This window comes from Plecotus auritus (genome assembly GCF_963455305.1).
Source record: "Plecotus auritus genome assembly, chromosome: 8".
In the NCBI taxonomy this organism is placed as follows: domain Eukaryota; kingdom Metazoa; phylum Chordata; class Mammalia; order Chiroptera; family Vespertilionidae; genus Plecotus; species Plecotus auritus.
In genome coordinates, this window is record NC_137782.1 from 19,224,650 (window position 1) to 19,489,572 (window position 264,923).

The 264,923-nt window shown below is 39.2% G+C and overlaps 1 pseudogene across 1 annotated transcript; it reads right to left on the minus strand.

The window, feature by feature from the left end:
- Window positions 1–107,465: 107,465 nt before the first annotated feature.
- LOC308255893 (neurofilament light polypeptide-like) lies at window positions 107,466–243,520 on the minus strand (annotated as a pseudogene). The gene is made up of 4 exons: window positions 243,395–243,520; window positions 239,106–239,195; window positions 238,263–238,421; window positions 107,466–108,636 (listed from the first exon to the last, which is right to left on the minus strand). The product of its transcript is annotated as a neurofilament light polypeptide-like (transcript).
- Window positions 243,521–264,923: the final 21,403 nt, after the last annotated feature.

A 264,923-nucleotide genomic window follows, 5' to 3' on the forward strand; every position in this document is an offset into this window, starting at 1 on the left:
CCAGTTGTACAGTTCATATAGAAAATTAAATGTTTAATTTATCTTTTATTTACCCAATTTTTATAATACCTTGATTCCTTTTCATCTTCAGAAAACACACACACACACACACACATACACACACACACACACACACACACACTACTATCATTACTTACTCATGGATTTAAACATGTTTTATTAGTTTCAATCTATTGAAATTGTTATCTCTCTTAAAGTTTGAATTGTACCATTTTTTGGCCTGTGAGTGTATATAAAAGTTGTTTCCTGAGTCTTTGAACATAACTGTAGAAGCCTTTCATGTTTGTTTGTTTTGTTTTGTTTTGTTTTGCTTTTTGCTATCTGGAAAAAAGATATTTTAGATGAGAAATTCAGCCATTTATCCATGAGATCCTGATTTCTTTCAATAGATATAGTATTTCAAGACTTCAATAAAAATTTCAAAAATACTTATTACTGGACTATAAATACTTCTTCAAGTAATACTGTTATTTCCCCCTTATATTGCATTTTGTATCCTTTTATTTCATGCTAATGACTTTTTAATCAGTTTGTTTGTCTGAAGCTTGATGTCTAGTAAAAGATCAAGGTAACAATATTCTCTGAGTTTATGCATGGTTATAATAGTGTATATTTGACTATATTTGAAAATCAGGTTTACTAGATATAAAATCTTTGACTCACATTTTCTTCCCTTAATGGTCTTAAATATGTTACTACATTTTTTATTTGGCATAAAACATTGCTATAAAAGATCTAATAGTTACCTAATTTTATTTCCCTTATAATTCATATGCCTTTTTTTGCCTTGATGTCCAAAGAATTTTCCTTTATCTTTAAAGACTGATATTAAGTAGAATACATCTTGCTGCTAGTAATTCTGGGTCAATATTATCAAGTTAATGTTATTTTCTCTCAATATTTAAATTTTTATTTCAGAAACTTTCCTTGCAAAATAGATTTTAATATTTGGTCTCTCTTCAAGCTCTGTTTTATTTTTGTTTGTTTGTTTGTTTTCAGAGTGTCTGATTATACACACTTTGCATCTTCTTTGCCTATTTTCAATCTCTCACTTTCTTAAAAAAAATTTTTAAATCTCACTTTTAATTTCTTTATACATTTTTCTAAATATATTATTTGATATTTTCATTTATATTTGTACTAGAGGCCCGTTGCATGAAGATTTATGCAATAGGCATTCCTTCCCCTGGCTGCTGGCACCGGTTTTCCTCCAGCACCTGGGACCCGGGCTGCAGCAGAGCCAAGCCTACAGCCTTCAGGCTTGGCTCTGGCCCCTGGAGGAGGCTTCAGCCTTCAGCCTTCAGCCTTCAGTGGAGCCTTCAGCCTGCAGCCTTCAGTGGAGCCAAGCCTGCAGCCTTCAAGCTTGGCTCCGGCCGCGGGACTACCCTTCAGTCTTCAGTCTTTACTCAGTGCCTGCATATGCAAATTACCCCACCATCTTTAGCAGGTTAATTTGCATACTCACTCCTATTGGCTGGTGGGTGCAGCGGAGGTACAGTCAATTTACATGTTTGTCTATTATTAGGTAAGATTCCCTCTAGCTTACTCTTAATTTATAAATTAATATTTACTTTTATTTTGAATTGTTAACTTCTCTCACCTAATTTTGAATTATTCTCATTATGATTTACATTATTCTTTCAGATGTTATTTAATTTTATCCCTATATCTTAACTAATTTAAGAATAGTAGAATTCAGTTTTCATCTATCTATTAAGTATGTCTTTCTGGCATTGTTTTACTTAGTGGAGAGATGCTATTCTACTTCTTCTTTTCTTTTACTTCATAATAACTTTGCATGGGATTTTGCCACAATGTTTTTCTGTTGTGAAATTATATGCAAAATTAAATTTCCTGCCCTAACCAGTTTGGCTCAGTGGATAGAGCGTCGGCCTGTGGACTGAAGGGTCCCAGGTTTGATTCCAGTCAAGGGCATGTACCTTGGTTGCGAGCACATCCCCAGTAGGAGGTGTGCAGGAGGCAGCTGATTGATGTTTCTCTCTCATCGATGTTTCTAACTCTCTATCCCTCTCCCTTCCTCTCTGTAAAAAACCAATAAAATATTTTTTAAAAAAATTAAATTTCCTGAACTTGCAAATGGAGACTTGATTCAAATAGCTTTTCAAACTTTAAAAAGTTACATTTTCTATTGTTTTAGTATATTAGCGGAAATATGGTAGCTTTATTGTCATTTTCTTTTTCCTTTATCTCTGTTGTTCCTATCTTGATCAATTATTCTTTTACCCACAGTAGTTTTCTCTTCAGCCTTATGTCCTGACTGGAAGGCTGGATTGTTTTAAATATATATATTGATGTTTCTATCTCTCCCTTTCCTCACTCTGAAATCAATATATATATTATATATATTATTGATTTCAGAGTGAGGAAAGGGAGAGATAGAAACATCAATGGGAAACAGATCAGCTGCCTCCTACACTCCCCCTACTGGAGATCGAGCCTGAAACCCTGGCATGTGCCCTGACCTGGAATTGAATCATGACCTCTTAGTTCATGATGGGCTGATGTTCAACCACTGAGTCACATCAGCTGGGCTGATTATTTTTAAGACTTACACTGGTAAGGACCAGACTGTTTTTGGCCTTATCTCAGAACCCTTACACTTAGCTACTATTTTAAAAATGTAGAACTCTTTTCATTTTCAGCTGCTGTTCTCATATTGGCCTGCCATTCTTTACAACGTATGTCTTTTAGCTTTGGGGGTTCTTTTGTTCTCATGTTGATCATATGCCCCATCACTTCATTTTACTTTTTTTCATCACAGACTCTGGTACTATGCAGATCTCATAACTGTTGGTGGTTTGCCCTACAGACTCATAATTTGGAGTATATAAGAAAACCTGTTGCCCAGCCTTCATATAAATTTTCTTCATGACCTTTGTTTTTACTGGCTTGTTGCCCTGTTCTTAGGTGAGATCATGGAAAATCCAGGCACTATACTACCCTTGTTAATGCTAACATCCCAGAATTATCTGGTTTGTTATGCTTTATGCTGAGCTACTCATTTTTTTGATAAACTATTTGTGGAAATTCTTTGAAGCCTATAATAAATGTACATTAGTGATGCTATCTGTATAAATCATTAAAATTAAACTCAAGGGCTTCCAATTCCAGACAAAATGGACTAAGCACATTCTACCCTATCCCTCCCATTAATTAAAATTACAACCCAAGAAAAAAATATAAAGCATTGATCAAAAGACTATGAAAGGTAGAGAAAATAAGGCAGTTCATCTAGGGAAATCAAGACTCAAAGAGCAATGTAGTGGAGTTTCATGAAATTTATTTTTCCTTTTTTATTTTTTCTTTCCTTCTATTTTTTTCTTTATATCAGAGGTCAGCAAATATTTATTATTAAATTCAGATAGTAAATATTTCCTATTTTCCTGCCATGTGGTTTCTGTCAAAATGGCTCAATTCTGTCCTTGTAGCAAAAAAAAAAAAAAAGAGAGAGAGAGAGAAAATGCAACTGTGTTCCAATAAAACTTTATTTACAAAACTAGATAGTGTGTCAGCTATCCAACTTCTCAAATTGCTTCTGTATTATGCTCAAACATGAATGAGATAAATTAGAAGTATGTTGCCAGTTAATTCAGGTTTCCACACCCAAATCTCCATATGTGTTTGTGGGTGTATGTATGTAAAAATATAAATTGTTCCTACTATTATTCAGTCAAGGAATATCCTGAATTTAATTAAAAAATAATTGTATCGCCCTGTGTTTTTTTTTTTGTTTTGTTTGTTTTTTTATAAAAATGTTAAATTCTCTGTTTGCTGAGTAAAAACAAAATCTACATCATAATATGACGTCTTTCCCATTCTTAAATATATTTAATGGGTAGAGTTAGATAAGTTTGGAGTAAAAGGTAAAGAAAAAGTTTATTTCACACAAGTAAGGAAGAAATGGTATAGTCATCTTATGGGGGTACTGGCCCTGAGAAATCTCTGGAAGTAGGAATACAAGTGATCTCATTGCTGCATAAGTAAGAAAAGAAACTTAAGCAAAATTACCTACCTACTTTTATTTCTCAGTGAAATGCAATATAGACTCTTTCCTTTATCTCACCAATGAGATCTTCAGTAAATTCCTGAACATTAACTATTTTTTTTTTTACAAAATGACAATTTATGTTGGAAAGAAGTACACATTCTTCTAAAAAGTAGAAAATGAGTTTGTTTCTATAACCCCAAACCAACATTGAATGTATATTTAAAATCACAGGTTTGTAGGACTCAAGGAGCCCTACATATCTTTTGACCCTGACTTTTTCTATTATCTAATAATTTCCATTATCATTTCTAATATGTCGATTATTCTAATGTTTCTAATAAGCAACATTTAATCCAACATCTCCAGCTTGCCCCAAACATGTATTATATGCTTTACTTTAGGTGACTATTGAAAGTGGTTTGTCTGGAACTTCCCTGGTTTTTCACCAGAATTGCCATTTCCATGAAATCTCTCAGGTGGGGGCAAACCTGGATGGTTGGTCACCTTAGAACTCCTGCCATGGCTCCACATCAGCACTGGGGAGTTTTAGTAGGTAGTTGAGGGCTTAATTGAAGATCTAAAGGAATATCAAGGAATCTATGCTGCTACAAGTCTGGGGTCAGCTCCAGTTGAGGGAGGGAAGGGATCACTTAAAACTGGGAGGGCACATAAAACCACAACCCTGGATTATAGGCAGAAAGTTTGCTGGCACACTTGCTGTTTCATCCAGCTTTCTGGCTCTGCTCTAAATCCTGTCTTAAAAGCAGCATCCTCTCATCTCTAGAAAACCTGAACTTAAGTGACAGGACATAAATAGCTGGAGAGAAAAATCTAGTTCAATATAGGACAGAGAAAATCCAACCCCTCACCCTTAAATCCTCAAGCTGGAGTTAAGAGCATTACATCACCAGTGACTGCTCCCATTGGCTGATGGTACCTGAAGGACCAAAAAATCTGCTTCTTGAACTAACTCTTTCCTTCCCTTGCAAAGCATCAGAAACCCAAGTATCATAGACCAAAACAAAGACCCTGGGCAAGGACACCTTTCAGAGGGACACACCCTGCTGGGTCACTGCTTCAACATGCATGTCAGCGTGAGCAGGTCCATAGGCAGGACACAATGAGCCCAGGTGAGTACTCTCCTCCTAAGATGCTGGCTTGCCTGAGAGTTGAAAGAGATCTTCGGCGAACTAAATGTGTTTGCTTTCCTCTCCCACTAGTGCTATCGGGAAAGATTCTCATTCTAATAAGTTTTGACAAGAGCTGGCAAGGGGAGCAGGTGCCAATGAATCCAACTAGTCGGAGGCATTAGAGACATCATGGGCACCAGAGGATAGAGGTGTTGCCATGGGAACCAAGTGAAAGGTATTTGGTGATGCTGGTTAGAAGGTTTGTTTTCTTGTCTAAGACGGAGCTGAACAGCTGCAAGTCATACTCTCTGTTTTCTACTTTAGCATCAGTGGGTAAATCCCCCTGCTCTCCTTACCCCTATCCCCAGCCTCAAACATAATTTGAGGAATTTAATTTCTCTGCTAACATGAATAATGCTTAAATATGTGGCACTCCAAAATCCTTTGAAACAATATTTGCAGCAAATCAGGACAGTTCTAATCACAGAACTTTTTATGTCAAAGAGAAAATCATTGCTTCAGGGTCATAGTAGTGTTTTTGTTTATTTGTTTGTTTGTGGAGTCCCCCTGCCCAAGCAGGATTTGAAGACATTATTTTGAGCTGCAAAACCCTCACCCTAGCTCACATAAACATCTTTCCATCGCGAGTTCTTTGGTATTCATGCTTCTAGTTTTTAGGATTCATAACCTGGAAATGACTTTGAAACACAGATCTCACTCTGGATTTTGCAGCTCTTTTGAAGTCTTTTAAAGACATAAGAAAACTGGAAGAAAAATACTAAGAGTTTAAAAATAGTAATTATCCAGAAACAAGTATTAAAAGTGGGGCTACCATAGATTTGGTAGTCTTCTAAAAGCTGTGAAAGAACAGAGGCAGGTCAAATTTAGGACTTTGGTGACCTACCAGACTGAGGAAGTAATGGCATCCTTTCTCTAGACCAGATAGTGGAGGCTCTGAGCTACAGGAAACTGGATGAGAAAGTCACATGGGTTAGGTCCTCATATCCTGATAGGGGTTGAAAACCTCTGGTCTTTCAAGCAAGACTCTAGGAGGATAATGAGCAGAAACTGTAAGTTCAGCCATGAGAATGCATAGCAAGTGGAAACAGAATACCAAATGTGTTATATTGGTGCCACCGGACTAGCAAAACAGGAGCCTAAGTGCTGAAACTAGAATTCAAAGCACAAAATTAGCTACTGGGATCAGAACCAAGACTGGGTGCCAGTATCCATGCATAGTGTTAAAATGAGATGAATAACCTGTGTGTTGGGATGCTGCATCACCGGGGCACTGACCTAGTGTTCTTTGAATTGACCCCCAATGAGGCACAGTGTTGTCTCTATAGTTATAGGTTGCAGTTAATGATGAAAATTATTAGAGATACAAGATAAGGAGGTCCCACTTCAGGGATACGTCAAATTCCTTGCATTCAAATAATTTATAGCTCCATTGTGAAAAATAAGACTTCCATACACCCAGGTTTCAGTAAAGCACACATAAATGCCAACCAGATTGACAGGTCCACAGTGCAGTAAGGGAAACAAAAGAAAGAGGTCAGCATGGACCAGAATAAGTGATGGGACTCAGGTCACTGGAAAAGCTGTCTTGTAGCTATTCATTTACTCATGTATTTAATAAATATTTGTTGAGCACCTACTGTAGATCCCCTTAGATCCAAGGAATAGATGTAGGAACAAAACAGTCATGTTTATTTCCCTAAAGGAGATTACAGTCTAGTGTCATAAGTATTTAGTATGCATATATGAGTGTGTGTGTATATGTTTTCATTGAAAGGTAAGTTCGATATTGGAGGGAAAATGAACACCTACATGTGGCAGGCAAAATAATTTGAACATAGAGGAAATTTCACACAAAAGCAGGTATTATTTTTGCGAGTACTGATGAAGTGATTTCACAAAGCACTTTCTTGGGGATCACTAACTGGAAACAAGTACTCCAGACCAAGAAACGACTGATAATTTTCAGCACATATTTCCAAGTTGGGTGTATAGGCTGCATCTGGTGTATAATCCCTTATCCTCTTCTACATACTCTATCTGTGGAGTGAAAAACTAACACCAGTGATAAATCATTTTCACAAATGAATTTATACTACTTATCTTAAAGGATTTTTAAAAGTTAAATGCAGCAGACAGTCTTTGTTTATGTTTATGTTCTTATATGGGGTATATGGGATCAAGAAGTTATTGATTACTAGAGGCTCGGTTCACAAAATTCTTGCACTTGGGGGCGGTCCCTCAGCCCAACCTGCAACCTCTCGCAGTCTGGGAGCCCACGAGGATGTCCGACTGCCGGCTTAAGCCCGCTCCCAGAGGGAAGCAGGCCTAAGCTGGCAGTCGGACATCCTTAGTGCTGCAGCTGAGGTGGGAGAGGCTCCTGCCACTGCTGCTGTGCTCACCAGCTGTAAGCCCAGCTTCTGGCTGAGCAGCACTCCCTCTGTGGGAGCGCACTGACCACCAGGGGGCAGCTCCTGCATTGAGCGTCTGCCCCTTGATGGTTAGTGCGCGTCATAGTGACTGGTCATTCCTCTTTCGGGCCAAAACTGGCTCTCTGACATCCCCCCAGGGGTCCCGGATTGCGAGAGGGCACAGGCCAGGCCAAGGGGCCCCATCAGTGCACAATCAGGGCAGGGGAAGGACGTAGGAGGTTGGCCAGCCAGGGAGGGACCGTGGGAGGGCTCCAGGGTGTGTCCAGCCCATCTTGCTCAGTCCCGATTGGCTGGACCCCAGCAGCAAGCTAACTTACCAGTATGAGCATCTGCCCCCTGGTGGTCAGTGTACCTCATAGTGACTGGTTAACTGGTTGACTGGTTGACTGGTTGACTGTCTGCGCCCTGGTGATCAGTGCACATCATAGGAGTGGTTGAGCGGCCTTAGCATATTGTTAGCATACAGGCAGTCCTTGGGTTTCGTCAGACTCGACATACTTAGTTTTGTGGTTACATCACCATATCCCATCCTATATAATAAAAGGCTAATATGCAAATAGATTGAATTGCAGAATGGCCGGTCACTGTGACATGCACTGAACGCCAGGGGGCAGACACTCAACGCAGGAGCTGCCTCCTGGTGGTCAGTGCACTCCCACAGAGGGAGCACTGCTCAGCCAGAAGCCGGGCTCCCAGCTGGCGAGCACAGCAGTGGTGGCCAGTGGCAGGAGCCTCTCCCACCTCCGCAGCAGTGCTAAGGATGTCCAACTGATGGCTCCTAGACTGTGAGAGGGTGCAGGCTGGGCTGAGGGACCCCCTCCCTGAGTGCACAAATTTTGTGCACTGGGCCTCTAGTTTATTTATAAAAAAAAAAAAGTTCCATCATTTCGACATATGTACACATGTGCTTTATGTTTTTTATTATTTATTTACCACAAGGAAAGGTCAGGAATTGTTATCTTTCTTTTAAATTATTTTTACTGTTTCTCTTCATTACTGCTGTGTATGCGCTCCATGTGAGTGTCATAGGTGCTTAAGTAGGTGGATTCCGACTTAACAGCAAAAATTGTGTTACGTCGCGCCATAGGAACGGATCTCTGATTTAACCTGAGGACCTACTGTATTATGCTTTGATTGATTGAACGGCCAACTGGATGACTGGACACTTAGCATATTAGGCTTTTATTATATAGGATTGGCAAGTAAAGGGCCCAGATTATGGGGACTTCAGTCATCACAATGTAGCCAAGAAAAAGCTTTGAACATAAACACTCCAATAAAAAAATGGTTAGAATAGTTAAATAGACATTTCTTCAAAGAAGATATAGACATGACAAATAAGTATATCATTAAGCATATCAAATGCTTATTAAATGCACAATAAGGTAAAATTTCATACCCAGTAGGATGGTTAATAAAAATAAAAAACAAAAACAGACAATACAAGTATTAGAAAAGATATGAAGAACCCCATACTTTACTGGTTGGGAAGTAAAATGGTACAGCCTTTATGGAAAATAGTTTGGCGGCTCCTGAACACATTAAAAGTAGAGTTACCATACAACTCAGCAGTACCCCTCTTAGATATTTACCCAGATAAATGAAATATTTCTACCTCAATATTTACATGTGAATTTTCACAGCAGCATTATTCATAAAAAGCCAAAGTAAACAATTCAAATGTCCATCAACTGGCTAATGGAAAAAAATGTGGTATGTGTAGCCATACAATAGGACACTATCCTAGATAATAAAAGCCTAATATGCTAACTGTCCAGTCAACCTGTCATCTGTCCAAACAATCAAAGCGTAATATGCTAACGATATGCTAAGGCCTCTCAACTGCTCGCTATGACATGCGCTGACTACCAGGGGGCAATAAGTCGACCGGTCAACCAGTCACTATGAGGTACACTGACCACCAGGGGGCAGATGCTCCGACTGGTAGGTTAGTTTGCTGCTGGGATCTGGCCGATTGGGAATGAGCAAGACATGTCGGACACGCCCTGGCCAACCTCCCGTGTCCCTCCTTGGCCCCGATCATGCACTGGTGGGGGTCCCTTGACCTGGCCTGCACCCTCTCGCAATCCCGGACCCCTCGGGGGATGTCGGAGAGCTGGTTTAGGCCTGATCCTGCTCAACACAGGATCTGCCCCCTACTGGTCAGGGCACTCCCATGGGGGAGTGCCTCTCAAGCCAGAAGCTGGGCTCACAGCTGGTGAGTGCAGCGGTGGTGGCAGGAGCCTCTCCCGCCTCCACAGCAGCGCTAAGTATGACCGACTGATGGCTTAGGCCTGCTCTCCCCAGGAAGCGGGCCTAAGCCATCAGCTGGACATCTTCCGAGGGCTCCCAGACTGCAAGAGGGCACAGGCTGGGCTGAGGGACAACCCCCCCAAGTGCACAAATTTCATGCACTGGGTCTCTAGTTTTGCAATAAAATGAAATAAACTGCTGATACATGCAACAACATAGATGACTCTCAAAAAATACATAGGTGAGCAGAAGTAGGTTTACAATTGTGAGTAAACACAGAACAGTTTATTCTTATATTATTATTTATTAATTATTGTATTATTTTCCATATGAACAGCTGTAAATCTGTTTTGCACCATCCTGTATTATCCTATGCTAAATAATTCAGACAAAAATATTGCATATTATATAATTCAATTTACATAAAGTGTCTGGATTAGACAAATCTGTAAAAATAGAAAGTAACTTCATGGTATCTGAGTACGGTAGTGGAAATAAAAATGAATTGTAAATGGCACAAGAAATATTTTTGGATAATGTGGATGTTCTAAAACTGGATTGTGGTAATGGCTGCACAACTCTGTAAATTTATCGAAAATTATTACATTGTAAACTGAAAATTGATGAATTGTATGATATGCAAATGATAGCTCAATAAAGATGTTAAAAAAAGACTTGCTACCAACTGTAACAAGATATTTGCTAATCACATATCTGCTTTAGAGTATTTGTTTCTAGAATATATGATAACTCCCAAACTCATAAAATAAGGAAACAAACCACACAATTAATAATGGGCTAAAGACGTGGGAAGACAATTCCCAAGAAAATATATACAAATGAAAAATAAACACATAAAAACATATTATTATTATTATTAATTAGAGAAATACACATTAAAGCCATGATGAGATACCATTACACATTTAACAGAAAGACCAAAACAAAATTTACTGGGGCTCGGGCTGGTGTCTGTGGTGAACTTGGACACTCAAATTCCAACTCTTTCCTAACAGGAGAGCTCCTGAGTCAGAGGATCACTGTGTTAGAGGGGCTTAAGAAAGGTGATGTGGGTAAAGTGAGACTTTCTTTTCTATCCTCTTCAATGTTCCTTCCTTGTTTCTGTGCTCAGTTCAGGTACTGTCTTCTCTCACCTGAATTCTAAAGCTCTTGTGAAGATAAGTTTGCCTGTGGTCATTGTCAAATTGATGTTTCAGTGGGGGAAAAGAGAGATGAAACCTCCAATTCTGCCTTCTAACCAATGTCACTCCTAGGTTGGCTTCTGTTCCTTACCTTTTCCCATGAGAGTTGAGATTTTCATTATTCCACTTATGCCAACTAGTTTTGGATTGTATCCTGGGCATCTTGGATATTACATTAAGAGACCCTCATTCCCATTAAATCCTTTAGGGAAATGTTGATGTTTTTGTTTGGGGGCTAACTTTATACCACCTCCCAAGAGTTACTGAAGGCTCCTGGGTTGAGATTGAGTTGATTTCCCAGTATTTCTGGGTTCCAGGCACAGTGATCATGACCTTCCAAAGTCCCAGAAAAGCCCTTAGGCAGAGACATCAGATGAACAACTGAAATTGGATAATATATATTGAAATGGCAGAGTCCATTGAATATGATGGGTTCCAACAAAGTCTGCCATATTATGCCTATACTAGAGGCCCAATGCACGAAATGTGTGCAAGGGGCTCGGCCCTTGTGGCCGCAGCAGCTGCCTCAGCCCACGTAGCCCCGGCTTTATCCAGAAGGTCATCTGGAAGGACGACCGGAAGGTCATTCACTGTCCAGTCTAATTAGCATATTATGCTTTTATTATTATAGATTTCAAGATATTAATCTATTTTCAACCATGTGAAGCAATGATATATGAAACATTATTTTTAACTTTAAATTGTTTTAAAAGATGATGATTTTACTCAGAGTCCTGAGTATTTCTTTTTTTGATTTAAAAATTCCTCAAACTGAATAACTACCTGGTATATTTTAGTATGTAAAGAATTTATACTCTGAATAGAATAAAACATTTAATAATACTATACCAAAATTGCTTGTTGTTTACTACTTGAAAATAGCATAGTATAGCAGAAAACTAGAATACCAAAAATTGATAATGAACTCTTTACATGATTTATGAAAACTTATTTCTTCCTTATAAATTGTCCTATTTCTTGCTTAATTGCATCTTCTAGAAACTTCAGACCAATATAGAATAAAAAAAAGCAGTATTAAACAGTGTCTTTCAATATTCCAAATTTTTAGGAGAATTTCTTTGATATTTTACTACTAAGAGTGACATTTGCTGTGGATTTTTAGAGTGACCATTGCCTAGTAAAATAAGTTTCTTTCTGGCCCTAGTTCACTTAATTTTTTAGGAATTAGTGTTGACTTTTATTGAATGCCTTTTCTCCATCTATTAAGATAAATTTATGCAGCATATTGTTTTCACTTTTAATCTGTTAATACAATGAGTTATTTTAATATAAATTCTAGTGCTCAATCATATTATTTCTAGAATAAACTCAACTTAGTCATAAATTGTTTTTACATTTCTGGATATAGTTTGTAAATATTTAAGAATTTGAAATTACTCAGATTTTATTTTGTGTTCTGATTTTGTTTGGATGTGTTATCAAGGTTATACTAAATAGAAAATAGAGTTGGCAATGGTCCATATCTTTTTATCATCTTGAAAAAAATGTGTATAAAACAGGGAATATTCTTGGAGGACTATAAAAATGTACAAGAAAAACCATCTGGATCTAGTGTTTTTGATAACATAATATGCAGTCCTAATATAATGCCTTTGACTATTTCAGGCTTTCTATACTTTAAGAGTCAGCTTTAATAATTTATGCTCTTCTGGGAAAATTAACTATTTCATCTAAGTTTTCAATTTATTGTTACAAATTTAATTATATTGAAATAAGATTTTTGGATCTTTAGCAGATTTACATTAATGTTTTTTTTATTCCTAAAATTGCTTATTTGTGCTTTTCCTTTTAAAAATGTTTGAATATTGCCATCGATCTGTTGATTTTGTTGACCCTTTATATGTTATCTTTGTTCTATATTTTATTATTTTCTACTCTCATCTTCAGTTTTCACTCTCTTCTTTCTTTGAGTTTATTAATTTTTCCAATTCTATAGTTGAATGCATCCACCATTAATTTTAGATATTCTTCTTTAATCTATAAATATTTACTGTTACCTCTATAGATGAATCTAAAAGTTTTACAATGTATTATTGTTTTCTTTGTCACTTCAGTGAGATTATTTTCTTATTTGGCAATGATACATCTGATAAAGGTTTAATATCCAAAATATATAAGAAACTCATACAAATTAACAAAAGGAAGACAATCATTCCAATTTAAAAATGGGCAAAGGACCTGGATAGACACTTCTCCAAAGGGGACATACAGATGGCCAAGAGACATATGAAAAAATGCTCAAAGTCACTGATTATCAGAGAGATGCAAATTAAAATGACAGTGAGGTATCACCTGTCAGAATGGCTACCTGTTAGAATGGATATTATCAACAAATCAAGAAACAAGTGCAGGTGAAGATGTGGAGAAAAGGGAACCCTAGTACATTATTGGTGGGAATGCAGACTGGTGCAGCCATTATGTAAAATAGTATGAAGTTTCCTATAAAATTAAATATGGAACTCCCATTTGACCAAGTGATCCCACTTCTAGGAATATATTCTAAGAGACCCGAAACACCAATCAGAAAGAATGTATTTACCCATATATTCATAGCAACACAACTTACAATAACTAAGATCTGTAAACAGCCCAAGTGCCCATCAGTAGATGAGTGGATAAATAAGATGTGGTACATGTACACCAGGGAATACTATATAGCAGTTAAAAGAAGGATATTTTACCCTTTGAGATAGCATGGAGAGAGAAGTGAAATAAGCCAGTCAGAAAAAGACAAGTATCACATGATCTAACTCTTATCTGTAATCTAATGAACAAAGTAAACTGATGAACAAAATAGATCCAGAAACATAGAAGCATGGAACAGACTGTGGAACCTCAGAGGGAAGGCAGGAGAGGTTGGGTGTGTGGGAAGAGAACAACTAAAGAACTTGTATGCATATATGCATAACCCATGGACACAGACAATAGGGTGGTGAAGGCCTAGGGGTGGAAACAGGCTAGAAGAGGTCAATGGAGGAAGAAGGGGACATATGTAATACTTTCAATAATAAATATTTTAAAAAATATATTATTTTTTAATTTATGGTTTAGTTAAGGTGGTGCTTTAATTTCTAAATGCATAGAATTTTTAGCTCTTCATTTATTATTGACTCTCAATTTTAATTCATCATGACCCAGAAAATATAGTTTGTGTGTTAGTGATTATTAGGCATTTGTTGTGAAATCTATCTCTATTCCTGTTTTTGTAAATGTTCTATACACTCTTGAAATATGAATCATATATAGGTACATGTACAAGTACAATAGTTAAGTACAAAGATATGTTTGCATATATGTGTCATATACAGTGTCCCAAAAATGTATATACACTTTAACAGCTTATAGCTCAATTTTGAAAATAAAATGTTTTTAATAAATACTTCCTTTATAATTATTCGAAGTGTGTGTATATAATTTTGGGGACACTATATATATATACCGTATCTTTATGATAGATAGATGATAGATAGATGATAGATATAAAGATAGATTGTTTTATCTGGTATCTATCACATCATATTTTATTTAATTATTCTATATTCTTAATTTTTTTTCCTGATTGTTTTAGTTCCTCATCGTTATATGTTAAACTCAATGTAGTTATGGTTTGGCAATGTTTTCTTTAAAATTTTTCAATTCTTTGTTTTGTTTGCATTATATAGTTTGAATTTTATTTTTAAGCTCCTGATAAATCATTTCTTTTATTTTCATGTAATGATATTCAATATGCTTTTGCCTCAGAATTTCTACCATGCTCTTTCTGTCTTTATCTCTCTCTGCTACATTCTGAATAATTTTGGTTCCAATTTTCAGTTTATAAAATCTCTCTATAGTATATCTGAATTTTAAACTGTCTACTGAGTTTTTAATTTGATCTGTAGATGATATTGCATTGTGTTTCATGTCTCAGTGTTGCAGATGAAAAGTTCAATTCTAGTCTAATTTATTTTTTCTTTGTAGATAACATGTTCTTTTTCTGTGAGCTTTTAAGATGTTTCTCTTTATCATTAAAATGGTTGAAGAATTTTATAAAACTTGCCTGAGTATTTTATTGTTATTTTTTGTTTCTTTCTTTTTTATTACTTTACATTGAAACTTTGTGAGCCTGTTCAAGGTTTAATACGTTCTTCAGCTCAGGAAAATTGAATTCTATTGTTTCTTTAATTATTGATACTTCCCCCAAACTCATTGTTTCTCTCTTTGAAACTCCTACCATTTGAACAATATGCCTCACGTTTCTTTATCTGTTTTCATATAATAATTGTCTCTACTTTTTTTTCTGTTTTATTGTATTTCTTATAGTTGTCTAGGTCATTAATTTAGGTTTTAATAATGATAATTCTCTTTCATTCAAATAATAAACTATTTATTAAAAACTCATATTTTAGTTCTAGAAACATATCTGTGTTGCACCTAGAATCCTGGTGAATCCCCTTTTTTTAATTCACATTTTATTTGACTCATCTGACAATTTTATTTCCTTAGGTATTGGTTCTGGATTTCTTTCTTACCTTGTATTCCCTTTGAGGTGAGATGAAGGTTTTTTATTTTGTTTGTATATTGAGACTCATATCTGATTTTTGTCAGCCCCTAACTCTTTAGAATCCTGCAAATCCTGAAAAGCACATGCATTGCTATCACCCTAGATAGAAATCTGCTCACCTCCTGTTGCTACACCGGGAGGGGGCCTCTGCTTTCAGACCTCTGTCCTCTTTCCTCAAAGGCCTGGGAGACATCATCCCCTCAAGCAAAGAGATTCCTCCTGGAGGCCTGTGCACCAGGCCCAGAGATCTCTGGTGACCTATTTTTTTTTAATATCCTGCTATTAAACCTTTGTTACAGGTGTTCTCCAAGTAATAGAAAGCCTTGCATTAGTTCTCTCATTTGGGAAACAGTCTTACTTAATTCCAGGTATCCAAAGTTTCCAGTGTCTCATGGTTCTGAAGAAACAAAGTTTGGAGCTTAGATAGAGATGAAGGAAATTGTGATGAAGGCAGCTTTCATTAGACTCCTCAGATTTCAAATCATTGAGAAGACCCTCTCTCAATTCTCTACTCCATTTCTCTCTCTCTCTTAAAACAGGTCTCTGAACACTGTTATGCATATCCCTGGCTATATATGTACAAGATTTCTCTAGGGTAGAAACTAGGAATGAAACGAATGTGTGACAGATTATATGTATCTTTAATTTTGTATGATATTTATGAATAAAGTTATATTAACATAATTACATTGACATCACTTTTTAATTCCAGTAGCTGTATTTGGCCCTCAGCTTGGAGCTATAACATGAGACAAAACCTGAAAAACTGGTAAAACTGTGAAAAATGAGAGCTACTGTAAATGCTAAGGATATTGAGAGATTCTTTGTTGTTGGCTATAAGGGTATGCTCAGCTAGTTATTTCTACAAAGTGGGGAGAGCAAACATAAGAATTCAAGGGTACCAGTGAGTAGTTTCTGAGGAAGTGTATGCTGTGAAAGAAGAACTTTTTAGAATTTAGTTTATAAAGAGAAATAAATAGTGAATGATATTTTTGAGGAGCAAAAGGGGTTAAGAGATTTTTTAAAATTTGTGGTGTGAAGATTTGCATAACCTAGGAAAGGGAGGAATGGAGAGACAATGATAAGAATTAACAAAGTGAAGTTGTAAAGAAGCTCTAAGATCATAGAAACAAAAATACAGGTAAAAGGGAAAGTAGGAGAATAATGAGTGGGACATATTTTCTTCTAAAAGAAGAGAGGAAGAACAAAAAAGGAGTGAAAAGTGGAGAGATGTTGAGGTGGAAGAAGGAGCTCATATTTGATAGCATCACAAGTTAGTGGAAGAAAGAGGTGTGCATGCATGTCTCAGGGTCATTAGGTCAACACCATCACAGAAAAGCTCTTGCTGATAAACTTGCATAATATTGGAATTAAGATTCTATTAAAGGTTTTCCTCTATTGATCTCATTTATTTTAATAGTATATTATCTGATCCAACTCAGGATCCACTTCTACTGTGGTAAGTTTTGCTCTAAGAGCTTAGTCCATATGAAATGAAGATTTGGAGGTTTAAAATTATGATTTATGTTTAGGTTATTAGTTACTGTGGTATGTCCTTGGGCAAGAGACTTAACCTCTCTGATACTTGATTTTTCTTAACCTTACTTATACGGTGATAATAACATCTCACTAAAATGATTAAAGTTGATTAAAGAAATAATGTGAAAGCATTGTACAATTGCTATAGCACTAAACATATATGAATCACTTCTTTTTTTTGTCGTTGTTACAGGCTATTGTCTAACCCTCTTTTTCCACTTTTTTTTGGATCTTGCAATGCTATCTAGTTGTTTCACTCATGCAAATACAGTTTTTCCCATGAAGAGGAGGATCTAAAAGGTTCAGCAATTAAAGTGAAGCTTTGATTGCCAGAGAGAAGGGGGTCAGGGGGAGGTAGAAGAGGGTAAAGTAGGAATAAATGGTGACACGGAAGGAGACTTGAGTTGGGGCGGTAAGCAAACAATACAATATACAGATAATGTATGTATAATTGTATACCTGAAACCTATATAATTTTATTAACCAATGTCAGCCCAATAAATTCAATAAAAAACAATAAATTTTTAAAAATAAATAAATAAAATTCTAAAGAGAAGTTATTTGACTTGCTAACAGACTGACTGACTTGAGAGCAATAGCAAGGATGGAGCAGAAAGTGTGAGAGCACAGCTCTCTGTGTGGTACCTAAGAATCCTCTAATCTATAGCCATCCAAGGTGCTGCACTTCAAAATAGGCAGGTCTTTAAAATCCACTGCAATATGACATTACCAAGTGATACAAGTAGCATTTGAAATGAACCTGGTATTTATTGGAGGAAAATACCACATGCAGATATAAATCTATATATATAAAAGGCTAATATGCAATGTGTCCCCTCAGGAGTTCAACTGGGAGACTGAGTTAGATCGCTTGCTATGACATGCGCTGACCACCAGGGGGCAGCACAGAATGAAGGAAGGCCCAGCCAGCAGCAGGCAGCCCCAGCTGGCAGCCTGGAGCCGGTGCTGGCAACTGGGGAAGGAAGGCCCTGGCCGACAGCCAGAAGACCCCCTTGGCCCTGATCACCGGCCAGGCCTAGGGACCCTACCCATGCACAAATTCCATGCACCAGGCCTCTAGTCTATATTAATAATAGCTTAGGTGGCATCACACCCTTACATCATCACAAGATGGCTGTCACATGATGGCTGCATGCACAGTGGAGGAGGGGCCCAGCAGCCACACGGTGCGGTGAGGCCTGGGGGTCCCGCGGTTCTGCGCAGCACGGAGGAGACCGGTCCCAGCATCTCCGCCGCTTGCGTGGAAGAGGCGGGTCCTGGTGGAGGAGGCAGGTCATGACAGGGGTGGGCAGTTGTGGTTGATCAGGCTGGCAGGGGAGGGCAGTTGTGGGCAACCAGGCCAGCAGTGGAGGGCAGTTGGGAGCAATCAGGCCAGCAGGGGAGCAGTTAGGTGTCAATCAGGCCAGCAGGGAAGCAGTTAGGGGGCAATCAGGCTGGCAGGCAAAAGCGGTTAGGGGCAATCAGGCAGGCAGGTAGGTGAGCCATTAGGAGCCAGCAGTCCCAGATTGTGAGAGGGATGTCTGATTGCTGGGATCACAAGAATCAGGCCTAAACTGGCAGTTTGACATCCCCCGAGGGGTCCCAGGTTGGAGAGGGTGCAGGCCAGGCTGAGGGACACCACTCCCCATGCACAAATTTCGTGCATCAGGCCTCCAGAATCTATATAAAAATTCAAGGTCCACATAACCACAGAAAGTGGCATAGAAACCTCAGGGAGGAAGGTATCATTGTGGGCTAGATTTTAGATCAGTTGTAAAGCAATGGTTCTTTTATTTAGATAACAGTCCAGTTTCTCAACCTAAATAAACTGTAGTTGGTTGAAGTACAGGATGAGAATTCAGAAGCCAGGGCTTCTCATCCTCCGTACCCAGCAATCCTGAGAGATTCAGAAGGATTAGAGTAAAGGAAAAAGAGGAGAGAGTTGACAGAGTTTGGGCATTTGAAAAAAAATATAGATAATAGGGGATGTAAGGGCTGTGAGGTGATAGGGTACATATTGGGAACAGCTGGGGTAAATAACTGGAGATATATGGAAGTGTTAAATTATGGAGGGTTTTAAGTTTATGTGTGTGTTGTTTTTTTTTTAATTTTCAAGACAGACTTTAATTTTTAGGGCAGTTTTTGGTTAATAGAAAACAATGAACTTATCAACTAGATCTTTGATGAATCATGTCTTTGGTATCGAACCTTCAAAATTGGGAATCTCTGATAAATAGGGCAATGCATTATCTTGGTTCATCCTACAGAATGCATGATACTACATATCCTCCTGTCCTTAATTCTTTTGCTGTGCTTTACCACATATTTCTGAGGAAACGAGCTCATATGAATAATCAGTCCATGTGTAACGCATATCCTCTCTTCTCACCACACAGAGGCCTGGAGAGATTTCCATAATTCAGATATATAAAAATTAACTCCTCGTTGCAAAGATTTGGAGACCCCTTTTCTAAGGAATTAAGTTATTAGGATTTCTTGAATAGAGGAATAATAATGGAACAGTAACTTAATCAAACCTCCTAGAAGGGAGAGGGAAGGAATTCTGTATTCTATTTGTGCAGGAATTTGTGTGTGGCTACACATGTTGTTCCAAAGGAGGCCCAACAGTGGGTTTTCTGCATGGAGTTTCATTTCCCAGATTAGCAAGATAATTCACGTCAAGTTAATAAAAGTAAAAAGGATAATTTGAAAAGTTTTATTGCCTTTCAAATGGGAAAATATTAAGATAATAATGATGTCAGATCATCACAGGATTTCATGGGGTTGTGGAGGAGCTGACATGACTTAAAAGACCTATTCTCCTTAATCTTAGCTGGAGTCTGGTGAAAATCTAGCTCACAGTGAACCGAGGGTGTGTGACTCTACAAACTCACATACACACTTATGCACAGATACATATCTACTGAAACACAATCTCACTCAGATCACTACATACAAGGTTGGTGATTTGGAGATTCCTGAGAAATAGCACATTTTCCCTGATATGATAGAAGCATGGAACTATACCATCCCACTTTAGAAAGTAAGTGAACTTTGCCTAAAAGGATATAAAGTTTCAGCAGAATAAACATTATACACCTACACAAAAAGATAAAGGAAAATTAAACTAAGAGCTAATTATTTCACAGCCCTGTGATTTAAAAAGAAAATTCTGAAATTCTCTACATAGAACCCCCAATGGGTTTCCCTATTGGAATAAAACAAATGGTAATAGCCTGCATTATTTTTGTCCTTGGAAGATGGGAGTGAGGAAAATCTTAATGAGTTTTAATTGTGGGCGATGACGGTGAAAGGTGAGTAACAGAGACCCTGCTTGTGAAGTTGCTCCTCAGGCTAGGAAACCTATGTGTGAGAGCTAAAATCGAAGAGACTATTTTTGTTTATTCTTGACAGTTAATTAGAAAAGGAAGTAAATCTTGTTTTGAAGATACATAAGCAAACTTTTTCTACAGTTTGTGGGGGGAAGGAGGAGGAGAATCATACCAGCTAAGGTGAATAGAGACTCATCGGTATCTTTCTCTTTCAAATTCTAGAAGAGGTCAAAATCTTCCAATGTCTCTTTGAAATGTCAAACCTCAAGTTTAATAATTCTGGCCTCCTGGAAGCAGCTCTGCATACAGAAAGAGGCTAGAAAGCTGCCAGTCAGGTTTACTTCTGTCTGACCAAAATGAACATGCACCAGGGCAGGCAAAGCTTCTTTGTTGGGAGTGGAGGATGGAATTTAAAATATCTTTACTTACTTTAACTGAAGAGGGACAGTCATGTGAATTAGTGATTAGTGTAAATTATTGAACAATCTTTTCAAAACTTCATTTCAGAATGTCTATACACTCTAAGGGTTAGATGGACACTATAAGACATGCTTTTTTTATGAAGCAAGTTCATGGACTTAGTGGGAAAATAGTTTTAAACATTGTGTTTTATTACATTAGAATAAATATCAGGGCACAAGCACACCTAGCAAGTGACTATCTTTTGGAGACCTAGTTTATAAATGCATAGATAGCAGTTATTTTTCTTGGAATGTATCAATTGATTATTTGTTGATTAGAGCAAGTCATAAGCTTCTCTAGACACAGAAGCACTTTCCAAATCTTCATATGGGCTGAATTACTCTCATGTTGAAATCTTAACTTCCAGTGATTCAGAATGTGACTGTAGCCCTAGCTAGTTTGGTTCAGTGGATAGAACGTTGGCCTGCAGACTGAAGGGTCCCAGGTTCGATTCTAGTCACATATCCCAGTTGCATTGTAGGCTCGATCCCCAGTAGGAGGTGTGCTGGAGGCATCCAATCAATAATTCTCTCTCATCATTGATGTTTCTATCTCTCTCCCTCTCCCTTCTTCTCGGAAATCAATAAAAAATATGTAAAAAAAAGTGTGGATGTATTTGGAGATAGGGTTTTTAAAAAGGTTAAAAGGCAGTCATTAATATTGGCCCTAATTCTATGACTAATCCTATATATAGTCACAGATACATCCAGAGGGAGACCCCATGTAAAGTCATGTGGAGAAGATAGCCTTCTACAAGCCAAGGAGAGAGATCTCAGAAAAATTCAACCTTGCTGACACCTTAATCTTAGATTTCTAGCCCTCAGAATTGGGGGGAAATAAATTTGTGTTGTTTAAATGACCCGGTCTCTGATATTTTTGTAATGGCAGCCTGTTATGAATTTAATGTTTATGCCCCCCCATAATTTATCTATTGAAGCCCCAGCCCCGAGTATGCCTCTATTTGGTAATGGGTTCTCTAAGGAAATAATTAAAGTTAAATGAATTCATAAGGTTAGAGCCCTAATCTGATAGTATTGGTGTCCTTAAAAAATAAAGGCACCAAAGAGCTCTCTCTTGCTTTCTCTCTCTGAGTATCCACAAAGTAGAGGTCTTGTCAGCAAAGAGCAAGACATCAGCCACCCACAAGTCAACAGAAGAGTCCTCAGAATGAAACCTACCTTGCCATTACCCTGATCTAGGATTTCCCAGATTTCAGAAATGTGATAAATAAATTTCTGTTAAGTGATTCAGTCCATGGTGTTTTATAATGTCAGCCTGAGCATACTGATACCCAGCCTTACTAAACTAATACACATCATATGTTAAAAACGTATGCTTCTGTCTTAGGTTCTAGTCCTCCCTCAAAGAACTAGAAATTATATAAACATATTAATGAGATTTTTATAGTAAAAGGAAATTAAAACAAATAATTAATCACTGATACCTATGTTTTAAAGTCACATATTCCCATGTACCCAAAGGAATCTAAATTTGGGGAGGTTGAGTAAGCTGCCCAAGTTCTTTGAGGTAGGAAGGATTTATACCCTCTGGCAAAGGAGTTACATTGAAGGGAGATGAGAAACTTGATAGAGATTTAGTTTAGTCATGCCAATTAGGTTTAGAATCTTTTCAGGATGAACTTGTTCTGTTTTTGCTTGTACAATTATAACGTTAAAAATTAGTTACCACCCTGGCTGATTTGGCTCAGTGGTTGGAGCGTCAGCCTGTGGACTGAAGGGTCCAGGTTCGATTCCCAGTCAAGGGCATATACCTGGGTTGCAGGCCTGATCCCGGCCTGGGTCAGGGTGTGTTCAGGAGGCAACTGATCTATGTGTCTCTCTCACATCAATGTTTCTCTCTCTTTCTCTTCCCCTCCCTCCCTTTCACTCTCTCTAAAAATCAATGGGAAAAATATATCCTTGGGTGAGGATTAACAACAACAATAAAAAATAGTTATCTAAAACAACAATATAGTTAGAAAAGTGAGTATTAAAACAAGGAGTAGAATCCAAACCAATATCATATATTCAACAGCTCAAGCTGAGTCCCTTTTGCTCTCTCTAAGATGGTACTGGAAACATTTTTAATCTGACTCTGAACAAGGAAGAACCTTCTTTCCAACCCCTCCCTAAGGAAGACATTCCACAGGCACATGGTCATCTTCAAGAAAACAGCTGACTCCTGGTTCAACCGCTGGTACAAATATTGCCTTGGTGGGCTAGAATAAGAGGAGCGCTAGAATAACTAGATTACTCTGTCCACTTTCTGGAAGATAGCAGATATCTCTATGTTCTGTAACAATGTGCTTCCACACAAACTTTCTGAATTCCAAGAAATTCACACTTTAATAAGCCATAGTATTAAGAACAACCTCTATTTTCAGGGCTATCACTCTATTAGTTATAAAGACAAGTTTAACATTTTGTGAGAGATCATTTGCAGTCCAAGCAACATTCACTACATACCTAAGAAAGGAATAGATATTTATTAGACTTAACTTCCGGCCTTTGATGAACTACCAATAGTAGCCCACATGAGTAGGACAGAGGAGAGTAGGCAATTATTCTTAGGTAGGATATTAGCACCTGAGAATTGTAACTGTGCTATGGGTCAGAGGATTTGCAATGGTTTCCCACTACGAGCTGAAAATTAAAATCAGCAGGGGAGGGGGACTTTGAAAGAGTCCAGAATTCTGTACAAAAAAAAATAAAAAATGGTACTTTAGACTCAGATGCAACACCATCCAAGTTGTACCATAAATGAGAAAAATGCTTTAAGAAAACAAACTGCAACCAAATAAAAATAAATCAGAATAAAAGTCTCAAGATAAAAGAGAATAAAAATCTCAAGGTAAGAATGAATATTGAGCAATGTATAATAAATCTAAGTGAATATCAATAATATTAAAGGTAGTTATAATAGAAGTTTTAAGTAAGGATTGCTGAAACAACTCAAGAATAGTATGAAACTAAAAATTCTAAACCATAAAACAATACATTTTTAAGAGAGCTGTGAAAAAGCAGTGCATTTTGAATGTCTCCTTTATAGTGATGGCGAATAAAGGTGCAAAAAGGTGAAAATGGGGATTCCAAGATCCAACCACACATCTAATGCAACCAACTTCTTGCAGAGGGATCCAAGAATTTGTGCTTTTGTTGAGCTTGCCTGGTGATTCTTATGAGACTAATTGTCAGGCATGTTTGGGAACCACTGAGTTAGAGGACTATTCCTGAAGTTAGAAATAAGTGCACACACTGCATGTCAGTATTCAGATGCCTATTGCTCACATTTCCTACAGCAACTCTAGATAACTGGGTGAAAAGACACTCCCTCAGCCATCCTTCCAATTCCATTGGGTGGCACTTCATATAACAATAAAGAAGAGTTCTGATAGATTGATTATGATGTTATGTACTTGGACTCTGTATTTCTTGAAAATATAGGAATTGTATTAGATGAGCTATAATATCCTTTACAGATTCAAACTTGAATTAATTTTAGGAATGATATCCAAAGAAATTGCATAATTCTGCTCAGGAAATAATCAGAAACCCATTGTCTGGACAATGTGATATAGGATGATATTATTTCTCCAAGTTCTTCCTATTCCTATAATGCTTTGTTTGCCCTAGACACATAATAAGAATTTTTAGATAAGGTAGTCAGTAAAAACAAAGTCATCTGTGTATATATTGGGAAATACAAAATGAAGTCAAATCAGAAATAAAATAATTTAGTGCTACTATAAGCAGGTAACCCCTAACGAAGAGGGCAAATCTTAAATTTGCATGTCTAGAATAAATGAATCCAAACAGATTTCTCAGAAGACTTGCTGAAAACAAAATAGAAAGGTAGCAGTGACAAGGGAACAGAGGGCAGAATGGAAAAAAAGTGGAGGTGAAGTTTTAGGATAATGTTGTAGTCATGAAGTCATCAAATTTCAGGTTTGGCAGGAGCCCCAAAGGTCATTTCTGCCAATCACACATCTAATACTTAAAACACTAAATTTGCTCCCCTCCAGTGAGATGACTCAGTACTCTGAAGACTCTTTTTTCCCTTCCTGGAAAGTTCTAGCTATAAAATGTTTCCTTTTATAGAACTTTATCTTATCTCCTTGACACTTCCTCTCTTGGCATCTATTTATCACATGGACCTACAATAGCATAAATCTTATCTCTTTTCTACCTGTCAGACTTTATATATTTTAAATTCACTGTAACACACAGACAAACACACTTCCACTTCAACAGAATTATTTATTTATCTATAGAAGAGATCCCTAATTTTTCTAAGATATTCTTCAAATGGTGTGGTTCTTACCCAGTGATTTTCCTCCTCTGAACTTCCTGTAGGAAGGAGTTCAGATCTGAATAATCATATTTGCTTGACAACTTTAAAATGGGGTTAGATTAACATTATGCTTGTTTCTAATGTTTTACTTGGATGATTGTTCCCTAACACCAATTCAGATCTTTTGGTAGACTCGTTTGGGGCAGTTGTACTGTATAGTCAAAGTAAACATAATGTAACTTGTTATTTTTTGCAGCTAAGATTTAAATTATCATACAACAATGTTTTGTATATCAATATAAGTCATTCAGAAAAATACATATTATAGAGCCTTGTATCAGACAACTAAAAGCTTTCTTCAATGGTTATGTCAACCCAACACTTTTATAATTCTATAACTCATTACTTATCCAAGTATTCAGCTGTGTAACTATTAACATTTTTTTTTCTTATTACTCACAATAACAGACCTTGCCAAATGTCCTGCTATACGCAGGTATGTCATAGCTACCTGATTTACCCCAGGCAACACACTAGCAGCAGAGAAAAGTTAGGTCTTGCATTTTTTTTCCTTGCTAAACTCTTGTTGGGTTCCATGGTTATGAATTGTTCTAATATTTATACTTACAAACCATCTCTTTATATTCCTTTAAAAAAAACTTGCTGAAGTCTGATGTAAAATTCATGAGTATTAAATAAACTATTCTCTCCTCTCTTCACAAAACAACATATCATTTGAGCATTCAGCCCTCCATTACATCTCTTATTCTCCATATTCTCTCAAAGAACCTTGATCACCTCATTTGAAACTTTTTCTCAACATTTCTAAAATATAACTAATCTCAGTCTCCAATCTTGAATTTATGTAGGGCAGCAAGATGTTCTACAAAATGTTCTCAGCAACTATGTAGACCTTGTTAATATTTATTCTATCCTTCCATGTAAAAAAATAATTCTCTTTAACAGAAAAGGCAAAATCAAATAGAAATTGGTAAGTTCTACTTTGTCTACAATTTCCATCCATATTTCATGATAACATTTTATTTGTGACAATCATTGCCAGTACTTGAAATTCTTTCTCTAAATAGATTCTTCATAGTTTGGTGTGTCTTAGTTTTTCTGGAAAAATCATTTCTAGAACTGGTGGAATAACCACAGAATTGCTTTTCAGACTAGGTTTACAGAGAGATTAGCTCAGGTCAGCATCTAATTTATCACTCAATCTCATCCAACAGAATGACTTCAGTGGCTTACTGGGTCCCTGGGGTCTTTAGTTAGTGCAGACACATGCCTCAAAAAAACCAAAGGATCTGGGTTTTCCCCTTTTCCCAATGTCTATTTGGTAAAGGTTATTTGGGGAAATTAGGACGAAGAATAAAATATAACCCCTTTGAATGTATTATAGGATCTTTACTCTAAGGAACTTAAGTTTTATTTAATCCAAGAAGTGCTAGATCTGTGACCTGATTCAGGACTGAACATTGGATAAGAGGCCATTATTCTCTATCATGTGGATTAATGAAGGATTCTGCTCACCAGACATAGAGGTTTTGGTTATTAAGAATGTTTTAGGTAGGTCTGGCTGCTATAACAAAATATTTTACATACTGGGTTCAAACCAAAAACATTTATTGTTCACTATTCTGGAAGCTGGAAGTCCCATATCAAGGTGCTGGCAGATTTGGTGTATGGTGAGAGCCTGCTTCCTGATTCATAGATTATGCATGGTCTTCTGCTGTATCCTCACATGGTGGAGAGCAGAGAGAGGAACAAGCTCCTTTATATCTCTTATAAGAGCATTAATCTTGTTCATGAAGGATGCACCCTCATGACCTCATCTAATCCTAATGACCTCCCAAAGGCTACACCTCCTGATATTGTCACATTCGAGGGTAGAGTTTCACCATAAGAATTTTTGTAGGACACAAACATTCAGTCCATAACACAAATCAAGTAGGTATTCATGTCAAACCCATTTATTTTGCCTTTGGGAATTCTATCAATTAGCCAAAAAAGATTAAGCCATTTTGATAACTTCTGACTAGTGACTTTTTATATTAACCATGCCCACCTGGTGCTGTCACTTACTCTCAGCCACTCAGGCATCACTGAGATCCACTGAACTCACTGAATTCACATCAATGACTATATCTCTCACATTCATTCCCTGTCAACAACAGGTGGTCAATTGCTGGTTCACAACCTTATTTAGTTTTCAGGCTACCTGATGGCCTTGTAATCTCAACATGCTGATGACCTTTTAAAATACATGATTTGGTAGTTTTTTGTTATTGTTATTTTTTGTTTGTTTTAAATATATATTTTATTATTGATTTCAGAGAAAAAGGGAGAGGGAGAGAGAGATGGAAACATCAATGATGAGAGAGAATTCATCCATCAACTGCCTCCTGAACATCCCACACTGGGGATCAAGCCCACAACCCGGGCATGTGCCCTGAGAAAGAATCAAACCAAGACCTCCAGGTTCATAGTTTGACACTCAACCACTGAGCCACACAAGCTGGGCTGATTTGGTAGTTTTAATTCAATTTTTCTAAATGCTATCATGAGACTATCATCCTTTGCAATTTTCTACATTCTGAGTGGAGAAAGAAGATGCCTGCCTTTCCTTTTAAAATATTGTTTCTGCTCAAAATGTATCTCATCTCCTCACCTTTTAATGAAACAGACTCTGCCACATGAACACTTGACTTGCCTGCGCTATTTATTTATCAGTTAGCATTTACCACCCCACACATGTGTATTTTATCTTTTCATTTGTGAGTTTATCACTGATGTAGACTACATATTATTTGATAACAGAAACTGTTTATACTTTCAGTAGCCCTCACCAAGCCCATTTTAAACAGAAGTAGGCCTACAGTCAACTCATGGAAACTACTTTTAAATGAATGTAGATTTTTGAACAAAGCTCATCAGAGCAGGTAGGTACTATGGCTAGGATTTCTCTTTCTCTCTCTTCACTACCATCATGCTCTATCACAAAATTAGATTTTAAAGGTCACTGAATAGGATAATGTTATTTGTATCCTGTCCCATGTTCTGACTGAGGAGTTTGGGCTGTAGTTGGAAACAAAGGGTCAGTCTGACTCCATGCTACCACCTTATGGCAGAGATTAGGGATCTATCAGTAACTGGGCCTGAGATCGGCTTTTCTCCACTTCTTATGGGCATGTTGTATCTATAGGTTAAAGATAATAGTGTTAGTACTGTCATCAGTGGTCTCCACTGAAAAAAATAAAATTCAGATAATGCTAAGGGAATGACACCATGGTTTGTGAAATTCACTAAGGAAGCACTCTAACCAAAGGAATAAAGTTCCTCAAATAGATCACCAGAATGCCACCAGGGTGTCAACTCAGAGAGCACAGCAGCATGCTTAAAAGTTGGAGGCCAAGTAAGCCTTCCAATTGAACAATGCTTTTAGCTTTAAAATATTAAATCCAGGTAACTCAAAATGAAAAAAGATCTCTACATTTATCATTTGACTCTTCATAAATTTTGTGTGTGAGTGTGTGAAGGAGGGGAAAAAAGACAGGGAGAGAGAGAGAAAACCTGGGGGAGGGGAGACAGCAGATAACTACCTTGTTTTTATTTGTTTCTCAAATTATGGCCTCAATTAATACATCTCAAATTGCCTTAGGACAGTACTAGAAAAGGTGAATGCAAAAGTGACACATCCTAGCTTTTATCTCCATTGTGTGACAGAAGTCTTGCAAAGTTGAAAAGCTGCTAATTTAGTAGTCAACAGTGTCAAATAAAATTTCTAAACTGTATGTCTATAAAAGAACATCTTAGCAATAAGGCGTAGCAAATATGCTTCAAAACAGTGCAGTCAGCAAATCTGTTTCAGGTTTTGAAATATCTAGCAATGACATTTATTAGAAAGAAACTATAATATATCAGATATAAAAAGCTGTCTCTTCATCAGCATTGCTTTATTATAGGCACTAATTTTGTGCAAAATCCTTCAGATTATTTGCAAAACACCTGCTGAACTTAAAGAAATATGGTGAGTGCTTGCATAGAGCCAGATGCAGCTTAATCACATAATACCGAATTTGACTTTGTGGTGCTTAACAATAAACAAACTGAGCATACGGGTACAGAAGGCTTAAATCTTCCTCAAATTTGTATAAAGTTTTCAGTGAAGATAGTGTTTGTGCTGATTTTTTCTTCATCAAGTTGGAGGACATAAACAAATACCAATTATAAGAATCCTATTAAGACTGAATATTTTTAAATTAAATTAAATCACAACAAAGACTATTGTAGAAAATGGTACTCTCTTCTTCTCCCCTCCCCACCTATTTCAATTTTCCTGGCTGGCTGCTTTCTGGCTACTTCTCTCTTTGTAATATCCATCCATGCATCCATCCATTCATCCATTCATCATACCCTTGTTTATTCTATCAGATTACTTGAAAATTTCATGTTATGGATGAATCTGCTTCAAGGTCAGATATGATGGCATTATGGCCCAGTAAAAGATGGAAATAGAATGAGAAAGAGCATTTTCTCATTCTCTCTTCTGCTGCACAGGATTAGTTTTATATGTTGATTGATTTTTGGTAGTAGGTTAAGTCGATATCAATGAATTTCACTTACACAGTGTTGACCAGATTAAGATCCAAAATTGTTTACCCATATCACTTTTTCTCTCTTCTCTTTGCAATCTTCTAATTCACATGTTCAGAAGACATTTTATTTGTACATATATGAGAGAGTCTCTAAATGTGCCTACATGTATTCATATTCCCTAGTGAATTAACTATTCTTTCTTCATTGATTCTTATTTGCATTGTAATGTTAAATAATGGTACTTTAATTTTACTTCTTCAGATAAGCTGTGTGCTTGAGAAAACCATAAAACAATGAAACCTCATGAATATTTATATCAATGACTACACAGCATTATAGTCATAATCTCTGGAACTAGTTCTCACCAGTTCAGAATTAATTATCAAGTTCAGTTTTAATTGCATTCCTCTAAATTACAACCCCTCCCCCCTAAAAAAAAAAAAGACTATAATGAATTATCTGGTAAGTACTTTACTGGGACTAATGCATCTAGGAGAGCTTCCTAAAATCCCATTCTTAATGTCTAATAACCAAACGAAGGCATATGATCCCAAACCAGCATTCTAATCCTTGTTATCCAATGTATTAGACATTTGTGGCTGCTTCTTGGGGTTTAATATATTTTATTTTCATTCAATATTCAGTAAGAATTTAATTGAGTTTGGGGAACTTTTTATTAAAAATTAAACCCTAAACACTCATTGCTTTGCTTTCTTATACTCATGAGTCTGAAAGGGCATACAAAGAGGAGTATTTGGTTGGGTGACTGCTGAAGAACAGTTGTCCTTTTATTAAAAAATGTAAAAAACATGTTTAGCACTATGACATAAAGGTTTAGGGAGTAGAAGTATGGATACACTTTATTTGAAGTAAATCAGAGCCACCTAAAAACTTTCTAGTCAGAATGTTAAATTAGAGTGAAAAATAGAAAAGAATAATAATAATATTTTTAGAATAAGATATAAAAACTTGAAATAATATAAGATTTTAAATATGAAGACATTAAAGTTTTGTTGAGTATAATTTTCAGGTACATGTTTATGTTATAGGATGATATATACTCTCTTATGCCTGAAAACAGTTTTACTTTACTTTTATTCATTTATTCATGTTAATATATTTTTATTGATTTCAGAGAGAAAGGGAGAGGGAGAGAGAGGTAGAAATGTCAATGATGAGAGAAAATTATTGATCGGTTGCCTACTGCACGTATCCTATTGGGGATCGAGCCCCCAACCTAGGCATGTGCCCTTAATCAGATTTGAATCGGGGACCCTTTAGTTTGCAGGCCAACACTCTATCTACTGAGCCAAACCAGTTAGAGTTTAACTGTATTTTTAAATGAAGACATCTGATGGCCAGCATTGCATTTGTCTGTGATGGACAGACAACAGATGAAGTTAAACAAGTGATAACTTCATGTTTAGTCCCAGAACTTCCCCTCATACTCAGTGATCATAATCTACTTATAGTTGAGAGGGCAGAAGGAAATAGGGAAGATGAGAAGTATCATTTCAATTGGAAACCTTAATTCCTACCGTGTTTTCCCGAAAATAAAACATCCTCCGAAAATAAAACCTACTTACAGGTTTCCTTCTGAGTGAAATATAAGGCATCCCCCGAAAATAAGGCCCCCAGGCTCTGTCTCAGAATGAAAATTAATTTACCGTAAACTGGTCACTAGGGCCGCCCCGACTGGCGTCTAGAAACCAGTGACGTTACGCGGAGTCCTGACATCACTGCTGTGTGGAGGCGGAGTGGAGGTCAGAGTGAGCAGTGAGCGCGGGGCGGGAGAGAGGAGGAGACTTTCGCAGATGCGTGTAGAAGAACAGGAGGATTAGAGCGGACGGGATGCGGCAAAGGTGGTGAGTGATGGTCTGTCTCTGGTGACACTACCTGATGCTCGCGGCCACCTTCATGATGACTGAAGGTTCTCAGTCAGTGGCAGACCCTGCTCCAGCCCAGATCCAGGCCCCAGCAAGCCCAGTGACAGTCCCCAGTCAGGCCCCAGGGGGTAAATGTCTGATAAAGGGGTAGGGGGGATGTCTGGTGAAGGTGTTCAGTGGCACAGGGGTGGGGGGAGGGGGATCACTTAAAATGACACAGGAGAATCAGAGGGGACAATCAAAATGACACAGGAGGGTCAGAGGGGACAATCAAAATGACACAGGAGGATCAAAAGGGGTTAGTAAAATGGTAATCCCCCCTCTGATTCTCCTGTGCCATTTTGATTCCCTGCTCTGATCCCCCCTGTGTCATTTTGAGTGATCCCCCTCCCCCCACCTTGATACCCCAATTCCTTTTTTTTACCCCTAGAAATGAGCGCAAAAAGAAAAAGCTACTCTGTGGAGTACAAGAAAGGAATCGTGGAAGACTCTTGGGGCCAAAATCTTACTACTTTCTGCAAAGAGAAGATGTTGAGTATTCGATTGGTCCGAAAATGGCGAGCAGAGTATGGTAACCTCATTGAACAAGTGGACAAGGGAAATGCTAAAAAGCGCAAGTGTGGATCAGGTCGGCAACCATTATTTTCCAAGCTGAAAGACCTGATCTGTGAATGGGTTGACAGGAGAGCAAAGGCTTTGGTTGTGAATAGGGCTCAGATTCAAGAATTTGCCCTTGCAATGGCACCACAGTTTGACATAGCCCCCAAAGACTTCAAAGCATCACAACACTGGCTGGATAATTTCCTTCAGCAAAGTGAACTGTCTTCAAGAAGATCTACCAACATTGTTTAGGTTGGAAGATACTCAAGTTATTAAGCGAGCACTTGCATTCAAGTCCTTTATTGATGATGCTGACTTCTCTAAATACAATCTTTCCAACATGATTGCTATGGATGAAACTGCAGTGTTTATGGGCCAATCATCTCAAACAACAATTGAACAGCGGGGGGCCTCCTTAGTGTACATTCCCTCCACTGCTTACGAAAGTGCACGTGTTTCCTGTATTTTGGCAATTCGTCTGGATGGCACTAAAATCCCACCTTTAATCATTTCTAAGGGCAAGAAGGCAAAGATTGAACGTGTTTGGGGTGTTTTTATTCTTGAAACTGAAAAAGCCTAGGCCACACAAGCAGTTATAAGGAAGTGGGTCGATTTAATGCTGCCGCTTGTTATGCGAGGGAGCCAAAGAGGTCTGCTAGTCTGGGATGCAGCCAGCACTCACCGCGCTAAAGACATGAAGACATTTCTTCACGAAAGAAAAATAGATCAGATAATGATTCCCGCAGGAATGACGGCCTATCTCCAGACTCTTGATATTGCAATAAACAAGCCATTCAAAGACAATTTGCGCATGGAAATTAATGACTACATTGAAAATAGAATGGAGAGAAATCAGCGTGGAAATTTTGTGAAACCTAAACTGCAAGAAGTTGTGACTTGGGTGAAGAATTCATGGGAGAAAATCACTGACAGTTGCATTGCAAATGCACTGCGAGCAGGCTACCTTGACAAGAAGTACTCATTTAAAGACAGTGCTATTGCTAAACATGAGAGATTTGGTTCACTGATTCTAAAAGAAATGGAGTCACAAGAAATTCACCAGGAAATTCAGGCATTGGATTGTTATGATGATGTTCCAGAAGATGATGACATGATTGTCATTGAATAAATGAGTAAATTCTTGATACTGTAGGATTCACAGTTTGTCTGGTTTGTGTTGACAACTACCATACTACCGTACCGTATACAGGTAATAAATTTCCTTTATTTTCATTTAACAATAAATGTGTACCGTATTCTTCTTCATGGAAAAATAAGACATCCCCTGAAAATAAGACCTAGCGTGTCTTTGGGGGCAAAAATTAATATAAGACACTGTCTTATTTTGGGGGAAACAGGGTAGATAGATATCACTCAAAGTAACAAAGCTCCATCAATTCACCCACTATAGTTTCTAGATTCAGCTGAAGGTTGAGTCAAGTTTTAATGAAGATTATTCATAATTTCACAAATAGAAGATTTGTTCTCACCAAAGACCTTAGCAACCTCAGCATACAATATTTTTCTTTCCTTAAGAGATTTAGCCTTTTCACTTAAAGGAGGCACTTTATGGCTTTGCTTGGCATATCTGAAATGCCAACATCACTATTCTTGCACTTTGGGGCCATTCTTAAGTAAAATAAGGGTGATTTGAACACAAGCACTGAGATATTGAAACAAGCAATCTTATAACTGAGAAGGCTACTGCGTGACTAACAGGCAATAGTATATAAGGTATGGATACGCTGGACAAATAAGTGTTTCACATCCCAAGTGGGATGGAGCAGGACAGCATGGGATTTCATCAAATAAAATCATAGAAAAAAACCTCAATCTATAGAAAGCCCTAGAATGCAAGAAAGCATAAATATATTCCATATATTCATAGGAAAGAAATACCACAGTTTTGAGGGTTAAATTCTAGGGACTAAGCCTTTTCACAGGAATGAAGAATATTGGTTCTTTTTGGGGCCTAGAATAATGCCTAACACAGAAGGAATGAATATTTATTTGGTGAAATAAAATGTTGGAAGTTGTTCTAAATCAGAAGATAGAAATATATCTGTCTAGAAATAAGACAGAAGATATTGTCATACAAGTGCATTTAATTGCATCTGTCTTTTATTCCAGATGTGTTCCTAAAATGTTCATTATGTTTCTACGTAGTAAGAAGAACTTAATGAAGACATGTATCATCCCTTGGTTTAAGGAGTTCTGCTCATGGTTTCCTTAGTGGGGACTGCCCATCCTGGACAGCCCAAGAATTCATGTGGATGGCTATACCAACAGGACAGGCTTTTCCTTTGACATTATTTATGTGGCAGCAATTTGGAATCACAGATTAGATCTTTTAAGAAAATCTTTTTCCTGCTCTCCGGCCAACAAATGGTGACACTGGTCTATTTGATCAATGTAACTCTATTTGAAGTCAGTTTAAGTAGAGTGAGCTACAAAAATGGCGGAGAATCAGATGAACATTTTTTATTTGGCCTCTTTTTCTAAAGGGAGAAAATATCCCAACTGCATGATTTTCATCATCTGCTGCTTGAATCCTATCGCTGCCCAAATCTGGCACAGGCAGTAGCATCTCAACTATATGATCTGCCTCTTTTAAAATAAAGTTTTAGAGCATATTGCCTGTTTACTCAATTTTAAGTGAAAATTCTTCACATAATTAGAAACTCTTAAGTGTGTCTTCCCCCAGAATGTTAATAGGGTATATAATCTAAAAATTGTTATGCCTTTTATTTATTTATACAAATTTGCATTTAGTAAGTAGTACTCAGTACTTTTGTGTACAATTCTGTGCATTTTAACACATCATAGATTTTTATAATAATCAATACAAACAGTACACAAAAGAGTTCCAACATCCTAGAGAATTTCCTCTTACAGACCTTTTGTAATCACCCCCAACACACACAAACACACACACACACACACACACACACACACACACACACACACTCCTTCAAGATCCTAGCAAAGTGATACAGCACTCTGGAAACAATCTGGAAGTTTCTCATATTTTAATTTGACTCATAAATTATTATCATATTTACAGAATTGTCTAGGATGAAAATGTGACTTTAACACATAGGTTATTGATTTACCATAGAGTCCACCACAGAAAGAGCCACAAAAGTAAAAAAGTTAACATTTTTCATGCTGATGAAGACTGGAGTCTATAAAAAAAAACACACCATCCCACAGGTTATCCACTGCTGACACATACCTATGAGAAAATGAATGATGAAAAAACTGAAACTCAAAAGTCCGTGAAATCATCTTCTTTATATATTCTCTTATAGGGGCTATCTCTCATAACCTGGTGTCTTTAGCTTGAGTTCAATCCACATGTCACCTTATGTGGATATATGTTTCCCCCAGCTCTGTGTAATGCTCTTTACTGATGTACACCAGAGCAATCACTCAGGATGAGTAAACTGGGCATTGATTTGGGGATAATAAACTTCCCTGCCCCACGCACACTCTATAGCTATCTTTTTGGCTCCTACCACCAATCCAAATTCTTGGATCCTCATTTTTACTTTTTTATATATTCCTATCAGTTTCTTCATTCTTTTTGAGTCTACTTTTCTGTGTACATTTCTTATATAGGTTTGGAAACTAACTTATTGAAATTAATATAAGAAGTATAAGAACCAGGCCCTGGCCAGGTAGCTCAATTTGTTAAAGCTTTATCCTGATACACCAAGACTAGGTGCGATCCCCAGTCAGGGCACATACAAGAAGCAACCAATGAATGCAAAGATAGGTGGAACAACAAATCAATGTTTCTCTCTTTCTCTCTCAAAATCAAGAAAAAAAATTTTAAGTATAAAAACCATAGTCCTTGCAATTTATTTTCAGAAGCTGGTGCATCTAACTTTGGTTGCATCCACCAAGTCAGAAGTGAATAGAGAAAAACAACATAAAGAGAGTTGTGACTACAAAAGGAAGTTTCTTCCATTAGCTAAGAGGTTGGACCATATGACATCTAAGGTATTTTCCAAGTCTTAATGGAACTATTCCTGGAACACTATCATCCATGCTAGGATATGTTCATTTATTGATGGAATTATGCGGTTTCACCTCCCCACATCACTTGGCCTGTGTAGAGTGAACCCTAATGTGTTTAGCAAGCATTTAGCTGCTCATTAAAATCAAACTTCTGGAACTTTAATTAACGATTGACTTGTCACTAGTTTTATTTTATTTGAAACTCTGACTTTTCATTTGAGAGCAAATTATGCTCATCATTTGGCAAAACCTCAGCTGTGGTTATCTGATGACAGCCTTTTAAGTAGCACATTTTTATGCCATGTCATACTGATGTGAGATTCACTTCTCCATGACCACTTATTCCCTAGCATTTCTACTTTTCACTGGGTTCTTCTCATTTGGTATAAAGTATTTATATTAATGGAAATATAAATTGAGAAAAAATAAAAACTATGCACAATTTTGGTTAAATATGTAAATGTGGAGTTAAGATTGTGGTGAATGCATGATAGAAAAGGAGAAAGTTATTCCCATATGGCCTGATGGCAATAAATTTTATGTTATGTAGGGGCCATATGGAAGTAGCCATTCAAAGGCATGTGACAACTCACACACACATACACACACACACACACACCATATTTTATACTAAATGAAGATTTTATTAAAGCATTTGCTTTAAACTCAAAGGAAAGTAAATATACCTGCTGTAACTACTTGTATATAGTATTATTCCAGACTGGGTAACTACCACAGAAAGACAAAAATATGCATGAGGTTTGCAAAGAAGCAAACACACCTAAAATTATTTTAACAGAATATAATTAAATATATAAAAAACTAAAAATAATCTATCATAAATTATTGAATTTATAAGAACATTTACAAATATTGTTAGAATCAAACTTAATATTCCATAGCTGGTTGTTTTTCTGTATGACAGGAATGAGCACTTGGAAAAATGAATTAAAATATTATTTGTTACAACTAAATAAATAAATTGTAAACGAAGTTTAACAAACTATATGATCATCATGGAGACTTTCTTCAGCCTTATACAAAGAGATTTAAAAAAAAAGAAGCTAAATAGGAAGACAATTTCCCCATGAGTGTGATGTGTATTTGCATTCAAAAACAGAGAAATTGAATTAGGAGCGTAATCACTCTTACCTGGAAAACTGATTTATAAAATTACCATTTAACCATATATTCAGTTCAAGGAGAAGGAATATAGACTCAGAGAAAATAGAGAGCCCTGTGTCTTAAAGCATGCAAATCGCTGATATTTCTTCAATGTCAAATAAAGAACTAAACAAATGGAAAAATACACCATATTTATGGAGTGGGATATTTAGTATTTCAAATAGTGCACCCACCCTGATATATAGAGGTTGACAGTAAAGTGATCAAGTCTCCAGTACTTGGTATTATAATCCTAATATATAAAAAGCCAGGGTCCATAACAACCGACCGAAGGCTCCACTGAACACTGAAAGTCAGCCCTGCAGTCAGTGGTGGTTTGCCATGGTGACCCAGCAATGATTGCCAAGGGGGCTGTGGATCAGGCCCGGAGAGAGGCCCGAAGAGAGAGACAGCTGTTGATCAGCCATTGCCTCTCTCTTTCTCTCTGGGTTTCGCCAGCATCTGCACCTCCATTTCTCTCCAGGCCTCTGCAGGGGCTGCTGATCAGCCCCGCCTCTTTGATCAGGCCTGGAGATACTGATTGGCATAGAAACCGACCAATCAGAACCAAATCTGGGTGAACTGTGAGGAGCCAATAGCTGCCTAGAAGGTGGAGCTTTTGATGCTGACTGGCACAGAAACCAACCAATCAGAACCAAATTGGCCAGCAGGGGAGGGCAGTTGGGGGCCAGATCAGGCCTGCAGGGGAGGGCAGTTGGGGGAAAGATTAGGCCAGCAGGGGAGGGCAGTTAGGGGTGATCAGGCAGGCAGGGAAAGGCAGTTAGGGGTGATTAGGCTGGCAGGCAGGTGAGCCGTTAGGAGCCAGCAGTCCCAGATTGTGAGAGGGATGTCTGACTGCCGGTTTAGGCCCAATACCACAGGGAGTCAGACATCCCCCAAGGGGTCCCTGATTGGAGAGGGTGCAGGCTGGGCTGAGGTAACCCTCCTCTGTGCCCAAATTTTGTGCACCAGGCCTCTAATATTGTAATAATTTACTGCTATATTTAAATATTTATAAAGTCTGAATTTATCAGTCAGAGCTCTTTTGCTTTTGAAAAAAGAAATATATATATAACCATGAGTTAGATTTCTGGTTTATTAACAAAACCAATAGAAAGGCATTTTCTCTAACCCTTGCCCTTGCCTCTCTTCACATGAGCTTTCCACTGTCATTTTCTGCCACCAATTCCTCCATGAAGGTGAAACCATGGGCACCAGTACCTCTGATCTTTCACTTCTAGTCCTATGCCTCTCCAAAACCCACGCCCAACAAAAGGAGTTTCTTTCTTAATGGTTCCTGGATACAACAAAAGGATAGACTCTTCTCCAGCCTGGCTCACATGCCCACAACTGTAACCTGAGGTACTCAATCTCTTATCTGAAGAAGGGAAGGAGGACCAGAACACTATCATCTACACCTGGTCATATACTCCACAATTTTCCCTCCCATTTCAGATAAGATAACAGAGGACCCATGAAAGTCATTCATTAATTCACTCTATGTCACACAGTGAGTAGCAAAAACATGACTAGGTTTCTGTTCTCTTGTGTCTCATGTCAATATTTCTTAATACTGATACCTTAATTAAAAGTTTTAAAAAGCCTCCTATTCACAAATTTGGTACATATTATTCTTTTCAAAATTAAAGCCAACAATTTGGATAGCATGGATGATTGCTTTGAGCATCATCGTAAGTGACTAAGAGTTTGCTTTTGAGATGGCAGAATGAAAAACAACCCAGATTCTAGCACAGTAGATTTTGTTCTCATAAGTGTTCTTTATTTGCAAGTGTTGGACAAGGCAACACTCTCCAGCAGAAAGACAGATTAACTCCCAGTGGTAGCTACAATTTTCTTAATGATAAAACCTTTTGGGGGCTAATTTACACATCATCTGTTTTTCACACTGGAATCCTCCATAAACATTTCAAAGGTTGTGCTCAGACTAACACAACACCTGAAGCAATGTTTTGCACATATCTGGTATTCAATAATGGGATCATTATATTGAATTAAATGCAAATCACAGACATATGGATTGAAAAAGCAAGCAACAAATATTTATTAAGCACTGTTTGAATGTTCAGACTAATTTCAGATAGCTTTGTAAAAACTGAAGAAAAAAATATTATAACCCTCCTGGGTAGTTAGAAAAAATGACTAACATAAAAATTGTTCTAAGTTGAGTTCTGGAGTGGTTGGCACAGATGATGTACACTGTACAGATGTGGCAAAGAAAGAGTGTAAATTAGAGATAATGATAATGAGAAAATGGGCTCTGAAGTGGACCTTGAATGAATGATCTAATAGATGGAAGATGAAGGGTCAAGGAATAAAGGGTATTTCAAGGGGTGGATATTATGAGCAATTGTGCTAAGGTAAGGTGGCCCTAACTTATCTTTATGTGTTGCGGAATACTTTATAAAAGATATCCCATATATTTGCCGAAACCGGTTTGGCTCAGTGGATAGAGCGTTGGCCTGCGGACTGAAGGGTCTCGGGTTCGATTCCGGTCAAGGGCATGTACCTTGGTTGCGGGCACATCCCCAGTGGGAGGTGTGCAGGAGGCGGCTGATCAATGTTTCTCTCTCATCGATGTTTCTAACTCTCTATCCCTCTCCCTTCCTCTCTGTAAAATACCAATAAAATATATTAAAAAAAATAAAATAAAAGATATCCCATATTCAAAGTGCTCTGAAGAATAAAATAATGAGGACAATTTTGATCCTTAATAAAGATATATGAAAAATATTATTCAAAAATTTTAAATGTAAGATAGGAATACTGGTAATGGTAGACATCCTTACCTTACTATTCTTTGGTGAAAAGCAATTAGCCCTTCACCATTAAATCTGCAGTTATTAAGTAGTTTTGCTGGCTGTGATTCTCAATCACTGGGAATCCTATATAATAAAGAGGTAATATGCAAATTGACCATCACACCAACACACAAGATGGCTGCCCCCATGTGGTCAAAGATGACCACCCCCATGTGGACACAAGATGGCCACCACAAGTTAGGAGTGATCAGGCTGGCAAGGGAGGGCAGTTAGGGGCAATCAGGCCAGCAAGGGAGTAGTTAGGCGTCGATCAGGCTGGCAGGGGAGTGGTTAGGGGTGATTAGGCTTGCAGGCAGAAGTGGTTAGGGGGTGATCAGGCTTGCAGGCAGTAGTGGTTAGGGGCAATTAGGCAGGCAGGCAAGCAAGTGGTTGGGAGCAAGCAGTCCTGGATTGTGAGAGGGATGTCTGACTGCCCAGTGGGATCAGGCCTAAATGGGCAGTCGTGCATCCCTCAAGAGGTCCCAGATTGGAGAGGGTGCAGGCTGGGCTGAGGGACACCCCCCCTCCCATGCACGAATTTTGTGCATCAGGCCTCTAGTCTATAATAATAAAAGCATAATAAGCTAATTAGACTGGACATCCTTCTGGACAACCTTCCTGATGAAGTTGGGGCTGAGCCCCTTGCACAAATTTCATGTGTGGGCCTTTAGTTAATTAATAAAAGTAGGTAGCTGGGCTCACTCAGGATTTTCTAATTTTGTGTCATTGGACTGACCCATAGCCTGGCTAGAAGGTGCGCTATAGAAATATCCAGCTATGATATGAAGGTAACCTACACTTGGAGGAAGCAGAAAAATGAATAGCAAAAGAAAGATAGACATGAAAAGCATGAAGGAAAAATGGACAGGGATCTATGTCTGATAGAAACCCCAAATGGTCAATGTCATTAATTCAAATCCTAAGAGATAGGAATGGTAATGATGCAGTTGATAGGCAGTTAAAACAGCAATGAGAGATAGATTTAGACATGCTGGAGTTTGAGGAAACCAGATTTCAAGGGTAGTCATCACCTCACTCAACTCTTCATATCTTTGTAGACATACCATCCTATATTATAAAAAGCCTATGGTCATGACACCCTCATGCCATAACAACCAATCACCAGGAGGCTGCAAGCATGGCAGGCGCATGTGGGTGGGCGGGGACTTGACGTTGTGTCCCCCGTGGGCACTGGCGGAGACTTAACCAGGTGTACTGGGGGGAGTCCCATGGCGCTGGCTGCGCGGTAGGACTCGGGGGAGTCACGCATGATGCCGGCCCCACCTGGCAGGACTCTGAGTCTCAGGGGAGTCCCGCATGGTGCTGGTGGGGGCTTGATGCTGCATCCCCATGGGTGCTGGTGGGTTTGGGTCTCGAGCGATTTTGAGGCGCACATGGGTGGGCGGGACTGTGTGAGTGGCAAGGTGCGTTCGGGTGGGTGGGGCTGTGTGTGCAGCAAGGCATGCTCGGGTGGGCAGGGACTTGATTCTGGGTCTCATGTCGCCAGCAGACTTGATGCTGTGTCCCCATGGGTGCCGGCCCAGACTCTGACAGGAGGGAGGACGGAGCCAGATACCCACACCCAGGACTTGGCAAATAGTGATATTAAAATATTTCCTCTAATTAATTCCCTTTCAATGTGCACAAATTCATGCACCGGGCCACTAGTTAGACAATAAGAGGAAAATATTCAGTATTAATGAAGCCCAAGAGGAAGAGAATGAAAAAAAAATTCAAGAATTCTTGCTAAAGTTGGATGGAGACTCTGAAATAAGTTTAGTCCCAAGCAGAAATCAATAAAGGCAATCATGTACAATCAACACTTATGTGGATTTAAGTCATGTGATTCAAGAGCCTAAAATAGAGTTGAATTAGACCAGATAGCAGCTTTCAGAGCAACAGCCTAGGTGCAAGAATGCTTTACTTTACGGAGATTTCAATGAGATGTTACTGATGGACAGCAAGTGTGGCAGGGTTCAGAGTAAATCACAGCTGAAGACAGAAGTGGGTATAATATAAGCATTACTTTATGGAGGCATAAGTGCTTCTAATATATATATATATATATATATATATATATATATATATATATATATATATATAGCATTGAAGAGACAAAGAAAATGTTTGAAGGTTTTCTGTCATTTTTCTATCAGGCTGTGCTCCTCTTCTCACATTCACAGGCAATTTGCTTAGAGCTGAATCTTGAAAAGAACATCCTGATATCTAGCAAAGAGTTTAACCTTTTGATGAAGCTTTTCAATATTTATACCTCAGAACATTTGATAAGATTTTCCCTTTCAGGATAAATCCTGAATATGTACCTAGAGGCCTTTTACAACAGGGTCCTGACTTATGTCTACAGGTAGCTCTAGATTTACTTGTTGCCCCTTCTCTTGTTAGGACATTTTCACGGGCTTTGACCCCATTCCAAAGGTAGGAGACCCAAATTAACAGACATTGTTTTGAATTTCATTGAATAAATGGGTCAGTTTGTGAAGAATTAACATCTCAATGTTGAGTTTTCTGATCTAATAAAATATCACTTTCTGTTTATTTGGTCCTTTTAACTTCTCTCTGAAATATTTTATAATTTTTAATGTACAGATTCTGCAAACTTTCTATCGCATTTATTATTAAGTATGTCATGTATGATGCCTTTTAAAGAAGTACTTTTTTATTTCAATGTCTGATTGTGCACTGCTATATAAAGAAATGCAGTTGATTTTTGTAGATTGATCTTGCATACCACAAATGTCCTTACCTCACTTTTTACTGGCTTCTTGTAGAGTCCACAGGATTTTCTAAATAAAGAGGATTTTCTGCCTTTTCAATTTGGATGCTTTTTATTTCTTCTATTGCTAGTTACACTGGCTAAAATCTTCAGTTTTATACTGAATAAAAGTGTTAACAGTAGACATTCTTACCTTGCTATTCTTAGGTGAAAAGCAATCAGCCCTTCACCATTAAATGTGAAGTTATCCATAGATTTTGTTCAGAGGTGCCCTCTTTCAGGGTGGGGAAGCTTTCTTCTACTCACAATTGTTGAAAGTTCTATTTTTCTTCTATATCAGGAATATATATTGGATTTTGTTCAATTCTTTTTATGCATTTATTAAGGTGATTTTTTGTTGATGCTTTTAGCCTTTTAATATAATGAAATACATTGATTTATTTTCAAATATTAAATTAACTATAAGTTTCTTGTATAGGTGCAATTTTGTCAAGATGTATTATGATTTTTATATGTTGTTGGGATCAAGTTATTTTAAAATTTGTAGGAAATTTTTGTATTAATATTTATGAAAATACAGGGGGAGGGCAAAAGTAGGTATATAGTTGTTCATATGGAAAATCATACAATAATTAATAAATAATACAAAAATAAACTCTGTTTTCCATACTCACAGCTATAAACCTACTTTTTCCCATCCCTTTATTGGCCTGTAGTTTTCTTGGAATGGTAACTATTAGTTTTGGTATCATTGTAACCTGGCCAGATATAATCAGTTGGCAAGTGTTCCCTCTTCAATTTTTGGAAGAGTTTGTGTAGTATTTGTATCATCATGTATTTAAGAGCTTGATATAATTCATAATAAAGTCATCTGGGCCTGGATTTTTCTTCAGGGGAAGAATTTTAACTGGAATATACTAAATATATATAGCCTATTTTGATATTTTTTTAGCAAATTTGGATGGTTTGTGTTTTAAAATAAATTTGTCCATTTTTGTATATTAAAATTTTTGCGATAAAATTAATATTTCCTCTCTCATTCTTGATATTAATAATTGCCTCTTCATTTTTTATTAACTATGTAACTAAAGGTTTATCATTGTATGGATCTTTTCTAAGAGTTGGCTTTGGGTCATATTTTATTTTTTCCATTTCATTAATTTTAGATCAGATCTTTATTATTATTATTATTATTATCCCTTCTTATTCTTTCTATAGCTTTAATTTACTGCTCTTTTTCAATCTTTTTCAGGTGGAAGCTGAGGTCACTGATTTGACACCTTACCTTTTTAAATAAATGCACTTGTTGATACATATTTCCCTAAGTACTTCTTTAGCTGCATAGTAAAAAATATGATTTTATTCAGTTTTGAAAACTTTTTAATTGTATAAGTTGTTTATACTATTGAAATATTTACATATTTTCCAGATATTTCTTTTATTAATTTCAAATTTAATTCATATTTGTTCAAAGAACTTAATTTGTATGATTTGAAGCCTTTTGAATTTACTATCTTTAAATTTGTTGTAACTTCTTTTGTGCCCAAATATAGTCTAATTGTTAAATATCCTGTGCATGTTTGAAAGGATATATATTCTTCTCTATTAGAGGCAGCATTCAGTAAGTATCAATTATATTGAAGGGATTGAGAGCATTGTTCAGTTCTTCCATTTTAAAAACTAATTTTCTATGTACTTGCTCATTAGTTATTGAGAGATGGATGCTGGAATTTTTAAGTGATAATTGTGGAATTGCTTATTTGTTTATGACCTTGCAGTTCTATCAGTTTTTGCTACTCTTTTTTGAGGTTCTGTCAATAGGCTTACAAATGTTTATGATTATTGTGTTCTTCTGTTGAAATGACCATTTTTTTAATGAAATGAACATCTTTTCCCCTGATGATATTTTTGCTCTAAAGTCAAGGTTATCTAATATTACTATAGTAGCACCCATTTTAAAAATTGGCAATAGTATGGTAAATATTTTTCCATCCTTTTACTTGCAACCTGTTTGTGTGTTTTTAATGAAATCGTTTTTTGTTTTTTTTTGCAGGCAGCATATAATTGGGTCTTTTAAAAAAATACAACCTGATAAACTCTGTGTTTACATTAGAGTATTTAGACCATCTATATTTAAATTATTACATAATTAAGTTCTATAATTTTGTTGTAGACTTTTGATTTGTTCATCTGTTTTGTGTCAATATTTCTTTTTTGTGCATTATTTTGAATTACATGAGTATTATATATGATTCCATTTTAACCTCTTTGGTTGCTTATGACATTTAACTTCTTTCTTAATACTTGTTTGAAATCTATAGATTAAATTTTTTAGATATTAAAGTTTACCTTCAAGGGATATTATACCACTTATATACAGTGCCAAAATGTTATAGTAGTATACTTCTATTTTTCCCTTCTAGAAATTTATTATAGTGCTCTTACATCCTTTATCTTGCATTAAAGTGTAAACCTATGATACATTGTTATTCTTTTTTCTCTAAATAGACAATTATCTTTTCAAGAGTTTAGCAACAAGAAAAAATTATATTTACACTCATTGAGTCACTAACACTGCATTTCTCCCATGATATCATCTTCCTACTGCCCAAAGGACTTCATTTAAATATTCTTGCAGTCTATATTTGCTGGTTATGTATTATTTCAGCTATTTTGTATTTTTAAAAGTCTTTACTTAACATTCATTTTTGAAAGGTATTTTTGTAATAGTTGGACTTTTTTTTTTTGTAACACTTCAAAGATGTTGCATCACTTTCTTCTGGTTTGTATTTTTAGACAGTCTTCTAACATTCATACATTTGTTTCCTCTGTGTATAATCTGTCTGTTTTCTCTAGTTGCTTTAAAAGATTTTCCTTTGTCGTTGGTTTTAAATAATTTAACCATGATCCATGACATGTCTTAGTTCATGTTCTTATGGCGGTTTCTTGAGCTTCTTAAATTTGTTGGTATATAGTTTTCATACATTTAAGTATTTTTCAGCCATTATATCTTTAAATACTTTCCTCAATCATCACTTCTCTCTCCTCTTTTTGGGGAGTCCAGTAATGCATATAATAGACCATCCAAAGTTTCTCCAGAGTTCAATAACATTTTTTACTGATTTCTGTCTTTTTCTTTCTATGTTTCAATTTTGTAAAGTTTCTATTGCTATGCTCATAATTTCACTAATATTTTCTTCTGCGATGTCCAATCTGCTAGTAATCTTATCCAGTTTATTTTGAAATTAGACATTGCAGTTTTCCTTTTAAGAAATTTAATTTGGGTCATTTTTTTTTAATCCTCACCTGAGGATATTTTTTCATTGATTTGTAGAAAGTGGAAGAGAGGGAGAAACATGTGAGAGAAATATCAACGTGAGAGAAAGACATCAATTGGTTACCTCCTACACAAGCCCTAATCAGGATGGGGGCTAGGGAGGATCCTGCAATCGAGGTACATGCCCTTGACCAGAATCGAACCCAGGACCCTTTGGTCTACAGGCCGACATTTTATCCATTGAGCCAAACTGAGTCGGGCTTCATTTCAGTCATTTTTGTATCATGCTCATATTTTTTTTTATAGGATCAGTCATTTCTCTTTGTACATTCTTGAATATATAGAATTTATTATATAATTATAAATGACCTTGTCTACAAATTCTATTATCTCTGTCACTCTTGGGCCTGTTTGCATTGATTACATTTCCTCCTCTTTGTCATATTATCTAGCTATTTCCATGCTTGGTATTTTTACTTTTTTGTCAGACATGAATTTTACTTTTTGAGCATTGAATATTTTCTTATTTCTGTAAACAGTCTAAAGTTTTTTAGTTAAGTTACTTGGAAAGAGGTTGATCCTTTCATCTTGCTTTAAGCTTTGTTGGACAGGACCAGGGCAACGATGTTTCTAGAACTAATTTTGATTCACTACTGAAGCAAAAGTATGTTGAGAACTCAATCTCTTGGCCTGTGAATTATGAATTTTATTTCTGATTGGAAAGGCCGAGAACTATGCTCAGCTCTGTCTTACCTCCAGGAACCGTTCTCTCTAATATTTTCATGTAGTTCATTCCCTGGATTTAGGAAACCAAAGTCTTGTTCTTTGAAAAAATGAATAATAATCATAGATTACTAGCTAGACTAACCAAAGGAAAAAGAGAGGACACAAAATAACTAACATCAGGAACAAACAAGGGGTCAATAATATTAATCCTGCACAGATTTATAAACATTAAATATTTGATATAAAGTAGAAAAGTATGTTTAGAATCTGTATGCCAATAAATATAAAATACTGATGTAAGCAATCAGAGAAAATCTAAATATATTGAGAGAGCTAGCATTAATGTAGTTGTAATTCATTGACTGGAATACTCAGTATGGTTAAGATGTAAGTTCTCCCCTATTTGATCTATATTCAATCAAAATCTCAGCAAGATTTTTGAAGATATGGAAAAGAAGATTCTCAAATGCATATATAAAAGCAAACGGACTTAAAAATTTTGTGAAGGAAAAACAAAGTTAGAGAATTCAGAGAACTGAATTGAAAGGATTCTTATAAAGCTACATTAATAAATATAGTATTGACAAAAGGATGGATACATACATGAAATAAGCAACTAGATGGAGAAAGGATAGTCTTTTCAAGAAATGTTCCTTAAAATTTTGGCTATTCATCTGCCAAAAAATAAGGTTATAAAGCTCAAATTATATGAAACAGGACAAATGAAAATTCAGAAATCCAAACCATCTATAATAATCTATAATAATAAAAGGGTGATAAGCTAATTAGACTGGACTCCCTTCTAGATGAAGCTGGTGCTGGAGCGAAGCCATCCGGGTCCTGGGTGCCTGCCAGTGGCTGGAGGGAAGCAGCCTGGATGCCGGGTGCTGGAGGGAAGCCGGTGCCTGCAGCCGGGGGAAGGAAGACCTACTCTTGCACAAATTTTTGTGTTATAGGGCCTCTAGTTAAATATAATAAAGAAGCTATAAAAGTCTCTCAAAAGACGGTGTTAAAAATAGCCAGTGATAAAGAGTAGAGAACACTGAAAGCAGTGATAGTTAAACCAAGAGTGGCTTTTCAAGAGAAACAATAGAAATTAGTAGATTTTGAAAAAAAAATTCATATTACCAAAAGGAATATAACTGTCAACCTAGACTGTACATGAAATGAAACTATATATAAAGCATATGACATTTTCATATAAACAAAATTTGAGAAAACATGCTACACCTGCTGAAGGAAATTCTCAAGAATGCACTTGGGCCCTAGCCAGTTTTGCTCAGCCAATAGAGCGTCTGCCTGGGGACTGAAAGGTCTCGGGTTTGACTCTGGTCAAGGGCATATGTCCAGGTTGGAGACTCAATCCCCAGTAGGGGGCATGCAGGAGGTATCCAATCAATGACTCTCTCTCATCATTGATGTTTCTATCTCTCTTTCCCTCTCTATTCCTCTTTGAAATCAATAAAAAAAAAAAGTGTGTGTGTGTGTGTGTGTGTGTGTGTGTGTGTGTGTAATATAAATAAATATTGGCCTGGTCAAAAATAATAATACTACACAGGATACAATTTAAAAATTTAGCTATAGTACTTAGATCATATGTGGGTTAGTGAGAATGCAGTGATATGAGGTATGTTCTAAAGTCTTTATATTTTTATGAAAGAATATGAATATTTGTTTTAGACTTTAAGTTAAAAAGTTTACATTTTCCACCATCAACAAATAAAGAATATAACTTCAGCATGTAATTTCCAAATTTTTGGAGCAAAATAGTCAATTAAAAAAACTAACAATAAGAGAGAATAATATAGAAATTATGGAATAGGTTGAAAACAAAAATAAATGGTAAATAAACATTTTAATTTAATTTCAAACTATAAAACACTAGTACAAAATAGACTAAATGTTTTACACTGAAATTAAATTAAAATTTATTTATATGCAATTTAAAACATTCACAAACCATACAGGATAAGAGAGAAAATTAAAGAAGTAAAAAAGAGTGTGGTAATAATAATATCAGGCAGCATGCATGTACAAGCAAAGAGGTAAGAGGATTCATACCTAACAGTAAAATCATTAATTTACCAGAGAAGAAAATAAATTCTAAATATCTATGAATGTAGTCACTGAGAGTAAACATATCTTAGCAGAAGAATTAGAAAAAAATTTACAAGTCTACCAAAATGGTAGGAGATTTTAACACAGCACTCTCAGTAATTAATAGATCAATCAGAAAGGATAGAGAGGATTTGAACTACACATTAGCAAGATTGATCTAATGGGCATATATAGAACAGCACGCTGAGTAACCAATGAAACTGTACTTCTCAAGCACATATGGAACATTTATAAACATTGACCACATACTTGGCAGTGAAGGAAGTTTCTACAAATTTAGAATGATTGATATAATAAAAGCCACATTCACTGCCACAGTACACTTGCCTTAGAAATCAATAACAAACTAAAGCTAACAGAAAAATCACATATGTGTAGAAACTAAGAAACCTATTCAAAATGACTCATGGGTCAAAAAATGAATAATATTGGGTACTAGGAAATGTTGATAACTTATCCATATCTAAAATTATAGGATAGCCCTGGCCAGCTTGGCTCAGTGGATAGAGCATCAGCCTGCGGACTGAAGGGTCTCAGGTTCAATGTCGGCCAAGGGCACATGCCTGGGTTTCAGGCTCGATCCCCAGTAGGTAGCCAATCAATGATTTTCTTTCATCACTGATGTTCTATCTCTCTCTCCTTCTCCCTTCCTCTCTGAAATCAATAAAATATATTTTTTAAAAATATCTTTAAAATTATAGGACAGAATTACTATACAAATTAGTACTTATGAGAAAATGTACAGCTTTAAATGCTTATTTTGAAAAGAAAGCTAAAACAGTAAGATAAGCACACACATTAAAAGAAAAGGAACTCTAAAGAGAATAGAACAAAGATGTACTTTTTTAAGAAACAGAAATTAATTAAATGGAAAACAATGATGCAGTAGAGAGGATCCAAAAATACTCCTGTGTGTGTGTGCATGTGTGGGAGCGTGGAGGGGAACAGAGGTGGGTGTTTTTAAAAGACAATAAAATAGAACCTTCTGATGAAGCTACTGATCAAGAGCAAAGAACAATCCCCTAAATAAATAACATTCCATCGTTTAAATGACTTGAATGACAGGTGCTGCTAAGATTTTAAAAAATTAATGAAATATAATGAATAGCTTTATTTTGATAAACTTTAAAACAGACACATTTTCAGAAAAATAACATTGAAATTAACTCAAAAGAGCTATTCTATATGCATGAAATAAATCAGCAGATAAAAATCTTTCTATAAAGAAAAAGCAGTCAATATGGTTTACTAAGAAAAACTAAAATAGGTGAAAAATTATAAATTTATAATTTTTATCTTGAAATAATTTGATTTACAGATTTATAAAAATAGTGCAGGAAGTTCCTGTATGTCCTCTACTCAGCTTCCACAAATCTTAACTCTTACCTACCCATGATATATTTATGACATCTAAGAAACCAATATCGGTAAAATGTGTTAAGTAAATCACATACTTTATTCAGATTTCATCAGTTTCTATATACACTAATACCCTTTTGTTTCAGGATCCAATTCAGGATGCAACATTGCATTTAGTCATCATGTCTCCTTAGTAACTTCTAGTTTGACACTTTCTTAGTCTTTCCTTGGTCTTCATGACCTTAGCACTTATTGAATATCTTTCACTTTTAGTTTGTATATTATCCATAGGTCATGAATATTAAGAATACCACAAAAGTGAGATGCCCTCCTTATCATATCAGAGGGACATGATATTAATATGAGTTGTTATGCATGATGTCAAACTTGGTCACTTGATTAAGGTGTTGTCTGCCACAATGAAATTCTCCACTGTTTTTCTCTTTCCAAATGCTATTCATTAAAAGGGAGTCACTAAGTCCAGCCAACCACAGCAAAGAGGGAAATTAAACTCCACCTAGAGGAAGAAGCATCCAGTAATTTTGGACATTTGTTAAAACCACCCCAGTATATGTTTGGGGAGATAATTCAGGCTCTACCATTCTCTTGTTCTTTCTTAAAGTTTCACCTATTAATTTTAGCAGGGGATTGTCCCTGCAGTAATTATTGTGGTACTCAAATGGTGATGTTCTATTCCCCTCATTCCTATAAGCAATTATCTGAGGAAGACTTATCCATTTTTGGGGTGTTTATTTCATATTTTGGGTTACATACATCTATCATTGTTGCTCAAATGGTCTTTTGCTTTGGCCTTTGATAACTCTTTCAGATTAATTCCTGGGACCTGTTGCATGCCTCTATCTTTTTTGTCTCACTTTCTCTAGACACATCTGTACTTCCCTGGGCCAGACTTGTAATCAGTCATTTCTCCAAGGAGCCTTGAACCCCTTTATGGAGAAAGTTATTAGAAACCAGGCAGAGAGTTCTAAGTGTGCTTTTGGGTACAGTGTGTCACTGTTTGTAGAATATAAATTCATATAAAAATATATTATATGTATAAAGATAAATACATATAAATATACATATCTATATTTATTTTGGAATGTATGTATCTGTGTATGTATATGTATCTGTAAATACACATACACATATGTGTATGGTTACACACACACACACCTAATATCTCCAACTCTGACCCAGAAGATCAGAGTTCTTTCTAGCCTCCACCCCTATTTATTTGTAGCTTTTAACCCCAGCAGTGAGAAACTTGGCTCTCATTTTCTACATTTTAGTTATTTGTTCAACCATAGCATCCCTGTAAAGCAGTTGAAGAATTAAGCATACTCCCATATTCCTGTGAGAAACAAAGTGCCCAACTACAGTCTAATACTTATGTATAGTTTTTCTCTTTAGCCTTGTAGGATTTAGCAAATCATTGATTTTCAAAGTTCTAAGTTCAGTTTTCTACCTACCCCCTTTGGCTATGTTGTGCTATACATTTCTAATATAGTTAGATTCATTTGGCACAGTCTATATTTCATCCCAGGATCGCTGGATAACCTAGACAATTTTTTTCAATTTTTATAAAATTCAATATTTGATGTGTACAGTTCTATAAATTTTGACAAATGCTTTCAGTCGTATATCTGCCATCACAGTCATGGATTTATTTTTTAAAGTTTCATCACTTTAACATATCTTAGACAGTCTCTTTTTAGTCAGTCTCCCCTCTACCAACCACGGGCAACAACTGATCTATTTTCTAACCCTATAGTTTTGCCTTTTTGCAGAATGTCATATAAATCAAACCATGAAATATGGATCCTATGCATCTGTCTTACTTCACCTAACAAAACGCATTTACTAAGATTCATTCATACTGTTGCATCAATCAATAGTTTGTTCTGTTTAATTTCTGAATGCTACTCAATTTTATAGATGAAACACATTTGTTTAGATATTAATCTGTTGAAGGACATCTGGATTGTTTCTGTATTTTTGTCAGTTATGAATAAAGTTTTTATACACATTAACATACAGGTTTTTGTATGGACATAAGTTTTCAATTTACTTCAGTGAAGAGGTAGGAAGGTGACTGTTGGGTTGCATGAGAAGTGTATGTTTAACTTCATAAGCAACAACTGTCTTCAGCAGTGGATTGAGCGTTTTATCACTCAAGAATTTGTTATATCTATTTCAAGTGATGTATTTATAATATTATACACTTCAAACTTACACAATATTACCAATGTCACCCCAATAAATTTAATTTAAAAACTATAATGAAAAGTAAAAAAAAGTAACATTTGTTTTTTTATTATAATAATACTAATAGGTGTGTAGTATTCTTTCATAGTGGTTATAAATTGTGTTTTTTCAAGGACTAGTTAATGATGGTGAGCATTTTTAAAAATATATTTTATTGATTTCAGAGAGAAAGGGAGAGGGAGAGAGAGATAGAAACATCAATGATGAGAGTGAATCACTGATCAGCTGCCTCCTGCATTCCCCACAGGGGATCAAGCTCACAACGTGGGTATGTGCCCTGACTGGGAATTGAACCTTAAACTCCTGGTTTATGGGTCGGCACTCAACCACTGACACACAGTGCCTGGGTGATGGTAAGCATTTTTAATAAGCTTCTTTGAAAATCAAGCCATGAAATATGGATCCTATGCATCTGTCTTATTTTCCTCATTCCCATAAGGAATATATACATTTTGCTACATATACACTTTTTGTGTGTGAAATATTTGGTCAGATCTTTTGCCCATTTTTTTAAATTAGATTGTATATATTTTTATTTTTGAGTTTCAGGACTTCTTTATATGTTCCTGACATAAGTTATTTATCATATCTATTCTTTAAAATATATTATGCCATTCTATAGATTATTTTTTAATTCTGTTTTTCCCAAAGTAATATTTATTAAGTTAGATATTTTTAGATATTATACTTACAAACTCATCACCAAACCCAAGATTATACAAATTCTCCTGCTTTTATCTGAACTAGAGACCCAGTGCACAGATTCGTGCACCAGTGGGGTCCCTTGGCCTGACCTGTACCCTCTCACAATCCGGAACCCCTCAGGGGATGTCGGTTTCTGCCCAATCCCTGCAAGCCTGATCCAGACAGAAGGGAGCCCAATCCTGTGCATTGAGCGTCTATCCCCTGGTGGTCAGTGTACATCATAGCGACCGGTCAACCAGTCATTCAGTCATTTGGTTACTTAGGCTTTTATGTATATAAATTATTTAAGGATCTATCATTTATATTATGTTTCTAATCTATTGGAATTATTTTTTTATGTTTGTGTAAGATTTGTAACAAGGTTTCTTTTTTGGGGGGGGCAGTGGGAATGTCTGATTGTTACACCATTTATTGAAAGGACTATATTTTTCTATTGCAAAACCTTTGACCATTTGTCAAAAAAATTGTCTTTTATAGCTTTACTAGAGGCCTGGTGCACAAAATTCGTGCACAGGAGGGGTGGTCCCTCAGCCCAGCCTGCACCCTCTCCAATATGGAACCCCTCGAGGGATGTCCAACTGTCAATTTAGGCCTGATCCATGGCAGTTGGATATCCCTCTCATAATCCGGGACTGCTGGCTTCTAACCACTCACCTGCCAGCCTGCCTGATCACCCCTAAACCCTCTGCCTGCCTGCCTGATCATCCATAACCCCTCTACCTGCATGCCTGATCACCCCTAACTGCCTCTGCCTGCTGGCCTGATCACCCCTACCTTGCCCCCCTACCAGCCTGATCACCCCTACCTTGACCCCCTGCCAGCCTAATCACCCCTAACTTGCTCGCCTGCTGGCCTGATTGCCCCTAACCATCTCTGCTTCACCCCTGGCCTAAGCACAGTCTGGCCTCCTTCTGCAGGAGGCAACCTGGCCAATCAGGGGAAGGCACCACCCCCATCACCCCGCTGCTGCTGCCACTGCTGGCCACCGGGGCTGCCTGAGCCCAGGCACTCATAGCCGCCAAGGATGCTTGAGCTGTGGCCCACCTCTCCAGTGCATCCCGCCTCTCCTGCGTGGCTGCCTAAGCCATGGCCCTCCTCTCCCGTGCGGTGCCAGACCGGCCTGCCTCTCCCATGTGGCACTGGCCCTAGGCCCTTGCAGCCACTGTGGCTTTGTCCAGATGGACATCTGCTCTAATTAGTATATTACCCTTTTATTAGTATAGATATTCTGTTCCATTAATATGTGTCTATTCTTTCCAAAAAATTACAATGTCTTAGTAATTGTGTCTTGATATCATGTAATGTATGTCCTGTAACTTTTTTGCCCTTTTTCCAAATTGCCTTTGGACTATTCTAGTTACTTCTTTGCTTTTCCATAAATTCTACAATGAGCTTTTAAATATGGCATTTAGAACAAATTCATGAGAACTAATTTCTTAAGAATGTCTTCCAATCAATTATCATTATACATCTCTCCAATTTTTTTAAAAATTTAAATATAGTTTATTGATTTAATAGAGGAAGAGAGAAGGCGAGAGAGACAGAAACATCAATGATGAGAGAGAATCATTGATCAGCTGCCTCTTGCCTCCTGATCAAACCTGCAAGCCAGGCATATGCCCTGATAGGGAATCAAACTATGACTTCCTGGTTCATAGGTCAACACAACCACTGAGCAACACTGGCCAGGCTTTTTTTTTTAATTTTTAAAAACAAAAGTTTATTACTGGTATATAAGAAGATGATGGACTTATGGGTATTTACATTGTATTAGGAAAACATTAGTACTACTTAATTATTGTAGAATGTTGTAATGGCAGTATGTAGATTTAAAAAATATATATCATATATGTCATCTATGAAAATGGATCATTTTTTATTTTCAATCTTCATGACTTTTACTTATTTATCTTGCCTTTGGCACTGCTGAGCATTTCTGGTACAATACTGAATGGGAATATTTTAATTTTTATTTATTTCCATTGATGAGAGAGAGAGAGAGAAACATCGATGTGAGAGAGACATATCAATTGGTTGCCTCCTACAAGCGCCCTGACCAGGGCGGGCGACTAAATCTGCAGCCCAGGTATGTGCCTTGACTGGGGAATCAAACCCACAACCCTTTGTGCAACACCAGCAAGGGCTAAAATTTCTGTGGGTTTTTTTTCTTCATATTTAATCAAAAGTTTTTCTTAGAATGCTCCTATACTTGCCTTTAGATCATCCCTTTTCACTGTTCCCCAGGGTTCCTTTCTCTTGTAGCTCTCCCAGTTGAATGTCTATATTATTTGCACTTGGGGTGAGATTGGTTAATAAGATCATATAGGTTTCATGCAATATACAGATCATGCAGCATTTTTATTTCTGGAAATTCCACTTGGCCCTCTTTCAAATCTTCTTTGACATTTTGTTAAAAAATATATATTTCTATTAATTTTCCCAACGTTTCACTTATTTAGGTAATCATACTATTCTCATTTTCTATTTGGTATTATTATAATATCTGATATCTTTGAGTATCTTAATTGTGTGTTGTTGTTTTTTTACTGACTCTCACACATGATGTCATCTTTTCTGATTTCCTTTTGTACTGTTATTCCATATTAATTTGAGCCTTATCTGTGGAAATTCCTTGAGACCTGGGTTGATATTAGGTTCCTCTTGATAGGGTTATTATTATTGTTGTTATGTTATTATATTTATTTGGATTCTTGGGAATCTCAAGTATTTACCAAAACAGAACCATCTACACTAATAGAAGAGAAACATGAAAATTGACCATCACTCTGCTACACCCAGAGCCAATCAGGAGCGAGTATGCAAATTAGCCCAACAAAGATGGCGGTGGCCATGGACCTGGAGCAAGCAGGAGGCTTGGATTGCCCCCGGCAATGGAGGAAGCCAAGCTTCCCACCTGCCCTGGCCAGTCCTGGCCTCCTCTCAAGGCTACAAAGTTTCAATTATAGAAGATAAATAAATCCCAGATACCTGCTTCCAGCCAGCCCTGGCCTCCACTCAAGGAGGCACTGAAAAAAAAGAAAGAAAAGAAAAATGGAGAGGCTGGGAGCCTGGATCACTGGGGGGCATTGCCAGCCTGAAAACAGCCCTCAGCTCTTCATCCAGGCTGGCCACACTCCCATGGGAGGCTTGGCCAGCCTGCAAACAGCCATTAGCTTCTCACCCAGGCTGGCCAGGCCCCCCAGTGGGGACCCCCACCCTGAAGGGGGCATGGCCAGCCTGAAAACAGCCCTCAGCCCCTCACCCTGTTAGTGGGGGTGAGTTGGAGGTGATCAGGACAGCGGGGGGGAGCAGTTTGGAGTGAGCAGGCCAGTGGGGATTGAAGGTGGGGGTGAGCAGGCCAGGAGAGGGGCAGTTGGGGGTGAGCAGGCCGGCAGGGGAGGCAGTTAGGGGTGAGCAGGCCGGCAGGGGAGGCAGTTGGGGGTGATCAGGCTGGCAGGGGGAGCATTTGGGGGCAAGCAGGCCAGCAGACGGGCACTGTAGGAGGTGAGCAGGCTGGCAGTCAGAGTGGTTAGGGGCAATCAGGCAGGCAGGCAGGCAGGTGAGCAGTTAGGAGTCAGCAGTCCCAGATTGCGAGAGGGATGTCTGACTGCCAGTTTAGGCCAGATCCCTGTAAACCGGCAGTAGGACATCCTTCAAGGGGTCCATGATTAGAGAGGGTGAAGGCCAGGCTGAGGGACACCCCCCCATGCATCGATTTCGTGCACCTGGCCTCTAGCCCTATCTAAAACAAGAGTAATATGTAAATTAACCATCACTCCACTACACCCACAAGGCACACCCACCAGCCACACCCACCAGCCAATCAGGAGGGAATATGCAAATAAACCCAACCAAGATGGCTGCAGCCACAGAGAGCAGGAGGGAGGCTTGAGTTTCCCTGGCAATGGAGGAAACCAAGCTTTCCGACTTTCCTTGCCGGCCCAGGCCTCCACTCAATGCTACAAAGTTTAAATTATAGAAGATAAAAAAAGCCCAACAGAAATGGTGGCAGCCACGGAGCTGGAGAGAGCAGGAGGCTAGGGTTGCCCGCGGTGATGGAGGAAGCCAAGCTTCTGCAGCCCTGGCCTGCTTTGGCCTCCGCTTAAGGCTACAAAGTTTCAGTTATAGAAGATACATAAATCCCAACAGAAATGGCTGCCGCCACGGAGCGAGCAGAAGGCTTGGCTCCAATCCAGGCTACAAAGTTTCAATTGTAGAAGATAAATAAATCCCAGATCCCAGGGCCTCTTCTTGGGTCGCCAGGGGGCAAGGCTGGCCTGCAAATCACCACAGGCCCCTCGCCCAGGCAGCCCCACACCCCAAGGGAACCCCCACCCTGATCCAGGACACCCTTCAGGGCAAACCAGCTGGCCCCCACCCATGCACCAGGCCTCTATCCTATCTAATAAAAGAGTAATATGCAGATTGACCATCCCTCCAACACACAAGATGGCTGCCCCCATGTGGTCAAAGATCCTGCCCCCATGTGGACACAAGATGGCCACCACAAGATGGCCAGCAGGGGAGGGAAGTTGGGAGGAACCAGGCCTACAAGGGAGGGCAGTTGTGGGCGATCAGGCCAGTGGGGGAGGGCAGTTGGGAGGGACCAGGCCTGCAAGGGAGGGCAGTTGGGGGTGATCAAGCCTGCTGGGGAGGGAAGTTAGGGGTGACCCAGCTGGCAGAGGAGGGAAGTTGGGGGTGACTGGGTCTACAGGGAAGGGCAGTTGCAGGGGGGGCAGGCGTGCAGGGTAGGGCAGTTAGGGGTGATCAGGCTTGCAGGGGAAGGCAGTTAGGGGCATTCGGGCTGGCAGGGGAGCAGTTAGACATCAATCAGTCTGGCAGGGGAGTGGTTAGGGGTTGATCAGGCTGGCAGGCAGAAGTGGTTAGGGGCAATCAGGAAGGCAAGCAGGCGAGCAGTTGGGATCCAACAGTCCTGGATTGTGAGAGGGATGTCGGACTGCCCGTTTAGGCCCGATGGGCAGTCCGACATCCCTCGAAGGGTCCTAGATTGGAGAGGGTGTAGGCTGGGCTGAGGGACACCCCCCATCCCATGCACGAATTTCGTGCACCAGGCCTCTAGTTTTATATAATAAGCCTAAGGTTTTGTTTGTTTATTTTACAGAAACAAAGCTGCTTTGCATTTGGGCTAAAGATTAGATTTTGGTTTATTATTCTCTTAAAAACTACTACCCCAACTAAATGGTAATTTTATACTGACAATTTTCTTTTCATGAAGCAATCAAATAGATTAGCAATCATGTAAATTTTGAGATTTTTTCCCCCACTATATATATTTTTCTGTATGTTTTTCTAATGTTTTTTACAAATTTTTGAACAGAAGCATTCCTTGCCTTGTTCCTGAATTTAATAGGAATGCATTTCAAGTCTCAACTAAAGTAATACTTTAATATTTACAATATTTTTATGTTTCTGGGAGATACATTCTATTTGATTACAAAGATCTATTTCATTTAAGATTTACTGAGCTTTTTTATTTACTAAAATTTTAAATTTTTACTGTATTGTTTACTTTCCATGTTTTATTACAATGCTATGAAAGCTCAAAATGAGCAATGTGAATTTTCCTAATTTTTAAATATCTGAGCTATTATGTATAAGATAAAAATTATTTTCTCCTTCAATGTTGGTAAAATTTGCTTTCAAAAATATCTAAGCTTTGGGAGTTTAGAGATTTAAACAGTGTGCTAAATATCTCTAAAAGTTTTTATTTTATTCAATCTTATACATTTTTGAGTTATTTTTACTTTTTAGGAAAGTACCTATTTCACCTATATCAGTGGTCAGCAAACTGCGGCTCATGAGCCACATGTGGCTCGCGAGCCGCGGTTTGCCGCTCTGTTGACTAATGAGTTTCCCGACCACTGACCTAGATTATTTAACTAAAAAAAGTGATTAAAAACTGATCATTTGTATATATGCAATTGTATTCCATTTTAATATTTAAAATTATACATTCATTATTTTTCCATGATTTTCTTAGTCTTGATAGTTATTTTCATATATTACTCTTTTCAAAACAGATTTTTTTTTACTTAACAGACTTTTTTTAGAGCTATTTTAGGTTTACAGAAAAGTTGAGCAGAAAGTACAAACTGCTCTCCTTCTCTCCCCATACAATATTCCCTGTTATTAACATCTTGTGTTACTCTATTACAATAGATGAACGAATATTGATGTATTATACAATAATATTACCTAAGTCCTTGGGTTCACTTTTTGATACAGTTCTATGGTTTTTGACCAATGTCTAATGTCATATATGATATTGTATGTGTATTATGTTAACATGACAATTATAATGGTGCATACATAACTGCAGTATTATACAGAATAATTTCACTTCTCCTAAACTCCCCTGTGCTACACCTTTTCTTGTCTCCCTTCTTCCCTCAAACCTGATTTTTCTGTTGTCTCTGTACATTTGCCTTTTCCTCAGGGCCAAAGAGCTGGAATCATACAATATGTGGCCTTTTCAAAGTAGCTTCTTTAACTCAGCAATAAGTATTTAAGGTTCCTCATTTTTTTGTAGCTCCATAGCTCATTTCCTTTTATCACTAAATAATATTCCATGGTATGAATGTACCACAGTTCGTTTATCCACTTACTACTTAAAGACAACTTGGTCATTTTCAATTTTTTGCAATTATAAATAAAGCTGCTATAAAGATTCATGTGCAGGTTTTTGTGTGGTACGTAGTAATAGAGGCACATAAGGGATACGGTAAGTATTGTGTGGACATATTCTCAACTCATTGGGTAAATATAAAGGAGTGCAACTGCTGGGTCATATGATGAGACCATGTTTATTTTTATAAGAAACCGCCAAACTGTCCTTTGAAGTGGCTGTACCATTTTGCATTCCCACCGGTGATGAATCAAAGTTCCTAGGCAGCATTTGGAGTTGTCAGTGTTATGGATTGTAGCCACTCTAGTAGATGTGTAGTCAGAGCTCATTGTTTTAATTTGAAATTCTCTAATGACATATGATGTTGAGCATCTTTCTTTCAAATGCTTGTCAAGACAGGATTTTCAGTTTTGCTGGTTGCTTTTCTTTATTTCACTTGAATGATTTTTTTTTCACGTAATTGATCTTTGATCTTTCTCTTTTTTTGTGTTTATTTTATCTGTTTTTGTTTTTCCTCTTAGCTTCACGAGTTGGACTAGGCTAATTTAGTTCATATGTTGTTTAATGGTGGAATATACTTTAATATCCAGTAGTTTTATAGTGAGACTTTAGCTCACCTCTAAACAAGCTTGATGAGAGAAGCCCAGGAAATAAAAATGGATGTATGTAGGGATAGAGGCACAGAAGGGATATGGTAAGTATTGTGGTAGGTGTTAGATGTATCTACTTACCCAATAGAATCAAATGGAAAGTTGCAGTAAAGACAAACACAAAGTGAAACACAGGTCTTAGTTAAATACCCAACACCCACAATAAAACTGAGAGCAGAGGGCAGAAATATGAAAGGATAGGTCACATGCACAAACAGATTCTTAGAAAATGTTGCATATGCCATAAAATATAAAATGTTTTCATTAGAAATGAGCTCTCTGAACTCACTATCATGTTGTTCTTCATTTACATAGTGAATTTTGCCTCATTCTGAGGATTTTACTAATATTTAAAGGCAGAAAAGCAAAAGATCGTAGGCTAAACAGAAAGGAGTTAGGTGAAGCATGTTGGTTGTCTTTAAAAAATTGAAAAGGAATATCTAAAGTTAAGAAGAACCAATATTTTATTTTATGTGAACTAGAAACAATTAGTAGAAGTCACAAATAAATGGGTTTAGAAGTAGAGGGTTTTATAACAATTTCATTCTCTAACAAAATAAATAGTAATTGTTTATGATGAAATAGAGTCTGGTCACTAACCCTACCAAAAAAAAAAAAAAAAAAAAAAAAAACGAGAGAGAGAGAGAGATTAATGAGCACTGCCCAGTCCTTTGACTATTCATCCTAAATTTGAGTGTCTGTGTCTTCCTATGTGTGCATGTCTCTCTCTCTCTCTCTCTCTCTCTCTCTCTCTCTCTCTGTGTGTGTGTGTGTGTGTGTGTGTGTGTGTTTGGGAAAGTGAGTGTGTATAAAAAAAGATGTATGTGAGTGTGCATGTGTAATTGTCCACAACAATACTTTTTTGGGGGGGCGGGGGGACTAATCCTTACCCAAGGATGTTTTTCCATTGATTTTTAGAGAGATTGGAAGGGAGGGAGAGGGAGAGGCAGAGAAAAAGAAATATCAGTGTGAGAGACACATCAACTGGTTGCCTCCAGCACATACCCGGCCAGGGATCAAGCCAGCAACCGAGGTATGTGCCCTTCACTGGAATCAAACCTGGGACCCTTCAGTCTGCGGGCTGACACTCTATCCACTGAGCCAAGCTGGCTAGGGCAAGAATACTTTTGATTGCATGCACTTTCTATAAAGTGTATCCCAATTTCATAACATGTAAGAACACTTTGTGGCTTTCAAGAGCTGCCTGTGCTTAGCAAATTTGTGAAGTCAGACAAGATTGTCTTTTATGAAGAATTTGAGGGGTTTTCCTCCAAATTCATTTTCACTTTTTTTCTTTCAAGCACCTTACCACGATATTCTCATCCCTAATCTTTTCAAATTTTCTTAGAAAGAATTTGAATGCATGACATTGGTTTTATACTAGGGATTTAGGAAAGTGTCTTTGCTCCTCCAGGCATAGTTGCTCAAATCTCTTCTCTCTAATTGAGGAATTAAAGTCTGTTCTATCCTTAAAAGTTCCAGTCATTCGTGATTAGATACAGAATAGAGTTGTAAATTGAGAAGAGCTTTATCATGGCATCCTTAAAATCCCAATATTAAGCAGGTATTTTGACTAAGAATTAAACTAGAATTGAAGAGGCAGAATGTAAAATGAAGGGCTATGTCTTTCTTTGTCTAAATGCTCTGAACCTAGAAAAGCAGCATCTGATCTGTTGAGTGGGTCTCTTCAAACCCATTGTTCCAGTCACATCCCTGTTCAGGAAGGCAGAAGTGGCGTTGATGAAAAATGGCTTATTTTCACTCATAAATGTCAACTCCCCTGTGTCACAGGACTGCCAAATAATGCAACTTGCTAAGGCAAGTGGAGCCATTGGGAGATAATGAATACACAGCCTCTTTATTTTAGCAAGTCTTGATGGGATTCTTTTCTATCCTGGCCCCCAATCTTCAATATGAATTATTAGGGGATGAATGAGTTTCAGAAAATGAAAATTAAACTCAGAAAGTCAAAGGAAATCAGAGTCAGGCAGAAGAGTCCTCAGAGAAAGAGAACAAAGGCAAGAAAGACAAAGAGAAAAGAAGGGCAAAGTGAAGAAAAGGCAGGGAAATAGGAGAACCCATGGAAGGCCCCAGAAGGGCATGAGCAAGAATGGAAATGCCATTCTGCATGGGCTTCTCATCTTGGGAGACCCCAGAGATGGGGACTTGTGTATGGGACATGCTCCTGCCAAGGAAGCTATTTTGTGATATGAGATTCCTCTGAGGTTCAATATCCAAATGAAATGACAGTACACAATCATCTTTTCTCAGACAGTGACCAAAGACAGTACTCCTCCACTCCTTAAAAGCCAGAATCAGTCCCGATATTGGAATGTGATGTAGTATAAATACACATTATTTATGCATCATTTTGTGTCACCCAGCCTCTCATAATTCATTTTATTTCTTATTCTTTACTTCCCACCTAAACTGCAAATGCCCTGTGAATAGGATCACATTATGCTGGCATTCCCTTATGTTTCCTCCTCGCATAAGGCTGGGGATTATATCCCTGAGGTTTAAGTTCAAAGTTTATAAATGCCAAGTCAGCATTGTACAAAGAAGTGCTATGGAAGAAGAAGTATGATGAATTTGATCTCAAATACTTGGCACTATATGAATAAGCAGAGAAGAGAGAGGAGGCTTTACTAAAGATAGGGTATGTCCATCAATTAGTTGATAGAACTAATTACTCCAGATACAGCATAGAAAAAAAAGTAAACAAAAAGGCCAGTGGGAAAATTAATCAATAGTCAAGCTGCAAATTAATCTAAAAAGAAGCTTTAATATATCCAATTTTTCTGGATATGACGAAGAAGACAAGTATGTCATCTTACTGCAATTTCTCTAGAGCTTATGTTGTCAACAGCTCGCTGGGATGAAAGAGCTGTTACAAGTTTTTCAGTATCTCTAAAATCAGAGGAAGGAATAAAAAGATAGAACTGAGACTGGTATAAGTATGATGTGTATGGAAGCAAAGATTTTGTGTGTGGATGGGAGTCAGACAGAACTCTTTTCTCATTGCCTAAGCCTTTTATGGAGTACACTACTGGAACTTTACTGTTCCCAACATTTTCCTTTTGATTACCTTCTATTCAAAGGCACCAGATTTTATATATAGCTAAGTTAAGTCAGTTAATATTTTACCAAAGAGCTCTACCTGTGGTTATCGGTCCATCTGCTACATGTTTTGGAATTGATTTTCTTTGCTAGAGCCTGGTTGGTATTCCTCAGTGCACTGAGATCAACAGTTCGATTTTCTGATCCTTATCAGTCATGTTAGCAAATCCTATGACTTTTCCCATCATGTTGTCCTCTGTGGCAGAAGAACCATAAGGGGTGAAAGAGCAATGATGTCAATAGTCACTTTGAGGTCTCCAAGCCGGTATGCATTTCATAAAGCCAGGATATACTTCTTAAATGGAAGATTCAAGTGATATCAACAGTGCATCTATCCAGGGCTATGGCAGCAATATTGCAACACTAAAAATGAAGATTTAATGCTTTTCTAATTATCTCTTACAGTGTGCCTCACACAGTGTTTGGTATCAGAGATTTCCAAATTTATATTTCTAGTTGTAACCTTATTTTACAAGATGTAGAGATTCTTTTTTTTTTTAAATCCTTACTCAATTATATTTTTCCATTGATTTTTTTAGAGAGAGGGAAAGACAGAGAGAAATTCAATGTGAGAGAAACACATCAATTGGTTGCCTCCTGCATGTGCCAGGGAGGAATCTGCAAACAAGATATGTACCCTTGACCAGAATTGAACAAAGGACCCGTTGGTCCACAGGCCTATCCTCTATCCACTCAGCAAAACTGGCTAGAGTAAGATGTAGAGATTCTTTAAGTGGTGGAAAACAAAACAAAAAGCATGAGTAGATGAAAGGCATAATTCTTTGTTACTTACAGATCCAAATGAGAGAAGGCTGCCATGCAGGGCCACACAGGGCACTACATCTGGGAAGTAGTTAAGGCAAACTGCCTGAAAATGGGAATTGATATTTTTTTACCTAGGACTTTAAACTGAGTGAAGATAGCACTTTGGATTTATTATATATAGACTTCCTCCTAGAATCCTATTTCAAATATTTAACTTGCTTCCAGGCATTTCCACATGAATGTCCATTAAGAATCTCAAACTCACAATGTCCAAAACTAAGCATTTCATCTTTTTTTCCCACACTTGCTGTTCTCAAATGAACCCCCATCCTATCTCTATTACTATAAGTTGCCCTTTACCTTGCTAAGTATCAAGACTTTTATCCAACTCATCTGATCCCAATCTTTCTCACTTTGTGTCATACAATGAGATGGCATGGCTGATAGAAAAGTGTTGAAGCAACAGGAAACAAGACTCAGAAAGGTGGACCATCTATGACTTTGGACTTACAACGAGCACCATCATAAGTTTTTATAACATGTCACCTGTGTAGTCTTAGTCAACGATGTTAATCTTGGATGACAAGTCATAAATGATAAGCAGCTGTAACTCTGAAGTTGGTCCCATGATATATTTGACAGGGCCAGAAATCTTGACCTGAGACAAAACACCAGATGATTCTTCACTGGCTACTTTAAGACCAAACCTTGCAACACAGAGAACCAAAGAAATGTCAAAATGTCCTCAATACATATTCCATTAACACATAATAAAAATGATCTAGTTGTCATCTTGGAAGGAACAAAAAGTTAATATCAATTAGTTTCACTCACAGTTTTTTGAAGGGATGCTTTCTAGTCCACACTGTTGTGAACACTAGTCCACAATAGCTCTCTACTGATCTTGTTAATTAACATTAAATGCATGGATAATAATCTTAACATTATGGTAATAGAATTTTGGAGTTGTTCTCCCTTATAGAATTATAAAACTAAAAGACTATAAAGAACTTTAGCATTAATGTGCTCTAAAACCTCATTTAAACATGAGCAACCGTAGCTCAGTAACTCAAATTTTCCCAAGGGCCACATTGCTATTAAGTGAAAGAGGTGGAATTTCAACTAGTGTCTCCCAACTGAGTCAGGGTTCCTTCTATTTATCACACTATCCTTCCATTTTATGATGATTCAGCTAATTAAACAAAATTGTTTTCTCTGTATTATCTTTGGTCACACTTATAAATAAATAGACAACTTTATGGTGAAAATGAAGATGCAATGGTGAAAAATTATGAGAAAGCAACTGGATTCAGAAGGTATATCCTTACTTAGGCCAAAAAGTAAATAGTAAATTAAATGAAATGCAAACTCAAATAAAGAATTTTCCACAAAATTCTAGTAAACACAGGATACTTTAGAGATCATCCTTAGAACAGGGAGGCTAGAAGCAGCAGTAAGAGTTACAGAAGCATCTATAAAGATCGACACCAGAAAGTACCAGTTACGAAGAAAGGATAGCAGCATCCAAAAAGGTTTTATTATCATCTTAACTGTCAATAAAAATGAAGCTTCAAGTCAGCTCAGTGGCTGCTTACAAATCTTAAATTTCTGTAAATGTGTCTATTTATCAATAGAAAACCTGAATCCAACCCCATTTAGGAGCACTCTTCACCACATAATCTGTCTATTTAAACAATTTTTATTCATTCCTGTTGTGGGGTGGTGAGCTGCTGATGCCTGCTCTGGGCCTGGCTGGTCCCCATGTGGCCATCCTGCTGACACACTTCCTTGACCAATGACTATCCACCAATACAGAAAGGCAAGTCTATAAAAGGACAGAGACCAATTATTTTCATTAGTCAACAAGGACAGAGTAGGAGCTAATGGGGCTTCTGTTTCAACAGAGGGAGAATTTAGGTTAGTTATTAGGAAAAACTTTGTAACTATTAGAACAGTTAGGACTCTGGAAACAAGGTACCCAAGGGGAGGAAACAAAATCACCTTCACTTAAGGGTACTCAAGATAAGATTAACTCACCATTCATCAAGAAAGATTAAAAGATTATTAAGTCAGGACCACTGAAAAATGAAAAAGGAATATCCTGGCCTGAGATGATCTGACACCACAAGTTGTGTCATTAGTATAAGGTCAGACATTAGTCTAGGCACCAGGGATGGAACAGTAACCAAAACAACAACAACTCTGTCCTCACAAAGTTTGCAATCTAATGGGGGAGGGGAAATGAATATAGTCCACAATAAACAAAATAAATATATAAAATAAAAAGGCCATGTTAAATAGTTATAAGTGCTAAGGAGAAAACTAAAGCCAGAAAGATGATTGGGTAAGAGGAGTGGCATTTTTAGATAAGGTTAACAGAAAAAAAAAAAAAAAAAAAAACAACTCACTGAGATGAAATTTTAGTAAAAATCTGAAGGAGCGAAATAACTTAAGGAACTCTGGCGCATTCTAGGTAAAGGGAATAGCAAATGAAAGGCCCTGCTGTAGAAGCCTTGATATGTTAAGGCAAGTATCCCTATTTTCTTAGATTAGAGTGAATAAAAAAGGAAATTATAAAAAGTGAGCACAAAGTGCTGATTGATGGAGATGAAGTAGATGAGGACATCAGCTTTAATGCTGAGTGTAGTAAGAAACAGACAAGTGATGTGATCTCACAGCTGAACAAGATCTGGCTCTAATGGTTGTGTTTGGGATAGACTAAAAAGGAACAAGAATGGAGACAAATGAATAATCTTGGCAGGTTTTACAATAACTAAAGTGAAAGAGCATGATGACCTAACTTGAGATGGCTAGAGTGTAGCTAGTTTAATAAAATCAACAGAATTGGATGAAGAGGTAAGAGAACATCATGAATGACATCATCAGCCCAGGCCAGTTTGGCTCAGTGGATAAAGCATTGGCCCGCAGACTAAATTTCCCAGGTTTGATTCTGGTCAGGGCATGTGTCTTGGCTTCAAGGCTTGTTCCCTGTCCCTGGTTGGGGTGTGTGTAGGAAGCAACCAATCAATGTGTCTCTGTCACATTGATGATTCTCTGTCTTTCCCTCTCTTTCCACCTTCCACTCTCTCTAAAAATCAATGGAAAAATATCCTTGGGTGAGGATTAACAACAACAAAAGAATAACATCATCAAAGTATAATTCCAACAGATACTACTAAAATATTAATGTAAGACTTGAGGTGGTGAACACACAATACGATGTGCAACTGATTTGTTGTGGAATTGTGAACTTGAAACCTGTATAATTTTGTCAACCATTGTCACCTTTATAAACATTATAAAAAATAAATAATAAAATTTTTAAAAAACAATGCAAAGTTATATACTACTGCTGGTGGGAATGCAGACTGGTGCAGCCACTGTGGAAAACAGTATGGAGTTTCCTCAAAAAACTAAAAATGGAACTCCCATTTGACCCAGTGATCCCACTTCTAGGAATATATCTCAAGAAACTAGAAACATCAATCAGAAAGGATATATGCACCCCTATGTTGATAGCAGCACAATTCACCATAGCTAAGATTTGGAAACAGCCTAAGTGCCCATAAGCAGATGAGTGGATTAAAAAACAGTACATCTACACAATGGAGTACTACACTGCTGTAAAAAAGAAAGAACTCTTACCATTTGCAACAGCATGGATGGACCTGGAGAGCATTATGCTAAGTGAAATAAGCCAGTCAGAGAAATATAAATGCCACATGATCTCACTCATTTATGGAATACAATGAACAACATAAACTGATGAACAAAAACAGGTCCAGAGACAGAGAAGCATCAATCAGACCACCAAACCTCAGAGGGAAGGCAGGGGAGGGTGGGGTTAAGGGAGAGAGATCAACCAAAGGACTTGCATGCATGCATATAAGCCTAACCAACAGAACCCAGGGGGGTGAGGGCATGGTTGGGGGAGTGAGGTGGGGCAATGGGGGGATAAGGACACATATGTAATACCTTAATCAATAAAGAAAAAAATAAAATAAAAAATAGAGGAATTAAATGGAAAACTAAAAATTGAAGGGACAGATAGGAAAAATCCACAATTATAGCAGCAATTTAATATCTATCTCTCAGTAAATAATATAACTAGATAAAATATCAGCAAAGGTACATAGGATCTAAACAACACATTCAATGATCTTAATCAAATTGATATTTATAAAATACTAAACTAGACAAAAAAAGAGTTTAAATTCCTTTTAAAGTCACCGAAAAAATTCAACAGGATAGATTACATGTTGAAAAACAACACCAAAAATAAAAGCTAATAAGTAACAAAAATCTGATATATTACAGAATCAGCAGAGTTAATTTAAAAATTAAGTATACATAAAAAGCAACACATATTTGGAAATTAGCACACTTTGAAATAATATTTGAGCAAAAGACAGGAGGAAGGGGAGGAGAATTAAAAAAAATGAAAAAATTTTAAAAAGGAATGGTAATGAAAATACATTGTATAAATTTATAGGATGCTAGTACATCAATTTTACCTAGAAAATAAAAGTAGAAAAGTAATAAAGTGGGGGGTGTGGAAAGTTAAGGACAAAACATTGATAGTCATTGAAACTGAGGGATCGATAGAAGGGGGCTCATTATATTATTTTGTTTATATATGTTTGAAATCTATAATAATCAAACATTTATTTTTTAATACTTTCAGAAATTTTTGTATGAGCAAGTGAAATAAGTATGATATTTGGAAGACTAAAAAGAAGTAGATTATGCAGGTGGTTGAGCTAAAATCAATTTTGAACATATTAAATTTTTGCTGTTTACTCAATATCCATTTTCAGATGTGTAGTTCACAGATGTAGTCTGGATTGGAGACATATAGCTAAAAGTCAATAGTGTAGAGATTGTACTTAAAGACATGAGACTGGTTTAAATTACCTGGGTGATAAGTAGGGTTAGAGAATAATGGAGGTCTAAGAGCAGAACTCTAAAACTAAAAGATAATGTGAATTAAAAAAAAAACACATAAGGTTGAAACACAATAGTCAACTAGTAGGAAGCAAAGCATATGAGTAGCAGGTCCTGTAAGACATTAAAAAAAAAAACTTGCATAAATTCCAGAAAAATTATACCTGCAGTAGTCTAGGTTATCTAAAAGAAGCAGGAATTGTAAAATGTATGTATGTTTACTGAGGAATTCCTTTACATTAGCAAAAGTTTTCCTGTGAGTTTTTATACTATTTTCAATTCAATAAAGACTGATGGAGCAGTGTAATATGTTTACACAGGACAAAAATAAATGTTCCATACACAAAATTTATGTTCTAATAAGAGAAACTAGGTTAACATAAGTGGAAGGATATTTGTACATAGAAAATTAAATATGGGTGCAAGCCACAAAAGAAATGCCAGAAGGTACTAGATAAGTACCAAATAAATGGTTCAGAAAGTCAGGGATGCAGAATTTCAGAAAAATTAGAGTGCAGTGTATGTGGGAGTTGCCAGCTAAAGTCTTGGTAGAACAAGTTTAGGTTGAACTGGCCTATGAATAAAGGGGTAGGTGTAGAGATGAGAAAACACTAAGAACGAGCCTTCAATGTAGGGAAATAGTGAGTAATTAAAGGCCTTGGTGTGTACAAAAGAAACTTTGGAGATGAGTATGTCAGTAAGAAAAGATGTGAATACAACAGAGAAAGAAGAGAAGACTGGGTAAGTATGGCCCAGATTGTTGAGTGTTTTGAATGAGCTGCTCTGTAATTTGACTTTTCTCCAAGAAGTTTTCTCAGGGTCCGAAGACCTTGAAAGCTTTAGTCAAGGTTGATCCTCAAGAGAAGTTTTGGCAGACAGGATTCCAGAACCATTGCCTAGTTGTGTAAAGAGGTGCTGCTCAATGGCTGAAATCCCTGCATATTATTTTTTTATATCAATGCAGAAGAGATTCTGTTTTAGAACTTCATAAGCAGGTGGAAGAAGGCCACATTTCCATTACTCTGTTTTTCGTAAAAAGGGGATATAACCATCAGAAACCTTTTACCCCTTTCTCCTTCCTCCCTTCATTGCAAGAAATTGAAGTACCCTCAAGTAGAATCAGAATTGCTCCGTGGGAGTTTTTATGTTATTTCTGTGCCGAGTCTTGATAAAAAAAGTACCTGGAAATCAATGCCATAAAAATTGCTGTATTTTGTATCATAGGCCCAAGAAATAACAATCCTGTGTTCCACAGGCTATTATGCCATGGAGAAGAAATTTCCTCTCTACCCCACTTCCTCACACTCCTTCTTCCAGCAGTACCAGTGTGAATATTCCTCCTCAGGCCACCTTCCAAACTTACATGTTATTATGGAAATCACCTTGGCCATGCACAATCCTGTAAATGCGTTGTGATTTCTCTCTTTCCACTTAGATGTTTATTACCTTGAGGGAAAGAACCCTCCCTGTTCTATGCTCTGCCCAGGCCTGGATACAAAACAGCTTGCTAGAAAGATCTTTGTCAAGTTGACAGAATTAGACTTGCGTCAAGAAAGTTCCACACAGGAGGAGGTCCTAACAAATAAAGAAGCTGAGCAGCAGCTGTTAGAAGTTATAATGTTAGCATCGATCTGAAGGTTGTTTGGAAGCTTCTTTCATTTTCTTGCTAATGGTATTAGGGGCTCTGCAGCGGATAACAGCCTCTGACATGGAGACCTTAATCGGGGCTGTCTGCAGAAGCCCTGACATTCAAGGGGCACAGACATTGATCAGCACAGAGAAGGTGGGGGATCAGAGGTTGAGAGTCATCAAGCCCCACAGAACTGCAAAAACACAAAGTTGCTGCTCCTGTACCTTGGAAAAGACCCACTTTCAATCCAACCCAGGAAGAGGTATATCTGTAGGGTGTCCCTGAGAAAAATGCACAGCATTGTTTTGTTACCATCTTAGAAAATCTCTTTAAATTTATCTGGAGACCTAGGAGTATTGGAATATCAGACCAGGTCCACCAGGAGGAAGGTGGAATGGAAATCCTGAGGCTACATCAAATCCTTCCATTCCAGCCCACATGGTTTCAATGGTTGAGCATTGACCTAAGAACCAGGAGGCCATGGTTCTGTTCCTGGTCAGGGCACATGCCCAGATCGCTGGCTCTATCCCAAGTTAGGAGGCATGCAGGAGGCAGCCAACCAATGATTCTCTCTCATCATTGATGTTTCTATCTCTCTTTTACTCTCCCTTCCTTTATGAAATCAATAAAAATATATTTAAAATCCTTCCATTCCAACCTAAATCCTATTGCTATAGACATCAGGTGGGAGCTAAACAATTGAAGTTTAGCTCTTTTATGAAGAATTATCTTTAGCCATGATTCCCATTTTGCTTGTTTTTTGTTTATTTGATTGGTTGGTTTGTTTCTTCTTATTTTATTTTATTTTATTTACTTATTTTTTAAATTTTATTTTATTGTTTAAAGTATTACATATAGTAGTACATATATCTCCTTTTTTTCTTTTTATGTTTTTTGTTTGCATAGGTCACAGTCTCTGAATTTAATAGTCTGGTTTTCATACCTATTTTTCTGAATAACACTAACTTACTAGAGCAGAAGCAAAGAAAGTCAAAACACACTTAATCTGATTTGAGGTTCTAGCTATTGCCAAGTTTAGTTTTTGTCAACATTCCCAATCCATAATAGGCCTGAAATGTCTCCCTTTTGAGTTACTAACAAGCTAGACTACAAAAATTGAGAAATTGCTCCAGGATTACCATCTACATTATAAAAGGCCAGGGGCCATCACAACCTAAATGACAAGATGAATAACCGGTCACCAGGAAGTGCATGGAGCACCTCTAGGTCCCTCCCCCATGGCCCACAGGCTCCTATCACAGCAAGGCTGGAGGCTGGTGGGTAGGTGGGGCAGAAGGATGGGGTGGGTGGGGCAAAGTGGGCACGGTGAGGTCATTGGCAGGTGGGGGCAAGATCAGGCCAGCAGGGGAGGGCAGTTGGGGGCTACCAGGCCTGCAGGGGAGGGCAGTTGGGGATGACCAGGCCATCAGGGGAGGGCCATTGGGAGCAAACTGGCTGGCAAGGGAGGATAGTTAGGGGGTGAGATCAGGCCTGCAGGGGAGGGTAGTTGGGGGCGATCAGGCCAGCAGGGGAGAGCAGTTAGGGGTGATCAGGCCACCTGGGGAGAGCAGTTGGGGGCAATAAGGCAGGCAGGCAGAAGCAGTTAGGGGTGATCAGGCAGACAGGCAGAAAGTTTAGGGGTGATCAGGCAGGCAGAGGGGTTAGGGCGATCAGGCAGGCAGGCAGATGAATGGTTAGGAGCCAGCTGTCCCAGATTGCAAGAGGGATGTTCGAGTCAAACATTCCCCAAGGGGTCCCCTATTGGAGAGGGTGCAGGCTGGGCTGAGGGAACCCCCCATGCAAGAATTTCATGCACCAGGCCTCTAGCTAATATATATGCTACCTGAAAAAGTGAGAGAGTAGGGTAAGTAGAAATCCAACATTACTGAGTAGCTATTGTAATCAAGGATCAGATGCTGCACATATTTGAATTTATTTAATTTGGTTTGAGGACAGGTCTATGTCAAATTTAACTTTTTCCACCGAGCAGTATTTTAATGAGTAAAGATTAGTAAAATAGTCTCAAAAGTCTATTAATATTCTTATATGAATTCCCCACCACTTCTCTCTCTCTCTCTCTCTCTCTCTCTCTCTCTCTCTCTCTCTCTCTCTCTCTCTCTTTTTCACACACACACACACACACACACACACACACACACGTAAACAATTTACATTAGTTTGGGTTAAGTTTACTAAATGATCTTCTACTGAAGAGAGAAAAATGAAGTAGTTTTAGCAATGCATTCAAAATAATTTCATAATTTACACCTGTGGAGAAGGTTTTTACACATGTGCATATATGTAAGCATACATATGATTTCACAAGAAATAAACAGTCTTATTACAAAACTTTTAAACCATACTTAGTATACAGTGAAAAAATAAAAAAAGTAAAAGCCTGACTTTCATTTATAACCACCGTAGGACCACTCCATCCATGAGAACAGACAAGACCAGTAGTGTACATCCATAGGCTTGCTTGCAGAGCTTAGACAGGCCTATGTAAGAGGTTGCTCAACATACATGAGTGGATAGAACAAAAGAGCAGGCTAAGTTGAAAATTTAAGGAGTCTGAGTATTCCAAGTTTGAAACTGACATTTCATATTTTTATTTAGCTCTTTTTGTTAAGTTGATAGAATTTATCTTATTTAACATTTTCTTAGCTTGATTTATAACCTTTAAATATTTTGACAAATTATGTATTTATCTCCATTTGTGCTTTTCTGGGAGGACCATTACATACTGGGAAGGGGGATGACTTCCAAGCAGGACATGCTGTCTCACTGAGTTGAGACAGGGACTGAGGTTCAGGGAGTCAGAAGCTATTGGAAGTTGCAGGGCCAAATTCCAAAACACAGAAAACTGTGGAGAAAAGTAACTTCAGAATCCACATTTTCACTAGAGCTGCTGCTGACTGTGGTGAGGCATGCAATAAGTCATGTAAGTTGACTCAATCCCAGAAATCATAGAACAGAGATTGTTTGAATTCCCCCAAAAAACTGTTTAACTAGAGAAGAGAATTATAATGTGAGCCATTTAGTAGAGGACTAATCAGGAGGGCCATACCTCAGCAGTGGGGCAGAACTCAAAGGTAACCCTGGACATAGCCTAACAAAGCATGAGTCAAAAGGAAAAAAAGGAAACTATAATATTTCATTTAACTATCCTCAAATAAAAAGCAAATGTATATATATATCCTATATAATAAAGAGGTAATATGCAAATTGACTGCCACACCCTTGCACAAGATGGCCACCCCCATGTGGTCACAAGATGGCCTTCACAAGATGGCCGGCAGGGGAGGGCAGTTGTGGGCAACCAGGCCAGCAGGGGAGGGCAGTAAGGGGTGACCAGGCCAGCAGGGGAGGGCAATTGGGGAAGACCAGGCCTGCAGGGGAGGGCAGTTGAGGGCGGCCGGGCCGGCAGGGGAAGGCCATTGGGGGTGACCAGGCCAGCAGGAGAGGGCAGTTGGGGGTGATCAGGCCAGCAGGGGAGCATTTAGGCATCAATCAGGCTGGCAGGGGAGTGGTTAGGGGGTGATCAGGCTGACAGGCAGAAGCAGTTAGGGGCAATCAGGCAGGCAGGCAGGTGAGTGGTTGGGAGCCAGCAGTCTCAGATTGTGAGAGGGATGTCTGACTGCCCATTTAGGCCCGATCCCACTGGAATTAGGCCTAAACAGGCAGTTGGACATCCCTTGAGGAATCCCAGATTGGAGAGGGCGCAGGCTGGGCTGAGGGACACACACACACCCCCCCCCCATGCATGAATTTCATGCACCAGGCCTCTAGTCTTCTTATACTTGGAATTCTAGTAGTAGGAATGATTGAACTTGCTGAGGCAGGGAGTGTGAATGATAAGAGATGTGTGAAGAGGACTCAGCTTTCAGAGTTTGAAAACTTTATACACCAAGAATGCCAGGCCTCTCCATTAAATTGGTAATTTATTATTTAGGATGGCCTACTACTGAATTAGGAGCAGAACTTGGACAAATGGATAAAAGATAAATGAGAATTAGAAGCATTATAATAGATTTTCTAGTACCTAAATATATTCTTATTATAGACTAGAGGCCCAGTGCATGAAATTCGTGCATGGGAGGAGGGTCCCCTCAGCCCAGCCTGCACCCTCTCCAATACGGGACCCCTTGGGGATGTCTGACTGCCGGTGATTGGGCCTAAACCGGCAGTCGGACTTCCCCCAAGGGGTTCCAGATGGAGAGGGTGCAGGCTGGGCTGAGGGACACCCCGCTTCCAGTGCACAAATTTCGTGCACCAGGTTCTCTAATATATATATATATATATATATATATATATATATGCGCCAAGTGACCAGAACAACAGAACGCCTGGAACGACCGGTCATGACCGGTCACGACCAGTCACTATGATGTGCACTGCAGTGGCCAACCAGCCTGATCCGGGCCTGATCCCCGCCCCCGCCCCCCCCGCAACCTCCTGAAGCCCATCCCCCTGGCTGGCCCAGCCTGAACGGCCCCCATTGGGGCTGGCCAGCCAGACCCCACCTGTGCACAAATTTGTGCACTGGGCCTCTAGTATTTTTATAAAAGAACAAATTCCATACATCTAATTATCTAACATTTTTAACAATCTAAAAAAATCATAACAGAAGCACTTAAAATTTATTAGACATGCCCCCAAATGCAGGAAAGTAACATATTTCAAAATTAAAAAAAAAAATTATAAACAGTACAGGAAATCAGTGAAATCAAAATCTGGTTCTTTGTATAAAGTTATAAAATTAATGACCCTAGCAAGATAGAATAAAGAGAGGAGAAACAAGAAAGATGAAGAAAGGAATAGGAAAATCACTAGAGGTGTCCTTGAATGACAGAACAGCTAATTAGTCTGTACATCTGTATAATGGTATACTACACAGCAATAGAATAAAACAAAGCACTTGTGTGTTGAAAGTTAATTTTTCTGAGTCAATTTTAAAAAGTAATTAAAATTTTCAGAAAAATATCATTTTCCATAGTCATCAATTATGTTTATTTCCTTAAGTTCTCATTCATTAGATTATTATCATGCTTTGCAATGCTACCTATTCAATGATAGTAGAGCTTTGAATTTTCATTTTTTTCATTGAGTCAAATCAAGCATTTTACATATTTATTATTCACTTGCACTTCTTTATGAATTTGTCATGTAAGTAAGTGCCCCCATTTTTCTCTTCAAATTTTCCTAATTTTTCTTTTCTTTATATATATTGAATATTATTTTTATTGAAATAAAATTTATTTTTCCTTTCTTACTGCCTTAATTTTTTTAATGATGGTTTTGTTTCTTTAAAATTTTTTGGTGCACCAAATTCTTCAATATGTTTGAAATTCTAGGTTTCTATCATGCTTAAGATGACTTTTCCTTTTTCAATGTTATAAAACAAATTCTTGAAATATGATTAAATGCTTCTAAATGCTCCTGTAATGGAAACCTTTTTTATAGTTTGGCTTATTTTCTGTATTCCATGCATAGATGATGTAAGGCTGAGGCCTAATTTTATTTTTTTTCAAATGAATATCCAAATATCCCAAAACAATTCCCTCAACAATCTATTAGTTGTGAACTTATTTTAAATACCAGCTATAACTAGATACATTTCCACAATCTTTGGGTAAGCATCTTTATTTTGTTTTTTTCTCCCATTCATCTATCTTATACCAATATTGATTATTTCAGTGGTGTTAATATCTGGAAGGGAACTTTACCTTGTTAATTGTTAATGCTTTTTTGAAAACACATTAGATATACTTTAATGTTTTCTCTATCAGATGTACTTGAGAGTTTACTTATCAAATTCAATTGAAAAGTTCATTAACATTAAAAATTACTAGTCTGTTTTGGTGGCTCAATTATATAAATTAATTCAGAAAAAAAATAGATATTTATACTATACTAGAGGCCCTGTACATGAAATCGTGCACAGATATGGTCCCTAGGCCTGGCCGGTGATCAGGACCAATCTGTGGGGTGATCAGGGCCCCTGCTTGCACCCGCCTTAGCTGGCTTGGTGCCGCCCACTTGCCAGCCCTGCCCCCTGCCGCTGCCACCAGTTGGGGCCTATGGGCTGGGAGCAGCTCCTGCATTGAGCATCTGCCCCCTGGTGGTCAGTGCACATCATAGTGATTGGTTGTTCTGCTGGTCATTCCGCTGTTCAGTTGATTTGCGTATTAGGGTTTTATATAGATAGATTGCATCTTCTCATTCCAGACATAAAATGACCATTTATATTTTTAAAAGTGCTTCAGTAAGATTTACAATGTTTACCATGTGTATTTTATAATTTTAAGTAAAATTATTCCTATGTCTTTTTGTTTTCTTTATTAGTGTGTATGTTTTCACAATTGGGGTCTTAAACACAATTCTTCCCTGGGCGTGGAGATGCGTACAGATGTGTTGAGGGTTGTTAGCTGTGTTACTGGTTCTCCTCCATCCCATCCCAATCAAGAGGGAATCCTGGATAGCCATCCCTTGCCCACTAGAGTCTGGGCGGCTTTGTTGATTAGAGACAATACTTTCAGAGGATGTAGTAATCTCTCTCTAGGAAGGTACTATTGCTTTTCCTTTTACCTTTGCTAACAACTTTTCACATTCATACATCTTTTCAGGTACTTTCCAGCTTTTCTTTCTTTGCTGATCTCTTATCAGAAATGCCTTCTATCTCCCTATTATAGAAGTTATCATTACAGCAATTGCTATTTTTTCATGCCCCCTCACACTGTTATAAAGATGTAATGATGACATTATCCTGTTATTTCTAATGTCATTAATAAGTCATAGCTGTCATAATAATTAATTACTATAAATCTCACAGTATTTCACACCTAGCTAAGACACCTAGTTCTATAACTGCCCTTATAATTGGGAACTGGAACAAGATGTAGATCAGGGATGAACTCATAAACTGGGAAGGTGTTCCTGGCATAGATGGGACTGCAGCGAAGCTCTAGCTGCGATCTGAGTATGTAAATAAAGACAGGGAGTAAAGGAGGAGATACCTACTTATAGTCATGAGTCCAGATCACTTCCTCAAGCCAGACTGTTTACTCAGAGTAATTAGGAATCTGTGCCTGATACAGTCAGCTTGGCTCCCACCTTCAAAAAAAACACTTGAATTGGTCTTACCCAGGACCTTTCATAATGACAGTGTCTTCCTCAAAACCTTTAGAAGCTCCTGGCATCTAATGCCACAAGTAGAAATGAGTCCATATCTCCAATTTAGCCTCTTACTTTTGCCTATCTAATGTCTCTATCTTATACAGCCTTCTTATGTTCCCCACAAAACTCCCTGTTCATTCCCACAGCTATGCCTTCACCCATGCTGTCCCCATTTGCCTACCTTCTCTTCTGACTCTCTCCAAGGCCTTCACAGGTTCTACTTCCTCTGTAAAATATTTGCCATCATTCAAAACGGTACCACGTGTAGGTCATATGCAGAGCTTTCCACTGAATCTGATGATTTGATAAGCAGCAAACACTTCTTATCGTCTCAAGTGCACATTCATTGTCACCTCTGTGCAGTTTATACTCCCTGAGGGCAGGGATCATGCATCAGTTTTGCACTGCACATGAGAATCATGGTAAATTATAAAAGTCATATAAAACAGCATGCATAAAAGATGAAGGAAGAGAATATTTGAAACAGGTAACACGGACACTATTTTCTATTTAAAAATAGTAACTAACTTGTGTTCAACATTTACTAAATGATAGAAGAGTATTCCACATGCTTTTAAAAGCAATCAAGTCAAATCAATTCTCTCAACAAATAACTACTGAGCACCTACTGTATGTCAGATATATTAAATATAGAGTTGGCCCTTGAACAATACAAGGTTTGAAATCTGTGGGTCCAGTTGTGCCGGAAGCCAGTTCCAGCATGTCATAATTGCAAGAGTTTCATCAAAAGGTTGATGGAACTTGGGGACTCAACAAGGGCTGAGTCACATATGTTATCGCCTGCTGGAGAATGGCTAAAGGCATTTTCCCAAACCTGAAAAGGATGATTGTTTGCTGCCAGACAGCTCAGGGAATCTTAATCTACATGTTATTGCCTCCTACTGGCCAAACACCTGAACAGCCGTAGGCTATTCCCTATTCTGACAATAGACTCTGTAGAGGAAACCCTATTCTTTGAAGTGTATATCTCCACCTTGCCTTAGGATAATTTGTGTTAATAAAAAGCAAGGGGTCCTGAGACAAGGAGAACTTAGCTCCTTTAGCTAGGCTCCTCTGACCCCCAATGCCTTTCACAATTATCTTTTGTCTCTGGTCTCTTACTTCAGTTACACACAGCCTTTCTCCAAATTGCTAAACCCTTCTTAATGCTGGAACAAGAACCCCAGCATTAATGGCGTCCCGAACTGGGGCTTCCTGAACCCTTGCAGCAGCAACACAGGTTAACCTCACCAAAGGTTATTTTTCAATTATTTTTTTAGAGATAGTAGAAGGGAGAGAGAGATAGAAATAAGGGAGGAAACATCAATGTGAGAGACACACATGGATTGGATGCCTCCTGCATGTGCCCCCAGGGCTGGGAATGAAACTTGTCTTTGACCAGAATCAAACCCAGGACCCTTCAGTCCATGAGAAGATTCTCTGTCCACTGATCCATACCAGCTAGCACTGTACTGGATTTTTTCAAACAAATATAGTCAACCTTTCTATCCAAGAGTTTCCCAACCAAGGACCCAAAACACTGTTTTGGTAAAATTAGTTTCATTATACATCATTTTGCCATAGCTCCAAGAACCTATCAACGACATTAAGCAAGGAGTTACTGTATTTATATTTTAAAAGCCCATAAACAGTAGGTTACAGACCTTAGGTGACAGTTGTGGTAGATTGAAAATTCTGGCCACTGTGTTTTGTCACTTTCCATTGGAGGTAGAGTCCATTTACCCAACCCTGTCCTAGCCTGGCCCTGGAACTTTCTTTGTCCAATCAAATGGGGTGGAATGTGATTGTGTGAGTTTTGGAATCTGGGATGTAAGCAGCTACAGCTTCCACTCTTGGAGTGATGCTGCCTCCCTGTGTAAAGGCCAAGCCTGAATCACTGAATAATAAGAGACTCATAGAAATAAAAGCCTCTTGACAAAACCCCAAAAATGTGAGAGGAGTCATCTTGTACCTGCCTACTATCCTAGATCTCACCTGATTGGAACCACATAGATGAGTTCATATTTTCTAAGCCTTTCGAATGACTTATTACACAGAAATAGAACATTGAAACAAAAATTATGCAGCAGAGTGGGCCATGCACCCATCTGATGCAGAGTTTGGTCCACATGTTCCTCTATGTTCCAGCCCTCCAGGCCCCACTACCCTCACTAGGTATGAGTTCCACTGAGCCAATGGAGCCAAAGATGTTTTGAATAAAAACTAAATTGTAAAATGCAAAAGGGTTAGAGTATATTCTTATGTAATTGATCTCCCTCTCTCATTGTTGTTATAATCTCAGACTTGTTTTAACTCTCTGAGAATGAGCACTGAACAAGTCTTTCAGTTAACTCTGTACCTTGAGGCTCATTTCCACATGACCTACAGACAGACCTTTCTTGCACCTACTCATTTATTTGGGCATTCATTAGACACATAAATATTTAGAAATTAGAGTTGACAAAAATGAGATAAAGGCTTATATAGGTTTATATTTCCCCAGGGGTAATGTATGAGATCCATATCTCACTCCTGATGTCAAGATCCAGGTACACATTCCTATGCCAGAGGACTGTTTTTTTTTAAATTCCTCCAGTTCTAACTCACCCTCCATGCTATGACTCTTACCACAGTTCTGCCTTTACTTTATGTTCCCACAGCTCCTACTCCCCTGACACATGCTGCCTCTTCCCTCAATTTCCTCTCCTGGACCTCATTTTCTGCTGTTTTAACTTCCACATTTAGTTCTACACATGCTTCATCAATAAATCTCTCCCACTCATTTATCTCCCTGAATATCTCCGATTCTGTTTCCATCACTTTCAATTTAGAGAAAACTCCCCTTGTAAGAGTGTATTTAAGTGTCTGGTGGAAATGGAATTCAAACTTTCTGGTTCTCTTCAATGGCATAATCTCATATGCACTACTTGCTGGTCACAATCCTTTCTAGTTTTCAAATTACTCTTTTTTAATCCCTGCTCCCCCTCACCCCAGCAGCAAGAAAGGGTCAGATGCAACAGAGGAGCTGGGTATAGTTCCTTCTATTCAGCCTGGGGCTGTGTCTACCTCACCTCCAAAGAAGTTTTTAAATAAAATGCAAAACATTGATACTTTGAGACTCTGTTAAGCAATCAGTAATAATTAAAACTTATTTTTAGATTTATATACCAATCAGTAATCAAACAAGCATCAAATATTGTTTGAGTATGTTAGTGTACAATAACAATGCTGTGTGCTGGGGAAGATGCAAGTATCATCCATGCCCTCCAGGTATTAGCAAACACAGCCAAGGGGAATGATACAGTGGACAGGAGGCTGCTTATATATGTTAATTTTCAAATAATCTAATGGCCAAACCTATTGAAAAAGAAGTTAAAATATGGAATGATTAAATCAATCACTGAGACCATTTAAAATAAGAGATCTAACCTGGGTTTGCCCCTAACACATCTTTTTGGGAATTATAAGAAAGTATATTTTTGTGGGCAGATAAATTAGGAAAAAGCACCTTTCTCTATCTTTGAATACAGTTGTTAACCAGCATCCAGCCTGGTGAGTGGAGGGTCAGCAGAACTTCAGTGCCCACCTTGCTCCCAGCCTTGGTCTCTCCCTCTGGACACAAGTTACACAATACCCTCTGTGGTGCTTCTGTCCTTGGCCCAGGAGGCACCCAATGGTGGAGTTTCAGAGGCTCTGAACTCCCTGAAATTATGTGCCAATGAGAGAGACCATGGTTTCCTTTAAATCCCAAAGAAGTCCATGCCAAAAATGCGGAAGAATCACCACTCCAGACACAAAACCTTACTGCACATTCAGTACTAGAGTTGATGGACCCAGTTTTTGCACTTTCATTTTTGAACTTGTGAGCTGTGTGACTTTCCTCCAACTACTTAAATGCTCTCTGTTTTTGTTTTGATGTTGTTGTTCTTATTTTACATATGTAGTTCAACTAAATATTTTTAATGGGTTTATACTGCTAATGACACCCCTTCACTCTGGTCAAATCTATTCAAATGTACCTGAATGCAAAGTTTAACTCATTAGATTCCACTGTTTTTGTACTTCCTCAGAACAGTTTCTGAATAAAGAACAAAAATATGTAGCAGGATAAATACAAAGAGAAGTTTTTGCTTCTTCTTCCCAATTCTATATACATAATCTGTTCTCCCTTTGTCTGAAGTCTAAAGCTTCTCTTTTAAAATTTCCTAAAGATTTTAGTTCTCTGCCCAAGGCTGCAACTAACCCTCACCACCTACCTCTCTGCATACAACTTAAAGGACCTCTAATTCATAGATTTTATATCATTCCTGTATCATACATCTCTCATTCTGATCCTTAAACTTCATACTCTAGTCAGCTTAATTTCCATGAAGCTTGTTTTAATCACTCCTTTGATAAAATCTTGATTCCTTTCCCCCTTTTATCATATTCATTGAGCAATCCCTCAATCTGGCTAAATCTATCCCTCTGCCCAGTTAGTGCCTGTATCTAAGCAACTGAAATTGTTCTAGAAACCATTGCTGGAGGGAGTATAAATTTCTACCACCAATTTGGGAAACAACTTGGCATTATCTTTAAACTTGTGTCTACTCTATGAGCAAACAATTTCATTCTTAGGCAAGTAACTCAGAGAAATTGCACACATATACCAAGAGTTATGCATGAGAACAGCCATACAACATTTTTGTAATAGCAGAACAAAAGCTATACAATAAGTGGAAATAAATGAATTACATCTCCAAGCAACACTATGGATGTAGCTAATAAATATAATATGGAACAAAATGAAGTCACAGAAGAACATATTCAATATGTTTTAAAGCTCAAAGCCAGGCAAACTAAGCAATATTTGGTTAAGGCTACATGTGTATGCATTGCCAATATATATACACACAATACATAAGCATAGGAGAGAGGCAGAATGCAAAGGAGTGGTTTTAGCTTCAGGAAAGAGGAGGAGGAAGGGTGAAAGTGTCATATAGCCACTGGCAAGATTCATATTAACTTTTGTTATTGAATTTATTTGGGTGATATTGATTAGAAATAGGTTTCAGGTGGACAATTCTTAATACATCATCTGTATAGTGTATTGTGTGTTCATTACCCCAAGTCACCATTTATGCCCCTTACCCTATTCTACTGCCCTCACCCTCCTTTCCAAATTGGTAATCACCATACTGTTATCTATTGTCTGTGTCTATTAGCTATTTTTTGTTTTTGCTTAACCCCTTCACCATTTTCATCCAGCCCTACAACCCCCCTCCCCTGTGATAGCTGGCATTCTGTTCTCTATCTTTGAGTCTATTTCTATTTTATTAATTTATTTTGTTCATTAGATTCCACATAAGATTGAAATAAGTTGGTACTTGTATTTCTTTGACTGGCTTACTTACTTAGCATAATGCTCTCCAGGTCCATCCATGTTGTCGCAAAGGGTAAAATGTCCTTTTTTTAAATACTGAGTACTATTCCATATCGACTTCTTAAATCTAAATATAAAACCACACACTTCATTTAGACCCTCAACACTATTCAGATGTTTTATTGCACTTTACGAATTTACTCTCTTACTTTTTAAGGTAAGTATATAATTTTCTTCCTTCTCTTTTACCATCAAACCACCAAAACTCCTCCTTGACCTCAGCTCAGAAAGATGAGAAATTAAACTAAATATAGACTAATTCTGAAATTTAAAAACAAACTCTTTTAGTTTTTCTTAAAGTAGCACCTCTTTAGAAGCCTAGTACAAAAAAAATAGTTAAGATAATGATTAATTCAGATTTGACTATATCTGAAGGTTAGAAATTGGAGGTGGCAATTACACACTACTTCCTTCCCCAACTTCTAATGTATGAAGAGAATAGACACAAGAATCATTAGCCAAAACAAGAACTAAAAACCTAAGTTTTATTAATCATTTGGAAATAGTAATTAATAAACAGTTCCTGGTAAATTGTGTTGAAAGAAATGGCTATGATTTGAGGACCCAAATAGGGCATCATATTTCATTAACAATTAATTGGGGTCAAATGAGTTCACAGGAATTCATATACCTCTTTATCTATGAATTAGGAATGGGGAGGCTAAAGGTGGGGAGGAGAATCTCTTAAAAGGGAGAAGAAAGCATATGAAAGACCACTACCCTGATGACAAATTGAGAGTCAAGGTACAACATGTGTGTTACTGTCAACAAGTCCCAGCAAGCACATGCCTCTGACCAATCTAATTGCTGGAAACCCTTTCATGGAGAGGGGCCAGCGAGAAGAAACAGAGAAGAGCAGTAGAATTGACACTTGAACCAGGAGCGGGGCAGGGGAGAGTTAAGGGCACTGAACCACCAACAGTCAAAAACCTACATATAATTTTTGAATCTATAATTGACCTTCGCATCTGTGGACTCAACCAATGGCTTATCAAAAACTATATTTTGAATCCTAGGTTGGGAATCCATAGTTGTGATTGTGATAATACTGTGTTTTTTTTGTTTTGTTTTTTGTTTGTTTTTCCATTGCTTTTTAGAGAGAGTGGAAGAGAGAGGAAAAGATAGAGCAAAGTATCAATGTGAGAGAAACCCATTGATTGGTTACCTCCTGCACAAGTCCCGACCAGGGCCGGAGGAAACTGCAACCGAGGTACATGTCCTTGACCGGAATAGAATATGGGATAGTTTGGTCTGCAGGCTGACACTCTATTCACTGAGACAAACTGGCTCAGACTGATTGTGATAATACTGTTTTGACCCTTGGTTGATTAAATTTGCACAAGCAAGGTCCAAAGGGCCAATTGTTTTCATTGGGGAAAAATCCAAGTACAAGTGGACCCTCGCAGTTCAAACCCATGTTGTTTAAGGGTCCACTGTAATTACTTCTCCAGTATTCCTAAAAAGGTGGAGAGGTTGTCAACAAGTCCCTCACTTCTAGTCCAAGGGAAGGAGCATTAGTACATGGTAAAGAACCTCTTCTGCTGCTCACACCTGGCATCATGCTTTTATTCATTAAATAATATTTTGTTAATTGTTTTGTTTTTCCTAAGGTCTTGGAGCTCCTCTTAAGAATATTGTAGTTTAGCCTTAACTGGTTTGGCTCAGTGGATAGAGTGTTGGCCTGTGGACTGAGGGGTCCCAGGTTCAATTCCGGTCAAGGGCATGTACCTTGGTTGTGGGCACATCCCCAGTAGGGGGTGTCCAGGAGGCAGCTGATCGATGTTTCTCTCTCATTGGTGTTTCAAACTCTCTATCCCTCTCCCTTCCTCTCTGTAAAAAAAAAAAATCAATAAAATATTTAAAAAAAATATTGTAGTTTACACATCTAGAGACCTGCAGGACAAACATTTCAGTCATAAATAACTTGCTCAAGTATAGTTTTCTATATTAATGAAAATTAAAAATGTGACCTTTGTGTCCAGAGCAGGAAATGCAGATGAATATCATGTGAGAGATGAAGTTGGTATTAAATTGCTCCTTACCAAGGTGACTTTGTTTAATTTCATGACCTCTTATTTTATTAACTCCTCAGTATGAACAAGTTTTCCATCATTGGTCTCTTTTTCCATAAGTTAGAAACAAATTCTAATTATGGATTCTGGTTCATTATGTCCCAGTTAACTGAGGCATTCCTGAAAATTGAAAAGAACTCCACCCTCCCTTCAATCACAAGGCACATGCCCCAATATCATTACTCAACCAGAACATGTAATTTGCATTTGAAAAATAAATATAGTTCAAGTTTGATTCATTCACCTGGCAGGGCTTGATCTCCTTAGACATCCCAATTTGGGACAGCAAGTGAGGTAATGATAGAGGAGTCCATTCATTCAGTGCACATTTGTTAAGCACCTATACCATACCTAAGGCAATTTGATTAATGTGGCGGGGGGGGGGGGGACATGCTAACACATAAAACCCAGACCCTGGGCAGGAAAAAATACCTTTCGAACAGAATATAAGCACTGCAAAAATCCACTAAAACAATGGACTGTGACAAATGTTGTTGTGAAATAGTGTTCCAAAATGATAGAACTTTCAATTAACCACCAATCATTTTACACCCCAGAATAAACTGCCATCTCAACCCTATGCCAATGTCTCTACTCCTTAAAAGAGATTCAATTCCAAGAAAAGTCATGTTTCAATTAAATTACACCTATGAAGTTGGAATGTGCTGGGACTTACTAGCTCAAGAAAAAGGCAGACTATCATAATTCCTGTAATAGAAGAGAATGTAAGTTAAAAGGTCCAGAGAAACAGAATTCATTAGAGGAGTTATACATGGGAAACACGATTTGAGTAGGACCTTCACTAAGATAAAAAAATAATAGCCAAGAGTTTCCATTTCTTTTCATAGTTACAGTTGGTAAAGCTGAAAGCAAAACTATATGGCAAAATATGTGAATATAATTAGCTTTGCAGTATGAATGGAGGCAAGAGAAACTTCAGTGGGCCATTATAATGAGCTGAATTGTGATTTTTTGAAGGCAGGTAATCTTGATGGGTAAAGTTTAGTAAAAACACATGCTCCCCAGTTTACAGGCAACTAGAAGTTAGCAATAATGCGTGACTTCTTCATGTCCAGTTATAATGGAAAGATTAGGATGTATTCAGATGAAAGCATGTTTGAAAAAAAAAATCAGTATAAACTTTGCTCAGACTTCATTTTATTTTGGTTGTAAAAAATAACAGGCTAAGAAAAAATATAAAAAAACTAACACACATTGTTCCTTCTCTCCTAAGCATTTCTAGACCTTTTTTTGATATTAAGAGATGCTCCAAAATGAAAATACAGGTTCCTACTAGCCCCTCAGAAACTATTAATGACTAAAAGATCTAGGAACAAGATCAGGAATTACCCGATTATGTGTTATGCGTTTCTTGGTGAGAGATTCCGTATATGTTTTATTTGAATGGTAGAGAGGAGGAGGTGCTATGTGGTGAGGGAATGGATGAAGAAAACTGCTAACCCAAACCAAATGTAATGGACTTAGCCCATTGGATATTAGGGCCTCCTGGGACAAGTGACACAGGTCAAGCCTTTTGTTCTGAAATGTCTGGCAGTAGTTTATGGAGTCTATGGAGGCTTTCCAGTGCTGTCCTTGACCTGCTTCCTATCAATTAAAACATAATGCACATTTAAGTGCCTTACCTTTAATGAGTGTCCAATTCATGGTAATTGAATGACTGAATGGATGGATGTATGAGTGAATAATAAAAAGAAAAATACTGGGGTCTAATCAACCAGGTAATAAGGTCACATGGAAACTTTACCTTTGGTTCATGGTCTATTTTGTGTGGATGAATATTATGTCCCTAATGAGATTTGGAGTGCTCTGAAAGAAGGAATGTGAATTCATCTGTTCCTATGCCTCTTTCCCCAAAATAGCTTGTCAGTAAATGCAGATGATTGATAAGTGGTAAAAAGAAAGCATTAAATTCAGTGACAATGATCTACTTGTATTTCCCATTTCTTGTGGAATCCTCTGTGAAAATCTCTCTGTACAGTGCCACCAGGCTGAAGGCAGAATTTCAATGACATAATGCAAAGGGAATAAGCTAAATTGTCAGCCCTATGAGTAAAGGATGCTGAGTGTCTTGTGCGGGGGCAGTATTGTATGTTTGTAGAATTTTTTTTTTCCAAAATGTAAGGTAGGAATAAAGGAAGAGCACTTAGTCTAAAAATAAAGGGAATGTGATTCCAAATACCAAAAGCCATGTCCCCCTCTCTCTTTCTTTTCCTCCACCCTTTCTTTTTTGAAATTTGTGATGACTTCTTGAGTATGGTGTTTATGGGCAGGACTAAGTATAGTATTCTCAACTCAAACTGAACTCTTTTTTGGACTGAGATCTCATTGTGTACTAGTGACCTCAAGACTGAAAACCTACACTACAAAAATTCATTAATGGAGAATGTGATGTATTTTACCTGCTTTGGTTGAAATAAAACTAGTTCAAAATTTGCTCTCGTCTAATACCTGTACAACCAAATACAGACTTAGATAGCATTCTCTTATTTGGCACTATTACTGTTTGAACATTCATTTTCAAAGCCTTTGAAAGATAAACACAGTCCAAATGGCCCCACTGGCAAAGCTAATCTCTCTCACCAGTCCACAAGCTTCAGCATGGAAAATGGATGTAATTTGAAAAAGCAACTTAAAACATTATTCTCTATACCTTTCACCACCACCCTGTCAGAAATCAATGAAGTAGGTTGCCTGTTGGTTTCTGTTTCATCTTCATCTTATATTCTGGGAGTAACTGAACTCCAAGCACATGGGAGATTCCTTTAAGACTTAGGTTCCTTCTGGCTCTAGATTTTATAATTTTGTATCTCTTCAAATCAATAAAGCTTCATGTTATAACATTGATATCAATCTTATGGCAAACCTAGAATGCTAAGAGCAGAAATAAAAATCTGGAATTAAATTAAAAGGTGACTCATTTTGTTCAACAGCAATTGCTGAAATCAGATATCAAATCTTAACTCCTTGCTTAGATCATCATGACACACTGGCACTTACGTTATGACTAAATCTTAGAAAGGTAACATTTAACTCTCCAATCCCAAAGCACACTGAAATCATCAGACTGAAAGGGAAATACAGTTCCATGAAATCACTCAAAGCAGAAGGTCCTGCTGAGAGCCTCAGAGTAACAAAAGAAAAAAATTTAGAAATTTTCACAAGAATTCCAAAAGCACAACTCCGGGGTCATTAATTCCAGAAGCAAATTGCAAACTGTATGAAGTAGAGCACAATAATAATTTTGAAAAATATTTTGTATACTCTGTTTAAGAAATCAAAAAAATAAATAAAATATTTTACCAATATAATCATCAAACCCATTAAACTATTTTTAAAATTCTGGTAAATTAAGGATTTATTTTTAATACAATTCTATACATTTTGGGGAAATGTTATTTATGTATAATAGATATTTCCACAATGGAGACTGATCAAAAGAATGTAATATACTATATTAAATTATTATAGTATATGTGTTTATATAATATGTGCTTTAAAAAAATTACCATTCTCTTCCCAACTTTCTGGGCTTGGTTTCACTTGCATGCTTTCCATACATCCATTCTTGGTTTCATCATGAGCCCTCTCTCATACACAGTGTAGTAACTGGGTGCTAGGAAACACTGAAAAGCTTAAGAAAAATCACTCTAAAGCATGCTTGTTTCAGTAATTAGCTTGTTACCTTGCCAAGTCATTAATGGTGGTCATTCTAAACAAAGAATGTTATTATATATTAAAGCATGATGACATCGCTAGTCCAGAAGACAACACAAGATTCCAGGTGGGCATAACCTCAGTGGGGCTGAAATTTTGGGTGCTTAATTAATTCAGGAGAAGAAACAGGATCTACCCTTAGGGTGGCCAAGTGTAATAATGCAGAGTAAAGTTGAGGAAGGTGAAGTTGGAGGAAGAACAAGGGTCATGAGTTGGTTCTTCAGAGGAAACAAAATTTAAAGGCAACTATGGTACATTCCAGATTATGAAAACATTGGGCTGGGTGTGTGTGTGTGGGGGGAATCCCTAAAATTCACTGCTTGAAGTGCAATTCCACAATAATTTATAACTTAGCTTGGTCTCTTCCATTGTACAATCTAAATAGATGCTATCCACAAATATTCCTCATTCCCCTCATGTCCAAGGACACATTTTAAAGAATTAATTGGCCATGATTGACATCATCAGTCTTTAGATGCATAAGATTAGTTTGGGGCCAAGGTTAGGGGACAGCCTTTTCCCAGGGTTAGGTGCCACCACCCCCTTTTTTTTCCCTGGGGAATAATGTAAAATTATCTAGTCATGGTGCTACCCAAACAATTATTTTGATATTCTGAGTTAACTGGCCATGAGCTGGCTGCAGATTTTACCCTAAGGACTTGTCTCTTGTGGTACACACTGAAGTCCTGTTCTTGAATAGAAGAGGCCAACTACTATTGGTACTTTGGTTGATTCTAGTCATGGCCATGACCTGCTACCATTTTGGGGAGAGCAGCTTTAGAAGAAGAGCTTGTTGAGAATAGTGTGTGAGAAAAAGTGTGTTTAATTGCAGAATTGGCTTTTTGATCTGTAGAAGACAGAAGTATTGAGTCAGTGTAGCCCATCTCCTACACCCCACATTCCCTCAGTTCAGATATCAAATTCTGTGGAAAGCCTTACCTTACATCCAAGTCCAATTTATATGTTCCTCTTTTGTGCTCTCATGATATTACAATAATTTTTGTCTTCTTATAATTGTCTATGTGCTTGTTACTATCTCTATTCTCCACTAAGTTGTGAGCTGCTTTTGGGTAGACATTGAATCTTTTACATTGTTAGGTCCCTAGCTCCTAGGGCCTGCAATACATATTTGTTGAGTGGATAGGTACTCAAATCAAACACCTCCATGTCTGCCTACTTTGTCTATGCATCCAGCCATCTGATCCTGACCCTGATTCTGTCAGTTTACCAAGACTGAAGATGACGAGACACATGTTACCATCTACGTGTAACCACGTAACTGACCACAATCTGCTCTCAACCTACCCATTCTTCAAGTACCAACTCAACCACCTCATCTGTTGATCCATGCTGACTAATCCAAGCCAAAATGATGTCTCCTTCTCTGATGCCCAATACTCAGTGCTTGGAATATATGCAACTAATTCTTGATCACACCTTCTCCTGTGTAATGTCTGTGGGTCTGACCTCTGTGAGCACCTCACATGCAAAGTGAAGTCTTCTCATTCTCTTTTGTTCCTTCTGTGCACTGTAAGCACTGAGCTAGGCACAGCGAGCAGTCCCAAACAGTACTAACTGGCATGAAATGATCCTAATCTATGTGAAAACATAAGTCTTGAGGGAAATTGTTTGTTCTACCTAGGATTTGCACTGGAAGGGCTGATTTCCAGTGATGAATAAAGCTGCTACAGCCATGGGTACAGGACGAGATGAAAAGTAACTGGCAGAGGCAGAACTGTCCTTTTGTTGTTTTGTTATAAATAAACTCCCACAGAGGAAACTTGTTAACCTCAGTCCTTGCCTTCACATCTACTTATATGCAAGACCTCCCTCGACAAATCAATCTTTACACTGCAGTGGCACTCTCTTGACAAGATATGTTTGGCTTAGCCACTGTTGATATTTGTTCTTGAAATCTCAGTTGTATGGCATGGTACACTCTGAGAGCAGAAATGGAGACACTTAGTTTTATATGCACAGAGGACGGGCAAGATGCAAACAGAAAGAGACGGTCCACAGCAGGGCAGCCGAAGTGGCGGGAGCTGAGCAGCACTTAATATGTTGTGATGGATTGAATCTTTGAAACGCCTGTTCAATAGCTAGTCAAAGTAAATTTAGAAGGACACAGGAAAGGGATTTATTTTTTCATCATTGTAAAAATGTTCATTATTTCTTAGGCTGTTGGTCATGGTCTACTGGTGTTCTTTTGAGGTCTCCGTGCCCTTAGAATCCCAGATAGCACCATTGACAGGATTAGGTGAGGTTTGTTCAATATATCCCTGTCTCCAGAGAACTATGGTTTTATTGATACATTGGGATTGGGCTGTTTTGCTGGATTTTATTATGAAAAGAATAAGCTAGAGAGCCTGACACTCTCTCAAGGTAAATTAGTTGATCTCTTCTCCTCCAGTGCATAACTTTATTGGAGCACTTCCCAAATTTTACTGAGATCATTTACATACATGTCTGTTTTGCTCATCAGACAGTGAGTGTTTGCAAGCGAGACTGTATCTTATTCATTTATTTTTCCCAGAACAATGGCATCTTGCCCAGCACATAGGAAACCCTTGTGAAATGTTTGCTGAACAAGACATCTTAATATCTATGAAATATTGCCTGTGGAAAGGATGAAACAAAAAAAGGTAAACAAAATCTATTTTGATACAACTTAAGAGAAAAGTAGGTACTATTAGATAATTAATTAAATTTTAATTTTTCTGTAAGTAGTCTCCAGAGAAACATGCTATTTTAGCATTGTACCCTAGACTAGGCTACTGGGTAAACACTTCCTGTGGGCCTAGTTTTATGCTAGATGACATTGGAGAACAATGAATAAAACATGGCTGGTACCATCTGGGAAAACAAGGCTTGAGAAAAGACCCACAGTATGCAGTGCAGTATATTGGAAAGAAAAAGCAATATTGAACAAAACAAGGCAGGAAAGGAGAAAATTACATGAGTTAGTACAATTAAGGACAGCATTAGGAGGAGCCAAAAATCTATTGCAATGAAGTTCAAGTTGACAAATGACATGTGGGTAAGCATTAATTGAATTATGCTGCTATTTTAAGATTCAGGATAAAACTTAAAAATTATTTCTGGCAAAAAAAAGGTTCTTCAGAGCTGTCGAAGAATCTTCAGATCACCAGATTTTCCTTAAGATTATCAGCAAACAAATTTATCTTAAGAAAGACAGAGTGGTGTTCTAAGAAAGAGTATGCTATGCACCTGATGCTTTCCCTCAAATCTACTATTAGCTGTGTGACCTTGATAAAGTTAGTTAACCTCTCTGGGCCCACTTTCCTTCTTTAAAATGTTGACAGCAGGAAAAACTTGCCCAGGCCTCAACTTAGGGCATGACAAGCTTTAAATTGTGAAATAAAAATCATCTGTATATAGACAAAAAGTCACCTCAACCTTCAGCCTTCATAGGGCCAAGACTCATTGAAAAAATGAGAGGACTGTGTAATCGGTGCTTTTATTTACTCTAACTGGTTTTCCAGTCATTCAGGACATAGTGTCCCCCCACCCCTCAGTTATTATTTCTAGTGGAAGTCAGAAATTCTTAGGATATGATTAAGCCTTTATGTGTATACATTTTAGCATGAAGAATAGGGTTCTCCACAAATAGAAAATCATGTGTCACAGGGTGGGGTGGTTTAAGGGCGGTCAGGAGGAATATAGGAAGGACCTGGATTAATGAGTACATTTCCAATTCCTTCTTTTTTAAAAAAAAATATTTTTTTATTGATTTCAGAGAAAGGGGAGAGGGAGAGAGAGATATCATTGATCACTGCCTCCTACACCCCTCCCCCCCACTGGGGATCAAGCTGCAACCTGGGCATGTGCCCTGACAGGAATTGAACTGTGACCTCCTAGTTCATGGGTCAACACTCAATCACTGAGCCATGCCTGCTGAGCACTTCTTTTTTTTTTTTATCAGTCTTTCTATTTGGAGTATCACTAAGCCAACATGGGCAGGAGCAAATTCACATTCTGTAGCAGAAACCTACAGTATATGCAAGAAAAACCTCTAGAAATTGTCTCCTACACAATCAAGATATTGGCTTTCTCAGTTGGATGGTAGAATCCATGGCCTTTTCTAAAAGGAACAGAGGTTCATAAGGAGAAGCCTACCAGGCTAAAATGCAAATTCTACAAAATGAAAGAAAAAGACGATTGATAAGATCATTAATGGACATAAAGAAACATAAAGAAATAAAAATAAAATTCAAAAACCTGGTGGAGTATATAAAAAGAATTGATTTTAAATGACAAGAGATTCAATCACTGATCTGAAGGACAAATTTGAGAAAACTATCATAGAAAGCAAAGATCAAAGTCCCAAAAAAGATCGTAACTCACACAGAGAATCCAAAACAGGAGAGAAGTCTTCAGATAAAAAGTGTTTCTTATAAAAAGAGAAAAGCAGAGGAAAACATCAAAGATCTACTGGAAGATAAGCCTTTCTGCAGCCCTCGAAGGTGTGTACGGATTGAAAGGTCTACAATTTTAGGGCAAAATCAATGAAAAGAAAAAACCGTGGAGATCCACATCTGGCAATTTTCATTGTAATCACAAAACTAAGAAAAATATCAAACTGGGAGAATGAGCAGGTCATGTTCAAAGGCATAGAAATTATATTGCCATCCAAACTCACATTTGCAAAGCAGAAAGGTGAAGGGATGGTAATACAAATGCACAACATAGTTTAAAGAAAAATATTTGAGAAAGAAGAACTTTATACTTGTCCAAGTCATCTTCCATTTGTGAAGATCTCAGCTATCTTCTTAAGGAGAAAAACATCACTTGCAGATATAATGCAACCTACAATGATAATGAAGAGTGGAAATAATGGTGTGATGGTTAATTGTATGTGTCAAGGTGACTGGGCTAAGGGATTCCTGGTAGCTGGTAGGACATAGTTTCTGTGTGTATGTGAGGGTATTTCCAGAAGAAATTAGCATTTGAATCCTTAGAATATCACCCTCACTCAGGTGAGTGAGCAACATTCAATCCATTGAAGGTTTGAAGAGAACAAGAAAGCAGAGAAAGGCGGGAGATCCAAGATGGTGGCGTAGGTAAACACCTAAACTGCTGCCTCGCACAACAATTTCAAAACTACAACTAAAAGACAAAATGTCTATCACCCAGAACCACGGGAAAGCTGGCTGAGTGGAAGTTCTACAACTAGAAGGAAAGAGCAAACAGCATTGAGGGGTGCACAAGCGCTGAAAAGCTGAGGTACAGAGACGCGTGAATCGGGCTGGCGACGGGTGACTGGGAGCTCTGCTGTTTTCATCCCGAAGGGAGATAAGCTCCTGATTACTCCGAACTCGTTTCTAGGGAGACGCGGGGGACCCAAACTCCTACGGGGAGAAGCTGGACTGTCTGCCATGGGGTCAGAAAGTGAGGGAGGCTTGCTTGCAGGGCTGCGAGCAGGAACAATTGTTTATTGTGCTGGGGCGAGGGACTCGGGGACACGGTCGGAGACGCAGAGCCACAGAGCTGGCTTACTGGCAGCCATCACTGTTTGCCACGCCCTAGCCTAGTCACGCCCTGAGACCCCGCCCTGCACAATCTACGAACCCACCCAAGCTCCAAGCAGCGGCTTTAGCATATGAATGGCCTGCCCTATCGCAGCTTAACATAGCAAACTTGCAGCCCGGGTCAGACAGCTCCAAAACCTCCAAACCCCAAGCAAAGAGGAGAAAACTGTAGTTCTTGCTGTAGCGCCTGCTGGGTGGCCTCAGACAGTAGCTGACCTGCACCCCATTGGAGATCCAGAAGCCAGTGTACCTAGTGGTCAGTGTGAGACACCAGATTTCAACTCCTCACATCCATAAGTGACACATTCAAGAGGCAGACTCAGTGAGCACCAAAGCCCCACTGAAACAAGTCCTGCACCATAAGCATGTCTCCAGCGCAGCAGTTCTTCCATTATAGACACAGCGGGTCCTCACAGCCAATTGGCCTAGAGGTCAATTCCTCCCAGTGTACCAACAGCAATCAAGGCTTAACGACACCAAGACTTTGCACTCAGCCCACAAAGGGGTGTACCAAAGGCGTCCACCTCAGGTGATTGGGGAGGCTGAGCTACTGGCCCCTATAGGTCACCTACCACACAAAGCCACTCCATCAACATAAGGAAGCAGCAAAATGCGGAGACAAAGAAACATGTCACGAATGAGAGAAATGGAGGAAAGCAAACTAATGGACGACATAGAGTTCAGAACCACATTTATAAGGTTACTCAAGAATCTTCTAAAAACCGCCGAGAAACTTGTTGAGACCTCCGAGGAGCTTAGTGAGACCTTCAAGGACCTTAATGAGAATGCCAAAAAAATGGAAAAGGACCAGACAGAAATTAAGCATACACTGTCTGAAATAAAGAATATACAGAAACTCAACTGTAGATCAACGTACCCCAAGAATCAAACCAAAGATCTGAAATATGAGGAAACAAAAAACACCCAACCAGAAAAACAAAAAGAAAAAAGAATCCAAAATATGAAGATAGTGTAAGGAGCCTTTGGGACAACTTTAAGCGTACCAACATCCGAATTTTTGGGGTGCCAGAAGAAGAGAAAGAGCAAAATATTGAAAACATATTAGAAGAAATAATGACAGAAAACTTTCCCTACCTGGTGAAAGAAATAGACTTACAAGTTCAGGAAGCACACAGAACCCCATACAAGAGGAATCCAAAGAGGACCACACCAAGACACATCATAATTAAAATGCCAAGGGCAAAAGACAAAGAGAGAATCTTGAAAGCAGCAAGAGAAAAACGGTTAGTTACTTACAAGGGAGCACCCATACGACTGTCAGCTGATTTCTCGGCAGAAACTATGCAGGCCAGAAGGGAGTGGCAAGAAATATTCAAAGTGATGAACAGCAAGAACCTACAATCAAGATTACTCTACCCAGCAAAGCTATCATTCAGAGTTGAAGGTCAAATAAAGAGATTCACAGACACGAAAAAGCTAAAGGAGTTCACCACCACCAAACCAGGATTACATGAAATGCTGAAGGGTGTTCTTTAAGAAGAGGAAGAAGAAGAAAAAGGTAAAGATAAAAATTATGAACAACAAAATGACATCAAATACATACCTACCAACAAGTGAATCTAAAAATCAAGTGAATAAAAAATCTGAAGAACAGAATGGACTGGTGAATATAATAGAATCAGGGACATAGAAAGGGAGTGGACTGACAATTCTCAAGGGGGAGGGGGTGTGTAGGGTGCAGGAAGAGACTGGACAAAAAGCTTACACCTATGGATGAAGACAGTGGCGGGGGGTAAGGGCATGGGGTGGGTGGGGAATCAGGTGGAGGGGAGCTAGGGGGAAAAAAAGAGGAACACCTGTAATAATCTGAACAATAAAGATTTATTAAAAAAAAAAAAAGAAAGCAGAGAAAGGATAGGTATTTCTCTCCATTTGAGCTGAAATATTTATCTTTTACTACCCTTGGACTTTGGTGTTGTTGGTACTCGAGCCTTGGGTTTTGACCAGAACTGTACCACTGGCTCTATGGAGCCTCCAGCTTAAAGAGGGCCAATCATGGGACTTCTCAGTTTCCATAATCACATGAGCCAAACCCTCAATTAAATCTCATTCTATATATGTATATCTACCTATTTGTTCAGTTTCTTTAGAGATACCCATCTAAAACAAATGGTACAGACATGAAATTAAGTCAAGGATTGTAAACAGTTGCAAAACAGAACACAAATACCAATAACTTCTCTAGAAATAAGATAAACAGTAAAAAAATATAATTTACTAACAATAATTTGTGAATCTATTAGTTTGCTTAGGCTGCCATAACAAAATACCATAGACTGAGTGACTTAACCAACAGTCCTGGAGGCTGGAGGACCGAGGTGAGGGTGCCAATGTGGTCAAGTTGTGGTGATAACTCTCTTCCTGGCTTGCAACTGGCCACCTTCTCACTGTGTGCTCCCTTGGCTTTTATTTGGGGCAAGCACTTGGAGAGAAGGATCTTTCTCTCTCTTTCTCTTCTTATCAGGTAACAAATCCTATAGCATAAAACCCTACCCTATGACCTAATTTAAACTTAATTATCTCCTAAATGCCTTATCTCTAAATACAGTCACACTGATGGTTATGGCCTCAACATTGGAAATTGGAAGTACACAATTCACCCCACAGTAGTGTAAAAATTATGCTGAATATGAATGCATGAGAACATTAAAAGAATACTGTATTCCATAGCCCAGAAATGGGAAGTCATACAAGTGATGTTTTCAATATTGAAAATTAGAGAAACATTGATTAGATAAAAGTTTTGAAATATGTAAAAGTAACCATGAATAAAACCTCCCACAATATGTGCAAATAAAGAAAAGAAAACACAGTGCCTATAGCAAAAGTTAAAAAAAAACACAAGAATAGATGATAGAGAGCTAGATAGATAGTAGCATACCTCATTTTATTGCTCTTTGCCTTATTGAGCTTTACAGATGTGTGTTTTTAAATAAAAGAGATGCCCTCAGCAAAATGATTACTGATTACTATTTATTTTATTATGATGGTTTGGAACCAAACCAGCACTATATTTGCAGTATGTCAATAGATAGATTATAGATAGATAGATAGATAGATAGATAGATAGATAGATAGATAGATATAGATAGACCAAAAACATAAAAATAAAAATAGATGCATATAGAATAACTATACCATTATAGTTCTAATAGGGGTTAAGCAAACATAATCTATCTATATATATAAAAAAACCAGTGACCTGAACACAGTAACGACCAAAATGACAGGTCGGTATGACACCCAATGAGGCCAGCGAACCAGCCCGATTGGGGGGTGGAGCCGGCCGGCCAACCTCCTGCGAACCCTCTCCCCAGCTGCCTACCCCTGATCGGCCTCTCCCACCACAATCGAGGGTGGGACGGCTGGCCAACCCCTCCACAGCCCCTCCCCTGAGCTGACCCCCACCTCTGATGCCCCCCCCCCTAACTCAATAGGGGGTGGGACAGGCTGGCCAACCACCCATGCCCCCTCCGCCAGCCAGCCTGGCCCTGATCAGGCCCCAATCGGGGCAGGCTGGCTGGCCAACATTCTTCCATCTCCTCCTCCTCCTGACAGGCCTGGCATCAATCTGCTCCAATTGGGGCCAGGCTGGCAGGATACCACCCATGCATGAATTCATGCACTGGGCCTCTAGTAAAGCCAAGTGACCAGAATGACTGAATGGCCAGTCGCTATAATGCTCACTATGGCAGCCAACCGGCCTGTTCAGGGCCCTAATTGCCCCTCTCCAACCTCCCGCAGCCCCTCCCCCTAGCTGACCAGGCCTCCAATCAGCCATCCCCACCCAATCACAGGTGGGGCTGGCCGGCCTACTGCCCAGAGCCCTCCTCACCTGTAGGCAGGCCTGATCGGCCTCCATTGGGGCAGGTGACTGGACCCCACCCATGCACGATTCATGCACCGGGCCTCTAGTAAAATATATAGGTATATATATAGATATGCTTTAAAAAAACAACTATAGGATGCTTATAAGAGATACTTCAATGTTAAAAAGACAAGAAAATGCTTGAAATTAAAATAGTATAGAAATATATATTGAATTTTAAACAAAGTAAACACAGGATGATAATAATAATGAAAGTCCCATAACCAAAGGATTTCATAATAATAAAAATACCATCTTATATAATAATCCTATATAATAATAGAGGGATATGCTAATTAGCCCGGACACTGTAACAGTCACAACCGGTCAGGCCTGTAATAGTCACAACTGGTCAGATGTGGCCCAGGAGCGGCCCCCGGCAGAAGCGGCCACTGGCGCAAGTGGCCACCAGTGGAGGCATGCACAGACCCGTGGAGCCAGCCAGCCTGGAGGCCACCCAGCCAGAGGTCATGAGCAGGCACGCCACACCGCCCAGCCCAGAGGCCGCCCAGCCGGTGGTCCAGAAGTCCTGGATTGTGAGAGGGATGTCTGACTGCCAGTTTAGGCCCGATCCAGACATCAGACATTCCCCAAAGGGTTCAAGATTGGAGAGGGTGCATGCTGGGCATTTGTACACACCCCCCCCATATACAAATTTTGTGCACCGGGCCACTAGTTAATAATAAAAATAATCTGAGGGGCATTTGTATGCAGTATCATAGGCCACTGATACATATTAACTAAATCTTCAAACTTCAAGAAATATTTTATAGAAATGCAACAGTCTTGGGGCAGTTTAACAAAATGTACAATATTTTATAGATAAGATGGGCAAAGTAATAAATAGAAATAAGTATACATAAGATCTAAAAAATGTAACATCTGTTTTCATAACGTCATCAAAAATCTCATACACACAAAAGGGGAATATACTCATTTTCACAACAAAATTGTTAATGTCAGAGAAAAGTTCAGATTTGTACTGGACAAAACACAATTATAACAAAACAATTGATGATCACTAGTAATCATTCCATATTCACAACATGTCAGAAAATATATTAAATGATTCACATGTATTAGTGCATTTATTCCCAATAATAATGCTGTGAAGTTTATGTAGTTATAGTGTCTCCATTTTACATATCTGGATATTTAGGGTTAAGTTAAGCATTTTTCCAAAGGTTACATGTTAGTCAGATGATAAAGTTCTCAAACTTTGGTATGCATCAGAGACTGCTGGTGGGTTTGCTGAGAGCCATACTCATAGAGTCTAATTCAAAGGTCTAAGTGAGGGTCTTATAATTTGCATTTCCAATGGTTCCCAGTTGTTACTGATGCTGTTGAGAAGCACTGGGCCAGGTGATACCTAGAACAACACATTTACTACTCTATTGCTTTGGAAAAGGAGAAATTGTAGAGACCAGGTTCTGACAAAAAAAAAATGCAATAAATTTAGAAATTTATAATTAGCAAAGCTAAAATATACACAAAAGAGTGCTGGGAAATTTAATCAAAAATAAGAAGCAATCATTCCAAAGTCAATCATTTAATGCATTTCCAATTAAAATTCCAATAGGATTTTTTTCCTTTGAACTTGACAACATGATTCTAAACTCCACATGGATGGACGCCCGACCAACATGGCTCAGTGGTTGAGCATTGACCTATGAACTGGAGATCACAGTTTGATTCCCAGTCAGAGCACATACCCAGGTTGCTGACTCAATCCCCAGTGTGGGGTGTGGAGGAGGCAGACAATCAATGATTCTCTCTCATCATTGATGTTTCTTTCTTTCTCTCCTTCCCCCTTCCTCTCTGAAACCAATATAAATATATTTTAAATAAATAAATAAATTCCATGTGGACAAATAATAGGAAAAAGTCAAAACAAATTCAAAAAAGAAAAGTATTTCAGGGGAAACTACCCCACCATATAATAAAACTAGATTTCCAGTTTGCACACCCAGCAGGTTCTCCCTTCAGGAGTCTCTGAAATCTCTACTGAAATACCAAAATGAAAGCTTTGAGGTATAACAAGGAATAATCCAATAATACAGATGAGAAAGGACAGCACCGAAGATGAGAGAGTACAGGAATTTGGGGCCAATGAATGTGGATAGAAACATGTTAGCAGATAATATCAGAGGAATGACCTGGAAGAATCCATTCAGGGCTGTGGACTTCATGGAGCATGGTCTGCCTTTCAGAATCCTGAATGGTGGAGCTTTGGGCTCAGTAGAGGCACAGAGGCTAGACAGAGGTGTGAAAGACAGGGCTGTTAACAAAGGGGCCCATTAAAGTTCTGTGAAAAGAGCAATTGAACCAGGTGCCATTGCCACCCCTGTCCCCATCATCTCTAAACTCTTTTCCTTCTTTAAATTAGAGGGCAGTCCAATATCTATCTCCTGGTACAACAACGGAGCCTTGTTCTCAACAGAAATAGAGTGAAACACCCCTCAGAAGAATTTCACTCTTTTTTTAAGAAACACACACCAAAGAATGAATGAAACAGAATTAAAGTCATTAACAGACTTCAGTGTAAAATTCAAGTGGTGAGAACAAACTTAACTTTGCTTGATCCTAGGGAAGTGACATTCAGTTTTACTATTATATATTACCTGTAGATGTTATCAGATTGAGGAAATTCCCTTCAAATCCTAGTTTACTGGGATTTTTTTTTAAAACATGAATGTATGTTGAGGTTTGTCAAATGTTTTTCTGTATCTATTAAGATCATATATTTTTATCGCTTTTGTTTCATTAATGTTGAATTATGTTGTTTGATTTTGGATGTTAAACCAGCACTATATTCCAAGAATAAACTTCACTTGGTCAAATGTATTATCCTTTATCTATATTGCTATATATTTTCATCCCTTATGGCTTCTGCTTTTAAATTTTTATTTTTGAAGTCTCTATTAACCATACATCACAGAGACACTGTACTCCTACACATTTCTAAAGCCTTAATACTTTTGCTTTTATATGTAGAATTTTAATCTGAAATACATCTTTGGATGTGGTGTTAGACAATGATCTACTGTTATTAGTCCCTGAATCATAAACCAGTTTTCCAAAACTGTCTAAGAATTTGTTTCTCCCCACTGATTTCTGCTGCTACCTTTATTGTATATTATGCTCCCAAGTATATGAGTCAGTATCTCTATTACTTATGATGTTTTATTGATCTATTTCTCAGTCTTTATTAGAAAACTATAATGTTTTGTTTCATTATTTTACTATAGCTTTGTGTCCCATCTTACTTCCGCATATGGGTATGAACCCCCTCCCACAAACTTTAATTTTCTTTTATAAATTTGCTCAGTTCTTTCTAGACTTTTATTCTTTGATGTAAATTTTATATTAAGTTTACTGAGTTAAACAATAAATCTAACTAAAAAGTGGAATCACATTGTAATTATAAATGAAATAGAGAGATAATTTGCATCCAAATAATATTTAATCATCTCATCTAAGAACACGGACTTTTCATTTATTTAAACTATCTCTGTGTACTTTCCTTAATAAACTTTTCTTATAAGACATCTCATTATTTTTTATTAAGTAAATTCTCACATACATTATAGTTTTTGTTGATATTGTGAATTATATTTTACTTTTTACTTATAATTTCTAGCTGATTATTAAATTTTTTGGTGTTAAATTTTACTAGTACTTAAAGTTTATTATATGTATAATAAACATTGCTGAACTTTCTTTAAAATACCAATACTTTTATCTACTAGTTTTATTGGTTTTTCATAATAATAAGCACATTATCCAACAATAATGACATTTTAATTTTCTCCTGATTTCATCATTTCTTTCTGACAAATTCATTTAAATCTTTAATTTTTCCTCAAGTATCTTTTTAACTGCTTTCTAGATGTTTTAATATATTGGACTTACATCATTAATTATAAATAGTTTGCAATTTCCATTTTCATTTACTCTATAATAAGTGTTGTTTAAAGGTGCATCTATGAATTTATATGTGTATGCATGTGCCTACAGATCTTTGGTGTTTTAATTTCTAGATATATTCATTTTTATTGGACTAAAAATATGAGTTGATAATTATTCTTAAAAGGTTGTCAGAAAACATGATGTAAATAACATTAACTCCTAAAATTTTATTCAGACATGAGTGAGAAAAGGGGTGGACTGTTCTGATTATTCATTTTTTTCCATGTCTAGTCTTAACCTTTCTTAATGATACCTTATGCCTTGAGACTCACCTCGATGACCTAAGTCACTTGGCCTCCCAGGCCCGCAGCTTCTGTTTAGGTTGATCAAATGTGAGATATTGGCAGCAGATTGGAGTGAAGGAGGAGAAAGAGGTAGGGGTATTTATTCCCCATTTCTTCCTTGTTTTGCTACACTTCTATGTTGTCTGCTCCCCTCTGTGGCCACAGCCCCTGAATTATTTCGCCTTGACCTTATTCATCATCAGAGACCAGGCACAATATTTTCTACTAACTTTTCAAGCTGAGGGCTGTTATGCTTCCCTGCTATTGTAGGCTGCTGGGTCTCTCACCATCCTTCGTTGATATCACTGATTCTGCCCACATGCCTGTAAAAAAATAGCTTTTTCTTCAGGTAATTTCTTTGTGAGTATGAAAGGGTTTCCTTTCAAAACTCACACTGATCCATTCTCCAATAGGAAATGTCAAATAAAATCATGATAGTACAATTTAGAGTCATCAAACACTTGAATAAAACAACACCACAAAGGAGAGGTGACAAATTGCATTCCAACATCCCACCTCTTTAAGTCTTCAGGCTCTCCATATATGTTCTGGCACCTCCTCAGCCTTAATGACTGTGGGCCACTATCTTTTTTTAAGAGAGAGAGGAAGGGATAGGGATAGGGAGATAGAAACATACATGATAGAGATATTGATCTCCTGCCTCCTGCACACCCCTTTACTGGGGATCAAGCCCGCAACCAGAGCATGTGCCCTGACAGGCAATTGTACTGGGGACTCCTTGGTTCTTGGGTCATTGCTCACCTACTGAGCCACACTGGTGGGGCTATGGGCCATTATTGAATTCAGGCTCTAAGTAACCACCAACTCAGCAGCAATTAACAACTCTCCCAGGCTGATATAGTACTTGAGCTGATACAGTAAATATGGAATCTTAAGGGCATGCCCCCATCTGTATACAAGGTATCCCAAAAGAAGTATGCACACTTTAACAGCAGATATCTCAATTTTGAAAATGAAATGTATTTTAATAAACATTGCCTTTTAATTATTCAAAGTGAATATACATTTTGGGGAGGACACCCTATATATTTGACCTGATCTGGCCCTTTGGAATCTAATTTAAAAGATCCTGAAACACTTTTGGTGCACATATTATCCCTTCCTACATCATTAGTTTACTTCTATATTTGGAATTTACCTTCTTATGTTGCTAGAAGCACTGGGAAGAAGTACAAGAGATTCAACTCCAATTGATTTCACCAAATTTTAAAATGTTCTTTTTCCCTAAAGGAAAGCTTGATCTCTCAGATTATAAGAACTTCTTCCAAAGAGATAAGAGAATCAAAATTCTCAGATTCATCTTTGCCCAAATGTTTTCATGCAAGATTTCCAATCATTCTTTTTCCCCAGCAATACCTTTATTTAGCATAGGAGCTTGATATGGTATCTATTGCAACTCAGAAAAATGTACCTCCAGACCTTAGATCTGAATTTTTCTTTAATCCTCACCTGAGGATATGTTTTACTGATTTTAGAGAGAGGGGTAGTGAGAGAGGGAGAGAGAGAAACATCAATGTGAGAAACATTGCCCATGCTCAACTGGAGATCAAACTCGCAACCTAGGTATGTGCCCAGATCAGGAATCAAACTGACAACCCTTTTTGGTGCATGGGACAATGCTCCAACCAATTGAGCTATACCAGCCAGGCCTTTTGTCTGATTTTTATCTATGCCTTCTCTGTGGCTAAAAGAAAGAAGGGTTTCCCTGAAGGTCACCTTAGAAGCTTCCTGATTCTCTGTCCATATATTGAGTTAAGGGGATAAATCCTTAAGCTTCTACTTTTATTCTTTTTGTAAGCTCCTCAGTACAGTTAGAAGCAGTTGACCCACCATCAAATCCTATGTAATCACCATTATCATCATAGCAATTAAGTACCTCAACCACTTGATCTCCCTTTACTTTGCCCTCACCTGTAATTCACTCTATATCTTCTCTGGTGATAATTTTAATAACTGTAATCAAGGATTATCAGTGTCCTCATGGAGAGTATCTGTATGTTATTCAAAAAATGTGAGCAATTATATTCCAGGATTCCATTTTTTAGGGTAATAGGGAATGCTCTTCTGGATACAAATCTATTAATTAGGGTTCCTTTTGAGTAAAAATAAGGTATAATTTAAAGGGACAATTTACAGAAGTGTGGGGAACATTAGGCACCACCAAGCGTTTGTTATGTTCTCCTTTTCCTTGCTATCACCACCTCTGGGCACAAGGCACCATATATGCAAGTCCTAACCTTTACAACAGTATTTCTTAGGCATGTCTTCAGCTCTGGTTTTCCTCCAAAATGTGATTCCCTGACTCTCTTTCATTTGGCATGGTATATATTCTCTTCCACAAAACACGCCCCCCCTCACTTTTCTATCATTTCTAGGAAGTCTATATTTTTCAAAACATCCTCAATTTGCCATGTAGACACAAATACCCTCAATGCTACTACTATCTTAATAACTTTGCCATAAATTAAAAAGTTCGTTTTGTTTTTATAAATATATTTTTATTTAATTCAGAGAGGAAGGGAGAGGGAGAGAGAGACAGAAACATCTATGTTGAGAGAGAATCATTGATTGGTTGCCTCCTGCATGCCCTCTACTGGGGATCAAGCCCACAAACCAGACATGTGCCCTTGACCAGAATTGAAACCACAGGCCTACACTCTATCCACTGAACCAAACCAGCTAGGACAAAAGTTCTTGATTAGAAAATAGGAAGAGCTATGTTTGGGAGAACTCATAAACTTTTCAAATTCTCAAATTTCTTTACTTGCTCATGTATTTAATTCATGCTTATGGCAGAATGTACCAATTTTAGAGGAAATGCATTAGATTAACATAAGATTTATATTAGTTTACCAACTACTTTTATGAGATCCTATGCTGATTGGATTGAAAAAGATGATTTCTTTACTCCAAAAGCCCAGAGTGAAAAGGTGATTATATATATATATATATATATATATATATATATATATATATATATATACACACATATATATATATATATATATACACACACACACACACACAAACACACACATACACACACACACACACATACACACTAGTGGCCCAGTGCACGAAATTCATGCACCGAAGGGGGGGGGGTTGTCCCTCAGCCTGGCCTGCATCCTCTCCAATCTGGACCCCTCAAGGGATGTCCAACTGCCCGATCCCCTGTGGGATTGGGCCTAAACCGGCAGTCGGACAATCCCCTTGCAATCAGGAACTGCTGGCTCCTAACCGCTCACCTGCCTGCCTGCTTGATCGCCCCTTACCACTCTGCCTGCTTGCCCCCAACTGCACCCCCTTGCAAGCCTGCTCATCCCCAACTTGTCCCCTCTGCCAGCCTTCTCACCCCCAACTGCCCCTGTGCCACCAGCCTGATCACCCCTAACCAACTCTGCCTCGGCCCCACCACCATGGCTTTGTCCGGAAGGATGTCTGGAAGGTCTCATGGTCTAACTAGCATATTACCCTTTTATTAATATAGATAGGATATGACATACCCCCATAACTATAACATATCTACCAGTATTACTCTATGAGAATACGTTCTTCATGCGATAGGAAGGCATCTAATACATTGTGTATGTTGTAAGTAGTAGGAAATACTGTATTTGTAGCAATAATATACACCCTGTGACTTCCCTTCCTGATTTGGGAATGGTTCCCCAGTTCTTTGAACGTTTCCTGGCCCCTAATGTATTTTTTTTTGTCATTCAGTGTAACTTTATTTACTGTTTATTGCACATGATTTGAAGTCTTTAATTTCTAACCACCAAAGATTCAAAGGACAATTTTTTCCATGAAGTTAAACATTAATATCAGTGAATTCATGTATTCATGTGTTTTTATTGTAAACATCTGAATTATTCACATTGTCATAGATCCTGAACTCATAAACATGGACCATGCACAGGCTGGCAGCAAGCCAGGAAGCCACTCTGCAAGCAAACAGATACTCTGCATAAGGAGAAAAGTCATAGCACAACATTTAATGTCCAACCTGAGTCACCTCAGAAACGTATATTGACTTCTTAATTCATATAGTATTGGGAACTCAACTGCTTGGTTGGTGATGGGGTTGACCTGGTTTCGGGAGGATTATTCCTGAAATAATTAAGGAAAGGGGGGCTCAATCTTTCTTCTTGGTTGCTTGCTCCTCCCCAGCACTTTCATCTTTCTTCTCGTCCTCAGCTTCTTGGGCATCTTCTCCTTCACCTTCACCTCCTTCTTCTTCCTTTGCATCCTAAAATTCTTCCTTGGTACCTTCTTCATCTTCCTTTCCTTCCTCTTCCTCAGCCTCTTCCTTCTCCTTCTCCTCCTCTTCAGCTTCTCCTTCAGAGGGGAGTTCATCCTTAGCTTCCTTGGCTTTTGCAGCCTAAATGGTCTCCTCCACCTCGATCTGCTCCTCCTGGACATGGCTGGTGTATTAAGAAGGAAAGGAGTGAGCGGACATCAAGTAAGAGCTGGTCTGTAAACCACCATAGGCAGATCGATCAAAGACCTGGGAACTCTGGGAGTAGCCGCTGGATATGCTTCCCACGCTGGTGAAACTGAGCCGCGTCTCCTCACCTTCCAAGAGTTTCCTGTAAGCTGCAATGTCAATGTCCAAAGCCATCTTCACATTGAAGAGGTCCTGGTATTCTTTTAAATATCGTGCCATTTCACTCTGTATTTCTCAACTCATTTTCTAATTTGTTGATTGTGTCCTGCATAGCACTAATGTCAGCATTCTGCTTATCCTCCAGCTCTTGCAGCTGCTTTCCCAGCACTTCGTTCATGCCCCAGCTTGCTTTGATCTCCAGGGTCTTGGCCTTGAGCAGGCAGCTCTGGGACACCTTGTCCTTGGCGGCACGCACTGTGTAGGTGTTCTTGGCAGCACTCTCGGTCAGCACGGTGAAGCGGCTCTTGTACCATTCTTCGGCATTCTGCATGTTCTTGGCAGCCAGCTTCTCATACTGGGCGCGGATATCCTTGAGCGCAGCGGAGAGGTCGGACTTGGAGAACATGTCCATCTCCACAGAGATCTGAGTATATGGGATCTGCGCCTGCAACTCGGTGATCTCCTCTTCGTGCACCTTCTTCAGAAAGGCAATTTCGTCCATCAGGCTGTCGATGAGCTTTTTGAGCTCAGCGCCCCCGAGAGCCGCCTCATCTGCACCTTTGCACACCTCCATCAGCCAGCCCTCGGCATCCTCATGGTTCAGCACCTCTTCCTGGTAGCGCGTCTATAGGTTGCTCCCAGTCCCTTCTGAGCCCTGGTGCCTCCTAACTGGGTCCCGAGGCTGCACTCCCGATCCCACTGCCCTCTCCTCGCCAGGGACGGGGTGCGGTGGGGTGGGGCACAGGCATCCCATTTTCATTAAAATGTTCAACCTGGGCCTGCTCCACCAGTGTCTGCAGGTGAAGCAAGGGACAGACAGTGATCCTGGAGGCGCTGCCCGTGCTGCCTGCCCGGTCCTTGATCGTGGCCCAGACCCCGCAGGTGGCGTCTGGCGCTGACCGCCCCGCCTGCGTATGCAAATTTACCTACCATCTTTATTGGGTTAATTTGCATATCACTCCTGATTGGCTGGTGGGCATAGCAGAGGTACAGTCAATTAGCATCTTTCTCTTTTATTAGTGTGTGTGTGTGTGTGTGTGTGTGTGTGTGTATATATATATACACATTAGAGGCCTGTTGCACAAATTTGCACACCAGTGGGGTCCTCAGCCTGGCCTGTGGGATTGGGCCAAAACTGGCTCTCTGACATCCCCCAATGGGCCTGGATTGTGAGAGGGTGCAGGCCCGGCTGAGGGTCTCTACCAGTGCACAATCAGGGCCAGGGAGGGACATAGGAGGTTGGCCAGCTGGAGAGGGACTGCGGGAGAGCTCCAGGGAATGTCCAGCCTATCTCACTCAGTCCTGATTGGCCAGACCCCAGCAGCAAGGTAACTTACTGGTTGGAGTGTCTGCCCCCTGGTGGTCAGTGCAAGTCATAGTGAGCTGTTGAGTGGCCTTAACATATAATTAGCATGTTATACTTTGATTGGTTGAATGGACAATAGACAACCAGACACTTAGCATATTAGGCTTTTCTTATATAACCAAATCACTTAGAGGTCAGAATGTTTCAGTACCTAGAAAATAAAACACGTTTAGGGTAACCTGTTTATTCTCAGTTTAGGGTAATATGCTTTCTGATACAGCTTGAAAACACACTTATCCACTTCAAATGTGCAACACTGATAGTCCATTTATGAGTGGCAGAATATTTCCCAAATTTATAACACTAGTCCTAACCTATATACCTTGTGACATGGCTACACTAGAAGCTTAACCAAAAGACCTGAAGATAGGTGTTAGTAACAGGTAAATCAAAGGATATTACATTAGTATAAACCACATTTTCTGAATAGCTTTAAACAATTCTGTATTGCAATAGACAATCTCACATTATGATACTTAGTAATATATGTTGGAAAAGAACTATGGTGCAGAATTCCTGCATTATGGAATCTCACAATTGGCCCATGCTAACTAAATACCTTTCCAGTGCACACACTACCCTGAGTTGCCTTAACCCTAACTATCCTTCAAGGCCCAACTCAAAACTCTTTTTCATCATAAATTCCTCTCAGGCAAGTATAGTGCACAACAGTCAGCTTGTCCTTCTCCTGTTCCCCAACTTTTTTTTCGTGACTCCTTTGATATGGAAACCTTATGACATAACCACCACTTTTGCACTTTTAACAATTTGATATTTAGTGTACCTTTCATCATAAGCTTCTAAAGGGTAGCCAGACATTATCATGTGTGCACTACATTTATTTTTATATAACCTCAATAATTATGGATTATGCCTTTCTAGAATCTACCACTTAATTTCCAGTTATGGATTTGATTTTCTTTAATTCGTATCTGGGAAGATGTTTTGGAAAGGGGTAAACTATCATTATGCCTCTTACTTTACCTTTTCCAATTGACCTCAAATAAGTTGTACCATTTCTTGCCCCTAGCAATATGATTTTTATGTAATATTTTTACTTCTGAACATATGGAACAAAACTTTTATTAGAGAATACCTAATTTTACTCCCTAATACTTATCTCCATCTACTTATTTTTCTCTGCATTTAGATTAAGATCTCTAAATTTAAGAATTTGTCATCTTCTTTTATATGGTCCTTTCTTCTACTGACATACTACATGCTTTAATTAGTAAGTGGATCAAAGGCACTTTTTATAAATACTTAAAAGTATTTCAGTCACATCAAATGGAACACATAATAGTGGCTAAGAAAGCAGTGATTGGTTTATCCTCAGCCAAGATAAATTCTGGAGGTACTATGTTTAATTATCACAGGTACCATTCTGGGCCAGTGGTTAGTAGTCCAATGGTCTACTGCTTTTCTGTGTTCATCTTCATCTTTCCCACGCTTTATTAGTTCTTTCTTGACACTAGGCCGTCAATATAAAGTAGGTATTCTGATGGCTGAAGTTCCTGCTTTGGAGATCGTAAAGTTGTCATTCAAATAATTTAAGGACTTCTTAGAAGCTATTTTGGCTATAAGATATAGCTTGATAATTATAGTCATGTAAGGCAGCTAAATGTTGAGGGTACCTTAAAAGTTGATCTCAAATCCATTAGTTCATTTCCTTCCAGTCATATCCATTTTGATGGTCCAAAGACCTGGCTCACATTTTCTTTATGTATTGCCCTTTAATTATACTGGTATTTCATCTACCATATTTCTTTTTTGTCATTGATACTAATACCCATGTCTGAATTGTTCTCTCTAAAACTATAGGTACATACTATATTAAAAAGAGGCACATATATGCTCCATTTTAATATTAGTTGAGAAAAAAAAGAATACTTCCTTTTTTCATCCCTGATTTACTCTGGCATGAACCATTTACTATATATATTTTTGTCATCTTCTCACTTCTAACTTCCTGCATTCATCTTCCATTCTCTATATTTTCAGACTTCATTGACCCATATTATTTCCTTTTTCAATAAAACTTTGTTATAAAATAAACACAACTCAGGATGTTACCCTTTCAGGGACATTTGCAATATCAGTCTCCTCCAAACTGAAATTATTTAAACCAGAAGAATATATTTCCAGTGAGAAGAAATATGAGACATTGAAACAAATGAAGATGGAAATCTTTTGGTCTGAGAAATTATTTTTGGAAATTAAATCATATGGGAAAACCCACCATATTCTATTCTCTCTAATGCCAGCCCCATAGCCACAGTAGAATTTGAAGAACAGTGTTATGATGCAATATATATATATATATATATGAGGAAGAAGCTCATGCCCCTAGAAAAAGAGGCTCCCACAGAGCTTGCCTTCCTATACCCAATCATGGGAATGAAATAAATTGTCTCTTTTACTTACAAAGAAAGTCTAGCATGCCCAGTAAAATGATTACTTATTGTGTCTCAAAATACAGGCTTCTGACTTGCCATCAAAAATGTTATAACCATGTTGTTGGTGATTTTAATTATTTTTCCAAACATATGATAAACTAAATTGAATAAATCAAACTGACCTTTAAATTTCTAGAATTATAGCCTATTTAAATGTCCATAATGCTGCAATAATAACCCAAGTTAATAACCATTTCACTCTCCTCCCTGAGAGGCTCTCTGGGTGATACACAATGTTATTAATTTTGGCATGATTAAAATTATTCTCATAGTTCAGGTTTAATACAGTATTGATGTTGTTATTAATATGGATTTGTCAGTAAAAATACAAAACTAAGTCAGTCCCAGCTAATGTCAGTTTTAAGGTTAAAAAATAAGAAATAAAAAAGCCCTAGCTTTTATTGAGGAAAGTAGGGAAAACCCATAAGACCCAAGTTTCATTATAAGGATATTGCCTTGCCATGAGAAAGGGTTTAAGGTGATAAACCAGACCCCAAAACAAACAGAAAACAAAACAACAACAACAACAAAAAAAAAACCAACAATACTGCAAATATATCTGTTAGCAACTTAAGATTTTTTTTTAAAAAGTGTATATTGGCCATTTTGCAGTCTTCAAAATTTCTTAGGGAATTGATTAACTCCTGAAAATTCCATAAAGATGTTCAAATAATAAGTTTAAAAGGTTAATTATCAGGGTTGAGTGAAGAGTATAATAATTTTACTTACAGTACAATTTTGTGAAGCTCGTGAGACACACAAAGCAAACTAGCTAAAAATGTGTGACTTGGAGAAAAAAAATAGATCTGAAATTTGTATTGGCAAAGCAGTCTAGCACAATGGTGAAGAATTCTAGCTAAACCCAAATGCACACTTGGACTTAATCCTTGGACTTGCTTTTGCTAGTATTGTTGATTATTAAGCATCTTTGTGCAAGATACTTAATCTGAAATGTTACCTCAAACATATTAGTTACCTCAGAAAGTTTGCAAAAAGCAAGTGAGATAATGCATGAAAAGTATTTAATGGTGCTTGGCCCATAGTAAAATGTTTAAATCATGCAAGTTCTTCTTATTAGTCCATCACTATCTGAGAAAGTTGACATCATTTTCTGCATTATATTTTCATACTTGGAGAAATAAGTAATTTCCACAAGGACTCCAGTTATTAAAAATTTGTGATGGGATTCAAACCATGTCATTTCCAATTACTAAATCAGTTACCATACTGTCCCACCTGCTTTGACTCTTTCCTGAGGTATGATCCCAGGTAAAGTGTATGTGGAATTTGTTGTATGTGTTTTTTCACATAAAAATTGTTTCCCAGACTTCTGCTTTCTGTAATTCAAAGTAATCTTTAACATAGAGCAATTAGAAAATATGATGTTTCTTTTTGCTTTTTGTTTTTGTTTTTTTTTTGTTTTTGTTTTTTGTTTTTGTTTTTGTTTTTGTTTTTGCTTGAAGATATCAGCTAGTGCAATGAGGTAGAAATTTATGGGTCAAATATTGGGAGAATAGGCAGTTTAGATGCTGCCTGACACTATTCTTTCTACTTTTGTATATATTTGAAATTTTATTTAATATATAAAGTAAAAAAACAAGAAACAAAATACTTTCAATGAATGTGCCCTAACCTACCCTTTCAACTCCTTTGCCTGGAATAGCCAACATTGATTACATAATATTTTCATTCTTCAAACTCCAAAGTCTTTTCCTTCATGATGTCAATATTGCACCCCAAATGAAAGCAGTCTCACTATGTTTACTTGCCACTTCCTTTGGCCTTTCCACAGCAATGAACATATTATCATTTTTGTGTGAATATTTAAGTATTTAAGTCACTTCACAAGCATTTTAGATTTTTACAGAAAGGACTATGACCCACAAAATTTTTATCCCTCTGCTGTGACAAACACAGAGATGAATTAGAATCTGTAGCACCTAAAGTGTATGCAATTGCTTTAAATTGTAAAGAATACGAAAATTCAAGTACAAACTAGGAAGAATGCTTTTGGAGGCTCTTCTGCAAGTTAGGGCCCCTAAAGTTGTGCAAAATCAATAGCTCCATCATTGACTGGCATTTCTATCTCTTTAATTTCCATTTTAATAAAGAAAGAACTCATGATATGATACAAGATAAAAATAGTTTATTTTGAAAACAGCTTCATATAATCTGTTGGAAATATACCCCAATAAGTTTGTTCAGACATGCATTACACCCCTGGATATTCTAATCTAAAATTCACATTATGTATTTCTTCTTCCTAAAATAACCTAATTTCTTTATACACCAGAATTTACTTCCCCCATTAGTAAAAATACAAAATGTAGATACAATTTTGTGTTCTTTACATTTTGGGGATTAAATTTAACTAATTAACATTTTAATAACATTCCACCATTTGTTCCTGCAGAAGTAGGGGACTTTCTCAAGATAGATTAAAACATATTTTGAACCATCTGCAATTCAAACAACTTTGATTTTAAGTAAGTGCTTGTTTTCTTATATGCTTGTGGAGATTTGGGGTGAATAACATACCAGTATAGATCATAAGGTAAACAATAGAAAGAATGGAATTTATTTATTTTTATTTTACTTCTCATACTCAAAAGATTCTGAATTGCTTCTCTAATTGGGATTTAAATACTGTTAAGTACCTTGGCAGAATAGACACTCAAGCTAATACTGTGAAATCTCACTGATTCAGAATGATTTGAAGGAATGAAATCTGTATATAAAAGCTTTTGAGTTATTAGAATGCCCAAAACAAATATTTAATGCCTTTAAATATCCATTCAGTAATCCAAACAAAGTTAAAGAGTTGATGATAGAGAAAAACATTGAATCAAATTTAATGAATGACTAAGGACTAGCAGTGTGTGAAGGCCACACTGAGAACCACAGTCCAGGCAAGGTATAAACTTTCTGGAAGGGAAAATGGAAGACAAACTTGGGTGCTATTGGGACAGAGATAGAAACCTTTGAATATGATGCTAGGCTAGAGTACCTACAAGTTAAATAAATGAGCCACATTGCTCTATCTAAAATAAGCCCCAAGCCAGTTTAGGACCCCGAGATAATTCCTTATCAGGAGACAGATAGCACTGGTCAAAATGATCTCCCTTGCTATTTGAGCATACAGTGAGAAAAGAGATTGAGAAAGGCAAAACAATATTAAATGGTTTTTAATAGTTTTTGAGACCTGATACTGGAGAAATTATATAGTCTGCAATGGCCCAAGTTCTAGAACTCCCCAATAGCTTTGGTGCCATTCCATGTCCACAGTGACAGGTCCACTGAAAATGGAATTTGAAACTCAAGGAAGAGTCCAGAACTGACTGCTTAACTCCATGTGGAACAATGCCAATGCACATGTCTCTCCTCTCTGTTTGTTCTCCACCCATTACTTTGTCATGATTCTTTCTAAAGCTCACTTTTAGCATAAATTTCTCTAGGACTCATTCCATCTTTTCCCCTTTTTTATTTTCCTATAAAATCTCTCTCTCTCTCTCTCTCTCTCTCTCTCTCTCTCTCTCTCTCTCTCTCTCTCTCCTTTCCTTATCTTCATTCCTCTTAATATGTTATTTCTCACTCTTAAAAGACTCAGATGCCCCCTTATTTCCCATATTTGTAAATGCAATACAACTCTTGTATCAATATTATGATGGATTATAAATGGATACTATATAATGCAATGGAGAGAGGCAGGTGTGGAGAAACATCTTCACTTTCTTGCATCTCATCTCTAACCTGCTTCTATAGACTGCACACCAAAGCTGACTTCATTCTTCCTGACTGAATAGATCAACTAGGCATAGTGGTAGACACAAGAATTATTTTTGCCAAGCTGTTCTAGGTACTTTTAGAAATGCAGAAAGACAGAATTTAATTAACTTGATAACTGACTTGAACAGAATCCATATTTCATAAGTGGTTAAGCACCTGAACTCACAAATCCTTCACTAAGCAGTACATTGACCATCGCTCTGTTACTGCCCTCCAATCATGTCTTAGCCCAGCTGAGAATCTGAATAAACTATGGACCAAGCAAAGACCTTTTACCAAATTTTTATTCCCTGCCTTTTATTATAGAACTATTCAGTCTATGACTTTGGTCAACAGCTATCCAACTTAATAACTTTAAGAAAATGTAATAGTAAGCATCTTCTCATTTCTATTTAAGAACATTTCTGACATTTTACTGTATTTTTTTTCTCAACAATATAAAGTATGCATGGTAGACAACTTAAAAAAAAAACAAAAACAGTAAACTCAAGTGCAGAGAAATAAAGTGAATTATCAAAATCATATAGCAAGTTAGCCTCCCAGTCCAATCAACATTGCGAGTCCCTCCAGCCTAACCTTATGTTATTTCCAGTGTATTGTACCTCTCCCCTGTGCCTAGCCTTTTATGTTAATCTTACATGGCACTAGTAGCCACTTCATTTATTTCCTACATTACATACCAGAACTTATCTCCATTACCTCATCAGCACATTTTTTTTTCCCTTGAGGAAGCCAAACCATGCCTTCAAACTCATTTGCTGATGACTAATATAATTTCAATATAGAACAGGAAACAGAAAGAAACTTACTCTAAAAATACATATATTTCTTTACTTCCATTCTAGAAGATGGAGGTTATTATAGATTCTATATACTTAAAATATGTTGCAATTATAAAACATCTTCCCTGGAAGGAAGGGGAGTGGGTGTGAGTTCTCAATCTAAGTAATGATTCAAGGAGTTTCTGGAGAGAAGGGGGAAGTAGAAGATGGATAGATTATTCATTGAATTTTGGACATGCCAGTCAATCAGCTGAAAATAATCTAAAACTGGGGATTGTCAGAAAGTAATGATGTTCTGAGTGGAAGAGAGAGAGAGAGAACCATTTGGAACTGGAAATAGTGAATATTATGTGCTAATCTTGGTAGGAACCTAACTAATAGGTAGTATAGTTTCTTATGAAAAGATATTTCCCAGCTTTAGGGCCCTGGTACCAACAATGACACTAAGAATAGGTATCAGAAAAATAGGTGAGAAAAACTGGTGTCTTCTAAGATGGCACTTTCTAAAGTGGGTCTCAGAGATAACAGTGCAGAAGGAAGCCCCTTCCTAAAAGGTTTCTTGGTCAAATTATTGAGAAATATCTGGTGTTATAGCGTCCTCCTAAAAATTCAAAATGCAAACCAACATAGTAATTTAATAGTCCTGCAAAAAAAAATACATAAATCTCAAATAGTTTTAACTATCTTACCTAATAATAGAGAAACATGTAAATTGACTGTACCTCCACTATGTCCACAGCCAATCAGAGTGAGTATGCAAATTAACCCAACAAAGATGGCAGTTAATTTGCATACATACCTGGGTTCCAGGAACCTCCTTGGCACCCAGGACACTCCCAGCCAGCCATCAGCGGGCAGGGGGGCCCCCTGCCCAAGCTTAAAGCCTTGGGCAGGGGCCAAGCCTGGGATCGGAGGGAAGGGGAAAAAATCAATGGACACATATCCTCAGGTGAGGATAAAAAGAAAAATAAAGAAAGAAATTTCATATCCTATGAAAGACACATCTTGAAAATGCCTAAAGAAAGTTGTCATTTTTTCATGGTGAAGGGACTGGAGTCTGTGTTGATGAAAATACCTTGACGGCTGTAATGACTGGCAGTGGCTGCAGCAGTGGGGTGATGGGGCTGGCGCCTTCCCCTGATCAGCCTGGTCACCTCCCCCAAAGGGAGGCCAGACTGCGGCTTAGGTCCGCTCCCAACAGGTAGCGGGCCTAAGCCAGTGGTCAGCAAACTGCGGCTCGCGAGCCACATGTGGCTCGCGAGCCGTGGTTTGCTGCTTTGTTGACTAATGCGTTTGCCGACCACTGGCCTAAGCCATCAATAGAACATCCCCTGAGGGCTCCCAGTATGTGAGAAGGGGCAGGCTGGGCTGAGGGAACCCTCTCCAGTGCACAAATTTCATGTACTAGGCCCCTAGTCTACACTAATAAAAGAGAAACATGCAAATTGACCATACCTCTGCTACACACACCAGCCACGCCCACCAGCCAATCAGGAGCGAGTATGCAAATTAACCCAACCAAGATGGCTGCAGCCACAGAGCGAGTAGGAGGGTTGGCTTTCCCCGGCAATGGAGGAAGCCAAGCTTCCCACCGGCCCTGGCCTCTGCTCAAGGCTATAAAGTTTCCATTATAGAAGATAAATAAATCCCAGATACCAGGGCCTCCACTTGGGTCACCATGGGGCATGGCCAGCCTGAAAACCTCCACAGGCCCCTCGCCCAAGCCGCTCCATGCACCAAGGGAACACCCACCCTGATCCGGGACACCCTTCAGGGCAAACCAGCTGGCCCCCACCTGTGCACCAGGCCTCTATACTATCTAATAAAAGAGTAATATGCAAATTGACCTTCATTCCAACACACAAGATGGCTACCCCCATGTAGACACAAGATGGCCACCACAAGATGGCCAGCAGGGGAGGGCAGTTGGGAGGGACCAGGCCTGCATGGGTGGGGCAGTTGGGGGTGATCAAGCCTGCAGGGGAGGGCAGTTAGGGGTCACCAGGCTGGCAGAGGAGGGAAGTTGAGGGAGACCAGGCCTGCAGGGGAGGGCAGTTGTGGGGGGACCAGGCCTGCAGGGGAGGGCAGTTAGGGGTGACCAGGCCTGCAGGGGAGGGCAGTTAGGGGTGACCACACCTGTAGGGGAGGGCACTTAGGGGCAATCAGGCTGGCAGGGGAGCAGTTAGGCATCAATCAGGCTGGCAGGGGAGTGGTTAGGGGGTGATCAGGCTGGCAGGCAGAAGCAGTTAGAGGCAATCAGGAAGGCAGGCAGGCAAGCAGTTGGGAGCTAGTAGTCCTGGATTGTGAGAGGGATGTCCAACCGCCCATTTAGGCCCGATCCCGGTAGGATCAGACCTAAATGGGCAGTTGGACATCCCTCGAGGGGTCCCAGATTGGAGAGGGTGCAGGTTGGGCTGAGGGACACCCCCCCATGCACAAATTCCATGCACCAGACCTCTAGTTTTTAATTATAAAATATTAGAAACATACTAAAAACACATAACAATAAAACGAACATCTATAAACCCACCACTCAGATTAAACAGATTAATACTGCATTGTTGCTTAACATCTTTTTTAAGAAAAATATATTTTCTATGTAATTAAAGCTTTAAACCATTCTACCCTCTTTTAGAGTAATGACCACATTGATGTTAGTGCTGATCCGCTCTTTCCAGCTATCTGATGAATACAGAATTTTCCAAACATGTTTACTCATAGGACCTTCTTCTTATGTAACATCTATTAACAGACCCTGGAAGATCTGAACTAAGTATATAATTTTGGAACACTGATTTAAGATTCCCATATGTTTTTTTTTTGTTTTTTGTTTTTTGTTTTTTTTTTAAAAAACAAGCTGGTGAATGTGCTTCAGGCCAAGAGAAATGGGTCAGGAAATAAAGAAGCGAGTTTGGGGCCAGAATGAACAATAATTCTTGGGTAAGTAAAAGCTGTAATGTAAGGTCTCCACTGAACAGTCTAGAACTCAAAGGGTGACTTCTTTGAGCCAGATATGAAATTTCCTCCTTTTTCCAGGGGAATCCAGCCAAGAGCAGGACCCAAAAAAGTCTATATCTAAAGAATACAGATTAGATACAGTGGGACTAGATGGGATACTCCAGGGCTCACCCTCAGAAAAGGGAGAGACAGGTTCTGGCCGAAAATCAACAGACTAGAGACTTCTAGAGCTGCCAGCAAGCTGGGCACAAGGACAACAAGTCTGTAGATAGGGTTTCTATGAAAGACTAGGTCTGTTGTCATTTTCCTCAAAAAGTCCCCTCTCTGTTATTGGTTTAAATTTTAGTCCATCTCACCCCCACCACAAGGAAATGGCCATGTCATCCACTCATCTCAACTGAGCCTGGTTTTCTTGAATGGAATTAAAGTGTGAGGGAACATTAATGACTAGGGCATTAGTCGGCAAACCGCGGCTCTTGAGCCACATTAGGCTCACGAGCCGTGATTTGCCGCTCTGTTGACTAATGAGTTTGCCGATGACTGGACTAGGGAATAAAGCGGAGTTACATGCCCAGTAACTTCACATAGAAGTAATCCATATTCCAGGCTGTGTGTAATTCTTAAATCCTATTGAAATTGAGTAAATATACTTCACCCATTTATTGATTATAAGGAATAGCCAACTGCCTTGTATATTTTTGGTAGCCCCTTGAACTATTTTAACTTACGCAGTGCTGCCAAATTTGTTTCCCCTGTGAGAGTGGAGTGTGATAGAAAGAGCACCCATTTGTAGTTCACAGGTCTGCCTTCCAGCACTTACTAGCTACGTAACCTCAGGAGAGTCACTCACCTTTTTAAAACAGATCTAGCAACATCCTCTCATAAGTTTTGTACAGAATTCAATGAGCTAATAATAATGCATGTGATATGCTTATCTTAGGGCTTAGTGAGTGGTAGATATGTAAAACCAGAACTATTTTTATTACCATTATTATTATGAATAACTGTAAAACAAGAAGATCTGTTTATTTAGGGATAGCAAGGAATGCTAGTTTTAGAGGGTGGGAGGTGCAGTAGAAATCTGCTTGATATTTTTCTGGGAAGAAAAGACAGAGAAGCGAGGTAAGCTGGGTGAACACTTGTACCTAATGGGGTCAGAGAAGGGAATGTTTAATTAATATTTAATTAACATTTTGTGGGTGTGGGAAAGAGATGTAAGCCTGTGGGTTGATTTAACATATAACATCAGTCATTGTGTTACTGGATACTAAGAAGTGTCCCTTTGTCCCAAACCTCCCTCCCATTGAGAAATATAAGGAGAGACTACAAGGCACGTAGGCATTTCTGCTCAGCCTCTGTAAATCTGAAATATCATGGGAAGAGTTTGCTGCTGCTTAATCCACTGGCTCTCAAGGAAGGCCCTGATCACAATCCATGTCAGTCATGAGGGAGGCAAGAGGATGGAGATGAAGGCATTTCATAACTGACGAAGGTACAAGACAGGCTGGTTTGGATGGTCCTAGCCAGCCCGGCAGTGCCACTTAGTATGCTCCATTCACACATGCCTTTGCACTGCTCTGCATCTTCTACTTGGGGCCTTATTCAAGTCATCTCACTTCCTTATTCTTACCTCTCTGTCTCAGCTCTATCTGTCCCACATGGCAGAGTTCGTGTGTGCCCTTCTCTATGAATTCCTCAGTAGTCAGCACTTCTTAGACATGACCTTCTGTAGACAGCACCTACTGCAGAGAGCACAATTTTGCATGTAATACCTGTCTTGCATTGGGATTGTATGATCAGATTTACCCATGTCTCCTCCAATAAGACGTAGCTCCTGTGGGGTGGAATGCGTGTCTTCTGTATTTACTTAAGCTGCTAGCTCAAAAGTGAGCACATAAAAACTAATTAATAAATACCTGTGAAAAGGACTGTTTTAAGACGTAAGCTAAGAAAAAAAGTGCCTAGAAAATTCTCTATGGACATAAAGAGCTTTAGAAAACCCCAAGTCTACATACACTCACCCTTGCCAAATGTATTAGAAAGGGCCTCCAGGGCCAACCCCAGAGAGCCTCAAAGATATCTGTCATGTGAGCTTGAAATGAAGCATTGTCATTATTCAGATGGAAAATAGAATCATTTATGAGATCATGGCTCATTGTCAATTCTCTATATATTTGCATTTATTGTGACAGATGCTGTCGAATCTCATCCTAGCTCTATTATTCTACAGAAATAGATTGGCCCCCTTATGCTATACAATAATAATTAGGATAATATCACCCATTAACTCTCCATGCCCCTTTCTAAGCTTTGATGATTGCAAGCCTGCACAGTTTCAACTGGACCCTCACTTTCCCCAAAAACTTCATTTTTGACTGAAATATTTCATAGGCTATTCACATCCCAAAGGGAATTTTTTTCAAAGTTTGAGATAATAGGTTTCAGCCATCTTGACTTAGAGCAGAATGAATAAATGCATTTTCTCTACAGAAAATTCATAATGCCTTAAGCTGAGTTTGTGCCTATGACATATTCTTAACCACCTACTGAATTGCTTTCTCTTCATTTTTGAGGTTAAATGGGAGGCCTGGAGCCTATGGTAGAATTCCACCATATGTGCTGGTGGAAAGTTTAAAAATAATAAGGAAAAAAGAAATACAGTTCTATAGTTATCAGGAAGCACAGCGAAATCAGTCTAATTTCTGAAAACAGTAGAATTTTCTGCCATCTTTCCTAGGACAGGTGTCCATTGGCTACCTATTGTGTGTTTTATTTTTTTACTGAAAATGTAAGTTGTGGCATGTTTATTTTCTGAGGGTATTTATATTTTTATATGATTTAAACAATTTTTTAAAATTTCAATTACAGTGGACATTCAATATTATATTAGTTTCAGGTATACAGCATAGTGGTTAGAAATTTATATACCTTACAAGGTTGTCCCTCTCCCCATAAGTCTATCAGGTACTTATATTTTAAGAAGGGAGGAAGAACAAATGATGTAATGTTTTGAAGTGGTGTCTATCATTCCTCAATTTTGTTTCATTTGGAAGCATTAGAGGTGCCTCAAAATCAATCAGCTGGTTTGGAAGCAAGCTAGGACTAGATTGGACAGGGACTGAGGAATATGATCTATTGAGGAAGATGCAGCAGTGGGGTGTTCGGTGGTTGACTCTTGTCACATCAAATTAGGTGACAAGACTAAGCTCTAGGACTAAGGTCTTGGAAGATAACATTAAAAAACGAGGTGAAATGTTAGCAGTGGACATTCTGGACATTGTAACACCTCATAGATAGTTTAGATTGGGATTTTTTCTGGATAACCCTCAAATAATGCGAGATGGGTGGCTCTCCTTTATGCCTAGGCATGAAACCAACATGGCCCTCAACATAGCACAAGACATGTTAATTTTCCATATGCATCTGACTCAGTGGAGCCTCACCTTGTCACTGTTCTGCACTGTGTATCTTTAATATGAAAAGGGTGTGAAGACTTATGGGTTCTTTGCTTTTCCAGAAACTACTCCAGGACACAACTAAGACTAGAAAAAGCCCAATTCCACTAGCAGATCATACAAACCTAAGCTGTACTCTGAGAAGTTCAGACACACTTCAAAAGAAAATTGTCTGGGAAGGAGAGGGTTTACCATTGTCACCTTCAGCTCTCCCCCTACTACCCCCACCCACACAGAAGCAAAGGAGGCTGTCAGGCCTGAAAAACAACTCTGAGATTTCAGTAGAGCTGGCTTTTCCTCTGCCTTGACCATCCAGTGGTGTGAAGCTAATCAGAATTCTCTTCATACCACAGCTATTTCTGAATCTTAGTTTATGTATCTAAAATAGAAGATAATGAAATTATACTTTCAGGTTTTAATATATTTCATTTTTTATTGCAAAAGAAGTTATAGAGGATTACTTATGCTTAGAACTGCGTCTGAGCTCTTCAAGGAAGATGGAATTTGATACCACACCAATTCATTTACTTTCTTTTCAACTGGATTTTCAGAAAAGCAATTTTTGTGTTTATTTATAATGTTTATCATTGCCCTAATGTTAATTTAATCTCTTTGAAAAAAATCTTCAGGCTGGTAATAAATGATACACTGGGAAATAGGGAATTGATAATACTTACTGATTTCAAACTCTAACGGAAATTTCAGCTTAAATCTACACTTAGGAATTATTTATATCCTCTTATGTCATATCAATTTAAATAATATCCCACTCACTGGGGCATAAAGAATAGTGCTAATATTAAAGTTTCTATTTAATATTTGCTAATTGCACATGAAGGGGTTATACCAGTGGCATTTAGGGTGTTTTTATTTAATTTTACTGTATTAGAAAATTCAGGAGGTTAAGTCTACTGAAATTATTGCTTTTAAATATTGAGTAATAAGAATATTGTCCCCTGATGCATCCTGAATTATATGGCCTTGAAGGAGCTTTCTTTCTGTTGCAAAGGGAGAGAAACAGCAGGGCACTTGGTCTAATCTTGCTAATAAAGAAGAGTGATCATACTGTCCTTTTAAAATATCAATTCTGTATATAAAAAGCTGATTTCTTCATGCAATATGCCCATCATTAATATGGTTGTAGACTTTATAAACATAAAATCTCATAACAATTAAATAAACATTATCATTGCAATGTTAGGTTGTATCCTAAAGGGATGCATATAACATGGTTAGTATCCTACCTCAAACTCTTAGCTTAGCCTTCAGTTTTTAATCATTCAGAACACTCCAAAGTGGGGCAGAGTAATGAGGATACAAAGAAGCTTAGGCCCCAGATCAAGATCTAACCACATGTCCTATGAGCTGTGTGCCCTTGGTAATATTCTTAACTTCTCTGAGCCTTGGTGATTTATTTGTCTGTAAAATGCAAATAATATCACTAACTTGGAATGCTTTTTAAAAATTTTATTTGTAACATTAGAAAGTGTACTTTTAAAACCTCTAGTACATAATAGTGTAAATAAATCATTATAAAATAGTGTGCATAGGCCTCACCAGTCTATGGACACAAACTGGTCACAGTGAAATAACTTACATTTCACTAGCTTTTTCTACCACCTACTCATATAGGACCTCTAGAGCCCAATAGAGCCTCCTCCCTGACATAGTTCTAATGACATTTCCACATGTACTAATCATTAAGTCTGAACAAATGTTTTAATCAATTCCATATTTTTTAGAGAGAGGGGAAGGGAGGGAGGGAAGGAAGAAAGAAGAGAGAGAGAGAGAGAGAGAGAGAGAGAGAGAGAGAGAGAGAGAGAGAGAGAGAGAAGCATCAATGTGAGAGAGACATATTGATTGGTTGCCTCAAGGGCCCCAAATGGGCCTGGGATCCTGCAACCCAGGAGCATTCCCTTGACTAGGAATCAAACTTGTGAGCCTTTGGTGTGTAGGGCCAATGCTCTAGCCTCTGAACCACACCAGCTAGGGCTCCAGCACTCTCTTAATCACACTTAGATTCTATTTAGGACATCCTCACCCATGAGAGACTGGTTTCTATTAAGCTATTGCCTTGTTCAGCAGCACCATCCCCAGAAACATAGGCACTCACACTCCAATGAGTAAATAAGTTATTTGCACAGTAAGTAAAATATATTTGGAAGTGTGTTAAGCAAGGCATAAATATGACATAAAATTGAAGGGAGAGAGGGAACCCCATGGGTTGGGACTATCAGTGATAAATTAAAGGAGAGGGAATTGGTTTTGATCTGGATATAAAAAAGGGAGTAAAATTGGGGCAGGATAAACCTGATGGCATTGGAGATTGGTGGGGCATTTCTCTAGAACAGAAGAAGGCAAGTATGAAGGAATATTGCAAAAGAAGGTTGGCCAGACATAAGGAAGAAAAAAACTAAGGTGGAAGTGGTGATGATGGTGATGATGTTAAATACTGCACTCTTTTATTCTCTTCTGTTATCCATGAAACATTTGTTTCCAGGATAAAATCTGTTCTACTCTGAACTGCCTATACTTCCTTTTTTTGTTTTATTGTTATTCATAGACCAAATTGACAGCATAGAGATATAGCAGTAACTGCTGGGAGTAGATATGGGCCTTATTGCAATATCATTCTATAATATAAGACCCTACCCTTACCAAAATAAGCAGAAAACTGATTAGTGAGGTTCAGGTAGAACTGGTATGTCCCTTAATAAAAGAACACTAGTATTTTGTCTTTGTTTTTGGTTTCCTTATGGATGAAACATTTATATTTCACTGTTAGAAAATAATTAAAATTGTGGCTTTTTCATCAATTATATAGCTAGTTTGGTGGATACCAATATTGCATGTCCTATCACATTTTAGGTACTTATAATGTCCCTACTTTCTGAATGTTGTGATTTTGTTAGTCAATTATGGGGACAGTGGTGGTTAGTAAATTCTTATAAGTAGGCTGAAAGAACATTGTCATGTCCTCCTGTCATCCTTCTTTCTATGCTGCAGTTTTCTAGCATTTGGAAAGATATCTCTGTCAAGAAAAACATTCCTAATTTCTTGTGGCATTACACAATTCATGGAAAGATGATCCAATGAATCTCATACATCTGTTTGCTTTTTGAAAGAGAACTTAAGGGAAAGTAATTCCAAGTAATGGAATTCCAATGCTGGACTGGTGTGGCAGTAAGAATATCGTTCAAATGTCTAAAGGGAGCAGGTTCTAGAAGGTACAAGCATCACCACTGCATAGAAGTTATTTATTGGTGACAAATCCAGGTCCAATACACATAAGAATGTTCTTATAAGATCTGGGGTAGGTATATTGTAGAAAGAATTCCAGCACTCAGGTGAACCTTCAAAGGGATCATCTCAAGGGACTCCCCACATTTTTTAATCTCTGTCAATTTCAGACAAGGGGAAGATATCAGCCAAGGGGAAGATATTTTTGGCTCCAGAAGCCTGTGCAAATTTGTCAAACAATCAGAAATAGGTGGCTGCCTGTCACACATCCACAGGAGGATAGAACCAGGCCCAGGGGGTCTCCAACATATTTTAGCAAAGTGCGCTAAGGTAATACTATGAAACATTTCTTTACAAGAAGAAATTGTTAATATTGAGTAAGGTAATCTATGAGTTTAGAGAACATGTTGAATAAATGTTTCTGGTTTGGGAAACTGAACATGAATTCTGTTTTAATACATAGCTAATCAAACGAAGCTCAATGTGTGAACACATCTATAGTTAATATATTTAAATGCCTTAATTTGTAAGGCTGTAGGTGACTGATGAACAATAACTACAACTTAATAAATGCTGATATTGACCAACCAAGAAATCAATAGCTGGCTAATAAAAGAAAATATAAGTATATCAGACTTATTAAATCAGATTACATATTACATTTAAATTACATCAAAAATATGATACTTGCCAAGAAAGTAAAGAGCACTGAATGTTTAATTAGAGATATGTTATCAGTGTGGCCATTATTCAAAACCAATCTTCCATAAATAAATAAGTATATAGAAAAGGAAAAGGAAGAAAAAACAGATTTGCTTCCCAATTTAGTGAGCACAAAGGCAATGATGCATATGAGAAGGCATAACATGGCTTGTCTATAACTAAAAATATAGGTTAGACACCTTCATAGTACAATGGTGGGATATTATGAAAGATTACATGCCTATACATGCATAGGCACACACACAAACACACACACACACATTTAGGGATGAGCATTTTTAAAAAAGAATTATTTATTTCTAGATTAAGCAGTACATTAGCTATGTACTAGTAGTATATATAAGAAAGGCTAAAAACAGGGAATTATTTGGGGGTCCGGTATGGTATGGCTGGAATAGTAACTGTAGAAGAAATAAAGGTTAAAGCATTAGGTTTGAGTGATATAACACGCACACAAAAATAGCCAATCAGAATTTTAACTTAAATAAGATTTATCTTCTCACTGAGCAGTCAGAGGATCCAGACACTGAATGAACAATTTCACAATATGCTGGAAATTAACCATTTATTAAGAGCTGAGCCCTCACCATAAACCTGTCTGGTGAAAGGTAGATGAAAGCATGCTGCTGAGTTCAAGAGAACTCCTCCTGTGCCCCTTCCCAGCCCCAAAGCTTGGGGCAAGTAGGTTCAGGCTTGCTTGCAGGAACAAAGAAAGTAAGACCAATTTCCAGCTTTATAGAGCACATCCTGACCTAAATTATCTACTCAAATCTTCACTTAAAGGAGATGGAAGAGAAATAGTCATGGCTTGCTTTCCTCAAGGGATAAGACTTTGCCCAGGCATGAAAAGTGAAACACTAAGGAAAAAATAAAAACTTGGTATAGTAATCTGACACCATGCATGCTCTAGGCTGATCCAGCTGTCAATGACAGATGTAAAAAAGAAGGAATTCTTACCATTTGCAACAGCATGGATGGAACTGGAGAGCATTATGCTAAGTGAAATAAGCCAGTCAGAGAAAGATAAATATCACATGATCTCACTCATTTGTGGAATATAATGAACAACATAAACTGATGAACAAAAACAGATCCAGACAGAGAAGCATCGATCAGAGGGAAGGTAGGGGAAGGTGAGTGTAAGGGGGAGAGATCAACCAAAGGACTTGTATGCAAGCATATAAGCCTAACCAATGGACACAGACACCAGGGGGGTGAGGGCATGAGTGTGTGTTTGGGAGGAACAATGGGGGGATAAGGACACATATATAATACCTTAATCAATAAAGAAAAAAATACAGAGAGAGAGAGAGAGAGAAAGAGAGAGAGAGAGAGGTATGCAGAGGGCATGGAAAGAGGGACAGAATCTTTCTTGTGTCCCAACTGCTATTGCTATCACAGTTGCCATCCCTGCCACTGGGAGCCCCCACTTACTGAGTACTCACTTCAAATACAGAAGCCAGGGCTCTGCAGGAAGCATTATCTCACCTATTTGTATTAAGTCACTCAATCCTCACATAATGTCTATATAATGGGCTCTATCTATTAGCATTTCCTTGTTTCAGGCGACGGGATTAAAAAAGTTAAATAGATAAACTACCAATAAAAAATTTAGTTAACACTTTAGGAGCAGCTTTTTGTCTAGTACCATTAATTTTTCTAGAATATTCGCTTATTTCAATTAGTCAATTTAAATTAGTCTGAGAACTTAACTACTATTTTACTGTCAAATTTAATACTCTAACAGCAATCTTATTTTACCCTGTAAATATTAGTGGAAAGGATTATTTGCCTTCTTGAGTAGGCCCTGAGCATTCCTGGTGCTAGGCTGGATTTAGATATCGAAAACCCACTTCCCCACACCATGGGTACAAGACAACTCAAACAAGTCTTGTTGCAGTGAGAGGGCAGCTGCTGCTGGCCAAGTCTCTGTCTGTTGCCTGGGTCCTGATTTGAGCTGTGCATGGGAAGCAAAGCAGCCATGAGGGCAGGAGACCTCCCTCAGAAGGGGTGAGGGTTCAGGTCCCTGCAAAGTTGGGGGGGGTGAGGGTCTGTGCCCCATCTCTGTTGACCCCCTAGTTCTCTCCTGATGGCCCCTCTGCGACTGTGCCTATCTTAGGTTATTCCTTCCCTGAGGAATCTTACCCGTCTCTGGCTAACCAGCCATCCTCCGTGGCCAAGCAGGGTGATGTGAGGTTCAGTTCTGTCTCCTTGGTAGCCTATGCCCCCGTGGCCTCCACGCCTAGCACCTGCCTTGGGATCCCGTCTCCTGCTGGTGGGGCCCTGGCACTGATCACATATCTTGGGGAACCCAGGTTTCTTATGGTAAAATTGCGTAACATGTAATGAACCTAAAGCAGTCATATTTTAGTGCAAAAAATTAAAATTTAAAAGCTATTAAGACTACATTATAAAATTTCCAAAAGCCTCCTAATATTTAAATCAAAAAAGGGGGGATAGTAGAAGAATATCATGTAAGGAAAAATATCCTGTAAGTAAATTACATCTAGAAAATTTTTACTTTAGAAAATTAACTTTCATTTGAAATGCTAACAGCAAGACACCCATGAAAAACACACATGGTGTCAAAACAAGCCAAAGGAAAATCATTTGGGCAATAAATGAAAAAGGATCCCAAGTCAAATTTATAGAAAATATTCCTTTATTAACTTTTGGTCAAAAATATGTTTGTATATTTTCAGAAAACACCTCCAAGACCATGTGGATTCCTGCAACAGAGAGAAATTGACAGGACTGCTCCAGCCATGAAGACAGAAGAGAAACAGTCCAGAGATGGAAGACGCTGACGACGCCTTGCCATACTAGCAGTCAGCAGCTGTGCGTCACTGCAGGTTGCCCAGGACCAAACCAGAGAGGGTCGGACCTGCATTACCACCATTTGTCCACCATCCAGAACTGAAATATCATTGCTGACATGTACACATAAGGAACTGTTTGACATTGAAATTGGGACTCAAAAGAACTGTTGGCCCAGAAAGAAACTCACTACAGACTGATTAATTTGCCTCTCAGCATAACCAATATTGCTTGTCTCATTTTCAGTTCTTATAAGTGTATTTCTAGTATCACATGATCTCACTCATCTAGGGGAAATAATGAACAACATAAATTGATGAACAAAAACAGACCCAGAGACAGGGAAGCATCGATCAGACTGTCAAACCTCAGAGGGAAGGTAGGCGAGGGTGGGGGTAAGGAGGAGAGATCAACCAAAGGACTTGTATGCCTGCATATAAGCCTAACCAATGGTCATGGACAACAGGGGGATGGGGGCATGTGTGGGGAGGCGTTTTGGATGGGAATGGGGGGATGAGGACAAATATGTGATACCTTAATCAATAAAGAAATTTTTACAAAAGGTTAAATAGGAGGGCTGAATATAGGAGATTTAAGGGGTTTTATAGGTCGAGGCTGAGGGGTCAGGGAGAGGGAAATGCTGTAGTCAATCAAGGCAGCAGGAGCAGTGGAAGAGGCCCTTAGAACATTCATGAAAACATGATTTGTCCAGAGTATGTGTCTGGGCATGTGATATGATCAAGGGTGTGGTTCTAGAGGGAGACTTAAGATGGCTCAAGAGAAAAACTATTGGAGATTTGCTATGCTCTGAGTCATCTGTATGCTGGGGGAAGTTCTTGAACAGGAAAGAAACTGATTCTCCAAATGGGAGATCAGGTCAAGGGCTCCAATCCTTGATATCCTAGTCCACTGTGCCTTGTCTTGAAAGAGCCTTGCCTTCTCAGCCTACTAGGTTCACCTGCCCCACTCTGGGTTAACACTTTAGCAATGGCCTCCAACAGCTTCAAGTTTCACTACAAGTACCTTGAAGCCTAAATGCTAATGTGCATCAAAGTGGCTGAAGTACTATCTGTAGTCCCAGTTGAACTGAGAAATACCCACACTTCCATGTCCAGTGCAATGAATTGATTGATACCTGCTGCATGAGAAGACCTCAAGAACAATATGACACTGACAACTCCCAGTATTCCCCATGTGGTTACTGTACCTGCAATTTTCATTGAAACGAATACTTTTAGCTCAACTGGAATTCTCTTTTTAAATCACGGTGTAAATCTTCCTTGGAGGAGTTGTGGTATAGACTGACTTTGGTCATTTATAGCTTATTAAAATGAAAGATCTGAGAGCAGGTACTGCAAGGGGAACAAGGAGCCTAAGGAAAAAGAGAAACCAGAGAGGGAGTAATCATGGGGACACAAAAGATAGACTATAATGATTTCTTAATTCTGTATACCCCTCCTCAGGAGAAAGGTCTTCAGCCTTCTTTATTCATTCATTGCATGGACCTCTAGGCTCACTTCTGTTTACCCTGGTCAAATGGTAACATTTCTGTTAGACAAACAAAGGAGTTTGTAAGGAGGAGGTTTTAGTCGATAAAATCAATATCCATAACTAAAATTTAGTTTAGTCATATATTTTCTTTCAAATGTATATGGAATAATCTATCTATAAACACATAACTCCAGCCACAGCAAGACTAGGCTGTGCCTGCATCCTCCTCTACTTCAGGGGAGGGGTCATAAAGTTTCACTTGGTCATCATAGACCTGTCTAGCCCCAGGGATCTGTGGATTTTTTTCTGTTCTTTTCCCCAGTATTAGCCTCAGCTGAAGCTTAGAGGAATCTAAATAAATCATAAAATGTCCATAAAGAGGGCTGGTCCTGGTGAAAGACTGAATTATTAGGCCAGATTGTACAAAGGGAAATCATAGGAAATCATCACATCGCGACCCTTCCCAGAGTACAGTTCTTTCTAGGCTCCTTCTGAGCCTTTTCTCTCTCCAGCTTCCCAATGTGTCAGTTGCTGGGATAAAATTATCAGAAAATTATCTTTCAAAGTTGCTCAGGCTGAAATGTCAGCCATTAAATGGAGCATGCCCCAGTGGAACACTAGCATCTAGAAAAGCAGTGGTTCAGATTCTGTGAGACCTGGGTTTACTTCTGGCCTTACCATATACTAGCTATGGAGAGGTGGATATGGCACGCCACTTTCTTATTAGTCAGGGTTCTTATTTCCAAGTAACAAACATTCAACCAAATATTCTATGTATAGAAAAGTGACTATATTGGCTTGTGTGACTGTTTTAGTCAGAAGCAGGATCCAGTAGTTTAAATGACTCATTTATATGTTCCACAAATATTTGTTGAGGGTTGACCTTGGGTCAAGAGCTGTTCTAGGTGAGGAAGATAGTGCAGTGAATAAAACAGAAAAATCTCTAAATATATAACACTAGGGGCCCAGTGCATGAATTCATGCACTTTGAAAGGAACTGTGGGCCATGAGGCTGTGGTAGGCACAGGGGCGGGTCTCTGCCCATCCTCCATGCCCCCACCTGGCCCCTCCCGCTGCAGCCCCTGGTCCCCTGTCTGCCAGCAGTCCTGCTCCCGCTGCCGCCACTCCCATGCACTGAAGGCGCCAGCCCTGCTGGCACCCACTGAAGGTGCAGAGCAATTGGGGCTGGTGCCAGGAGTGGGTGAGAGTGGGGCTGGTGCCATCAGCGGGTACAAGTGGCAGCTGCTGCCCTGATCGCCCTCAGGAGCAGGGGGAGGTGGAGAAACCCTAAGGGGCAATTGGGACCTGCTGCCGCTGCTTGCACCTACTGATGGCACTGAGTGATCGGGCCCAGTGCCAGGCAGCAGCAATGGGAGGGAGCGGCAGCTCCAGCACCGGCAGCGGGTATGAGCGGGCCCAGAGCCAGCAGCAGATAAATACAAGTGTCAGAGGGGACTGTGGTGCACAGGAGCAAAGAATATTCAGTAACCACCAGAGGCTCATCCCAATGACAGCGATCAGCGCCCCTCCTTGGTCTGGCACCCCTGCTCACCTGCTCCATCATCCCGCTGTGGCCAACGCCTGTCATGTTCTGCGCATACCCCCTGGTGGTCAGCGCATATCATAGCAACCGGTTGTTCAGTTGTTCCGGTTGTTCTGCAGTTTTGTCTATTTGCATATTAGCCTTTTATTATATAGGAATAGTAGCCCTGTGCATGAATCCATGCACCAGTAGTTCTCTGTGGGGCCTGGCCGCTATGTATCAGCTACCCAGAGGCTCTCTGCAGCCCAGAGGCCTATCCGCGGCCAGGTGCGGAATGCTTGCCTCATTGCCTCAGCAATGAGGCAAGCATTCTGCCAGGCCACTCATGCTGCCCACTCTCAGAGGTCACCCCCCCTGGGACTGGGGGGCTCTGGCAGCTGAGAGGACTGGGCGCTGCCATCTTGTGGCTATGGGCACCACCATCTTTGTGACAGATTGACAGTTAATTTCCATATTACCCTTTTATTAGATAGGATAACCAATGGTGATAAGTGCTATGGAGAAGAATAGCATAGGGTTGGGCAGGATAGAAGTGGTTGTTTTGTTGTTGTTGTTTTTACCAGGTAGTCAGGGAAGTTGATGTCTGGATGGAGGTCGGAAGGAAACCAATACATGAAGCCTTTAAGGAGCTCTATCATTGCCTTCATCTCTGCCATAACCTCCATTATGTCTTTGGCTTTTTTTTCCCTCTAGTTTTAATATCAGCAGGTTCAATCCACATGGCAGCAAAGATGGCCATGGGAATTTCAGGGCCTGCATGGTCCTTCCAGCTCATTTTTTAGAAGGACAGATACCCTCTCTTTCAAAGTAGTTTCATTAATCCCCGAGTAATCAAATAATTTTGGACTCTTCAGCAAAACAGAGGAATGGTATATTTTGACTTGTTAGCCTGGATCACATATTCTGACTTGGGTCAGGAGAAGCCAGGCTCAGTGACTGACAGCCTTACCAAATGAAAAATTCCACTAGGAATAAAAATGTGGGAAGCAATATTGGAAAATAATAGGTGCATTATAGCATCGATTCTCAGTTTTTTTTTTATCTGTAATAATAAGCATACCTGAAATGTACACCAGAGACAGTGCATATAAAGTATCATATATGCTGACCTTGTCCTAAGAACCCATGGGCCTTATCCCTGTTCTCTGTGATTCCTGATGGGGGCAAAAGAATGAGGAAAACAGCAATACAGGCTGTTTCTACTCATCTCTGCTCTTAGTAGCTGCCACAACTCCCTCTGTCCCTTAGGGTTCTCCCCCCAGGACTGACATGCATCTTCCACATTCCTCCCAGCATCTCACTTCTTTACTACCACAAAACATAAGCACTCAGGTCCTTTCTTTATGAGGATTGTATTGCTAATAATTCAGGGGAATAGATACAGGGATATCAAAACCATAAACAACTGAAAGCTATAAATGTTTTCATATATTACAAAGTCCTTATGTCTTTGATCTCAGGCCTGAAAGTTATATGTGGTAATAAATGAAAGCTGGCTTTCGTCCCTTATTCTCTAAAAGGGGATTCACTTAAACTTGGCTTCTTTCTGAGATTCCTCCTCTGCCCATGCAGAATGTCCCAATATCACAGCAGTTCTTCTCCCCAGCATGCAGACCTTAAGGTCAACTCAGCTCAGGCTATTTCCTGTTCTTTTACCTCCAAGTGTTGATCTTTGGGAGTCATGCTGAGAATGGAGAAAAGGAGATGAACACAGAAGACAAATCAGAGGTCTTCGTCACTGTCTAGATGTGGGAAGCAGGAAAAAGGAGAAGGACTGAAAAAAATGACAACTAGATTCTCATAAAATGACAGGGAATGGTGATACGAGTCACTACAGAAATAAAGTCAGGTAAGGAACTAGTTCTGAGAAGTCAAAGATATTGAGTCCTTTTAAATAAGTGGAGGGAGTTGCATTTGGGGTATCTAGATGAACTGTGGTGGTAGCTGTGGAGACAGAGAGAAAGAGACAGATTCATTTGGACTCTGTAGAGAGAAGAGGACAATGGAGTATCATGAGCCCTGAGCAGAGGAGGAGGAGCCCAGATAGGAGAATGAGAATGATTAGTTTGATTATAAATGCTCATTGAGAGGCGACAGCATCCATACAATCAGTATGGACAATATTGTCTTTATCATAACTTCTGGATCTCCTTTCCTCACATCTTTCCTCTCCATCTGTTGACAGAAGTCAGTGTGCCAGAGTGCCCTCCACTTCCCCTCTCAGGGTTCTGGGGGTTACGCTTCTCTTAGAATACCCTCTTCAACTCTCATAAGGATTCACTCTTAGGTCTGCATTTTTCACTCTGGATCACTTTCTTTTCCTAACCTCTCATTAAACTGTGCCCCGAGTCTCATACTCTCTTTCCCTGCTTTCATATTTTTTTCAATAGAGAAAGGGGTGTAGACACACAGAGGAAGTCCATGGCAAGAGACTCCACAAAGCCTCTCAAATCCCATCATATTGGCTGATAACTCCTCTGGGTCCACACTGATTCAGTTTCTTGATACTCAGCTCAGGGCTGAGCAGGAGTTGATGCTGCAGCTATGTCAGGGGCTGAGCTGTGGCCAATTCGAGCTGAGCAGTCCTTGTGCACTCCCTCCTAAGTCAATTTATTTTCCAAATGATCAGTTTGAGTGAGGAAACCCTGGCAATTGTCAGGGAATGGATTACTTGGGTACACGTTGCCTTTTATAATGTGGGTGATGGTAATAATTTTACATACCAGTAGTATTTCATGACCATTGCAAATGATGGTGTCCAAATGGAGGGAGAGTAGTGTGATTCAGAGTCAGGCATTGCCCAGGGACAAGCACAGGGCCCATTCTGCTTTCCCCTGCGAAATGTCTCCCCTGGGCTGGAAAGTGACGTTTATCAGCAAACAGTTATTATTACTGTTTTATTATTGCCTCAGTTAGCATTTATATGGCACTTTGTATTTTCAAGATGCTTTTCAATCATTTTTATTAGTGAGAGAGGGCAGATTCTCAGGCACAGGTAGAAGGTAAGAGGCTGGTTGTGTGTGTGTGTGTGTGTGTGTGTGTGTGTGTGTGTGTGTGTGTATTTGAGAAAAGGAAAGATGTTTCTGCAAAGAGATAGTCATTCTGCTCTCTAAATTTGACTTTTCAAATGGTGGCTGAGAGATATAGAAATCATTTGTGCAGTAATTATCCAATAAAAAGTCACTAAGCCAACTGAAATACCAAGGGAGAAATTATAAATGCCATACTGCTCTGCAGTCACAAGGAGAGAAATTCATTCATTCATGCATGTATGCATGCAATTCATTCATCATAATTTACTGGAAAATGAACACTTTTCCCCTACACCTTGGCTAAGCATTGCAACAAATGCAAAGAAAGTCAATTTGTGGCTGTTTACATAAAGGATTTGAAATCATTATTTGGAACACAGTCACATCAAATAATTAAGACCATGGAGCAAATAATACTAATTTAAAATATAAGAGGGGGTTAAAGAAGGAAGTTTTATGTGTTTGGGCAGGAGTATTCAAAACAAGCTTCCTAAAGGAACATGGACCTATGCAGGATTCAGAAAACTTTTGGGAGAAGTGATCTAAACAATACATGATCCTTAATCCCAGGAATTTACACTCCATATAGTTGAGGTGGTAGAGTTCTCATAGTTAAAGAAGAGGGTTCCACAAGCAGGTATTCTAATTAGTAGAAAAAATATGCCATTCTTTCAGATTTCATAAAAAAGAGACAGCCCAAACTGGGGTGATTTTTACTGAATGAGAACTTGTGTCAGCTAAAGGTATTAAAGAAGGATTTCTGGGACAGACATCAACACTTACAGTTCAAGGAAAATGCACTTGTAAGAGGACACCTGTCCAAGAACCTTTTATTGAAGGTGGTCTCCACTCAGTCATCCAAGGATGAATACTCCACTCAAGATGTCCAAAGCCTCTCCATATCTTGGATATAAGAATAATCCTTTATTCCTAATTTTCTTCCCATCCTATTCAACAACATATAAATTTCTAAGATTAAATGGTTGAGAAATAATTCAGCCAATGTGCCAAATTAAATAGAATATTTGGTATAAGGAAAGATTAACTTATGCTTACTCTGTCCCAATCCCTTCAGTACAATAAATATATGAATATTTATCTATTAATTACTGTATTCCCAGTCTTGAGCTAGTATTTTAGGTGAAAAAAATGACTCTGGCTCTCATGAAAATTATTACCTTGTAAGTGGAAGGTCAAAATGTTAAGAGTTTAAGGCAGATGTCCCAAAGATAAAGCCAAGTATGAGAGAAGAGGGGAAGGAAAGGTCATAAAGTTCATGATGCTCAAGTCACAGAATGGAGTCCAAGAGAAAATTATATTGGAAAGAATGGATATTTGGAGGAACAATTTCATCTTCATACCAAATGCACAATATAAGAAGGATATTAGAACTGAAAAAAAGTCTTTATTTACAAAGTGATACCTGCAAGCAAAATTGGGAAAAATGTGAGTATGGTTACCAACTTGCTCTCTAAGTGAGCACTTTTTTCCTACCTCCCATCACCGTCAGTATATACTTGCCTTGAGTTCTCATTTCTCATAATTTACAATCCTGGCTTCCCTCTAAAAACCAGCATTGGTGCACTGTGGTGAGTGGAAGGCAGAGCTATGACTAAACACTCCAGCTTAGAAGACTTCTCCTAGTTACTAAGATGTGACCTTAAGGAAGTGCATTAACATTTATGACCCTAATTTCTCTCTGTATTCTGAGGGTAAATACCTCACTGGCTGTTGTGAAGATGAAATTAGAATATACATAAGGCACTAAGTAATCATTAAATAGTATTATTTTAAGTATATTTCAAATGTACCCAAAGGCCACAAGATTTTTCTGTTTAAAATCTTTTCAAAATTCCAGTACCTTCCAGAAGATGATAAAATCAATCTTAAAAACAAATGTCTAATAATCTATTAATAACATTTACAATAGTTCACATTTATTTAGAGCTTTACCATTTACAAAAATACAACACATATTCCTTGAAAACCTCAGATGAAGTTTACATTTAGCAGATGGGGAAATTATGGTTTATAGAAATTAAGCAATTTACCAAGTCACACAGCTACTGAGAGGAGGAGCTACACCTTGAATTAGGTCTTTGGAGGCCAAATCTTATGTATTTATTACTTTGTACTATCTCTCCATGTATAAATATATGAATATTTATATGTACTTATTTAGAAGGATAAGTCATACAACCAGACCTTCTCTCCTCTCCTGGGAACATATATTTACTTAAGAAGAACTTATATTTTATAATTCTACTAGTAAGTAATGGGATTCTAATGATCAACAATTTTAGCATTTTAGAAGATAACTGGAGGGAATTTAGGAAGAAAATGAAGGTTATAGATACCTTTAATTCACTATGTAATGTAAATGGCCAGCCATTCCTCCCACGACAAGTGTGAAGACAGTTTTGTCCATAAAGCACCTGCCTCTGCCTATAAGTAGAGGAGAGGTGGGATGAATGACCCAAATTTTCATAGGCATGTCAAACCATTTTTGAAATTGGAAAGAGCAAAGGGCCCAGCCAAAAGCTTTTCTAGCATTTCTACATGAAATTTATAGTCTTACCCAATAGGGCAATCAATAAACTTGAGTAGAAGCCAGGAAATGAAGAATTTCTGTTTGCTGGAAACTTTTTGATTTGTTCTATTATCATAATTGATGACCTGGAATCAAGAACTTACTCAACTAGAATATCAAACATCTCATTCTCGCATAGACAAATGCCTCTGAAAACCGATTAGGAAAATGTTGATCCACTTAGCTTTCCCCTTCCCTGGTAAATTCCTTCTTCTTTTCCCTGCTTTTCCACCTGATTAAAATGCTACTCCATGGGAACATGTGTATGGTGAGGCAGAGGAAGGCTTCTAGAGGGATTGTCACAGTCTGTGTGGTCAGAAAGAGATGTTTGCTCATCAAAGCAGGGTGTCAGAGACAGCATTTAGCAAATTTCCCTCTAAAAGTACTTTCTCTCTCCAAACAGGTCCTGTCCTAGACTCCAAACTGTCAAATGACCAGTGACCGTGGTATTCAATGAACCCCATTTTTTTTCTCAACATTGTGGAACACCTCTTTCATCCAGCAGTTCCTCAAGGACACCAAGCTCATGTCCATCTTGGGCCTTTGCTCTTGGAGCAAGCCCATCCTGTGACTCCCTACCTCTAGGTTTCCCCCTTTTGACATTAGGTTTCTCTTCAGAGAGGGCTTTCCTGACTTTCTAGCTAAATTTCACCCCCAGGTCTTTGTCATATCAACCTGTTGTTATTTTTTTTTCTTATAGCATTCATTACTTTTAGAAACCTTATAAATTATGTACTTCGATATATAGCTTTTCTTTCCCCTACACTTGAAAGTGCCACAAATCAAGGCATTATCTATCATATTCATACCATGTCCTCAGCTCCAGTTTAGTGCCCGGCACACAGTAGGTACTTAATTAATGTTTGTAGAAATAGAGAGAAGATAAGCTTCATGAATTTAGTTTCCACTATGTTTTGTGCATAGTCTATTCTACCATGATATTTTTAAGCAACTTCTTTTATGTATTGATAATTCTTTTCATCAGTTCATTCCTCAAAAGAAGAGCTCATGTTTTTTATGTCTATAATATATCCCAGGGCTTAGTGTAAAACTGGTACTTGTTAGGTTCTTTGTGATTGATTAATAATTGAGAGTGAGAAAGTGTAGCCGTGCAACTGATGTACAGGAAGGTTCTGAAGATATTAGATCCTAAGAATTCTTATCACAAGCAGAAATTTTTTCTTTTTCTTTTTATTGTATTTATATGAGATTGGGGATGTTAACTCAACCTATTGTGGTAATCATTTCACAAAATATGTAAATCAAACAATCTCGCTGTGCACCTTAAACTTATTCAGTGATGTATGTCAATTATTTGTCAATAAAATGTGATTTTTTAAAATATATTTTTATTTATTTCAGAGAGGAAGGAAGAAGGAGAGAGAAATAGAAACATCAATGATGAGAGAGATCATTGATTGGCTGCCTCTTGCACATCCCACACTGAGGATTGAACCTGCAACCTGGGCATCTGCCCTGACTGGGAATCAAACCGTGACCTCCTGGTTCATAGGTCAACACTCAATTACTGAGCCTTGCCGGCCAGGCTTGAATCCTATCTAATAAAGAGGGAATATGCTAATTGACCATCACTCTGTCACAAAGATGGCTGCACCTACAGCTGAGGCCAAGTTCCCATAAGGAGCCTTAACAAGCAATCAGCAGGGACCTGAGGCTATGCCCTCCCTGACCTGGCAGGGCTTGACAGGGGACCTCAAGGTGCGCTTCCCATCCTGGTGCTGGGCTAGGGGACCTCAGGCTGCTCCCCCTGCCTCAGCGCCAGGCCAGGGGACCTCAGGCCACACACCCCACCAGGTGGGGCTTGACAGGGGACTTCAGGCCATGCCCCCCACCCTGGCACCAGGCCGGGGGACCTTAGACTGCACCCCCCGCCTGGTGGGGCTTGATGGGGGACCTCAGGCTGTGCCCCCGCCCCAGCACCAGGCCAGGGGACCTGAGGTTGCGCCCCTCTACCTGGCTGGGCTTGACAGGGGACCTCAGGCCATGCGCCCCACCCAGCGGGGCTTGACAGGAGACCTCAATGTGCACCCCCAGCGCTGGGTTGGGGGAACTCAGGCCGCACCCCCCACCAGGTTGGGCTTGACAGGGGACTTCAGGCTGCACCCCCAACCCCAGCACTAGGCCGGGGGACCTCAGACCACACTCCCTGCCCAGCGGGGCTTGACAGGGGACCTCAGGCTGTGCCCCCCACCCAGCAGGGCTTGACAGGGGACCTCAAGGTGTACCCCCAGTGCTGGGTCGGGGGAATTCAGGCCACACCCCCACCCAGCAGGGCTTGACGAGGGACCTGAGGCTGCACTCCCTTCCCAGTGCTGGGCCAGGGGACCTGAGGCTGCACCACCCTGCCTGGCAGGGCTTGACAGGGGACCTCAGGCCATGCCCCCCACCCAGCAGTGCTTGACAGGGGATCTCAGGCCGTGTCCCCCACCTGGCGGGGCTTGATGGAGGACCTAAAGGCATGCCCCCTGCCCTAGTCTGGGCTGAGGGACCTTAGACCACACCCCCTGTCCTGGCCCTGGGCCAGGGGACCTGAGGCTATGCCCTCTGCCTGGCAGGGCTTGACAAGAGTGGGACTGGCCAGGTCTGCATCTAGCCCAATGCGGGGTGGGGGGTCGGCCGGGTCTGGGTCTCACACGATTTTGAGGTGCATGTGGGTGGGTGGGGACTTGACTTTGGGTCCCATCATGTGCCCCAGACTCTGACAGGAGGAATGTTTTCATATACATTTTACTAATTTTCTTTCATCTCTGACACTTCTATTATAGAGAAAGGGCAAATAGCAATATTAAGTTATTTCCTCTAATTAATCCCCTTTTAATGTGCACGAATTTCATGCACCAGGTCACTAGTTTTTAAATAAAAGAGAAAGGTTAGAAAAGGGGAGGTACCTCAAAAGAAAAATTTTATGGAAATCAAGGAAAGGGCATATCTCATTTTGTTAAAATATGAAATATATCTAAAAGTCTTAGTAAAAAGAAAATAAGAAACCCAAAGACCAATGCCTTTATCTTTATATATACAGTGGAGCAAGGGGAATGATGGTAAAAAGTTTTATTTATTTATGCTCATCATTCACTTACTTTAAGTATTTTTGCTTATTTAATTCAGTTAGCATGTAACATGTTATAGTAATGAGATTAAAAAAAAAAAACATTTACTGCTCAGCCCCCTCCCCATAACCCAGTGCCTTCACAGGTGTAACTAATTTATGTGTGCCATGCCAATCCTTTATATACATTTTTATCCTTCTAAGATATAAATGCATAGTTTTGTTTAGTTGGTTTATAATGATACCAAGTAGTATTACACCATAGATCATAACTTGGGTTGTTTTGTTTAAATCAATTCCATGCTAATACATGGATTTTACACTATTTATGTTTACTGCTGCACAGACTCCTGAAAAATAGCTATCCAGACTTTATTTAACCAGAACCTTCTTCATGAATACTGATCCTTCATTCATGTTTTCTCTGCCCATATGTGATTTTTCGTGGTTTCGGGACCAATACTAAGTGGCATCACTGGGTCAGAGAGTGCAGGCCCTGTCCCTTCCATTTTCTGTTCCAACCACTTAGAGCCAAATATAGGCCTGAGCACAGAATGAATGAAACAATTGCCAACTAAACTGACACTCCTTGAGCTGACCATTTCCTCTGGCCCTTTCTTCCCTCCCACGAGCTGTTGCATCAAGCTGGCATTGTTGTAATCACCACTTGGATTTGGTACGGGCACAGAGCAGGCACAGAGGCAATAAGGATGCTACCGAGGCAGAAGCAAGCCCATGTCCCGGCCCCAAGGAGCAACTAGTGGCCTTCACACTCTGGGCCTCACAGAGAGAGGGCAGGGATCCTGCGGAATGTCCCATTGGAAATCATATACTTGGAGAACGCTTCTCTCTCCTTAATCTTGAGGCCTTAGTGTATCTTCCTACCCACAAGCCCAGATAACTCACATTGCCAACTTTTGACAGCACTGCCACACTCCAACATTCGCCACACTCAACAAATTTTATAATTTTCACTTGGTCCCACTCAATCCCATGTGGTGTTGTGAAAATATGTAAAGGAAAAGCGAGTCTCCAATATTTTTCTTCTCCTCATAAATATGGCATTTAAAATAAGTTTCATACATATTCATCACTTGCTCTTTCTTTTTTCTAAATGTGCACCTATAGCTTAAGTTTTATTCATAACCTTCTCTGGTTCCCTGGTTTGAATTGGAAAGTTGAAATGTGAAATATTAACCAAATAGGAAGGTGTCTAAAACTCACCTTTCAGTGTGAGGCCTGAAAAGAAATGAGGACAATCTTCTAATAATTTACAAGCAAGAAAGTAAAATAAATTTTCCAGTTTAAAAACAAAACAGCCATTGAAGACAGAGCACTCTGTAAACATAACATTTTTGATGAGTGAGAGATCGATTTGATTTGTGGACACAATTTGTGATGTCAGTGTTATTAATTTAGAATGATACTTCAAACATTTAAACTTGAGAATTCTCAAGTGGATGAAGACTTTGCCAAAGTTTTTAAAGAACTTAAAGATTCTTACACATTGGTTCCTCTCAGCTAGCTACATGTCCAAATGTGTCCAGCACAGATAAACTCCATCCAAAAACCATGATTTTTTCTTTCTTTTTCTCCCTCTTTTTTAAAAAAGAAACTGAGCAGGAAATCTCACTTAAACAAGCTGTCTCACAACATTTCTGGCAAGTCCTGATTCCAACTAAGTTGCAAATATCTCAAGAGCAGCCTGTCATACAGAATTTCAGTGATTCTACTCCTGGGAAATGCAGAAATAGATGGATATGTGGGCTTCAAAAGCTTCAAAATACCTTCAGAAAAAGCATCTTGATGTGAACTTCAGGATGACCTGATTTTAAGTGAGAAGCATATGCTGCCCCTCATGTATCAGTGAGCTATTGCTGTGTAACAAATTATCCCATACCTCATTGGCTTAAAACAATAAACATTTTTCATTGCTAATGAGTGTATAGGTCAGAAGGGCAATTTTGTTATTGGCCGGGCTCAATAATAAGTCTATAGTTAGCTATATGTAAGGTAAGCTAAAGGCTGACCTTGGCTGAGTTATCTCATATGCTTGAAAGTTGACTGGTTATAGGGTAGTCTAGGATGCCCTTGATAGGACAACTGGACTCTCCTCTACAGTCCCTCGTCTTCCATCAGACCATCCCAAGCTTGTCTATGTGGTGATTGGCAGCATTCTGAGAGAGGGCATAAGTGGACAGAGCCTCTTAAGACCTAGTCTCAGAAGTGGCAAACCATCACTGACACTTTATTTCTTTGGTTAAAGCCAGTCACAAGAACAGCCCATATTTAAAAGGCAGATAAATAGAGTCCTAAACCTTGCAAAGAGTATGGATATAGAGACTGTTTAGCGAGACCAGTAATGTACTCATCTATCATACCCCATTTTTAGAGAAACACTTTTTGAAGAAACCCATAAAGATTTTTTATTTGTTTGTTAATCCTCTCCCAAGATATTTTTCCATTGATTTTTTAATTTTTTTATTTTATTTTATTGTTTAAGGTATTACAAATAGTAGTACATATGTCTCCTTTTTTTTCCTATTGACCTCCCTCTGGCCTCCCCTACCCCCCAGCACTTGACCTCACCCCCCCCCCCCCCAGTGTCTTGTGTCTGTTGGTTGTGCTTATATGCATGCATACAAGTCTTCGGTTGATCTCTTAGCCCCCCAACCCTCCCTTACCTTCCCGCTGTAGTTTGACAGTCTGTTTGATGCTTCTTTGCCTCTATCTATTTTTGTTCAACAGTTTATAATGTTCTTTATTGATTTTTTAGAGAGACTAAAAGGCAGGGAGGAGAGAAAGAGAGAGAAATATTAATGTGAGAGAGATACATCAATTGGTTGCCTCCTCCACACGCCTCAACCAAGGCCAGGGAAACCAGGCAGGTGCCCTTGATTGGGAATCAAGCCTGCCACCTTATGGTGCATAAGCTGACGCTCTACCACTGAGCCATACCAGCCAGGGCCATAAAGATTTTTTTTACTATACTCTATAAAGTTCACATGATCACAACCTCCTCACCAAGAACTCAAACCAACAGTACCAAAGAGATCTCTGTGCATACATGCCTTATTACCCAGAATTTGGGGAGAAAAGAAGAAAAGCAAAAATAGATGTTAAACTACTGATATTTAGAAAATACATAAAGATTTTCATTTATTATCTTCTGCATTCTCTTCCTCAAGCATTTCTTAAAAGACTGCTCTTTTATTGTATTGAGAGTTCTTTCAAACCACTGCTCCCGATTCTGCAAGTTTAGATGAAGATGCCTTTTTTATCTTACCAGATGGTGTTGACTAAAGTTTTTCAGAAAAGAATCAGTGTGAATATTCCTTCCTCCAATGGTCCTTTCAAGGTGTATCAATTGAAATATTGTGAAGTCATGGCTGCCAGACTACCCCACCAGGAATAATAACCAGGTTTACATGTGTATACGTGATGAAAACAAGACCCAACTGTAAGATTTTGTTGGTTACAAAGTGATTTTAGAAATGTGAAAATAATGGACACCTTCAAATTGGTAAGTAAAATATAGTATTAAATGTCACTATATTCACTGTACAAAATATTTTTCCTGAAAACCACTGGGGGCTTTGATACAATTGTTTCTATGGGGGAACAATTTTACTTAGGAATTTGGGTGGCATTGCTTCTACAGATGCACATCTTTCTTCTAGTGGTCCTTAAATTACTGGAACTCAAGTGGCATGAGCAAAGAGAATGTGCAGACATAGCATTCAGGGCACTTTGTGTTCTTTTACTATCTTTACCTTTTCAATAAATTAATGTCTCAAAGTTTAACCTTTGTCTGTAATCCATCTGAGGCTTCCTCTCATAATTCACTCCAGAAGGAACATTAGTGGATGTGAGTTTTCTCTCAGGGATTCACCCTCCTTCTGTTTTAAATCAAAAACTGCTTTTGCAAATTAGCCAAAGGAGACAAGCTATAAGCTTCCTGTAAGAAACCTTCAGCATGCCCTCTGGATTTTTTGTATGGCTGTTTGTTCTCACAAGTTGTGCGGGTAAAGCTGGACATTAAAAACTACATGGAATATGTCAACAGCATGCGTGAGGACAAACACATGTTCCATAGAAACAGGCAGCATCTTCAGAGTTGCTGCAATGGGAATACACAGCAAACATGCTCACAATCAGAGGTTGTGTGTAGTTATCCGGTGTAAACAGTTTTTAGAGTACATGCTAGTGTGTGTATGCCCCTCATTTTACATAGAAGGAAACTGAGACTTGATTATTCTTTCATTCAAAACATACTTATGAAGTGTCTATTATGAGGAAGGAAGTGTTCAGGCCCCAAAATACAACAGAACAGAGAGCACGTGACTTATCTGAGGGCACGTAGCCAGTGGTCAGCTCTGCACTGGAACTCCAGTGCCCTCACTCCTCGCCCAGCATTCTTCACAGTACCTGCACCTTTAACTGGCTCAGAATAGTTGGCAATGAAGAAAAAAAACACATTTTAACTTTGGATGTCTTGATCAAATATTTGCCTTTCTTCAGTTATTCATGTGACAGAGCAACAGGGAATGAGGAAGAGAGGGCTAACCAGCATTCCCTCAGCAACAGAACTGAACTGTCAAATCAGCACCTGGAGACCCTTGTACTGAGGCATGAAGGGAATTTGCATTTTATGTATTTGCTCCATTGTTTACATTGCACTGACTCTGCAAAGAGTCTGTGCAGAGTGCAGAAGGGGACATGAAAGGAGAAAGATGAAGCCCTATTCTTCATAAAATTGCTTAATTATCCAAACTAAGAACAACAACAAAGCCAGGGTAATAAGTGGAGGAAAGATGCTTTGTAATGTATACCATTTTGTGCTGTTAGGATACAGCAAGTTCAATGTGGAGTTAGTCAAACTCAGCCTTTCTGGAGAAGACCAATCTTGTGTTGTGTCTTGAAAGAAGTAAAGAAACTATTGAATAAGGTTCAAATCTTTTGTGAAAAGTCTCCTGAGTATTTAAATAGACTTTTCCCATCTAGTATTTCATCCCTTTAGTGTACTCCTCAGACTTATGCTTAATCCTCTTGCTTGTTATCCATATTACCATTTCACTGTTTGTAATCTTGTTCACTGAATTTATCTTTGTTCATTATTCTCAAACCCAATATCTATATCTCTTAATGTTTTCTGTTGTTTTTGTTTTTTATTTGTTTGCTTGTTTGTTTTCTTCACAGTCTCTCCTCCTTTGTGAGATGGTTTTATTTTTCTCTTTCTTTTCCAAGTTGTTTCAGTCCTGATACCATCTCCTTGCATTTCATGCTATATCTTATAGGACCTCTCATACCTCTGTGTTTGTCTACCTTATATTTTTATTTCATAGAGGTATTTATTTTCTACTAAAAACCCTTGGTATTATGTTCAATCACATTTTCCAGCTGAACTGTGGCAAATTTTTCTGGGACATGTTCTCTCACGAGGTATCATACTTTTGTTGTTCTTGTTTCTTTGATTATTTTTGAAGAGGGAGTCTATGTACCTTTCTGTTTATTACTCATCTTTGAATGTGGAAGTTCTTTCATAATCAGCTGTTGGTGGCAGGTTGAAGTTCGCAGGGATTCTCATTGTGGCAGGTGGTGGGCTGCATGTACGAGTTCTCATTGCCATTATGGCCATTATGTCTCACCAGTCATCAAAGCAAGCCCTGCAGAACTTTCCACAATGAAGATTTATCTTCCACCAACTTCACCAAAAGCCAGGGTCCTGCAAATCTGGGTTATGATGTTCCCTGAAAAAGCTTGATTCTTTTGAGATTGACTTTCAAGAATTTCTAGGCATGGCCATAGCAGCATTTACTCTGGGGATGCTGCCATCTCACTACAGAGACAAGACTCTTCTGAGTACTTGACCAAAGAGGACATTGCTGATGTTTCTGGTCTGGGCTGGTGGGAATGGGCACTATGCTAACCCTAGAAAAGCACCAGGTGCTCTCTCCTCTAGTCCTTTCTTGTAGTTATTTCCCTGGCCCAGAGTAGTTTCCTCACAGCATACACTAGCTCGTGTTCTGCTGAACCCTCAGGGTCACCCTCTATGGCTTTCCAGGTCCCTCTACCTGCACAGCTCTCTCCTATCTGCAAACTCTAGCCACCTAGACTTCCTCAAATTCCCACCCACTTTCTCAACTCATGTGTCCACTAGGCTCCATCTGGGTTCCCCCTCTCTACCCCAGGGCATGGAACTCTCTCAAGGTAGTCAGTTTGGGAAACTATAAGACTCACTTCATTTGTTTCCCATTTTTTATGGATCACTGTCTATAGTCAGAGGTCCAGGTTCTTAGAAACCATTGTTTTATAAATTTTGACCTTCTTTTTTCAAGGGATTGGTTCAGAAAGAAGGGAAAATCTGGCCCCTATTACTCCATCTTAGCCACAGGAGCCTGGGATATAGGTAATTCTTCATTTAGCACCAAGTTTCTTGACACTAAAGACTTACTCTAAATAGCATCAGGAGAGCTCCCTCCATTTCTCTTATTCCAAGGGAAGGATTGCTAGTGTTGTTTCAAGGAAAATATTTGGTCTGGAGACCAGGGCTCTGCCTTCATTGTCCTAGAAATTCACCAAGGAACCCCAATGACAATGTTTCCTAGGTGTGTTATTTTGTACTTGCTTTTCATTCTCCTTTATTGAGGGAAGAAACGTTTATGTTGATTCAGCCTTCCCTTCATCTGATGCTGAGCTCCTCAGTAGGTAAGGACTATAAGTTGAGATGCATAGAAGTCCCCACACATGGCTAGGAGCCTGCACACTGAGGACTCTTAAGGGTCATTTACTGATGATAAGGAGCAATGCAAAGGAGTAGATAATATCAGAGGAAGAGCAAAAGAGAAGGATATGATAAGGACTCAGCAGGGTTAATGTTGTAGTTGAATAGACATATTACATATTTATTCTAAACTGAATAAAATTCTAAATATATAAAATTAAGTTTAGTTACGATATGCATTCTAGAAATATTTAAATAACCCTCCAGATAATAATGACATGTTCAAAGCCAGTAGATAAAGGGAGAATAAAGACATCTAGGAAAACAAAGATTCTAAAAATGCAAACATGGCCCACAATATTTGTATTACTCAAAAGCTCGGAGAGAGAAGCAGCTTCCCACCTTACTAAATGACACCCCTTATCTTGGCTTCTATGAAGCATTCACTAATGGAAATAAAAATGAACCAAAACTTAGAAAAATGTGATAGTGTCAACTGTACTCAATGAAAAAATATAATTACTTAGTCACTTTAATTACACATGCAGAGTAAAACAATTGCTTGCAATTTACTGGTGTATGCCAAAAACAACTTAATATTAATAAATATTTGTGAGAAATAACTTTGTTAATTTTAATTACTTAACAAAAGCAATAAAATAATTTTAATTAAAAAGTATGTACACCCATAAGTGAAATGGTCCTTTGTATTCCCGTATTGCAGCTTCTTTTGGAAGGATAACATTTCTGAGCCCCTAATTATATGTAAATCATGAGGGAGAAATGGGGGTAAACACCAAATTGTCTCTTTCCAATGGAAAATTAGGAAAGAAAATTGCTAAAGGAAAAAAATGGGGATTGATATTATGTTTTTTGAGACATTCTCTTCATGTCTTGTAAGGAATATTTTCTATATATAAATATTGACTTAATTCTGGTTTTGTGAAAATCCAAAGTACTAAGGACTGCCAGGAGTAATCTACAACCTTGAAGTGCTGAATACTATGTTTCTGCTCATACCACCATGTCAGTCTCCATTGGGCCAACTCATTACAATCTTTAGTGAGTGAATTAATTGGTATTTTCTTACTGGAAATTGTAACCAATTTATGGAAATTAGTACTAATGACTTTTCAACAGGCATAAATAGTTATATGATTCTTCCTAATAATTCCAACCACTAATCAGCTATAATTGAAAACAACAACTTGCAGGGGTGGGCTAGTACCCTGCTTTTCCCCCATATGTTCAGAGAATAAGGAATGACCTTATTTTGCCATCCAAGGAAACCTATATGCTTCCAACATCCCAAATATGGCTACAGAAAATCACATTATAAAGCAGTTTTCCTTATTTCTCATTCAGTTATACAGAAATCTGTCCTATACTAGTGTATGCCAAATCCCACTCATTGTTAATACAGAAAACTCATAGAATTGAGTTATTCTAGTCTTCTACTCAAGTTTTATAACTAGGAGATCTACTGAATGTTTTAAGTTTCTGAAATTCTGGGTAAAAAATTCATTGGATCATATTCCTTTGCCTGCAGAGGCAAAGACTAGGCTAGGATAAAGGGGAGCAAGAAGATGGCCCTCTCTAAAGCGGACCTGTTTTCTGAGAGATAATTTACCAAATAACCTCCTTGGCCACAGTCCCCCAACTAATTTCAATCTGAATAGGGGAATAAGGTCAGACACCACCAACAATGTACACCAGAATCATTTCTCTGATAACAGCAAATTAGCCCTGGGAAGGAATACATATCAGCCTAAAAAATTCATGACAATTCAAATCTGCTGCCTAATTAGCCACAATAGTTGATACAAGAGAAAAAAAATAGCTCAAAAACTAACAATGTCAAATTAGGGGCATTTGCTGGATCTTTCTATTGAATGGCAGAATCAATTGAAAACTCCAAATGTCCAGTTAAATACATGCAATTGTGCCCACTAGAAATTTTTTTCTGTGATTATACCAAACATTATGAGTATGTGTGACTCACAAAGCATGAATTTAAGTCACAGTCACTGTCAAATGAGATAAATATGTCTATACAATAGAAAATAGGGATGTGAAATTTAAATAAATATGAATCAGGAGCAATAGAGTGACCACACACATTATTTCCCATTGGACAAGAAATATGCATTCTCTCCAACTTTCCCACCAATGTATCAACACCCTCCTACACACACACACACACACACACACACACACACACACACACACACACCATATAAACCTGTGCTTAAATACTTCCAGTAAAATTTATAATTATACATTATAAATGTGCATTAGTTCCCTTATTCCAAACAAATCCTACTCCTCTCCAAAATTTCGTGTTTAGTAATGCCCCAGGAACCCTAACAAATGGTCAATGAGAATAAGTCTTTATAGCTACTAAAAACTTGAATAACTTGGACAAAAGGAGGCACATTGCAGGCTTCTCCCATTCTTCTCTACATGTGGACACCCAAGAACTGAGGAGGAAAGGGGTATTTTCTGAAGAAAACAAAATATTTATGAGAGCTAATGGTAAGTATTAGAAGAGTAATTTATTAGTGTCTCTTTTCCACAGGAAATGGCATTGGATATGGTAACATAGGGGCCCTGGGACGAGTTCTAGTGTACCTTCTGCTTGGGATCCAGACAATTAAGAGAAGTCAAAGGGCAGTGAGGAAAGTCAGAGAAAGGAAAACAAGGAACAAGCTACTCACCTATTTTCTAGGCTCTAGACTTTATAAAGCAATAAAGGAAATTTTGAAGTTCTCTTCCAGGTAGGTAGTACAACTCACCTTGGTAAGAGAGAAAATCTCTGTCCAGGAAGAGATAATATGAACTTGCTTCACGCAATTGCATCTTATTATCTCTAGGGAAAGTCAGCATAATGATGGATGGATGAATGGAATACACCAAAACCTGGAAAAGAGAACTATATTTCATTATTGAACTGCCATAATTGCTAAAGTTTCATGCTGAGTCATAATTGACTTTCCTGTAATGCATACCTACTGGTTATTGAAGAATATATGTTCTGTATCTATATGGATATAAATAACAAATGTATATGTTATATAATATATACATAATATACGTATATAATACATACACACATACATATATATGCTAACCTGTGTGCTACATGATGAAAGAAAGGAACCAAGACACACAAAAAAATACATGTGAGTTCATCTGGCTTCATGAGCCCAGAAATGGATTTGTGCAGATAAGACATACATGGGACATTCATAGCCCAAGAAAAAGTTCCCAGTGAGTTAGATGGATAGTAAGTAAAACAAGAATTGATAGTAGAGCATTCCTGTGCTTTTTAAAAAAATTTCTTTATTGATTAAGTTATTACATATGTGTCATCATCCCCCCATTAGCCCCTCCATCCCCCCCACTCATGCCCTCATCCCGCTGTTGTCTGTGTCTATTGGTTAGGCATACATGCATGTATACAAGTCCTTTGGTTCATATGTCTCCTTTACCCCCACCCTCCCCTACATTCCTGTGCTTTTTTAGAGGTCTCTCTCAGAGATCTAAAAGAATGTGAGGGTTTGATTTAATGAATGAGATTTAAAAGTGTGGGAAGTTAAAGGGTCAGCATGAGAAAAGATGTAGAAGTCATTCTGTAAACACTTCTTTGTATATTAGTAAATAACATATCAGTGGTTGCCTAAGGAAGATGTAGACCTAAGTTATGCTTTGCTTAAACAAATGAGAGGGCTGCCTGACCTTAACATGGACCTTACCTTTTCTGACCTCCTACTTCTCTACTCAGGAGCTGGCCTTTACATCAGAGGGAAGTGGGGGATGGTGAGCAGCACAAGCCCAACATTTTGCTTGAGGATTGTGCTTGTATTTGGCCATGACCAAGGATCTTGACGTGGTCAAAATGTGATTATATTGGTTTATTCATACACCTATTCCTATCTTAGGCCTAATGCTATCCCCTCAAAGACCACTTTACACACCTTTTCACTTGAGCATTAGGCATTATGAAGAGTTCTAATTGTTCCCACATCGTATCAATGTTGAAGCTAGCTTTTGATGAGCATCCTCTATAATAATGTTGATATTTAACACATTTGCACTAAAACAAAATGTTCCTTTTGGTTGCATTTTAGGAAATCCCAGGTCTCTGGCTCTGCCATCTGTTCAAGAAAAGTTGTAATTCCATAGCTTTGGGATACTTGGACCTCTCCCTGGTTATCTCTTGAATTAGAGCCCATCTGGATACCAAATCATGGCTGTGCTTTCTATAGATTAAAGAAGAATAGCTTTCAGGACAAAGCAAAAACCAAAGTGTTGGGTCAAGTCATTTGTCTGGTGTGGCCTTTCCTATTCTGTTATAGATATTCTAAAGTTACAATTTCAGCTTTTGTATTCTTTCTTCATGTACCATTAACAATTCAAAATAAAGAACTAAGGAATAAAAATAAATAACCTTATCAAAACAAATTCAATCTTGTTTTAGTCAAACATTTTCACAAAATTAATAAAAGAGATGTTGATAAAGAACCTCAAATAAATATGGTATCCATTATCAAAAGGCAATAAAAGGAAGATAAAATATCTTAGTTATTCAAGAAAAAAGGAACTCAGCTATTTATCAGCCTATCACTAATGAATATTACTCCTGGTGGATTGACTCAGTAAAATCTGGAAGTAGTAGTTATTTTCAGGATGTGATCCAGGAAAAATAATCTAAAATGGTCCAGTCAGACCAAAACATAAAATTTTGAGTGATCTGGATTAGCTGATATGATTTCCAAAATCTGAAGGAAAAAAAAAAAGCCATCTTTCAAGATGTGACTCTTTCAAGAGCATTTTGCCTTTATGCAGCTCAACGCTCACAATACTAGAAGGACCCTAGAAATCATGGCTCTTTATTTAATAAGGAAGATTTTTCTTTAATTTAAGGATTTAGTTTGAATTAAAATTCACCTTTCCCTGGGATGTATTACTCCAAACTGACACCCACTGTGTTCATGATAGAGTGACTAAAGAGTATAGGAACAGGTTGTATGAAGGAGAAACAGAACCAAGAGAGAAAGAGTCATTGGTTCTGGAAACCAAAAAACATAGAGAAGGAACCAGAGTAAAAAGAATACAAAGGAAGCTTATGTTTTTCTGCATTCCAGTAACTGATGTGGGAAGGCTCAATGACAATAGGATGTGTGAAAGCTTATTAAGAGGAACTCAGGGACTTCATAGTTACAGGGACATCATGGCTACACTGGCCTAGTCTCTCCAGTAGTGGCCACTGCAGCCAACAAGTCTTTCTATTTGCCTTCCCTTTCCCCTTGAGAGGGGTGAAAAAATAATTCTAAAGATATAAGACATTGATATTCTTCCTATGTTATAAAAATCAGAAGCTTGGATCCTAGGAAATGGGGCTTAGCTGTGATGTTTTCACTAAGCATTTGCATGGCATTCTGTATTTTTTTCTTAAAAGTACATAAAGAAAACCTGACCATGAGTGGCTGAAAACTCCTTAACATTTTTCTATTCAAATATTATGCAGCACATATGTGTGCCCTCTTTCCCAGAACATGCCGCCTTACTATTTTATACTTCATCACACTACAAATTGGGAAGAGAGGGAGAGCTAGAGAGAGAAACAGAGAATGGTCAATATAGTCAAATGGCAAAGAACAAAGAAGGGATGTGAGAGACTGGAAAGAAATATAAAGATTAGTCTAGAAATCAAGAAGAAAGGTTCTGGTACTAATATAAACTGACTCATTGAAACTATGTCTTTTATGATCTTTTCCAGCATTGCCAAGAATAAAGTTCAACAAAAGGAGGCCAGCAGAAAGGCATCCCATTGCCTGTTATCTTCATGTTAATCCATCTCCACTGTCAGGCACTGGAGATCCTCAACAGCCGGCCCAGACTGTTCTTTAAAATATATATGTAATTCATTTCAGAGATGAAGGGAGAGGGAGAGATAGAAACATCAATGGTGAAAGAGAATCACCAATTGGCTGCCTCCTGCATGCCCCACACTGGGGATCTAACCCACAACCCAGGCATGTGCCCTGACCAGGAATAAAACCATGACCTCCTGGTTCATAGCTCAATGCTCAACCACTGAGCCACGTGGGACAGGCCAGCCTGTTCTTTAGTCTGCACCTCTTTTGTCTTAGACACATGTCCCTGGCTCCTCTCCATTGGTCATGCCAGTCCCTCTTTTGACACATCCATCCATCCCCTCTCATTTTCCTACATTTCATATATCCTTCACCATGTACCTCAAAAGCTCTCCTTTGATGAAACTCTCACTGTCTCTGCCAATCCAATGCTATGTCTCTCTCTGTCCTCTGAATAACCATGGATTCTTGTTCAGACCATGCTTTCAATACTTGGTCTATTCCAGCTTATTTGTACCAGACATGTTTACTGAACACAGACTATGTGTCACACTATGTTTTATTTGCTGTTTACTATCCTCATGGAGTTTAAGGCTATTTGTACCCTGTGTCCCTCAAGTTCCTTAAAGGAGTAGTTATCTCATTTATCTCTGGATCTTCTGAATACCCACTGTGCTTAGACAGGAGTTAGTAATTCTCTATGGAATAAACTGAAATATAATTTAAACAGTAAATATTTTTTTCCTTTGGAGGATCATTTTTGGTTCTTTTAGTATGAGCAATTCCCTACCTGTAGCTGGAGAGCATCTTTCTTTGTCAGGAGAACAAATGGGTACATTTCATGCTGAAGATGTTGAGAAGACCCTCTGGCTGGAACATTGTTGTCAAGATCCATGGATTGCTGTCCAAGGCTTTGTGAACCTCCTACTGTAGTGTCTTTGGTTGTTTTGTTTTCTATAGATTCTCTAAGCCATCCACAACCCCCTAACATTAAAGAACATGACAAAAGGAAACTGTTCTCAGTTCTGAGGGAAAAGGCTATTGGTCACAGCATTGTCATTTGACCACTCTCTGGAGTTTCTCTGAAATTTGCAGATTTTATTCTGCCCTGGGCCCCCCCAAAATGCAGTGGTAGTGGTGGCCAGAGAGAGTCAACTGTGATCTCTGGAAGGGCAGATAGCATTTCCATCATGTTCACTTTTTTTTTTAATCCTCACTGGAGAATATTTTTTCCATTGATTTTTTTTTTTTTTTAGACAGAAAGTGAGAGAGAGAGGGAGGGAGAGAGAGATTGGTTGCCTCCCACATGCACCCCAACCAGGGCCAGGAATCGAGTCTGCAACCTAGATATGTGCTCTTGACCAGAATCAAACCTGAAACCCTTCAATCCATGAGCTGGTGCTCTAACCACTGAGCAAAACTTATATGGCACATTCAGTCTTTTTTTAGTGAACTGGGGGATTGTGCCTGGTAGATACTCAATGCATAATTTACTTAATAAAAATTAATGAATAAAAGGAGAGCAAAGTCTACGTTTGGTAAGCCTAAATGGTGAGTTTATCCTGGAACAAGATTATCAACCAGAGCTCAGCAACCTTGGTCTGCTTTTGGCTTCTCTGTACTTTTTTTGAGCCATAGAATCTCATCACAAAAGTTGGTATTTGCTGCTATCATGCAATGCAACACAATTTTTACTGGATGCCCATCATCTTCCCTTTAGAGATTTCCCATGAATGAGGAGCAAGGACTTCAACTGTTTTTAATTAGCCCCATAGTTCTTGGTACAGGGCTAGACACATAGAAATTGGCTGAAATAAATAAGAGGAAACTGTTCTTGTAAGGGTGTATGTGGGACAGCTATACCACAAAGTCTCTCAGACCCTTAATATCCTGAAATGCATCAGCTATGTCTTTCTCATAGCATATGGCCTCAGGCATGAATTTCTATTTCTTCAAGGAAGGCTTTTTAAAAATCATACTTTCCCCTAGATTCCAAAAACAGTATCTATTCACAAAAAGAACTCAGAAAATACAAAAAAAAAACACACCAAAAAATAAACCATCATATACCATAGTCCCATGATAACAAATGTTTCTTCTTTCTTCCATTTATTGTTAATATAAACACATAAATATAAATTTCATTAATTAGCAAGGGGTGAAGTATAAGCAAGCTCATTCATTGTCATTTGATGGTCCTCTCCAAATTTTAAGACTGTTCTGCTTAACAATGAACCCTGATTCAGACCTGTCCCCAAATCACAAAGCTAATAAAAATTCTACCACATTAGAATTTACCTTGGAGAAACTCATGATTCCTAGTATATGACTTGGCCTCTTTGAAAGCTCTTTGGGAAATGGGACTTAGCATTAGGAATCATTCTATTCCCCATAGATCCCATTCTCATATAACTTATTGGATTAATAAATGAATGTTTTGATGTGCTTATTCACTCCAATTTAAGAGGATCTTGATGATGTGGTAGGAACCTAAATGGCATCCAAGAGTTAATCAGGGGCATCTCCTCACATGAATTGCTCTATTATGTTCACTGCTCCAAAGTTTTGATGCCAGACTTATGGTGATGGCCACATGTATGCTGAACTCTTGATGAGGAAATGTAACCCTAGCAGAAAAAACAAACAAACAAACAAAAAACCGCAAAGCATACTTCCTTTGCTAATTGTTTAAAATTAAATTTTCTTTCAGAGAAGCTTCTCTTAGAAGCAATTGTAGAAGTGCACCTAATTGAAGTGTAGCAGATGACCTTGATTGTTATAGGTTTCACCTCTCCTAACATGATCTTCTTTCTAAAATAAAAGTAAGTGATATCTCCTTACATCCTATTGTTAGAACAAACACTCTCCTCTACATTTATAGAACAATCAACTTCTGAGAAAGATGGGTGAGGGACCAAATGACGGTCCCTTAGAGAAAGAGAGACAAGCACAAATCACCTGATTTGGGGTTTATCCAAAGGCAAGGTATTTGGAATTCAGGAAATCCTAAGCGGTTGGAATTAATTTTTAAAAATAGCAAGAATAATCAGTGAGTAATACAGCTATTAATGCTAAAAATGGGTCAATTTCCATTAACAAGGACTGATTAGTAACAAAAATGTCACTGTGGAATATGGAGAGGAACAGGTCAGTTGTAAGTAAACAGGGTCACAGGTTTCTGTCAGGTACAGAAAGCTGAAATTTTCCAGAAAGATGCTAATATGGCTTTAGAACAGCAAATAAACCAGGTTATTAAGAAGACACATGATTTCTACCACCCATGAGAGAAATGAAAAATAAAAATGGGCAGTATGATGTTATCTACTCATAATGTACAAGAAGATCATAAAAAACAACCATATAGTACAAAACCAATATCCACTTAATTTTGTAGTTTTTTTCTTTAGACTTATCTCTCATGTAAAAACTTCCATTTGTTAATTTTTACATGAAGTTGATATTATTAAAATCCTTGTAAGAAACTATGCCCCTATCATGCCTAGTGAATAAGGTATTCAATATATTTTTATCATTTTAATTGATTAATTGATATTAAGCAAAGAAAAATCCAGTTTCATGTTAAAAGCTTCCATAAATAATTCATTACTATGCTATAAATTTGGCAAACTGTAGGATTCAGGGCTTTTCTTCTCATCTGTATCATGTGACTTCTAAAATAAAAAATGACTTAAAGGGCACCAGAAAGACTTAAAAATATTTTATGAAGGTCTCAGTATTTACTTAAGTAAATATCTTCTTGGGACTCCAATAGTTTTATAGATCTGCAGTAATACCTTCTGTTTTTTGAATATTTTATGTAGCATAACATAGTGCACTGAAAACTGTCAAAATTCTATGAACACTGAAAATATTACCATCCTCATCACCAAGGAAAACAAATATCCAATAAAAAACAGTTTAAAAATATAGACATACCACTTCTCACACTTGTTATTTCTGGCAAATCCTTAAATCTACCTTACCCAAGAACATGTGCTCACATGTCTCTGATACAGTCACCCAAAAAAACCCACATCAAGGCCAAACTATGAATTTGTGCTCATTGATGGTAAATTTCTCAAGTGTACATGATTATTTGTAGTCTTTGTCCTCCTTTGAAGGTAAGAAATTGCATCATACTGACTGAATATGACATGCTACTTCACCTTCTTGAAGGAATTGTTTTTGTTCTTTTTGTGTGTTGTTGTTTTTTGTTTTTTTTTTTTGAGACTGGCTATTATTGTGTATCCTGTAGCTTACTACCGACCATAAACAAAGTACAGGTCAAGGACTGGAGGATTTTGAGGAAATTTAGCAGCCACTGGTAGTGAGAACAGAAATGGTTGGGCCCCTTTATGGTGAAAGGAGCATGAAGGTTGATGATGAAGTACCATTAAGTCAACATCTTGGTTGAGTACATGACCTGTGCCTAATGCAGAGGCCAGATGTATGAGAAGACACATTCCTATCCTTCAAGACCTATATAATCTTGTTGAGAAAATAAGTATAAACATATAAAAATTAACACAGAACATATGATTTTAGCCTCATAAGTGGATTCGGATGGCACAGAAACAGATGCTAAAGGGGTTCAGAAAAAATAAGCTGAGGGTTTCAATGATAGGGGAAGTCTCAGGGAAGGAGTTGAACTTGTGCTGTGCCTTAAAAGGACAGTTGGAGCACCTGGACATGTGGATGTTGGAAGGGGAAGTGAGGATATTGATCCATACCAAGCAGATGGACTGTGTGGGGAATAGTAATATAATGAAAGGTCTTGATATCTTGTCAAAGGAGCTTAGACCCAGTGCAGCTGGAAGTAAAAACCCACTAGAGATTTTGAGCTGGGGAATAGCTTTATTATATGAACTAGCTGAAAACACAAAACAGCAATCAGTCTGGACTTTTCCCATGGGTAAACAGAACTGAGGGATTCATTCAGGTATGACAGACTGACTATTTTCCACGGCCTCTGAAGTATACCCAAGATATCAGATGCAAACCCTCCACAACCCTGTGTCTAGTGCAGGCATGCATCCAAATCCCACCCAGTAGAAAGAGCTCACTCAGGAGCAAGTTGTTGAGGAGAAAGAAAGCTGTTGGATATTTAAAACTATTGTGGGGCAGAGGCATGGATGCTGGGGGCACTACTGCCATCATTGCTTCTAAAAATTGCACAATATATAAGAAAGGGTTCTATATAACAGAGAATTGTCCTGCCCAAAGTCTTAATAGTATCAAGGTTCAGGAACACTGATTAGAATATGCACATGTTGTTGTTTATTACAAACAATAAATCTTCATGAAAATCATTACAGCATAGTAAGAACAAAAAATAAATAAAGTCATGAATCCACACCTGAACATACTTCTTGTACTCTTTACATTCCACTGCTAAACCATTTAAAACTATGGTCGGTGATTGAGGTTTTCTATTGCAGACTTTAAGTACTGATAAACAAGGAGTGAAAATTAGGAATTTTTTTTCAATTTAGTCAAGTGCTGTATATTATCATTATCAATATGCCCATCTTTGCACCACATGGAGTCTGTTGTGGAAAATAAGATGACATTCTCTTTGTCGGAGAAACAAAAAACACTTAAGAAGTTACTAGGGTGTCTCATACAACTGTGTATGACTGAGATTAAAAGCACAGGTTGAGCCCACAGGTGCCATGACTTGTCATGAGAAGGAGAAATTAGCCCAGCTTCAACTTTTGTAAAGGCTTGGCAGAAGTGATCAAGTCCAAGTCAAGCTTGAGAAATGAATAGAATTTGATGGATGAACAAAAGAACTTTCTCTTAGATGCTTCCAGATTTAGCAAGAGTGTGGTGGTGGGAATATTCAGGCATCCACCTAACAATGAGGTATTCTTTCTACAGGTTCTGTTTTAGGGGCTGGGAATAAGGGGAAGCTTGGTGAGAATAAGAAATAAGTTTGGACAAAGTTGGAGCCAGCTAAAGCATTTAGATCCATACTTGAAGATTATGGGGAAATGTATGTTCAAGTTCTTCATACATGGAAACAATAAAAGGGAAAAATGTTTTAAAAGACTTAAAGGTAGTAGATTTTATCAAGGAAAGAACAGGAAAAGATCATGCATCGCACCCTCCCTATGAGGTGGGGAGAAGGGCCTTCTGCCCTAGGGACCAATGCATAAAGCACAAGCTGCTAAATTAACATGGGAAAGGTGCTGTTTAACCTAGCAACAGTTTGAAGTTTGCACACATTTGTGTGCTGAGATGCGCTGCCACACAGTGCCATTCACAAACACCACCATGAGCCCAGCCTTTAGCTTGGGGTGGGTATTCATGTTTACTTAGCTCTCTAGAGTTGTTGTTTTTTTTTTTTCCTTTTTGGTTGCTAAATTATACATGTAAATCAATATGTATCTTGAATTTACATACCAAATGCAAATGGTGCGACTGTCACTTTTTCTCCTGTTCCATATTTGTTCTCGGCAGAATGAATACCATATGTACCTTCAGTGAATCACTCTGGGCCTTTGCCTTTCTTCCTTCTCAGAAAATCATCATGAATGAAGTAGGGAGAAAAGTGCTCCAGAACATTCCATAAAGCCAAGCAGTGAGGCCTTACTACACATGGCCAGACAAGAGTCAATAATTAAGTAGCTAATATAAATTGAAAAAATATGACCAATATCATGCAGTAGGGGGGGTAGTGGTAGCCCCATTCCACTGCAGAATGGATGCCCCATTTAAAGATATGAAGTTTTAAAAAATTAAGCTTCTGGGAGGTAAGGAACAGAACTAGATCAAAAGATCCAATAGCTACTCCTTGGTTGTCATTGTCATATGCCACATGTGCCCACAGTAGACATGTGGGACTCAGACTATGGTCACTAAGAGGGGTCTGATACCCAGAACCCAGTTCCCTAATGCCATTTAAGGTCATCAACATTCATCTATAGTCCTGGGCTCCTTGTACAAAGACTCCCTTCTTGGCTGACCTGCCAGTCTTGCCAGGGCCCATGATCCCCACTAGTCTCTCTGGCAGGTCCAGGACCTTTCATTCCATTTTCCAGTCTATCCAGGTGGACTCTCAACTGGCACAACTCATTTGCCCTTCTCATTACTCAATTCAGTGTTACAACACAAGCTCCATGAAGAAATCCTCCCTAGGAAATCCTGCTCCACTTTTAATAAATAAAAGAAAAAAAAAAGGAAGAAAAGAAAAGAAGAAAAGAAAAGAAAAGAAAAGAAAAGAAAAGAAAGGGAGGGGCGGGGAGAGGGAGGGGGCGGGGGAGGGAAGGAAATGAAAGGAAAGATCAAATAGACCCCAAGAAAAGATTGCTGGAAATATTTTAGAGTAGTAAAGCAAATTATCTTCCCTCTTTTGTCCTCTTTTAATTCCACCTCTAAAAGTCCACCCTATTTCTGAAATGGTCTTTCCTCATATAAAATAATTTCTACTATTAACAGGATAAAATGGGAAAAATTAATTCCAAGTTGTTGATTTTGTTTTTTATTGTGTTTGATCCTTTCCACCAACTCTCATTGCATTTCTTTTTTTTTTTTTTTTTTTTGCCATTTCAGTACAGTTTCCCATTAAGAGCTATCAAATGCAATCAAGGTACTCGATTCTTATGGCTCAAATTTTCTGAAATTTGGTGCCTTTCTCTCCTTCTCAATGAACTTTGCTAACTACATGCATAGAGTTGTCATTCAACCTTAGTTACATGGAACTGATGCATTTCAAGTCTTTCATATCTAAGACAGGAGCAATAAGACCCTAATCATTTCCAAAAGGAAACAAAATTCTCTGATCATTGACAGCAGTGCTATGCTAACATCATAGATCCTCCTGTCACCCATCCAGCTGGTGCAAAGAGCTCCCAGTCCTTTCACTCTGACCCTTCCACACTCCTCACCTACTGAAGGAATACCTTGGGTATCAATTATATTTGAAGTGCAGTGGCTAATTTCAAAGACTGAAACATTTAATAATCCTCGTCACTAATTTCCAGGATGAGTTAATGGTCAGAATACCCTAAAATAACTTGAGCTATGTTACTTCCTCCATACCCACATGCACATATAACACTTTTTTTTTCTTTTTCTTTTTCTTTTTTTGTGTGTTAGGAGAGAAAGCAAACCAATGTACACTGTAATGGAACCACTAATGAGCTGATGCTATCTGCCGGCCTCTTTTAAAATGCTGCCCACTTCCTGTTTTGCATGTGTTGGGTTATAATTTTAAATTACACATGCATCTCCCAACTCTCCTCCTTACCCTGCCTCTCTAAGGCTTTAATCTTTCCCTTTCTCTCTATCATCTAGAAATCACGTTCCTTTGGTGGTTGATAGAGATTCATGCTTTTGCACACACACGCACATAGACACACAGGCCATAATTTAGGACCACATTGTTTTAGATTTTATGTTGAAAAAGGTATGTGTGTGTGTACAAACTTTCCTTCTTGTATATGTGTACATACATTCATCCTTCATTACCTTTCTTCAAAATAACTTTTTAAGCTTCTATTTTGTGACTTTTAGCATTCTTTGTTTTCTAGGAATTCTGTTTCTAAAAGGTAGCTTTTTATATTTTGTTTATTTGTTTAAATAAAATCCTCAATGTCTAGAGAGGGTCCATGGATACAGCTTCCTAATTTGGAAAGAGTAAGAATTATGTGTTGAGGAGACAGAATATTTTATGAACAGAGTTATCATACTCCCAGCCTCCCCAGAACAAGCTTGATTTTTCAACTGTTATCCATTACAATTATTAGTAGCACCTCTTTTACTCTCAATAGTTTTTCTTATTTGGACCATAAATTATGTTGTCATTGTTATGCCTAGTACTTATGCACAATTACAGTTGCTGATGAAATGTGTTTGCTGAAAAAGTGGAGTGCACTAAGATGAAGAAACTCTAGATTTTCTTTTTTGTCTTTAAATTAAATTTCATTGGGGTGACATTAGTCAACATGAACATATAGGTTTCATATGTGGATTACTAAGTTACAAAATCTGTATATAGGACCATGTGCCCACCTCCCAAAGTCAAATCTTCTCCTGTCACCTCATATTAGGACCCCTTTCTCCCCTAACCCTCTTCTCTCCCTCTGGGAACAACCACACTGCTGTTTGTGTTCATAAGTTTAAATTTTATATTCCACATACGAGTCAAATCATATAGTTTTAGCTTTCTCTGTTTGACTTATTTCACTACGCATAATGTTCTCAAGGTCCATCCATGTTGTTGTAAATGACGCTATTTCATCCTTTCTTATGGCTGTGTAGTACTACATTGTGTGTATATACCACATCTTCTTTATCCAGTCCTCCATCGCAGGGCACTTTGGCTGTTTCCAAGTCTTGGCCACTGAGAATAATGCTGTAGTGAACAGAGGGGTGCATATATCTTTGCGTATAAATGATTTCGAGTTTTCTATGTATATACTCAGGAATGGGGTTTTTGGGTCATATGGTAGTTCTATTTTTAATTTTTTGAGGGATCATCAGACTGCTTTCCATAGTGGTTGTACGAGTCTACAGTCCCACCAACAGTGAATGAGGGTTCCCTTTTTTCCACAACCTCTCCAACACTTGTTGCTTTTCTTGTTGATAATGGCCACTCTAACTAGTGTAAGGTGGTATCTCATTGTAGTTTTAATTTGCATTTCCCTAGTTGCCAATGAGGTTGAACATCTTTTCATATACATATTGGCTGTTTGTATGTCTTCTTGGGAGAGGTGTATTTTCAGGTTTTCTGCCCACTTTTTAGTTAGATTGTTTATTTGTTTGGTGTTGAGTTTTAGGAGTTCTTTACATATTTTGGAAATTAAACCTTTGTCAGGGCTACTGTTTGTAAATATCATCTCCCATCTGGTTGGCTGCTGTTTGTTTCATTGTCTGTTTCTTTTGCTGTGCAGAAGCTCTTCAGTTTGATATAGTCCCATTCATTTATTTTCGCCTTTACCTCCCTTGCCTTTGGGGTCAAGTCCATAAAATGTTCTCTACCACCCAGGTCCATGTGTTGGTACCTATATTTTTTTCTATGTGACTTATAGTTTCCGGTATTATGTTTAAGTTTTTGATCCATTTTGAATTAATTTGTGTACATGGGGACAAACTGCAATCCAATTTCATTTCTAAGATAAAAACAAGACAAGGATGTCCACTCTCACCACTCTTATTCAACACAGTATTGGAAGTTCTAGCCAGAGCAATACGTTAAGAGAAATAAATAAAAGGCATCCAAATAGGGAAGGAAGAAATAAAACTGTCACTTTTTGCAGACAACATAATGTTATATAGAGAAAACCCTAAAAATTCTACCAAAATACTAATGGAAACAATAAACAAATATAGTCAAGTTGCAGGATACAAAATCAATGTGCAAAAATCCATTTGCTTCCTGAATACCAACAACAAAACTTTAGAAAAAGAAATGAAGAAAATAATTCCTTCTGCAACAGCAACCAAAAGAATAAAATACCTAGGAATAAACTTAAAGAATGTGAAAGACCTATATACTGAAAATTACAAAACAGTATTAAAAGAGATTGAAAAAGACAATGAAATGGAAAAAGATCCCGTGTTCATGGATTGGAAGAATCAACATAGTTTAAATGGCCATTTTACCCAAGGCAGTATATAGATTTAATGTAATCCCCATCAAAATCTCAATGTCATTTTTTTAGAGAAATAGAATGAGAAATCATCAGATTTGCATGGAACCACACCAAAGACCCAGAATAGTCAAAGCAATCCTGGAAAAAAAAAAGAATGATGCTAGAAGTATCACACTACCTGACGTCAAAATATACTACAGAGCTACAATAACCAAAACAGATATTGGCAGAGAAACAGATACACAGATCAATGGAACAGAATAGAGAGCTCAGCTATAAAACCACATGTATATGAACAGATAATTTTTTACAAAGGAGCCAGAAATGCACATTGGAGTAAAGATAGTCTCTTCAATAAATAGTGCTGGGAAAACTAGATTTTCTTAAGGTGGAAAGAATATTTCAGAAAGGCCAACTCTAGTCCAAATTGTAGAGTAAACCAAAAATCTCTGTTCAACACCCAATAGCTACCCTTTTTGAAGCATCTCTTACTTCTGCCACTGATGTCCTGTACACCCAGACTCTTCTTGCTGGTCCCCCATTTTCTACTCTCCCTCCAACTTTGCTATTTTTAACCATAGTCTACTAGAATATAGTGGAGAAGGCAAGGATCTAACCCCAAACTCAAATTGAGCTAAGAGATTTTTCCAAATTCAGAGTTTTAGTAAATGATAGAACAGAGATTTGGAATGAGTTTTCACAGGTTGTAACCCACAAAATGGTGGCTTCTGGCTTTGAACTCCTCATATCCCTCATGTCCACTATCTTCATTATCAACAAAGGTTCACTAAGGGCCCCATTATATCAGTTTTAGACCTTGTGTGCATATATACACAAGCACATGTGTGATATTGTTAAATTATCACGCAGCAATTAAGAGGCGGAAGCACCCAGCCAGTGTGGCTCAGTGGTTGAATCAGGAGGTCATGGTTCCATTCCCAGTCAGGGCACATGTCTGGGTTGCAGGCTCCATCCCCAGTGGGGGGTATGCAGGAGGCAGCTGATGAGTTATTCTCTCTCATCATTGATATCTCTCTCTCTCTCTCTCTCTCTCTCTCTCTCTCTCTCTCTCCCTCTTCTTTCCTCTGTGAATTCAATAAAAATATATTAAATACAAAAAAGAGGCAAGAAGGGACTGTTGGTATGAATAGAATATTTATTATCCCAAGCACAACTTTTACCTGTCCCTTGCTTCTGGCCATTCACCCCACAGAAAGTTCATCCTCCATTAAACTCAAAGCATTCTTGTCTATAGCTCTCATTTGGCAATAAAACATAAGGGTCCAATGATGTCTTTGATCTTTTGTCATTTTTTATGTGTTTATGTGACTCCCCAATTGGACTACCAGCTCCTCAAGAGCAGGGACAAGGTCATGCTGTCAGGACTAAGAGGGCTGGGCTTACAGAAGTTGCTGAGTGGATTTTGACTGATGACCACTCCATATCATGGGGGTGAAACCCTAAAGTTGCACATTTTAGTAAACTCATAATAGTTTCAGGGAAATAGAAATGTCACTCCAGTCAGCTTCTCAGCCACTGAGCAAGTAGGTGTGTGACATGTTCTTTGGATAGTCAACATCGTGGACTTCATTGGATATAAGAGGGGGAAATAACTTTACAGACTACTAACTCAGGTGCTTAGCTTTACAGATGAAAAAATGTGACAGATGTGAAGTGACTTGTTTGAGGACACACCATGAGTAGGTGGCACAACTGGATCCCAGAATGCACACTGATTCCACCATCTCCTGTCTAAGCTGTGCCCAGCCTTCAAGAAAGAGACTTTGAGGCAAGATATCAGTTTCCTAGTCAGGTAGGTTTTGATTTGGCCATGAAATAGAAGTTTGTGCTCCCTCAGTATTATTCCTTGGCTTTTTTTCTTGTAATTTTAGGATTTTTTTCCCCAAGTTATCTCTGGACTTACAATCTCCTAAACTGCTTGTTCACATTAAGTCCTGCTCTCTGCAGGAGGGAATCACTGTGAAGAGGTTGCCAAAAATCAAGAATATACTTCACAACATACCTCTACCAGGATAGATTCTCCAGACCCCACTTTCCCCACTCCTTGCCCTCTTATTAGGATTCTGACTGCATCTTTTTCCCCATACCCTGTGTCACTCAGCACTGTTAGTGGGCAACTATCTTCTGCCTTCCTCTCCTCCTGCCTCCTCCCTCTCTCTCCCTTGAATAGACATTTGCTCACAGGCACCGTATCCTATCTGCTTGTCTTTTCACAGCAAATTCCTCCCCACAGCCCTGAACCATACAGCCCCTCCCTAGGAGTGCCTGGGTTATTTCTTCTAAAATGCATATCCCTTCCTTATGAAGAAGTTTCTCTGCAGGGAATCTCTTTTAAACAAACAAGTTGAATATAATGTCTGATTTTTCTTTGCTTAGTTGCTTCACATAAGATTTGGTGTTTATAAATTGGAGTCTATTTCTTATATGATATGTGGCACCTTTTTATAAAAATGATTTGGATTATCAATCTAGCAGTCCATATCACAACCCTGTATTACAACATTGTGCTCAAGACAGAATCAGATTAATTTTTGATTCACACTGCCTCAGGAATATGGTTTACATACCACTTTTATTTTCTGCAAAAGATGCTATTGTAGCACAAAATTTCTGACACACGCCAGCAATCTAGACAAGGTGAGTTACAAAATTTAAAAGTTAAAGAGAAACTTTAAAAACCAAAATGGTGGCTTAGTAAAGAGGAAGAAAAGATGGTAAGGAGAAAGACTTCTTTTTTTTTTCAATTAGCCCTTTGTTTTTACAAAGAGAAAGATAAATTATTCTTTTACAAGTTGCCCAGCCTATCTCCACAAAGTCCTCAGTGTCACCCTCAACACTCCAAGTCTCCAGCCATGCATGACATTCCCACTCTCTGTTCCTTAATAGCTGTGACTCGCCTCAGGCCTGGCTCTGTGTTCCACTGGCAGAAGCATAGCGTATTCATTCCCTCCCTCTTTTCCTGAAATGACTTTCTCAATCTCGGCTTTCTTTTCCTCCCAGTTTTAAGCCGTAGGTTTTCTGAACAACTAATTCAAAAGTCCTTTCTTCTCCCTTCTACTCTTCCCCCCAGTGTCATAACCCTTTTCCTCCCTACCAGACCTACTGAGCTTCTTAGCAGTAGTTGCCAACTTGCCAGGTGCAAGATAACCAGTGTCTGTGGCCTGCTTCAAATAAGACCCTGCCCCTTACCTAATCAATCGGGGGGGGGAGGGGGAAGGGTGCAAAGTCTCTGTCCCTTGGTCCATGGACCACATACAGGCACACCGTTTGCACTGTCCCCTTTAGGAACTAAGAGGTTTTAATGCAAGGGAAATGTGGCCCTCAAGCAGCATATAGTCTCCAGTGGTCCGCAAACTCATTAGTCAACAGAGCCAAATATCAACAGTACAACGATTGAAATTTCTTTTGAGAGCCAAAAACCGACTTCTGCGCATGGGCCACGAAGTTTCAATCGCACTGTACGTGCGCGCCCACACGTGGTATTTTGTGGAAGAGCCACACTCAAGGGGCCAAAGAGCCGCATGTGGCTCATGAGCTGCAGTTTGCCGACCACTGGTCTAGGCAGAGAAAAGCCATGCACATGGAAGAAAATAAAGCATAAAGACTAGAGAAGAGCCATCTAGCATACATCATGCATAGGCAGTAGGAGCCAGAAAATGGCAACCCAAGGAAATTTCCCAAAGGAGGAGTGTCAGGAAAGGCGAGATGGAGACGGGCTCCAGGACTGATGGCGCCCAGAACAGATGATGTGCTAACCTGCCTGGAGAGTGAGGAGGAGCCCACTGCTTTGCCCTCCAACGCAGCCTTTTCCTTGCACCATTTGGCAGTCTTAAGAAAGCAACAAAGCTCCAATAGGCAAGTTCAGGGAGAAGGAGGTTTGGGGGTTAATGAGTTTTGTTAGCATGTTACTTTAATTGCTGTCGTTATTTCTGTACACATGCCTAGAGGCTTGCAGTGAATGCATTTTATTATTAATATTAAGCATTTTGTACAGCACTTTCTGTTTGCAAAGTGCTTTACAATCATTAATTAGTTATTCCTCCTGACACCCTGTCAAGGTGATCCAGGGCTCATTCACTTCCCTGTTCAGTTATAAACAACGGCCCCTGTGTGTTGAGGTTAAATGACTTGGCCAAGGGCACCAGGCCCATCAGGGAAAGGTCAGGATTAGAATTCCTCTGTCTCCCTTCAGGCTGCGGCTGACGCTCCTGCACCCAGCAGCTTCCCTGGACTGAGCTCATAAATGTTACAATAAATAAATAAATGGAACCGGAGGGGAAAAAAAAAAAAGTGCTTCCAAGGTCTCACTACTTAGGCCTGGGGACACCTTTGTCACCATGGCACAGAACTAGAAATTGCTGAGAGAGGGCCAAAACCGAACTTTGGTAATAACATAACCTTCGCATTCTCAGAGCTGGTTTTAATGGCTCCTCCTGGAGATCCTCCCTGTCCTTGTATCTGGCTCCTTTGAGCTTCCTTGGCACATTTCTTTTTTAACTCCAAAGGCATTTACTGCCCAAAGAGGCTCTGAGATGTCTAAAAATGTGGGGATGCCTGGAAGAGCACCGTGTCAATTTCATTTGCACCGATTTGACAAGTCTGATGCTCTGTTAAGACAGCAGCCCACCACGCAGGACATGGGCTTCTCTCTTTACTAGTAGGTTCTCAGCTCTTTCTCCTGCAGGTAATTACCTCAGATCAAGAGACCGATTGTAAACACATTACGTTCTGCTGACAACACAAAGCTGGGGAGAAGCAGGAGCCCCAGTTTGAGAGGCAAGGAAAATGTAACATGATGTGCTTGCCTCTCCGAGCTGCTGGGTGGCAAATGGGATTCAGCATTGACAAATGCGAATTAAGGCCATTGGCCAGGGAGAGGAGAGGATGGGATAGTGCTGACCCGCAAAAGAAACGTTTCCTAAAGGTGTCCCTGGACCACACTGTTCCAAAAATCACAGAGGGGATCCTGAGAGCCAAGAGCCTTTGGGAGTTGTCTTTTTATTGTACAATAATACATCAGCTTGGAAAAGAGGTTTTTATTATTCCCCCAATTCTTTCCTGCACCTGCCCACGCCCACTCTTTAGTATTTCTGCCAATTGGAGTAGTTCTTAAAGACATTTTCCAGGGATTAGTGATCAAAGCCGACATCCTGTAAGGAAATAGAGATTTTCTAAAAACAGGAGTACCCAATTTAAATCCCCTTATGGCAGATGTTTTTTTAAAAGGAAAACCTGTTTTGCTTCGATGCTGGCAGGACAAGCTCAGCCTTGATTTATGCTCATTACTCTTGCAATCTCCCTTTCAGATGTGAGAGGGGATCATGACGGTTCAGTTTGTAGCACGTTTCTCACTTTCGTTTTTATGGTATTTCCAGAAAAATGTCACAGAACCAGATGGGCCACCTTCCCCCGCAAACTCCCAAAGTTAGCTTTACCTTCAAGGAGAAAAGAAAAAGCAACATGGATGGTTTAGCACATGCTTCACAAGTTTCTTTTTTTTCTTTTTTTTTTTTTTTGCTTTGTTTGCTTGTTTCTGAAATGAGCACATATGAAGGGTCTATGGCCCTGCTTAATGCTGGGCGGTTGTGGTGGGTTACAGCTAGTAGACACGTGAAGGAAATATATGAGGGAACTTACCATCTAGGTGAGTAAAGAATACAGATTTTAAAGTAACAATTCAGCTCAGCTCTCCTAGAGAGAGATCGGACTGTGATAGACAATCAGTACTATAGGAACTGGTGGGTCAGACATAAGAACAATCTACTGGAAAATAAATCATGGAGAAAGAAAGGCTTGATTAAGGCCTTGAAAAATTAATATAATTCACACAAGCACTCACATACACACACAACAATGTTTTGTTCTAATCTGAAAGTCTCATTTGACCTAGAATTGCTGACCTGTGCTCTCTGAATTCTATTTGGTGCTGTTGGGGAGGGGGGAAATTTCCTCTCTACCATTTTTGAGTTCTCATGGCTAAACCAATAATAAAATTGACACAAGAGCATATTAGCAGGAGAAAAACTAATTTAATATGTGCACACGGGAGATCATAGATGATGCTCAGAGAAATGATGGACGAGCCATCTTTTTATGCTTCTTAGATAAAGAAAAGAAATTTATAAAGAATTGACAGGACAAAAAATAGTGCTCATTAGTAAGAAATCTAAGCAAGGTTTGGGTATTCATTAGTGAGGAAACTAAACAAATTTGGACTTGAGGAGTAAGTTAAGAGGTAACAAGGTCTGTTTATTTGAGCTTTTCGGTCCTGGATTCCTAAACAAGTGAGAGGTGTCTCTTAGCTTCTGGAGCAAGGAGGGCACCTTTCACCGGGATATTTATTTCCTGCATACAAGCGACAACAGAGGGTCACGTGCCCTTCTGGCACCCGCTACTGGTCAACTAACTTTCATTCAAAGTAATCAATATGCCATTGTGTGATATTTTGGGGTGTCCTGTCCTACCTCTCAACAATGCTCTCAAGGCAAGCTGGAGAAGAATTTGATTTGAGGTTTCCTGGGTTCACACTGCAGACATCTCAGTCCTGACTCTGTTTGTAGTTTCCTCAGCATAAGACTTCATACCTGGATATAAAGAACTCAGTTTTCTTTGATGAAGCTTGAAGTCCCTGAGCCAGCTCCCTCCCACCCCCAAAGCTCCTCAGCTCCCCTCTGAAAACTCTCACAGGGCCCTGAAGCTCCCAAAGGAAGGCTGGTGATGATTTCTCCTGGAGAGTGCTTATGGCCACAGCTCCTGGCAGGGGCAGCCTTTCCTGGTGGCTTCTGTCCTTCCTCTGATAACGGTCCACCTGGCCACTAATCAGGTCCCTGCTGAGTGGCAGTGCCTCATGGGACAAATTCCTTGTGAATGTCTGCTACGTGCCAAAGCGTCACTTGTTTTAGTCATCCTTAATAATAATTCTGGAATAATAGCTAGTGTTCTTAAGCACCTGTTGTTATTATGTGTGATGCACTGTGCTGAATGCCCTGAAGCATGACTTCATAGAGTCCCCATGGAAGCCTTATGAAGTAGGCTTTTCTATCGTTCCCATGTTGCATATGAATGAACCCAGGCTCAGAGAGGTTGCTAAGAATTTCCAGGTGATGTAATGAGTAGTTGATGGTGGCAAGGTTGAAAGCAGCTCTGACTGACTTGAAACTTTCTGATCTTAATCTCTGAATCCCCTATATGAATACAAAGAAGATGATAATATGAAATAAATGCAGAATAGATGTTTTTCCATCTCAACTGTTTTAACCCAGATGAAATGTTGGAGTTTAGAAAGAAGAGAATGCATGTAAACAACCAAAACAGATATCATAAGTCCCGTGCATGCATGCACATACTTTGACGCATAGCAGAGTCATGCAGGTCCTCATTCCACGACTATTAATTATTTTACAAAATATCCTCAGGGTTTGTTCCTGTCATTTCCAAAAGCAGATCAGAAAGAACAGCCACTCCTATTTTAGCCTTCATTTCAGAAAATGAAGTTGGTGGACTTGTAATTATATTCCGAGGAAATAATGCTGGTAAGTGGAGAAGTCAGGATACAAATCTCAGTTTGTGTAATTCCTAACCCTGATTTTTGAGAAAGTTTTTCAAAAAAAATTCAATAAAAATAAAATTCAATGTTAAATTAACCTTCAAGACTATGAAGAGGTCTTTTGGGAATTGCAAAAAAAGACTCCTCTAATCTACACCTTCATTGTATGTCTTTGTGAAATGTAAGAATCGTGGCACTTGAATTCTGGACTTTTTTAAGCAGGTGCACCAACCTTGACTGGAACCTGGCATTCATCTAGAATGTGACTATTCAATAGTTAACTATAAATAACCCAAAGTATAAAATGTGTAATTTTAAGAGGCTTTTCATGCCTTAACAGACCATGCCATGACTGGCATAGAATCTTAAATCTATAACTGGTTTCCGGTTTGACTTGACTTTTTCTAAGTAAAGTACTGAAAACGTTAGTATCAACATAGAACTATTATGAATACACATAAAAACTTTCAATAATAATGTCTCAATAGGCATAAAATAAAATACTGTCACAACTGGGAAGAGCTGTGGGAAGGTTTCCAAAGCCCAAATTAGTGACTAGGTTAAACGTATATGAAACCTTATTAATAAATACATTGCAAGTATGCAAACTCATAGTCATCCCGCAAAGGTTTCACATATTTGTTCCAGTGATGAAGTAGCAAACATGTAGTTAATTCAGGCCATCTAAGCCAAATAGGTAAACCTCCTGAATCAGCTACCTTTCCCTCCATTTCTACATTCAAGCATTTTTGTCCTAGAATTCTGCCTCACATCCACCTTCTTTGAAGACTAAGTTCCTTTAGAACATTGTGTGTGTGTGTATGTGTGTGTGTGTGTGTGTATGTCGTTATCTAAGGCCTTTAAAAATTCTATCATAAAGAATTTCCATTCTATGGGGTCATTTTAATGATGTGTTTAGGACAACGCTCATGAAGATTTAGTTCTCAGTGGAGGCATCTCTTCCGCTGTGGATACGGGGATTTAAAACATCCCCAGAGGACATTTGGATAGCAGCTATAACTCTGAAATCCCCACATCTAATTTATTTAATACAACATGTGCTTACTAAACATCTGTAATGTATTTAACACAGTTGTGGATACTGTGAGATACAGGATAACGTACAGAATCATCTCTAGGTAAATGTAAGCTTAGCTGAGAATAAAGGAGTTGTACACATGAAATAACAACCAGCTAAAGAAGAATGTGAAGTTCAAAAACTTGTTAAAATGTCTTGTAGCAAGAGTACATATTGGAATATCAGAGGAGAGGTCAATATTGAAAATAATATTGTGCTGAGACACTGACTGGGTGAACTCCTACCTGGGCCTCCAATATGGAGAGGAGTGATTATATAGATATGAGGGCTGGATTTTCCACCAAAAGGGGAGGCAAAATCATGGCTAGCATTTGGATAGGAGAGAGCAAGATGTGAAACAAACTGATGTGAGAGGCACATGTTACAGAGGAGGGAAGATAAGACTGGAACAAACAGTTTGGTGCAGTAAATGCCCACCCCTCATGCACTCCAGTACAGACTTATGTGGTGTTCTTCCCCTATCCACAGAAGAAACAATGGGCCCCAATTGCAACTTGGAGGAACTAGCCAGAGCTCCCTGCAGATTCTCATTGAAATATTTCCCACCAAGAGGACATTTAAGAGGATAGAGAGGGTGCAAATAGCCAACAGGAGGACTTACTGAAATGAGAGCAGCAAAATAATTTCCCAGATTGCCACTGACTATTAAAATAGGCCATGAGGGTCCATGGTTATTACTTTAACAATTAGTTAATTTTAGCAGCAGGAAGGCCATTAGCTGACCAGCTCACTCCTCAGCCCAGCATATCCTGGCCAATGAGCTGTGATTGGGGCAATAAAAATGAGATTGTGCCTAGGCAATAAAATATTTGGACTTTTAATATGTTGGTGGAAATGGATTACATTTTAAAGTGACAGAGCATCATATTTTTTTCTCTTTATTTTTCCAAGGCCAATATGCCTAATCATTGCCTCAGTAACCATAGAGAAAGTATAATAAAAGCAAAGGAAAGACTGTGAGAAGAAAAAAAAAGTTAATGAAATTAAAAAGTAAGTATGCAAATATGTTCTCTGTCTGTGGTGAATAGAAACACTTGGTTGTTGTGTGTTTTTTCTAAAAAGGAAAGCAGTATATGTGTGAAATTTCAGCATAAAAAACAAATTGGCATAATTTATAAAGAATTGATGATGGGAATTAATGATGTACACATAACTTTATCTGTGAATAGTATCTATGGTTAATGTCTTTATCCATAAATGCCACCCAAATGTAAGTAAATTGCAGACTTTAAATTAATTTACAGAACACATGCAAATAACTTAAACAGCCTATATGCAAGTTAATGTAAATATTGCAAAACCCCTGAAAATGTAAATAAGTATGCATAACTTTCTGCATCAGTAATCCAACATTCATATTGCTATTTTCTCTCAACTAAGGTTTGTTTTTCTATACCAAATAAGTGTAATATAAACTTGAGATGTATCCTGAGCTTTATCTTTCTTAAAAATCTGTCCTCCAACATGCATACAAAAATGACTATCAGTCAGAATTGATCTCTCTTTGTCCATAGTATACTATACACTTCAGGGTTTTGATTGTGTGTGTGTGTGTGTGTGTGTGTTTTATATACACTGAGTGGCCAGATTATTATCATCTCTGAACGCATAATAATCTGGCCACTCAGTGTATATCCTATATGATAAAAGGCTAATATGCAAGTTGTCTCCTCGACCAGGAGTTCAACCAGCAGACAGGCCAGCCAACCGCCCATGTCCCCTCCCCCTGGCCAGGCTGGCCGGACCCCACCCATGCACGAATTCATGCACCAGGTCTCTAATATATATACTGAGTGGCCAGATTATTATGTGTTCAGAGATGATAATAATCTGGCCACTCAGTGTATATTTTATTGGAAATGTGCTTTCCCATTTCTCTCCCATCCAAATGCTACCCAAACTTTATATTTTGGCCAGCCTAAAACATTGAGCTTCTTGCATGAAAGTGCACCCATTTCTCACAATACATATATTAAATTTTTTGCAATATTCTAAATATCCTTGATAGTGATCTGAAGCAATCAGGGAAGCCTTTACAATGTAGCCTGTGAAAGACACATATTGTTTGGATGGGGGAGAGGGAAAATCCTTATGACAAAAAGATAAGGTCCAGATGAGGGAAGTCTTAAGGAATAAACTTGCTATTTTTTCAAGGGCAAGGCTACTTGGCATGAGGGAGGCTCAAATATAAAGCAATAGCAGAGCTACCTGTACCTTTACTAAGGGTCCTGTAAACCGGAAGGTTCAACCATGAGACACAACCCTCTCTCCAGGTAGGTAATGCATCCCCTGGACCAGGGGTGGGCAAACTTTTTGACTCGAGGGCCACAATGGGTTCTTAAACTGGACCGGAGGGCTGGAACAAAAGCATGGATGGAGTGTTTGTGTGAACTAATATAAATTCAAAGTAAAGGAGCGGAGGGGAGAGCAAGAGAACCGGATAGAACAGCCGGATCTGGCCCGCGGGCTGTAGTTTGCCCAAGGCTGCCCTGGACCATGAGTTCTCTTAGCTTCAGATTATCAGATGGGTAGCCCTTGCATTGCTTTCATGGCATTACATCATTGTTGAGCTCTTGGCACATCGGTTAGCTTCAAATTTACTAGTATTCATTATTTGTTTAAAAAGAGAGAGAGAGAGAGAAAGGAAAGAAAGAGGATAATTTACATTTCCTGATTTAAAGCCAGAGCCTATTCATCATCGCCTGCACATCTCTTATAAAGATGATAAATGAATGTATAGTAACTGAACCCTAAAACAAAATAATGTGTTTTTCTTAAAGCTTCGCAGGGCTGCATTTCCGTTGTAATTAGTTTACTTTTTTTAATCAAATTCTGTTAAGCGGCAGTCAAAATGAAAGCTGATTTTCAGACTGCTAAAAGCAGCCCAAAAAGGGAAGAGAAAGAAAACAAGGATTTTTTTTTATATTTAATGCTACAAAAATATCAAGGTAATTGTATAACTTCCAGAAACAGCAAGAGTGTAATCATGTCTTGCTGAATGGATAATATTCAAATATAGGATGCTATGAGAGAGCCTATCATTTGATACAGAACTTGTTAAATTGCTATTCCATCATTGGAAATTTATAAAAAGAAGGGCATCTTTAAATTTCTATGGTACTACATTGCCTATAGGATACGTTTCAAAACACAAAATATTTTCATTTAACTTCAATGCTTCACCCTACACTTAATCTCTGTTCTCTGCTTGATTTTCCTTGTATGATTCTTTTTAAAAATATATATTTTATTGATTTTTTTACAGAGAGGAAGGGAGAGGGATAGAGAGTTAGAAACATTGATCAGCTGCCTCCTGCACACCCCCTACTGGGGATGTGCCTGCAACCAAGGAACATGTCCTTAACCAGAATCAAACTGGGATCCTTCAGTCTGCAGGCCAAAGCTCTATCCACTGAGCGATACTGGTTAGAACTGTATGATTCCTCCTCCCTGAAATGGTCTTACCACTCCACTCTTTGCCTATCTGGTTTCTGTTTCTATAGTCCTAGACTACACCCCTTTTCTGGAGAACTTTCCTAGGTCTCTACCTCACAGTGGGTATGTACCCTTGACTGGAATCAAACTGAGGACCCTTCAGTCCATAGGCCACACTCTATCCACTGAGCCAAACCAGATAGGGCATTTACCATCCTATCTAATAAAAGAGTAATATGCAAATTAACCATCATTCGGCTACTCCAACAAGCCACGCCCACCAGCCAATCAGGAGTGAGTATGAAAATTAAGCCAACCAAGATGGCTGTGGCCACAGAGCAAGCAGGAGACTTAGGTTTTCCCGGGAATGGAGGAAGCCAAGCTTTCCGCACACCCTGGCTGGCCTAGGCCTCCACTCAAGGCTACAAAGTTTCAATTATAGAAAATAAATAAATCCCAGATACCAGGGCCTCCACTTGGGTCTCTGGGGGGCGTGGCTTGCCTGCAAACCACCACAGGCCCCTCCCTCAGGCCACCCCACACCCCAAGGGAACCCCCACCTTGATCCGGGAAACCCTTAAGGGCAAACCAGCAGGCCCCCATCCATGTACCAGGCCTCTATCCTATCTAATAAAAGAGTAATATGCAAATTGACCATCACTCCAACACACAAGATGGCTGCCCCATGTGGACACAAGATGGCCGCCACAAGATGGCCAGCAGGGGAGGGCAGTTGGGAGGGACCAGGCCTGGAAGGGAGGGCAATTGTGGGCAATCAGGCCAGCAGGGGAGGGCAGTTGGGAGGGACCAGGCCTGGAAGGGAGGGCAATTGTGGGCAATCAGGCCAGCAGGGGAGGGCAGTTGGGAGGGACCAGGCTGGCAGAGGAGGGAAGTTGGGGGCAACTGGGCCTGCAGGGAAGGGCAGTTGGGGGGGACCCAGGCCTGCAGGGGAGGGCAGTTAGGGGTGACCAGGCCTGCAGGGGAGGACAGTTAGGGGTGACCAGGCCTGCAGGGGAGGGCACTTAGGGGCAAACAGGCTGGCAGGGGAGCAGTTAGGCATCAATCAGGCTGGCAGGGGAGTGGTTAGGGGGTGATCAGGCTGGCAGGCAGAAGTGGTTAGGGGCAATCAGGAAAGCAGGCAGGCGAGCAGTTGGGAGCCAGCAGTCCTGGATTGTGAGAGGGCAGTCAGACATCCCTGGAGGGGTCCCAAATTGGAGAGGGTGCAGGCTGGGCTGAGGGACACCACCCCCCCCCCCCGTGCACGAATTTTGTGCACCGGGCCTCTAGTTAGTACATGTTCTCAGATCTTGCTTTCTTTCTCCAGGGTAAACATTTGTTAATAATCTAGACTCTTGTACCTGGGGTGCGATTCCTTCCACAAGGAAGTCAGATATTCACTATGCATGTGCTTAATGTTGTGATAATCCTATATAATAAAAGCCTATTATGCAAATTAACCAAACGACTGGTTGCTATGATGTGCACTGACCACCAGGGTCAGATGCTCAATGCAGGAGCTGCACCCAGCCCACAGGTCCCAGGCAAGCCAAGGTGGGTGCCAGCAGGGGGCCGGTTACCCCGCAGATTGGCCCTGATAGCTGGTGAGGCCTAGGGACCCTACCCATGCACGAATTCTGTACATCAGGCCTCTAGTGAGTAAATAAAGAGCTAACACTACCCTAGCCAGTTTGGCTCAGTGGATAGAGCATCCGACTGTGGACTGAAGTGTCCCAGGTTCGATTCTGGCCAAGGGCACATGCCTAGGTTGCAGGCTTGATCCCCAGTAAGGGGCATGCTGGAGGCAGCCAATCAATGATTCTCTCATTGATATTTCTATCTCTCTATTCCTCTCCCTTCCTCTCTGAAATCAATAATAATAAATTAAAAAAAAAAAAGAGCTAACACTGAATAAGCATAAACCATGTGCCTGGAAATAGGTTGTGATTTACAAATTTTTAATCTCATTTAAGTTTCCATCTTTTGCATATCATTACTGATAGCTTCGGAGAGAGAGGTGCCTATCTTTCCTATATAAACCTAACTTTTTATTTCAATACTAGATCTGACCCATCTGCAAGGATTTTTAATCTTAGAGACAGACCCGCCCTCTCTCCCTCACTCTCTCATTCCATTCTCTCCTTTTTTCTTTCTTGATGTTTATAGGATATTTGTTCTCTATATGGTACCTTATTTCGCCCAGAATTAATTAGCTGTGAGTCTTCTGGTTGACTTTGCCTGTACTGCAGAAAGCCCTTTCAATCTGCATATGCAGGTCTTCCTTCACTTTAGGAAATGTCTCTTCTAATTTATTTGTATTTATATATTACATTTGACATTCAGTTGATGACCTTCTTTGGGAAAATCAGTTATCTATGTAACTGTTCTTGTTTCTCTCATTTGGGAGCAGGGAATCTGAGGTGCACATGATCCCCCACTAGCAGAACCCTTACTTGACAAACTTTTCTGGGTTTTGCATGTCTTTGGTGCAGCGGCAGGTAAGGGATAACTTAGGTGATCAGGGACATGGTAACAATGCAGTCATTTTCCTAATCCAGCAGTTCTCAGATATGCATCAGCATCACTGCATAACTGGTTAAAATACCCACTACCTGGCCTCATTCCCAGAGTTTCTGATTCAAATAGGTTGAGTGGGGCTTGAGAAGTCCCATCTCTAACAAGTGTTCAGGTGAGGCTGACGATGCTCATCCAGGAATCGCATACTGAGAATCACTGTCGTAAATAATAAATGCAAGTGATCTTGATTGTCACTGGGACACAGAGGCTGAAAATTGGTTCATTTATTTTCATAAATTATAAACAAATGTATCCATCCATACCATCCAGTACAGTATCTGTTTCTTGTGTTTAAATTGGCTTCCAAAATGGCTATCAAAACAGGATAATATACATTTTAGAAAACGTTTTGGAGTTTATCTTTCTCATCACTGATTAAGAAATTTCTAATCTTGCATTTTATTACCATCAACACAGGCCTTGTTTTGAACCTCTGCAATTTCTAATTTTTGGTCAACCTTTCTTTGCTTATGCAAATTACCTTCCTATGCATGTTGTTATTTATTTTAATCTGATTTTATCCTTTTAAGTTCTTTTGGTTCTTATGGATCCCTTTACTTATCTTATATACGCTATGTCTTATATTTTTATTAAACATGTTAGGGGTTTATCTGAATTTTTCTGGTTTTATTAGTAAATCATTTTCAAAATTTTAGTTTTCTATTAAAGTTCAGGATAATACTTTATATGCTTTTGCCCTCATAGATTCCAGGCTGCTCCAGTTCAACATAGGCACTTAGTGTTCTCTTTTGCCATTCCAAACTTGAGTGAGTGCAGTCTACTTCAATCCAACTCTTTTCAAGAGACATGATGTATAATTTCTTTTAATCTTACTCACTATTCACCTGGTGCTTATCAAAAACCTAATAAGAACAACAAAATCCCTTCTCAAATCTTCAATTGGGTGGCAATTTGACATCCAATCCAACCAATGTCAAATGTGGAGCCAACTTCCAGCAAGATTTGTATTGAGATGATTAATATCTTACCCTTTTGCCTTAAAACCGACATCATATGTTATAAATAAATAAAACATTTAAAAACAATAAACAATAAAAATAATAAAATACCCAGTGTGTATTGTTGTTATGAATTTTGTCTCTGCCACTGCATGTTTGAGATTTCCCAATCAAAATGCAAAATTCCAAAAGCCATTTTTTTCTTCTTACTACTCTCCTACTCTCCTCTGCTATCTAAAGACGAAGGGGACCAAAGTCTTCTGTACAATGCTGCACCAAAGCAGTGAGTTGGGGTTAATCTCCTCATTCTATGACCAACATAGGTCCTATATGGTACTATAGACACTAGGTCTTGAGCCCACAGAGAAAATCCTAGACAGGGGCATGTGAGCACAACCGGGATGTTCATTCATGTGGTGCTGCCTGAATGGACCACAATTTTTTTTCAGTCCAACTGCATGGATCGTATCCTATCTAAGAAAAGAGTAATATGCAAATTGACCATCACTCCAACACACAAGATGGCTTGCCCCCATGTGGTCAAAGATGGTTGCCCCCATGTGGACACAAGATGGCTGCCACAAGATGGCCAGCATGGGAGGGCAGTTGGGAGGGACCAGGCCTGCAAGGGAGGGCAGTTGGGGGCAAACAGGCTGGCAGGGGAGGGCAGTTAGAGGCAAACAGACTGGCAGGGGAGCAGTTAGGCATCAATCAGGCTGACAGGGGAGTGGTTAGGGGGTGATCAGGCTGGCAGGCAGAAGTGGTTAGGGGCAATCAGGAAGGCAGGCAGGCGAGCAGTTGGGAGCCAGCAGTCCTGGATTGTGAGAGGGATGTCTGACTGCCCGTTTACATCCTATCCTACCCGGATCAGGCCTAAATGGGCAGTCGGACATCCCTTGAGGGATCCCATATTGGAGAGGGTGCAGGCTGGACTGAGGAACACCGACATGAATTTCGTGTACTGGGCCTCTAGTAGACAATAAAATACCTCCAAGATTTTGGTAATGGCTTTCTGTCTGTCTTAGTTCTTCCCAGCAGTTATGAGCACTCATTTTTAATTTCTTGTTATAAAATATCCATTGACAAGTATGCACAGAATAATCCAGGGTTGGCTAGTCAGTCAATGTTCTTTTAAACAAAAGTTTTATCATTTCTTTTCCATAGTTACAACCCTTCAATAGCTCCCCATCACTGACAGCTAACCATCAAAATCTCTTAGCATGAGCCTCAAAGTCTTTCACATTCTGTTCTGAGCCTACCTATGCAGACTTTTCTCCCACCACCCTCATTCAGTGTTATGGACTAAATTGTGTCCTCCTGAAATTTCCTATGTTGAAGCCCTAAGTCCCAGTGTTACTATATTTGGAGATGGGGGTCTCTAAAAAACTAATTCAAGTTAGATGAGATCATAGGCATTAGGCCATGATCCAATGGGTTAGTGTCCTTATAAGAAGAGACACCAGAGAGCTTACACTTTTCTCTCTCTCTCTCTCTCTCTCTCTCTCTCTCTCTCTCTCTCTCTCTCTTTCTCTCTCTCTCCATGATCATGTACTGAGGAAACGCCATATGAGGCATAGTGAAAGAAGGCAACCATCTATAAGCCAAGAAGCCAGAAACTGAATTTGTCTGTACCTTGATCTTAGACTTTCTGGCTCCCAGAACTGTGAAAGAATAAATTTCTGTTAAGTAAGCTAGTTTGGGGTATTCTGTTATAGCAATCCAAGAAGACTAAGACACATAGTGTCCTTGTATTAGTCCATGTTCTCCAGAGAAACAGAACCAATACAGAACCAAGATTGTACAGATACAAAGAGAGATTGGATTATTATTATTATAAGGAACTGGATCATGAGAGTCCCAAGATCTATAGTCAGCAATCTGGAGACCCAGAAGAAATAATGGTGTCCTTCCAGTGCAGGTCTGAAAACCTGTAAACCATGGGAACTAAAGGTGTAAGTTCTGGTTTGAGTCTAAAAGCAGGAAAAGACTGATGTCTCAGTTTGAAGACAGTCAGGAAGAGGGAGAGAATTCTCCTTAACTCAGCCTTTTATTTATTATTTAAAAATATTTTTTATTGATTTCAGAAAGGAAGGGAGAGGGAGAGAGAGATAGAAACATCAACGATGAGAGAGAATCATTGATTGGCTGCCTCCTGCACTCCTACACTGGGGAACAAGCCCGCAACCTGGGCATATGCCCTGACTGGGAATTGAACTGCAACCTTCTGGTTCATAGGGTGACACTCAACCACTGAGCCACGCTGGCTAGGCTCACCCTTTTAATTCTATCAAGATCTTCAATGGATTGGATAAACCCATCCACATTAGTGAGGGCAATCTTTATTCAGTATATTGATTCAAATGTTAATGTCCTCCAGAAACACACTCACCAAAATATCCAGAGTAATGTTAACCAAATATCTGGGCACCCTGTGGCCTGATCAAATGAACACATAAAATTAACCATCACAGTTCTCTGGTGGTTAGCAACATCACCATGTCATTCTAACTCAGCAGATGTCTCTTGTCTTATCATCTTGGTAAATGTTGTTTGTTCCTTCTGCCCTGAATGGATTCCCTCTACCTCCCTTTACTCTCCATGTTCATCTAGAAAATCCCTACCCATTTTTTAAATCTCAATCAAAGGGTTAATTTCTTTGAAGTTTCTCCTGATTTTCTTCATCAGAATTATTCTTTTCTTCCATTACCACTTTAAGTAACTGATGAGAAAGCCTATATCATGTTATATTATAAATTTTTTACTTCTGAATATAAAAAAGACTTATTTCTCACCAGACTGTGAGCTCCTCCAACTAAAAACATGTGCCCTTATTTTTTAAAGGTTTTTTTTTTTTTTTTTTTTTTTTTGCATTTACTACAGACCATTATGTAAAAAAAGCATTTTGATAAATCTCTGATGATTAAAGTAATACACAAATGAAAAAGAGCAGGGTTAGAAATTAAAAGACAGGAGTACGGAGTTGTGACAGTACCATCTCAGGAATTAGCTAGGGGCATATTTCCAGGACTCCTGATGGGAGAGCATAAGGTGGCTTCCTTCTCCATGCAAGCATGAGCACTCTCCCCAGTCTCTGCTGCATTATCCCATCTTCCTCTCTGTTACTATTCCTCTATTTTGTCAGGTAATGGGTGGGCTCCCCTCAGAGAACTCTGGGGGAGCTCTCAACAGTCTTAGCATTATGCACCTGAAGAACATAATTCTCCTGAATATTTCCATGTGTAAAGAGATGGAATGCAAGGAGAGCCAGGCTGAGTATACTAAGTACCAAATGTCATTATTCAGACCAGATCAGGCACAAAAGACACTGGAACCATACAGGAAAGGCTGAAAGATGACTCTGGAATTATCCAGGTGAGGAAATATAAAGTCTTGGGGGAAAGAGAGAAAGGGAGTCTTTCAGTCTGAGACGCAGTGCTCCTATATCCTACCTAACAGGCAGGAACGCAAGTGCTGGGCACCATGCACCTGAGCAGTCTCACTCACAATACTGGAGAAGCTTTTGCAGTCCTAGTTTGAAAAACTTCTCTTAGGAAGCAGAATACTTGTCTGGAGTTCTAGGACAGAGACAGGCAAGTAGAGGGGTCCCAGTACTGCTTCAGCAGAACTTCTGGGTAACTGGAAGATATGGGTCTCCAGCCAATAGAAATTTTTAGATGAGATAGGCTGTATCTCCCATACAGCCACCCCCTCAATAGGAATGCTTTAGCTATTTTCTACTCTCTGAAGTACTGACTCTTCTCCAACATCTCAAGGTCATGAATGTGTGTGTGTGGCTTGTGGGAAGAGGCGGGGCGCGGAGCAGGTATGGGGATTCTTCTTATTCTCAGTCTCAATGTCCAGGTCAGCATAATAATCTAGAGACATACAGCTCTGTCCACAATGACACAGATTCATATCATGATACTGAACTTACAGACTTACCTCCTCTTTGTTATCTGCATTTAATCCACAGGCTCAGTCAAACATTTCCTCCACTGGAAAATAATGTTAGGGAAGGTAACAGTGGCTTCATTTCATTGAGATAATACTAGGTTCCAGCATTACTACCCTAAGTATTACATGTGTTTACATAGTTAATCTTTACAATCCTATGAGATAAATACAATAACAATTATCATTATTATTTTCATTTTGCTGATTAAGAAAATTAGATCCAGATAACTTAAATACTTTTCCAAAGCAAGAAAATAAAGTGGCAAATAAACTTCATATGTGAATACTTAGTGAAACAGGACCAAAAATATTGTTGTAGATTTAGAATAGCTGCATCCCTATCTCCTATCATTCCTACAGCCTGCCCTACCCCCAGCTCTGCCTCCAGCCATGAAGTGTAAATGATAATTGTGTCTAATCTCAGAGCCCCCATTTTCCTGAGAGCAACTTGGTAAGTCCTGCCCTGCTGTAGGAACATTTTCACTGGGTGGGGAATGGCCTCTTCCATGGATAGGACAGCCTGTCACTGATCCTGGGATGGGTCCTGAAGGGAATTGAGGCCCCTCACAGCCAGCTGCATAGAGGAGTTGGCACCACCAGAGGCAGGGAAGATTATTAAATCATTATTCTCCACCCTTATTTTCTTCCACTCATTTCTGGCTCCATTCAATTATAATCCATATAACAAGTCACTCCCTCAAAGTTATTGTTCTCTCTCTCTCTCTCTCTCTCTCTCTCTCTCTCTCTCTCTCTCTTTTTTTTTTTTTTTTTTTTTTTTTTGTTGTTGTTGTTGTTGATCCTCACCCGAGGATATTTTTCCATTGATTGTTAGAGAGAGTGGAAGGGAGAGGAAGAAGAGACAAAGAGAAACATCGATATGAGAGAGACACATTGATTGGTTGCCTCCTGCATGCACCCCAACCAGGGCCAGGGAACCTGCAACCAAGGTACATGCCCTTGACCAGAATCTAAGCCGGGACCCTTCAGTCCAAGGGCTGACATTCTATTCACTGAGCCAAACTGGCTAGGGCAAAGCTGTAGTTCTCTTGCCTGTCCCAAAACTTTACTTAGAAATTCATCCTATTTTTATGAAGCTGAAATTAAATAATGAATATAAAATTGTTCAGAGTAAGTTTGCGTACCAATTAGCATACATCTACATTATCATTTTTAATGACTGCATTATATTGATATGCCAAACTTACTGAAATAACCACTATTGTTAATCATGTATATTGTTTTTAGGTTTATCTCTCATATGAATAATGGATAAATAAAATCTATGTTTATCTCTATATTCTATATAATTATTTTCTTTGGAAAAATACAATTGGCATGCCAAAAAACTTTTTATTTAAATCAACTTTATTGAAGTGAAACCCCATAATATAAAATGCACAATTTATAAAAATTTATAGTACACTGAGTTTTGACAAACATATGCATTTATGTAACCAGCATGACAAGATTCACAACATTTCTCTAATGCTAAATGTTGTCTTGAACCCCTTGTCAGTTAAATCTCATCCCTACTCCTAATCCCATGCAATCACTGATCAGTTTTCTATCACATAAGTTTAGATTTATATTCATAAATGAAAGCACACAGTACATACTGTTTTGTGTCTGGCTTCATTTGCTCAGCATAATTTTTTGAGATGTATACATGTTGTTACATTTATTATATAACATGAGCCTGTTCCTTTTAATACAGAGTAGAAGTCCATTGAATGACTACACCAGAATTGTGTTTATTCATTTACATCTTAATGAGTTCTTATGAGTAAAGCTGCTATGAACATTTATGCACAAGTCTTTGGGCAGGCATGTGCTTTCATTTCTCTTGGGACAATACCAAGGAGTAAAGTTGTGGAGTCATATGGTGAATGTATAGCTTTATAAGAAGCTGCTTAATTATTTTCCAGAAGAGTTGTATCTTTTAACACCAGCAATGTATGAGAGTTTCAGTTGCTCCTAATCTTCAACAAAACTTGGTATGATCAGACTTAAAAAAAAATCTTAGCCATGCTAATGGATTTGTAGTGCTATCTCATTGTGCTGTAAATTTTCATTTCCCTGATGACTAAGGATGTTAAGCATCATTTCATATGCTTATTGGCCATTCATATATTCTTTTATGAAGTGTCTTTTCAAATCCTCTGCACATTTTTAATTGGGTTATTTATCTTCTTGGATTATTTGAATTATTTATATATTCAGGATACGAGTACCTTTTTTAATGTAAAAATTGTGAATCTTCTAGTCTGCAGCTTACTGCTTCATTCCCTAAAACTTAAAGATGTCTTTCAAAAAGCAGAATTGACATTAATAGTTAACAAATAGATAGATGATATCTATTTTATAAAATTGCTCAAGTTTTGAGATTTTTGTGTCTTAAGTCTTTGCTTACCCTAAGTTAGCAATAATTTTCTCTGTGTTTTCTTTAAGAAGTTTTATCATTTACATGTTGGTTTGTAATTAATTCAACATCAACATTTGTGTATGCCAACCTCTCTTATCATAAAAGCCAGGAATTCCAATAAGAAAAACATTTTAACTCAGCCAGTATGGCTTAGTGGTTGAGTATTGACCTATGAACCAGATCAAGAATAGATTCCCAGTCAGGGCTTGACCCCAGAGGCAGCCAATCAATGATTCCCTCTCATCATTGATGTTTCTATCTCTCTCTTTCTCTCCCTTCATCTCTCTGAAATCAATACCAAAAAAAAAAACATTTTAAAAAAGAAAAAGTAAAGCATTTTAAACCTAGAATTTCCATCCATCTAAACTACCATCCTATATAATAAAAGGCTAATATGCAAATCAACTGAAAGGCAGAACGAGTGGTTGCTATGATGCGCTCTGGCCACCAGGGGGCAGACACTCAACGCAGGAGCTGCCCCCTGGTGATCAGTGTGCTCCTACAGGAGGAGTGCCTCTCAGGCAGAAGCCAGGCTTATGGCTAGTGAATGCAGCTGCAGTGGCAGGAGCCTCTCCTGCCTCCGAGGCAGCGCTAAGGATGTCCTACTGCTGGCTAAGGATGTCCTAAGCCGGCAGTCGGACATCCCCTGAGGGCTCCCAGACTGCGAAAGGGTGCAGGCCAGGCTGAGGGACCCCACCCCCAACTGCACAATTTCATGTACTGGGCCTCTAGTTCAAATATAAGAGCCGTAAGGCATAGAAGGTTTAAGAAGCTTGCCACACAAGGAGCTATATAGAAAAAAGTTTAGGATAAAGAATTTAGATGACAATAAAGATTAATCCAGGTAATGATATTATACTCACACACATATAAGATACATATCATATATTATATATACATATTTTATGATATATGTTCATAATATAATATATCATATATGATGTGATAAATATCATATGTCAAATATATTGATATTGAGGAGTTTTGCTCTTAAAAGTAACTAGAAAACAAGCAAAATCTCAGTAGTAACCTAGAATTAAAGGCCTTGATAAGTTCAATAAGATAGATGTTAGAATAGGGAAACTAAGAGAAGTAAAAGCACATTTGTCTTAGCCATTACAAGATGCACATAACACTTTTAAGAAGAGAAATTATTTAAAGGACACATATTAATGTTCATAAACATGAAAATAACTAAATTCAATACACACTTTTCAATTTTTGATAGGACAGCAGATAAATAAAACAGATTTAAAAACAATATAATTAATGACTTTGAACTAATGGCCATCTATAGAGTTTTGCAAGCAGGGTGCACATTTGCTCTAAGTACTAAATGAATATTTACAAAGATATGATAATGGGCCAAGCCATCAAAAAGCCTCAAGAATTTTTAAAGAATAGGTATAACTCCTATGAACTCATGGCTATGCACACTCATATTTTTCTCTTCATTACTCTAGACCAGAGGTCTAATGGGAAGGTAAAGGCATTTCTCTCAATATAATGAAAGGTGAAAACTATGAATACACTCCAACTGTTCCTTCTGTCTTTTGTCCTCCCACAGACATACCTGGCAACTAACAGGACTATGCCTAAGCCACAGCTCTCCCTATACATCTACTCAAAACAGCCTCACACCAGTTTCCAGCTATGACAGGGTAGCTTATAGCATGGCAACACTTAAACTGGGTATAATGTTAACAAATAAAATCTGTTCAAACACATTGGAAAGTTTCTGGGTTAGGCAGGACATGAGGAGCCAAGGTCCTAGTTAGAAGGAGGGCACATGGAATTTGCCAGATGTTACGTAGTAAAAGGTGAGATACTGAGAATATAGTCATAGTTGGTCTAGAAGAGACAAAGAAACTATGGGGCTTTCAGCCACTTCACAGAGCTGGAAAGGCCAACATTAGATGTGGGACCTGTCAAGGCAGCGAGACTCAAAGGCTAGGATCCTTGAGAAAAACAAGATGGAGAAGAGTGAGAATGAATGACCTTCCATACTTGCAAGTAGATGAGTAGAAAGTAGCTAAAAAGTTCAACAGAGCACTCAGTGGTTTCATAATTCTGTAGAACAAAATTATGAGACAGGTTCCTAGGACCAGGTTCACTGACAATCACCCCAGGATCTCAGTGGCAAATCCTGAGGAATTATATTTAGGAGTGAAGCAGATGAGAGAGATATCAGGACAAAGTCTGAAGTCCAGCTTTCAGACAGTTCACTATTAATGCCTGCTCCACTGTACCCTGCAAAAAGTCATCCTCTCTAGAAAAAGAAGACATTATCTGAACCTTTATACTTCTTTTAATTAAAAGAAAAACTTCATCATTTAATCAATCAAAACATAAATGAAAAGAAGGAAAAAGAGCCAGTAGTAACAGACTCAGAATCATTCCAGGTATCACAGTGATCAGATTTGGCTATTAAACTAACTGATTGATTCGTTCAGAAAGTAGATGACAGGGTAGAGCATTTCACTATAGAACTGGAAACTATGAGAAAGAATCACATGGGCATCTAGAATGGAAAATTACAATATCTGAAATTAAGAACTCAATAGATGAGGTTAACAGCCATTGTATCACAGATGATGAGAGGATTAATGAAGTGAAAGACAGATTAGTAGAAAATAATTACAACAAAGAGAGAACTGAATAGAAAATGTTAGAGAGAGATTGGTCCTCGTAAAAAGTTGTAATCCATATGTAACTATAACCCATAAAGAGAAATAAAAGAGAATGAAGTAAAAGAAATGCAGAGATCAGATCCAAGAATTTTCCAAAAATTATGAAAATCTTGAGGCCACTGATTCCAAAAGCTCTATAAATGCTAATCAAAACAAAACAAACAAACAAAAAAACTACAAAGAAAATATACTTATCCGTGTCATAGTAAAACTTCTGAAAACAAAAACAAAAAATAATAAAAATAAAAACTACAAAGAAACCACACAAAAAAGCCATCACTGTGAAATGAGAAACCATGAGAGAACACTGACTTTTCATCAGAAGGTACAGAAGTCAGGTAATAATATGATACCCTTGATGTGCCAAAAGAAAACACCTGCCAACATAAAATTCTAAACCAAATGCAAATATGCTCCAAAAGTGAAAGTAAAAAAAATGAGATGTCCAATCAAACACAAACTGAGAGAATTGTTAATGAACACCTGTGTGTGCTAAAGGAAACATTAAAGAGAGTCCGGGAGGAAAAAAATATTAAAGTTGGACTAAAAATCAGGAAGAAAATGAAATGCAAGAGAAAGAATAAATAAATGAACCTCAGTCTTTCCCCAACTAAATATTTTTCATTTTTACCATGTAATATGCAAATGCTGGGTGATTTCTAGACTTTTTTCCATTATCATGTTCATTTGTAAATTGTACCTGTAAATCTTGTTCTTAATGTGTGGATGTCATTGATGGGTAAGATAGGACAGATATAATCTATCTTATATAATAGAGAAGTTCTACTTGACAAACATCATATTTGTCTGAATGAGCTCTGTCTAAGCCACAATATCCTGATGGTTCCTTGCTGGGTAGGCAGTGACCTAAACCACCGCTGCTGCTGCTTCTTCTTCTTCTTCTTCTTCTTCTTCTTCTTCTTCTTCTTCTTCTTCTTCTTCTTTTTTTTAATTTCAGAGAGAAGGTGAGAGGGAGAGAGAGATAGAAACATCAATGATGAGAGAGAATCATTGATTGGCTGCCTCCTGCACACCTCACACAGGATTGAGCCCGCAACCGGGGCATGTGCCCTGACCAGCAATTGAACCTTGACCTCCTGGTTCATAGGTCAACACTCAACCACTGAGCCATGCTGGCCGGACCTGCTTCTTTTAATGAAGTGATGCCAACACATGACTTCTCACATCAACCAAAACCCCCTCCTAGAGTCCCACATTTATATTGGTATGTATCTCATCTTAACTACCTCATGTCACCAAATGTTATCAATACCAATGTATTACAGTAACATGGTTCTAACTGCCTGGATTTGAGGAAAGAGACAATGTGCCAGAACCTGCACTATAGCTTCTCTCATCTCACCTTAGCCTTCAGCACATTTCATCATGTTTACTGTCCTCTTTCTCTGTGTATCATACGCCATAAGGAAAAGCAGAGACACCTATAAGTCATATAACGATTTCATGAGGTCTGTGCCAATACTCATTTATTATGTGAATAGTAACTGTCAGTTACTTATCTAGTACCTCATAGCCCCACACTGACTTTTCTATCCTCTATGATGCTAGGTGTCTATAAATTAAAATTTCCAGTTTCCTTTGCCAACTCATTATGTCTCCCCAAGGAAGCATTAGTGAGAAATCGAACATGGGAAGAGGGGCGAAGAAATTTTTCTTACTTGTTTCCACTCGGCTTCTGGCAGCATCTTTAAAAGCGTATATGTCTGTCTCCTCAATGATCTTGGGTGGACCTTGGTTGATATATTTAGTACCAAGAGACCTGAAAATTGCAAAAGTTGTGATTATATCATATAATTAATTTAACTATTTAACCACTAATTTTTGGCTGTGCAAAAGATGGCTAGATTTTGGGAAATGCCTGTGGATTACCACAAATAAATCAGGTGGTAGCTCAGATAGCAACTGATGTTTCAGATGTATTATCTTTCCCTGAACAAAACAAAATCCCCCAATCTCCATGGCACTGGGCATGCATCTATTTATAAATCAAATGTGTGTATATATATATATATATATATATATATATATATATTCACCTGGAACAGAAAGCTTTTACCTGACAGGTTAGCCAAATACTCTTCAATTGACTTGCTCCAGAACTCTGAGACCTGATCTCTGTCATAAACTAGCCTGCAGGGACTTTGAGCACATTGAAAACCATGGAATGTCATGCTGATCCACTATGTTGATGACCTCAGGCTGATTGATGAATAGGCAGAAGCAACTAGAGTAAGCCCTCACTTAACTTCCTCAATATGTTCTCTGACTTTAATCTAAACGAAATACAACAAAACCAGTTTTACCATAGGCTAATTGATATAAAGAAGAGTAAGTTTCCTAAGGCATCTCATCAATGTTATATTGCAAGGACATTATTCCAGAACCTGCTGTACTGTAGGTGTCTTAATAACATTCAAATGTATCAGAGGTTAGAGGATAAACACCATAAATATATGGACTCAGCACCCTAATGACATTTCTAGGAGTCCAGTGGAGTTTCCTTTTACACAGCTTATCACTAAGAAACTAGCACAATGCATGTTTGGCTTCTTTGTAGTCAACCTACATCTCATTTGATGGTACAATTTAACCCATTTGCTAACTAGCTGTAAGACTTCCAGGTGTGAGTGGGTTCTGAACCTGATCCAGGTTACAGTGGATGCTTCTCTGCAGCTTAGTCCTTAGTGTCCAGTCTTTCCAATGAAACTAAGAATAACTATGGCAAATGGAAATGCTGAATGAGTCTCTAGGATTCACCAATAGACAAATCATAATGTAGTTCCCCTGGGATTTTGGAGCAAAATAATATGCACTTGTAAAGATGCTGTTAGCCTCTAGGGAAAAAATCTAGAATTGATATTAGAGATAGTAAATCTTTCTGAAAGTCTGCTTACAAGTATGTATAATTAGCAACCTGAGTTAGATCATGAGCTTGGTGTTTTCCAATCTACTAATTCATAAATTTGGGGATAAGAAACAGAAAGCACTCTATCATCAAGTGTATGTGTTATATACCAGGAGAGGTGTTGGAGGTCTGAAGGTACAAGTAAATTGCACAAGCAGGAGGCTCAGAATTTCCCGGCACTTCTACAGAATGAGCTCTCTGTCATCACTCCTTCACCTAACTCCTATAGACTTATGGCTAATCCCAATGACCAGGCTACAGAGGAAAAAACAATTCAGACCTAGTTCACAGATGTTTCTATATGATAGGCTGTCATCAATCATAAGTGACTATTGTACTTCAGTCCTAATTAGGAATGTCCCTGAAAGATAGCAGTGAAAGAATATATTCTCATTGGCCCAACTTGAAGATGTATGTATAATTGTTTACTTTGTCTGGGTGGAAATATAGCTAGAGGTATGAATTTGTATTGATTCACAAACAACAGATAACATTTGGGCTTGAGAAGTAGATAATTGGAAAATAAAAAATTCAAGGATATAAGGTGTTCAGGGGGGAAGCATGGATGATCTCCCAGGATGAGCATAGCAGAGAAGATATATTTGTTCTATGTGATTGATCACCAAAGGATACCTGGAGCAGAGGAAGTTCTCAAATATTACGTAGACAAGATGAGCCTTCCTGTGGATATGAGCCAGCCTCTGCCCAGCCACCCTGATGCTTATTCAATGGTCTCCCATTGAAATAGCTTCAGCAGCAGAAATGGAAAGTTATATGTGGGTCAACAGCATGAGCTCTCATATCGCTAAAAAAAAAAATAAATGCTTCCATCACTGCTGAGTGCTTAACCTTCCAACAGGCCCATCAGGTCATCATTTCTCAAGGGGACCATCCCAGCCATCTGACGGCAGTCTGATTATATTAGATCTTTTTCTATAATATTGGGAACAGTGGCATGCCCACAAGAGAACAGAATGTTATTCTAATAAAAAAATTCCTTCTTGCTAAAAGAAATTTTTTTTGCTAGTACCACAACCCATGGATTAATGAAATACCTTAGTTTCAACCAAACAAGTCATTTTAACATAAAAGTGTAACAATGGGCTAATTCCATAACATATACTGGTTTTATGCCATATATTCCCTCCCCCAGATGTACTTGGCCAACATAAAATTATAAAATGACCAATCACAATCACAAACGCACTTTCAAAATGTGATAGGTCCTCTGAACTAGTGACCAATAAGTGGTACTCTTTCTCTCATAGTGACAATGTGTGAGTTTGGAAATGAAGAAGGAAGCAGAAGGGGGACTGATGATCTCACTGTTATGCCTAATAAACCACCCAAAGAATTTCGCTTCCCATCACAGCAACTCTATGCTATGATGTTCTTAGAGAACTGCTTCCATCAACTGGCATGGTAATGACCCATTGGAAGTAGAAGTTGAGGTTTCCACCTGGCCATTTTGGGTTTCTCATGCCACTAACTCAAGAGGTAAAGAAGAGAGTAACTTATGGCCTGGTTATGATTATAAAAAAGAAATGGGGTCATTGTTTAAAAAGGAGGAAGGAAAAACTATGTTTGGAACCCAGTGGCTCTCTGGGGTACCACTAAGGAATTCAAAATAAAGTAAAAAAAAGTCATGAAAAAATAAAGGACCTCAATATAGGTAAGATCATTAAGAGAGTTCAACTACTACAGGAAGAAATATTTGAATTATCCCAAAAGGTATAGCATTGCAACCACTTGAGATAGTGACTGAGGGCAAAGGAAACTTAGAATGGGTAATGGAAGAAAGAAACTCTAAGCACCAACGATGACATCTTAACAAGATACAGAAACACTGACTATAGCAGGAAAGCATTTTTTCTTCCCTGCTTGTTACTTACCCACACCCCAAACATACACACACACACACACACACACACGCGCGCAAACACACAATTTTGTCTGCTCTTTCCCCTTATTACATTTTATATAGAATGTGGATAATAGTTCCACTTTAGTCTTTAAGTGACATAACATCCAGATGGGCTTTGTAACTGAAATTAAGAGTAACTAATATTACTGATTTAGGGGCAGAGACAGAGATTGATGGATGGAGTCAGTGTTTTCACTTTGGGAGAGAGTATTAGCATCATCCTGTGTACCACGGAGAACTGGATTTTATTAAGCAGAAGCATGTGGTATGAGAAGTACAAATAGGAGTAGATGGGTATGGGTGGATGTTGAATAGCCCAATAAGTGAATGGGGCCAGTTATCGACCTCCTGCCTCTTTAATCTCATGCTTGCTCTTCTCAGATCTGTTCAGTAATGCCAGGACTAGGAGTCTGTTTTTCCAGTAGTCTTCCTGCTAGGTTTATCCAGTAAGAGGTATTGGTGAGATCAGACACAGGGATGGGGAAGAAGCAACACTTCTCCTTGCTCTACCTCTGTCTCTAGTGGCATCTCAGGAAGTGGCAATGACCCTGCTCTCAACCATGAGGCCCTCCCCATGGTTCTGGTACTGACTATGTGGTCTATGCTTAGTACTCTTAGACTCTGATTACATCCTTCCCCTCTTGCCTTCCACTAGCCCTAAAGGTGGTGAGTGTTTCATGAAATCATTAATGTCTGGGGTATCTCACCAGCCCCATTTACTCTCTCTCTTTGAAACATATAGAGTGTTTTCTTTTTCCCTGCCTGACATTTCATCCCTTTTATCATTCTGTCCATTTTCCATGGACATTTAAACATATCATTTAATCTGAATCAGTGATTTTCACACAGTTTCTTAGAGTCTGGGGGTTTCCAAAAGCCTGCTCAGGGATGCTGCTAAGAAAAGGGGGAAGGAAAAATAAAAGAAGGGGAAGGAGGAAAAGGAGGATCTAAATTGTTTGGAAAACACCCTGTCACTTCAAACTTTATTATTTGTTTCATATGTTTTCTTTACATTTTGCAGAGGGATTTCATCACAACAAAGGCTTTTACTTATACTAAAATGTTTAAAATCATTGATCTTTGCCACTGATAAATATGTTGAATAGAACTTGGTCAAGGATAAAAATCAGGCTTTGCCTCAGTAGAAATTGCTTTATTCTAAGGGCAAGGTGGGGAGAACATGTCTCCAGAACCCAAATGTCCTCCCTCTGCTCTCTCATCCCACCCCATCAACCACAAGTATATTCCAATGCCCCTTGTTTCCAGGGTATTCTCACTTTCAGAGATTTGGTTTAGAAATTTCCTGATCGCATTGTGTATCAAAAGAGTGAATATATCCATAAAGCCTGCAATAAAAATAACCCAAACAAATGACTACCGTGTCACATGTCCTATTAGCAAAGTACTTGTGTGGGAACAAAATGTTGTTGTTGGTTTTGTTTTCATTTTTTTAATACAGTCAAGGCCCCAGTGGGGCATGAATGTGGAATATCATCCCACTTTATAATATATGCACCATAATCTTCTTAAAATGAGTTTTCACTTCAAGAAACATAAGGACTTAAATATGAGCAGCCTGTTCTGTGCGTTTGTGTGTTTGGCATCTCATTACACTTCAGACCATTTTGTCTTCTTAGAACAATTGAATATCATTAGTGGCGGCATATTTTGTTGCCAGAACTTGCTCGGTTGAGATTGTGCTCGTTAAAATGTGTCCATTTGCCAACTGATGGATGGGAATTCTTAAGGGTGCCTGGTGGGTGAGCATGTGAATATCAGAACTTTCATCTCTTTCTTCCAGGCAGAAAAATAGCTTTGCTACCAACCAACACAAAAGCAGGAATTGTCCTTGACTTCCCCTCCCTCTTTTGTCTTCTTTGTGTAAGGCTCCTTTCAGCTCACTGAGATTCTGTCAGGCACCCAGAACTGGGTAAGACATAAAAGCTTCAATACCGCCAACCTTGGAACAAATCAAGACTCCTCAGCTTTATTTGCACTGTGACCTTGGACAAATCACAGAACCGCTGGAGCCTCAGTTTTAATTTGCAAAATGGGTCTCCTAATGCTTACTTTTCAGAGTCTTTGCAATGAAAATTCCATACCCATTAAGGGCATGTGGTAGATGCTCAATGATTGTAAGCTGGCCAAAGAGATGGATCAAATAAGTGCAAAAAAGAATTAGTAAAAAGGGTGAAAGCAAATATAATGCAGCATTAGACTACATACAGATGGACACTGAAATATGAGGTGCACCAAAAGAAGTCACTTCAGAGGCAAGACCTAGAAGTTACAGCTGAATTTTATTACTTGTGGTCATAAGGTTCCATAAAAGTCATCAGGAACACTGATTTGACAAATACTGAGCTATTGGTCTCAGGGTAAAAACAGGGTTAGGCTGCCACCAGCCTCTAGTCACAACATTTTCATCAACTAATCAATGAAAAACCTCATGCTATATATGCTTCTATTTAAGGACACCTTACTTAGTAAGTATTGTCGATTCATTAACATTGAACTCATAACCAACAGCATTATTATTCATGCATGATAGTAGCTTAGGTAGCACATGTACGTTCTCCATGAGGCACAGCCAGCCTTTTTATTTGTCTTGTTTAGCAACTCTAGACTAGACAGTGATTCAGCACTATGCTTTGGACCATTTTAGACAAGTAAGTCACCAACAAAATGCACAAAATGTAAAAATGTTACAATAAATAGTCCACGAGAAGGACACTTGTTGACAGTATGTGAGCTGAAACAAGAAGGTAGACCTCTGTGCTGTTCAGCCTTAGCTGAGAGTTTGCCCACAGGATGACGCACATGTTTCTCCACTTTGTGCATGTACCTGTCCGTGAATGACTGAAACAATGGCATGAGCATTGATTTGGGGGTTATAAATAATTTTAGCAAGTAGGAGAATCGGCAACTATAGAATCTGCAAAGAATGAGGATCAACAGTAAATACCAGGGAGGGCTTTTAGACCAAGGAGGGGATGACTTAAAATGAGTAATAAGAGGAATGTTTAGGCAGGAAGAGCTAAATCACACAGAGAAGAAGATCATTAAAAGTTGAGAACAGGCCCTAGCCAGTTTTGCTCAGTGTTTACAGCGTTGGCCTGCGGACCCATGGGTCCCAGGTTTGATACTGGTCAAGGCACGCACTTGGTTGCAGGTTCCTCCCTGGCCTGGGCCCTGGTCGGAGTGCGTGCAGGAGGCAAACAATCATGTTTCTCTCACATCAATGATGATTCTCTGTCTTTCCCTCTCTCCTCCATTCTCCCTAAAAATCAATGGAAAAATATTCTCTGATGAGGATTAAGGAAAAAAAAAAAAAGTTGGGAACAGTTCATGGGAACAAATCATATCTGCCAGAAATTCTCTGGTCCAGTTCCCACATGATGCTCCAGCTCACTTTCTGTACATCTGATCAGATGTCCCCTGCTCAGCGCAGCTTCCTCATGCCTCCCCATCAAAACAGCATCTGCCTTTCATTGCTCTCTAGTCCTTTCCTCTGCTTTATTCTTCTCTAGAGCAGTGGTTCTCAACCTTTTTAATGCCGCGACCCTTTAATACAGTTCCTCATGTTGTGGTGACCCCCAACCATAAAATTATTTTCGTTGCTACTTCATAACTATAATTTTGCTACTGTTAATGAATCATAATGTAAATATCTGTGTTTTCCAATGGTCTTAGGCTCTACAGCAGCGGTTCTCACACAGATCGCAACCCACAGGTTGAGAACCGCTAGCAGGGTCGCTTAAGACCATCAGAAAACACAGATATTTACATTACGATTCATAACAGTAGCAAAATTACAGTTATAAAGTAGCAACGAAAATAATTTTATGGTTGGGTCGTAACCACAACATGAGGAACTGTATTAAAGGGTCGTGGCATTAGAAAGGTTGAGAACCACTGCTCTAGAGCATACTTCCATGAGCTGACACACTGTATGTAGTCTGGTTTTCTTGGTATGGGGTTTTTGTCAGTCGTCTGTCACTGCCAGAATGCAGACTCTTGTGAGGTGGGGACTTGGTGGACTAGCATGGATGTCACTATCTGTTGAATGAGGACAGGGATTGCAATGAATCTGAATAACACATTAAGAAGTGTACCTTCCGCCCTAACCGGTTTGGCTCAGTGGATAGAGCGTCGGCCTGCGGACTCAAGGGTCCCAGTTTCGATTCCGGTCAAGGGCATGTACCTGGGTTGCGGGCACATCCCCAGTAGGGAGTGTGCAAGAGGCAGCTGAATCGATGTTTCTCTCTCATCGATGTTTCTAACTCTCTATACCTCTCCTTTCCTCTCTGTAAAAAATCAATAAAATATATTTAAAAAAAAAGAAGTGTACCTTCCATCTAAGAAAAAATAGTCATTTCAGTGAAGAGTCCTAGCAGTGAAGATATACTACAGGCAAAATTAAAGAAGAGAAAAATTATTCCTATCTTCATGTGGGAAGCCATATATAGAGAGGAGAAATAGGCTCAAGACAGAATGGTGGAGATCATTCTCTGCCTGCCTCAGACATTAGAGCTAAGCATGATTGTTTATAAAAATTTTTAAAACATATATCCAGTAAGTCAAGGGCCTATTGGGTTGTAGAACAAGGGGAAGGAGAATGTAGATTAATGTACAGATTAGATTGCATGCACCTAAGTGCCATAACTAAGCAAATGCAAGTTTCTCTCATTTTGAAATTTTGGGGGATGTTTACATTCAGAAGTAGCATCCCTTTCCCACTCCAAATCTCAGCATGTAAAGCATGCCTGATTATGCCTTTGGTTCTAGGTCTTTTCCTACTCTAAATTTCCCAGTTAGTCACAGAAATCATAGCAAGCATCTATCCTTAAAAAATAACACTTTCATCTTTCTGTCTGACTCAATTGTTACTGCAACCTACATGGTATGGTTTGAAGGAAACTGGAAAGTTCTCTACATTGTTAATGGTGTCTAAAATGGAAGTGCTATAGAACCTTTGGGGTCTAAGAGCTTTCAAAATTCTGCTGTACCTGGATAATGAACTAATTAAACTGCTGTCAGTCATTAATATGTTAGTGTAAATTAGCTTATCCTGGAATTTTAAACAGTAATCATGTAATTCCAAACTATAATTTTATAGAATGAGAAAACTGAGATCCAAAATGGGAACATAGTCTTATAAGCAATTTAGCAATTTGAGACAGGACAAAAACCTAGGTCTCCTGGTATTCAATTAACTATAGATTCTGAACCAAAACCTTTCCATCAGAGGTGGTTATAAGACTATCTAATGAAATTTCCAATCAGCAAATCCTTCTGAGGAAAGAGTATGAAACGCCCAATAAAATGCAAATATCTTAACAGGAAAAAAATGCAAATAACTTGAGAAGGTATTATCCTCATTTGATTTAGCGAATTTGCTATTCCCAGAAGTTAAGTCCCACCTTAGGACACAATATCCTTCTATGAAAGACAAACTGAGTTTAAGTTTTAGTGAAAAAAGAGGAACTTGACCAAAGGCTGGAGTTCTGGACAGAACAAGGGCCAATGTGCAGAAGACGCAAAATATACAAAGCTCAAGAGGAACAGAGAGGGTAAGTCACAGAACTAGACTTAAGAATTCCCAAAAGCAAATATTAGCTTGGTAATTTTTCTACTTTTGACACTGGCACATCCACAGGAGTCCCAGGCCCACAGAGGCTAACAGGCAGCAACGGGGCTTTAGGTCCCTCTGAGCTGATTCCCTGAGAGAGTCTTGTAGAAGCAACTTGGAATCCTGTGACTGCAAATGCTAAGCAAGAAACTGATTACACCCCACTGGGAGGTGAAGAGGAGCTGATTCCTCAATGGAAGACCCGGGTTTCGACTTAAGTGCCTTTGGAAATGTCTCATTTCAAAGCTTTCCATTTAAAAAATGCATTGCACCACTGCCTTCCCAACTATGTCATACATACACCACACACACACACACACACACACACACAATTTTCTAAACAATCACACTTAGCTGTTAATGCTTGATGCTAGCTTAAAATAATCTTCATAGTTCTGTCTTCAACCCATTTTTTCTCTAGATAAATATTGCTTACCTTCTTGGGAGTATTTAAGCTGTCAAGAGGAAATTTGCTTTTTTTCCCCCCATGAGAATAGGAACAATTATTCTCTTTTTTAGTTTGCATTCAGTATCAAGAAACATATCACTGCTATGAATTGAACTGACTTACTGAAGGTGGAATTTCTGACATAAGAGCAAGCAAGTGAGTGAGTTACTTGGGGAAATGAGATTCCTTTCCAGTAGCTTCCGAAAGAAACTATATTTGCTGCCACAGTTTTGTACATCCATATCTCAGCAACCTTTATACACAGAGAAATTGAGCAGCAAGAATAACATTACCTGCAAAACTGTAAGTTATTAAAAGAAACATCTGTTTCTATTTAGAAGGCCTGTGTTTTGCTAATTTTCTCTTCAAGATGCATTAGGCCACTGAGCTGGGGAAAGGAATAACATTGCTCTAAACCAGGGTCAGGAAACCATGGTCCATGGCCAAACCATCGAACATGCCACCTGTATTGTTTAAAAAAAAAGTATTAGGGCACAGCCATGTTTATTTACTTAGGCATTATGTATGGCTATACTCATGCTAAAATGGCAGAGATGAGTAATTGTGACAGAGACCATATGGTCCCTGAAGCCAAAAATATTTACTATTGGCCTTTTATACAAAGGCTCTACACTAGTAGGTTTACTTGCTCTAACCAGTAGATCAGCTTTTTGGACATTGGCATTTATGTTTTTGCAAGTCTTCCAGGAAAGGCTGCTATCTACTGATGTGTGAGAAATCCCACATGGAACTCTACTGGTGCCACGCTTTAAGGAGGGTTTATGGCATGAATGGAGAAAGACAGGTTTAAGCCTGTTGCCCAAGAGTCAGATTCTAAGGAAATCCAACACCATAGCTTCCACTTAACGTTCTGAGTCTCATGTTCCCTTCAGCTTTCTGACTTAGCTCCATTTCTTGATACTGATTTTGGTATGTTTCCACTTGGTTCTTGGCATCCTCTTTCTAGACAGCCAGTGTTTATTCTTGGCATCACTCTTTGGTTCTAGTCTTGCCACTCATATTGTGTATGATGTTTATCTGGTCCTGCTCTACTGCCAACTCCAGATATCCTTCTGGTTTTGGTCTTCTAATTCCCATCTCAGTTTGAGTACAAGTAAAACAACAGTAAATATTCTTCTCAGTTGAGTGATTTATCTCTCAGGATATCTCCAATTTATAGTGTTTAATCCCAAGACAAACATGAAATTGAGATACCCAGACAACTGCTTTTATTCCATATCGAAAGGCCAATCAATGCCCAAGGAGTTGTTAAGTGGGATCACCCAAGAGCACATAACTCCATAACCTCATAAAAAGCACTGTCGCCAAGCCAACATGGTATTGTCTGGAGTGTTGCTAAATTCATAATCAGCACCATTTTCAGATTCAGTAAGGGGCATTCTTTCCCAACTATGTCTATTTTCCCAAAGACTGGGTGCAGAATCTACTCAGATTTGTTTATAAAGTGATAAGGTGGGTGACAACAGCTCCTCTGTGCACACCCCACCCACTCTTCAGGGTACCTGGATGGTCTGGCCTTCTCTTGCCCAATGCAAAAAAAAAAAAAAAAAAATCTTATTTTGACTGTATAAACTTACTGAAAATTATAACATTAAAGTAAAAGCACTGACCTTTAGAGATTTAAAAACTCTCAAAACTGAGAATACATCAATTTTTACAAATTGAAAAAAAAGTAAAGTGCATATATGTCACTGTCACTATATATTATACAAACACATACACACATAAACAGATATATTATTGTGAACATATACATATATGTGTATATACATATATACATATATATGTAAAACAATGAAGATTGTTTATAAGAAGACAAGAATCACTGTAATTTGAAGTCATATATATATATGTGTGTGTGTGTGTGTGTGTGTGTGTGTGTGTGTGTGTGTGTGTGTGTGTGTAAGAGTCCAGAGACCTGAATGGCAAAATGACCAGAATGACTGGTGGCTATGATGCCCACTGCAGCAGCCAACCAGCCTGATGCAGGCCCGGATCACCCTTGTCACCCTGGCCGGCCCCACCCCCAATCAGCCCCCAACACTCCAATGAGGGGGCAGGGCTGGCCGGCCAACCACCTGCGGACCCTCCCCCAGCCGTCCTGGCCTGATGGGCCCCCATCAGGGTGGGCTGGCCTGACCCCACCCATGCAGGAATTCATGCACTGGGCCTCTAATTTATAATAAGAGTCAGATAGTCCTACTTACCTTTAAAAATGTCCAATAATACCCAATTAAGTTAAAAATGTAAAATTAAGTATTTTGTTCTAAGGATCTTGAAAATTCAATAATAATCTGAATTATTTTCAATATCTTCTGTTTAAACATAAACATTTTTATAAACATCTTCTCTGAAATATTTAGATAGGGCCTTGCCTAGCAATAGAACATAGCTCTACTTATGTGGATTCATTTCCAGAAAGTTTTTAAACCAGGATTCCTGTGGATAGCTATTTAGATAGAGACTAATCATGACCTTCTGAGACTCCATGAGATTTATGTCATGTTCACCACTGTACCATCAATACCTTATGTAATAACTGCAACCCAACTCCTTCCAAGAAATTTCCATAGCTTTGTTCTCTTTGATAGAGCATCTTTGGAATCAAAGTCCAGATTGCATCAGGTAGACTTGTTATATACCTCGAAAAACTGGGCCTTAAGAAGATAGTCGGTCCCATGTGGGCCCCTAGGGTCAACTCAACTTCTCCCAGGCCTGATCTATGCCCAGAACTGGCTTCCTTCTCATCAGTGAGTATCAGAGTGCCTCACAGCTGTTCTCATTCAAGATCTAATAATTCTCTCCTCGGTAAAATTTGCATCATTCAATTGTTACCACCTCTGGGAAACTGTATGAGCCATTTCCAGCAGTTCTTTCTAGGCCCCTGGAGTTCCTCTCTGTGAGATAATGAAGACATGTGTCAAAGTTAAATGAGAATAAAACCCCAGGGGGTAAGAGCAAATGCAGCCATTGAGAGTGATAGCAATGACAAAGGTTGTAATATAGGGACATGCTGCCAAGGGCATAGATAATGTAGATTTAGGGAGGATCTGGGAGGAAAAAAAAACTGGAACAGAAATAGTCTTCAGTAAAAAAACAAATAACAACAACAAAAACACACACACACAACAAATGTAAAAAAGTGGTGAAGACACCCTCCAATGGGTAATGATGAAGGGGATGCTCTGATCTGAAGGAATGCCTTGAATGAGAATTAACAAGACAGAACATACTTGTTACCTCTAGTGGCCTTCCACAAGATGGGAGGGAAGGGTGCACAGACAGCAGATGGCCTAACCAGAAGCAAAGAGGGAAAGATTTAGGTTTTAGTGTGATGGAACATTTGTGAGGATATGCTTACAAAAGTCAATTTCAATTGTTTCCATTGAATAGATTTTGTTTTCTCATCTAGACTGCCAGATCCTATAGGACAGGGACAATGTTTCTAAGTGTTGGAAAACAAGGCCCATGGAAAAAGTTGCCTGAACTATAAACAAACTAGTAAATGTCAGAACATTTTGACACTGGAGTTCTATTGACTTATCTAGATCAAATGTATTCTTTTTTTAATGATATTCATTTTATGTGTTCTGCACTGTTAGCTTCATTTTAAATCTCTTCTGTTGTTTATTCTTTTTCTTTTTTCTTACCTATTCTTAATATCTTATGTTGTTCTAGAGGCCCAGTGCACGGATTCATGCACTGGTGGGGTCCCTCAGCATGGTCTGCAGGGATCGGGCCAAAACTGGCAGTCCAACGCTGCCTGCTGCTTCTGCCTGCCACTCCTGCTCATCCTGGCCCTGCTGCACCTGCTGCCACCGCTCGGCAGGCTCATTGCCACTTTGCTGAGGTCTCCGGGGCTGTGGTCAGTCAGCTGAGCAGCACTCCCACTGTGGGAGTGCACTGACCACCAGGGTTCAACTCCTGCATTGAGCGTTTGGCCCCTGGTGGTCAGTGCACGTCATAGCAATCGGTCAAACAATCGAACAGTAGAATGGTCAAGCAGTCAACCAGCTGCTTAGGCTTTTATATATATAGATAGTCTATGAATCTTTATAAGCCATACCATGTCCTTTCTAGTACAAAGCAGGTAAATGAATGAAGAAATAATATTATTTATGTAATGCACAAACACACATTTTTCCCTTAGGCAGAATGATTGGTTGTTAACCTGCCCTTAAATCTCTGGGAATTCTGAAAGACAAAATTCTATCTTTACACATTGCTTAATAAAGAGATTACTTAGGAATTCAAGTAAATGTAAACGCCCATTAAGGTCTGAAACCTCTCTCCATTATCTTTCTTTTTTCATATCATCTCATCTTAATGCTTTCCTGGTTGCCCACTTCCTGTGGGTCTGTCCTTTTCTTCTAACTCTGCACCCCTTCACTCCAAGTTCAAAGCGCTCAGAATGAAGACAGAGATACCCCTTTAGGTATTAAGTCAAGCATTCCTGTTTTTTACTGCAGTTTCATTACTTTTGATCATTGGGAGGCATACTGCATATGGGAATGGAAATTTAGATTGAGTATCTTGCAGCAACGTCAAATGAGCTATTAGAACCAAGTTCTATGGTGTCTTGATTGTTTTTGAAATATGGGTTTCAGTGTCTCAGCACCACAAGATGACCTCTGGGTTTGAGGTCTATTGAGTCTACCAATAAAAAAATAAATTGAAAGGAAATAATAAAAATGACATACTAAGACAATTAAAATCAGAAATGAAAGCAAATTTATCTCAAATAAAATTAATCCATCATTAAATAAGTAATGAGGAACTTAATGTTTTGTCAGATCTGTCCTAGGCACAGATGTGAATGAAGGATCGAGGAAATTTTAAGTCTTAATTGTCAAAAATGTAGAAGATATGTGAAATGTTGCATAAAAAAGGATGAAGTTGGGAGAAAAATAAAAGTGTTAATATACCTGGTAAATATTACATGTTTTACATACATATGTAAATATATACACATGGTAGGCAATTAGACAGACATGAGCAGAGCAAGGACAATGGGCCAGGTCCAGAAGATCACCAGAGCAGAAAACCCCAGGTGTCTAGCAAAGGGCAAAACTAGGAAAATAAGCACCTAGCCCCCAAAGTAACCTTTTCTCCCCTAGCATATCTTTTGTCATATGCTTTAGACCCTCTGACCTTCCATATCGCTGCTCATGCAGTTCAGATTCTCCCCTGACCTTTCTTCCCATAGCATGTGATAGTCATGTGGTAGACCCCCTTAGAAGAGGAACAAGGGGCTGAAGAGTGACCTCATGTGACTCCCATGAGGGCCCTTGCACAACCACTCCCTTAAGCATTAACCCCTGGGGAAAACATTTAGGCCTCAGTTGTGTTTCTGCTCTAGGTCCAGAAAAACAGCAAAACCAGACAAATGAAGCCATGGCTGACATCCGGACAAGCTGTACTGACTAATGAATCCCTTGCCCTGCCCTGGTGCAACCAGTCAGTAAAGATCACAATCCTGAAAGGACACATCTGGAAAGCTGATGAATATTATATTGGGATCCTCCCCTGAGACCTCCAAGGGGCTCTCCCTCCAGGGAGCTTGCCAGGTCCTTTCCACTTCCCCTGTTCTTCCCCTCCCAAGCATATTACCTTTACCTTTCTCTCTCCTAAGGCCTCTTCTTTTGCTCTGTAACTTGTTTCCTGAGCACATTTCTTTTACTACTCACTTCTTCTACCTGTGACTTTCTAAATAAACTTTTTCTTATAGTCTGGGTCTTGGCTCTGAATTTCTTAGCCAGAACTCAAGTGCTGAGGTTGCTAAACCAAGGTCTGACACCTGGTGTCGTTTCACCACCAGCAGTTATATATTTCATTACTCAAAGAAGTGGTGTAAAATAAAAGTATTAACACTTTTGAAATGTAACACTGAAATGAACATCAGATTGGGTTATGGAAGCCTTGGATCCAATTCAGGGTTGGCCACCAATGAGGTTTGTGACTTTAGGAAAGTTCCTGTCTATATCTAGCTCCTCATCTGTTAAATGAGGGGAATTTGATTATTTCTAAACTGAAAGAAGATGCTATGTTATGTATCTATAATACATTTCTTGATATTAAATACTGACTTATTTATAAAAATAAATTAGAAATATTTTAGATTTGCTTCCAAATTAAGAGGGTGGTATTAACATAGGCAACAGTGGTCTTCCAAAAGTGTCCTTTAATGAACTTGAGATAGAGCCCAGGGTAGAAGGGCAATGGGACCAAGTTCAAGAAGCATATGTTAAAGTGCTAAAATTTTGAAAAAGTATGAGCAATAGTATAAGTGAAAAACCACACTACTGAAGTAGAATTTTTAGAACATTTATCCATTGCTTTCTGCAGGGACAATGCGTAACACAGTGACTAAAACTCTAGGATTTAAAACTTGACCAGCTATAGTATTTACTGGCTGTTTCACTTTGAGCAAGTTACACTTTCTAGGAATCAATGACCTTACCAGAGAAGCAAAGGTAAGATTATCATCTAAATCATTCTTGTGCCCACCACCCAAAATAAAATATTCTTCTGTCACTTTATATTAGGACCCTTTTCCGATACAATATACAGATCTTATAACATAGAAACCCACACATGAAATCTATATGTTCATGTTAACCAATGTCACCCCAATCAATTTAATAAATAAAATTTTAAAAAATTAAAGCAGAGCCCAGCCAGTGTGGCTGAGTGGTTGAGAGTTGACCTATGAACCAGGAGATCACAGCACAGTTCCATTCCTGGTCAGGGTACATGCCCAGATTGTGGGCTCAATCCACAGTGTGGCGTGTGTAGGAGGCAGCCAATCAATCAATGATTCTCTCTCATCATTGATCTTTCTCTCTCTCTCTCTCTCTCTCTTTCTCCCTTCATCTCTGAAATCAATAAAACATATTTTAAAAGCAAAAAAAATCATTCTTGTGAGGGGAGGATTAAGTAAAATAAGCATTCAACAAAGCGTAAATAAATAGAATGCTTCTTACTGAATTGGAAGGGGGATCACTGCACCTTTAGACAACTTATTTGTTATAACTGCTGTATGTTTAAAATGCTAACATACTTGTACCAGCTGATCATCATTTAAATGCAGTCTAACCTTTCTTCCTAAAAGTAACATTTTCTAAAAGTTGATCATTAAGAAGGACAATGAGTTGAACCTTAGATTTAATGCATCTTTCTGGGAGGAGATTTCTTTTGAGTTAGTCCTATCCACATTCATTGTGTAGCCTATAGAATGTGCCTTCCTGCCCCTTCCTGCACAGGTACAGGTGATTTCTTCATCTAAGAATCTGCAAGGTTTTCTGGTGTGTTTATTTTATTTTTTTTTCTTTTTGTGTTTTTCTTTTCCTGTCAAACTCTTTGAGGGCATTGGGCTGACAGTTCTGGGTCGGACTGAGTTTAATCTTTTCCTTTCAAATCAAATTATGGGGAAAATGCCAGGGAAATGGCTCCCTAACAGCTGGCATTGTTCAGAAATCACCGAGCTTGGTGAATTTGTAAGATAAGTGTCTAAATTGTGGAGAAAGGCAGACAGATTCCTCTCTTGGGCTGATATCTGAAGAACTAATGACTAAATAATTCCAGTTTGCTCTCCACACAATGGCCTGTCCCTAAAGACTTGAGAGCCCCTTGAGGTTCAGTGGCCTCTGCAAAAATCAGCCTGCATAAAAACTAGTTTGGGGTCTTTCCTGCTGCCTTTGTTCCCCTATTCAGTAATCTGTGATGGGGAGAGGAGAGGGTAAATTATTACCTTGAGTAATGTGAAATCTGCTGATACCTCCCTAACAAAACACTAAGAAAAATGTCTAAGAAAATAGAAAGTAGTTGTAGGACAAAAGCCAAAAAGGAGAAACAACTTTTAAAATATTATTGGAGAGGCACCACATTCACATTAAATATTAAAATATTAAAATTGATTGAGGTTGTGAAATAAGTGAATTACTTAGTCTCCCATGCATTAAAATTAATTTTTCATCTCCTTCTCCAGGCCACTTCCCACTGGCTTTGGTTGAGCCCTCTTAATATTTTATTTGCTGAAGGGAAAAGATTTCCTTTTGACATATTGGCATTCCTGGTGTTGGTTGTCTATCTCACTGCTAACTCCATGAGTGGATTTCTCACTATGAGTGAAGCAAACAATAAAATATAAAAGATTTGGCCCTAACCCATTTGGCTCAGTGGATAGAGCATCGGCCTGCAGACTCAAGGGTCCCAGGTTCGATTCCGGGTCAGGGGCATGTACCTTGGTTGCGGGCACATACCCAGTAGGGAGTCTGCAGGAGGCAGCTGATCGATGTTTCTCTCTCATTGATGTTTCTAACTCTCTATCCCTCTCCTTTCCTCTCTGTAAAAAATCAATAAAATATATTAAATAAATAAATAAATAAAGATTTGCTACACCTCCTAAACTTGGCACATTTTTCTAAATAGATCCTCCCCTACATACTTTTATCCATGAAGCCACCCCCTTTGCACTTTCCATTCCCACCTTTCTAATTCCCCTCCAGCTTCCCCAACCATTAGCCTATTGGAAATTCATCCAGGAAAAAAAAAAAAAAAAGAACACCTGAAAGAGAAGTTAAGGTCACGCTACATTTCAGCTGCCAAAACCAGCTTTTACTTGTCTTTATTTGAGGCTCTGGATAGGGTGTTTGGTTTGGGGGTTCTAGATCAGCCAAAGCATGGTGGTCCTTGATATCTGCAACTCAGAAATTAATATGGCAGATCATCTGTAGCTAGGAGGTGAATTAAAAACTGGTACAAAGGTATCAAGAAAGATGCTAAAAGCAGAGTGGACAAAAGGCCCAAAGAAGGTACTAGAATTATCAGAGTTGGGCTTTGAAGACTGATCAGAATATTAATCATAAAAGCCTCCAAGATTCTGGTCTAACACTTACAAGCTAAATGTGGACTCTTTGCTGTAAGGAAGGTTTATACTTGTATGGAAGGAGGTAAGATCACAAACAGTGTCTCCTCAGAATGATGCAGGGTTTCAAACCTGCCATCACTCTCTCACGTGTCCCTTCTTTATGCTCATAAGAGTAGAGCAATGGTTTTGTGCACTAAAAGACTCATACTATGTTATATCTAGAGAGGACTTGGACCATGGTCTAGTCTAAAATCCTTTTCCAGTCATGAAACTGTAACAAACAGAAGGGACCTGACTTGCCCAAATGACACAGTAAATCCCCGAGCTGTCACCAGAACACTTTTTCCCAGGTGCCTGGTTCAGGACCTTTGCACAGATCATTTTTAGGGCAACTGATGGTAGGAATATATATTCTTATTCTTATTCTTATTCTTATTCTTATTCTTATTCTTATTCTTAATATATTTTGTTATTATCAAATCTCACAAGTTTAGGGTCCCAGGCTAACGCTCTGCATTTTCTGGTCACTTAAGTCCAGAGGAAATGGTACAAAGATATTATCTAGTTATGTCATTAAGACACCCTTAACATGGTGCAGTATTCAGACTAAAACTCCAGTGTCTAAAACTAGTAACTGTCCTTGTATATATAAAACTATCACTATGTTAGCTCAATACATTCATGTGATGCTCTTCTAAGAAAAGTCAGAGGCCATCAGCCCCACTTAACCTATGAGAAAATGTTGATCCAACTCCATTATTTATACAAAGTCACACTATTGGTTGGTCCTGACCGCCAGAGCTCAGCTGCCCCATTGCTAGTTCTGTGCTCTATCTGCTCTACCCAAAAGAAAGAAGATATATTGTGACACTTATTTAATGAAAAACATCAATTAAATGGAAGATTCCCAGAACTTCAATAGAAGGTAAGTTAACCTATGTGATAATAGTCATGGTTACAGGAGTCATGGGAAATTCCATAACAATAAGCTTGGGAAACTACACTAAATAGAGCTAAACATCTTTTTTGTGCAACAGAAATTTCCAAAGGTTTTAATATTGTGTTAAGTTTTGCAAACATTTAAGAGGAGAATGTACCAGGCCTGTCACAAACATATGTGACTCTGGAAACCATTGACTGAAACCCAGAATGAATCTTGGGAAGCACCAAGTTAGTGCCTGTGGCATCCTTCTATTATCCACCAGCTTCCAGGATACCAGGTAAGAACAGGGCACCAAAGGATTGTTTCTCTCCAACACTAGCCATGTTTGCAATCTTATGCTGAAGATCCCCATGATTCTCAAGCTTCAACCATCAACATACAAAGATACTGTGAATGGTTTAACATCACAATATATAATTTTTCTTCTTAGGCTAGACTTATCTAGTCTAGTTGATAACTTCAAGTTGAAACATCTTAACCTGTCTACAACCCAGCTGCCATCTCTTTTTTTCTAATCATAATATATAAAGAGCCAGGGGCCATCATGACCAAAACAACCAGATGGATGACCGAACAGCAGGCTGGGAGACCAGGCTGGCAGGGGCGGGGGCAGTGAGGTACGACCAAACGACTGAACAGCAGGCTGCATGGGGCGACCAGGCCAGCGGGGGGCGGGGGGGGGAGGGAGGGGCGCGCGGGGACAGTGAGGTATGACCAAATGATCGAACAGCAGGCTGCGTGTGGAAACCAGGCCAGCAGGGGGGGGGGGGCAGTGAGGGGCAACCAGATTGGCAGTGTGGGGCAGTGGGGGGCAACCAGGCAGGCAGGCAGGTGAGCGATTAGGAGCCAGTGGTCCCAGATTGTGAGAGGGATGTCCGACTGCGGGTTTAGGCCCAATCCCCATGACAGTCGAACATCCCCCAAGGGGTCCTGAATTGGAGAGGGTGCAGCCTGGGCTGAGGAGACCCCTCTCCCCCCATCCCTGGTGTATGAATTTCATGCACCGGGCCTCTTGTTAATTATAATCATACTCCTTGTTCTTACCACACTTGTACATTTTTTCTTCCCATATGACCGCACTTTTTTAAAGATCTTGAATTTGCTTATACTTGTTCTTCTTATCTATAATGAATCGTTTTTTCCTCCTTCTCAATCTAGTACAATCATCACTGAGGTGACCTTATAGCCTATCTTCTATGTCATCAATGTCCCCAATTCAGGAGTGGGTTTCGTGTGCTGTAAGTGTTCACACTATCATTTTGCTTAGTTTTGCTAGTTATATTTTCATAGATTTGTTTTTCATCTGTCTATTTAGGTAATAAACTCTTGTACCCACATTTATTTATCCATCAGTATGGAGCCTGACATAGAGCATGCAAAACATTTCAAGTAATTATTAAGGTTAAATGAAACATAAAAGTTGAAGTTCTACCAATAGTTTGGTATCAGATTAGGAAGGGCCTTTTAGCCATAGAGAGGAATTTGTACTCAGTCTTATGGATGTTTAGAGATGCTCTGAATTGCTTCTTAAAAGAAAATAGTCATGAGAAAAAGGTAGTACCATCCTAATTGGACAGGATAGCTTGGTAATCACCGGCAAGCATTCTGAATCACATCTCTTAGGTTTGAATTCCAGCTCCGTTCTTCCTATTACCTATGTGAAAGTTAGGAAATATTGCTGGCATGCAGTTTCCTCATCTGTAAACTTAGAATAGGTTTTACTCTTAGGGTCATTGTGAGGTTTGGATGACTTGATACATGTAAAGCCCTTAGAGCAATGCCTGGCAACTAGTGAGCCCTCAAGAAACAGTATCTAGCATTAAAATTAACCACATGGAGATGTGAAAAGAGCATTGGTCTGGGCATCAGGGAACCAGAGCTGTGCTGCAGTTTGAAGAAAAGGTACAAATGAGGTCAAGTATTGAAAGTTGAGGTTCCTGATTGGCACTCAAGGAAAAAGAACATGTGTTGGGTGAATTCACCACTCTCTGTACCTTAGGCTTGCAGGCTTGAACCCAGACTGGTAGCACAGCATATGCATTAATCAAGCTTATAGAGATGATATATAAAAACAGAGGCCCAATTCATTAATTTACAATGAGAAATATAACTATTAACTAGACAGGATGTCAGTGTTTATGGATAAGCATGTTCTCTCCTGTGAACAAATTATAATCCAAGGGCTGTTCGCTGAAAGGGAAACAGTGCTAAGAGAGAAAGAGGGTGACCTCGATCACATCTTCAAATTCATAGCTTCATGCATCCCATTCTGCTATAGGCACATAGTGATCTCTCGAGAGATGCCAAAGCCCACTCCCCACCTCATCCTTCCAGGGACAGAGAATATTTCATTTCATTGGCTTTTGAGAGTTCTCTTTATAGATGCCATGCATACTAGTGATCATATTTATAGTTGAAAGACTATACATTACAATGCAATTATTTGAATAGATATTTTCTGAGTGCAATCAACCTTTACCCAAAGCTTTGCCTAAAGGTTATGACCAAATTCTTAATGTTCATAGATTACTTATTAGGGAGATTTTAAGATAGTTGTCTTGTTCTTAAACTTTTTTGGTCAGCCTTTCTGTATCATTTCCACTTTGAGTCTTCCCAAATTTATCCTTAGATGGCATATCAATTAGTTGGTGTTACATAATAAACTATCCCAAAACTTATTGTCTTAAAATGTTTCTTTTGGGCCCTTTTGTCTGCTAAAGACCCTGTGGGTCAGCATTTGGGGCTGGACTCAGCTGAGCTCACTTCTCCCCACAAGGTGTCCACTGCACTTGCACACATGGCTGAGATGCCTGGGACAGTCAGGGCTTCTCTCCACATTTCCCACCCTCGCTGTTCTTTTGGGCCAAATCAAGTGGTAAGTCAGGGGAAAATACTCAACCTCTTGATGAGAGAACCTGTAAAGAGATTTGTAGCCAGATTTCTTAAAACCTACAATAGATAGGAATACATTATGACTGAATAAATGAATGAATGAACAAACAGATGCATCTTTAGGCAGATAGGTCAGACTTGTGGAGTGCTCTAAGCAGTTAAGTGGGTGGCTCTGTAATCCATGAATTCAGGAAACCTGCTTGTATAGGCCACAGTGCAAGGGATTCCAGTCCCAGAATGAAGTTCGGAGCAGGCAGCATGCATTGTTCCCTCCCGACACTCAAACTTTATGATCCTAAGAACACAATCAGCAGGAGAGGTGAAAGCCCCTGAATGGAGGCTGACATCCAGTAACCCTTCCTGAGGAAACTGATGCTGACCACTCCTGCCCAGTGATCGAGTTTGATGGGTTTCATCATCTCTCTCCGCGTGCGCTCCAGCTTTATCGATTGCTTCGCCTTCAATATCTCTTTTGTGGTTAAAGGCTGCTCCTGAGACTGCCCTCTCTGAGTTGCCTAGTTTTGTCAATTTCAATTCAGCCAGACATCCTTTTACCCTTTCCTAGACAACAAAGCTTTCTGGTCGATGTTTTTAAAAAAATAAAAAGGAAAGAAAACTCATAGAAACCTTAGAAGCCTCCGAAAGTCTTACTAAACCCTTCTTTCCTTAGGACCCATTCTCCCAGGCTGGGTTAGGGAGAGCAATTCTCCTCTACTGAGAGCCTATATTTATCTTCTCTCCCAGCCTTTTACCTCTTCGTGGGATCTTAGACAGAAGCTGTTGTGTTTTTATCCTTTCTTTCTGGTTGCTGAAAATTAACAATGCTTTATGGTACATAAAGATAGCCTGTACTTTTTAACCCTGAACGTCCTTTTAACCTTATTTTCTAGATCAGAAATAATATCCTTTGAGAATTCTCATTAGGCCTAAATTATGGAATAAGCACATCTGTTTTATTCTTCTAACCCCACATGTCTCCTTAAGCTGATGCAGAAAGACCCCCTCAAAACAAGGGACTAAAATTAATGCCCTGGGAAGAATGTTCCTGTAATCAAGTGTTGTCTACCATTGCATCATGTACAAAATTTTGTGACAGACATGAATGAGATGTTCCTAATTAATGCTGAAAGAGGCCCCCAAACTATAGGGGAAAATCCAATATCCTTATTATAAAAATAAAAATGTAAGAAAGCAATAAATGAATAAACAAGAAAAACAATCAACAAAAACTCATAGATGTAGACAACATTATGATGGTTACCAGAGGGAAGGTGAGTAGGGGGTAAGAAAAGGTAAAGGAGTTCAAATATATGGCAATGGGAGATGAGTTGACTTTGGGTGGTGGGCACAAAATGTAAATCACAGATCACATATCATAGAAATGTCCACTTGAAACCTATATAATTTTATTAACCAACGTCACCCTAATAAATGTAATTAAAAAGAAAAGAAAAATTAGGTCTTATCCCTGCAGACCTGTCCAGCTTCAGCCATGCCTCTTTTCCAAGTACTCTGCTCAGAAGCCACCCCAAACCACTAACTGAAACTCTGCATTTTTTACCTTTGTCAGATAGCTCCTGTTATTCTTCTGCCCAGAATCCCCTACCCATTAGTTTGTCTGGAAAATCCCTTTCCATAATTTAGTTTACATTTCAATGTTAACCTACCTTATCCTTTCTTTATATACCTAAATAGTTTTTATTCCATCATTTATATTATTACTGTGTGTATTTCATCTCCACTAACCTCGTTGCATTAAAAACATTGTTCCTCTCTATCTATAGGTTCTTTTCTTGAGGAGGTCGCAGAAACCTGTGTGTTTTTAAATGTTCCTGTTTTTGCCTTAGAACTCCTCCTGCTTTTCTGGGGTGCTGATACTTGTATTATTTGCTTTATCTTCTCTGCCACCACACTCTATTCTATTTCCTCTTCATCTTCCAATATCCCTCTCCATCAACATGCTACTTTCAACTATAAATATGATCTTGAGTTCTTTATGTTAAAAAAACTGTCTTGATCACCCCTTGCTCCTCCCTATCATTCTCTTTTACCTGTACACCTAATTCCTTAGAATAGTTTGCATCTGCTACCTCAACTATGTTGCCATTTAGACACTTTAATTCATTGCAATCTGACCTCTAACTTCACTGTTTTGCTTGCAGTTGCCTTTACAATGAATGTAAGTTATATCTTTGCAACACACACATCCGTGCATGCATATGCACACACATAAGCATACACACCTGTAGATATATAAAATACAAGATTTTAAGCAAATCTTATCATCATTAATCTTAAGCCACATTCCCTTTTGAACTCTTTATCCCTTATCTCTCAGGACCTTATACTCTTCTTATTCTGGCTGAAAATATAATAAGAGAGTATAGATGACACTTAGCCTCACACTTGGAATTAATTGGTACTCCCCCTGTTGCCCAGAACATACTAAAAGCATTTGACTGGGAGGTGATTCTCTGGTTTGCCTTTATACTTCTATCCCAGTGGTCGGCAAACTCATTAGTCAACAGAGCCAAATATCAACAGTACAACGATTGAAATTTCTTTTGAGAGCCAAATTTTTTAAACGTAAATTTCTTCTAATGCCACTTCTTCAAAATAGACTCACCCAGGATGTGGTATTTTGTGGAAGAGCCACACTCAAGGGGCCAAAGAGCTGCATGTGGCTCACGAGCCTCAGTTTGCTGACCACAGTTCTATCCTATATAATAAAAGCCTAACATGCTAAGTGCCCGGTCATCTGGTTGACCATTCAACCAATCAAAGCATAATATGCTAATGATATGCTAAGGCCACTCAACCACTCCCTATTACCTGCTCTGACCACCAGGGGGCAGACAGTTGACCAGTCGACCAGTTGCTATGATGTGCACTGACCACCAGGAGGCATACTCTCTGACCAGAAGGTTAGCTTGCTGTTCGGGTCCTGCAGATCAGGACTGAGCAAGACAGGCCAGACATGCCCTGGAGCCCTCCTGTGGTCCCTCCCTAGCTGGCCAGTTTCCCGTGTTCCTTCCCAGCCTGGATCGTGCACCAGTGGGGTCCTTTGGCCTGGCCTGCACCCTCTTGCAATCTGGGACTCCTCGAGGGATACTGGGGAACTGGTTTTGGCCCGATCCCACAGACCAGGCTGAGGGACCCCACTGGTGCACGAATCTGTGCACCAGGCCTCTAGTTTCTACACATGAGTTCCATACTCACAACCAAGAATCAGTTGTGTTTTTGACCAACCATATTTTTTGCCATTTTTGGCTTTTTATTATAATGACACATTTTAATTAACTAATATGTAAACCAATAAAATTATGCATGCAAAAGAAATATAATTATTTCTCTCACAGAAACTAAATTGAAAAGATTCAATGAAGGCAATTTACAAAAACCAAAACACAATAAACCCTGTTGAAATAAAGTGAGACATTAGTTGTGGGGGCAGGATCATAAAACTCCTAAGTGATTCTAGACTTGGTTATGCTCTCTAAATACCCTTGTGCTCCTGCTCTGTTTGCTCAGTCTCAATGATGGTACTTTGGCTTGGGTCTCCAGCTCATGGTCCCTGGGCCCCTGAACTGAAACCACACCTGCTTGTCTGAAATTTTCACACACTGTGTTGTGTCATGCCCCTACTCTGGCTGAATGCCTCATCCCACCTTGTACTCTTCTGCTGGCAGGTGTGTTCCAAGTGAAATGTCTCCAAGAGCTACTATTTTGACTTCCTTAAAAATCACCACTGCCTAAAATTACCTCCTAATGATGGTTGTTTTTTCTTACCAGACTGAACCTTTTGCATATAAGTTCTGGCTTGAATATGGAATAGAATCACCACAACCCTTTGGAGGGCAGAGGGAGGACTGCCTGCCCCCTTATTTCATCTAGTGAGGTTGATATCCTACCCTACCCCCAAATTCTTCTCATTCTCCATTTCCCTTGCTGCTGAGGGCTCAGCATGACTCTTACCTTTGTTAACTCATGTTGTGGTAGTTGGCAGTTGTTAAATTATTTATGATGAATTGGTTGATCCCATTTAATAAGCCCCAAGGGCAGGTAATACATGGAATAGCCATACACAATAGCAGGAAAAGAGTGAGAGCAGGGTTAGCTGCAACTTGAGATTGATTCAGAGAGAAAGCCTGAGAGAGGTTGTGACTTGGGTCATCATCTCTTAATCATCTTGAGGGCCACTAAGTAGGGAAGAGTGGGGTCTGCAATAGTAGTGGCTCTAAGAGAGAAAACACAGAGCCATCAAAATCAACCATGCCTACAACTCTAGGGTATGAGTGTTAACATTCACCATTTATAAGGAGACAAAGAAAAAAAGAAGAAAATGAGCATATGGAAAAATCAGCAGGGAAAACACAGTGATCCTTTCCTCATAAGGAGCTGAAAAATTAATGGTAGGAGGTGGGTATATTGTAAATGAGGAAAACAGTGAAAGAACCTTATGGAAAGCATCAGTGAGGTCAATGATACGAGATGCAGGGACTTTATAATCACACCAGATCCTCATGGACACTGAAGTCAGGAATAGGAGTTTAGGAACCACACAGAGTGCAATTATGTGTGATACTAATGGAAAAGGAAAAAGCAATCTTTTGGGGGTGATTCACACAGTGAGTAATTGACTCTGGGTTTGGATTGTAATTGCAGCAATGGCACCTCTGAACAAAATGATGAGACTTCAGGGGCTGTAATCAGGCAGGTCCCCGAAAAAGGGCTTCCTGGGGGATCCAATGGATATTTAAAGGGTGGAGCCTTTTCCCATCCTTATCTGTCCTGCTGAACCCTGAGCCTCACAAAGGCAGGCCAAGGCAAGAATGGACAAGAATGGCAAAACCCTCATAGTGGATATTATAACAGTAATCACTGTGCATATGATGGGGCTGAGGAGAGAATTCAAAGCAGCCCAAGAATTCATGGACTCCTGTAGGTATCCATAATATGCTTCAAGTTGGTTGCCCTCTTTGCTATCCTCTGAAAGCCAAAATTTACCCACTCTGGCTCACACTATTTTCTTCAGTCTGAATTGCACTCTCTTCCTCTGACACCTCCTTGCAAAGTTAAGCCAAACTGTAACTCCTCCAGGAAGCCTCTGCCAGCTCCTCCTACTTACAGAGCCTTTCTCTTCCCTGGTTGCCTACAGTCCTTGGGGTCTAGTAAACAGCAGTACTGTCATTGATTACAGTTTGAGTTTTATCACCCTAAAAGATCATATAAGCTTTTGAGAAGCCAGAGCTGTATTCCCAACAATATCCAGCACAGACCAGAGGCATTAATTGCCTAGTGAATACATATTGATCAATTGATTATTTAACTCACTTAACATTTTCACATTACTTGGCTTAGGTATTTGATGGTCAGGAAAAATTCAGTGGAAGTCAAACTAATTTAATTCCAGTTAATGAGGAATAGAAATGAGACCAACAGCCTCTTTGGAGCAATAAAAATAGACTTAAAAAATAAAATGACCAATCACATAAAAAAGATAATTAATTTCACTATTAACCAAGAAAAAATGTATTTTTAAAGAATAATGAAATATCATTGTTTCACTCATAAATTTTGCAGACATAAAAAGATAACACTGATGTGGAGAAATGGGCATTAACACATATTATGTATTTTGATGAGATGTAAATAAATACAATCTTTTTGAGACTCAATCAATCCAATGGCTTCCTCACCCCCCCCCCCACAAAATTTGTAATGCTTCTATGAACCTGTCCTACAGAGAAATGTATACTTTATCTAAAATTGTAGTGCCAAAATGCTCTTTGCCATAGGGAAAAATTGAAAACAAGCTAAATGCCCATCAGTAACATATTGCTTACATAAATCCTGAGGCATTCATATTACAGGTCACTGTGGAACTAAAAGGAATAAAGGCAACTGAGAAGGAAGGAACAGCAAGGTACACGGGTAGGCAATAAATTAAGCAACTCATTAGAAATATATATAGATAGATGACTCCATTTCATCAATTTAGAATCTGTATGGATGTTTGTTTATAAATGAATATGTATCTTTATCTGCATATATAAAGGCATAGAGAGCTGGAAAGATACATACCAAAGTGTCAATAGAAGTTAGCACCTTCCAGAGAAATTCAATTATGGGAGATGGCAATGCAGAAGTATTCTATATGTTTCCATAGAGAATACAGAGTGAACACAAAACAGAGGACCAGATCTAGGGGACTTCTACCCAATACTCAAGAAAGGTTTCCTCCATTTGTATGGTGTCAAGGACAGTTTAACCCTATGTGGCATATATTCTGCTGCAGCCAGCTACCTCCACAGCACACTCTTGGGAGCATCAAGGAATTGTGCATCACCATTGCCTTCCCACCCTCCCAAGGCTGTTCTTCGCATTCCATATTTCACTCCTACTCTTCTTTCAGGGCCCTTTGTGCTGCCTCAATCCACATTGATCTTACTCCTTCAGGACTCCTATGGCATATGTCTGCATCAATCAACTGACTATTAATTAAGAATGATTTTGTGACTTTGAATGGGTAACTTTTAAATGAGCTACTAAGCAATTCCTATATTTTAATGTTTACATTTTTGTTGTCTGACTCCAACAAGTAGTAGAAATACACAAATTGACTCTCTTCTTTATTTCTCCCTTTTTGTTCATTTTTTTTTCTTAATTTCTGTTCCCCCACTATTCTGGGAATGCTCCTCACAAAATGAGAATGCAAAATTCTCATTTAAGTAGAGAGCCTGGATCTGTATCTCTCCCTGTGTGCTGGATCACAGTCCCCCAACATACAAAGGCAAGTTGGCACTTTAATTAACTTTAAGGTCTTCTTCTTCAATGGACCTCATGGCAATAGAGGAATGGAATCTCTGCTTATGACAAACCAAACACTGTAAATTAGAGAGCCTAAAATCTCATAGGCAAGCTCAGCGAGAATTATGTATCTGAATGAAAAGTAAATACTGCAATTATAAGAGTCCGATTTCAAGTGTTAATTTGGGGTTCTTGTGCCTCTGAGTTTAAAAGTTGGAGAAATAGGTCTTGTGCTGCAGTTGGTTCATCTGAATCCATTACTCAGTCTCCACTCCAAGTGAGGTCAGCCTGTCTAGAATTGCAATTGGTCCCAGGGCAGAGTGGCCTCTGCTCTGCAAGACCGTTCCCCAGGGCTTCTGATTGCTGTGCTCTTAGAAAGGAAGGGAGGCTGATAAAGATCCTCCAAGTCCTTTGGGTATTCTCTGTTTTCCTCCTTTCTCTGCTTTTACTCAACTGTCTTCACTCCTCAACCTCCCCCAACTCCTAGAATTTCATACTAGATGCACAATACATTTTTAATGAATTAAATTAACATTTTGGCAACATTACAGAAATAAAAGCTCTGCCTCTGGCTAAATGTGAAATAAAGAGTTTCAGCCTAAAATACAGCTGAATAGAAAAGAGAGAGAGAAAGAAGGGAAATAATTTATTTGAATTTGAGAAATCTATAGTTGAAAAATAGAAGATAATAGAAAGGCAAGCATGAGAAAGATCATGAAAGGTTATATATCCACACTGAGAACTCTGAATTTACCATTCAAAGGCTTGTTTTAAATTAGGAAATTGCATAATCAAAGGTTAATTTTAAAATATATTTTTATTGATTTTTACAGAGAGGAAGGGAGAGGGATAGAGAGTTAGAAACATCGATGAGAGAGAAACATCGATCAGCTGCCTCCTGCACACTCCCTACTGGGGATGTGCCTGCAACCAAGGTACATGCCCTTGACCGGAATCGAACCTGGGACCCTTCAGTCCCCAGGCCAACGCTCTATCCACTGAGCCAAACCGGCTAGGGCCAAAGGTTAATTTTAGGAAGCCACTTTATGGCAAATGGATCTTGGGTTAATAACTTTGGCAAAAGGACCAGCAAATAGACAATTTCAGTGGCCCCAGATGAGAGATTGTGCTAAGGCAAGGCCAGGTGTGAGGTGATTTGCAAGATATAAGATAGAATCATGAGAGCCTAGAGCCTGGAGGTGGCAGGTGAGGCAGAAAGGCTCACAAGATGGTGACTTGGAGGCCGGGTGGATGATGGTTATGTACAGAAAGAGAAAGTGCAAGGGCTTGTTTGGATTGGGGAGGAAGGGGAGTTCTGTTTGAGATGTGATAATTTCAAGGTTCCCTGTGGGAACTACAAATACATGTAAGGCAGAGCAATGGAAGCACAAGCCTGAAGCATTGAGTAGGTTGCCCTGAGCTTATAGATGTAAAGTCCAGAGAGTAATGAGGTCACCCAACAGTTGAGCAAGAAAAGATGGAGGGTGCAACCCTAAGAACATTCAATTCTAAAAGTCAGCCAGATTAAAAAAAAAAAAGTCCATTTTGACTTTTCATTTCATTGCCTTTATTTAATTTAAATTTATTTAATTTCCTGTCTTTCTTAACATCTGAGATGAGTCACCCCCTTACAAATGCCCATACTACCTCATTTGTAAGTGTGTTTCTCAGGCTCAGTTCTTTTTATTTCTGCCCACACCACACCTTGACACATTCTTTTTTTTTTATGCATCCTCTAGCTTTGCATTAAGTCCCTCTGAATGCTCCTTGTTTCCTTGGAGTATTTTCATGTACATGGGATGAGGTCAGAGGCCACTGAGGCTGGAGAGGGCTAGAGGCAAAGTCAGTCCCACTGCTTAGAAAATAGTAGCAAAAAAGAAACAATTATCCACATCAATCCTCCCTGTTGATGTTTTAGAATCTATAGTCAATGTTTCCTCAACCATTCTGGTACTATTATGTCTACATCAACAGTTCCTCATTCCAAGGAGCTGAATCCTCAGGTGTTTTCTGTGTGACTAAAGCTTTTAGACATTATTTCAACACATTCTCTAGATAAATGAATGTAATTTATCTGAATCTATACAACTAGGATTAAAAACACTAATGAAGCAAAACAACAAAACATATAAGATTTTCTGATGTTTTCCCATATACTCTGAAGACACCCAGGCATGTACACAAATCATAAATGATTTTCTCTACAAAAATCTACCTGACGCTGAATCAGGACTACAAGACCTAAGTACAAGGGATAATGTCAAACCCACCCTTGGCGACATCAAAGAAAATAACCTGTGAACTTTCCATCTGTCGCCCTGCTACTCCAGCTGAGAGAGCGAGGGTATGTCTTTCTGTCATACAGGTATCAGAAAGCAGCTGATATCTAAACCTACTAGAATGACAGACTTCACCTTTAGGTGAGTGGAGGAGGCAGGAAGCTATAAGTATAGGGACAGGGTTGGCAATTCTGTGTCCAAGCAAAGGAAAAAGGGCATTTCCAGAAATGCTGAGACACAGAAGTAAAGGGCAAGGAGAGGAACTGGCTAGAAACCCAAATACAGTGAAACGAGGAAGGAGAAGGAGAGAAAGTGAGGACTAGATACCTGGAAACCTGATTTGAAAAAGTATGTGGAAATTGTCTCTTTAAGTGTGAAAAGAAAATACATTTCTTAATAAATAGATGTAATGGATTATTTTTTAATGAGTCTGTGAGAATGAGAAGACATTCAGAATTGGCATTGGGAGTAAAGAATCAAGCACACTCCGCCCCGTGTGGTTCAATGACTGAATATCGGCCTATGAGCCAGGAGGTCATGGTTCAATTCCAGGTCAGGGCATATGGCTGGTGTGGGGCATGCAGGAGGTAGCCTATCAATGGTTCTCTCTCATCATTGATGTTTCTATCTCTCTCTCCCTCTCCCTTTCTCTCTGAAATTAATAAAAATATATATTTTTAAAAAGGAATCAAGCACAGTAGTCCTGCAAGAGGAATGAAAGAAGCTGATTCAGGGTGGAGTCCAACTCAGGGCCTCAAGGAGCAGCCCTGATGGAACAGTCCAGGTTGGCCCTTCAACAGTTGCTTAATTCCCCTTTGGAGCTGCCTGTCAATCACACCCCTGCAGGAGCCCAACTGTGTGAGAGCAGTCCTTCCCAAGGCACTCCTTCTATTATCCCCGCTAAACCTACTTCCGCCATGGGGATGCACGCAGATTGCTCACATTAAGAAGCAAATTGATTATGAACTGAGTTTTGTCTACCAACAATTTTTAATATGTAATCTTGTCATGAGTGAACGAAAGTCATTAATAATACAGTAAGCAAAATGTGCTACAGTTAACCTTAAATTATAACTTACAAAGAGCATTCTTGTAGTTTCTTCTTTGATTTATGAGCTCGGTTTATTCTATGCAAATTCATGCACAGTTTCTAATAAGAGGGAGGAGGAAAGATAAAGGAGCTTTGAATATTTTATAAGCTTTTTCCACTTACCTTAATTTAGAATTATGAGGCTGAATATGTAAGTAGAGAATAATTACCTATTGCTAGTCTCCCACATAGTTTATCTATCTCAGCTCTGAACATCCTGAGCAATGCAAAGCATAACTGTTTTACTACCTGTACCACTGTGAATATGATAATTAGGCCTCCTTCAGCGTTACTTGTTGCTGACACATTAGAAGACAGACATTGTAATATAACCAGACAGTTCTGCACTGTTGTTTAATATCCCTTTTTAAAATAATATACTGATGTTCAATATTTCATTCACTGCACATAAAGTGAACTTTTTAAGACAGGTTTGTGCCCTGAAAATTTCCCTTGCCTTTCTCCTCCTATCGCTGCATTCTGTGGGCTCCAGGAATAAGGCATTATTAAATGAAGCTAAAAGAGGTGAGACTGGTGGCTGAAAGACAGTGGGCTCATTGCATGAGCAGCTGCAGCTCTGTCCATTCCCTCACCCTCCTCTTCACCCATGGCAATCCCTTCTCACACCCCAACTCCACACCTCCAACTCCCTACTCACCTTCCACAAACTCAGGGGTTTAGGCCACATCTATGACAGGGTGAAGTGGGGAAAGAGAAACAAGGAAAAGTTGGGGGTTAGAAGGCTTAGCAAATAAAAGGTGAAATGGATGAAGTTAATAATGCCTCCAATAAAAAATGTCTGCTCAATTGTTAACTGACTCCAGGGAAAAGGAAAAGCCTTTTGGAGTCACTAGATGCTGACTAAGTCAACAGGAAGATGGGAGGACGTGGTGACTAGCAGAATTCTAGGCAATGAGGTGGTTTGCAGGGAAAGGCCATAGACTCTAAGGAAGGACTCCCAAGCACTCCTTAGGTACAGCAGTCTGGACCAGGTGGCAATGGGCAGTTCCCAGACTTCAGAATTTACACACTCTCTTAAGGAAGTCTCTAGTGATGGTGGCTTTGTTTTTAAGAAACCTGGACCTGGAAGGAATATTGAAACTGACTGGCCCATTTAATTTAGGAAATGGGATGAAGTGGATGGCCAGCTCTTCAGTGCCTATACGCACAAATGGATTCAGAGCAGGAGGCGGGAGTGAGGTCCCGGCCTCTGCCTGCTCTTCATCCGAGCCAGCCAGGGTGCCCATCTGAAGGGATACGGAATCTCAGATTTGTTTTGTCTTCTTAGATTACTAACAGAAACTCTTAAGCACCCAGTGATGTGCTGAATTATCTGAAAAATAACATGGATTGAGAGTGAACTGTCTTTTGCATTAGTTAGGGCTCACAACAAATGCAGTGCTGTGGTTTCCTCTTCTATCACAGTAAATGCTGATCAAATTTGAGAGCAAGAGCAGGCAGCTTCCAATAAAAAAAGAAAAAAGGTTTTTCCCGGTAAATTGTATCATTGGATTTTGTGGTAATTAGCACTTCGTATTGTATTATAGTGATGGTGTCAGACCAACAGCCAAACAGAATTAATGAGTTAAATCTCTGTCAGCAGGAAACTTCAGGTCTGATTGGGCATTGCAAGGCGGGGCGGGGGGCGGGGGGGGGGGGGGGGCGCGCCAGGGGAAGTGTGTGTGTGTGTGTGTGTGTGTGTGTGTGTGTGTGTCTACTTTTTTTCTTTTTGTTCATGGTGGTCAGTATATTGAATTGTCAGAGAGACCATCATACTATTAGCATCAGTTGTCAATGAGTCAAGAAAATAATTCCTTCTCTTGATTATAGAAGGAAAACTTGAGAGAATAATAATTGATATAACAAGAAGAGGAGAAGGCATGCTAGAATGAAAATTTAAAACCTCTTGCTTAGTGTCTGATATATGTGGATCAATGAATGAAGCATGTCTCAAATCATTCATTTTGTCCAACTGCTGCTTCAAAATAAGCAGGTGGTTTTGTGACATAAAAGATTCTATTAGTGAGTTAATCCTAGGAAACATAAAATTTACCAAGATTTACCAAATAGCAGTCACTCTGCCTTGTACATTACATACATAGTTCATTTAATCCTTATATCAGCCCTATGAGTATGTCTTACTATTCTAATTTCAGATGAGGAAGTGCAACATGAAACATTTATTCTAACAACCAATAGTCAGTCATTAAACATTTTCTCTGAGTCTAATTACCTACTGAGCACATATTAAGGAAGAATGTAACAGAAGGGGGAAATACACCCCTAACATAAAGGATATCTGAGTGAAGTTACAGTTATAAAGAAAAATGTGAGGGGAAATGGATAAAAAACTAAAAACAGGCAAGGGAAATAACGACATAGTGCAATGTAATATCAGACCTGTCACAATGCATTATATAGTTGATTGTCAAATGAGTGGCAGAGGTAGAAACTGCTATTAGTTTAGAAAAGAAAAAGAAAATTGTGGGCTAAAGTGGTCTGGGAAGATTGTAGGAGAAGCTGAGAGTTGACCTTCCTCGGGAAGGAGGAGTGGGATTGGGATACAACAAGGTCAGTAGGACCCAGGACACTACAAGGCAGTGCAGGTGAGGAAGAGGAGAGAAATACCTGCAGGGAGCAGGCACCAGCTCTACATGAGAGGCAAGAGCCCTTTCACCTACACACAGACACAGAGTAGAAAGACAGTTGGGTTGTTCAGAGGGCTTGGAGGAAGAGAGAGAAGAATTTGGATTATATTCTTTTAGATAAACGGAAACATACCCATTTTAATCAAATCGATTGTTGGTAGCTTCTTGCTGTTAGCTGCCCCAACTGATCATGTGGGCTAATAGCCTTGCACTTTGCCTCTTAAATAGTATTCTCTATCATTACTATTATTATGCTCATATAAAATACCTTCAAAAGCAGCTAATACTACCCAAATCCAGTGGCCTCCAACCATTTTTGGTCATATACAACTACCCAGAAAAAACTGAACTTGTTGAACCCATATTAAATATATATGTGTATATACATGCATACAGAGATATTATACACATACATTTATATGTACTATAAATACGCAGTGTTCATTGTAAAGCTTCCATTAAAAATAGATTTTAAAAATATGAGAAACGAATGAAACAACCAATATCTACGTTTTTATTTCATTATGTAATTGTAATTTAATGCTAGCCTTTTGGCTGAAATTGAAAACATTATTCATAGTAATATTTTCAGTGAAAGGCTTGAGACTGAATATGCTTCACATTTCAGAGTCTTCATGTTGTGATAGAACAATCGTAAAGTCTGGCACTGAGTTCAGCTCATTCTGATCCTCAGTTTCATGGCTGTTCTAACTGTAAAGAACCTCCTGCAGACACACAATGCCCACGGATGAGGGCACAATTGGCTCTGCTGACTGGTCATGAATCCACTTTTCAGTCCTGTGCACCCAATGAATAAAAGTACTTTCTGGAGTTTTGCTAGTCAATTTCTGGCTTATCTAATGTCAAGCAGGTTAGAAAAATTTTCCTGACATTTTTAATGTACTTATGTGAAAGCATTAAACATCATTTTTGGCAACAACATCACACAGGGATGGAAAACTTCTTTCTAAACACCATTTTCAAAAGTTGTTTACTTTTGCATTCATTGGTCGACCCCGCTTTGCATCTGACTGGATGCTCCTTATTTTGAACTGGCAATGGGGCTGAGGAAGATGGAGGAAAAGAAGTGCTGGCTCCACCAGGCCCTAACAGGGCAATTCTTGAGGGATTGTATTGTTAGCACTAACTTCAGTCCACAGTTTTCCCACAGGATGATTATACATCACTAAGAAGAGTGACTTAGATATTACAGGGTGGGACAAAAGTAGGTTTACAGTTGTGAGTGCTCAAAACACAGAGCTTATTCTTATATTATTATTTATTAATTATTGGATTATTTTCCATTCAGACAACTGTAAACCTACTTTTGCCCCAACCTATATAACCCACAAATCCTCATATCTGGGCACATATAAACTAAAAGAGAAGAAAGCAGCAAACCCCACTACATCCTCTACAGTAGGAATCCCCACCTCTCTTTGGACAACTCAAGGTCACTGTGAGTCATATGACTGTCTGACTTAAGGACTGAGAGAGGGCTCCCAGGTCAAATTAAATTTTAAATGTTAGGAATTTAATCCTTCTAGTAGGACAAGTTTGGATATTCTCTTCCCGCACCCCAGTGGATCACATTATTAAACCTCTGACTGTGGGCCTCACTCTGGAAACAGTTGTCATGTACCTGTTTTGAATGTGTGGCATCTAATGGCAAAGGAGTCTGTGATTTGTCCCAAGGGCCACAGTCATTCTGTGCTGAAGCTCACAATAGAAACCAATTGTGTACTTGCAGCCCCTATACACACTAGGGGATGGTTGTATGTCAAGAAATCACAAGAAGTATATGCAAATAAGTCATCCCTCCCTCCTATACACAAACTTAGCACAACATCTTATCCATAGCATGCATTCAATTTATATTTAGAATTAAATTTAAACCAAAGTGCTTCCCTAGAGTAATAAGTTGTAAAATCACACAAATGCTCACAGATGCACATACAAACTAATGCATAAATGCTAGTTGTTCTGGAGACAGAAATGTCTCAAAGGGAACCCTAGCCCTAATATCATCCCTGAATACACAATACAATGTTAGAAATGTCTACCATTAGTTAGTCTTAACAGTATTTTTATTATGCACTCCTAGTTGGGATATAAGCTTTGTGTACTTGAAGCAATAGTACAGAACACAGTTTATGTTAAAATTATATTATTAATAGATGGTCTTTATTTTAGAGCTTAATTTTGAGGCTTAAGCTCTAAATGCAATAGGAATTAAATAAAGAAGAGCTGAGAATGGGGTGGAGAAGCAAAGCATGTTTTCTCAGAGGAAGGCAAATTAATCTGGACTTTGAGGGATGATAGGACTTGCAGAGCTAACATAGGGAATGAGGTTCCAGGTGGGCAGACTGACAGCTGTGGCAGGATCCAGGTGTGGCAGGATCGAGCGGAGAGGTTACTGGGTAATGATCAGACTCATAGAGTCCAGAGAGCTGCATGTGCACGTGAATCTCTTCTCCTGGAAGCATCTCAGTGCCTATTTCAGATAAAAATATCTTCCTGGAAATGACAGCTCTGTCCACTAATTTTCACATCTCCACATTAAATAGTAAAGATGGGATTGGAATGTTACATTTATGAGGCAGCTTGTGAGGCCTCTTGGAAGATAATTGTCAGTTACAGAAGTAAAAAAGTGCCCTTCATGAGACATTCCCCTCAAAGTTCCCCACATCTGGTTTATAATTCTTGGTTCTTTTATTATGTCCCATTAAGACTAAAATATGAAGTGATTTCAAGGGTCCCAAGGTGGGTGGGGCAGAAAATTAATGCATGATGTTCTAATTGCTACTTAGCATCATGGAATTGGAAGAAAATAGGTTAATGGAACACCCCAGTGCATATGCAACTGTCCTCATTCCCAGTGGTTCTCTGGCCCCTTTGCTCACTGAATGAAGGCACCTCCCTCTGGAGGCTAATGGCATCCTCAGAGGTCTTTTTTCCTATCCGGTGATTAAACTATAATTTTTGCACATATAAACTCACCCTTATCCTCTCAGCTTTGAAAATGGTCTAGTCAGCCTCTGCCTATGGGCATGACAATCACATGTCTTATGTTTTCCAAGGCAGTCTTTATGTCCTACACCCTGTGTATCCCAGGTATAAGGAACACAGGCTGAGAAAATATGGCCAATGCACTCGAGGGAAACTGTCTCCAATATGCTCAGGGAAGTTACATTTTAGCATTAATATAAACCCATAACTAGACCAACTCATCCTCAATCATAGCATGTCCTTCTGCTTCTCAGTCCTGTCTACACATCATGCATGGGCTTAGAATCACTCCATACTGTGCTCCCTTCCTTGATAAAAATTGGCAAGAACCAATACAATGCCTCTGGACAGTCTAAGACATCCAGGTTTCTCCCTTCGCTTTTTTCCCTTGAGTCCTTCCTGTCTGATCCACTCATCTTTACTCTTAACCAAGGTCTTTAATTTATCTTTTATGGATATGTTTCTACCTCTACTGCATTACATCCATTCTGAAGGCATATGCAAATTTTGGTCTTTTTAGTTCTCAGTTCTTTAGATCAAGGATATGCCTAAAATTATGGTTTCAAGGATGGTCATAGACATCTGAATGCAGATGACAATATAATGGATTTATAGGCAGGCAGATTTGCTATTGAATCTTAGAAGAGAATGAATTTATTTTTCATGTAGAAGGAGCCATGAATTACTGGAGCCAAGGGATAGACTGTGATATTATATTATGAATCATACATCCCTGTATTACTGCCTTTTTATGTAGTATCCTTCCATATTTATTCTTGGCTTTGACCTGTGATTTTCTTTGGTCAATGGTACATCAACAAATATGAAACAAACCGAGCTTGAAAAGCTTGCAAAATGGAACTGGCTTTCTTGTGATATTGCCACTATCACTTTAAGAAGTCCAGAACCATCCTACTGAGCCCAACCCAAAATTTTGACTTACAAATAAAATGGTTGTTTTAAGCCTCTAGAGAATAGTTTGTTTCACAATTGATAACTAACATATATTTAAGCAGAACAGTAAGATAATCAAACTTAAGAAATAATGTGACCAATATTTTATATCTCCATGAACCACTATTTTTCAAGTCTCTGAAAATAATTTTTCACCATTTTTTCAGCCTTCAACTTTTTTCACTATTTTTTTAAACTTTACTAATAAATTCCTTCCTACTTTTCCAGATCTCTCTGCTGTCCAATCCCAAAGGCTATGCAACTTGCTTGGGTTTCCTATTTCAACAACACCCTGCTTCTAGGTACATGAGTAGAGTAGTAATGACACTCAATAAATCATACCATTGGGACCCAACATGACCCTGCAATTCCCTCACACATGGACTCTGGGCTTAGCCATATAGAATATTAGTGAACATGATGCAGATGTTTGAAAGTGCTCAAGCACTTCTGAATTTCTCTCCTTTGAAACTAACCTGGAACTTAGACAGTGCTCAATAAATATTTGTTGCATAAATGATTTACATGGAATGTACTAATTACATAGCATGTTTCTGACACTCTACTATATACTTAGAAGACAGAGAATAAGACAAAAATTCAACCAATGCTTAGTAATGATAATAACACACATACACAGTGCTTCTATATACCTGGCACTGATCTATGTGTTTTATATATATATATATAAGTTCAGTTATTCTTTACTTAATTTTATAACTTTTGCACTATTATTATCTCCATTTTATAGATGAGAAAAATGAAGAGTGGATGGGCGAAGTAATTGTTCAAGAACCCACAGCTAATGAGTGTCAGAGTCAGATTCCAATAAAGTGGCTGACTCTGAAGTCCAAGATTTTTATCACACTATTCTATAAGTCCTTTGGTTATTTATGGTCCAGGTAGAAAAAAAATTCTTAAAACAGAAAATAGTTAAGTGCTGCCGTATGCAGCTTAATTATAATTACCAAAAAATTTAGGGAACCTAAGCGTTTGTCAAAACTAGGATGGCCAGAAGAGGTTTCTGGGAGAAAGTAGAGATTGGCCACCCCTGAAGGGCCAGCTGAACAAGGTCACACTCTAGGTGGATACAGCTTCCACAGTGAAGCAATGGAAAGAAGGAACTCAGTAGAAACAGAAAAGGGTGTTGATGACCAGTGGGGATCTAATAGACTGAACTTCATGTGGTTTCAGGGGAATCACAGAGCCTAATGAGACTTTGGAGGAAAGATCAAGCAGAATATGTCCTAAGTGGAAGAGTGATATGATAAAAAATTCATTTTCTGATTATTAATTTATTTATTCTCTTAAAAAAAAGTTCTTTCTAGTACCTGCTAGGTTGAAAGGACCTTGCTATTTAGTGTGGAAAGTTTTAAGCTTTGTGAAACATACTCCTCAACTTCAAAGAAAGTACATTCCAGGAAGGTAGACGAAGCATGAGTACAAAGATCTTCTGTAGAAGGCAGATGTGTAGAGCATCCTCAGGTTATTCACGTGGCCTCAGAATTCCAGAGAAAGGTGTGACCCCTTCCTGCTGAGGAGGTTGGAAGGCCTTTTTTTTTTAGTAGCAGTGCTGGACTTGAGCCTTAAAGGGCAGGTAGACTTCTTATATGATGCGTTGAGCTAAGATGGGTTCCAGGAAGAAAATGAATGGTGACTAAATTCACATGTGCCTTTTTAGCAGAGGTAGGAAATGGATTTGAAGAACAAGGACATTGGGTTTAAAAGCAAAAGAGACATTTCCTGAAATCATATTCTCAGTTGCACTAGGCACTACTGATGTTAAATGGAAAAAGTGAGTTCTTTAAATGGTTTGTACATATGTGCACAGGCATGTATATGTTGGGTAAACATTAAATACATTGGAAAATATCAGCATACAAAATCCACCCAGATGAGAGACTAAAGGAAGAATGTGCTGTTGTTTAAAATGTGCAGGGAGTGTTTTAGATAGGAAGCACCTAAGGTTTATCTTCATAAATTAATCTTACCAGAAGGGTGATGAAAAGTCATTTGTGGTTTATGTATGTTTTACTTCATTTTAAAACCCTATAGCTACTCTTCTTTCCCTTCTAAAATAAATGTATTACATGGAACAGAGTCATGTTTTAATTCTTTTCTAGACTACTTATATTCTGAGAATTCAGATTTCTCTAAGGTTGGAATGTAAAAGATGTTTTTAAAAGGTAATGGAAGCAAGATGAGATTTCACTAGATTTTTTCCAGTGGTGCAAGCCCTCAACTTTGAGTAACTCAAATGATGTGCAGCACCACGACCCAAACCTAAGACAACACCTTGTTCTTTGGACTTCTCATTCTCAGCTGGTTCTCAAGATTATCTCATTTTCCTCTCCCAGAGCCATTAATGCTATCACCCTCAATGCCGGTTAAAGGGCATCCCTTGCATGGCTTGGCATTGTTCCCAGATATGTATTTCATCCAAAATATAGAGACCAAATTACCAATAAAGAAATTATGAGTGACTGCCGCTGCTCTGTCTCTGTCATCCTCCTCCACAGTTGAATACTCTTCATTGTTAGGGACTCGTTTTTTTTTCTTGCAATTCAGCTTAAATTTTCCATCACTTGGCTTCCCCCCATCACTCCTAATTACAGACTAATAAAGCCTTTGGATTACTGTGAGCAATTTTCATCCCTCCCTTCTTCCACCTCAACTTTCCTCCAGAGGTTTCCTAAACTTAGCACTGGATTGCACTGAATGAATGGTGATCCAAACCCACACATTTATTCTATGGAATTAAGATCTGGGGTTTGAGGTTGTATGTTCAAGGGTTTTCTCTAATCTCATTCATACTCCCTATTCCTAGTTTAAGAAAGTATCCACTATAAAGGCTGGCTAAGCTGAAGGCTGCCTGGAACAAAGAGAAAGGCACAGATATGGATTATGGAAGATGCTTGCAGGCTAAATTTCAATGGAAAGGAATACTCTTCTAAATTAGTGAACCCAGGTATTCAGTCTCAACCCAGCCTGTGTGCCTACACTGGCCGAAGGGCCATTGCTTGACATCTACTGGAGGGCCTTGCTTTTTTTAGCCCCAGGAAGAAAATTATGGTTCACACTGTATTCCCTAGTCCACTACAACTCACATCCTAATGAAGTTTCTTCTCCCTCAAGATCAAACTACCCCATGGAATCAAACACTGACAGGGAGCTTAGCAACAGCACGAGATACTAATTGTGTGAACTTGGACAAGTTGCTAGATCTCTCCATATATTTATTTTGTAGTTTCAGGGAAGTATTTTATAAAAAGATTTGTCAAAGTGCAATGTGGTAAAGGATATGATAATTGTCAAGTCAAATGTTATTAATATTCACTGGGACAGGATTCAAAAAAAGGAAAGCTAAGGACTGGAATACTAAAGGAGGACTTCTTAAGATGAGAGGGGATTTAAGATAGACCTCCAAGGATGAGTAAATTTAGTACCTGAAAACCCTGAGAGAGAGCATTTTTAAGCAGGTAAGCACTATAAATTAAGACTGATCATTCTTTAAGAATAAAGAGTTAATTAACATTGTCCTTTTCTCCCTCATTATATGTGTATGCCTGCAATTATTAAGCTATAAAAATCCAATCCCAAACATTACCAAGTTTTGTGGATCACCCTAAGTAATTTTGGAATAAAAGTCTACTATGACCTATCCTATCTACACCTTAGGATTTAAGAGTATAACAATCCCAACCTCCTACTCCTGCTTCTACCACCACCATTATCTGCCACTCTCCTCTCCTTATCCTATTCACCTCTACATCATAAAGACCTCCTTAAATTGTAACTAGAGAGAAGTAGAGATGGTTTTATTAATGACCCCAGATTGAGGGCAATGACATGGGTCTCTCAGTGCCATGGAAATCAATCAGTATGGCCTGACTCTGGGGACATTCTGACTGGCTCACAGACACCTCTGGATGACAGGGAAGGCGAGGTGAAAGTCCTCCAATTGGCTACCTCTGGCCTGGAAATCAAACACGATTTATCTACATTAGTGGGCTTCATCTTCGTCTTATTATCCCAGCCACAGCTTGTGACCCAGGCCGACTCTCTTGCCTTTTAATAAACAGATTTGATAGGACTGATAGTTTGGCAATTTGTAGAGTAAATTAGATTTAATTTCCTGAATACCAGTGATTTTTCATATTGTTCAAAACAGTCTTATCTAAGGCTGAATGTCATCCCAACATGTTCTCAACTGATGCAGCTGAAAGTAGCCTGCTGATGGATTTAAAGGAGTGAATGTTCTCCAACTAGGTTATGGCTCTTTTCCTTGCTGCTTGCAACTTAATTCATGAGAAATAAGGCTCAGTGCGGGTATGGTGACTATGACAATAAAAACACTAGTGGCAATTCCATCCTGTTGCCACTATTAGGGATCTTTTCAGAATAAGAATAAGCTGAACATAGTGTTCCTTTACACATAAAACATCAATATTTTAGGGATTTTGTTTAGAACCAATTCTAAAATGTAATATACTTAAGCCCTCTTAAACAGATTGTGCAGAACACAAGTTTACTTTTCCTTGATGACTGGGAGCTGAGCTGAATATTATTTGCTATAGTGTACTGTAGAACAGTGAATAACTCAGGTCTCTTTACCTGACCCAGACTAAATGCTCCAATTTTACATCTTGACTTCTTCTCTTTCCTCTATCTCTTCCCTCACAAACAGCTGTCATCCTTCAGTATTGTTGGGAACCCTACAAGTTACAGCCTTCCCTCAACTCCAAAGTACTCATCAGTTCTGATCACCAAATACTCTGGCTCTGGTAGCATTGAACTTTCTAGTGGTTCACTTGGGGTTGTGAGTATGTGGTCTGGACCTGTCAGTTTTATCACCAGTGTAATACCACGTAAGGTCTTCTTTCTACCATCATAACTGGCAGCCTGCCAGAAGATGGCTGCTTTTTCAATATGGGTTGTGAACCAGAGCCCCCAGCCAACCTACAATGATAACAGGTTGGAAGAAGTTCTATGAAGCTATCAGGTGTTTGAAGTTGTGTTTTAGTGCAGCATATCCTACCCTACCCTGGGAGATGTTCTTCATCACTTCCTAATCTGAACATTCTAATGTGGCAAGGTCCTGGACATAAGAGAGCAAACCTTTTTTTTTTCTTAATTTTACAGAAAACTGCTGTATGTAACATTTCTGTGGGCTCTCATAGGTAAAATATATCCATACGGCAAAAGTATATAGAGACCAAGTGTCTTTTTCACTAAGAATAGTGTGCTACCACTTTCATAATGGAAGCAGGCCAATGTAATCAACCTGTCCCCAGGTAGCTGGCTGGCCACTCTTGGGAATGGTGCCATGTCAGTGTTGGTCTTGCTGTTGGCAGATTGGCCACTCAGCAGTGTCTGTAGCCAGTTCATCTCCGGTGAGTGGCAGTACATGTGGCTAAGCCTACATATACCTTCCACCTATGCCATCATGGCCACTTTGTTGATGAACATATTAGGGAATGACAGGAGTGTCTAGAGAAGGAGACTGACTGGTATCCACAGAAGAGATCATCCTATCCACGTGATTATTAAATCCAACTCTACTACGATTTCTTTTTGGTGAACATTCACATGTGACACAAATACCTTAGCATTTTGACAAGTCGATCTACATGCCTATTCTCCAGCCTTTCTTGTCACCAATTTTCTATTAATATTCTTCCCAAGTCCGTGAACAGCAAGCCAAACCATTAGCAGTCTATGAACTGATATAAATCTGCAACTCTTGCCATCTCTCCTGAGCACTGCCCAATATCCTGCCAATAGTAAGATTTCCATTCACTGTAGCCTTTCGGGGACATCTGGAATGAGGCTATATAGTGCAGCAGCTATATACTTTTTAATGGTGATTGCATACCATTCAGAACTATCTGTAAAACACAAGTATAATATTTTCTTCAGTTTATTGATCATAGGGAGCTCCCTATGAGGCCATAGATTGAGAGAGAATGGACAGTGTAGCAGGAGTAGAGGCCATGGACATCTGGGCCACTTCCTCATGCAACATACTTGTGCCTTCACAGCCTGCTTCAGCCCAATCTCATATATATCACTTTCATTTTATAATGAACATCCCCAGTCCATGCTCAACATCATGGCTTGGTGGATCAGACAATACCTATTTGTTATGGGCAGCTCAGGTCACATGGTAGTTTGGTAGCCCATGGTCAAGTTTTTACTCTCTACTAAGCCAAGAGCTGTGTCTAAATAGGAGAATAATTATATAAAGAGAGAATATGGTTTTACTCCAAAATCTGTCTGTTATGTGATTTACCTATAGGGGCTTGCCAAAGACTACAAGAGCACCTCTATCTGGCACCAAACACCATTGGGTCTGTTGGATCAGATGGTCCAAGTGGCAGAGAGTTTGCCTGGTAGTCCGGACCTATTTCAGAGCCATCCCTTATTCTGAGCCCCACCCAAAATTAGCACATTCTCATGTCACTCTAAATGGTTCAGAAGAGTACACCCAAATGTGTTGCTTCCAAAATATAAAGATGCCCCTTAGGGATTGTGCTTCTTTCTCTGTGGTAGAAGTGGTTGGAGGCAGCTACTTGCCCTTCACTGTGGAAGGGATATATTAACATGCACCAGACCACTGGACATTTAAAAATTTCACAATGGCAGGAGGCCCTTGAATTTTTGTAGGATTTATTTCCTGCTCTCTAGCATGTCTTACCAAGGTCTATAGAGTAGTTGCTATTTCCTGACTGCTAGACTCAGATGTCATAATACTATCCAAGTAATGGACCAGTGTGATGTCCTATGGAAGGAAAAGACAAGGCCCCTGGGGCTATATTATGAAATAAGGATGGAGGACAAGAACAAGCTGGCCAGTCTATGAGGATGTTCTTAAACTTGAGTTCTTACTGCCTATGACCTTAAGCATATCCTGTAGAGGCCAGGACTCTGCTTTAGAGCAAAACCTACACACCTTATCTAGGATTCAGGGGAAGGTAGGGAAGTTGCAGGCCCTCCTTTGACCCAACAAATTTCCCAACAGAATCACTTTTGAGGCCCACCCTATTCAGAAACATACAGAAAATGGAATTCAGCCTAAGTTCACACATTATAAATCCTCTACCACTATAATCACCTATAATCACATGTTCTGGGTATATGCTCCCTTTCCACACGAATTGGAGAAAAAAGGATATGTGGTACAAAGCAGAGCCATTCCTTCTAAGGAAGATCTCATCATGTTACAAGGTAATATTTGCCTGCTTTAGTCTTTAGAGGTCACCTCCCTGTCACACTTTGGGCTGAGCCTGGTTGTTTAGATCTCATGGTGGGCAACCAAGTTCCCACTTCCTATCTAAGATGGTGTATACCAATATTGCCAGGCAAGGGTTATGAGAAGTGAATGGTCTTGGAGTTCTGGACATGCCGAGCACAGGATTGGAGCAGCATAATAGCTGATTTATATATAGCAGGGATGAGCTTCACACTATTAGTCTCTTCGATGAGAGAGAGAGAGAGAGAGAGAGAGAGAGAGAGAGAGAGAGAGGAAGGGAGGGGAGAGGAGAGGAGGTGGAGGAGAATGAAAGGAAAAAAGGGGGAGGGAGAAAGGAAGGGAGAGAGAGACATAGAAAAAAAGAGAAAAAATACAATGCTTATATGTGATTCTGACCAGTTATCTTCCAGGTATACCCAAGCAGGAACAGGATCTTAGGTTGCTACAACAGGATATTGTTTTTTAATTTATTAGCCCTCACCACAGACTCTCCCTAGATTGAAAATGTGAAAATATGATATACAGTCAGTTCTATGATGGGGTAGTCTTCATCAGCAACAATATCAATCAACTCTATGAGGAGCCAAACTTGACACTTGAATTGGATGGCTTAGAGACCCTCTGAGAAGGAAAATGAGGGTTGCAAATTAGGCAAACTGGCACCTGGAGTTCTCTAGGACTATGGCTCACAAGATAAAGAGAGCTGGTCCTCCCTCAACTCTGAGGAAATCCCTGTCCTGCTCCAGGCCTGGGGCTGCATATATAACAGTATTGTCCCTTCTAGTCCCTGCCCCGTGACACCCTCAGAGACTAAAGGAAGTGAAGAAAGATGCAGGGGAGGTCAGTGGAGAGAAAATACAAACCCATGGCAGTGCTTAGAACCATTGGCCTGGGGTCAGCCAGAGAAGAGCAAGGTATTCTCTCCATCCTCTCTTTCCTGAAGAGAAGCAATAATTAAAACAGAACATTAAATATCATGAAGAAAATTCTAAAAGAAGATGTTTATTTTTGTTACAACAAAATTCAGTTTGCATATTTAAAAGTAGATAGAGTTCAGTGATCTAGAAGATTTAGCTTTACAGAATCCCTCAGCTCTCAGGTTCCCCAGAGGTGGAGGTACCATGGTGAATAAATCCCCTTTCATGGCTTCTAGATGACTCAGTGCCATTACTTTAAATACTAATTGTTTTCTGTGTACAGCGGCAGTGATGCTTGCAGGGGCTGTGGCAAGCCACCTCATGTCAGAGTGGAGGAGACCCTGGCTCTTACATGTTCCAGATGAAGAGGCCACAGAGGTGAGGCTGCCTGCCCAAGGTAGTCCAGGAAGATCTGTTGCTCCGGTACCTGGGCCAGTGCCAGGGTGCCAAGCCAGTGCTCTTGCTGGTACCTTAGACTCTGCTGGTGGTGCTCCTCAGCTCCTGTAACTCCAGAAACTCTCCTCACTTTTGATGAACCTGACTCTTTGGACATGTTGCCCACCTGTCTCCCATCTCTGGGAGGAATCTCAAGGAGAATGGAAGAAAATGTCAGGGACAAACAGACAATCCAGCTCGAGGAAAGCTTGAGTTGCAGTCTCACATGCTCTGTGCCTGCAAAGGGAGATGGCAGTCCCTCTGCCTCCTGAGGACTTAGGGGCTTTGGATTCACCTCCACTACTTTTTCTACTTCCAAACACTGGCTGTTGACTTTCTGCAGAGCGTGTGCTATTACGTGCAAAGACCGCTCTGTCCAAGGAGGAGGAAGTGTGGGAAAGAAACTCACATTGGGCTTGATTAAAACAAAGGTAGTGTCTTCATTCATTTCATTTCTCCCCCCAGTCTTACTTTCCCTTTACGTGTGCGTGTGCGTGTGTGTGCGTGTGCGTGTGCGTGTGCGTGTGTGTGTGTGTGTGTGTGTGTGTGTTTCTACAGAAAATTAAGATCTGAAACAGACTCTTCCCAGGAGATGCTCAAAGACTCAGATGCATTAAACTGACAAACGAATGCATGAACCTAACAAGGTAAATGGCAAAATGAGTCATCCATATAACATGTGGCAGAGAGCAAGGAGATTCATATGTACTAGAATTCTGGGAGGTGGCACCTGAGCTGAAATGGTGAGCAGGGAACAAAAAGAGGGAGGAGCAGCAGGATGTTATGCACACTGATGGCAATTAGTGCCGTAGGCTCATTGAGAGGACTAGCTCACCCGATCAGCACTGTGACTCCGGGAGTAGATGACTGCCATGGTCCCTGTTCTAAGAGGGTAAAAGAGATGAGGCTTCATGCCCACAGCAACCTGCCCAAGATCACAATGCACAAAAAGACTGCATAGCAGGTACAAACACCAGCAGTTTGACCCTGGCTCTTAACCACCACTGTGCACAGTGTCCAGGCTGAGAGCCTGGGTGAGGGCAGAATGGAGCACAGTGCAGAAAGGCAGGGCAGAGCAGCCAGGGTCAAATCTCCAAAGCTCTCCAAGAAGCCCAGCCCTCCCCACGTTGGCTGGTTCGCCTGAGCCTGATCCACCCACTCTGTTTATGGCTTGGCCCCATCAGGCACCGGGAGCAGATGCTCGCTTAATCCCTGGGATTAGCTCCAGATCATGGAGAATCATCAGCAGTCAGCCAAGGCACGATGCAGGTGGTACCTTGCATGCACACTCTTCCAAATCCAGTTTCCTAAATGCAATGCTGATACCTAGTTCTATCCCTAGATTGGGCTCTGTTATACATAGAAGAAGCAGAAAGCTGAGATAAGCCTTCCAAAACTTCGAGCCATTGTAACTGACAAAGGAGGTAATGTCTTGTTATTTGGAAAATGCTTTGAAATCCATAAGTAAATGACTGAGGATGTTTGAGAGAGAGAGGGGGCGGGGGGTGGAAGAAGAGAGGAAGAGATACACTCTGAACTTAATAGTGCTATATATTTACTAGTAAAGTATAATAACTCAATTATTAATACATGGCGTATCCATATCCATATACCTATCCATTATATCCTCAAATGTGGGAAAAATACCTAGCCTTCTAAAGAGTCAGATATTCATTTGAGAGGGAGAAGTGGAGACCATCAGGTGCTTGGGTCCCTAACAAGCTAAGTGACCCAGGGCAGGGGCACAGCAGCCTTGCCCCTCATCTCAAAGCTGGGCGGAGAGGTGTCTGCCCTTCCTGTCTCCTAGGCTCATGGTAAGTGTATCCACATGTAAGTGCAAAGTAGAAAATGCTGAATACATGAAAGGGGTAATTATTAGTAATCATCATCATCATTTAATACTGAGGATGACAGGCATGGTGGGGGAGAGGCAGACTCCATTATAATTATCTGGAAGGCACAGGCAAAAGCATGTTTAAGCCAAATTTCCCACCTACCACCTTCCCTACTTCTGTACTTTCTGTTCTCCATCCCAGAGACTCATTAGAGAACACTGCTGTTCTGTTATTGGGAGATGAATGCTTGCATAAAATCCCCAAATTAAAACAGGCCCTTCCCTGCCCCCCCTCCACTGTATTTGTTGAATTGCCTCTAGCCTGAAAACACTTGCATTGATGTGAAAAATCAAATGTGCATTATTCCTCACAGAACACAGATGCCTTCCCAGGTACGGTGCCTGATTCAATCCCACCCCTCCACCTAGCAGTCATTCCATTTCCGTGGGCTCTAGGTGACCACCCAAACCTCTCAGTAAGGCACCGCTGGTCTGTGAATTGACCTGGAAGCCACTGAAATGAAGCAAGCTTACTTCTAAGGTACCTACCCATGGGGCAGCATGCCCAGCCTGATTAAAGGGAGCTACATACTTAGCAAATTGTTTCTTCCCTCCAGGAGCTGGTCTTGGCTCTCCTTGCAGCTGAGCTCCTGGTCTGGAGTTCTTTTCAGTATTTCCATTTTCTCCTACCCTCTATTCTGGGAAGCCCATCTCTACATCACATTCTTCCCTCTCTATTCTACCTGTTCCTCCTTCTCCTTTTCTAAAGGCTGGGACAGAAAGTCACAGAGGCCATGAGTTTTTCCTTCCCCTTCATCTTTGTAACTTCTTAGACTGCTTTTCTCAGATGGTTTTAGATGTTCTCTGGATTTTTTTAAGTGAATTAAAATAATTGCTTCCACCCTAGTTGGTTTGGCTCAGTGGATAGAGCATTGGCCAGCAGACTGAAGGGTCTCAGGTTTGATTCCGGTCAAGGGCACAAACCTCAGTTGCAGGCTTGATCCTGGCCCCAGTAAGGGTGGGTGTGGGAGGCAACCAATCGATGTGTCCCTCTCACATCAATATTTCTCTCTGTGTGTCTCTCCCTGTCTCTTACACTCTCTCTCTCAAAAAAAATCAATGGGAAAAAATATCCTGGTGGGGGGGGGGATTAATAAAAATCACTGCTTCCATTCTCTTGCCCTCATTGAATCATTGCCCCTGCTCAGTTATATTGGGCATTCCAGGAAAAAAGAAAAAAGAAGGTGAAAAAATCCTTGTGTTTCCAGACATCAGGGTCTAGAGGAGGGAAAATAGGATCAACAGTGACCTTTCTCACCACTCAGCTCCTCTCTTTTTTAAATATTCACTCACTCCGTTCTTGCTGCCTCCCCTCCCCCAGCCAAGTCTCCTTTAAGACCAAGAGGGAAAAACAGGATAAAGGCTTCTGAGATGGCAGGTAACCTTTGATTTCTTCTACATTAATTTTCTTTATTTTCCAAGTGTTCTACATGAAACCTGTCTTCTTTTAAAAGAAAAACTTCAATAAAGTATATATTTTAACCTTCCTTTACCATACATATCCAATAATTAACTATATCATTTCTCTCCTTCCCTTCATAGCAGAGCTGAATTCTAAAGAAGATTCTCCTAGGACAGTTGACCATTATTTATATTTTACTATAATTATACATAGAGTGATATTACTCTTTCCAGGACTAATTTCCTTTGTGTTTTACTATTTTATCTTTGTCCATCTTTCTATTTTCTAGCTTGTCTGTCTCTGCCATCTTGTTTAGGTGATTCTTTCTCTTAGATTTTCATTATACCACCAGGAAAGTCATCAGTTTGAACACTGGGTATTAAGGCAGCCATCATTATTAGGGTAGCATGTCTTGCCCTACTTATTTCATCTTGCTATAAGCTTCATTGCCTTGGCATTCTCACTGCTACCTCGGTTTTCTGTCTTTGACTCTGTGGATGCAATATATCTGTGTATACATCCTGTGGTTATTTGTGATTTAAAATGATTGTTTTTATTTCTAATACTTTGCCAAATACACATTTACATTTCTCTCTAACCATCAAAGTTGAGATCAAATCAATATATTTGAAATTGATTCCCACATTATTTCCCCTTCTTTTTTTGAGAATTATTCCCTGGCTTTTGCTACTTGAATCCCTGTGCATTCCTACTTCTCATTTTTTTCTGAGCTCAGTGTCCCCTGCTCATAACGTGCAGGTGCTAAGGGTAGCTGGCTTCTGTAGCAGGATGTGTTTCCTTCACTGATGGCAGAATAGGCAGCAATGTGGAAGCATTTGTGTTTAACTGGGGAAGACACAAGGCATACTCTGAGGGACGAGGATGAGAGGCAGAGGAGAAATAACTTCTGCTCAGGACCTGGCCCTAGGGCAGGGGAACAGGCAGAGGGGGATGCAGCTTTTCAGAAAGAGTTCCCGTAATCCTCTGCTTCACGTTCAGGTGCTTTGGGGTCTGTGTGGCCCAGATCTGGGGGGAGACTTTCTTCCTCTAAGTGGGTCCCTTTTCAGATCTGCCTTGCCAAAGCCTGAAGCACAGGGACACCCAGGCACTGCCCCCTGAAACCAGTGCTCCCCAGTGGTTGGGAAAGTGGACATGGAAACATCAAAGGAGATCAGAGCAGGGCAGGCAAAGGGGATGGGAGCATGGTGGAGCCCCTAAGGAACAAGACAGCCCATGAGTCCCCCAGGGACTCTCAGAAATAACCAGTGATCTTTCCAAGGATGGGTTCAACTGCATACACTATTGAGCCAGGATGTTTTGGACTACATATTTCATGATTGAATCTGACAGCTGGATGTCTTGTAGGCTATTCATCTTTTTCAGGTTTAAAATAATTATTATAGGTGTGCTGTTCCTTTAAATATTCAAGAAACTATTTGTTATCTAATTATAGGCTTTAAACACACACATTTTTTTAGCAGGCTGAGTATCTTCCATTCTGGGGCTTATGATCTAATCATGCCAACACCTCCCCGCCCCAACACACACACACACACACACACACACACACACACACACACACCACATCCATTAATGGCTCTAGTAACCTCATGCTGCTTTATAGACTCTGGCCTTTGCCCTCCTATCCAGCCTTTTTCTGGTCAGCTGTGTTCTGGCTGTAGTTCCTGAGTACACTCTGGTCATTATTCCTTTATGGCCTTACTCAAGACACTGATTCTAGCTGGAACGCCTTCTCTATACTCACGTAGCTATACAGTGGAGCCACTTCCTCTATGGAACCTCTCTGGTCCACCTACCAGCCCCATACCTGAGTATAAGGAAATTCTTCCTTCTTCATGCTCCTGCTTTGCCCTAAGTAGACCTCCATTGCACTATCACAGACAATGCTGCTTGTGGTTTTGTTTAGATCTTTGTCTTCTAGACCAGTGGTCATCAGCCTTTCAGACCTCATGGACCACCAGTGGTCCACGGACCACCGGTTGGCGACCACTGTTCTAGATTATTAGACCTTTGAGAACAGAAAAACAGAGTATTGTTATTCTTTTTTATATCCCCAGAATCTAGGACAGGTTCTGCAACATAGAAGAGGTGGTGAATCCATATTTATGGAATGAATGAATAAATGAATGAATGAGACAGAGTGACTGAGAAAGAGTGTGCAAGCCATTGCAGAGGAAATGGAAGTCCCAGCCAAGGAGGAAGGCTTTCGGTCTGTTGGCAGTGGAAAACCATGAAAGTGTCTGACGGAGCATAGGTTCTGAGTTCTCTAACTAAAGACCAATGAAGGGCTCTGTTGTGCCCTTGCCTCATGTGAACTTGACTCATGGAAATGGCACCCTGGGAAACAAGCATTTAGGTAGCATCCTTTCTCTGCAGTGTCCAGAGAAATTATGCCAGTTAGAGGGAGGGGAAAAAGGTGAAAATCATGGGCTTATTGACAATAGGGGCCTTTTTCTGCTATAATCATGGAGGTCATGGTCTCAGGAGTTGTGTCTAACTGAATAAGAAATTCAAAATATAATATTGGGACCAGAACAAAACTTCAAAAACCCTTTATTTCCACTCCATCTATTTTCCTATAATTACCAATAACCCACTATTAGATTTCAAGGACAAAAATAACTTTTAAAGCCCCAGACAGAGGTACCAAACTAGTCTTTTTCACCCTGGAAGCATTTGGGGAAGATGATTTCTCTGAGCATTAAGGGTGTGTAATTGTCAGCATCCTATGAACCCATGGAGCCCTGCGGGTGTGGGTCTCCTCTCTGTGATTATGCCTTCCTACCAGCTGTATTCTGACACCGCTGGGGCCATCAGTTCTGGACAATGTTTGCCCAGGAAGGTGGGGGGGGAAGTTGAGGAATGCAGGGGGCTATCTGGGAGAGGAGAGGGTTTAGCATAGAGATGAGCACAGAGGAAACTTATAGCGAATGGTTACTGATGTTATTAAGCCTGGAGAGGGGAAGGAAAGGGTAGGCAGAAGTATGAGCCAACCAAGGAAGAGTCCAACCTGTCCCCACCTCAAAGACCTAAAGACCCAGCATATGTTTGCACTGTTAAGAAGTGGATCTCAGCTGTGGCCTGGGAAGAGTGATTTCGAGAGCTGCCGTCCACTCTACCACCACTCCTTCCAGAGGCCAAACCACTTCCCTCACACTTAATTCTTGTTTCATCTTTTTCCTATGATGTGCAATTTCCCCCCTAGCCCAACAAGGACAAACCCTGGTCAGTGAAGATATGCTAATTGTCTAATTAAAGGATTAAATTGTATCAAGGTCATTTGAATGGAGGAGATGGCAAGATGGGCTGCAAGTAACAAGAGGCCTCGGGGCAGGCAAGGTCAGCAGTGAGTGAGAAACAAGGGCATCTGTGGTCTTATTCAGGAACTAGTGCCCCAGTGAATGGATTCATGCACATTGAAAGGAAATTAATTAGAAGGTGGCCAGCGGGGTAGGACTGGATGAGACGGGCTGGACATGCCCTGGAGCCAACCTCCTGCAGTCCCTCCCTGCTGGCCACACCTGGGGCGGCACCACGGCTGGAAGGACATCTGCAGAATGAGCAGGGGTCCCTCCAGCAGGTGGGGTACCTTGGCCTGGCCTGCAGGGGTGGGGCCAAAACTGGCTCTCCAACATCCCCAAGGGGTCCCAGATTGCAAGAGGGTAGTTCTCAGGTGACACACCCTGGAATCAGGCTCCCTCCTCTCTGGTTCTGGGGTACATCATCCGAGAACCGCCGCTGCAAAGTCACTGCAGCTCAGCAACTCCTGCATTGAGTGTCTGCCCCCTGGTGGTCAGTGCACGTCATACCTACTGGACAGTCAGACAGTGGGACAGTCACTTAGCCTTTTATATATATAGATAGATAAGCACCATGGCTCAGGGGAGTGGCAGAAGTGCCCTCGATATCTGTGATGGTCCTGCTTCCCCTGTGACTGACTTGGAAGTGCCAAGTACAGTTCTGCTGGAACAGTTTGGAGGCAGTGAATCCAGTCTCAGAATCCCCTGCTTGGAAGCACTACTCCAGTTCTCTGTGGGATATGATGCTAGAGGAAAGAAGAGAATGCTCCACCCAGCCAGCTACCAGTTTGAGAGGGGAAATAGGGTGCTCAGCACCAGACAGAGAGAAGGAGCCCAGGCTCTGAAGATAGAGACTTTGGGGAGAAGGAGGGAAAGCAGATTGCTTATTGAGAGCAAGATGAGGTCTTCTGCCTAGATCAGAGGGTTTCTGTCAGAAATAACTACCTGCACACTCTGGCCTGCACTGCTTTTGCCTCCTTTTATATTCTGACCATAAAGGAGCAGCTACAGGCAAGGAGACCTGGAGAGTGGCAGGCAGCTGGCAGCCAGGGCACCTTCCAGCAGGAGCCCTCCTCAGAATACCCAAATCCCCTGGGCAAGGTTTGACCAGCAGCAGGAAGAAATGCAGTCAACAGGTCGCTTTTCTATTAATGACCAGTGAAGGGATGAAAAGACAGCACTTAACTACAACTTGCTGAATCTGGAAAATGCTGTTCTGTGAGGTACAATGTGCAGAGGACTCAAATTGCCAATGTCCTCCTTCAGGTCTGGGGCAAGGTCCCAGCTGCTGCACTTTCCTCAAGGAGAATGTAGAAGGACAGCCAAGAAAGGAGTCCCAGGGCCTGAGTGCCAGTTCAAATCCTTTTCTTTCAAGAGTGCACATACAATCAATCAGGCACTAAGCTCAGAGTAAGTAGAAGGAAAGGAGGAAGAGAAACACAGTGTAACTCCTAGGTCACTGCCAGGAACAAGATGGGGGGATGAAGAATAGAAGAGAGGCCACCAGATTGAACTTGAACTCTCACTAAAACAGAGTGGAGGGGTGAGGGGCTACAAAGGGATCTTGGCCAACCATCTCCTTCTCCATGTATACTCCGGAAAATCAGATCTCCTTTCAGACAACATTAACAATAATATTGTTATTCATTCATTTATTTATTTTCATTATCACAAGATTATGGTGACAATTGCTAAGATTATAAAGATGAATAAAAGGAGATTGGGTGACCAAGAATAGTTATTCAGGTTTTTTGCAATCTATACAACCTCCCATACGAGGCCAGCACGGATGTGTCAGACAGAAGGAACTGACACATGCTGCAAAGAATGTCTAAACAAAGAACGGAGGCCCCTTTCTGCCAGAAAAAAACAAACAAACAAACAAACAAACAAACAAAAAAACTTCAGGAAGTATTTACAAAAGGAGTGAAACTTGAAGTGGATCTTGAAGGATGAGTAGAAATATTCCAGATCATAAAAGAAAAACAAGGACATGCAAGAAGGCATAAATGGACCTCAAGTGCTTAGGCAAAATGAGAAGTTTGATGGAGTTCCAATAGGTCATGGAAGGGGATGGAGTTTAAGAATGTGGTCAAGAAGTTGCAGTGGTGGCAAAAGAAGATAAGAAGTCATATCTCAATGTGAAGGAGAAGAGCCTATGGGATGGGAAAATCCAGCATGGAGTTTTCCAGTGTTAAATTGATGTAAAAGGATGAAGTCAACAAGCATCTATTGAGCGTCCAGGATGTGTTAGATACTCAGTGAAGATAAATAAGATTTCATCCTAGTCCATGAGGAACTCACTAATTAGTGAGAGAGCTATACAAAGAATCAGACATTTCAAAAAATATGGTGCAAGGGCTAATTAACTGGAAAACTTCAGAGATCCTCATTCAAATTATATTAAATTTTATTGTTTCTTTTAAGAGGATCCTTCAAATGGGGCTGAGGCGGGAGGTAGAGGTGGGCTAGAATGGGATAAAGGGGGAAAATGGGGGACATATGTAATACTTTCAACAATAAAGATTTTAAAATAAAAAAAATAAGCTTCAGACTTCATGAAACTGAGATCTACCCCTCATGTGCTGATTAGTATGATAATATAATCATAAACAATGTGCACATAACCCTAATTTGGGTTGAAAAAAGGTCAGGGAAGTTGTTCCAGTGAGAACATTTGGGAGTTAATCTAGGAACCTTTGCTTTAATAAGCTTTCCAGGTGACTCTGATTCGTGCTCAAGTTTGGGAACTACTGCCTTAGTTAAGGGGTGGAGAATAAGGCTGTTTTCCCTAATAACGTTTTTTTAAAATATTTTTATTTGTATTGATTTCAGAGAGGAAGGGAGAGGGACAAAGAGAGATAGAAACATCAATGATGAGAGAGAATAATTGGTTTGGCTTCCTCCTGCATGCCCCCTACTGGGGATCAAGCCAGCAACCCAGGCATGTGCCCTTGATCAGAATCGAACCCAGGACCCTTCAGTATGCAGGCCAACGCTCTATCCACTGAGCAAAACCAGCTAGGATCTTAATAACTTTTGTTAAGCTGCAGCCCAGCCCAGGTGAGGCAGCAACCCAATCACCAACAATGCTATTTCAAATGGTGAGGAAGCAAGGAAGGAATCTACAGTCAGGACTGTGGTAGATTTTGCAAGGGGGGAAATGCATTAGTATACCCTGTGGGGACCAAACTTTTCACTGTTTGATCACACCTCATTTGCATTTTTAATAGCCCCCATTAGACAGCCTCTGAGCTAATTAAGCAGGCGTCTATAATAGAAGACTTCTGTTTCCTGTTTTCAGAACTCAGAAACTAATGGCTGAAGCACTGCTAAAACAATTAAGTAATAAGAAAAATACTGTGTAAGATTGGCAAAAGCACAGCTGCCATAAATCATTACAAATGACTTGCAGCTCAAAATGTATAATTAGGGTAGAAAAGGAGCCTATCACATGTTGGGATGGCAGGAGAAAACAGAGGGAGAGGGACCCTGGCACGGAGAGTTTATTGCCCTCTGCCAAGTGAAGATGGCATACGGGATTGTGATTCCACAGATTCCAGTACCGACAAAAAATTTCTATTAAAACAAGGTATTTCTAAATATCAACTACAGACTCACAATCACTTTAAGAATTGAGAACAATAACAGTATACATATTTTCTTCTTTGTTTTTATGCACATATTTGTATATGTTAATCAGTTTCTACTCTCTCTTTTCCCTGTTTTTGGATAAGGAATGTTGGTGATGATTAATTGAGGGATTTAGTCTTCTGGTTATAGACTATATAGATAAAATTGTGACTAGCTTAACATTAACCAAACCTAAACATAGACATGATTTTGAGTCTCCACTTTCTAGAAGAGGGTAAATGTACCTTCACTAGTATGAGGGTTAGTTGCAGTCTCTGAGGTGGAAGCAAGATGATTTTTATTATCATTATATGGAAATTTAGCAACAGGAAGAAGGGGATGTATATGAATGCTGCGAAGTCAAGGGGTGAATTATACCACCCAGTATCTCTTGTCCCTCAGTTCCACACTTGCTCTCATACACTTTTCTCTACTCTTATAGAAAGCCTGAAAACTACATTTCCAAGGCTTCTTTTCTCCATATGGAATACCTAGATAATGGCTTCTGTTTTTCCTGACAGGACATTGACTTATACATAGGACATGATTTATATGACTGTAATGTGAATGTAGATCTGTTTTATATGCTGGTGTCACCATAAAGTAAGCTCACCTACATTCTAAATGTTGTTAATTTGTATTTAGTATGAACTGCTGCCATTTATATTAGTTAACTTATAACTTTAGTATGATTTTAATATACAATACACTCAACTATTAGGAAAGGATTAATTTGCTCTGGCCAGATGGTTCCCCTGGTTAGAGTGTCACCTGCATATCAAAAGATTGCAGGTTCAATTCCTAGCCAGGGCACATAACTAGGTTGCAGGTTCAATCCCTGGTAGGGAGCATACAGAGGCAATCAATCAATGTTTCTCTCTAATCTCTCTCTCTCTCTTTCTCTCTCTCTCTCTCTCTCTCTCTCTCTCTCTCTCTCTCTCTCTCTCTCTTTCTCTCTCTCTCTCTGTCTCTCTCTCTCTTCCCGCCTTCCTTTTTGTTTGAAAATCAATAAAAAGATCCTTGGGTGAGGATTTTTTTAAAAAAAGAATATATTCAGTTCATTACTTCAGAACAAACTCCTTTTTTCATAAATCATATTAGATAGTTTTAGACTATGGGCCCTGTAGTCAGCACTTTGCTAGACACTGTGAAAGAAATAAGAGAAACACTTTGAGTCTCAGTAGTAAGATATGTCACAAGGCTATAACCATTGGATGAAAATAATAAAAAAATACACATGATTAGGATATATATTGGGAGTTCATAAGAAAAGAAAACAGTTATGTTGGAAAAAGTAAAAATTGAGCTGATCCAACACCCATTCATGATAAAAATCTTGGTACACTAAGAATAGACAGAAACTCTCTCAACTTGATAAAAACGATGTACAAAAGAAACTACAAATAAAATCATACTTAATGGTGAGAAACTTGAAGCTTCCCAACTAATTTCAGGTACAAAGCAAGAATGTCCTCTCTCACCATTCGTTTTCATCACTGTACTAGGAGTCTTTACTAATGAAATGAGGCAATAAAATATACACAGGTTGGGAAGAGAAACATAAACTGTCTCTGCTCACAAATGACTTGATTGCTATATAGAAAATCCAAAAGAATCAACAACAAAACTTCTGGAACTAATAAATAATTATAGCAAAGTTACACTATATACAAAAGTCAAATTCCAACAAATATGTGAAATTTGAAATTAAAAACAATACCATTTATATTAGCAACCCCCAAAAGGAAATACTTAGGTATAAATCAAACAAAATATATGCAAGATCAAAAAACTCTGATGAATGAAATAAAGAACTAAATAGATGTAGAGATATTCAATGTTCAGGGATAGGAAGACTCAATATTGTCAAGATATCAGTTCTTCCCAATTTGATCTATAAATCCAATATAACATCAATAAAACCATCAAGTTACTTTACAGATATTGACAAATGGATTCAAAAGTTTAATGAGGCAAAAGGCCAGAATGGCAAACACAACATTGAAGGAAAAGAACAAAGTTGAAGAAAAGATACTACCCAACTTTAAGACTTCCTGTAAAGCTATAGTAATCAAGTCACTGTGATGCTGGTGAAAGAATAGACAAATAGTTCAATGGAACATTATGGGGAACCCAGAAATGGACCTTCATAATATAGTCAACTGATCTTGACAAAGTTACAATGGGGCAACTATAGTCTTTTCAGCAAATAATGTTGGACTAACTGAACATCCAAATGCAAAAAAAAAAAGGGGGGGGGGAACACTAGATACAGACCTAATACCGTTGACAAAATTAACTCAAAATGTATCATAGACCAAAATATAAAACTCTTAGAAAATAACATAGAAGAAAACCTAGATGAAATTGGATGTGGTGATATTTTTTAGATACAACAACAAAGACATGACCCATAAAAGAAATAACTGATAAGCTGAACTTCATTAAATTAAAAACATATGCTCTATGAAAGACAATATCAAGAGAATTAGAAGACAAGCTACAGTTTAGGAGAAAATATTTGCAAACACTTCTGGTAAAGAACTGTTATTCAAAATATACAAAGAACTATTAAAACAATAAGAAATGATCCAAAGACCTTATCAGATACTTCACCAAAAAAAAACATATATAGATGGCAAATAGCATTTGAAAAGATGTTCTATATCCCATGTCATCAGGGAAATCCAAATTAAAACAATAATGAGACACCACTATACACCTATTAGAATGCCCCAAATCCTGACAATACCAAATGCTGATAAGGATGTGGAGCAATAGGTACTCTCATACATTGCTGGTGAGAATGCAAAGATGTTACAGCCAATTTGGAAGACTTCAGGGTGAGCAGAAAACATTTTGTTCAATTTCTTTCCGTTATGAACATTTAGACTCATGAGAAAAAGAAGAAAGTTAGAAGATCAACTTAAGCCACAAGCCTAGATTTTAGGTCTCAAAGATCTCTATCAGGGCTGGCCATTCAGCTATTAAAACCTGGTACTTTGATGGCCCCTGTTCTCTTTCTTTGCAGTTAGTAACTTTAGTCACCACATCAGAAGAGAAAGGGGGGCCGAAACCGGTTTGGCTCAGTGGGTAGAGCGTCGGCCTGCGGACTGAAAGGTCCCGGGTTTGATTCCAGTCAAGGGCATGTACCTGGGTTGTGGGCACATCCTCAGTGGAAGGTGTGCAGGAGGCAGCTGATCAATGTTTCTCTCTCATCGATGTTTCTAACTCTCTATCCCTCTCCCTTCCTCTCTGTAAAAAATCAATAAAATATATATAAAAAAAAAGAAGAAGAGAAAGGGGTTTTTAGAGGTGATTATTATTTTACTAGTGGCCCGGTGCACAAAATTTGTGCACATTAAAAGGGGATTAATTAGAGGAAATATTTTAATATTGCTATTTGCCCTTTCTTTATAATAGAAGTGTCAGAGATTAAAGAAAATTAGTAAAATGTATATAAAAATCTTTTTCTTGTCAGAGTCTAGGGTGCACCACAGGATCCAGAGTCAAGTCCCCGCCCACCCATGGCACCTCAAAAATCGTGCGAGACCCAGACCCAGCTGGCCCCACCCCCATTGGGCGAGATCCTGACCTGGCTGGCCCTACCCTCATCAAGCCCCCTGGGCAGGGAGTATGGCCTCAGGTCCCCCATCAAGCCCCGCCAGGAAGGGTGTGCAGCCTCAGGTCCCCCAGAGCACCCTCAGGTCCCTCGGCCTGGCGACAGAGTGGGCGGTGTGGCCTGAGGTCCCCTGGCCTGGCACCGGGGCAGGGGGCATGGCCTGAGGTCCCCCATCAAGCACTGCTGGGCAGGGAGCACAGCCTGAGGTCCCCTATCAAGCCCCACCAGGTGGGGGGCACAGGCTCAGGTTCCTGTCCCAGCCCAGGGCCATGCAGCCTCAGGTCCCTGCTGATTGCTCCTTAAGTCTCATTACGGGAACTCAGCCTCCACTGTGAGTACAGCCATCTTGTGTTACAGAAACCCCCACCTCTGCTGTGGGTGCCGCCATCTTTGTGATGGTGCGACGGTCAATTTGCATATTCCCTCTTTATTAGATAGGATAATAATTTAATAAATGGTATAATAATAAAAGTCTTCATAATTGGCTGCCAAAAATGATCCATTTTCTGGAAAGTTGTCACTAGTCACATCAAAGTGAAGACAACTTTCTTCTCCTGAAACTTGAGATGGTCTTGGGAATTGCTTTGATTAATAGAATGTGACAAAAGTATTATTCTGGAACTTTTTTGGCCAGAGGGCTTATGAGGCCTGGCAGCTTCTGCCTCCTCATGGTTGAGCCTACCCACAATGCTGTAGGAAGTCCAAAAAGAAGAGAGGCCCTGGGAGATCATAGGCTCTCTTAGATACCCCTGCCACATCATGCTCTCAGATAAAAGCAGCTGCATGAAGGATCCCAATAAGCATGGCATAACATTAAATAGTTGCCCAGTTGAGCAGTGCAAGAATTTCCTAGACACAGAATTTTCAGAAATAATAAATTGTGTATTTAAGCCACCAAGTTTGGGGGTAGTTCATTATGCAGCAATGAGTAACTAAAACATTCTCCCTCACTCCCAACTAAAACTTCACAGAGTACAATGATTTAGATCAGGGGTGGGCAAACTTTTTGACTCGAGGGCCACAATGGGTTCTTAAACTGGACCGGAGGGCTGGAACAAAAGCATGGATGGAGTGTTTGTGTGAACTAATATAAATTCAAAGTAAACATCATTACATAAAAGGGTACGGTCTTTTTTTTTTATTTCAATAGTTTTATTCATTTCAAGCATTTTAACAAGAAGAATGTAAACACTAATTATTATAATTTGAAACTTCAAAAAATGGAGGAATCATAGCACAATAACATACCTTATATTGAAGATGGCAAAGGCAAAATAAAATTGCCTAACAAAGGAAAGGTACAAAAGCCTTTCAAATTAAACTTAAATATAATAAAATAATTTAAAACTAAAACAAATAGAAAAGAACAAAATGTGTAAACAGTAAATTAAACATTTTCTTTAGTGCAACTTCCAAATTATGCCCGGGATGTAGATGTAGATGGCAATGTAGACTGGGTTGAAACGTTTTTGGTCTTTAAAACATCAACTTCAGTGGGAACAGTGTTGTTGGTCTCCTTTTTAGCTAATGCTCTGATACTGTGCTCTCCAGGGGCGTGTCTCCTTACATCACCACGATAACGTGTCTCCGCATTCCCAGGGTGATGTTGGGGGACGCGTCCGCGGGCATTACAAGGAGCCTCTGGAAGATTGAGAGGTTGTTCCTTCTACTGAATGGGCGGATATAAATCCGCCCACTCAGAAGAAGGAGCTGCGGCCTTGTTTCCCGACGTTGCCATGTTAACACTGCTGCTGGTGAAGGAGCGGAGGGGAGAGCAAGAGAACCCTCCTCTCTTTCGGCTCCGCGGGCCAGATAGAACAGCCGAATGGGCCGGATCTGGCCCGCGGGCCGTAGTTTGCCCATGGCTGATTTAGATCCTGCTCAGAAAAGCAATGAGAACCTGTCTGTGTTACAGCAGAGTGTACCAACTAATATTAACTATAATGATGTTATGCCATTGTGATTATTTAAATGCTACTTAAAAAATAGTAATATCTGCCTAAGCTTGCATGATATATTTTAGAAATATTCCATTTAAACTTGTTAAAATTTTTAAGATAAAGGTAGCAACTTTAAAATATGTCTAAGACAGGGGTGGGCAAACTTTTTGACTCGAGGTCCACAATGGGTTCTTAAACTGGACCGGAGGGCCGGAACAAAAGCATGGATGGAGTGTTTGTGTGAACTAATATAAATTCAAAGTAAAGGAGCGGAGGGGAGAGCAAGAGAACCCTCCGCTCTTTTGGCTCCGCGGGCCGGATAGAACAGCCGAACGGGCCGGATCTGGCCCGCGGGCCGTAGTTTGCCCATGGCTGGTATAAGAAATCTGGTACATCTGCTTATGTGGGAAACTTCACTCCTGAGGAAGTTAGACAAATGCTTTGTTGTTAGAAGAATTACACTGCTTTAAAATCAATGAACCTGAAAAAGTAGATGAGTACAGGGCATGCAGACAAAAGGTAACAAAACTTAATGTGAAAGGGACTACAGGAATAAGGTTTCAAAGGTTCCCACTTTGACATTAAGCCCTAGAAAACCTCCCCTCAGAGTCTACTGGGTGTTCTGACCATGCCACTGAACAATGGTTTTAGAGTAGAGTACCTAAAAGAGGAGGTCTGGATCCTAACCACACCAGTATTGGGTTTTGGCTGAATTGCTAATATCTTCTTAATCCTAGTTAAAAAATGTCTGAATTCCACTCATTCTTGCAGACAGATTCTAGAGATTTTCGTGTAAGTGAAAAGTATCATACCCTGCTTTGGGAACTAGAACATCTGAGAAACATGAGCAGTGGGTTCATCCATGCAGGGCTGGCTGAGATTTCCTGGTATATTAGTTTCCTAAATATGCTGTAACAAAGTACCACATAGTGGGAGGTTTAAACAATAGAAATTTATTGTCTCACAGTTCTAGGGGCTAGAAGTATATAATATCAAGAGGTCACAAGGTCGGTTCCTTCTGAGAACTGTGTGGGAAAATTTGTTCCATGTTTTCCCTCTAGCTGTTGGTAATCTTTGACATTTCTTGGCTTGTAACTGTATCACCCTGATCTCTGCCTTTATCTTCACATGGAGTTCTTTCTGTGTCCAAGTTGCTGTGTTTAAAGTCCCCCCTTTTATAAAAACACCAGTAATATTGGCTTAAGAATCATGCTAAGAAACTCATTTTAACTTGATTACCTCTGTTAAGACCTTATCTCCAAATAAATTCGCATTCTGAGGTTCTGGGAGTCAGAACCACAGCATATTTTGGGGGGCAGGGGTCACAGTTCAAGCCACAACATCTGGGTCAGTTAGGATGTGCTACTCCAGCATGCAGAACCTCAGAATCTGAGCAGTGCTGTGTCTGAGCCTTTTTGAAAACAACAAGCCCCACAGATGGCTACCCCAATGTCTTCCAGAGATTGACTCAGGCTTCTAACTCCATCAGCCTATAATTTCTATAGAAAGTGTGGCAGCAGTTATTCTGACAGCCCTTGCCAGCCTGGACTCCTGCTGTGCCTCACTTCACCTGATGACACAAATCTGCCAACACTCACAATTCACCCTCATGCTGTCACTCACTCAACAGTCATCTCCTGAGGGTGACTACCCTGGCTCACTGCCAAACCCTAGTCCTCTCCACCATTTCTTCCACCTGGGTATCTTTCAATACCCAGAACACTAAATGCTGGGGGAGGTGGGGTCTTTTCTAAGTTTTTCTTTTCTAAGCAGGAAAAGATACCACATTTGAATGTCAAATGTGTCTATCCCTTACTTAAGAATTTCAAAGTGAAAAAAACAATCTCCACAAAGCAGGCAGGAACAGCCGCTTAGCAATGCAGTGACTGTCTTAGTGCATACGCCTCCTTCCTAGTTAATTCCTTTACACTAACAACTGCTTTAGGCACCATAAATTATATACCTGTTTTGACTAAAAGATGTTACATGACGAGTGGTAGGGCTTATCAAAATCGAGTCCACATTGCAGGCGCTGTCAGCATGACAGACAGAACGGCAAGGTGTAATCCCAATGACTCCCTGATGAAACATATACAGAGGCTTAACCTAATCCTTGAAGGAATGACAGGGAAAATAAGGTGAAAAACCAATTAGCCTCTTTCCATATAATCCTAAACCTACAGGTTGGCTATTTTAATTTCTTCTTTTCCTGGACTTACCAAGTAGAAGTCAGGAGATGACAAAAGCTAACACTTTCTTAGCAGAGCCTTCTGATACTTTTTGATGTGCAATCTACCTGTCTTTTACTGAACTAAAAAAATATGCCATATCTATTCACCCCTTTCTTTTCTTTTAGAGAACTGTAAAAAAATAAAATAGAATAAAGGCCCATTTATACCGTTTTTTCTAAATGGAAGAAAGTAGTTTCTTGAAGAGAAGTAGTATTTCTCCTAATATAACTCATCAGTTTCTGAGTATCCTCTATGTGTTCACACCTTCTTAGACATTGTGGAAGATACAAGGAAAAGAGAAGCAATATGCATGGCCTCAGAGAGTAAAGAGTCTAGTATAGGGAAGGAAATAGATAAAATTCTACTGTAGGAAAAGAAAAATCTTAATGTATTTTTCACATCTCATCAAATTACCTCTTCCTTTTTAGTAGAACAAATACTGTGTTGGGGTTTCATCCATCTCTGGGGACAGTATGCACTGGTCATTCATCTCTCTGAACCCTTCATTTAGCATCCTTTGTAACCAACGGGACATAGTTGAAAGGATACTCAGGGTTCACAGTAGCATCTGCAGTGTTATTTAGGGACTGAAACCAGGAATAAGCAAGTATAGTCTTGAGTCACACTGTTATGCTGCAGAAAGGTGGTGTGCCCACAATGGGTAGTTGATTAAGGTCAATGTGACTGACGCTGGGAAAAGATTATGGCTAGGTTGAGGGGGTCAATTGATAGTTCTAGAAAAATATGTTTCCTTTGTGCAATAGCAATGAGAGTTGTAGTGCTCAACTGCACTATCCTGGCCTCAGCAGCTAGTCTTCCTGACTCTCCATATTACCTGTCCTGAAAGAGTTAATGAAATGGCCAAAGTTGCTTCACTCTTGGGACACAGACCGGTCACTGTAGGGCCTCAGCATCCTAGAAACCCAAGTCATTTCCCTAGAACTGAAGCAAGTACTTTTAGGAGGAGAAACCCATGTTAATCATTTCAGCTGTTTTTTCTCCTCTGCTATCTTTGCCCACATATGCCATTTTCTCCCTAATCAACTTCAATTAAATTTAAATTAACAAAGATCGATAATAATTATCATTACTGTAAAAAAATAACAATAATCTTTCTCTTCCCATAGTACTTTTTATTTTTTCTAAACCAGTTTCACATACCTTAATTAATTCAGTCTTTACCATCTGCCATGTGCCCAGCCAGGTGCAAGGCACTGTGAGGAATGCAAGAAACCAAGCTTTGCATACCCCTGAGTTGTTGGTGTTCTCCCTCCCAAGGCTTTCACACATCATTGTGACCAAAATTACATGCCTGAAGCCATCAGACACAGTTACCAGAGAGGAGGCATGGCTCCTTTCTGGGAGAAGAAAATGGAAACCTGTCACACTGCCCATCTAACTACCAACCATGATTTGCCTGGTTCCCCAGGCTGCTCCCAACCTGTGGGTTTATGGATCTACTCTTTTCTTTTTTTCTAGATGGCCTTGATTTCTTTGTTTCTAGTTTTAAGCTCATCCTGGCTTTCTAGCTGCACTTCCCCAAAACTTCTCCAGATTCATTTATGTTGCATTTTGGCTCTCAGCTGGGTTTGCAACTCCTTCCAACTTAGCAATATCTGAAAATTTAATTAGCAGGCCATTGTCTCCCTCTTCCACATAATTAATGAAGATGTTAAAATAAAACTGGATTAAGAATTTATTACACTATAATTTGCAAATCATTGCCACAGTTACTAGATAAGCTCTAACAAGGCAGGAGGGAGCAACCTGATAGGGACAAGGGTGTCTAAGACAATGTGGTTCCTAACTCTAAGCAAGAGGCTGCTGTATGGCACAAGGGATAGAGCTCAAGCTGGGAGTCAGGAGCCAGGCTCCTCATGGAGAGTCTGTCACTAACCAGAACAAGCTGTCCATGATATTCCATCCCTAAACCCCAAGGGGCAGGCTGAAGAACACGAAGAGAATTTCAGCTTAATTTCAGACCTAGACTCTCATGTGAAGATGGAACATAGTGCTCCATTCAAAAGAGAGGGAATGAGGAATGGAGGGGGAACATGTATTTGTTATTGAATATTATAATACTAGGAAGAATAAGCCTTTCTGGAAGATTGAATAAAATAGTTCAAAATAGATTGAACTAGTTTTAGTTCAAATCATGAGACCCCAGGAAGTATTTACTCCTAAATATATATTCTTGGCTAATAAAAACAGTCAAGTCTAGACAAAAATGGTCAATCATTAGAAGGAGAGTTTCTAATATTTAAAAATAGTAGGTAATTAGGCAAATCTAACTCATAATTTTATGCAGACCATTCACAAATCACATCTTTGGTTTTACCTCTTGCTGGCTCTGATCTTATTCCTATTCCCATTGTTCCTTCTGATATGACATCTCTCAGCTGAATCTATTACCTTTATTGTTCTCTTCTTTACTTTGATTTCTATGACCTCAGAGTCTTCCTCTAGCTTCTCCTTCAGTATGGCTGGTTTGGGGCTACTCAATCTCATGCCTTTACAGCAGTAACCAAACAAGGTCCCTCACCAGCTCCTGCATACAAGCCAACCCCACAGGACGGCCTCAGTGACATTCCTGCTCCAGGTAGCTCTGTCTTCCATCTTAGAGAGGCTATCTCCTCCCTGCTGGCCATGCCCAAATCCACAGGGAGAAAACCTGGGAACAAGATGTATTTATGGAGAGACATAATGGATCAGTGAAGGAGTTACTGTATTTAGGACAACTGTAGCTTCATAGAGTAAATATTAAAGAGGTATTGCTATGGCATGAGTGTTTGTGTCCCTCCAAAATTCATATATTGGAAACTTACCCCCCAAGGTGATGGTATTAGATGATAGGGGTCTTTTTGAGGTGATTAGGTAATAAGGGTGGAGTCTACGAATGGCACTCAGGTCCTTATATTGGCGTAGGTAGCTAAATATTAAAAAAGGAAGCAAAGGAAATCAGACATTATTAAGCATAATCAGCTGGAGAGCATGAGCCTGCTTGCTTCCATAAGAAATTACAGTTTCACACACTCCCCAGGGAACCACCGGTCAGTTCTCTACAGGTCGCTGGGAGAAGGGACTGAGGCCTGTCTGTCTAGCCTAGGAAAAGAATAGATTGTTTAGGGGGTGGACCCATCAGAAGCCTGAGAAAGCTTGGGAAGTTGATTGGTTAGTTTGAGAAAGTACCTAGTCTTTCCCAAGCCCCAAATAATATAATCCCAGCTAACAAAAAGCCCCCTCCTCACCCCACCCCCCCCCCCTCTCTCTCTCTCTCTCTCACACACACACACACACACACACACACACACACACACTCACACCATTCTCTCAGTGGTTCTCTCTTATTAGTAACCATGTGGCCCTCACAGCTGCAAGGACTCCAACAGCAGGCCAGCAGCACAGCAACAGGTGGCAGCCGGGAACAGCACTAAGCTACCTGCACAGGGACTGCGATTGCTGATGCAGGACCAATGGCACAAAATATTTGGACAATGGTCTTTGTTTTGGCCTTGATGGAGATAAGGCTGGACTTTTTCCATGGCAGGGCAGATGAAGATGAGACATTCAGCACCCAGAACAGCCTTCGATTTCCATCCCAAAAAACCTCACTACCATACCACATTCTCCCATGTGTGGTTCTCCTGAAATGCTTGTCTCACGACCCTATGAAAAAGCCCCACTTTCACTGGCAGCACCTATAAAAGAAAGCCCATAGAGCTGCCCTGTGAGTATACAGGGAACGTATGCCACCTGGAAGAAGGCCCTCACCCAACCATGCTGATGCCCTTATTTTGAACTTCCAATCTCTGGAACTGTGATAAATAAATGTCTGCTTTTTATCAGCTACCCAGTCTGTGGAATTTTGTCACAGCTGCCCAAACATACAAAGAGAAGTGGTCATACTTGTGGAACTTTTTCAAAAAATGAATGTTGAAGAATGTAATTCATGAACCTGGTTTTTATTCCAAAGTCCTTTTGTTATGTCCAATATAATAATGTAGGTTAGCATTGGAAAATTATGCATGCTTTGACTGCCTCGCTGGCCCAATATTGAAAATTCCAGGTAAATTTTGGTATTAGGCACATGAATTCCTATATTTGAGCCCTTTATAGTTCTTTATATCGATGTATTGGAAAGGGAGAGCCTATTTTCTTATCAAAAAAAAAAAGAAAGAAAAAGGAAAAGGAAATAAAAGACAATGTAGTGACTCACTCAAGGGAATACCTTGAAACAGGTATAATTTATAAAACAAAATACCCTTAATATGACAGCAGTCAATTTAGCCTGATATAAAAGAGGGTCGGTGTTTTCTTTCATTTATATTTTTATGATATGTAATGTCTTTATAATTTCACTACTCCACATCAAAGCTGCCAACCGCTGAGCGCCTAAATAAGTAGCATGTGAAGAAAATGAATGAACTGCTAAATGTCCCATTACGTCCACAGAGAATATCCTTCTAGTTGGAGTCAGGAATCTTAAATTGAGACGACAAATGAATGGTTTTCACTCCAATGGAGGGAGAGCTTTGGCAACTTTATTATGTTCAGCATTTAAATGGGATAAAGGGGAAATAGAGAGAGAGAGAAACAAACTAAAAATAAATATAGTAAGTGTTGTTGGTATCTGAGCTCTGGATGGAAATGTCAATTCCTCTGTGAGGCAGAGTGATGGGGACAGTAGGGGGCATAGCACTTGCATAAAAGCTCTGGGAGAGGAGAGGAGGGCCTGTCACTGGTGTGATTTCTCCAACACAAAGAAGCTATTTGGAGAATCTTAACAAGTTCCAACATGTTTGGCCCAACACATTAGGACTGACATAAAAAACTGAAAGGCAAATAATGTGTCGAGCTGGTTAAAGGAAATCACAGTAATCACAGCTCTTAGGGCACTTAACAGCAGACAACCATGGAAGCCGAAGGCAAGGGGTGAGAAATGGGGGGGAGGGTGGTGGCTGCAGCACCATCCAGAAGTCCATGGACTTTTAAAATCTACCCAAGTTCCAGAGGAAGATAGAATGAGTATGTAGCAAAGACAACTGACTGGTCTGTGCATGCTGTACACACACTGGGAGTCCTTTCACGGAGGCCCACCTTCACAAGCCCTAATTCATTAATTCCTTCTTAAGGCCTCAGTATTTAAAACATCTATTTTTCATGTCCCAGATGCCATCTCACTGATCTCTCTCTCACCCTCTATCAGTTCCCATATAGACTTTCTCTCGGCATGGCGTTTTGCACCACAATCAATGATGGAGGACAAATGGGCTACTTCATGAGTTGTAGTGGCCTCCAAATTGGGAGGCTGGGCATTTTCAGGATAAGACGTTTAACTGACAGTCAAGAATTAAACAACTGACTAAGAGCACATGACCAAAATAGGACAGAGGTACTTTATTTTGAGTGTTGTGATCACAGTAGTAGGTGAACAAATAATTGTTTATTCCCTCAATGGGGTTGACTTGGACATGTAAGAATTTATGGATGTATAATGTACATGTAGGCAGACCATGGTGGGGAGAGGTTTGCCTCCTGTAACTTTTTTGGGTAAATATTTTAACAAAAGCAGTTCATACCCAGATAGTGGGTGGAGACACTAGGAAATTATAAGGGTTCTTTTCCATGTAAATGAAAAGGAGTATTTTACTCCTCTAACCAAGAAAATATTCTCTGTAAGAAGCAAATATGGTTTTAAAATTGCACCAGAATGTAAATCAGAACATAAACTTTGAAACTTGAAAACTATTCTTTTAAGACAATATAACCATCAGGCTGCTCCTCTCTGGCCTTGGTTTTCTAATTCCAGGAATAAATGGGTTGGACTGTATAATTCCTAACTCCCATACAGTCTATTATGGTATGGTCTTTAACAATAAAAATAATAATGTCACAACTACACAATAATGGCACATCACCAACAACAATCTTGTCAACAACCATTTGCTAAATGCTTATAAAGCACCAATGTGCTAAGTGGCTAAAGCACTTTACACCACTTAATCCTTGCAATTACTTTATGGAGAAAAAAATTACTATTCCCATCTTTATAGATAAAGAGAAATACATCTCCTAAAATTATATAGTTTGTGGGTGCCAGGAGTGAAATTCTCACTCACATGGAACCCCCAAATTTTATGTCCTTAATTTAAAAACACATTGTTGAGCATTTTAATTTTACTTCACATGGTTGGAGGGGAAGACAGGCTATAAGAGACTGAGAAGTAGAAATGTTTCCAATAAGTTTGTTTACAATATTATTGGAGAGAAAAGACCCATATGGGAAAGAGATAACCATACATTTGGTATGTAAGGAAGTGCCATACTGAATAGATTAGTCAATGAGAACTACAGGATTGAAAGAAGAGAAAATCATTACTAGTTAGATACTAGCAACAAGCCCAGCTGGAAAAGGTTTTGTGTCATTGGGCTTCCAAAGGAGAGGATATAAGGCAGAGAGGCTAGGAGAGGCTTTTCTGGTGAGAGAAAATCACATTAGCAAAAGCAAACCCTGGAAGTATTATGGCATGAATGAGAATCAATGAAGAAACAAGTTTACTTAATCCAGTTTTGATGAAATGTGTTCTTCAATTTCCAAATATTTGGGAATTTTTCCGTATATTTTATTGTTGACTAGAGGCCCGTTGCACAAAGATTCGTGCAATAGGCCTTCCTTCCCCTGGCTGCCAGTCCCAGTTTTCCTCCAGCACCCGGGACCCAGGCCTTTGCTCAGGCCGGAGCCTTCAGTCTTTGCTCCAGCCAGAGCACCACTCCTGTAGCCCTCCGCCCCCCCGCCCTCCCCTCATAGCAGGTGTCCCACCCTGCCCAGCTGCTCCGCACCTACATGCTTGCTGCCCAGAGGCCCTGAGCTGCTGTGGGGCGGAGCCGCCACCATCTTTGTTGGGTTAATTTGCATACTCACGCCTGATTGGTAGGTGTTGTGAAGTGATGGTCAATTTGCGTGTTTTTCTTTTATTAATGTAGATAATTTTCAATTTCATTGTGGTCAGTAATTCAACCTTACAATGATGCCATTTTTGCTTTAAACAATTCATTTACCCTTGAGAGAAATTAAGAGAAGAACATTTCAAGATTAGTCTTTTATATTATGTTGTATATTTACCACTTCTAGTGCTTTTCATTCCTTCTTGTAGAACCAAATTTCCACTTGATATAATTTTCCTTCAGTTTGATAAATTTTCTTTAATATTTCTTATAGCACAGGTCTTCCAACAACAAATGCATTCAGTTTTCATTCATCTGTAAATGTCTATTTCACTTAAAAATTTTTAAAAATGTTTCACTGTATGTAGATTCTTGTTTATAAGTGTGTTTTTTTTTTCCTTTTAGTATTTTAAAGATAGGCATTCCATTGTCTTCTGGCCTTCATTGTGTTTGACAAAAAATCAACTTTCCTATTCTATATAATAAAAGGCTAATATGCAAATTAACCAAACAGCAGAATGACTGGTCACTGTGACACACACTGACCACCAGGGGGCAGACTCTCAATGCAGGAGCTGTCTAAGTCGTCAGTGGGACATCCCCCGAGGGCTTCCAGACTGCAAGAGGGTGCAGGCTGGGATGAGGGATACCCCTCTTCCCCCGAGTGCATGATCTTGTGCACCGGGCCACTTAGTCTTTCATATTATTGTTCTACTGCATATAATATGTTTTTTCCTAGCAGCTTTCAATATGTTCTCTTTATGTCTTTGTCTCTGGTTTTGACTATGATGTGCCTAAGGTTGGTATTCTTTGTATTTACTCTCCTCCAGCTTTTTATTACAAGTTCAGATTACTGAGTCTCACTTCAGAACCACTGTATTAAAGTCTCTGGCATTATGAGAAGGATCTAAATTTCTGAACAGTCTCTAAATTATTTTTATGGACACTGAAAGTTAGATAATCTCTAAACTGTAGTAATAGAAATGGTTCCTAATCTGAAGACATTTAGGATATTTAATAGGGCTAAGATATATACTCAAACATCTATAATATTATTAGGATATAAAAATACATCTTATCAGTAGATATGACTGGTTATGAAAGTTCTGATAGAAAGGAAGAAAACAAAATGGTAAGAAGAGATGCTTAATGGAAGGCATAGCATTTAAGTAGAATCTTGAAACATGAGTGATATTGTGATTAGGAATATTGGAGAAGAGCTGCCTTAATTTAAGTGGTCACCTCTAAACATTATGACAAAGAATAATTTTATCACCCCAAAATTAAACTTTTAACCTCTATTATTGACATGAAATAGATGTGAGAGGCCAAACTAAAGGAATATTTTGATAGACATAAATTGAAGGCTTGTGACCTTTCAACCTTTAATACAGAACCCCCGTACACACAGCATGTTATAAACCTATATACTATACAAAAAAAAAAGGGAGACCTGGAATCTTTTCCATCCCATTAACAAAATACAATAGCTTCTTATTTTTTTTAATGCAATGTAACCTGGATGTCAAGTTGCATTAAGATGCCTTGGGTTATGATGACATAAATAGTTCAATATAATGAAACATGACACAGAGAAATATGGGCATCGATCTGTGCCACTAATTTGAAGACGTACTGGTTTTTGCCTTGATCTGTTCTTATGTCC